Raw genomic sequence first — 232,614 nt, 5'->3', positions numbered from 1 at the left:
GCTGAAGCAGGCAGATCTGGCTTTTGTTCCAGAAGGAACAATGGCTCTTACAGCAGAAGTGAATCAAACATCTTGCGGACTCGCTCTGAAGGGTATCCAATTAGCATATGGTCTAAAACTGAAAATAGGGTCCCCTGTGTCCAAACCAAATCTGTATGCCTCCAGTGTCTCTCCTAATTATTTAGAAATGAACGTTCTCCATCAGTGTGCTATCCAGGTGAAAGTAGGCAACCAAAAATGGAGTGGGTGGGCAAAGCTGTTAGGCAAGCTCTGCTTTTTCCTTCCGTGCTCACAAGCACTTGACAATGAGAGAGAACAAAAACAGCCATGGGGAAGTAAAACAAAACCCAACTTCTTTCTTGATTGTCCCAGTCTTGTGGCACCTGCAGTGTTCAGGGTGAAGGAGCTGGAGAGCCAAGTGTGACACCAGCCCCTGCTGGTTAACAGGAAAGTCTTATTTTTGCCCTTCATAAAATAGGAAAGAATCAGTTTATGTTAGGGGAACCAGAGATCCTGTGATTTACAAGCTCTTGCTGAGGACGCCTGGCTGACAGTTAATGGAGAAGTATGCTAATACGGTTCAAAGCAGCTCTGCCTGCTGAAGAGGAGGGAAGGAAGCCTGATGTTGAAACCTGGAACAAAGGGATGGACATGTCTGTTTTCCTAAGTGCCCTTTGGTTTCTGTTAACTTCCAGAAAGCCTCGTTGCTCTGATGTGTGCAGGCTGGGGCTCCCCGGGATGCGTTGCGAAGTTGGTAGAATTCCAAAGACCACTTTTTTGGCACAGGCTGAATCGGAGTGTCTTGTGGATTCATTGCCTCTGTATAGTGCAGGTCCCAGATGATGCTTGGCAGCTTGGTTCGAGGTGGAGTGCAATATACTGGGACCACAACTTCTAACAGACTACAAAAGACCATCCTTTGAAAATAAGATAAGCACCCAGAGAACCTGCATACTTTTCTCCCCCTTCTTTCAACCCTCGGGTAGCTAAAAATGCCGTTTCCTTATACAGTGGTTAGGCTGGGAAGCTGTCCGAGAGAAAGAATATCTGCTGCCAGATGCTCTTTTTTTTTTTTTTTTTTAATTCTAACACAGTTGTTTTTCTCTTCACTTGATAAAGTTAAAATAAACAGTCTCTGGGGTGAATTACAGGCGTCAAAATTGGATTGGCATACAAACTGTAGAGCAGTTGGTGGTTGAGAGTCTAGGGAAAAAGAAACAGCAGGTTTTAGCTAGAGGGGACAACAGCTTTATTTCCCTCTTGGTCCTTGACAACTAAGCAGATGTCCTACAATTATTGTTTTACCTTCTAGTAATATAGTATCTTTTCCTATCCTCCCAGGTATGTGACTGGCTCTTTTGCAGATGTGCAGGTAAGCCTCCTCGCTAGTTCAAAGCCGTATTTGTGCACCACTAGCTCCATCTACTGCCAACTAATGGTGGGCTGAGATTCAGCTCAACGCTTCTGTTTCTCCCTGTCAACCCTATCAGAGGATACCTATTTATTTCCAGTCTGACTTACGTAGGTAACAACTGATGGTCTTAGGAATAGGATATTTTCTGAAGGCCTTATATAGGGGTTTTTCACACCCTTTGTATTGCAAACTCTGCTTCTGGATTGAGACCCTCCACCACCACATACACGGATGTTTGCTGGGGTTTTCCGTAAGTGCAAACCTTACCACAACTGCTAAACCAAGCACAACGACTGTGACTGGGTACCCACTGTACTAGACTGGGAGAGACATAATGCAATGGTCCTGTTCTGAACAGCATGTTAAGTCTAAAATTATTTAGTTGAAGGAAGACTGGGGAAAAGAGTGCCAAGTTAAATTAATTTTTAAGGTTCTGGGCCAATATATATAGAAGTGCTTGCATGGTCTGTTGACAGACAGCAAACGATCTGTTCAGCAGTTTCTGTTTAGCATGAGGAAGGTGATGTTTGCACTATCTGAAATATCCCCTTTGAAAATAGAGAGCTGCATATTTTTCAGAGTTTATCTTAACCTAGATGAAGTGTGCTGAAGCCTGAAGAGTGTGGACTTTTCTCTTTATTTTTCCAAAGCAGTCCTGAAGTCTATTTCCAACCTTAACAAAGTTGTAATCCAAGTTTATCATCCTACAAGACATCTGACAGAGAAGTTAAATAGCACTCCAGATACTGTTTTTAAAACTCACTTAGGGGGATACAGGCAAGTTGGTGTTCAACAGGTGTGCAGTTGAGCTGGATTCTATGTCTTTACAGCTTATAGGTGTATACAATTTATAAAATCCCAAGTATTTTGATGTCTGCCTTTACACCCTGCCTGGTTCCCCCTTTTGTATTCAGTGCTTTCTTTGTGCCTGAGTGCCAAATGACATCTTAAATTCTTGAGCCTTATTTTAAAGAGAAATTGCATAACTTGGAATGGTTAACAATATCTTCAGTACAATTATACTCTACGAAGCTTGCAGCTGCTGTTGCAGCATTAAGTACGAACATGCTGTTTATTCAGGGTAACAACAAGGGGAAATCATCAGTGGAAATCATTTTTGCTGTCTAGGATAAGGGAGTTCCAAAAAGTAGAGTCTCAGCAGATGAGGCTTTTGAGCCTATCTAGACAGGACTGTCTTTTCTTTAACAGCAGATAGAATGATGGATGGAGGGCTGCCATTGCTCAGCTCTCTCTGATGGAATAACTTGGCACATAATCCTGTTTGTTTAAGGTTTTCAAAGGACAGCCAGACAATCCTGATAGCCGCAGTCAGCCCAAAAGCTACGCACACTGAGAAAATCTCAAGTGCTCTGCACTGTGCCAGTCAAGCCTGCAGCATTGTCAGTGAGGACAAAGTCAACAAGGATTCCGGTATAGCGCTGATGGGAGTGTGGTGCCCAGCAGCTTGGGGCCACAGGACCGGTGCTGACAACCGTTCACAACGAAAGGTGACAAATCAGCCCTGGCACCTCCATGTGAAATGACAGTCAATTAAAGAAACCTAGGAAATGTTTTCCTCTGTTATGAGCGGCCACCCTTGTACCTGAGGTGTGTGAAGTCCAGACTGACAGCATGGCTGACACGTTTGATGTCTGCCTGCAGAACTCATGGGGGAGTATCTTGAGGCCCTGTGTCAGCCAACCCCGTGTGTCACTGTGTTTTATCTGAGGTGGCCAGAGCGATGCAAATTGTCCAGAAGCTGAAAGCACGTATTGCAATTGTGCTTGAACCCTAGTCATGGCTGTCCCCTGTGCATATGCCAACAAATGCGTTCGCTAGTTCCCAAACTAGCCAACAACTACCGCAATGTCCCAAGGTGAACTTGTGTTAGGACTGGAGCCAGGCAGAGAGATAATCACTGAACTGGAGAATAAATGCACCATGTGTCTCTCCTGTTCAAAGCCACTCTAATTTCAAACATCTTGCCTCAACAACGATCTGCTAACAAACTACAGGCCAAGAATCTGTCAGAAGAATTTAAATACAATTCTGACAAGATCAGAACTAGACAGACTAAAACTTTGTTACTCTGTGGCTAAAACAAAGCTAATCAAATGCTTGCCCAGGTGGGGACAGAATGTGATCTCTCGGGGATTTTCTCCCTTTTGCAACAGTAGCTGTGGAAAGCAGGAGATTTGCCTCAGGTGTTTAATCTCATTACAGGAAATAGAGGTTGACCTAAATCCAAGAGAATGTATCCATTACTTTGGAGACTGAGAGAAGAGAATGAAGCTGAGAGCAGAGAGGCAACGTAGTCAAGGAAATGATATGCTGAAATGTGAAGCAAGTTTCCAACGATTTAGGAAGAACAAATTTCTGAATGGGCAAAAGGAGCTGGCAGAAAGAGATGGCAGTAAGAAATAAATCATCTTCCCCTGGGGGGGAGGACAAATGAAGTGTATGGGGGAGCCTTTGCTTGCTTTCAACTAAGTGCTTTAGAATGCTAGAAACTTGAGAACATCAAATGCTGATCTTATGCTATTTTCTAGCATTATGATACTCAAGTCATTATGCTACTGTCTATCACTTGTCACTACTGTTTAGGAGAAGTGCCTGGATTTCTGGTGTTCTGTTGATAATTGCACAAGTCCTTCTGTTGGGAGTGTTGGAATAAGTTTTCAGTCTTATTTAGGCTCTGGCAGAAGAGGCTGGCAAAACTACACAAACTGAAGGAGAAGGAAGAGATTTTCAGGTAAGAAGAGGTCTCTGAGCTGCTCTCTGAGATGCTGCAACACCTCATTAAAGAGGGTGTGAACGGGGGCGTTTCCATCTGGCCTGTGAATATGCATTTGAGTTGACTGAACATAACTGCAGATATACAGTTGTAATAAGACATGCTAAACTTCCAGCAGTAAGTGTTGATAACCTTTAAGTGTTTGAATTTGCAGAACATATTTGGAGCAGCAGGTAGAGGCTGTAGTGTTTAACCTGCCTTACAGTAGGAAAAACGTCTCCCATTTTCACTGAGGAAAACCACTAAACGTGAGTGAGACGAGCAAAAAAATACAGTGGGAATTCTGAGCAATGCAGGACTGAATCTTAAACTAGGGTGATGGAGGACTGGGCAGTCAGGTGCGCTGAAATCCCACATTAACAAAACTGCATTGCAGTAGTCAGTGATGCCTGGCTATTGGAAAGCAACCTATCAGACGTGCTGCTGTTCTTGCCTGTTTGTAGGGAATCCCAGCCTACAACTTTACACGCTCTGTTTGTTTCTATCTGAGAATATTAGTGCCCTCTAGTGGGTTAGGTGGCTGCAAAATTTTGCACTTGGGCTAAAATAAGTCAGGAACGAACAGAGAAGAGTGAAGGGAGCCTCTTAGTTAAGAATGAGGAAGATGCTCGACTGAAGTCTGTCTTATTTTATGAGTGCCTTATGTGCAGATTCTCACTTCACAGTATAAATGTGGATCTGTAACTAGATTGCTGTGTTATTTCTTTGGTCTTGCGGGAAGCAGATAAGTACTGCAAAGGTGATGCTGGGCTAGAAAATCTAAATGATCACCCAGATTGCACCCAAAAGAGATGGAAGGAGCATGTGGCAGGCCTAATCTGAAAAGTGAAAAGGGAGCAGTTATGCTCCCTTAAGATCTTCAGCCCTCTCTGAAGACTTCATTTCAAAGTACTACTGCTTCATTCCTTATCGGCCTGGGAGAACCAGAGCAGCTTTGGAAGAGATGGCTGTCTCCTACCTGAGCTTCAAAGTGATGTGATGTGTGGAGTTTCTATCATAACACCTGAGCCTACTTTATAATCCTGTGGCCTGTAATATGTAGCCGAAAATACTGATTCAGCCTTAATTCCTGCTCTCCCTTCCTATGGCAGGAATCTAGTTTAATACTATGATTCTGATAAAGATAGGAAAGGCTCTTGAGTAGGGAAATATCCCATTGTCTCGGAAAGGGAAGGAATAATAAACCCACAACACCACTTTGGAATTAGGTCTGTGTTTCATCTTTGTAGGACCCAAAATACTTTTGTCTTCTCTGGAATCCCAATAGGAACTACTGACCCTTTTAGAAGAAAAACTGGTAGTAACTCATGTAACTGAAGGAAGCTGATCATATCCTGAAGTGACCACAGCAGCCTTACAGGATTAATTATCTCGCTCTGGGAAGAAGCCGCACTCTATACCTAGTGGAAGCTAGGCCTTGCATCCTTTTTAAACTGTTGAAGCCATAATTACTCTTAGTGCTTACTTTAGCTTTGTATAAATAGCCGCAAGACATTTAAAGGGCTTTTGTGTGTGAGTGGGCCTGCTTTGCTGGGCAAGGGCACTTGCTGCAGGGAGGTCTCCAAGGAGCCGCTGCAGCCCCAGGGGCTGCTGCTTCCCTAGGTGCTGTCCCAGCCTTGGCTTCGGGAGCACTACCTGCGCACAGGCATGGGTCTCCCAGCACTGTTTGTTGGATGTCCATGTCAATGTTGCACATTGGATTAATATGGAGAGTATGGGAGCGGGGAGAAGTAAGGGAAGACTTCCTTGGAGCTGCCCGTGCTGGTCTGATCAGGACACTGCTCCGGCATTGCAGAGACAACCCAAGCCTCAGCCATACACAAAACACTTCTTTCTCAACATCTGTATTCCTGTAAATCGATGCAGAATTGCTTATGCCCAGTCATTTGGTGAAAGTCCCTTTTCTCTTGTGACTGATGTGAATAAATCCAGTAGAGAGATGGTTTCTCTATTACCAGCTTCCCACAGCAAAAGCTTGGGCCATCTGCTTAATGGTTTGTTGTGTTTCTGGCTGTGTGTTGTTGTAATACTAGCTAGAGTTCTGGTGATGCGCAACAGCTGCGTATGGAAAGCTTTACCCTCTAATGTGAAAAATGGGAAAGACAGATGTAATCTGAGTCTAATATTGTTTTTGTTCTTATTCTTCCCATCTCTCAGGAGCTCTTTTGCTGCTGCCTTTTCTCATTCTGTGTGAGCGCCAGAGCACCCTTTTTACCTGATAAAGCGGGTGCACGGAGTCACTGTCCCATGGGAGACAGCTCTGCTACTTCAGGTCTGTTACTTAGGATGTGCTGATCCCTGGAGGATATAAACTATATCACTGTGATGTAGGTGAATCTGAGCCTGCGTATGTTGACTAGTCCCACCCACTGCTTCAGAACGGACCATACAGGAGCAATGCTTTAAAGTATTTTGCTAACTGTGATTACAGGTTCAAGTAGATCTGTAGTGAGTGACTGGCTAAACCAGCAAAATTCCTTTATTAGAAAACGATGGAAAAAGGTTATCGGACAAATTTGGTGTTTTAAAGAGGAACGGAACCAAATGCCCTATCTTGCTGGTTGGGGGATGGGAGATTTGGGAGTAGTTAGCTTGAGGAAAAACTGAACAAAAATGAGTAACAAAGACGGGTCTTATTTTCGTCAGTTTAAAGTTTCTAGGTTCCTTGGTTTTGTTATAAATGATGGCACTAAACAGCAAGCCTTGCCCAAGCTCCTCTGAAAGGCTCTCTGATATCAGCAGCTGATACCCTACTGCGCAGGGAGACAATTGAGTCTGTTCCTCCAGACAATACACCTGTCACTGGAAAACATAAAGCTGACAATTAGCAGGGGAGGATCTGTGTTGTGCTTTCATCCCAGACAATAAGAAAGGCCTGGAAGAGTGAGATTAAGCATGGCGTGTCCACAAGAGATTGTTGAAAAAACCTCGCTGAGACTGTTGAGCGTTTGGAAAAAACAAAAAAATAAAACTCTAGTTAAAGCCAACTCTGCAAACAAGTCTAGAAAGCAAAATAGTGCTGGCATAGGATCATTGGCCTCAGAAATATGAGCCTGAGAGTGTGGAGCAAAGACTTTCTTCTAAACTGAGATATCTTGTAATTGTCAGCAGGTTATCATAGGAAATAAACACCGAGAGGGGTTCTGCACAAAGAAGCTGCAGTGAGAGTTCTGTATTGTTTAACTAGGACTAAACAGCAGCATCTGTGGAAGGCCTGAGGAACAGATGTCTTACCCAGCTAATGCAAGTTCTAAACCCTGGGTAACACTCCAGACTTGGCCCTCTGAATGGTTAAAAGTCTCCCAACCTTCAAAGTCCCCAAAAGCCATGGAGCAACAGAAGTACTCTCAGCTGCCGCTTGTGACCAGCGCTGAAACTAGAAGGGAAGCAGCTGACCAGCTCAGTCTCTGTATAGAGCTTTATTAGAATACACTGAATCGGTCAGCAGCTCTCAAACTCTTTTCTGCTGGTGCAGGGATTCTTCCAGCTCTCGGGCATCAGGAAAGCCACAGAAGTAAATTAGGAAAGCTTATTCTCTTCACTTGCGGTTCCATCTTCCCAGGCATATTATGTACAAGTGCCATATGCCACAAACTAATTTCTGCTGTAGGTTTTAGTGATAGATCCCTAACTGTTCTCAGCAGTGCAAGGGGCACAAAACAGGAAGAGGAGGCAAATATTTATTCCATAGCTCTTGAACAGCTTTCCATTTGCATGCAGTTCAGGTGTGACTTGTGTGCTGAAGGTAGGCCAGGTTGCTGGTAATGGAAGTTTGCTGGAGTAAAGGACTGCAGGGGGAACTGCATGTTTTGCCATCTGAGGAAGTGAGCCAGCACAGAAAGGCTCTTGAGACCTATGTACGTATTTGGATCACTCTGTCCCCTTGAGGAGGTATTGCTCTCCTGCCTGAGAACTTGTGACCCCTCCCCTCAGCATCCCGAGGTACGTATCTCTGACATACAAGACTCTTGATGTGAAGCTTGTAACATCAGGAAGTTTGGTCAACCCTGATGTGACAGAGTTGAAATGGGGGAGAGGAAATGGAGAGACCTTGACAAATAATAGGATTGCCAAACATGCAGGTGTCTGGCCATAAAAGCAAATCAGTGTAGGCCTTTCGAATGCAGAAGAAGGAAGCTTTTAGAAATCTGAAGAATTAGCTTGAACATGTGTCCTCGTGTCCCTCTCCTGCAGGGCTGTGAGTGTGAAGTTGCAGCTGTGATCCAAAGAACAAATTGTTCACTTGATGACTGCTGCTGGCTAGCTTTGCCAGTTAATGGTTGCCGTGTAGCCTCAGACCAGTCTTCTCAGTAATGTGTGCGTGGAAGTTAGGAGGTGATACTGCACCTTTGTCCAGAAGAGGTGAAAGAATTGGCTGGCTGTCTCCATACAGCACTGCTTCCAATAGTTTGATCCATCTGAGGATGACAACATGTGTTAACAACTTGCTCTGAGTGGCAGGCATAGGATGTTCTGGACTGATGTCTGCCTGTAAGCTGGAACAGTGGGAAGCTGTACCATGAATGGATTGCTGTAACACAGGTGTCCAAGTATTTGCTAACTGCTTTGTGAATGCTGATGCATCTTCTTTTGGGAGAACGGACCTGGAGGTCCTGCAGGAGTAGAAGCCAATCCAAGTGGGCCAGCTGGAGTTAATGCAACAGCAAGCTCCTGTGTTTCTGTTTGTACATTGCAATCTCTGGGGAGTGTAGGAAGAGGAGAGGAGCTTTAGCACAGAAGTAACTGTTTCAGGGTTGTGTTAGTTGTAGAGGCTAAGAACACATTGAGAAACCCATTAGTCTTGTGCCTATCACAATGGTATGTTGTCCGTTCTCAGTCTTAAATCTGCCACAGACCTTAACTCATGGAAGTTACAGGCTGCCTGTTTGCTGGAGCGGATGACATTTGAGGGGAAGGCTTTCTTAGTGGGACTAGAAAGCAGAAGTGTTTTGTCCATGTAGAAGCAGCTTGGAGTTTTAATTTTGGCATGTGAGAGGCATCTGGGCTGTGTCTGTCCTCATCTGCAAAGTGCCTGAATTAGAGGAAGCAGAAGGCTCTGATTTTTACCTCTTGACTCACAAGCAGCACAACTGCCCCTTCTCAAGTACTCAGCACTAACCGAGAGAGGAAGAACAACTACTGCACTGAAATAATTACTCTGAAGTAATAGTTAGGCAGTTCAGGATGGTTTATTAGGATGGAGACTTTTATGGTTTCATTTCCCTCCAGACACTGACACATGCATCGCTTGTAGAAGCGAGAAACAAGAAGAGAAACATCCATGTGCACGTAAATAAGAATACCAAGGAATCTTTGAACTGTAGAATAGGTATCAGTATGTGGCATCAGCACTAAACAGCAGATTATGAAGTTTTCAGACGTGTGAAACAGTAAAATAATTGAGATATGGCAGGCATGCAATATACCTTATCTCCCTCCCACCGACTGATGGGGTTGTGAAGTCTGCATCTTTTCTACCAGCCATTGAAAAGCCTCCTAAGCCAATGCTTGGCAAGCACTATCTCTGCTCAGAAATTAATCTGATTCAAAGTTTGGGAGACGTTAAATTCAGTAAGGAGGAACCGCGTCAGAGAGAGGGTCAGTTTTATGCAGTAAAAAGTGGGTTAAAAAAACCCAAAATGCTGGAGTAGGATAACATCTACAGCTGGGCTAGGGAAATGTTCTTTTGAGGGATAACTCTGCAAGGGACAGGCTTGCAACATGACCTAGTGATCTTTGACCCGCACATCGCTTTGTTCCGTTTCTCAATAAATCTTATTTAGACACATGGCTTTCTACTCCACTTGGCAAATATTTGATTTATAAAGATTAATGTGTTGCTAGCCCATGTGCTGGGAAGCTCTTCCAAGGGTTGTGTGAAAGATGTGCCTTGAGGGTGGCAGATGAGTGTTTACTAGCTGGTAAGGAGCGTGCTTCCTGAAATGCACCTGATTTTTTAAATTGACTGCATGCAAACAGAACTGCAACCTGTTTAAAAATAAGCTAACCCAGAGTGACAGCATCACCCAAACTGCACAACACAATTTGCCCTTTCCTCAACTGCTTATTAGAGAGATTTACAGGCATTATAAGTACTTTGGGATCTCACCATCTCACTCTCCCAATGTCATATTTCTTCTTGCCAAGGTCTCCTTGCACTGGATGGACATCTCTCAACTCTGAGAACTCTGTTATTTCTAATTTATTTTGAGATAGGTGGAACGAAGGCTGACTTAAGGAACAGCAACTGCCTTAGGAAGACAGCTTACTGGCTTGAATATTTGCTTTGTGTGGGTCAGTGCAGGTACAATGGGAAGTTCTTTGAACTGGTGGCAATGACTCTGCCCCCATAGCAAGGGGCAAACAGGTCACAGTGCCTATGTGTTCACGCGGCTGCAGGAAATCCTTTGGGGAGCTGAGAAATCCCAAGGAAGCTTCCAGCAGGTCAGATGTTGGACCCTGCTTTCTGGGCTTGCCTGGCAGCCCAGGAACCTGCACTCTGGGGCCTTTTCAGGCCAAGTGTGATTTTAGGCAAAAGGACAATGAGATGCCAATTATTTGCCACCCCTTCTTGGCTATCCCCTTTCCTCTGAGAGGAAAGAGATGCCTTGGAAGCTTTCTTGCCAAAGCCTTCCTTGATTCCAGCCAAAGCATACATGAAGTCTGATTTTAAGTCTGGTATGCGATTATGGAAATCGGTTCAAATTTAAACCCAAAGTACTTGTGTCAGTAAGGTTAAAAACTTGGGCAGCATTTGTTTAGCACAGGAAGCTTTTCTTCACCCACCCCCCCCGCCACATGTGCACAAAGGATAGTTTGTAGGTCTATAGCAGAGAGGGGTGATGCTGGAGTCTGTGGCCTGGATGCCGTATCTATTGCTACCAGAAAACTGCATTTAGTGCTGTTAGAATTAACCACCTTTTGCTATCTGAGGTGTGGGCAAAAGCAATATAGTTTCCTGTCTGCTGGGGAGCTGTAGCTCTTTCCGTTGCAGAGTGGTGTTAGTTCAAGCCCCATATGAAACCTAAGTCTAGTTGTAAGTTTGAAAAACACTTTTCATCTGAAGATCCTTGGTCTAAACTTTGGCTCTTCCTCTTTGCTCTTTCTGTCTTGTCTGGAAATAGATCCAGATTTGGCAAAACTGCAGCAAGTCCTGGAGCCCTCTCGCAGCAGTGCCACACGCTATGCCAGCCTCCGATGCTATGTGCCCTGTGCACCAGGCCCTCTCCCAACTGGCAGTGGTGACTAAGCAGACCGGAGCAGCTGCCTCAAAGGTCCATTCTTCTGTGAGAGATTTATTGCGACGAGCAGAGGCGCTGGGATGTGATAATTGCCTTCGTTCCCGGACGAAGACCCTAACAAACAAAAGGCAGTTGCCCGTGAATCCATGGTGTGACTCAAGCATTCGCTTGGAGGGGAGGAGTGAGAACTGTGTGCCTGTTGCTGTAGCAAAAGTGAATGGACGTTAATCAAAAGGGTGGTTCTGCCCTTCGCAGTAGAGAGCACAGCAGCTCCGTGGAGGCAGCCTGGGACCTGTAGCTTTCAAATCTGCCCTCCCAGACTGCCCTGGCCCCAGGGCCAGCGTGGGCCTCTGCTTGGGGAAATGCCAGAGCACTAAAGCTGCCAGCTCTGCTCCGCAAGAAGAGTGCGCTAGGGATGCGCTGAAAGTGTCCTGGGGAGCGTCTGCCTGTTTGACTCGCTGTTTTTTCAGTCCTGCCCCTGCTCATATCAGGCTGGCTCTTTTGTTTGTCCTCACAGACAGCTCTTATAGACCTTGTTGTCTTCACTTGGACTCCGGGTACGTTGATGTTAGACTCTTGCTACCAGCAGGATCGCTGGTAGCTTCCCCCACTGCCTTATTTTTCTGCCAAGATAATGTTCCAGATTTCCTGCGGGAGCATCATCGGGGACCTCCATGGAGAAGTGATTGCCTGGAAGGAAGATCCACCACGCTGCTCGCACAGGTTGAGGAGTGGGGCGGGTCGCGGGTGCCTTTCTGCTGGTTGGGCGGGCTGGAGCTGCAGCCCTGGGCCGGGGCGGTGGGAGTCAGGTGCACTGGAGGAGTGTCTCCAGGTAGCAGCTGGCCACCTGTGGCTTTTTGGGGGGAAAGAGATGAAGGAATTTGCACGTGTATTTAAAAAAAAAAAAAAACACTCTAAGGGATTGTGTCGGTTCCTTTGCAGCTGAAGCTTGCAGTGCACAGGACCCAGGCAGCAGGATGGGGTGTGTAGGGTGGGGGATGTGGAAATAGGGGATAAGGGATGAGCAAAGTGTATTTGGGGGATGCGGAGTGGGGGTTGTGAGGGGTAGGGGGTGGGAGATGCAGGGACAGAGAGTGGGGGATGCAGGGAGGGGATGGAAAATGCAGGATGAGGAGTGCAGAGTGGTGGGGATGCCCGAGCCCAGCGCTGCTCCAGGAGTTTGTATCACTGCCGCGTTCAAGCACCACCCGCTCTGCCCTGCCTGCAGCGACAGCGAGGCGGGTCTGGCGTGGGGTCTGGCAGTGTCTTTGTGCCTGCCAGGCCTGGTGCTGACGCTGGCGGGGGCTGGCCAGGGCGGGGGGCCGACGCTGCCCAGCTAGTGCTGCGGGGCTGAGCAGGGCTGCGAGGGTATCTGGCACAGAGGAGACGTGGCGGCTATGCGTGCTCGCTGGGCAGCTGCGGGGTGTGAGCCGAGCGCTCGGAGTGGCAGCACTGCTGCAGCCCTGTTGGCCGGTGGGGCCTATTGGTACCTAACCCAAGACCTTTGTTTTTCAGCTCTGCTCCTGCTCGTATCAGCACAGCTCTTTTTTATCCTGCTGGACAGATCTGTTAGAGCTGGACTCCCGAGGACGCTGATGATATACTCTGGCTGCCAGCAGGATCACTAGTAACTCCCACACTGCCTTACTTTTCTGCCAAGACAATGTTCCAGGTTTTCTGCGGTAGCATCATCGGAGACCTCCGTGGGAAAGCGCAGAGCTGGTGCTGCTAGCACGGGTCAAGGAGCAGGGCGCGTCGTGGGCGCCTCTCCGTTAGTGGAGCGCTGAGCTACACGGTGGTTGCAGGCTGGCTGGGTAACTTCCTTGTTCTCACTTTCCCTTGCTCCCAGATCAGATGAACACTGAATCAAACACACGTCTTCCTGGAGGGCTCGGAGATAGTTGTCTGTCTGACAGCTGTCTGCTGAACTCTGAAAGACGTTTGTGAAAATGTTTTGAGTCAGGGCTTCACTTTGATTTCCTTTGTCCCTTAGCAGCACAGTGCTTAAATAACATGCTTTTACTGCGTGCACAGGAGAGTCCCATTGGAACCAAAGGGATTACTTAAGGCTAGCAGTGTCAGTGCTGAAAGACAGTTTTAGGACTTGTTTGTATGGGAGACTGTAATGGCAATTTCCATGTTTGTGTCTTTACGTATCCATGAATTTATAATATCAGTGCAGTTACCTGACTAGATTTTTATACTGCCCTACGCTCAGTATTTCCCTCAACTGGGTCCTTTTACTGCTGCAGAGGTGGTGCCAAGGGGGCTGCCAAGCAGAGCCGTGAAGTTCAGCAGCTCTCCTGCATCACTCTGTGGTATTGACTTGAATTCTAAGGCACCGATTGTGGAAGAAAGCTAGATTTAATAGTCTGCAGGATCTATACTGGTGCTATAATCGTGTGGACTTTAAAAGAAATTAGAAGACTTTCTATGACTTGATGTCGCTTAATAATGTAACTTACGATGGCTTTTATTAAAAAGGCTTTAATTAGTTGATACAGATAAAGGGACTCTACTAGCTTGCCTGTCTCTGAATTAATGTTACACTTGTGTATATGATTTAGGATTAATTATCCTGTATCCTGGAAACAAATGTTCAACTAGAACTCCTAGTTCCTTTAAAAAAAAACCAGAGCATTATTTTGGTAGCCTGCTGTCCAGAATAGGTATTTCAGAGAGCTGTTTTCTCATCTTTGATACAAGACTTTGAGCAAAGTAGCGTTCCTCTGAGAACTAGCTTTCTGCAGAGTGCTTCCGTCTTTGCAGTGTATCTCTAGTAATGCTTCCTTTATTCTAGCAAAGAGTGAAAGCTTCCCGGTTGGTCAGCATGTTTAGGAGAGACTTGAGGCCTGAATCTTGGCTCCTCAGCTTTCTGGTGAGTTTTACAGAGATTTTAATAATTAGAATAGTTAAGATAATATGAATGCTTTATACCAATATTAATGCAACATCCTTTCTTACAGGTTGGTAGTCTGTCCAGAAGTCTCTTAGCCTTTGCAGCTATTGCCGAGAATCAGACTTTTGCTGGTTAGTATTCTTATCAGCACTTCTGTATGTTTTTATAAACAATACTCACCATAGAGATACAATGCATAAAAAGGCATGCAGCTGCAGGAACAAAGGTAAAGAAAAATTTTCTGATCCCCTGTTTTTGTGGCTGAAATTATATTTGTATAGCTAAGTATTTGCTTGGCTAACTGTGAGATTTACTGCCTGAAAATCAGGTAAGTACTGTCCGTTTGCTAGCCTTCATGCCGCTGTAACTGCAAAAAAAACCCAGATAACTGTGTGCTTGCAAATTGCATTTGCAAATGCACAAACTGATAGGAGCTGGGAAACGGTTAGGGGGAGAGAAATAACGTGTCTGTGCAGGATGGGTGTTGTTTCTGGAAGTGCATGCTCTAGCTTGTGTGTGTCTGTCTTCAGATTTGACTCGTGTCACGATTGAGACCTCGAGACACATGTACAAGTATGTGGCTACTCCTTTGGACTGGTGGCATGCAGACAGATACTGCGAGCAACATTTTGCTCAGTTGCTTTTTGAACCCAGAGACAGTGAGCGAGCTTCCTTTAGCAAACTGCTGCAGTCTCACCATATCAAGGACTCTATCTGGTTAAATGAAATGAATGGCGTCCCACCCAAACCGAAATGGAGACGTGAGTATAACTGGGCTTGGACTATTTGGAGACATCTACGTTGCTGGATCTTTTTCATACTGGAAAATGAATCTGGTTGGAAATGTTGCCACTCTTCTTATTACCACTACAGTAGCACCTAGGACCTCCAGTCCCAACCTGGGATTGGCAGGGTGACTGATGGTGATCCCAACACAACAGCTGCCTGGTCACTGTCAAGATTTGTTTAATGCCTTGCAATGAAAGGGGTCTCCTCTGCTCTGTCCTCCTGCTCCATCTCCCTGTAAAGCATGTCTGGCTTTGCTTACCCCCTGCCATTTGTGACCCACAGGTCCTGCAGAACGGTGATGTTAGAGACGGGACCAGGAGAACGGGCTTTCTCCAGCAGCAGGGCACTGCATGGCAAATGCCTCAGAGGTCTTATTTGACTCTGCTCTTGGTGGCCATAGGACAGGATGCTTGGGAATGTGCTGTTCCTTCCAGATTCCTTGTTTGTCATCCTGTCTGCTAGAAACAAGTTTCTGGAACTTACACTTGCTGGAAAGATGTGCCAGCTTGCCCACCATCCCCACCCCCTCCAGGCACAGGGGAACCTGAAGCCCTGCTGCATGCATACATAGAGGGTGTCCATGCATGCTGGGGCCATGGGTTCTTAGCTTGGGTAGGGGGCAAACGAAAACAACGATTACATCCCGGTGGAAGGTGAGCAGGCTTCGGCCTGTGCATCTTCCTCCAGGGTAGTTGAAATTTTCGTGTTCTCCTTCCAGAGGACCACATCGTACCAGTCCTGGTGTTTGGAGACAAAACAGATACAAAATATGTGAAGGTGCTTTCTGACTTCCCAGCTCTGCCTGCTGTCACAGCCTGTGCCCACCTCCAGTGGGACACCAGGACCCAGGAGATTGCTACTATCTTCTCATATGCTGTGCCTGCTTTTATTAATGAGTTCCAGCTCCGTGGCTTTGTGGACGAGGAAGGCTTTGTTCGATTTGCTCTCATTATCCATGGGCACCATTCCCCATATCTGCCTGTGTTCCGCGCTGATGGGCAGTGGCATCACTTTTGTGTGACCTGGCAGCAGGAAAATGGGACCTGGGCCATTTTTGCTGATGGTAAAAGGAGGGCATCTGCCAGCGGTTTGTGTGCTGCGGGGCTCTCTGCCCCCCAAGCCATCTATGGCCAGGGGACTTTCATAATAGGACAGGATCAAGATTCCCTGGGAGGCACCTTCAGGGAAAAAGAATCCTTCAGTGGGAACATCACTGACTTGCACATCTGGCAGAAAGTCCTCAGCGTGGAACAGATTGAGAGAGTTCGGTCATGCCATGTGGTAGAGCAAGAGCTTGTATTTGGGTGGAGCTCAAATGCTCTGGAGGTTGAAAGCACCATTCAGCAAGTGACCACACAGTTTCTTTGCCCAGGTAAGTCCTGTCCCCCTTGTTTCTCCCATTCCCTTCTGCACTGGGAGGTCAGCAGAAGGCAGAGCATCCCTCCATGTAGGGATGGTCTGGGAAGCAATCCTTAGGGAGGGAGTTTTGTTCAGTTTGGGGAGCAACACATCGCTCCTGGGAAGGAAGGCATAAGCAGATTCAGAGCTGGGCTGGGCCATTTCCAAATCATACTTAAATTCGTAGTCAGAACTAAACCATTGGTCATTGAATACCCCTGCGGTGACCCACATCCAGTGCTTCCTGATGCAAAACAACCCTAGCAAAGATAGTCATGGGCTACCTGTACTCTTTCTCTTCTACCTGGAGAAATGGTTTACTTATCAGTGATGCTGATCCTGGATATTGCAAGCCTAGTGCTTTGACGCTCTACTAAGAGAAAGGATTTTGTCTCAGCCAGATCGACTTGATAATTTTGGATCAAAACATGAACTCAAGACCTAGCCTTGTCACCTCTAGTGAGCTCTTTCTGGAGGGTGTTCACTAGACCTGTCGGAAGCAGTTTCTGACTTGGTCCCTGCTCTGCTCTGACTGGGCTGTAGGGCTGCTTAGGGAGCAGTTTGCAGCTTTTGTTTTCAACAGAGTTTGTGAATTGCCTGCAGGAAACAGGATACCTGCTTGGGGATGGCATGTCTCTGGGGAATCCTGGACCTTCTGTTTGTGTGTGTTTCCACAGGGCCTGTTGAGGAATGCCGAGTTTTTGAAGTTGGCAGCAGTGGGTTCGGTTACACGTCTTGTTTGCAGTCCTTGCCTTTTATCTGTTGCTACAGAAAGGGTACAGCATCTGTTATTTATTTGTTCGTTACTTCCATGGCATTTACTCCTGGAGGTCCTAGCTATGATCAGGGCCAGCACCAGGGAGGTCTAGTGTCTGCTTTGAGGGGTTTGCACGTAAAACATGCTGTAGCCAGTGACTTGACTTAACCTGCCAGAGGGGCATACAAGTGATTTTGTTACTCTTCAGCTACAAGTAGTAGCTTGTATACGTTTGTATGCTTGTATACATTACAGGGCTTGTAGGTGCAATGCTGCAGAGTGCCACCAAATCCAAGCACTTCCAAACGTGTTGGGTGGGAGGATGTGGGGAGGAGGCAGATATGAAGGGTTAGGCTGTCTCTCCAGGCGGGGTCTTGTACTGGAAATAATCTGTGAAGTCTCCTTGTCCCAACTGCCCTCCTAACTTACCCAGCATCCGAGGACCATTCCCCAGTCTTTAAACCTGGCTTATGTTAACCATGCTGCTAGACGCCACAGCAACGCTTACCCTTTTGTTTTATTCTCAGATGCATATTTGCAACTGAAAAAAGTTCAGCTGGAATCCAGGCATTCGCTTGTCAGCCATGTGAACATGCTTGCAGATAGGACTGTGGTGAGTCCTGCAGGCCCAGCCGTGGTGACTGTGCTCCAGGGCGCTGGGAGCAGGTAGGAGTGGTTGGGGTGGACTTGCTGGCATCTGTCTGGTGCTTGAGAAGGTCACTTTGCCAGAAGTTACACCTCGGGCCTCTTCTGAGCTGCTGTCAAAGAGAGTGAGCAATGCAGCTGTTACCTGTGGGTCTAGTTTCTGACATCTGTGTATGACTGGTTTTGACATAGCCTGTTATACAGGCTTGGGGATTGGTCAAGCAAATTCCCAGTGGTTTGATTGAACAAGCACAGCATGGCTTCAGGCTGGCTCTTGTTTCCAGGGTTGAGGGGCTGGGCAAGAGAGTTCAAGATGCCAGGGCAGACGTCCTTTCTCTAAGATATGCCTGGCTGACCAGGCAGGGGAGAGCGTGCTGTGCGTTACCTAGGGTCCCTAGCGTACTGCATAACTGACAATCAGGCGGAATCAGGGCTCTGCACTGAACTAAAATACCTTTCCCGTGGCAGATTCCTGAGAACATAATCACAGGTGATGTCCGAGACATGAACCTCTCTGTTGCTCTTGGTGCTCTTGATGTCCTGGCATCTGTCCTGAGGGAAGGACAGACGCCTGTGGAGTCGTCTGACCTCCTTGGAGTGCTTCAGTTACTAAAGCAAGTTTCTGATGTGAAAGTCCAGGATGGAGAAGAGCCAGAGGTGTTGGAGCAGTTGAGCCGATTTTACATGGAAGTGACTGGGTTAATCCTGGAAGAACGCAATATTGAAACGTGGTTATCAGTCAGCCAGGTAATGCACAACACCGATGGTCTGGGAAGCTATATGCCACATCTGTTCATCCTGTTGTGCGTGCAGCTCCTTGGCCTGCAGTATGACCACACGTTGAGGACCTGTCCTTGCTGTGCTAGTCTCACAACAGTCATATGCAGCCTTTCTGGCTGTATGCTGGTGCTCGTGAAAATGCAGCAAGCATGGGCGTTGAGCCTCTTTGCCAGTTCAGACAAGGGCCAGCTGCTTTAGCATTGCCTTGTCTGCTGGAAGTGTAAACAGTTTCTTCTATGAACAAGTGCAGTCAATTCTTTGCAATCCCCTGCTGTGGTTGCCTCAGCTCCCTTCAAGCTTCCCCACTTTGTCAACCTGGATTGACAGGATTACACACGCTTTGCAGGTTCCTGTTGCTTTGTAGATTCCTCGCTCTCGCATCCTACTGTCCTTGGCAGGGCAGTGCCCTCTATTCATAAAGTCTGTTGCGTTTTCCATGGGTGAGCTGCCAAGGAGTTGTCTGTCATCAGCCCCCAAACTGTTCAAAACAGTGTCGGGCTTTGTGTGAGGTATTTCCATCATCTCACCCCCTGTTAGGATTTTCTCCACTGGCTTAGTCTTCCCTTCTCACACAGGTCTGTTGTACGACCTGCACCCTCCGCCTGTCTCTGGGGAAAGTGTGACAGTGCTTGGCCTGGCCAGCGCTCCAGGAACAGAGCCAGGGGCTTCCAGAGATGAAAGGATGCTGAATCGTTTAGAGCTTACCTCATCACTTAGAGTGGGTCTCTGTTGCCACAATTACTCATAGCTTCTTGATAGTGCCATAATAACAATTGTAGCTTAGTTTGCTGATGGAGAAGGAGGATTTGAGTTTTACTGCCAGGAGGTTCTCATGGCTGTGTTGCGTGTTGGAGCAATACTTGTGCTGCATGACGTATTCAGGACCTTGAGTAATTGGGCCAGTCACTATTACACTTCCAGTAGTAGAGTTTCTGGGTGAAACCTTTTCCAGGAAGAGAGGGATGGTTGTTCTGCAGGTTTGCAAAGATCAGGAGTAAGCTTTACAAAATAAATCTTTTTATTTATTTGCGTGCTGGTTTCAATGGCTTTTTATAAAGACCAGCAAATTTCCCTCATTTTCATTGTCTTCTCTAGTGCTGAAGGACCTGGGAACGTTCCTTTTTCCTTTTTGAAGGAAAGCAAAGCAAAAGCCTCTGTCCCACCTCTTCTCTTTCTGCCAAGGACCAAGTCTTTAGGAAATCTATTGTGTGTTGTGAGTAGTGTGATCTGGCAGTACAGGCATTGACTTCCATTGTTCTGCACGCGTTTCCAGGTTATCAGAGGGCCTATGGCTGTTGTTGAGATCTCTGACAGAGTGGTGTCAAACTTAGCCCCGCTGTTGACTGCAGGGAGGACAAAGATCACAATCCAGCATGGGAACGTGGGTGAGTGTGAACAAACAAGGCAGGAGAGCACGGCACCCTTGTCCTGTGGATGCTCACGGCATTGGGCTGTGCGGCTGGCATCTTCGGCACCTTGTTCCCTGAGACAAGGCCTGTTAAGGAGGCAAGGGCTGCGGGAACCCATCAGGCCTCCAGCCGTCAGGAGGTCATGAGGGGCTGGCAAGGAATTGTGGCTGTTTCTCCCCTCCAGCAGAGCTGCTGTGTGCTGGCCTGGGCTGCACTTCGCTCCTGGTGGTTTTCCAGGCTGATTCTGAAAAGAGGCTGAGCATTGGTGAGCAGCAGAGCTGGATCAAGGCATATCACAGGGACCCAGTTTAGTCGCTTGATCTGGTTTCTACTCTGCTCCGAACACCTCTCCTTCTCTGGCTCATCTCTTGCTAAACCTTACAGCTTTCTCCCTATTTCCTTCATGCAGAAGTGTTGTAGTATGGGAGGCACCTCTCCAACCCACCTTTCAGTTCAGGATTTGTCCTGAACTGAGTGTGCCTGGGCCCACTGTATGGTAGGGCTGCAGCCAACTCTGACTGGCTCAAGACTGGACAGATCCCAGCTCCTCTGTGTTCAGCACACGGCATCTCGTACATGCCTACCAGGCATTCCTCTCTTCTGTATTAGAAAGATGGAGAGGAGGAAACCTGCTGCGTTCCTCTACTCAGTCCCCTTCTGCAGCCTTTCATTTGTAAGAACAGGAGTCAGGTCACTCTGTTATAAAACAAATGGATAAAAAGGGATTGTAAGAAACCTATGGGCCCAAGAGACAAACAGCCCAGATGCACGTGAGCTCAAAGGGCTCTCCTGCAGCAGTGAGTCTTGACTGGGGATATAAGGTCCTGGTAGTTTTTTGCTGTAACAGTAGCTCTGGAGGAAGGCTGAACCCTAGTTCAGACCCTCCTTGTTTTTGCCCTCGCCACAGGGATGGAGGTCAGAAAGCTGGAGCTGAGCAGGCAGGAGCTGAGCAGTGAGGTGTACCTGATCCAGGGCCCCGAGAGAGACAGGCACGACTTCATTGAAGTTCCCACGGAAGAAATGCAAAGACTGAAAGCTAAAGGTAGGGTGGTGGTGTCCATGCATCTCTGGGATGTTTCCCCCACGGCACTTTGGTCAGGGGAGCTTTTCTGCAGCATCTTCGTAACAGCAGAAAGACCCTTTACTATGCCTGCAAGTAGCCTGGAGGAGTGTGGGGGGAGATGCCCTTGGTTAAAGGGAGATAGTCTTCCTCACACAGCCTATCTACAGCCTTTCTACAGGCACAGCTCAGAGGCTGCTGTGTGGTAGGGTCAGTGCATACCTGCCCCTGCCCTCCCCAGGATCCCTGGGGAAGGGAGCCGGGGATTGTTCATAGCACTGTAACAGCTTGTGCTGAGAGCTACCCACCACATGTGAGGATGCAGTGAAGCTGCCTGGCTCCTGTGAAGAGGGACACCCACCCTGTTTCACGCTGCCATCTCACCTGCTCCCTTTGGTCCTGGTCTCTGCCATGACTTTTGTGCCTGGCTGGAAACAGGCTGGACTGAGGCTGGTGAAGGGCACTGAATGTGTGCGTGGCAGCTGCATGCTGTCCCTGCTGTATCGCACATCCCAGATGAGGGCAGCGTTGCAGAGAAGTGGGCTGCCCAGGAGTGCATGTCCTGCCCTGCGTGCTGGCACCCTATCCCACAACGCTCTCTCTATCCAGGTCTCAACAGAGTCATTGTGAAAAACATGTGGTTTGGCTTTGGCTCCCTCCAGCGCTGCCTGGCCAGCACTGGCAGCAATGCTGTCTTCCAGGATGTGGCTGCCTCTGATGGAGGACGGAAGTGAGTGAATTTGCCGGAACATTAAAGAAACCCTTTCCCTGCCCCAGGGCTGGCTCCTTTCTCAGCAGCGTAATGAAGTCCCTGCTGAGTCCATAAGAGGTGCCATGGAGCACCTCTGCCCTGCCTCATCCTGTCCTGTTTGTCCTTGTCCCCCCACTTTCTCCAAGGTGCATATGGTAGCAGGACAATGGAAAGAGGCTCAGGAGCTATCTTGGCCTGAGCTGTGCTGTGAAGCTGCCTGTGTTCAGTGACGCACTGTAGCGTCTCTTTTGCATGCTTTTGTTAACCTTGAGGATAATCTGCTCTGCTGGGGGTGCATTAGGTACTGAAGCTGAGGGGGGGTGCTGCATGCCCCCTCTAGCTGGGGCAGAACTGGAGGCAGAAGCTGTTGGAGCTGGGGAGCCACAACCACTGTGGAAAAGCAGCTGCTGGAAAGCAGCAGAAGGCAGTGTCCTGTTTTTCTCTAGGGAGCCCTCTGAACACTAGGTGGGAGTGGCAGTCCACGCATCCTAGATGCACACACTGGTCCTTCACACTCAGACCTTTGGCTCAGCCATTGTGCTGCTCAGTTGCCAACCACTTAGGATACTCTAGTGCCTCATTTGCACAGTCACCTGGTGTAGTTGTGGAGAGAAGTGCTTGTGCTTTCTATTTGCTAGGTAATCTGAGATATCTTCTGCCCTGTGCCCAGGCCCTTTGCTGGTGGCACTGAAGCACTCAAGAGGCAGCTCTGGACTTCACCACTCTGTATAAAGTGAGATCCTGTTCTCTGAGCACATATCCCCTGTTATCTGTCTGTCAGTGACCTGTAGGGTTTCTCTAATAGAACAGAGAGGAAATGAGCAAATCCTGTAATCAGATGAGTGTATCGTGAAATGAGTTATACTGTGGTAATCCAGCCTCACAGCTGGAGTGAGGCAGGGTAAGCCCTAAGGTGGAGTGTCCACTTGGCTCTAGGCTCAGAGAGCTTGGCATCAGCTGCTATGAGCAAAGTCTTGCTTTGTTTAACTTTGAGGCCTTCCCCCTTTTATTGACAATACTTTCCTTTTCAGTCTCATCTTGTAGTCCCTGTATCTGTGAGCAGCATGCTTTTCCTTACAGGTACTTGAGCACCACAGTGGGCACTGCTGTCATTTCATCCGCTCTGCTCAGCGATTACCAGGAGATTAGCACATCTGTGCACTATCACCTGCAACACCACACCAAGGTACTCTGGCAAGGAGGCTGTGCTTCACTGCTGCCTTCCCTGGCCCGGAGCAAAGCTGGCATATTGCACTGTCTGTCCCAGCAGGCTATGCTGAACCTCTGCTCGAGGCCCCCAGACCTCTTGGAGTTGTGGGTGCCCCAGGCCTGGGAAGGCATTTGTCTGGTGCTGGTGGGCCATGCTCTGTTATGTTGTAGCCCTGCAAGTCAGCTGTATAAAGTCTGTCTGCATAAAGTATGTGTGCAGCTGTATAATCTTCTCTTCTCCATCTCTGCCTGCAGGGCCTGCCTGATAAGCTGGTGGGGCCCATCTGTGCCTTCTGGAACTTCAGCCTCAGGTGCCTTGTCTCAGTTTAAGTCCCCAGATTTGTGAGCTTTTATTTCCACTTCAGAACCAAAAATAACAACATAAATAAAACAGTAAGAGTAGTGATCTGTGATTCTTTGCATGCTTTGCATTCTGACATCCTCTATCTGCTGAAGTAGAGCTCTCCTGGGAAGATTTCTTTTGGAAAAGTCATTCACAAGCAAATTACCTTTAATGAAGCATGTGCAACTGAAATGGAAAGCCCTAGTTAATTATAATTGTTGTCTGCAACAAAGAAGGGTTGGGCCAAGAGTTATAACACAAAAGACATGCAATACTCCAGCACCTCATAAAGGCTATTTGGCACCGAGACGTGATTTTGTTGAATCTCACCAGGGTGAGACCACTGGGAATGTGCTATTTTATGGATTTGTAATTACGTCATTTGAGTGGACTAAACTCCTTAGAGTTGTAATCTTTTAACAGACGTGGATCAGTTTGGGGAAGGTGGGAAGAAGGTGCTTTTGGAGGCAGCTGGTTGCTGCACAAACAAGTTCCGCTAACCCTGACAACGTTTGATCTTCCCTAGGTCCTGGGGCAGGCTCAGAGAGGCAGTGCTGCCTAGTGAGGACAGAGCTGGCCCAGTGTTGTGGCGAAGGTCCCTGTGTAGGGAATGCACACTTGGAGCTTTGCTAGCCTGCCTGGGCAGCGGAGAGCAGCTGCCTGCCTGGAGACTGTGCTTGAGAATCAGGAGTCTGGTGTGAAAGCGCAGGGTACAAGGCAGGCCAACTGATGAGAGGACTGGCCATGTCTGGCACAGTCCCACCTCAGTGATGCTCTCAGTGAATGTACTGTAAAAGAAGCTCTCCCCAGAGCCATGCAATTGCTGAGTTCCATTTAAAGCAGTGATGGATAAACTGTGGGTGGTTTTTTGTTGGTGGTTTGGTTTTGTTTTTTTTTTTTTTAAGTTAACACTAACATTGTGATATTGACACTAGACTTATTTCCTTGTGTGTGCGTGATAGATGAGGCAGATTTGCTGAGACACAGGACCAACCAAAGGGAAGTTCATATAAAGGCCTGTCTCTGATATCCTCTTCTTTCTCATTTCAGCTATGCTTCTTCTGGGAGAATGAAATTTCCTGAACACCTTGGCTTTCTGTTTAAGTGGGGTGGTAATTTCTGTGTGCTCTTTGTTTCTTGCTGCGTGTTAGCCCAGATGCTGGTGGGATGTGGTCCACAGCTGGCTGCTCGGTGGTGACATCTCTCCCGGATTCCACAGCCTGTTTTTGCAACCACACCACAAACTTTGCAGTGCTGCTGCAGGTGTATGAGGTACAGGTAAGTGAGCAGCCTTTCTCTGCTGATCTGTGGGGCAGATGCAAGAACTGTGAGCAGCATGTGGTTAATTTGTGTGACTTTTGTATCTTTTGTCTCATGTTTGGAGCAGAGGACCATCAAGGAGGAGCTCACGCTGCAGACCTTGACTTTTATTGGATGTGGAATTTCTTTCTGTGCCTTGATTGTTACCTTCATTTTATTCTTGGTGGTTGGGTAAGAAAAGTCCAGGCACTTGTAGCCTTCTCTGTATTTTTTTTGTTTGTTGTTTTGCTTCAACCTGAGTACGTAAACAAGGTATCATTTGTAAGTGTCAGCCATTTCACACCTAAGGTTATGTAGGTGCACAGGAGGAGGCTGGAGAGCTATACTTGATCTATGGGGGCAGGGGGCAGGGAAGGGAGTGATTGTCTTTAACGGGGGAGGACATGAGGGGATGCAGCGCTCGTTTCTGTGGAGATGCCTGTGAGCTGTGCACACACCTGACTGCCTGTAGAATGATTTTTATCAGTGAGGAATAATATTTCCCATAAAGGTTTCTCTGTTAGAAATAATTTTTTATAAAATAATTGGAGCAAAGACCATTTTTGCAATTGCAAACCCTTCTGTACAGCTCAGCAAGCATAGAGGTCTGCCTTGGGAGCATGGCAGTGACTCTCTCCACCACCTCCTCACTGTCTGTTTCTTGGGGCCCTGACTAGGGCCTGAGCAGCTGTACCTCGGCCCTTCACTAGCACCAAGTGCTTGCACACCAGGGCAGTTGCTTGCCTCTTTGGATTGTCGTCTTGCAATGAGTAGTGGAAAGATTGCAGGTCACCAAAGCAGATCGGAGCAGCCCAGCAAGGACTAGTAAAAATGCGTGCACCCTTTCGTTTAACTGCAGCTGAGGCCTTCCTGTCTCCTTTCTCAGTGTTCCCAAGAGTGAACGAACAACTGTGCATAAGAACCTGATCTTTGCATTAGCTGCAGCAGAAGCTCTGCTCATGTTCAGTGAATTGGCCAAGAACAACCAGGTAAGCTCTTTCTAAAGTGTCCTGTTTTATCCAGCAGGAGCAGTTCTGCTGAAACATTATTGTTGTGGATATTTAAATACATTTATGCGCGTTCTGCAGCATAGTTTGTAGGTTGCTCTCCCCTTCCTGATCACACGCACCCAGAAGTTCCCAGATGACTCCTCTTTCTGAAATGGCATGTGATTTCTGTTCTTTCCAGGTGGTGTGTTTCACTGTTACTGCCTTCCTCCATCTCTTCTTCATGGCAACCTTTTCATGGATGCTGGTAGAGGGGCTTCTCCTCTGGAGCAAAGTGGTGGCAGTCAATATGAGTGAAGACAAGAGAATGAAGTTCTACTATGTGACAGGCTGGGGTACCGACAGACTCTTCTGCATTGGGTGCTCAAAAGAAAAAAAAACACACAATTGTTTTCTCTAGCAAAAGTTTCGATGGGAGAGATTTCCTAAGTAGTGATGCTGAGTCACACAAATGCTTGGTTTGATTCAGTTTAAGAGCTGGGTGACTCTGTTCTTTAGAGGTTTTCTTACCCTTGCGTGTCAAATTGCCAGTCTTAGAATACAAGTTGAAAAAACACTTCTGTTACTTTTCCAAAACCAATTTTTTTTTCAATACAGAGAAATGGAGGAGGAAGGTTATGGTAAGCTCTTATTCTTGGAGAGCATTACTACAGTCTGATAGTGGCTAAAATACAAATATGTTCCTGTGTAAGCACCCTTTATTCTGAATGAGTCCTTCAGGGACATAGAATTCATTTGAATGAGTTAGCTTTTATGTCGAAGAGGAGCATCCTTAAGTCAGTGCTGCATGCAAAACACATACCTAGCTGGACACTGGACAACCAGTTCAAATATTTTGCATTGTTCTATGTCTTTGCCCATTTTCCTTTTTTTTTTTTTTTTAAAAAAAAAGGCAGTCTGAGGAGTAAATTGCTTTGGTCAGGCCTTGGAATGCTTTATACATACGAGAATGATGCTGACAGCATGTAAATTTGGTCTTATTGTAGAGATGGGACAGATTTCAGCTGCAGTAAATTGATATTGCTCATGAGGTTTAAGAGGCTTAGCTGGCTCATGCTGGTGCATGTCTCGTCATGGAGGTTTGAAACATTTGCCTAGATCACAGCTGACCTGCATTGGTCATTCTTGTTTTCCTTGGATTTTAGTGTGGTGGTGGATTTTTTTTTGTTGTTTTTTGTTTTCTGCAGGCCTCCCAGTCGTTATTGTGGGTGTGACTCTTGCAACTTCCTTTAACAAGTATGTGGCAGACAACCATTGCTGGCTAAATGTTCAGACTGATGTCATCTGGGCCTTTGTTGGGCCTGTCCTCTTCATCCTGGCAGTAAGCGTGCAACTTCTTCATATCTGATTTCAGGAAAGCATCACAGAATCAGCAGTATCAGTATTTCTGTAGCTGAGGTGCTTGCTTGCAGGGTTTGTTGTGCTTGCTGTTTTTACAGAATTTTTGTTATGCTTTGTATGTGCTTTTGCAACGCAATATATCTGGCTAACCAAAGCAGCTTTTTTGGTGGGAAAAAAAGTGCTTTAAGAAAATTCTGCTGACCAGTTCTTGAATTGACTGTTAAATTAGGAATGGAAATGAATGTGTATGTTGACTGTGACACTGACTCGGTTAAAGGTCTGATTTTTAGTATGGAAACATCTACGTCCTTTAAGTAGGATCAGCATCGCAACAGAATAGCAGAAAAAGGAGAAGTGTTTAAGGGGAATAGAGCAGTCTTTTGTCTACCTAACAAAGATGACATCCTGCAGGAGAGGTTTCGGGATAAGTTTTATAGACTTGATGCTTGTGTGGATAACTCTGCAAAGTACTTATTTACTGCTTTCTCAGGGTTGATATGCGTCTCCCCAAATCTTGCAAATTTGCTATGTTACAAGTTGTGAGTCTTTTCTGCAATAAGCTACCTACACTAGAGTTAAGAATTCAGAAGCTTATGGGATCCAATGGCTCTTTTCTGACAGGTAAATACCTTTGTGCTTTTTCGTGTGGTGATGGTGACTGTGTCCAGTGCTCGCAGGAGGTCAAAGATGCTGACGCCCAATAGCAGCCTGGAGAAGCAGATTGGGATACAAATATGGTGAGCAGGGAAGTGGCTGGCTTCCACTGCCACGGCTGATCTGGTTATAAAGTTGTGGAGCTACTATTAAGCTGAGATAAGAGTCTTTGCCTTGGAGTATGTAGTGAAAGACCTTGAGCTGGGAGAATCGGGGCAGAAAAGATTTTCTCCTCCAGCGTAATTGTGCATCATCCAAAAGTGGCATCATGAATATACCATTGGGAAGTCCAGCCTTTTCACTATAGGAGCCTAGAGTTGGTCTCCTATATCTGAACTTGTGCTATACTGGGGCTGGGAACTGTTGGCAGTGCCCGCCAATATCAAAGCTAAACTGGGCCTATTGGTGTCACCAGGAGCAGCAATATGGTTTGGGGCATAGCCAGTTTGAGAGCAGGTTTGTTGACCTCTAGTGGAGTTAGTAGACTTGAGAATGCAGATGACGGTGCTGAGTCCACTGCCAAGCGGTGTGCTCCTTTGGTAATGTTGGACCTCAGGGCTGCTAAGCAGCTTATCGGCAGGAACACAGACATCCTGTAAAATGTAAACCTAGGCAAGTGAGGTGGCGGTTCAGGATGTTTCAAGAGATCTAGGATCATCAGGTACCCAGTTTCCATGGATTCTTATTCAAACTGGGACCACGGAAGTGGGTCATCTCCCCTTCTCCATGTAACATTCCGGCTTGCAGTTCAAAAGGACTGAGTACATTTCACACACATCCCTTCCTTAGCACTTGTGTACACCCATCAGAAGGATGCCAGTTGTACAGAGTGCAAGGTTTTTTAGCTATTTGCCATGATAAAAAGCATTTTCTGTATGTGTTTGGGACTTGATGGATTGAAAGTAGCCCTGGTGGGAATTATATACATGGGGAAGGAGAGGCAGTGTGGACTGTTGTAATCAGTCAGTATAGAGAGACCTCTAAAAAAAAAAAAAAAAAACTGCTGTTTCAATCATTATTTTATCATCCTCTGTGAATCTTTATTGTTGTTAGCTGGCGCCAGGCACCCTTGCTAGACACTCATTGTTCCCCTGTTTCATAAATAAATATTCCCAAATTTACAGAAGCACAAAGATAGGGCAGTGCTGGAGGGCAGGGTGACATCCACGTGCTAATAAAACAAATACAGAAGCCCTCCTTGTAGCAGCAATTGGGGGAAGACTAGCTGTTTTCTCATGGCTAATGACGTCAAAGAGCTCCCTTCTTGCTAACTCTCAATGATAAATAAAGAGCTGGGCTCATATGCTGGGGGCTGGGAGATGAACTGTTTGTTTTTTTTCCCCTAACTTAGCTAGGAGGGTACTTCACAAAGAAATCCATTCCATAGCTACCATCGCTGGGTACCTGTTGCCTGCCAAATGATCTGATAGGCACCTGCTGGAGGAGTAGAGCTGTCTCCAGCATGGAGACAAGGAAGGCTTTCTTCTAGCCTGCAAAGTACAGACTAGAGGGCTCCAAAACCTTTGGTGCCTTTTCCGTGGCAGATCCACTCACCTGCTCTGTAACCAAGAGCAAGTCCCCCACCAGCTCACAGCAAGACCCACACCAGTGTTTACAGAGCCAGGAAGGAAGTTTGGCAGGCTGGAGCGCTCTGGCACACTGCCAGGGCACACTGGGCTCAAGGACGGGGGGGACAACAGCGACCCCTCTGGAGAGCTGGTGGCTGGGAGGCAGATGCCAGTGGGGTGCTGAGCCCTACTCTGGTGTACAATGTTTTGGTTTTGAAATGTGCCCAAGTAACTCAAAGCTTCTTTTCCCGACAGGGCCACGGCCAAGCCCATCTTGGTGCTGCTGCCTGTGCTGGGGCTGACATGGGTGTGTGGAGTCCTTGTCCACCTCAGCATCATCTGGGCCTATGTCTTCATTGTGCTGAACTCCTTCCAGGTAAGTCCTGTACTACACGGATCATCGCATCATGGCCAAGCAGTTGTCTGCAGTTGCTTGTGACCTGCTTCAGTGTTACCTACCTATCCTAATATTCGGGAGTATTAGTCAACTCTGGAGCCCAGCTTGGCTTTCCCAAGCTGTTATACTGTTTTATCTGAGGAACCCAAGTTCAATGCTCTCAAGGTATGAAATACAGTCCTGGGCACCTTGTTTATCTGATGCTCTTTCAGCACCAATCTCTGGAGGGTTTCACTGGTGTCAGTTTTCCCGTTCAAATCTTGTTATTCATAGTTTTTCTGACATTAACATGTCTTTGAAATGACACTTCTAAATTGACGTGCTTCTAAGGAACTTCTCTGGGGCTTTGATTTGGTCATTTACTAGATAATTAACTATTGGTAGCTGTCCGTTCTAATGAAGCTCTGAGGCAGACGTTCCAGTTGCTGTTTGTATCGGTGAAATAAATCTGATCCCTACAGGGTAGGAACGGGCCATGTGTGCCAGCATCAATAGCAGAATAGGCTCTTCAGGGAAAGTTTCCCAAAGGTTGCTGCCAGCCATACTGTGTTTGATTGCTGCTTGAACACTTGTTCTAGGATGAGTGTTTTTAATGTGTTTTTACATTCAGGTGTACTTAGAGGTTGTGACCGGAGAAAGTGTAGGCCCAACCACCTTCACTTTGCCCGGAGGTCACCTTTATTGCAGGGAGACAAGAGAAGAATTACTAAGAATCAAGGCGTGAAAACCTTTACCTCTAAAATCCATGTTGTCTGGGGACATGCAGCTGATCCAGGGATGCTCATGCGTGCCCAGTGAGAGCTGCACTAGTATCTGATGGGAATACAGGAGTGTTAAGTGGAGCAGGTTGCAATGTGGACTGGTGATCGGAGCCATCCGCTCAGAGTCTGGAAATGCGTGTGCTGTCTCTAGCTCTACCTCTGACTTGCAGGACCTTGGGTGAGTCATACCATCTGCTTCTGTCTCCTTATTCTGCCTGTTTACATTTTAAGGCTATTTGCTTGTCTTGCTGGTTTCTGGGGCCATGGCTGTTAACTCCTGAACGCTCTCGTAGTTCAGAGTCATGGTTATTAATATGGTAGTATTAATAGGGATCACTGTAGGACAGAAGTTAACCCTGGTGTGTAAAGCTATAGTGTTTGCTTCCAAGTTTACTGGCTTCTTCAGAAGAGTTTAAAACTATGACCAGCTTCTTTTTATGGTTAAGAGAGCAAAGCAAATTATATTAGCTACAGCAGCTAGGCTCACTCAGTTTTGCACTGACATAGGGCTGGTCCCAGGACCCCAGGAGATCTGGAACTCAGGGAAACACAGTGGCAAAAAGTCATGGGGACTTGGTGAAGTTGCAAAACTTGTGCTTGCCACCTGTGATTCAAAGCATCAGCCACCTGGTTGGCAAAAACTTTCCAAGCCTCGAGAGAAAGCAGCTGTAGATGGAGCTAGAGAAGCACTAAACACGCTAGGCTCTTGACGTTTGCAGGGGAGGGAGTTGTCCCAAGGCAAACAGGGGAATTCTCTGCAGAGAGATGCTGGCAGCAGGGAGCCAGCCAGAGGAGAACACGCCATGGACTCTGGCCAACCCCAGTGTTAAGACTATGCCAGTATAAATAACGTCTGGGTTTACCCATACAGTCAGTCCTGTCCCTTTGCACTGGATATTCGTGGATGTATTTTACAGAGTACCTTGCACAGTGCTTGAGGACAAATCCTACTCTGGGGATCCAAGGCAAGAGAGCAGTGGGGGTACTACCCTCCAAACCACCCCTATCCCCCTTTTCTCTTTGGATACAATAGGAAATGCTCCCTGCTGTAGCTTTCAGTTACAGAGCAGGAGAGCCCACAGCACTTCACTCTGGCATGCTTGGCAGGTTTCAGCGCAACATTGGCCCAGCTTTTCAAGGGCTGGAATGCAGGCATTGTTGCCCCATGCACAAGATGGGTGGTTGCTCAAAGGCATGTTCTGCCTGTGGCTGGCACTGGTCCAGCTGCAGGGTGCTGCTCACGCACATCCGTTGGCTCTCGGATGGGGAAGTTCCAAGGCCAGGAGAGGACTGCCTCTCTGTGCCTCTGTTACGGCTATCGGAAGGGTGGCAGGAGGCCTGTCCTAACTGTAATTAAACGTAGCATCGGTTCTTGCCTCCTCATGGCATGCTTAAGCTATTGTGCAGGCGAGGAATCCAGACTCTCTGCTATGAAGGGATGAGGTGCTAAGATGAACAAGGCTGAGAACAGCACCAGCATCATTACTTCGACAGCAAAACCGTTTCTCAGCTCGGGTGAACTCTGTCCACATCAGTAGAGAGAAGTGGATCAGAACACAACTTCCCAGCACTGTCCTGGCTGTCTTTCTGCTGCTGCCAGGTCTCTGCCTTGCATCAGTGTTTGTGCTTTAAAAAACACAAGCACGTATGTCGTTGTGCTCCAGAGAGGTCCTGCTGAGGATCTCAGGCATGGTTAGATCTCTGGAGAGCTGCTTTTCAGTAGCACTCAGTGCTGCTCTTCTCTTTGCAACCTGTCACTAGCAAAAGAAGTCCCGTGACTAGCTCCCTGTTGTAGTGACTGCTAGTATTTGTGAAAATGTTTTGCTAAAGCTCAGCGGAGGAGCCCTGGCTATTGTGTGGACAAGCAGTAGAAGCGTTGCCTGTGAATATTCTGGGCTTGTTTGCCTTCTGCTCCTTGATTACTGAGTTCAGGTCAATTTGAAGATTACTCTAGGAGAGAAACTGGGCTAATGGGAAGCTGTGGAGTTGAGAGAAAGAAATGGGATGTTTTAATCCCTGCAACTCCTTTGCTGGCTGGCCTATCAAGGGCGAACTTCAATAGATCACCTTGGAATTTCCTTAAAGGCCAGTGTACTACTTTGTGGTAGTGTTGTGTAAGAAAGTTTTGCTGTTGTAGTTGTTTGTTTGTTTGACTACTTTCTGTTTATCTGCGGAAACTGAAGTCTGTCTTCAAGGTTACTCTCTGCGTCGACACCAAGCATGACAACTCCTTCTCCTAGCCAGGCAGCACAGGAATTCAGCAGAGTGACTGAAAAGCAACATCATGTGGTGCTGAGCTGGAGGTGGCTCCAGTTGCTGACCTTTAGGTTAATTAGCAGTCAGCAACACCTTCTCTAGTTCATGATTTTGGAGGTAAGAGCACCAACACCTTGCCAAGTATTGAATGCTGGGCAAAGGTGCCTGTTTTTAAGAAAAAGTGTGTGTAAAACCTGCTGGCTTTATTTCAACTTGGAGAGGTGGAAGGGTGATCCCAAGGTTGGCTCAGGGCAGGTATTTACAAAGCCCCTCACTCATCTCTGGACCTGTCCACGTGCCCCTGGCATACCAAGTTGTCTTTGCTTATTATTGTTACCTTCATTAGCAGTGCTACAGCCAAGGCATAGCCAAGATTAAGCCCACTGTGCTGAGTAAGCAGTCCTTGCCCTGACAGGCTAAAAAGACAAGAAACATGTAAATTTATTGTAGGTCGTACCCAGCAATGCTGCTGTTTACCCAGCATGTGATATGCGACTGGAAGGGACTGGGGCTCATCTGAGAGCTCCTGGTCTGCCTAACTCTGCTGCTTCAGCACCTCAGCCCCTAAAGTAGAAAACCACCCGTTGGTCTTGTCTGGAGAGGCCTTGCAGGGATTGGGCTTTGTTTGAAATCTCAGTGCAGCAGCTGCTGTCACATGCGCAAAAAAGTTATTTTTATTTACTTATAATGACTAATTGCCTTTGATTCAGCTACTACCCACATGGTGCAGCTGGGCACCAATGGAGCACAGGTGGTGCCCGCAGTATCCACAAAGCTATGTCAGAGGCAGGAGGAGCCTACAGCTCCCCAGGCTCCCAGTGTGCAAGTGTGATCTGCTGTGGCTGCAGGGCTAAAGCCTGCCCTAACCATATCTTAAAAAGAAATTGTGCTTGGATCATGCATGCTCCCTGCCAGTAGTAAACCAACTGGGCCTTGGTGAAGAGGTGGGAGAGGAAGTGGCTTTTTGGTGTCACTGCTGCGTGTAGCAGCCTGTGGGCTGTGGCCCCCCACCTCTGGCCTGTTCTTTGCCGCTTTGGCCACCTAGCCAAGCTGCTGAGCCCGGTGAGGCTTCCCTGCTTGGGGAGAGAATCGTCCTTGCCACACCAGACCTGTCTTGCAATTATGTGTGTCTGCTAAATTTTGCACTTTAGAGATTTTGTTTCATTTTCCTCTCTGTGGTAGGGCCTCCAGCTGGATGTTTTTATACTTGTTTTTCAAAGACCCTGAGGTATTTAAAATACCTCCCACTTGTACAACAGCCCCTGGGTCAGGCCTGGAGGATTGCATAGTATGGAACGGAGCACAGGACGGTGCTTGGCAGTTGTACTCTAATGATGGCTGCTCACTGATGAACGTGAGCTTGTGCCCTCGCTTCCCAGGCTGTGCAATGCCACTGAGCCACGAAAGAGCCCTGCAATGGCCTGTCAGTGGGTGTGGGGCTGGATCAGGGCTCAACATCTCAAAAAATCCCCTTCTTGGTTGGAGTGAGACCTGCCTGTGCCAGCGATCCCCGAGGAGGCAGGATTTCCCCTCTGGTGAGCAGGCAGCAGCAGATGTGCCCCTCTGGGGTGGGGTGTGCAGAGCACTGCAGGCAACCGCTGGCTGCGGGGTGGGAGCATCTCGCTCCCTGGGCCTCGCTGCAGGCCACAGTCTGGCCTGGTGCCCGTCTGCCCCCGAGCGCCTGTGCCACCGTGAGTGGGAGCCGCAGGGGTAGAGCATTGCTGGGGAAGAGGGCTCCGCTCTGCGCGGGCAGGAGCCAGCTCCTCCAGCGCCGCTCTGCACCATGGCTCTGCTTCCGCCTGCCTCTGCAGCTGGGCCTCCTCTTCCCTGCTCTCCTCCCTGCTGACCTCACCGCTCCCTCCCCCATCCCCACTTTTATACAGAATGATTATTTCAAGGAAGACCTGCCTTGGCAGCCCGACCAGAAATCTGGTCTGTAGGAGTGACCAGCATTGCTGTCTGAAGGACAGGTCATGGCACGGCGCCAGGCTATTGCTACCATTATGCCTGCCAAGAGTTCGCAGATGAAGAGCAAGGCTCATTGAAGACAAGATGGATTACTTTTCTTGCTGCAGCTGATTTATCTAGCAGCGATAACAAACACCCCACAGATATAACATAAATCTGGTGGGCCAGATAGGGCTGCCTTAAGGCCAAAATCGTTGGTCTGGAGCTGTAATTAGCCCCTGGCTCTGGCCTCCAGGTGGTGCTCGCTCTGGTTGTGCCCAGAACGCTTGCCATGAGCGCATGTTGTGCACGCTGCCCTGCGTTTAGCTGTGACCCAGCACTGGGTTGTGACAGAGCATTTAGCTGCTTGCTAGTGCTCAGTGTGTGTATGCAACAGCACCGGACTGGCAGCAGGAGGGTGGCAGAGCTCGTGCTGCCCGAGCCATGGTGTGTCAGTGCGAAGGAGAAAGCTTTGTCTAGGTTTAGGCTGGGCAAAGCTTCTGGATCCATACTGTGGTAAATTTGGAGTGGAGGATCCTGTTCAAACGCTGTGGCCTGCCAGTACAGGGGACAGGGGAGCCAGCCTGTGCTGCATTTTGTCCGTGGGAGACTGGCCAAAGCCCCCTCCCCACCTGCTGCCAGAGTTGGCCCGCTCAGCAGGAGGGGAGGTCTGTTTCCCAGATTTCAGCTCCGCTCTGTGGTTAATTCCATTAGGTTTCTGAGGTCTGAAGGAGGCGTTTTCTTGGGGGATTTTGCCTTTGTGAAAGAAGGAAGTGTGGGAGAGTGCCAAGGCTCAGGGCGGGGGGAGCAGAAGGGCTGGATGTGGAGATGCTTTCTCTGCATCGGCTGCATTGAAGAGGGACAGAGCAGCTTCTGCGTGAGCATCTCCCTGCCCAGCCTGCGCTGCTGCGGCAGTGAAACGGAGGGAGAGGAAAAGGAGTAGGGGCAGGGACTTCTGTCCGTTGGACTGTACCTGAAGAGCCTGGTCCCAAGTCTGATTTTAAGGAACACCCTTCCAGCCCAGCTGTCCCCTGTCTGTGCTTGGCCCAACATCTCTTCCCGTTAGCCCGGTCCTCACCCATTCTAATGTCATCCGACTCATTTCCTGCACAAAGTAGCAGCAAGCGAGCTGTACATCTGTAATTCTTCCTGTGCTCTCTCCTTTTCAGGGCCTGTATATATTCCTGGTCTATGCAATCTATAACAGTGAGGTAAGAGATACCCCTGGCTGAGGTTTGCTCACTCTTCAGAGCAATAGTTTGTTAGTAATTAAGGGGGTAACTGGGATTTTGGCAGATGGAACAGATGGCATAGCCCAGACTGTGCTACTGGGACGGTTATTACTTTTGCCCCATGACTTGCTGAAGGACTTCCTGCTCTATTAGAGCTGCTGTGGCCCCCTCTTAATGTCCTTGCTCTGCTCCAGGTGAGGAATGCCATCCAGAGAATGAAGGACAAGAAGAAAGCACTCTCGTTCACAGTAAGTGCAAGGAAGCCGTGCTGCTCACCTTTGTTCATCGTGTGCCCACTAGCGAGAGGCCCTAGATATGCACTTGGGCTCCTTTGAGGGGATGGAATTGGGAAAAGGCTTTTTTTTTTTTTTTTTTTTTTTTTTCCTCCCCAGTCATCCTATGCAAGGAGAGTGGCAGAGGCAGTCTCCCTTCTTTGCAGTCCTGTTTAAAAAAAAATGCAGACCCATAGTTAATCTAGCCTGATTAAGCAGCAGCCTTCCCTACCAGAATAGGGTGGGAGTCAAAGACTCAATGGCAGCTATGCAGATAAATTCAATCCTTTAAATTAGGACCTGGATTCATGCTGTTCTAGCAAAGGCATGTGTTGCAGTTTTCTATGTCCTATATCTCTTCCATGTCATTACAGAACTGCTCTCATCCCATCAACTACTTATCAAGTCCAAGAAACACAACCTCTTGGGAGACGGGGAAACAGAGTCCTTCTGCAGCCGAGAGTGCCTTGTCGAGCCCTGTGCAGAAAGAGCCCCCAGTGAAGAACATTACCAACAAAGGTAAAGGAGGTTGCCATTGCTGCTGGCCCAGGCAGCACAACAAATGATATTCCCAAAGACTTGAATTTTAGTGCACGTTCATTTGGCACTGTGTCGAACCCATTTGCACGCTGTGGAGGATACGAGTGGATGGCTCTGTGAATGCTTAGGGGTTGGTGCTCCAAATGCAGTAATTGCAGTGGAGGCAGGCAGCATGCTCACATGTATCACAGAGGGATTGGGCTCATCCCTGCAGGCTGGCTGAGCACGGGCAAGGGGTTCTTCTAACTGTATTATGCAGCGTTGCATTCTCTTGAGGCAACAATCTGTGTTTGTATCTTAAAACGAGTTTTCTAGAGAAGGGGAGGCAGAGGTGGCAGTAGGAAGTAAGTTACTAAGGTTCAGGGGAAAAAAATGTTACATACTCCAATCAGTATGTGGATGCAATGATTTAATTGGACTTATGCAGATAACTTGGCTGATCCCTTTGATTCAGTGATGGTGCTTAGAGGACACAAAGCACAGAGTTCTTGGAAAAGCATGAGCGTTTCTGCTCCCTAGTTTCCACGCTCATTGTGTTGCTTCTGCCCTAGGAAACTTTGGAGCCAAAATTCCCATGGGGATTTCATCAATTATGTCACCAGAGAGACCGGTATGTAGTGTTTTGTGTTATTTTTTTCCACCTTCACCCCTATATACAGTATAATGTTTATGTAGGAATGGTGTCTAATGGTTCCAGCAAAGGGCTGGGACTCTGGACACCTGGTAGTGTTACCAGCTCTGGCACAAACTCAGTGTTTTATGTTAGGCAAATCACAGAACTGACTCATCCATCCTGTTTGCAGGCTGAGGATAACAATAAATGCTTCTGTCCCAGGATGTTACAAAAGTTGCTCAGTGTTTCTAATGGACTGGGAGAGAGTCTATTAGCACGGCATGTATGTGCTCTTCCTGAGGAGCAGTCCAGACACGCAGCCTCTCAGGAGGTTTTGATACAAGTCCTGCACACACTGATTTATTAAAATATATACTTGTTATTAGCAGTGTGTTAATGTAAGTCATTTAAATCATTTGAGATTCATAGATTTCATGCCCATAATTGCCACTCCTGGTAATCAAACCAGATGCAACATGCCTGTTTTATTGTCTTCTGTAGGAACATAAGGAGAGCAAGGGTGGTGGCAAGGAGAAGCTCCTTACCAGTGACCCCTGCTTGGCTCTGGCAGTGTGGTAGGGGCTTGGGTCAGAGTCTGCTGCCTGACACCTCAGGCTGATGTGGGCCAGGGGCAGGCAGCAGAGGGTGAGAAGAGAGAGCGAGCGAGCGCCTTCTCTGGTTGACAGGGAGGGAAGAAGCCTCTAAACTGGCCAACTTTCAAGGAGAGAGCGCAGCTCTGAGCTGCTGTGGGGAAGCAGCCCCGCTGCAGCTTCATTCCCAGCCGCACCAGAGGCTTGCTGCTCCCCTCCGAGAGGGGAGAGTGTTTGGAGGGCAATTTATAGCAGGGGACATAAATGAACAGAAAGAGATAGTGAATTTCAGTAAGTAAAGCACCAAACAGAGGATGGTAGAGGTCAAGGCTAGAAACTACCCCCAGGGACAGTAAATTTAAAAAGGGCAGCAGGGGCTTGTTGTCTGTTCGTGTAGCTGAGTTGCATCCGTGCAGGGAGGGCAGGCCCTATATTGTTCTGCTGGTCGTTTCATTCCCCCTGCAGAAGGGAATCAGATGTAAAGCTCAGCAAAGCATGGCCTAAAGTGGGGACCAATTTAAATTTGACTACTCTGATACCACTTCCATCTCCCACTATTGAAATGATCATCAGTCCTTGTGCACTTGACATACAAGTGCTGTAATTTTCTCAGAATAAAATCTAACACTACTTTCATATGAGGCTCTCACTGAAGGATCTCTCTCTCCCTCTCTAATATTTATCCTTTGAAAACCTGTGTCACATAGACAGCTCTTATTTATCTAATAGATAATACTTCTGTAGCTGGCATATCGTTCTGAAGCCACTCACTAAAATCCATATTTTCATTTCTCGTTATTTACGTTGCGGTTAATGCTGTTCCTCCTCTTGTGCTGAACACCTACCAGGATTCATAGGTGATGCTTTTTGCAGCCAGCCAGGTGCTTGCTGCGTAAACTGGGACCAGGGCTAAGCTACTTGGCACAAAATACGAGACGTGGGCTAAAGAGATTAGCGCAGAGGCCTGTGTTTTCCAGTGCAGGGAGCATTAACATAGGAGGCAGCAGATTTCCTAAATGCCAAGGCCGTGGCATTTTCTAGCAGGCAAAGATAGAAACTGCTTTCCTCCATGTGAGGGTCACCTAGGACTTCTCGGTATCATTGCTACTTAAACATTTCGTTTAGAATGGACTTGTTTCCTTCCTAACTAATGTGTATTCAACAGCCTTCAAAAGGCAAGGCTGATCCCAGTGGCTCTCGGTGGGGGAGAGGAAGGGCACGTTGTCTTTTTCCCCATGGAGATGTGGGGCTTCAGCAGTGCAGCCCTAGCAGGTTCTCCCCTCACAGGCGTGTGAGCCCTGCCCTAGTGAGCAGCCCTGGGCAGCTGGGGCTTTCAATCTGAACCCAAGCTCTGTGCTCTAGAGGCAGACAGCGTGTTTGTGCACTGGATGCTACTACCCTTGGCTGGAGAGAGACTGCTTTCTCTGCTCTTCAGTTATATAAGTCAGTGCTGTTTTTCCTGCTCCCTGACTAAATGAGTCATGTAACTCACTGGAGGAGCTGTGAATTAAGAATGTCACTGGCAGCTGCACAATAGTTTGGATGAAGAGAAGATGCTACTTTAAAACGTTTGAAAACACTTAAAATGACAAAACACTGACAGAGCGAAGATAGAAGCATAGGCATGATGTTCTTTGTGTTTCAGCTTTTTAAAATGTTGTTTGGTGATATTTATTGCTCTTGGGCTGGGAGCAGGAATTTCACACCTCACAGTGTTAACCATCACTTAAGCACGTGGTGCAGGCTTGTATGCAGTCTTTCCACCACAGCACAGGGGAGGAAGTTCACTCTACTGTTTTCCTGAATTTTTCCTGTGGTCTCTAGCATGGTTTTCAGCCTGCTGGGTCGTCCCAGGGCTGGAGGGGGGAGTCCCAGGAGAGCGTATGCCGAGTGCAGCTGCAGCTCACTGCTGGGGCGCTGTCTCGGGATACTCCTCCCGAGGCACAGCTTTTCCCAGGGAAACTCTCCAAAGTACCACCTCTCTCTGGGACATGGATGCAGACTTTGGTTCCCTGCCTTTGCCGTAGCTCCCTTGGAGGGAAAGTGTAGTGAGGCAGCTCATTGCTAGAGAAGATCCCTGCTTGGCCCTGGGGAGCGTGACTGGGGGTTTCTGGCAGTGAAGCAGACAGAGCTGGGTCTTCTATTAACAAATGTTCTCCTCTCTTTCAGGCTGTAGAGCTGACAGCATTCAAGTCCTCAGGTAATATTTGCCTACATTATTTCTGTAATTTTTGGTACTGCTGATACTGACTTCTCTGGGTTGCATCGTGGAGTGCTGATTGAAGGGTGGAGGGCAGGTGTGTGTTGTTTTTTTTTTCCTCAGACTTTAGAAAAAAAAATTTTTATTATTTCCAAAATGGCCTGGTGGCTGCAGTGCTAGCAAGGCTGTTGAAATCTGTGGGTCCCCCTGAGTGATGCTGCAGCAGATGAAGAGGAGGGGGTGTATGAAGCACCGGCGGCATAGTCCATGCCTCCTCTCAGGTGCAGCACCTGTGGCTCAGTCCATGGCAGTAACTGAGTACCCTGCAGAGCTCTTCTGAGGGTGTCCGCCTTGCAACACCCACCTGGTTTCTCCCAGTGTCTCTGCACCTTTCTTACTGCCTCCCCCTGTCCACATTTTGTTGCGCACCAGCTCCTGGGGCTGCTCTCTGCAAGTGAAGTTGCAGGTTGCAAACATTCAAAAGCAGCAGTAGATGCAGTAGGTGCCTGCAGGTACCTAACGCCTGAGCTCTCTGGCCTGCTAAACCTCAGCGCAGCTTGCTGCTTGGCTAGATCCAGGCAGTTTGCTGTGATGGCAGCAGCTCTTTGCACAGACTTGCTCCCACGGGGTAGTTTAGAACAGCAGCAGCTGAAGAAGCACTGAAGGGTGTTAGAGGTGACTTACTCCCAAAGAAGGGAAGCCAGGGAAGGTGAGGTGTTAGACAGGGTTGTATTTAGGAGCTTAAAAGCAGCTGTTAGTTGCTTTTGTTTTAGGTTCCTGGAAAGGCCAGTGTTGCAGTAGAGGTGGGTAGAATTCAAGAGAAATCCCTCCTACACCCTAGACCTCTGCTCTGCTGCAGTGTTGGGGTAAGGCTGGCCAGCGTCAGCTCCCTGCTGTCTCCCCGACCGTCCTGCCTGGCTTTGGGCAAGTCGTCAGCTCTTCCGTGTATGGATATAGCATATTTAGCGGGGTGGGTTTTTTTAAAACCCTTCCACATTAGGTGTCTAAACAAGGCATATTTAGACTATTCCCAAGACAATGCCTTGCAGAAGTATTGCAGATTTCCTCCCCACACTAGGCACATGAGCAAGACAGAAACAGTGACATCCAGGGGTGAATGTGATGCAGCATTTCAGGCATACGAGTGGGCTCACACATTCAGCAAAATGTACACTGAGCACATGCATTTGTGTACTGCACATGCACTCACCCCTACCTGCTCCTGCATATTTTAAACTAGCCACATCTCTCATCCAGCTACAGCTCTGTAAAGATGTGAGTTGTTTAGTTGTTTTCTCATGCAAGTCCTCAGTATACTTTTAAAACCACGGCACTGTGCATGCTGAGAAGGAGGAGAGCCTTGAAGCAAAGCATCTCTGAATTTTCCAGCCAGTTTAGGAGAACTGTCTAGGATTACAGAGAAGATGATGGGAAGGCCAGAGTTAGGCTGCAGGTTTATGTTTAGTGCCTCCCCCTCTCTAGGTTAAACGCATGCAGGCTGGCACACAAAAGCCGTGGAAGACCCTGTGCAGTGCAGCGCTACCCTGTGTGCGGCCACCCTCTCCGCTCGCAACAAGAGCAGCTCCTCTCGTACCCTGGGGTGACTGAGCTGTGTGGTTTGGCAGTCCTTCAGCCTGAGGGTGAATGAGAAGATCTCCTTGAACCAGAAGAGCACTCCTCTACACACTTGTGTGTATCCAAGCTAGCATACAGCGCAGGGCTGGTGGACTGCTGCGCTGCGCTGCTCCAAGGCCCTGGGCTCAAAGTCAAGTGCTTCCAGCCATTAAAAGAAAAAAGGGAGGGAGGGAGGAAGGAGAGGGGGGCAGCAATTCCCAGCTGAAGTAATGGCCTGGAAGAGTCCAGGGCAGCCTAGCATTGCACAGGCTCCTGTCTTCAGAGGTTGTTCAATAAACCAAAATGTTCTGTAGCTCCTAGGGATAACAGCTGTCACGAGAAGTAGCAAATCCTAAACCTGCGTCTGTACATGAGGAGTGCATGTGGAGTCGGGCACGCTTTGCATCCCAGGCAGAGAGCAGCAGCCCCAGTGACGGCAGCTGTTGCTTTCCCGAGGAAGCTGGATCTTGGGGCGATGCCTTGGGAGAGCAGACAGTCTGCCCTGCAAAGCTGGGGCGATGCCCTGGGCACCCAGCAGCCTCTCCTGGCAGCGGTATGTTTTGTAGCAAAATGAAAAGGTTTGGGTAGAGCATAGAACATGATGACTCTGAACTCTGACTCTTTTTGGCACTAGTTCCAAAAAACTGGAATACTTTGGGTGTTTGTTTATGCATGTATCTATATATTTTACTTACTCTCTTCCCTTTTCCAATTGAGGAATACTTCTATTCAATTATTCTTTTTTTCTTTCTTGGCTCATTTTTGGAAACTTCTTTGAAATTGATGAATGAGAGAGCATTTCAGCACAGAAACCACTTCCCCTCTTCTATTCCTTTTTCCCAGAATAGTTTAATGAGAAGAGGCATATTTTTCTCCCAAATAGTCTTGTTTGAAACATCCCAGTCATGGAAGTTAATGTAATGGAAGTTATCATGATGCCAGCATTTGTCTCGGAGGAGGCTGTACAATGAGACATGAGGAAAACCTCCTACTCCACAACCCAAACAGGGGGAGACCCAGTGGGAGGGAGAAGTGCTGGACCCTGGGTTTGTAGGTGGGGAACTGAGGCATAAGGCGTAAATGATTTGCTCACAGTATCTCAGGAAAACCGTACTGGAGCTGGGGTGAAATCCACCTCTTCTCTACCCCGCTCCAGTGCCTTAGCCAGGGGCTGCGGCACTCGTCGGTGGTGTGCTGCGTTGCCCTCGCTCCAAAGGCGAGAAAGAATCGGTGTGTCCGTAGCGCGCGGTAGGAGCAGGCTCCTAGCGATGCTTTAATGCAAGAAAGAGTGGAGGTAGGTAAAATCCAGGTGAATACGGGCCAGTTTTAGAAACAGAAAAATGAAGGGTTTAGCATTGTGCAAAGGTCTGAGTGGTTCACTATGTGCAGGGAGCAGGCGTGGGCCCCCTCTGCCCCGCGCCTCCCTCCCGCACCTCCCCACCCCTGGTGTTAGGCCTCTCCCCCCACCAAGGACTCAATTCACGTGAAGAGGCCACACGTTTTTCCCAGTAATGAGCTCCAGCCCAGCTGTACAAAGATGCGTGCTGCGCAGAATGCTCTGCCCGGATTCATTACACCCATTATGAAAGAAGGGGATGGCCGGGGGGTTCACATATTTGCACAAACAATAAGTACCGTCTTCCTTGTCTTGGCAAACAAGAGCTCCAAGAGGCCTCCACATCCTCCATCTCTTCAAGTGATGGCTTCATTGTTTCGCCACGATAATTTCATTATTCAGTTTGAATACGTTTGTATGTTGCTAAGCCACACATAGCAACATGTATCTTCTTGTATCCACGGCCCGATCTTGCTGTGATCAATATTAAGTAATTATGAAACTCTCACAATGCCACATTAAGTAAGATTTATTTTAAAATAGTAAGAAAATTATAAATCTTTGGGATCCAAAGCCAGTAAGACACCTGATGCAGTTGGAGAAATGCATGCCCCACACAGGTACGGAGCACCGGCCGTGGGATCCACCACTGCCTGTACGCAGCGCGGACCTTCCCCCTTACGGGCAGAGGGAACCTCATGCTCTGACAGAAGGAAATGTCGCCTGTGCAAACTCAATACTCTCTGCTGCAGTAGCATTGCTGTTTTCATTTAATCCTCCTCCTTCGTTACCCTCGGACCTCGTGGCGCGTTCTGGTGGTGCACGCTCTGTGCTGGTTGTTGAGGATACAGAAATGGGTTCTCCCTGCTGCCCGGTGCCTCGCGTGGAAGCCCCTTTGGCTCCCTGCTGTAAACGCCGCTGCTTCGGCGGCCCCGTGACGGTGCAGCAGAGCTGCGAGATGGCAGAGCCGCCCCAGCGAAAGGCAGGGCTGGCCGCGTCGGGGCAGCTGCCTCCTCCCCTGCTCCGTCAGGCGGCGCGTTCGGGCTATGCTTTCCCTCTGGGGAGCGCACCGCCGGGACCCCGCTGTCCCCCCAGGGACACCTGCCCTCTGCCCCCTGCCTGTGCACAACTAAGGCCTTCTTCCTTTTGGTTTAGGTTTCTGAGAGGAAGTTTCTGGGTGACTTATCCACAACGCCAGGGCTCTTCAAACAGCCGGGAGGATGGCAGGTCGGAGCAATTGACTTCCACGTGGAGGGTCATCCCATCCAAGGCAGAACTGTTAACCTTGTGCTTCTTCCTACCAGCATGCGCGGACAAAACTAAGGCAAGACAGGGTAGCGCGTGGTCCCACAGGGCCGCTGGACTTTGTTTTCTAGCAAAGACTACCTTGCTGCTCCCCAGGGGCATGCAAACACTCATCACGACTCCCGCACGTCTGGCGTGGCTGGCTGTCGGGGACGGCATGGGTGCCCTCGGTGCCCGTGGCTCCGGCGGCAGCAGCGCCGGTGCTGCACCCCAGCCTCTGCTAGGACGGCCACCCTGGTGCGGTGGAGCTCCGCTGCCAGAGCCCCGAGGTACCGCTGGCAGCGCTGTGTTGTATTTCTCTGTTGTTGCCGGCTGAGCTTGTTTCACTCAGAGGACTTGGTGATATGGGCAAAAGTGCAGTTTTGCCTGTAGCAACAGTGTCCAGGCGGTGCCTTTGTGGTGCACCTGTGCAGGCTGAGTAGCCTGGCTTTCCTAGGCTCCACCGCCGGGCAGGGGCAGGGTAGGACACGGCGCACATAGGAAGCACATGCACCGAGGAAGACAGTGGCTGGTTTGGGTTCTTTTCTAAACCAGCTGGTTTTAATAGCATATTTTACTGTATTTATGATGAAACTCTCACTGCTCCTGCCTGGGCTTCCCAGCTGGTTGGTGTAGCTCTCCTCTACAGCTGGGGTTTTCTCTTGCTCTCTGTCCTTTGCATCAGACTGTTCCTACTGTTATTTTCCTAGTGTTTAGAGCACATAAAATGTGTTGGGTTCTTTGCTGATTGTGATGACAGTAAATGTTGATTTTTAAAGGCAACCCCCTCTTCTTGTACTTTATCCACGCGAACGGTCACGTGCTCTAGCATTGCACTGTTTAGCAGCTTTACACAGTGGAGGACAATTTAGCTACGCTGCATGGGATCAGGGCGCTTTATTACGCTGCATGCAGTCTCTCGTGCTGCGTTGCGTTCCCTGTTCCGGAGCGCTGCGTGTGCTGGTTAGCGTGTACTTACACTGCTGTTAGAAACTGCAGCCGCAGAGCAGCTCTGTGTCGGTGGGAAGAGCCAGGTCTGAGCACACAACTATTATTTCTATTATAGGAGGCGACCAACCAGTGCAGCATCTCCAGCTGCTGGGAGTCCAGGACAGCCAGAACGCAGGGTGCTTCCAAGCAGTTAAATTTTACAGACAGGCCATTACACCTATTGTAAAGCTTTGTGCTTTGCTATGATTTTGCTCCCCACCCCTTGGTATATGGCATACTAGGGGCTCTTGCCCAAAGCGACAGCCAAGAGCTACGTGGAAAATCCTGCGATAATTGTCCCCTAAATGCCGTCATTCTTGAGCTCACTTGGAAAACACACTCAGAGTCGCTATGGCAATTCACAGCAGCGCTTTGAGCCAGATCCTGAGTCACCGATGCCTTGAATCAAATTCCAGCACTGATCCCCCTCGTACTGGTACCTGCGTCCTGGTCCCGACAGCGCCAGGCGTGCCCCTGGCGCGTGCTGGGGAGCAGCCAAATGCGGGCAGGCGGTTGCTGCCGCTGGGCGAGAGGCCGCGGCTGCTCCCCAGGCGCCGGGGCCGGCGAGTTCCAGTGGGGAAGCCGGGCAGGGCCAGTGAGCCCGTGCCGAGGCAAGCGGAGAGGTGTGGTACCATAAGGGAGGGTTAGAAACACAGTCAAAAAAGACAATGTCTGCGTTTTTAAATGAACTGCAAAATTTATTACAGTGGTTTGCTCCTGACAAGGAAGTTAATAACCTCCTGCCTGGGAAGGAAGGGTGGGGAGTGGAGGAGAGGGAGGAGAGGGATGAGAGAGGGAGAGAGACACTTAAGGACACTTTTCATTTTCTGAAAATAAAATGTCTTTTACCTCCTGAACCATTTTCCCCAGTTCTTTAAGTTCACAAAAAGAAGGTGAAACTGAACCACAGAATTCAGGAGAAAAATGCACAAACGTTGAAAAGCAGAAACAAACATGCTCTTCTGCATCTAACAAGCTTCCATTAAATGAGCGGCTCTGAGTACAAGGGTCTGCAGCAACGGCACGCGCCTGCAGCGCGAGAGCTTCTCAAGGCACCAGCTCTGCGCAGAGCCGCGGCGTACAGCAGTCCACTCTAAACAAGGAACAAACGCCTGCAATGGAAAATATACCTGAACCAAACTGAGGAGCGTTTTAGCCAGTAGCACTGAAGGAGCTACAGAAGAGCTGGTGGAGGCCTCGCCATTGCGGGCCGTGTGCTGCCCCGGCGGGGAGGCGGCGCATGGGGTGGTAGGAAAGGCGAGTATGGCTGAGAATGAGAGAAAATAGCAGCAAGAGTCTGGCACTTCCCGGCTCTGGGGGCTGGAGCCCCCCAGCACTGCCAGGGAGCGTCTGTGAGCTCCCGTCCCTCGACGGGAGAGGAACCAACATCTGCGTGTGGCTTCAACATCCAACATTTGCTGTCACCGAGGGACCAAGGTGATGCAGGAGAGGCTGGGCAGGAAGGCAGCAGGAAAGGGGTATGGATGCATGGCTTGGGCCTTGCATAAATCACAGGATACCTCTTATTCCTCCTTACCAAGTGCTTACCCAGGTGGATGCAGAAGGAACATTACAGCTGCATCCCAAACCCTCTGGCGCGTGGCTGACCTGGCAGCTGCTTCGGGCTACTTGCACCCCGGACCCTGCTGCTGCTACCGCTCTTGGCGCCTGCAGCGTGGAAGGCCTGACCGTGCCACGTCCCGGCTGCCGAGCTGCTGTACCAGCACCTCCGGTGCTGCCCGCGGGGCAGAGGGGGACAGAAGTCCATCCACGGCCATGTCCTGCCTCTCAGCCTCTTTCCATGGACACCACGGAGCGAGGCAAGACCCGTGCTGCTTGGGGACGCTGTCCTGGATGCCGGCCCGACCTCGCACTTCCGAGCCAGCCCAGGCTCGGTGCCGATGCGGCCTTATGGCACGTGCCATAAGCGTCCCAGGACCGGTCCTCGGCCCTGGCGCCGAGCGTCTCGGAGCCGCTGCAGCAAGGCTTTGGCATCCCAGCCATGAGCCGCCTGCGGGCACCGTGGGCTCCGGGCGCTGCGGCTGGGCCTCGGCTGGCGCCTCCAGAGCAGAGCCGAGGGACCGCCGCTGGGCTCGGCGATACCCGCGGGGAGCCGGCCCGGCCCCCTCTGCGCATCTGCGAGGAGCTGCAGGATGCGGCCCGCCGCGCTGCCGGCGCGCGTGAGCCAGGAGCGGGGAGGGACCCAGCCCGCGGGCCTCGGCGGTCCCGGCCGCGGCAGCCCCAGCGCGCGGGGACGGCGGCGGCGCGCGGCCAGCCCCTGCCCTCTGCCTGGCGCTCGGCCTTCCCCGCCGGGCGGCAGCTCAGGCTCTGCCTCCGCGCCGGCCCCCGGGGAGCCCCAGGGGACGACAAACCGGCCGGGTTTCGCCTCGCGTCGCCCCCCTGCCCTGTGCGCCAGGGTGCGGGAGGGCAGCCGAGGAGCCACAGCCCGTAACGAGCAGCAGGAGAGCAGGAGCATAAATAAGAGGCAAAAACAGGTATCGGCTTTACCCTTCCTTCAGGCGGCAGCGGCCGGGGGGTCGGCCCTGGGTGCGCGGGGCAGCCCGGCAGCACCGCGCGCGCTCCCCTCCGGGCCCGTAGCCAGCACTGCTGCACGCTTAAAATAAAGCCCCTGGGCCGGGCCCGTAGCGCGGGTTCAGGAGCATCACCCAGCGCCGCCGGGGCGCAGAGGCGGCGGCCGGCCGGCCGGCCCGGGCGCGCGTCCTGCCCGCGCCGCGCGGGCGCCGGGGGCTCTGCGGGGTCCGTGCGCGCGGCGCCGCGCTCAAGTCCGCTTGGCGTGCAGCATCTCGATGAGCAGGTTGTTGCAGGGCACCTCCCCGCTCAGGTGCTTGTGGTAGAGGTACTCCTCCGCCTGCATGCTCAGCGCCCGGATCTCCGCCAGCCGCAGCAGCAGCTGGCGAAACTTGTCCGTGGAGTGGGGGTAGTGGCACACGGTGTACTCCAGCAGCGCCGCGTTGCCCTTCTCCTGAGCGTCCTTAGCCAGCGTGTGGTTCTCCAAGTACTTCACGTCTGCAGCGGGAACGCGAAAGAGGGGCGGGCCGGTGACAGGGTGCCGAACGCGCGCCTCCAGCCCGTCCGAGCTGCAGCCCGCGCCGCGCGCCTGGAGGCTGCCCCGGGACGGCCCCGGCCCTGCGCCAGCTCCCCGGGACCCCCGGGGCCGCCCGGCCGCCCGACGCTGCCGGCCCAGGAAGCCCCCGAGGCAAACCGCGCCGAGCCTTTAGCGGCTGCGCCGACACGCAGCGACTCCTCAGGCCTTTGCCCTTACCCCCCCCCCCCGCCCCCATTAACTGCTGAAGGTCTGGGAAAAGGCCGAATTAATTCCCTGATAAACCTGGTCTTTCCAATGCGGCAACGGGCTCAGCAGACATGGTAACCCTAATCCTCGCCAGCATGCAAACAACGCTCCGGTAATCCCGCCGCCGGCTTTGCTGAGCCGTAAGGCGGGGAGCGGCGCGGGGCGCGACTGCCCCCGGGACCGGCCGGGGCGGCGGAGCAGCAATAGCGCCCGGCCGCCCCGAGCCCCGGTGGCAGGCGCGGAGGAGCTGCAGGGCTGGCGCGGGCGTTGCGGCTGGCGGCTGCTCGCGGGCGCCGGGGGCGGATGCTGCTTCGGCGCTTGGCGCTCACTTTGCCATCGCTGCTCAATGAATGAACCTCCAATTTTCAAACCGCGTTAACCCGTTGCTAAATTAGCCCATCGCTCAGAACGAAGCGGCTTTAGAAAAACGGTACCGTGCAACTCCTTGCCAATAGGATAGATTTAAATACACGAAGATTGTATCTCGGAGTCTGCTTGCAGGAGACCTTGCTATAAACACTGCCACTGAGCCCCTTTGGGGCTGGTGGATTTAATAGATTTACTGTGCTCCAGCGAGGTGCAACGCCGCTGGCCGAGCTGGCTGACGCCGGCGGCGCCTGCGCTGCGCCCCTCGGACAGGGGCAGGCTCAGCCCGGCGGGCGACCACAGCCAAGGGCGCACCTCAGCCTGCAGATCCAGCCCAAATGCCAGGAAAAGCGAAATCTGGGAACAGATTCCTACCGTGGCGGTTGGGAATTTAATTCTGTCCGTTATAAGGAAATGTTTTGTTCCCTGCTTAAAAAAGGCTCTAGTTTCCCAAGGGAGAAAACGCAGAGCGCTGAGGCGGCCTTGTGGGTCGGTCGAACAGCAGGAACACGCCGGGCTGCCCGCTGGGAAAAGCCACGGGAGCAGCTTCCGGGCGGCCCCAGGGCCACCGCGACCGCTTTCACGCCACGGCCGAATTTGGGGTTTGAGCTGGACCCGGCGCCTCCGTGGCAGAGCCGCAGCGCCCCTTCGATTTCGCCAAAGATGCGCTTTATCAGATCGCTGTTCCCCTTCCACTCCCGCGGCACATTTGCTCCCATTGTGGCCGGCTCCCTCTACTCAAGCTTGTTGTTATGAAATCTCTTTATCTGCATAAGGTTATTGTGCATGTCATTAAAAAAAAGAAGTTATATTGATAAACGTCAAATCTATCCCCTGAGTTGGCTCAACAATAGCTAGTTCTACTCGATGAACTCACCTGGTTCTCTGAAAGACCCTATTCACTGTTTAATTGAATATTTGAATAATCTTTTCATTCCTGCAAGGAATAAAGAATGTTGTCCAAATAACATTGACTCACTTCATTTAGAGACACTGCAGCAGTTGCAAAGACTGTCCTGTGACAAAGCCTCCCATCACACATACAGATATGCCTGGGATTATTTCTATGCCCTCAAGTGTTCTTCCTATTCACAGCTCCTTTTGTTTGGGAGAAGCTGCTGATAAATTGCAAACGCTTAAGGGAATGTGGGCTATAAAAGCCTCTCTTCCTCCCCTCCCCGAGAGGAGCTGCTTCATGAATGTAAGTCATGAAATCGAATGATAGGTCAATCCATTAAGGCTCTATTAAGCCCTTCTGTAGAACAAAGCTAACCTGTGCCGTCCTCATAAATATTGCTATTTTGAGAAGCCCTAATTTTAATTAAATCTCTTTACCTGCTCAGGAGAGAAATCTATTTAGAACTCAAATGGCAGCTCTTGTGAGCGGGACTTGGCTTTGATTGTGCTGTGGCAGAGTGGTAAATGTGGAAATTCTCTTGTTAAAGGCAATTACATCCTGCACATAATACACAATCCCATCCGCTACAGCTGAGCCTGCGAAGGGCAAATTACTCCAAGTGAGCTCTGCAATATGGAGAGAAAAAGTTGGATTTGGGGCAAAATGATCTATGGGAAAACACAGCTTTTTTTTTTTTTTCTTTTTTTTGGTGGTGGTGAACTCCACGCCCTCCCTGAACGCTGCTGCTACAGGAAAAGAGCAATAACAGGCGACACCTGGCACAGGTCTGCGGCCCGGCGTGCCCGGCTCCCTTCTGGGGCTCTTCCCGCCGACGTGACCGTGCCGGGGGGGCAGGACACGGGAACGGGGCCGGCGCCAGGCGTGCACCGAGGCCGCGAGGTCTCAGCTCGCGGGCGAGCAGCCGCGCGGGCACCACGCGCACTCCCTTCTGCAGGGACCTTTTGGTCTCCCGCTGGCAGCTCTGCCAGCGCCCCAGCCACTGGCTCTTTTATTTTCCAGTCCGGGCACTGTTTGTGTCGCTCCTTATCACTGTTTAAACAGCAAATCATCATATTTAATTTCTTCGGATTTCAAAACAGCTTTGGAGGAAAAGAAACCAGCGGGAGAAGATGACACAGCTGCTGCCCTGCCGGGGCGCTGGCCCGGGCCCGTTCCCCCTCCCGGACGATGGAGAGGGCGGCTTGGCCATCAGCACCCGAGTCCAGCGCCGCCGCGCGCAGGCGACGCGGCCCCTCTCTCCGCTCCCCAAGCAACGAAGCTCAAAAGCCTCAACGCCACCACGCCGGACCCTGCGCTCGGAGGAGACCCGGGAGCAGGGGCAGGAGGGGGCTCGGACGTGGCGCCGGGCGGGCGGCAGGCGCGCGGGGCCGGGCTCGCCCCGGCGGGACCGGTGCGGGCGGCAGGGCAGGTCCTCCTCCACCTCCCGGCCGCGCAACGAGCAGCGCGGGAAGCGAAGGCGGCCGCGGCCGGCGGCGGTGCGAGCCGCCCGCCCGGCAGCCGGCTGAGCCCGCGGGCCGGCGAGAAGGAAGGTGCCGGCGCAGGATAACGAACATGGCCGGGTGCCGCGGCGGTTGCGCGCGGCCCTCGGCACGCCGAGCCCGGGGAAGGGCGGACGTTGCACCGATGCAACACCGAAGAGCTGCCCCTGCCCGGTGCAAATCCCCTCGGGAAGGGCGAGGGGGCCGCGGCAGGAGAGGCTCCCGGGAGCGGCACAGCTTCCCCGCGCGGTGCTCTCCGAAGCCGGCAGAGCCCCCCCGGGGCCGGCGGGAGCCGCGGGCCGGCGCAGGGTGCCCGCGCCGCCGGTGCCCGCTGCCCTATTTTGTCTAGGTGAGGAGTGAACGTGTGAATCGGCCCGCGGTAGTCTAACCACAGGCTCGGCGGCAGAGGCTAATCATGAGAAATCTGCAGCTCCCTGCCGGGCCGCGGGCTGCCCCGGGTGCCTCTGACGCAAATCCCCGGAGATAGGGCCGGCCCCTGCAGCAGGCTCTGTCAACACGCCTGTTTTGCAGCGCCCGTATCAGCCAGCTTGTTTCCCTGCCTGATGCAGCGGGCCAGGGACGGCCACGGGCTCGGCGCCAGGCTGGGCGGGCTGCAGCGTCCCCCTCGGCCCGCAGCCCCGCAGCTGGGAGCCCTGCTTTCGGACACCTCGCGTACAAACAGGGTGGGGGGGACGGGGACGGAGCGATTTCAGCCTCCTTTCTGCCAGCTCGCTAGCAAGCGTCTCCGTCAGGGCGCCCGCGGCGGGCTCGGGGCGGCCCCCGGCCCCGGCAGCACTCACCGAGGCTGAAGAGGATGAGGAACTTGAGACAGACGAACTCCTGCCGGTCGACCTGGAGGGAGTGCAGGTGCAGGACCAGCTCCTGCGCCCGCAGCACCAGGCTGTTGAGGACGGAGCCAGCCTGGGCGGCCACGGTCGACACGTCCACCTGCAAGGAAGCGGGGTCAGCACCGCGGGAGCCAGCGCAGCCGTTCCCGGGGCCGGGGCCGCCCGGGCGCTGCCCATAGCCCCCGCCGCAGAGACCCCCGGCCCCTTAAATAGGAAGCCCCTTTCTCCAGCATTGCCTAAACCAAGCGGGCTCTTCGCAGAGAGGACGCGGTGGTGGGACAGCCCGCGGCCGGGCTGGCGGCGCGGACACGCCGCGTTCCCATGGTCCCTGCAAAACCTCTGCGAAGCGAGAGGCCCGTTCTCACACCCGGCGGCTGTAAATACCGGCACGGCTGTTGATTTTTCTTATGAGAAACATTGTGCTCCAAAACCGGGAGCTCTGCTTCGCTGCCTGCTGGAAGGCAGGACAAAACCGTCCGCCCGGGGTTTTGTGGATACTTGGGATCTATCTGCACATCGCTGTTTCTCCTCCTTTGCATAAACAGTTCTGGAGCCCAGCGAAAACAAAGCCGCCGTCCCCGGCCTGGGTCAGCCCGGCTCACGCGGGCGGCCGGGAGCAGCCCTCGGCCCAGCTAACTAAGACAAAAGTCACCCCGCGCGGCTCCTCCCGGTCCTACCGCCAGCCCCGCGCGCCGGCCCGGCGGAGGGCGAAGACCCAGCGTGGGGCCAAGGCCGGGGCCCCGGGGCGGCCGGCGGGGACGGGGTTTTGCAGCCCGAGCCCCGGCTGCGGGGGGGCCGTTACCTCCTGGCCGGTGACGAGCAGCACGCTGTGCTCCTTGCCGTGCTGCACCTGCCGGTAGACGTGGTCGAACACCAGCAGCTCGCTCCAGCAGTTCTGCAGCAGCTTCATCTGGTCGCCCACCTGAAACACAGCCCCACCAGCGCCGCTGAGACCCGCGGCCGGCCGCCAGCGCCGGGCGGCAGAGGGAACGCACCAGATGTGCCGCTACGCCCGGCAGCATTGCGCCTCTGCTCGCCCAAAATCGCGGGCGTGACGGGATAGCAAAGATTCGGGACTTGCTTGACGTTTTCAGAGCAACAGCTCAGTGCAAAGCGCGGCTACACACGCACCCCCCACCCGCATCCTTACGCACACCGCTGCGGGACGCATGAGCGCCCCTCGGGCAGATAACTTCCCTTTTTACAAATACTTTCAGACAACTACAACTGAACTGGTGCAAAACCGCTCAGAACAACTCTTTGGTTGACTCTGACGTGGACAGCAACCATACCGTGACCTACGCAGCAATGTTCGTCTCTGCTGCAAGGCCGTCTCCCTGGTCCCGTTTTACGTACATCAGGATATCTTTTTGTTGCTCAGATTAATTATGAACTTGTTCATAATCTCGTGTGTCCTACAGAAATCTGCTATATAAGCTGGTGATTTTACAGGCGCTGTTTGGTGTGTGGCTTTGCCTGTGCTGGTGGGGACCCCCCCCCATCCCAGGGCCACCGCAAGTTTGGGAGCACCAGAACCGAGAGAGGCGGAAAGCAAAGTCCTGATGGGGAAACACGTCCCACTGACCACGGCAGGACGGCAAAGGGCTCCCCAGGATCACACCGTCGCCTGGAGGGCTGGGACCGCACTGGGGCTGCTATGGCTTGGCCAGCAAGAGTGGCTTCTCTGCCAGCACGGCGGCTTCTCCACCAACGTGGCAACTTCTCCACCAACGTGGCGACTTCTCCACCAATGTGGTGACTTCTCCACCAATGTGGTGACTTTGCCACCAACGTGGTGACTTCTCCAGCAACAGGGCAGCTTCTCCACCAACATGGCAGCTTCTCCACCAACGTGGTGGCTTCTCCACCAACGTGGTGCTCAGATGCATCACAACAATTAACTGATTGGCTTTGGTGTCAAAAATGATATGTTTTCACTGTTCTAGCTCCCAGGTTGGTCATTAGTGCCATTGCACGAAGCAGAGCTCGGATGAGGCCTCCTGCCGCCGGCACGAGGACATCGGCAGCATGGACACAGCGTTATCAACCCAGCCCTTCGCTCCGCTCCACAGCGCGCTGGATTTACGGAGGCGTTTCCCGCTCGGGGCTGCTCTGTGCCGCCCTTCGCCTGCTCCGCCGGCGCTTGCGGCTCCTTATCGGGGCCGGTTTCCCTCGGCGAGGCGAGGACCTGGCCGAGGCCGCGCTCGCCTCGCCAGCAAAGCGCCCGCTGGCCGCGGCCCGGCGGCGCGAGGCTGCGGCGGCTGCTGCGCACAAAGGGCCTGTGTCTGCCCAGCCGGCCCTTTGGATACTTTTAAAAGGAAAGAATACAGTGTCCATCCTTCCCTGCCCAGGAATGCGGCCGGGGAAGGCGGATTTTGGGGGGAGGCACCAAGCCGCACGCTTTAACCCCTCGCGTCCCGACGCTGGTCCCAGCCTGCCCGCGGGGAGCACCCGCGGGAGAGGAGCCCCTTCGGTGCCGGCTGCACTTTCAGCTCGACGCCGTGCAAAGCCAGACATGACCTGGTCTTGACGCACGTAATCCTGTGCGTATTTACGCACGCGCGTGCAGTCGCCGGTACCAGCGTGCACAACTGGATACGCCTGCTCTCCTGTTTGCAACGCAATGCCTGAAAACACCACGGCTAAAAACTCACACCAGGAAGCGTCCCCGGCAGTGCAGGGCAGCCCAGCGCGCCCGGACCACGGTGCACTGCCATTGCCCATGCTGCTTTTAATAGAGGGAAGACAGATGCTGTCTCATAGACTGGGCTAATGCTGTCATTTTGCTTGAAGAGGCTGCAATAAACCCGTGCTGGGGGATTGCAAAAGGAATCAACGTCAGATGAGAAAGAGCTTTATGGTCTCCGAGCCCAGCGCTCCCGCGCCCTGCCCGGGTTCGTTCCTGCAGCGCGGCGGGCAGAGTGGCACGCACGGGCGAGCGGTGCCGGAGCCAGGCGCTCGTCCGCTGCAGTGCTGCATGCGGCGCCCAGGGCCATCCCAGCGGGTGAAACCTGCCGCCCGGGAAATGTGGCCGAGGAGGTGGCGGTGGGGCTGCCAGCATGCTCCTCGGCTTGGCTGCACACTCCCCAGACCAGCTGCACGCTCCCTGGCCCGGCTGCACGCTCCCTGGCCCGGCTGCACGCTCCCCGGCCCGGCTGCACGCTCCCAGCCTGGCTGCAGGCTCCCCTTCCAGCTGCACGCTCCCCGGCCCGGCTGCACGCTCCCCGGCCCGGCTGCACGGTCCCGCCTGGCTGGGGCTGAGCCCCTCTCCTCAGCTGGAGCCCGTCAGGCGCCGGTGCAGTCCCCGCTGCTGTTTCGTAACCCCCTTCCTCTTCCTTGTTCCCGCCCGCGACCGGCTCTGGAAGGGCCAGGCCGAAGGTTTTGCTTTGAAAACGGTTTAAGCACATTTCAGCTTTCCCAAAACAAAACGTGCCTGCAGTCTGCGGGCCCGAGCCCCGCGGCTGCGCCCGGCTGCGGGGCCGACGGGAGCGGGCGGCCGGCGATCGCCACCCCGACGCCCAGGGCCGGCGCCCGGCCCGCGCAGACAGCACGCGGGCACCGGCGCCCTTAAGACCTTAGCAGAGGACCGTCCTCTTTAACGTCAGGGCTTCCCACGCGACTGCTTTATCAAGCTGTCTTTGGAGACTCTTTTTTTTTTTTTTTTTTTTAAAAAAAAGAAGGCGTTTAACCCATTCACAAAACGCAGCGGTGAAACACTCCCGGCCGGCGCTCGCTGCAGAAATCAGATTTGGTGGAAAAACCCAGCTGCCTGCAGCAAAGGGCCCCGGACCGCGAAGCGCTGGAGGACGGGGCCGCCCCGGCGCCCCGGCAGCGGCCCGCGAAACCTGCTCGGCTCCGGGGCGCCGCTCGTTTTCAGCTCGACGCCCCCAGCGGCTCGCTCGCCCGCGGGTCCCGCGGGTTGGCCGGCGCCGAGCGGCTCCCGCCCGGGCTGCGGGGATTTGCGCGTCGCCTCCTGCCGTCCGCCCTCCGCTCCGGTTCCCGCGGGGCGGAGGGGCCCCGGCAGCCGGCTCCAGCCGCCCGCCGCGGGGCCGGGGGCTCGGATACGGGGCGCCCCCGTATCGCACGGGAAGGGGAGGGTCGGCTCCCCCCCCCCCCCGGCGCACGGCAGCATCCACAACCAGGCGGAGAGTTTAAATCTGCCAGAAAGGCGCTGGCTGCCGGCCAGCGGACGGGGTCAGGCTGACCCACGCCTGCTGGAGCCGGAGAAGCAGCCCGCTGCGGCTGGGCACCGCGAGGGCCGCCGGCCCCGCCGCCCGCCGCCGCCCGCAGAGCTCTTCGGGCCAAAACCCGGGCGATTTGTTTAACGTTCTTGGCTGCTCATCCCAAGCGAAAGGTCAGTCGTCCCCGCGTGCGCAGCAGCCCCGGCGGGGGCACGGCTGCGACACCCACGGACAGCAGACCGGGCGCGAAACGCCGGCGTCCACCCTACCGAAACCGGACTGAAAACGGCCATAACGTGAGCGTGCCTGCGCATGCGCCTGCGCATATCTACCTCTTGCTCTCTCTCTCTCCATATATATATAAAAAAATTACATCTGAAAGGACAAAGTTGCCTGAGACTCGCGACCCAGCAAAATATATTTCACCCCCTGCCCATATTTTTCTTCCCGAAGAGATGCTGCAAATCTTCCCTCGGGCCTGACACATCTCATCTAGACTCAGTTAAAGTTTGTATTTATGGGCGGCAGCGCTGACCTCTCGCCCGCAGCCCGCGCGGCCTCGCGCCGCGGCTCCCCGCCGGCCCTCGATAAACCAGCCGGCCCCCAAATCCCCCTCTGCCGCGCCGCATTATTAGTCTTGCCTCCGAAGGCCAGCGCAGTCCGTAATTCTCCGCCGGGTGACACGAGATGAACAGGGCGACATCCGTCTCCCGGCGGATTGGCAGCAGGACCCTCGTTTGTCAGCGGCCGACTGACAGAATTACTGGCCCTTAAATGAAACAATATATCTGGGACGGTGCATCTGCTGCGGGCCTGGCCGCCCCGCGCCGGCGGGCGGACGTGGCGTGCGCACTGATGCCCGGGGCCGCCGGCCCCGCTCCCCCCGGCCGCGTCCTTCGCGGCGACGCCGGGGCGGGGAGGCAGCGGGGACCGCCGGCGTCACGGCCACCGACTGCCCCGCTGGCGGTGTGGCCCCGCGCTAGCGGGCCTCGGGTACAGCCGCGAACCCCGGGCGCAAGCGGGCGTTCGTTTCCCGCGCCGGCAGCTGCTTGCTTTTATGTGCTGGGCGGGATGGCAAACGCCGTCCCCCCTCTCCCCAGGCAGCTTTCGTCCCCGGGGAAACCCACCACCCCGTGTCGGGAGGAACGCGGTGCGCCCGCTGGGCTGGCGCTCCCGGCAGCACGTGCCGTGGGGCCCACGGCATGATGCACGTGCCGTGGTACCCGCACCCTGGTGCATGCACCTCAGGGCGCATGCCATGGTGCACGTGGGATGGTGCACACAGCATGGTGCACATGCCATGGCACACACACCTTGGCGCCTGCGCCATAGTACGCACACCTTGGGGCACAAGCTTTGTTGCACATGCTGCAGTGCACGCGCTGTGGTGCACACGCCATGCTGCACACGCCTTGGTGCACACGCCTTGGCGCACACGCCGCAGTGCACGTGCCGCAGGGCACGCATGGCATGGTGCATGCATTTTGGTGCACGCACCTTGGTGCACATGCCGCAGTGCACGTGCCGTGGCGCGCACGGCATGGTGCACACACCATGGTGCACATGCTGCAGTGCATGCACCGTGGCGCGCATGGCATGGTGCACACACCATGGTGCACGTGCCTTGGTGCACACACCATGGGGCACGTGCCGCAGTGCACGCGCCGTGGTGCACGCTGCTCGGCAGCAGGAACATTTCACAGGAGGCAGGTTTTCCCTGGTTGAAACCCCGGAAGCCCCCAGGCTGCTGCGAAGGCCAGAAGAGCCCCTGAAACCGGGGGCTCAGACCAGCCCTTCGGGCCGTGCCGCGTCCTCGCGCGCTGCCAAAGCGGCGAGGTCCCCGGGACCCCACCGGCCTCCCCGCGCCCGGCAGGACGCCGGGGCCCCGCCGAGGCGCTGCCCTCGCCCGCTCCCGTCGCCCGCAGCCCGCTCCCGGTGGGGCGGGGAGGGGCGCGCGCCCGGGCACGCGTGTTTACACGGAAACGGCCCATTTTCGTGGGGGCGACGCTGCAGACAATGGCGTTACAAGGCTGCCCAGCCCCGCCGGTGGGAGCCGCACCGGCGCTGTTTACAACATCGCCCGGAAAACAACAGCCGCCCTGTTCCCAAAACCCAGGCCCGGCGCCGATACGATTGAAACGAGCCCGCGCCGCCCCCGCCGGTGCCGCTTCCGGCCACTGTTCTGGGCCGCCGGCGGCTATTTTGAGGGCCGGGGCCCGCCGGGCGGCCGGGCGAGGTCTGCGGGACGGCCAACCGCCCCCCTCCCCGCCGCCCCGTCCCTCGGCCCCGCCGTGCCGGCCCGGTCCCGTCCCGACATCCCCCCTCCCCAAAACCCACCTCCAGCTCCTTGAAGAAGACGCAGCTCCGCGCCCACTCCACGATGGAGAAGAGGGTCTGGTCGGCCATGCGGCACATGAGGCCGAAGGTGCTGAGCTTCTCGTGCCGGCCCCGGCCCTGCTCCTGCTGCAGGCAGCCCAGGATCCGCGCCCGGAGCTGCCCCTCGTCCGGCTCCAGCTGCAGCAGCTTGAGGATGAGCTCGGGCAGGTCGGGCGGCGCGCCGCCCCCGCCGCCGCCGTAGCCCTCGGCGTAGCCGTAGCCCGGCGCCGCCTCGGGCCCCGCCGCGTACTGCTCCGGGTACTCGGACTTGATGGCGCGGCCGGGGAAGGCCGGGTAGGGGTAGGCGGCCAGCGGCGGGTGGCTGGGCAGGCCGACGGCCAGCCCGGGCGCCCCGTAGGGGCCGCGCTCGTAGTCGAGGGGGGCCAGGGCGGCGGGGCTGGGCGGCAGCGCCTTGGGCACGGCGTGCAGCCCGTGCAGGGCGGCCGGCAGCCCGTAGTCGCCCGGCGCCGGCGACACCATCGGCGGCACCGTCTCCAGCTTGAAGCCGTTGGCGCGGATGAGCGCTTTCTTCTGCTGCTTCAGGGCGCGATCCCGCTTGTACATGGGGCCGAACTTGTTTCTGCCTCCTCGCATGCGGTCGGCGCGGACGGCTGCGGGGGCAGAGAGAGGCCACAGGCCGCGGTTAAGCTGGGGGGGCCGGGCAAGCCGGGGCGGCCACCCCGGGACGCGCGGGGTGGTGCCCGCCGGGCACCGCGGGGATGCCGGGGACGCCGGGTTTTGGGTGGGAAACGGCCTGGGAGGAGAGGGGCGCTCACCCGCCCCGGGTCCCAGCAGAGCCCAGTGGGGGGGGACGGGACGGGATGGGACGGGGGGCTCGGTGCCCCCCTCGCACCGCCCGGCCCCGGCGCGGGAGCGGCACAGGGGTTTGGTCTCCGCAGAGCGCGCGGGGCGGCACGGCCAGCCTGAGCGTGCATCCGGGCCCCGCGTGCTGCTTTTCTGCAAATCCCTCCCCGTTTTGGGGCTGAGCAGGTTCCCCCCTGCCCGCAGCCCGCCGGGCTCGCCGCAGCCTCAGTCGGCGCGTGGGTGTCGTCGTCCCCCCCCCCCCCCGGGGCATTTCACTGCTCCGCCGCAGCCCCCCGCCGCGCTGCCCTCGCAGCTCCTGAGCTGGGCCGGAGCTGCCCTCGCTCCCCAAACCCGCCGGGTTTACCGCGCCAGCCGGCGTGCGAGCCGCCCGCGCCATCCTGCCCGTCCCCGTCTGCAGCCGCCCGCCGCGCCGGGGGCCTGTGGCGACGTCGCACCTAGCCCCAGCTCAGCCGTCTCGCGCTTGCTTTTGTCCTTTTTTAGCAGCAGGCTCCCTTTGGCAGTGTCAGCTCAGATTTCCTCCCCAGTAAATACTAGTAGCTAAGGAAATGTAGGCTCCAATTTTTACCGTAAAAGAGAGCCAGTCGGGCAGGAATGCCGCTTTCCTCCTGGATAAGCCGTGTCAAGGTTTCATTAAGTAGCCAACAGCAAAATAATAAACCACTAAAAGCTATGATGCGAACCAAGCAGGCTTTCGCTATCCCGGCCACTGTCCTCCTGGGCCACCCAAACCACGGGACCAAACTTAGCTGCGCTTGGAGCAAGACAAGAGCAGCCGGAACCAGGCAAACCGCGGACGGACGTCTCCCCTGCACCTTCCAGCAGAGACACCACCTTTGCCTCTGCCTGCGCCCGTCCGCGCCCCAGCACCTGCCCAAATCGTCCTGCGAGACAGGACGTAGCAGCGGTGGCAGCCGCCGGCGCGTGCAGGGATTCAGCGAACCCTCGGGCTGAGCTCGGGGCGCCGGCAGCTCCAGCTCGGGGAGGAGCGCGGACTGGGATCTGCGCTGGAGGCGGGCTGGAAGCTGGCCCAAGCAGGGAGTTTGCAGGGGCTGATTTTGCAGCTCGATGTTATGTCTCACTCCTGCGCCTCGGCCGCGGAAGCCCTCTAATCCTCGCTACTTGGGAGGAGAGCGCCTGTTCCCCTACCAGGACGTGCAGTACTTTCTGATTAACCCACACTTCGCTCTCAACTCTGGTGCGAATTAAGCCCTGAGAAGCGAGCCGGGCCGGGCGAGGGACCTCAGCCCTGCCGGCAGCTCCGGCCTCGGCGAAACGCGGACGTGTCCAGGCTGGAAGGGCTGGGGGGGCTGCTTGGTTGTGGCAGTGGGTTTTTTTCCTTTTTGCTTTTGGTTCTGCTTTGCAATCGTTTGCCGGCGATTTGTGCCCTGACTGTATTTTGTTGCTCTGTGCTAAGCGTTGCAAAAACCACAACGTAAAACCTGAGAATATCAGGGTCCAACTCTGATATTTCAATTAGGATCGACTTCTCTGCCATGAGTGAAGTGACAAGAAGGTAAAGCCCGTGGGGATGTAATTGCACCCCCCGAGAGTCAGACAGCCGAGAAATCTGTTATCCTACATGTCACCGAGAGGAAAAACGTAATTTGTGGAGCGTCTCTAGCAGTTTAGTTGCCGGTCTCGTAACATTTATTTTGTTTTAAAATCTCAGCTTCTGGAATTATGCGATTGAGAAAAACAATAATTTCCACAGTATTTCCCAGCCGTTCTGCCAGTCCAAGCCGGAGAAGCCACAAAGAAAAAAAAAACACCCGAAGAAACAAAACAAAAACAAGCAAAGGGAAAGCGGCAGGCGAAGCGAAAAAACGAATTTCTTTGCCACTCGGGGGGGGGAAACGGAATTGGAGCCGCGAGGGGAATTGTCGGCGCGGGGGGCTGGGGGGGCGGCGGGCGAGGCTGCTCCGCACCCGCGGGCGGCGGCCGGGCACCGCGCACCCCGCGCACCCGCGCACCCCGCGCACCCGCGCACCCGCGCAGCCCGGCCCCGTCCTACCTTCCAGGCGCATCCCCACGGTGAGGCACTTCTGGAAGCGGCAGTAGGGGCAGCGCTTCCGCTGGGTCTTGTCGATCTTGCAGTTCTGGCTCTCGGTGCAGGTGTAGTGCTTGTTGTTCTGCACCGTGCGCTTGAAGAAGCCCTGCGGCGGCCAGAGGCGGCGATGCGGGCGGCCCCGGCCCCCGCCAGGCTCCCGCCGGCCCCGCGCCGCTGTCGGGGCTCCCGGGCCGCGCTCCCGGCCGCCGGCCAGCCGCCAATTGCCGCTAACGAAAGCGGGCGAGGGGCGGCCCGCACCCGGCCCCGGGCTCGGCACCGCCCCGGCCCCGGCCACCGCTCGGCCCCGGCGCCCGCAGGACCCCCCTGCCTAAGCCCCCGCCCCGGCACCGGCCCCGGCACCGGCCCCGGCGCACCTATCCCCGCACAGCGCCGGCCCCGGTGCACTGGTCTCCGCACAGCCCCGGTGCGCCGGTCCCGGCACAGCCCCGGCCGTAGTGCACCGGTCCCGGCACGGCCCCGGTACACTGGTCCCCGCACGGCCCCGGCTGTGGTGCACCGGTCCCCGCACAGCCCCGGCTGTGGTGCACCGGTCCCGGCACAGCCCCGGTGCACCGGTCCCCGCACAGCCCCGGTACACTGGTCCCCGCACGGCCCCGGCTGTGGTGCACCGGTCCCCGAACAGCCCCGGTGCACTGGTCCCCGCACAGCCCCGGTGCACCGGTCCCCGAACAGCCCCGGCTGTGGTGCACCGGTCCCCGCATAGCCCCGGTGCACCGGTCCCCGCACAGCCCCGGTGCACTGGTCCCCGCACGGCCCCGGCCGCGGTGCACCGGTCCCCGCACAAACCCGGTGCGCCGGTCTCCGCACAGCCCCGGCCGCGGTGCACCGGTCCCTGCACAGCCCCGGTGCGCCGGTCTCCGCACAGCCCCGGCCACGGGGCATCGGTGCTCGCATAGTCCTGGTGCACCGGCCCCTGCAAAAGCCCCGACGCCGGTGCCCCGGTGCCTGCACAGCCCCGGCGGCGGTGCTCCCGTCCGTGCACGTCCCCGGTCCCCGCGCAGCCCCCGCCCGGCCCCGGCGCCCCGGGCCGGCTCCTACCTTGCAGCTCTCGCAGGTGAGCAGCCCGTAGTGGTACCCGGAGACCTTGTCCCCGCAGACCGGACAGAGCTCGTCCAGGTCCTCATCATAGGAATAGTCCATCCCCTCCAGCGGCCCGGCTGCGGGACAAACCAGAGGGTCAGCGGGGAGGGGACGGGGACGGGGATGGGGACGGGGATGGGGACGGGGCGGCCCCGAGCCCCTGCGCCGGGTGCGGAGCAGGAGCGCGGCGCGCGGAGATGGAGCGGCAGGTGCCGGAGCCGGAGCCCTTTATAGCGCCTGGAAGAGCATCTCCATGTTCGTGCGGGAGAGCGGCCAGCCCCCCGGGGGACGGGGATCCTCCTCTGGGGAGCGCAGGCGGCTCCCGCGCGCCGTGGCCAGGGCGGGGGGGCGGAGGGAGCCGCCACCGCCACGGCCACCGGCACGGGGGCCGCGCTGCGCCCCGAGCCGCCCCGGCGAGGCAGGCCCACGGGGGCAGGCGGGCGCCGCGGGCCCCGGCTGCCGGCACGAGCCCCGGGCGAAGGGCAGAGGGCAGGAAGGCAGGAGAGCAGCGGCGCCCGGCCGGGCTGGGGGAGCCGGGCCAGCCTGGAGCAGCCCCCCAGGGCAGCGCGTCGGGTGGCAGCTGGCGAACCGGACCGAGTCCGGCCCGGCGCGCCCGGCCCTTCGGCAAGGCCTCGGCGGCTCCCGAGAGCCCGGGGCTCGACGGACGGGGTGCACCTGGCTGCTGGCCGGAGACCCCCCCACCCCGGTGCCCGGGGCTGCAGCAGAATTAAACGGCAGAGCCCAAGAGCAGCGCCCCGCGCTCGGCGCCGAGCCCCACCAGGACGCCTGGGCCCTCCGCAGCCCCGCTCTCCGAGCCGGTCCTTGGCCCTGGGACGGGACGGGACGGGAGGTAGCGCTGACGTGCCCGAGGGGCCGCTCGCAGCCGGGACGGCTGCTTGGGCAGCGCCCGCGGAGCCCGCGGGAAAGCTGTTTCCGGAGCGCTCAAGAGCGCGACGTCTCCTGAAGCCTCCGCCAGGGCCGGTAATAATAACGAGCGTTAACGAGTAACACTAAACGCCAGGGCAACGACGGCAAACCCGGTCCTGAGCCGCCCGTCGGACGGACGGCAGCTGCTCAGCCCCGGGGTTTAATTCATTGCTTCCCTTGCAGAGGCTCTTGAGGAGCTGCTCCACGGCCGCAGCGGCCGCGCGGGTCCTGGCGGGTTCGTGGCGGCTCCCGCCAGCCGGGCGCCCGAGCTCCCCCCCGCCGCCCGGCCGGGGACACAGGCGGCCGAGGCTGCGCCGAGGGGCCCGGCCCGGCCCGGGGGCGCCGCCTGCTCGCGTTTCGACGCCGGCCGGGGCCGCGGGGAGGAAGCGGGGCCCGCGGAGGCCGCGGCGGCCGGCAGGAAACGGGCTCGGCGGAGGAGGCTGCCGGGAGGCCGGGAGCAGAGCCCCGGCTCTAATAATAGCGGGCGAGCGGGGCGGGAAGGAGGGGGCCGGCCGCGCTCCCGCGGGAGCTGCCGGGGGCCGAGGCCTCGCCGGCTGCGCCACGAGCGGGAGCGGAGCCCGGCCGAGGCCGCCGGGGCCAGGGCAGCGCGTCGGAGAGACGCTGCCGCGTCCCGCCCTCCCCGGCCGCAGGCGACGCTGGCTCCGGCGCCCGCGCGCGCGAGGGGCCCGGAGCCGCCCCGGCCCCCGGAGCCCCCACCCCTGGCCCAGGCGGGGGCCCGGCCGACGGTCCGTCCCGCCGGCGGCCGCGGGAGCGGGGCCGGACGCGGCCCTCGGCCCCGACACTCACCGGGAGGCGGCTCCGCGCCCGCTGTCCGTGGGGCCGGCGCCGCGGCCGGCCTCGCTCGCCCGGAGCCGGCCGGCGGGCTGCCTGCGCCACGCGGCGATTTATCGCAGCGCTGCCTGCGGCGCGGGTCCGCGGCTCTGGCCGCCCGCACGCCGGCCCGCGCAGGACACCGGCCAGTCTCCTCCCCGCGGGGGGCTAGGCTCCGGCAAGATGCACCAACTTCGTTGCCTTATTGGCTTCCGCAGCCACGTGACGGCACGGAAAAACATAATAATTAAGCTACAAAAACGCGGCCCATAAACTAGCGTTAGAAAGTGACAGGGGAGATAAGTGGGACCTCTGCAGCAGATAAAGCGCCGGGAGCGAGCGGCTGGCCGAGGGAGGGCCGGGGCCCAGCGCCCGCCCGGATTTGCGGCCCGCGGGAGCCAGGCGGCCGCCGGGCCGGCCCGGGCCACCGAGGCTTTCCGCGCACGCGACGGGCCGGACGGGAGGTTTCCGCCACGAGCTAGCCCACGTTTTTCTGGGGCACAGGCGAACGCTTAGCGCGCCCGGCGGCGAGCAGCACCCGCGCACGGGGCCGGCGCGGGAGAAGCACCCGCGGGTCGGGGGGACACGGTCGCCCAGGCTCACCCGGGGGAAAAAAACGTGCTCAGGGGCAGCGGCGTCGCTGCCGCGCCGGCCCGCGCGGGCGGCGTTTGCCCCGGTGTCCGTCCGACGAGAGCCGGGTGCAGCAGGACGAGGGTGCCGCTGGAAGGGGTTTGCGGGCGCCCGGGCCGGCGCAGGGGAGAGCCGAGGCAGGACCCTGCCGCGCCGCCGCCCGCCCTGAACCCGCCGAGGCAGCCGGGCCGTCCCCGTGGCCCCGGGGCGGGTTGGGAGGGGGGGGACGACCGCGGGGCTCAGGTTTCCGACCGTGCTGCAAAAACACGGGGGCGGCGAGCCAAGGTCCCGGGGGCCAGAGGCCACCGCGCGACACCTCCCTGCCTGCCCGAGAGGGGATTTATTCCCCGGGCCGGCCCGGCGCTCCCGCTATCCATCACCGCCGCGCCGCCCTGCCTGGCTGCGCCCGCCCGCCCTCGGGCCGGCCCGGGGCCGCGGGGCTCGGCCGGACGGTGCCGGGGGGGCGCCGCGAGGAGGGGAGCGGAGCCGGGGGGACGGCGAGGCCACGGCGCGGGCTGCGCGGCCCCGCTTGTTTTTTCCTTGCTCTGCAGCTGAAGAGGAGAGAAAACTAACGAAAACAGCTTTGGAAGAAGAGCCAGGCCTGGAAAGGCAGCTTCCGCCCCGATGGCGAGCAATTATCAGCCGAATGCCAGATGTTCCGATGCAATGCCAATGTCACGGAAAATAAATCTCTGGCAGGTTCAAGGTCCCCGGCGGGCCGGGTACGCAGCGGCCCGCGGCGCGGGGCGGGCGGGAGGAGCGGGGCCGAGCGGCCGCTTCCTCCCGCCGGGCATTGTTCCCCCGGGAAGCCCCGGCCGCGTGCCGCTCGCCGGCTATTTTTGAAGCTAGGTGTTTTCAGGGCTGAGCGCGTCCGCGCTGACCTTGGGCGCTTTCCTTTGCCCCGGCCCGCGCCAAGGCCGCGGCACCGGCCCCCCCCAGCGAACGCGCAGCCCCAGGGGCGCTGCTGCCCACGGGGCGCCAGGTGGGGCGGGAGCCGGCGGCGCGGGAACGCGCCCTCGGGTGGCCGCCGGAGCCGGGTTTCCAGCCGTTGCCTCCGGGAAGCCGCTGCTGGACCCCACCAAAACGCTTTTTCGCTGCGAGGGCGGCTGAGCAAGGGAACCAGCTGCCCTGAGAGGTTGTGGCGGCTCCACGCTTGGGGATAAGTCCACCCAGCTGGACACGGTCCTGGGCCACCCGCTCGAGGTGACCCAGCTTGAGCAGGCGGTTGGGCCAGGTGGTCTCCGGAGGTGCCTCCATCCCACCTATTCGGTGGTGGTGGAACGGCTGCTCGGGGCCGGGATGAGCGGGGTGGCCTGGACCCGGCGGTGCTGCCCTGCCAGAGCAGCGCCACGCGCTGCTGGCACGGGGGGAGATGCTGCCGCTTCTTCCCACCCCACCGCTGGGCAGGGCCGAGCTCTGCCGGCTCGTGACACGCTCGGAGGCCAGAGGCAGCCGGAGGCAGCAGCAGCATCCCCATCACCGCACCGGCCGCAGCCCCGGCTCCGTGCTCCCACCGGGCCCAAGCACCAGCACTTCCATCTCCAGCCGCGTCGCTGGGTCCAGCCACGGCTCTGCCCCGTCTCCCCCGGCCCCGGGGGGAGCACGGCCCCGGCCGGCGGCCCAGCCCTGCCGGGAGCCGGCCCGGCCTGCGCCCTGCGGAGCCGCACCGTGACGCCGCGAGGCTTCGGCGCGAGCCGGGGCTCCCGGCCGGGCGCAGCCTTGATGCTCGGCAGAGCGTATCTCCTCCTGGGGTTTTATCTCCATCCCCTCAGCTTATCGGCGGCGGGGGCAGCCCCGCCGCCCGCGCCACGTTCCCGGAGCGTGCCGGCGGCAGGTGGGGCCGGCTCCACCGTTGGCCAGATCCCGCTGCCTGCCCCGAGTCCCTGACTCCGGGGCCGCGCCGATAGCGCGCGCGCGCGAGCAGCCGGGACCCGGGCGATAGCGTTGCCGGTGACATCGCCTTGTCCCCCGCATTCCCGCGATGCCAGGGCAGCCGGGGCGCGGGGCGCGGGCGGCCGAGCGCAGCTGGAGCGCAGGCAGCGCCGCGCCGCGCCGGTGGTCCGCTCCCGGGGGGCTCCTTGACACGGCGGTCGCCGAGCTCTGCATAATTGGGGCTTGGATGCAGCCTCTCGTTACGTTTCCTCTTGGCAGTTGCCAACAACACGAAGCACTCCTGGGTCAAAATGACAGCCTTTTGTTTACTATTCCTGCTTATGTGCCTCATTTTCTTCAAGGATAAGAGCTCTTTATAGGAATCCGCATTGTGGGGAGGTTAGCAGGGAGAACGATTTCTCTCCAGCGCTCGCTCACTCTTTCACAGCTGATTAGCGGGGTCGGCCCGCGGGGGAGCGAGGACCCGGCCGGCAGCGGGGTCCCGCCGGCCCCGCTGCATCCCCCACGGATGCGTCCCGGCCCCCGGGGCACCGCATCCCCCCAGCACGCGCTCTCGCCCGCCCCGCAACCGCCGCCGAGCTTTCGTTCGACCCCACTTCGGCGATAAACCCCACCGCGGGGGCCGAGAGCGGTTCTCGCACCTGCGCTCGGCCCGTCGAGACGTGAGACGCTCCCAACGGCCCCACGAACGCAGAGCCACCGGCAAAGGGTGGCGGCGGCGCACAGCGGGCTGGTGCCGGGGTTCAGCTGCCGGGGGCTCAGGGACCAGCCAAGAGCTCGGGACAGCCGGCGGGGTCGGTGGCAAGACGGGGAGAAGTCTGCCTAGGAGAGGCAGCCGGTGGTGGACACGGAGGACGTCCTGCCACCGCCTGGGCACACCTCTGGCTGGGCCGCGACGGCGCCGCCACGCGCGTGCCATCCCACCCAGCCTCACCTCGCGGCCCGGCCCGGCCCGGCCCGGCCGGCAGCCCCATCTCTTTTTTAAGAGGAAGGCGGCCTATCCTTGAAAGTGCCTCTGCGAAGGTCGGGAGCGGGGCTGCGACAGAGCAGCCTGACAGCCGCGTCGCCCGAGTCCTTGGGCCGATAATGTATGCTCCGTGCAATGTTGACACTAGTGATCCACCAAAGATCAGGTTAACAAGTTTGACGTGGGTGACAGCGTGATTTGTTCAGCGCCGGCTCTGAATTCATACAGCCGCTGGCCTTCGGCGATAAACTATTGCACCGCGCGCGCGAGGCTGCGGCACTTGTCACCCGCCGGCGCGCGGAGATGAAAAGGGAGCAGAGCTCTAATCAAAACACCGCGGTCAGCGGGGGTTGAGCGGAAAATTAAAACGTGCTGGTACTTTTCCCGCTTCGGGCGCGCTTCCCGGGCGGCTCGCGGGGCGTTAGCGCCGGAGAGGCCGCCCGCGCCTGCAAAGCCCCTCGGCGCGCTCTGCTCGAACCCGCCGCCCGCCCCAAGCGCCGCCGCCGGCCTTCAGCGCCCCGTTACGGGGAATAAATCCACCGCGGCGCGCTGCCAGGGACGTTTGACCTGCACCCGGGAGGAGGAGGAGGAGAAGCGCCGTAAGTGAGAAAAATTAGCGCCAGGGAGAGGGCAGCGAAGGGGAGAACGGGCGGCCGCGGCGCGGGGGCGACGCGCTGCCGGGCCGGAGCGGAGGGCGGCCCCGGGGAGACCCCGGCGGGAGCCGTCGGGGACCGGAGCCGGCCGGGGCGGTTGCTATGGCAGAGCCTTTCCCAGGCTCCGGTTGCCAAGGGAACCGCTGTCCGCGGCCGCGGCGAGCGCATCGGGCTCCCGACGCCTCTTCCCGGGGTGCCGGCAACGGGGCCCCGCGCCGGAGAGGGCCGAGCGCGCTGGTGGGAGCAGCGCTGGCGGCCAGCAGCCACCCGCGGCGTCGCCTCCTCGGGGCGGCCGAGCCGCGGGGACCCCGCTCCCAGGTGGCCCCAAAGCCCGCCGGGAGCCCTCGGACACCACCGGAAAGCCTGCTCCTCCCGAAGCGGGTCTTCTCCTCTCCTGCCCCCAGCTCCTTGGCTGCACCCTCAACGCCCCCGCGAAGGGAAAGACCAGGCTCCGCAGGATCGCGCGAGCTTGTGACACAGTTGGAACAAAACCCTTCCCCAAAGTCAGTTGTCCTGGTGCACGCGCAAGACGCCCTCAGGTGAGGCTGAACTTGCTCAGTACTGATTTATGGGCCGACACGCTTGCAGCTTTATACAGGATTATTGCAAGCACAAAGCACCAGCTCCATGGGAATTACCGCTCCATCTCGCTGCAGATTACCGTCAAGGGCCCAGGGCAGAGCGAAGCGCGGTTTAGCTTGGTCTCTGGCTTGGCCTGAGGTTTGAGGGAATGCTTCTGCTCATCCTCTTCTCCAAAGCCACTCCTTAGGTCCTAACGTAAGGATTTCCAACGTCTCTGCAGCACAACTACTGGAGAATTTCGAGGTATGAAAGCCTGTTGCAAGGACAGCCCTGTCCTCACGGGACCCAGAACTGCCCGATCTCTCCAGCAAACACAGCCAAGGCCGGGAGGACCCGGCTTTTCATTGTTCCTACCCCAAACTAGCCTGGTTTTCCTCGAGAGGCCAAGCCTCAGAGGAGGTGGTTGGACCATCTCCAGCGACCCACCAGTGCCAACTTTTCCCCCCATTCAAAGAACGACAGAGCCAAGTATCAGCTCATGGTTAAGAGATTAATTTTAACCCCCCAGACAGCTGGTCAACACCACAAGCTCGGCTCCTCACAACGAAGCCACCAGCAAACAGGCAGGGGGGTTACGTAGTCAAATTCCCGCGGTTCACGTCACACCGGGGCTTGCACGGCATTGCAGCGGGGTGCACGGCCGAGCCCTCCTCTCCAAGCTCTTCCAAGCGCCCAAGCCCTTCACTCCGTTCCTGGCAGCAGGGAAGTCACAATGACGGTGAAAATTTTTTCGGAAAAAACCCATAGCACAGCTGAGGGCAGACCGTGGGGAAGGAAACAAGCTTTCTCACCCCACGCTCCCCTGCTCGCTCAGCTGGGTAAAGGCTCTGCTCCACACAAGAACTCTTCACTGTAATTCACCAAGCCTGTGTTCAAACACAGACGCTCCTGCTACGACCACATCCCGCAGCCTAGCAAAATTACAGGGAATATTGTGCCTTTTTTCGCAGTAAGCAGACACTTCACTGTTGGTTCCTTAGGATCTCTCATTATTAAAATATGAGGAGGAAAAAAAAAAATCCTAAACCCTCCCAAGCATAAGAACTCCTGGCCATTAAAAAGGAAGATTTTCCATGTCTGTAAGTTGAGCAATGCCGAAGGCCTGCGAAGCGCGCAGGAAGGCGCGGGCAGCCCGCGGGACCCGCTGCTCCCTTGGCCAGCGCCGCCTTCGTGCTAGCGCAGCGCTAGCACCGAGCGGGCCTCAACGTACACACACAAATACATACAGAAACGTAGATATAAAAAGCCCTCCTTAGTCTTTTAACACGCACCTGCCTCAGTGCCACGAGGAGTCTTTCACTGATTTCCGCTGTTTCTCCCCGCAGCGCTCTGGTCAAGGATTTCTGGTGCGTTTGCGCGCTGGGATTATTTCTGGCGCTTGCAGCAGCTCTCAACGCAAGGCGCTCTCCTTGCTGGCGTTGCGGACCCTCCTTTCACCGCGGCCGACAACGGCAACCGCTGCCTGCCCCAACTTCAGCGCGTTCTGGCCATCTCACGAACAGAAGTGACATCTCCGCGGCAGCGGCGTGCGTACCAGGAAACGCGCCAAGAGCGGCAGAAGAACTCCTCTCCTGCCTGCTCGCGCCTCTCGGCTTGGCAGGGAAGCAGGCGGCCCGTGCAGCCGCGACGGGGCGACATCCAGGCCACGCGAGGCTGTGCTCCCCGTGGTCCTCCCAGCGACCAGCCCACCCCAAGGCCCAGAAGCACCGTTGCCTCTTGCTGGACAACAGGACCCCCAGCCCCTGCTGACGTGCCTGGGGCTGCTGTCCGCGAATTCACACTGCGCGCTCGCGCGGGGCCAGCGCTCCCAGGCCGCTTCCCAGACCTACCACCGCTTCCACCACCGGCGTCTCCACGCGAGGATGGACGAAGGCAGGAGAGCCAAGCGTCCGCGTCTGGGCAGCACGCGGCTCGGTCACCACCGCGCCGCCACCGCCGGGGAACGCGACTTCTTAGAGAGGAAACTCAAGGAAACACCAGACTCGCAACCAGTGCGGAACAACTCACATTTATTAGTTCATATAGCTAACACTCGCTAAACATGCGTTCAACACTTATTGGTCACATTTCCACAGGTAGTCAAGTCGCAGAGCAGAGCAGCGGAGCAGGCAGAGGCCAGGTACGAGGCGGGCGGCCCGGGCCCCGCCGCGCACGCGGGAACAGTCGTGCGGTCACGGCGTCGCGACAGCTCCCGAGCGTGACGAGCCGCCTCCGCCGCGAGCTGCAGCCGGGGCTGGCGGCAGAGGAGCAGCCACCGGCCACGCTCACCCCTCCAGGCTCCCGCTCCGGCACGGTAAACGTCACAGCTAAACGTTCACTGTCTGTTATGCTGAGGCAACATCCTGCTTCCCTGATTTATGCAAGGGATCATGGGAAAAATGAAATGGTTTACAGAGAGAAAACATCAGCTGAAACATCTGCTGAAGGACCCCAGACTGTGCCCAGCTCTCATTTGGGAGACATGGGGCAAACCAGCCATGGGCCTATACAGACCCAAGGGAGTACGCCGGAGCAGCGTCCCGTCCCCTGGAGCTGTGAAGGATGGCTGCGCCTAGGGCACGCGCGCGAGGACCGCGGAAACCCCAGGCCACAAACGCAGCGTCCGCACCACGTCTGCCAAAGCGCAGAGCTGGGGCCCGGTCCGTGTTTGAGGCACCAGTGAAAAACTAACCCGAAAGCCGTACACCACGTGTGCACCACGCGGTCCGCGCCTGCAGCTGCACGCCGTCCGACGGGAGCGCAACGCTTGAGCTCGGCCCCCACCGGGCCTTTCCGAGCACACCGCGGCGGAGAGGCCCGGGCGCTCCTGCAGGATCCCCGATCCCGGCTCCCCGATGCGCAGGGACACGCGGTCCTGGCCCCGATGCCAGCAGCGGCTCATGGCCGCGGTAGCTGCCAGGGCGCCGCAGGTTGGCGGGACACGGTCGGTCACGGGAGCTCCGGCACAGCACGCGCAGCCCAGGAGCCTCTCCCACGGCGGCTGGTGGTCCAGGCTGCATACGGCGTCCAAAACCTCACCCGCACGTTGAAACGCTTCTGCGGCGACCCAGGCGCAGCTCATGGGAACAGAAACAAAACGCGAGACCTTCACACGCACGTGTTTTTCACTGGCACCAAGTACTAGCAGTATTTTGTTTTTCACACAATCCCTTTGAGATGATAAACAGGATGTCACACGAGGTAGTTTTGTTATGGAAATAGAGTCAATAATGTTATCAACTATTACATTTTATAAATTGAAAGAAAACAATGAATCACAAAAGGCTTTGTTAAAGTTGATCGTCATCTGGTTTCAATTTTTGTTTCTTTTTGCCCTTGGGGGCCTTTCTTCCACTGAACCATGTTGCTTCTTTCACAGACTTGTTAGAGGTCAACCGCACAGTCTCTCTCTCTTTTTTTTTTTTTTTTTTTTTTGGGGGGTGGGGTGGGGGAATAGTGCCTGTACTGAGCTCACTAGCGTTTGGTAGGGGCTAGTTTAAACTCACATTTGCGCATCCTGGCCCGTGACACTGCTGAGAAAGCGTTTTTAGCCCTGCCAGTGTTGGCTGACCCTGGCTCAGTGCCGTGCTCACCCAGTGCCGGACTCGGCGCTCGGCCGGCTCACCGTCCGGACGGAGCTCTTCTGGATACTCTTAGTAGTTGTAAGCAAACTACTTTTGCCTGCCAGTGTATTTCTCAAACAGTTTGAATGAATTTACAATCCTACCAAACTTCGATGAGAAGGTTGTACCGACTGGAAATTCAAATCTGTGATTCGTACGTAACAGATTGACTACAGCAATATTGTGACTGTGCTGTCAGGGAGTCTGCCACGGTAAGAAATACCGATTCTCCTCCTTTCCATAAGCATTAAATATAATACGTTTAACATCCAAGGCAAAAGGATGAGGTATTTGCAAACTGCTTTGAATACGGAAATAGAGATGAATCTGTCCCAGTCGTAGGAGCTGTCGTGCCTTCAGCAGAAATGCAAAGTTTTCCAAAATGATGGTATTGGACACTTCAGCAATACCCACGGGAACTACGACAGGACACTGCAGGGCGAGGCAGAGAGGGACTGCAGCCAAAGAGAAGCAGCAGCACAGCTAGCAGGACATTTTTACAGTCCTGGTTGGACTTCCCTCTCTAGCTCTGTCCTGCTCCGGCGTCTGCAGCAATCCGCGGCCACCTTGGGCACGCTCAGGCAAGTCGCACTGGCGGACTCAGCACCCAGCTTACCACTCAGAAAAACCAGCACAACGCGAGTCCGCAACGCCCCTTCCTACTATGGTCTGGCAACCTAAAACGGGCAACGTGCATTTTAAGGACGTTACCCGTTTATAGAGCCATCTGATCCTCCAATAGAAGAGCTCCCCACAAGCAACACTAGAAGTTTTTCCCCAAAATCCCTATACGAGGGTTTTATTCAGATTTTAAACAGTCCTCCAAACAAGTCATGAAAGAAGCAACTGCTGCAACGTCAAAACTAGGGTTTCTCTGGGTCACATTTTAAATACTTATCCCTGAGCTTCTGTGTATTGCAAACAACACACTGAGAACCCAGAGAAACACCGCAGCTTGACACTGATGTCTTATGGATTATCCTTGATTTACACATCATCTAAAACTTAAAAATTAGCTTCATACTTAAACTAGTTCCCCAAGTTTCCCCCTTTCTCCTGCCTTTTATGTGGCAGGGATGATTGCCGCTTATTATCCTGAGAAATACAGAAATAACAACATTTTCACAGACACCAAGCTTCATAGCTTCAAATCAAAACCAAGAAAGAAGAAAGAATGAACGGTAAATAGCACATTCACAGGAGAATTTTTTTTTTGTTTTAAAAAAGTAATAAAAGAAATTCAAGTTTTTTTAAAAAAGGTTGGTTTGAAGGACAAAACTTAAAATCATTAATCTGAGTTGGCTGCGTAGCTGTTCTGTGCAAAAGCCTGAAGAGCCCCTTGTCCATGCCGAGGCAGAGGCTCTGCTGAAACAGAGCGAGGGCAGGCACCGAAAAGACCCCAAGCCATCTCCATCCTTCAAGTGGGTAATTAAAGCCTGCTTTTTGCGAAACTCAGTTTTGGATTTTTCTCTGAGCCAGACCCAAAGGGCACTGAGGCACACATTCGGGAGGAAATCAGCTGGGAACACAGCAGGAGTCATCATCACCCAGGCTTTCCCGCACTTCTAGAGAGGAGCCCTCCCGAAACATCAGCATTCCTGAAAATTCCTGCTCGCTTTCGTAGCACTCTTTGCGCTTCTAGGCTCTTTCAAGCAATACGAGACGCCTAGGAAAAAAACTGTTCCTGGGGAACTGGTCTTATCAGAGCACTAGCTAGCAGACTCGGAGAAAACCTGCTCTCTCTAGGGAGCCAGAAAAATCCTCTACGCTCCAGAAAACCCTGTAACGCTGCAACTGGCAACTTGTTTTCACCTAACAGAACAGGGTTTTCCATGTTTCTTTCTTCCCCACTCGGCAATCTGACCAACGTGTTTGGAAAACCAATGATTTCCCTTTCCGCTTTAGTCTTTATCGTGACGTGACTGTAGGCTGGAAGAGCTCAGAACTTAAGATACATAGAAAAATCCAAAGCTCCACTCTGCTTACCCAGAGCACGCAACAGCTCTGAGCAGCACCCTGAGCTAACAGGCGTGAGAGGAGAAGGATGACAGCAACCAGCTTTGTTACCATTCGGAGAGCGGCAAACGTGCACGTGAAACTTGCAATAAAGATTATACGTCCCTTTCCATATATATAATCAAATACGATACCCCTACCAGCCAACTAGGTCCAGCCAGGGATCTGAGAGCACCATGTTATTCAAAATGAGAAGAAAGAAAGATAAAATTGCAGTCAGAGGAGACAAAGCACCCTGTCACCAAGGTGTGTTGCATCTGTCTGTAAAGTTAGCTCCTGCTGCATCGATTTTGCCAAATCCAGCACCCATCAGTTCAGAGAGAGAACTGGCATCTCTGAGCATCCTGGTAGCATCCAGCCATCCCACAGCCCTCTCCAGGGGCTGGGACACGTGAAAGAGAAGAACTTACTACTGAGTCAATGGAGTCAAGCCTCAGTTCAGGCGAGAGAAGCCCGACCCAAAGGCAAGCAGCTGACTTCAAAGAGTTTTCCTTCAGACGCCTGGGGTCTCACCACTCGAGCTAAGCCCCATCGCCGTCAGCTGGCAGCAGGAAGCTCTGCTATGTTCCCTACGCTGGATGATGTGCTTCAAGCTGTAAAACCGCAAGCAAGATTCCTAGGCAGAGTTCCGCTGGATATGTGAGCCAGAGCACTTCAAATTTATGTCCCAAATCTCTGTTCAGATTAAAAGTAACTCTTCAGCTTTCTATGTGCACAAATACCATGAAGGAGAGGAGGGGGTCAGCCAGCCAATTCATCTTTCAAATCGGGGATAAAAATTGACTTGTCATGGCAGAAAATTCTACCAAAGACTATTATTGTTGATTGATTCCTCTATGACAGAAGGTCAGATAAGCAACAGCAGATAGATACCAAAGATAATGAACTTCCCCCTACTAGCATTAAGCACAAATAAAATATGAGTCCCTGTAAACTGAATGTTATGTGAAGAATGGAACAAAAATTCCAACCTTTCCAGGGTGTCCTTCAAACCAAATTCACAAATACATCTAGCGACTGACCTAATGTCTCTACGTTTCTAGCTACGCTCCTACCTTCTCATAATACCTGAGTTTGCAATGCAACACATTCACTTTACCCTGTTTAAAAAATACAAGTCATCAGAGGACTTGGTGCAGAAGATATTAATAACGACTGTCCAGTGAGTTAGATTCTGGTTTGGTATATTAGCTTCTTCTTTACCTGTAAGCTTAGCAAAGCTTTTCTACTCCCTACAATACATCGGTTATTTGTAAATGGACACTGCTGCCAATCACCCTTTATCAAACTTGGTTTATACAATAGAAAGTAGAACATTCCTGTCCATTCATCATCACAAAGTTTAGGTATTTTTTTTGTTGTTGTTGGTACAGCATTACTCTTGGGAGTCTTATTTTGGCTAAATACAGAGTACCTTATAGATGATTTTTGTTGGGTATTTGGCAATAAGATGACCACTTTTATGTACACTAATTAACACAAACTCTTACTCATCAACAGATTATAATAATTCAGTAATTGTAGAATAATATTACTCCTATGTAAGTTAACATTTCCTTGAGTGTATAAAACAGCAAGCCAGAAGATAACCCGTAATAAAAAGATCATATGAAGCTATTTGAAAATTAAAGTTAAAAGCTGAGAAATACTTTCTAACTTACAAACAGATATACTAAAGTCTTCCCATTTACACCTTGAGGTATACACTGTATGCAGAAGGCTTTCCTGAGAAATATGTGCTCGTCTCAATTTACAGTCAGAAAGTAAATGAGGTTTACGGAACTAACCTTGCATTTGTGAAGCTATATCAAACTGAACTGCTGCTGGTCCCAGCAGCTGTTACCCGTAACATCCTATTTAAACAACGAAAAAATGAGCAGCTAGTGGACTTTTAGAAAAGGGAAACCATCAAGCTGGAAGATTCCCAAGCAGAATTACAAAGAACGCAATGCTGCCTTGGGTCTATATAGTTAGTCAACAGCGTGTCATTAAGGGTAAGTTTGAAAGGAGCCATCAAGATCTCCCGCAGAGAGGAGCGGGCAGCACTTGGTACACAGAATAACTGTTGACTAACCTAGAGATGTGCCAAGCTAGTGGGACGCAACGTCTCTTGGGTTGCTACCGAATGAGTACGCTCCGGTGTGCAGGTAACACGGGGGAAGGAAAAAAGAGTGAGGTGAATGACATTTTTCTCCTGTTCACCACCACGTTCATTTTGATCTAACAGCAGCTTCAGAACTTCTGGGGAATACCTACTCTGTGCCATACACAGCCGTTAAGTGGGACAAGACAAAAGGTAATGACTGATTCCTCCTGCCCTGGAGGAACAGAACTTGCTTCCCGAGGTAGTTTAAAAAACAGCATTCAAAAATTTCTTGATTAGCCCTACCTCGCTACATAAAGATCAGAGTCACTACTGAGGATGCAGGGAAGAAAATTCAGCGAGGGCAACATAGCTGTCTAGGAGAATGACTGAGTCTTTGGAAGTTAATTCTTAATGGAGGAGATAAGAGTATTTCATTTATCACCACCACAACTAGCAGGAGAGTATGAGAACACCCACGTTTAGATAAACACCAGCGCTGAGCAATTACTCAGACAGCTAACCAGTAGTCATTAAACCATTTCTCCGTGCAGTGTGATGGTGTGGAGTTGCTAGGTGGAAAATCCAAGTCTTGTAACACCTAGGATAAACAGTTTACTAAGCATTGTGCTAATACCAGTTTTTCCTGGTGAAAAGGGATTCCACGAGGCAGTAATACATCCTGGTGGGATACGACTATGAATCATGCATTCCCCGAGTCCAGCAGAGAAAGCCATGACGGAGGATACTGGAGTCCCTTATCACAGTTACACATGTTACATTTAACCACAGGGTAAATTAACTGTTCCCAGCAATGGGCTGCTTGGGATTGCTGCAATGCAGAATTCTCCTCAGCAGTCAGGTATCATCTTGGGGGAAATATACTGAAAGGGACAATTCTGCCTCTTCTCTACGTAGGTTTTTTTCTGCTTTTGTGAACCCAAAACGGATGTTAAGGAACCGATTAGAAATTAATTGCAGTCCACTTTGTTTCTACCAACAAGGGAACCCTGCTGCTGGGCTGTCAGGCCTGCTCTGAACTGCCACGTCGCACGTTCAGCTGGCGGAAAGGCTCTGCAGCAACAACGGCGATCAGCCGGTGAGGCTGGGCCTGGGGGGGCAGGAGACACTCCTGCGGCCCCCGGGACGGGAATGGGGCTTGGGAGCCCTTCTCAGCTTTGCAAGGCTACAATTCTTCTATGTCAGAATTCAAGGGAATCACACGTGTTACCCTCTGCATCTGAAAACTGACAAAGGAAAAGAAACATACTGGCTAGATAGACTTTTCCTCCTTCTCCATTCCCTGTTTTTTGTTTTGTTTTTTAATCGAAAAAGCTTGGCACTTCTCTAACACCCACTTCTCCAAAATTGTCCATTAGGGATGCTAACAGCTCTGCCAGTGAAGTGAGGCGGTTTGCTCTCTATGACAAATGCTTTTGGATACAAATCATGGAGAGAGCAGTGCGCAAACAGCATCTTCTCCTTGAGGTAGTCTTAGTCATCTCAGTCCCCAGCCCCAAAAATACAAAAGAACTAACCCTAACAAACACTGTAACATTAAACATCTTCACATTCTGTAAACTGCTAGAGAATGCATCTGCTGCATTCCTACAGAACCATGTGCATTGTGTTGAAGATCATACATTCAACTCTGTCGTGAAATAAATATATAGGAAAAAGAGTAAAAAAACAAAAACAAACAAAAAAGATTCTTGCTACAACAGCAGGGGCACCCACTGCCCTGTCTCAGCAATTTCCCACTGCCTTGATCATGTTTTCCCCCTTTCTCTCCGCGTGAGCCAGTTCCCTGCCTGAGGCACCAGAGTAAGGCACGGGCCGGGGGCACCTGGGGCTCACTCTTTGCTCACGCTAGTCTTGCAGGAATGTAGAACGGCCTTAAAAAGAAGAGGCAGCTGCTCCAAGGGGACATTCACCATTTTTCCTGTTAAGAAAGAATCAGAATTAGCAGCCATCCCTGAGCCGGATTTCAGAGAGACACCTAAGCCAGCAACGCAGGAAGAGATGGTTTTACCTTGAACCTCTCAGAGAAACAGTTAATCATCCTATTGCTACATTAGACATTTGATATTCATTCGGACACAACAGGATTTATTATTTACTGAAGTGAAAGCTAAACAAATGGGCAAAGTCCGATCAAAATGACTTCTCCACAATGGAGCTGTATTTATACAAACTGGCAAAGACTAAACCCCATCTCTCCTCAAACTCCCTTGTAGCTCTCATTGCGTAAATTATGAGAGTTATTCTGTGATTATTATCCAGTTTGTTACAACACAGTAGGATGAAGCATACAGAGCTCTGACATGCAGAGGAAAATATCCTCCCCTTACCATAACATCCAGGAACAACGTTTTAACAATCCCAGATCCTTTAGATACAATTAGTGATACAGCTCGATTTGAAAATTCGCCTGTAGATTTCAGGTGTCCTAAATTCCAGGAGAGCTGAAACCTAGGCCTGCATTTCAGACCTGCCTAATGATCTGTTTACGGTGTGCTCCTCAAAACAGCATTTTAGGGATACCTCTATTTGCTGTAAGACAACTACTCAACCCAGGATTACATCCATTTGAGACAAAATGCCTCTGCGTTGAGACTGAAAGGAAGAAACTAATCTGACAACCTGACCAAAGCACTTAGAAGTATGCCACTTCGGAGAATAACACTTTATTTTTGGGGAGAAGGGAATTAAGAAACAGAACATCATACCGTGTCTTTTGACTGAGACAGTGTGTCACGAGGACAGCTCGCAAGAGAGTCAGTTTAGCCGGGTGAATTAGAGGGGACAGGAGATTATCTTAAAGGTAAGGGAGAAGCTTAAGTAGAAAAAGGTCCCACCTAAGCAGAAAAGTTACCCACCTAAGCAGCCCTATTTATAGAGTGAAATTCTCGTCTAAGTTTCTTTTAAAAGTAAATTTCATAATTTGAACATGATCCCACAGCTCAAAAAGTTACCTGCAATGTATCGTATCTCTGGCAAACACATCATTAAATCCGGAAAACGGTTTGGCTGATGTGGGTATTTGTACTCTGTGAAATCCTGGCACACATACCAATACCGCTTATTCAACTGCTCCAGTTGGGACGCGTTAGTCAGACCCCTAATGTCTGAAAATAAACATGATTAGAATAATGAAAACATGATGAAAACATCAGAACAGCAGCAGACGCGCACTTATTCTCATCAGCATTTCTTCAGGAAGGAAGAACGCGTTTCTAAAACTCTAAGCTGGGTCCCTGCTTTGGGAATAGAGTTCAAGTGTGCAGTTACACAGAGATTAAAATTTCCATCTCCTCTCCTAATGCACCTGTATCACAGACATGTCTTTATATGAGTATGTTGGTACAAGATTTCCTTCCATAAAAGACATGTATGAGAATAGGCAACGTCCTAAGCTGCTCATCTTCAGAGATCAATGAACTCTCGGGGAGATAACAGCTAGCAACCTTAAATCCCTACCTGCCTTTTGTAAAGTAGCTGTATGTCAAGGCTTTAGTCCTCACACTGGCTTCAATGTAATATTTCCTCAGACAGAAACATGTTGATTTTAGCTATATCATCTTGGCTGAGGAAAGCGTTCAACTCTATAATTCAAGGTATCATCATATTTCTCCCCATCTGCTTATGAATTATACCATATGAGCTTTATAAAACTTGTCAAGTTCTTATTTTAAAATTTAGCTTTGCCAATGTCAAGCAATGCACACAAAGGAAAAATGGACATTTCTAAGCTATCAAAATGGCAGGAAGTCACATTGCCACATTTCAGCATGATCAATGACATTTGCACGCTGCTTGGTGTCCTGGGAAGGATCTGGTACGGTCGGAAGAAGCAAACGACGCGACCCTTACTGCAGGCTCACTATTGTAAGACAATATGACGGAAGAGACATTTATCTACTGCCCAAAAGCTGACTTTCAAAAATAATTTTCAGGTATTTCACATAAAAAATTGCAAACTTCAACTAAAAATAAAAGAAGACAGGAAGTTAATGAAAATACATTTTGGAAAACAATGGAAACAGCTAAAGAAGTGTATTATCCAGTGTCAGGAAATCGTCCAGAGAAGCAAACCGGAATCTCAGCCCGGGGCACACATTGAAGCGTCAGCACTATCTCTTGGTGAAAACGAGTGGGGGAGGAGAGACTTTTCAGCACATTTTTACAAAGTGCAACTATCTCTCACAGTACACAAGACTTCGGAGACATTTATTTCCAAAATGGTTGTTGAACACCACCGATTAAGCATTTCCCTTTCAATAGTTTTCTTCATTTATGCACGCACAACGTGAAGAAACACCCTAAGAGCCCCCCAGACCCGTCATCACCACAAACAGCTACCGGAGAGGGGGTCACAGCACAGCAGCAGACTGGCACGATGCACAGGAGCCGAGACAGTGACATGTGCTGCTGAGGAGAAACCTGTCTATTCCACACTATTTCGATCCAATACATTTGTTAAGAAATGACCAGGATCTTCAGACTTGTTGAAGAATCAATCCACATTTCGATTTGCACCGACTTTACGGATTTTGAAACATCTAGGGTCTTGCAACAGACTGGACTGCCAGCTTTACTCAGCTGGCTAATCAGCAGCGGGGTCATAGTCCCTTATTAGGCAGCATTCACTGCCTGCAAATAAATACTTGATTAGTCACTATTTTTCACTTTTAGAAATCGGCATTAGGCACAGAGAAACGTACTGGTGAATAATCTAAATAGTAGGAAGTCAGCAAGGCATAAATCATGAAGGTAGATGTTTTAAAGACTCAGTAAAGCTCTAAAAAATGAAGAATCAGTGATACAAAGCCACATTTTATAGCAGAAAAAAATGAATAAATGTATTTTTCAATAAGGAAGCTTTGAAAGCTCTCAGTATGCAAATAATCCACGCTTACTTTGGAAAAAAAAAAGTCATGCAAATTAATCATTTTACAAGTACCTTTTAGTTAATTGCCTAAACAGTTACCCAAAGCAACAATATTTTTAGATGATGTCTTTGACTGGCGAAAAGTCAGAGCAGCTGGTAAGTGGTTGGTTACCCTTCTCCCCCTTTTTCATCAGGGTAGCAAAGACTGTTCAGGCTGTTTCAGATAATTTCTCCAGTGGGACTGATTCCTCCCTTTCATTTACTCACCTTGATTTAGGAAGTTAATGGCTTTCATACAGGCGTACTCCTCATTGCTGACCTTCAACTGGTTAAACTTGCGAAAGAGGTAGATCAACCGTTCCATCACCTCCATCCCCTCTTCACTGAATCTAAAGAAAAGAAATCACACATCAATTTATACAAAAGAGAGTCCTCACAATGAAGGCAAAAGACTTATTTAAGATATCTGAAATTATTTTAAATCTTGCAATAGAACTCAAAAAGTCTTTGCCAAACTGCTTCAAGTCTGCTGACATTCTCAAATAAAAGCAGAAGTAGATAGTAAAATCACTCAGTACAAATTTGACTGCTACAGACGTTTTTAGCAAAATGAGGGTTTTAAGCATAAAACCATCTCTCAGTTCTGCGGTTCATCGCCAGCCTCCTCTGACAGAGGAAAAAAAATGTTTGATGGAGCCAGGGACGTCCAATAGCTTCTCACATGCTTGCAGGCATGCTGCTTTGCCTCTCGACACTTCTGTTCCCCCAGACCTCAACGCAGACGGTGCCTTCTCCCCTGGCCAGGCTAATGGGAGGCTCAGCTGAGCACTTTGGGGAAACGAGATGAAATGAGATTTTATGGAAACATAGTAAGTATTCCCTGTCTGCCTATGCTTGTACCGCCCCAGACTTGTACTGCATCTACTGATGAGAGAAAAAATTCATAGACCAGGTTATACAGTACTCTTCCTTACTCATGACGAATATTTTCACGTGATAGAAGTACACGTAAGAATCCTAGGAGTACTTCCCCCTTTCGGAAGAAAAGCTGCCTCCAGCAGGGCTCCACTTGTTCTCGTCCCTCACCTGCTCGCACTTTTCTTCACCCCATGTCTTCCATCATCTCCAGTAGCCTAATTTAACCCTGAAACTGGCCAGCAGCAGAAATACAGAAGCATCCTTCAGGGCCTGTAAGTGCCCCATATCAGCAGCTCTACAATACCCTGCATCCTCTCCTGGGATATTTGGGATTGGTATTGTTTTACAGCACGTTACAGACGAACTCTGGTTCTCTGCAACATCAAACACGCACATCCAACCTAATATCTAAGTTTTTGTTCTTTTTTAAACAAACTCCTCCATTCTACTACTTTTAAAATTCATTTTATCCTTTGCCTATAGGAGTAATGCCATCGGCACGCTTTGGCTCTGCACAGCGCATTTCAGCTTTTATCAGCTGAATGGAGCAGCGCGGAAACTCAGCTGCTCCTACGATACCGGACTGCAGCAAAACGGCCTCCTGCAACCTGCTGCATAACACTGAAGGCAGAGGGGAACCATCTCCCCAAACACTAAGGTAAAGTCCATTTCCAGCAACTTCTCACGTCTGTACAGTGTTGCTTGAATTAACATTGTTTTAAACAGTGAAGAATTACACTGCTCCATATACAGCAGTGGTACAGTATTTTCCACATGTCATTTATCTAATGGACGTGTAAGGAAAACCACGTCCCTAAAAATCCCACAAGTGACTGATAGAGAATCTGTACCTCTACGCCATGATTATTTATGGCCTGTTTGTTATGGTTCGTTAGTCTTCCTGGGGTGAGATGTACCACAGTGTACCACAGACCAGTATGACTACAAATACAAATAAGTAGAAAAACATAAATAATCAAAGCTAAAGCGAGTGAAATCCCAAGTTATGGATTTAACGTCTAAGCAGACTACATGATTCAGCCTTAAGTAAGGCAGGCTGTTCCCTTCTAAAACCTCTTCCCTCAAACAGGACATGCAGGATTCATCCCACTTCATAAATGCACATCAAGATCCAACCAAAAAAAATCACTGCTCATAGCAGGGATTCACTGCTGGGATCTGGAACCACCACTTATGGCAGACCTTGAGAAATTTTCACCGCATCCAAGACATATGCACTTCTGAGTTTGTCCCTTTTCCGTACAGAGAGTTTTCTGCATCTCAGGAGGGCTGCACTGGTTTTTGTCAGTACGATACGGCTCAGAGCGGGTAGATGGGCGCATCTGTCAAACACAGCAGCAAGGGGTAGCTTAAAGCTAGCAGGTGATTAAAGGCCAGTGTGGGAGTCTGATGCTCAACACACGATAATAAACCTCTTAGAAGTTTTAGAGACAGGAGGGGGGTGAGGTCTTTCCAAGAAAGCATGAGGTATGGGAAGTTTGCCGGAAGCAAGCAGCACATTTCTCTCTGAGCTACCACACTTGCCAAATGAAGCCAGTAATAGGAAGACAGAGGGGTGGGAGAGGGCGTGCAGATGTACAGTCAATGCAGCCTCCCAAAATCGCACGGGAAACTGCCTGATGGGAAACTGCTTGGCGTAGAACAGAGTGGTCAATGTGAAGGGAGTGACCGGCTTCTTCAAAAGGAGCCGAGTCCTGCTCACGTACTAGCCAAAAAGAAGAGGTGCAAGCAACTGTCGGGAGCAGAAGCTGAAATCCGAAGGTGCACGGAGCCACTCTCCCGCGCCCAGCGTTGGGTTTCAGAGGGGTCCCGCTTGTGCCAATGGCCAGTGACGGTCTCTCCAGAACACATCATACAGCAATACAACTAGTTTGAAAGAAACTGTACATTGCATAAGTCTTCCGGAGTGGGACAGAAGTGTTTTGGCAAACTTCAGCGGCGTTCTGGCATTGTGCAGTACAAAGAACAAGAGCACAGGCAGAAAACCATCTTTGAATAGAACAACAATAGAACCCTTTTCACTGAATACCACCTTATTTTGGCATGTATGTTTGTTTACTTCAAAGTTATTTGTAAAATGCATGGTGGAGTTTGGCCTCAGAGAAGTAAAAACAAGCTATTTGAACCGCAGGTCAATTCTTCAGGAAAGTAATATTGTAAGTGATGAAAGCCTTGTCGGCTAATCTAAAGTTGTACAAGTTTTCTTGCTCTCGAGTTGACATTAAAAATCTCGCAGGTGCAAGATTGCAAAGCTCAAGAAGTTAATGAGCACAAAGACCACTCAGTCGTCTGTTGGGTTTAATTGTTTTTAGAGCACGCACATTTTTACCAGCCACTCATCACTTCATAAATCCAGGAGAGCTCTTCTCTCATTCCTGCAGTTGAACTGTCTTAGTTTTCTGTGCATACTTTCCTCCCCCTTTCAAACAAAGCTGTTCTGTTTTTCACAGCCCTATTTCTTCTTGAGGACTGACTCCTCCACACACTCTTCCTCGCGGTTTACACCAGGCAAGTCTCTAGCTATGAGTTATCGGGATTAGCTTGGGAGGTGGGGGAAGGGACTTGGTATCCAAAGGGTGTTGGGGGAGGTCAGGAATCTATTCATTTCATATTCATCTACAAAAAAAAAAAAAGGCACAGAAAAAAAAAACCAAAAACATTTGATCTAGAAGGCCAACAGAACATTCAGCCTGTTGTTAGACTCGATTAGAATAGAGGAGCTCACGAGCTCATCCTATTTATTTGTTACCTACCTAAATATTAAGATTGCTTCTGTCATTTTGCTAAATAAGAACAGAAATGAACTTCAAAGCACCAGACTATCTCAGCTCAGAGCAATTTCTAAATTGGCCAGAAGATCAAATGAACATCAGTTTGCAATAATTATTAATCGATGCTAGCGTTCTCCAAGGAAACGGAGGCTCTTCAAGGCAACATAGGAGTCAGGCACCTCTCTGCAGAATTCCCTCATGATTTTCAAGGAACAGGGTCTCAAAGAAGAAAGAGGATAATACAGCTTTTAATGAGTGTACAGTATAGACAAGATTAATATCCATCAGTATAGAAAGGATTAATGCCCAAGTACTGTAGCACCAGCAAATATAGATGTTTAAGCTATGGATAAACTACCATAAAGACAACAGAAAGACTAAAAGGGAGTCATATAGCTTAAGATCTCTCATCTGTGCAACTTCCCACTAAATGGCCTTTTTGGTCTACATTTTCCCATTTTACTAATGACAATTAATGATACTTGAAAAGCTAAACCACAAAAATAGATTACACGAAACATTCTACTACTAAGAACATCTATTTTCATTCAGGTGCACAGATCTTCTGTGAAGGACTTTCGAAGCTACCAGCTTTGAATTGCAGCTTCTGAAGGGCTAGGATTCTGCCTTTGTCTTGTTGTTTTACCTCTCGCTCATATTTATCACAAGCCCAAAAATGAAACAAACACTTCTCTTCGGCGGCTTTGACCAGGACAGCATGGACAAAAGGAAGAATGAATAAGGAACAAGTGTTAACATGTTTTTCTATGACCCTTAATATTCCTCATAGGAGTAGCACCAGATGCATGGTGAATGGGTAGGCACAACAGGGCAGTATTTAGGAACCTACCCTAGGAAATGAGACACCTGGGTCCAGTTCTTGGCTCTTCCACTGTCTTCCTCTGTAGTCATTAGCAAGTCAACCTCTCTGTCTCTCTGTTTCCAGTGAGAAAACGGAGACAATAATCCCCCAGTCTCACATGGATGTTGGGAAAACAGATGCACAAAGAAACCTTCAGATACTGTTAGATGCTACAATGACTGAGGACCATAGAAGTATTTTAATCGCTGCTCATCAAACACTTAGATTCCCTAATGACTTGCAAAATTGCCAAGTCTAGCAAGGGAAGAGCCAGAACAGGGCAAACAACTAAAAGAGAGAGCGGGTAGCAGTTTAGGTAAGTCCTACCTATTTCATCATAATATTGTGAGTTTATTACCAAAACAAGGCTCTGCCTGGCACCACGACTACAAAAGGGGGAAAAAAAAAAAAAAAAGCAAGCAAAATGATAAATGAAAGGCAGGTTCTTTAGATCATCAGATAGTGCATACTATGGAAAAAACAAGAGCTAAGTTGCAACACCCTTAAACTTATGTAATCAAAACAATGAAACAGCAATTAATAATACAACATTGCGATAATAAAGACAACCAGCTTTGTGAACAACCTTTCCACTGGCCCAACTGATTTTTAGATAAGACCTTCCATTCTGTAGCTCAGGGTTCCCTAAAGCGTTAAGATTGGTTAGTTTCGTTCTCCACTTATGCTGGAGAAAGACAGCACGGCTACAGCCGCCCTTGACAGTGGCTAAGCAGGACCTGCTTGCCCTCCGACAGCTGGAGCCTCTCTGGTCCAGAGATCTGAGTGGTACGGGAGGGGAACGCTCTGGCTCCTTGTGCTGCTGCTGGTAGTGCAAAACTACCTAGAGATGGATTTCAGTCACATTGGCCTTCTCCCCCTCGTATTACTGCAGTTTGTTTTTAATCAGTTTCATCAACTTTGATGAAAGAAATAAGACAAAAACCATATCTTAAAACTGCACACAAGATTCTTAAAGATGGACCTAGAGAAAGTTCAGGAAACCGCCATACTCCCCGAGAGACAGGAAACACAAGTGTTTCTGAATCGCATGTAGCCACAGCGACTAGGAAGAAGGAATAGAATCATCAGTGTCAAAAGAAAATATAAACCAAAGTCAGGGGATCAGTCTGAAAAATATTGTCTTGTCATTTTTCTATGTATAATTCCAAATGAATACTTCAAAACATGACTTATATACAGCTGTCTCTTCACAGTTTGAGGATCAAGGTAAGTAAATCAGCTTAGAAATCCTATACAGAAGAATTCTAGGACAAGTCACCATAAAGGGAAGGTGAAGTTTAAACCCTAAATTTCTGTCTTAAAGTAATGAGGCATTGAGAAGGACAAAGATTTCAAGTTATATAAAATTCTACCCTTTTTAAAAAGAGAATGTTTAAATGAAAATTTCCCTATAAATCCAAATACGACAGACTCGAGGCAAAGGCACATCATGTTTTCTAAAAAAGTGTACACAGACAAGCATGATGCATCTTCTACATGTTAGAATTACAATCACAGATGTTTCAAGTCTAGCATATAATTTCCTGAAGTGCTGAGTCGGTGTGAGCTTTGGGTACCCAGCAACTCCAGAAGACGGGTCCATGATTTTAAGCAGTTTACACTTGATACTTTTGTAAATGCAAACTCAAAAGCTCATTTGAATGAAGTCTGCAGTGAAAAATTCGACTGGTGCCTCCTGTTTTTCAGATGCAATAGCTTCTTTATCACACCTAATGAATCTCCCATCTCCCTCAACGCAGATTTTTAAAAGGTTTCATGAGGCATCTAACAGCTTTTCCAAATATGCTTGGACCTAAAGAGAGAGAACCTGAGAGGAGAACAGAGGGCATCCACCGTGCCCAAAGAATAGGGCAGTGCTTCCTACGTAGCTCTCCTCCAGCTGGAAGAGCAACAGGAGAGCTGTGTATGGTCATCACGGAGCCCCGCAGAGCAGGGGGTCAGCTGACAACAAGTGTCAAAGCACCTTCTTTTCCCCTGCAAAAGAACGTTTTTATTCAGTATTGACTAGACTTAGCCAGTCACCCATGAAGTCTCAAGCGTACTTTATAAGCATGGAATAATCCTTCCTTGGAAACAAAAAAGGAAAACAGAAGCAGGTTAAGTGACTTGTCCCAGGAGATGTGGTTAGTCCGTCCCAGGGCCAGAAAGGTAAGCTAGACCTCCTTCCTGCCAGCCACGCTCCTCTACACGTAGGCTCAGCCCGGCGCTCACCTGTGCAGCTCGTCGTCGGAGGGGGAGTACTTGGAGGTGACATCAGCAAGGTCACCGAAGATCTGCTTGCTGTAAACCGTCAGCGAGGAGAGCAGAATCAGCTCCTGCCACGTGGAGCTCAGCAGGCAAGTATAGTCCTTGATCGAGAGTTCACAGAAGAACGGCAGCTTCTTGATCCAAGCAATCTGCCTGAAAAGCAATTCATCCGCCAGCCGACACAACAATGCAAACAGCTCTGCCTGAGTCACTTTATACCTGCAGGCACAGTTAACATGAAGGCATAAAAATAATTAACAGCATTGAATGACATAATCCGACACGGCACTTGAAAAGCAAGGAAAAATGTCATAGGAATTTATCTTCCAGCGCCCCAATCCCGGTGCCCACAGTGTCACCTGGTGGTGAGCGCAGTGACTGCTGGCTCTCCTGGCGGAGCCCGCAGCGAGCACTGGCTGCGGGAAGCAGCCCCGCTCCGTCCTGCCCGAGCCGGCGGGCTCCCACGGCCCAGCAGCGAGCCTCCCCTTCGGGCCGCCGCTCTGCCCGGCGCTTCCAGCCACCGCACGGGTTGCCCAGCTTTTTCCCGCTGTACAGTCCTAGCGTGCTTATTACTAGCTGTCGTGCACAGTTAGCGCGATCGCAGCGGCTGCAACTCCTCTCCCAGCACTCCCACGCAAGCTCAGGCAGCCTGGCACCCCTCGCTTGACACCCCACGCCACGGGTCCGGGCACTGCAGGCGCACACGCAGGCCCGGCCACGGGCCCAGTCTGGCGCAGGGACACGCCGTTGTTTGTTGCTTGTGCTACAGCTGCGCCTTCCCTCCCAGGACGAGCTCCCCAAGCTCGCCGTGGCATTAGGACTTGCCTGAATACAGCCAGTAGTGCCCCGAGCCACCAGCTTACGCTGCCCAAGCTGCAGGAGCACGTACGTATGGAGGCGGCGGACCCAAAACGACGCCCAGGAATTCAGAGCTCTGGGCAGCCTCTCAGGTTGCGCTGGACACACTTACCCGTCTTCAATAAGCATTGGAGTGCCAAGCGGCTCCAAGTCCTCAGCTGACACCAGCTGATTGATCAGACTATGCGACTGGGGGTCCAGACTGCGCGTTTGTGGGGGCATCAGAGCCGAGTGAGCAGAATAGCTAAAAAGGTGCGGGAGGTACTGATAGTGCGTGGACACCGGCGTCCCAATATACTGATCCCTGAGTGCAGCGAATCCATTCAGTTCCACGGACCTACTGGAAAAGGAAGATCTTTTTAATATACCCAAAAAATCCTACCGTTAAAACGTTATATGCAACTCCATCAGAAATGTTAATAAGAATGGAACAAAACCAAAACAGAATGAAAAACCCCTTTCTATCTGAATCCTACAGTGGAAATAACTGAGCGTGTGCAGATCACATGCCTTCCACCTGCATCGCGTTCAGCTTGACCTCCTCGCTAGGTTCCAGCTAACGTGGAGATCTGGAAACTGCTGCTTAGCAGCCGTTCTTAGCCTAAAAAAGAAATCCAAGCCTATTCTAAACATTTTCACTCCTGCTTTCTTAAAGGGCCAAAATTTAGGATTGTAAATTAACTGGTTTTACACAAGCAATGAACACAAATATCTCCTTGCTTAAAATGCAACTGAAAGCAGATGGAATGCAAGTTTGAGATTCTTGCTGCGTTTACAGGGCAAATGCTGAGTCAGAAGGTTAGCATTAAGGATAATTGACCTTAATATAACACTATCAATTAGTAACCTAAATGGAGTAGTTCACTTCAAAATCTAAGCACGGTGGGAAAAAAAAAGAGTTTGTATAGAACGAATACTGAAAGCTAAAGAAGTTTACATGATCTGCTGAAAAATCAACACAGGTTAGGAGGTTTATTTTAAATATTACAGTTTTAACTCCACATTGCCTTCTTTTGTCATTTACTCAGGGACATTTGACCTCTCCGTTCCTGCAGATCTTTCCAATCTGGTGGGCGTCTGTTTAAAAAAGCACTTCAGATGTAAGAACCTGCACTATTCTTCTCTTTATGCAACACGCACCTTAGAGTATATTTTTCTACGTTACACCAATGCATCGCTCGGGGAAAATTGGTCAAAATTAGTAGAACTTGAAATTGAGGCATCTGAGAGAATTCCCACCTTGAAGATGGAGTAGACACAGGCGAAGGCTGGTTGCTCTCAGAAACTCCATTTCCAGGGGAACTATGGTCACTGTCTCCGTTGTTGCTCCATGACATATTTGCTTCTCCCTCAAATTCTTGTCCAGACATGATTCTTTCAATCTCTTCCTCTGATATCTTTCAGATGTAAGATCATTACAGTTAGTGCTAGGCTGATGCGTCAACTGAGAACAGAATTAGGGCAGAGCCTCCCTAGGCAAATGCCTCGATTGCACTGCTGCATCGAACAGAGCTCAAATCAAACCGGGAGAAATGCTTCACCATTCCTAAAATCTCACTTTTTTTCACCTTACATTTAACAACACACATGAAAAATCCTATTTACAGCAAACCACGGTGACCTTCAGTTCCAGTAGTACAACTCAAGTGACAATAACATAGCAGACAGTAATGGACACATGAAAAGATAACATCAAATACACACACAGCAATGAGCCATAAATCAGCCATTGCCACACACGGAAGAAATCCGGGCGTAATTGAGACGAGTTCATTGAAAACATCACTCAATACTCAGCAGAGGTAACATGCAAACACAAGGCTGAGTGGCCTTTGCTTTGAGAAAGAACTGAAAGGGGCACTGTGACGCATATAAAAATTAGCAAGGAAAATGTTAATATAGAATTATTGTTGACTATTTTTCCCCAGGTGAGAACCAGGCAGAACCTAAGGAAGTAACCAAGCTTCAGATTTAAAAGTATCAGGGAGTTTTTTTTTAAATGAAGCCTATAGTTAAAAAAATGGAATTCAATGCCACAGGATACTGCAGAGGCCAGCAGCAGAAACACTTTCAAGAAAGAATTGAATATGATCTCGGAGAACAGATGCATCAGTAGCAAGGAAAATGCAACATAAAGCTTTTTTTTATTTATTTTTTTTAAATTCTATGCATGTTCCTTAGTAAGAGTGTCCCAACATGTAAAGACCCTCAGTTAATACGCTGCAAGAAAGCAGAGTGAACTCTGAACATCATTTTCAAGAGTCATAAAGAACCTAATATTGCTTTGACGGTTCATTCCGGTCTTGCAAAGCTGTCAGGAGAATGTACTAGACTTACCCAGGTACACCGTCTGAAGAGCACAATAATTAAATAGTCTCACCCCAGAAAATGGAGTTAATGGCATAATCTATGGTCCAACATTGACCTATCACACAAATCTCAAATGAGCTAGGCTCCGCTCTGCCCAGCAAAGCGTGCTGTTTTATTGCGGCTATGCTATTCAGAGAGGCAGTCAAAATTGAGTTACCTGGCCAGAAATTGTTTGTTCTTCCTTGATATACACACATAGGCTTTAAGAATAGTAATGAATGCTGTTAAAAATACAGTGTTTCCAAACAACAGAAAATGCTATATAATTACTAAGAGGTTGGGTGGTTTTGTTTTTGCTTTTGTTTTTTGAGCTAGGTTCCCCTGTTATGCTCGGACAGAAGGGACTGCCCTGTCTAACTGCACTAGACTTCTCGCCTTTTTCTTATTCAGTTCTGGGGGACCTTACTGAGCTGGGCAGAGATTTCTTACTGCTTGGCTTTTCGTGTTTCCAGTTTTGCACTGGAGCAAGTAGTATTTTCATAGGCACACAGAGTTACAAAAATGGTTTCAGTGTTATTTCTGTTTTATTAAAATGAATAGTAAACTTTTTAAAGAGAGCTTTTCTAGAAGGAAGCTGGAAAAAGGCCATCATTTCTCAAGCGTGCAGTACAAGCTATTGTGCTGAATTACCTCGCGTTTTACAAGACATCTCCAGACAAGCTGCGCCATCAATCAGCTGGACATTTACTGGGTGCCCCACTTGCAACAACTTAAGAAATTGCAGTACACAGACTGCGAGATTTACTGGGAGCTTTGGAGGGATTGAAGCGCTTGTGCTGCTTACAAAGGACAGAACGTTTCCCACAGCCTGAGCGCGTGGGTCAGACATTGTCAGTTTATCCATGTAGCCACCCGACAGCAATCTGCCACGGGACTGCGATGTGTCCTCTTGCCAGAGACAAGCAAGCTCAGAGCTGTATTTACAAATCTACTGTTTATGACATGTATCATTAATACACAGGGAGAGTCAAGCCCCTGCCACGCCAGCAGAAAGCACGGGTCGGTCGGAGAAAGACTCAGGCGGATTAGCTGAGACCCCATCCCCAGCCTAGCTGCTCCCACGGCATTGACCCTGCAAATTTAAATGAGCTCTTTAGTTCTGTTGCTGAAGAAATCAATACAATTCCTAGAGAGTCCATCCGAATCAGCTCCAAACACACTCTACCGGCTCTTCCATGTCCTAGGAAAGTTGGTCCGGACTCTGGCTCCCAACGACTAGAGCAATAGAGATGTCGATAAGAGTTTGGAAAACACATCTGCTGTGGATGGGACTCCCCCTTCTCCCATCAGAAAACTACCAATTGCTTAACTTTCCCCCCTTACAGAAGGAGGTTAACGCAGTTACTGTAGAGCGGTGTGCAAGTTCAAAAGAGCAAAGACTAAAGAGAACCGTGGAGAAATCATTATACGTGCTCACCTGGACAGGTCCAATACTTTTGTTTCTGCCTCCTGGCATGCCATCCTCTCTGATTGCTGAAAGAAACAGCCAAGTATCAGTTAGGAACCTACTATTCAGTAGTCCAAAAACAGATAAGAAGATAAGAAGATAGATAAGAAGAGCTAGAGTAGCACTGCACTACGATGCTCACCCCCAGTGGGAATGACAACGCTTATGTGACTACAAGCGTTACCCAGGGAGCTCAGTATTTGTTCATATGATCTTTTGAGTGACAGGTGACAAAGAAATATTAAGTCCTTTATCATAATTAATTCTATAAAAGTCTGAGAGATGGCACAGGGAAGGCAATCTTACTATGCCTCCAGAGATAATTCAACGAGCAGCCACACGATTGCTCGAAGAGGAAATGCCAGCACTGGCATTTCTCACTGCATTATACACAGCGCTGTGAAATCATCGTAAGCCAGACTCCATCTAAAGGTTAACAGGTTGCCCCTACCTCTGACGCTGTAGACAATGCAAGTTAGGGCATTTTCCTTATTAGCGACCATCTCGGTTATTTCAGAAGGCCAGATCCCCTAAAGCTATCACAGAAAATGGAGGTATTTTACCAAGTCGGGTGCATGCAAACCAGCTCTTTAAATTCTAGTTACTAGACTAAGCTGAGCAGTGTCATTGCAAAAATGCAGCCTAGTTTTTAAATAGAGAGGCCACACTTTTTAAGGCTCTTCAAATAATTTCCAGAAAGCTTCACTGAAGTTCAATTAAGGAGGTTATCCAAGAGTTGTTTCTCTACCTTCCTCTTCCCTCTGCTTTTCTCTTTATTAGCAGACAAATTCTGCAGAAGAATATTGTTTTTAAGGTTTTCAGCTGTTCCTTTTGCTTTTCATTTTCCAGTCCAAGTCCCTCCTATGTTTATGAGGTCACAATTTCTTTCCCACCATGAATTCAGTTAGATTTGGCAGGAGACTCATCCCAGCTGCAGAATGACCTTGCTGCTGCTGCGGGCTATCCTCACCCTGCCTCTGCACAGAGGGCTGGCAAAAGGCTCTCAAGAAGGAGAAAAATGCAACAAAATTTAAGTAAAGATTTCTGTACCAGAAAAGCCTTGTGACTTCCAGCCGTCACTTTCTTTAATCCTTCTAAGGCAAACCCTATCGCCTCAATATAACAGCAAGTATTTTTATTCAAGTATCAGACAGCGTTTGTGACTTACACTTTGAAATCAAAAGAGCAATCCTAGCAGACGTTAGCTTCCATCTTCCTTTCGCACATCCCCGCCGCCTCGCTGAATGCTTTGGAAAAATCTGCCCCTATAAAGTTCACTGGTTTTTCCAAATCACGCACTCTGCAACCTTAGTTCTGATCACCCGGGCTGGTCTTTACTCTCCTCTTGCCTTTTACCTCGCCCAGAAGCAAATGCATAGTAGTAGCTGTCCCCTACAGCTTCTGGTGTCACTCCAGCCTCGCCCACCCTCCTTGCTCAACTGGTTTGATGAGCTGCCTTCAAAGCAGCAGGGAGAGCCAGCTACTCACCAGGCCACCGCACTCTAAACTCAAAGGTGCCTACCGACAGCACTCACTAAAGCCTTTACATACAAACCCAGCTGTTAAGATGAATTGGCAGTTTGACTACACAGTTTCTCAGAGCAAAGGGTGCCACTTAAATCACAGCCGCCTTCAAGGCCCAGGCTCATGGTTATTTCTTTAAGATTGGTGATATTTTTCAACTACTGGAGGATAAACAAATTCCATTGCTCATATTCAACTTTACCCTAGCCAATTCTGTCCTTAAAAAAAGATGCATAGCCCTAGGAATGTGGTATATTTAGTCCGAAAATTATGTATTTCCGGTTTTCAGGAGTGGGGAGGAAAGTGCTTCCCAGTCCTCCGCCTTTTCAAGCTTTTAGGACAGAGCGCTGTCCACCTCCCGACGGGCCCAGAGCCCGACAGCACGAGTTACACGACGCAAACAGACTCGGTTCGTTTCTGCAAGCTTACAATTGTTCCCAGCTTAAATGGGGAGGGGGACAAGTCTTATCTGACTTGAAAAATAACTATTTAGACAGTGCTATGAAGTAACTTTGCAATCCAGTTATGCAATAATTTGGGCACCATGACAGGAAAATACTGAAGAAAACATTCCTTTACCTAGTACCTAGCAGGCAAAAGAGCCAAGTAAACAAGAACGAACACTGCGGCTTTTCACCCGAGAGCACAGCGGCACGGCTGGGCCACCGCTCGGTTTCAGCGGTGGCTTTATGAAGCGGACAGGGCTGGGGTTACACGAAGGCTCTCCAGTTACCTTCTCTTCCTAGAGGCACTCACCACAAGAACCTGCTGAACATGGTACGCGAGGGGCAAGGTCTTCCTCAACACCTCTTCCCTTCCTAAACAACTTCTATTTTGTGTTTTGTAGGTTTGCTTGACATAAACTCTTGAAATGTTTGTGTTTAGCTGAAAATTCCCTGTAAACGTACCAATTATTCCTTAAAACCCAGCCTGAAGCACTTGCAAACAGCTATAAGTAACCTAAGTATCAGTCACTCTTTCTACTTTCCTTAGGACATCTGGTCCTCATCCTCTGTTAAGGCACTGGTAGTAAGTTGAAATTAATGCAGAAAAAAAGAGAGGGAAAAGGCAACTGCCAGTATGGGCAGCCCTGGTTTCAGCCTGGCACTCCCCAGCACAGCCAGGAGATGGCACGCTTTCCCCGTACATGAGCCCACAGCAAAAAGCTCTAAAACAGCTGAGATCTGCTGTTAGGACAGGACTAAGACAGATCTCCCGCAACACCTTTTCCACATCGGAAATGAGTACAAACGGCCTCTCACAGCACCAGGAAAATCTTGTCGACATAAGCAACGTACCTGTGTCCAGGATTTGCCTTATGGAAGGACAGAACTAGACAGATTGGCCTATCTGCTGCTTACTGAGAGAACTGTAAGTCAGGAAAAAGGTAAGGTTGAAAGAGACTACCCAATAAATAAAAGTGCTGAATAGGTATAGGCAATAGACAAAAACATACCTCTGAACTATCTGAACGCTCTGGGGAAAAAAATAGCTTCTGAAATACCATCTGAAGGCTCCAGCTTCTAAGAGCCTTTCAAGCGAATCACTGTCATGCTGTGCTTGAAGGATTATTATAGAAGCTGACGAGAAGGCTTTACAAAGATGTAAAATAAAATATTCTGATTATAAAATTCTGATGACAAGACGTGATTAGTTCACATTACAGACACTTTTAAAAAATGAATGAACCCACAGAAGATTGCCCTCTAGCTCACAACGAGAAAGAGCCTGTTCACCTTCTGGGCACCTCCCACGTTCAGAGCCAGCCAGAGGACTGAGCTTCGGGCCAGTGGTAACGGAAAGGCTGGACTCAGTCTCTGCAGGCTGGAAAGGCCATGGGATAAGGCAGCTGGGGAGGGGGGAAGGCTGCATCACTTAACGAGACCCCACGGCCACAGAGCCAGCGAAGACTGAAACGCTGGAAGGTCAGTGTTCAACACCCGAACGCGCGCAGCTCTGACGAAGCCGTGACAACCGCTGCGGGTAGGCACTGCCTCTCTGACGACTGCAAAAACATCTCACCGGCAAATCCAGTGTTACAACACACACATTCAGAAGAAATACAAGAGGAAAAGAAAGGGGATGGCAAAGCATAGTACCTAGGAGACTAACTGGGTAATTTCAGCTCTAGTGGTTGCTGGTCACCCAGAATTACATTCTTCAGGTTTAAAAAAAAGAAAAAAAAAAAGAAAAAAAAAAGATTGAGGACTACATGCATCCTCCATCAAATGAAATTCCCAAAGACAGTTTGTAATCAAAGTAGTCAGGATATGAACTTTCTATCTCATCCTCAAAATACTTTTTGCAAGAAAGATCCTAATGGATTTGCAGCACGTTTACGGAAGTTTCAATGCTTTTTACAAATGGCTTTCATATCAATTATGATATTAAAGGCATCAATAGCTATTTTTAAAAAGCAAGACAAGAAGCTTGTGTTTGTGAGGCCAGCAGGCAGTCCTGCCCACAGCTGCCCCATCTGCAGAGCGAAGGGTGAGCCTGAACCTCACCGTCTTACAGAGCACCTCCTTCTACTCGCGCTTGTTGTCCTTAACCTAGGAAATCTCTATTTTAAAAGGTAAAGACCACATTTCCCCTGATTAAGTAGGCAAAAGATTGGAGTGAGGACTAGAGACACGAACACTGAAGTTTTTTTATTCTCAGTTTCTGAACTTCTGAAGATTTTTCAGTGGGCATCCTGAAGATGCGCCTGGAGAGTTTCATCAGCTCTGCCCATCAGCTGCTAAGGGGACAAAGCGACAGCTGTCCCTGCCCTAGGACAGCTTGTGCTCCAGACTGCGCTGCTCTCCTTGGCGACGCGGTACCCGACAAAACAGCCTCTGCAGTCAGGAGCCCACCACGCGAGCGGCCTGCTCACAGTTGCGTGTCATCAACCAGAAGCGTACAGTAAAGGGAAGAGACTTCTAGCCTATCGCTGGGCAGCAATTGAAACACTAAGCTCTCACAACAATTAACATGTAAAGTCCGACTCAGGTCACTTGGGATTTTAAAAGCTTATTTAAGGGTAGTCGTTTTTCTCACGTCAGTAATTGGGGCATAAACAGACACTGCCCAGCACGGGATAAATGCAGTGGTAGATACATCAGGAAGCACAGTAATAAACTTAGACACTAAAAAACAAGTCATAATGATTAGTTTTCCAAATACATAAAAACATTTTCATTTCGCACAGATTTTTCCTCCAATAGAGTAACTAAACGGTTCGGGAAGAATTTCTGAAGTATCCACACAAAGTTTTGCTGAAGTTTGATGTTTTCTTTTAAAGACAAAACTTTAAAGGCAGCACTGAAATGCAAAATGGCAGCTGAGAAAGAGGAGTATTCATCGTCGAAACTGGTGAGTCTCGCAGGCACACGGCAGCACAAACACCTGCCTGGGATCTACTAGATGCTGCCAGTTTATCACTACGTGAGTATTCAAAAGACCTAACGTTTTCTTCTAAACATAAAAGGAGACTTGGAAAAATCCCTCCACAACGATAGTGGTGAAAGACCACAGCCTTGCTGAAAGCTGAGCGCAAAGACGTGTCACCAGAGCCAGCTGGGGACATGCCAGCGTCAGAGCCCGGCCAGGGGCCGCCAGGAGCTGAACGCACGCGGTGCCAGCGAGCACCGGCCGCCGGGACGCAGCCCACGGCACCGCCGAGCCCAACGCTGCTCGCACCGGAGCAAACCCCCAGCCAACCTGTGCCCCCCGCCCCCCCCCCCCGTTAAAAGCTCGGGTTTCCGTACCTTTGCGGTTCATGCCCATCTGGAGGCATTTGAGCAGCCGGCAGTACTGGCATCTGTTCCGCTGTTTGCGCGACATGACGCAGTTCTTGTCCCGGCTGCATCTGTAAACCCGCTTGTTGCAAATGCTCCTTTTGAAAAACCCCTTGCAGCCCTCGCAGGAGATGATCCCGTAGTGCAGACCTGTAGCTCTGTCTCCGCAGATAAGGCAGGTTCGCTGATCAACCCGGTCATCTGGAAGGCAGGAGAAAAAAAAAAAAAAAAAAGCTTTGTAGTCAACAAAAGAGCTTCATCAAGGGATCTGAAACTTTCCCTCCTGGATTAGAGTTGCCTCCGCTTGGCAGCGTGTGGCCTGCCCAAAGTCCCCCCAAGCAGATCAAAACCGTTTTGGAGCAGATGTTTCCCTGGCGCTGCGCAAGAGCCCGGCACCCCGAGGCAGACGCCGCTGCCAGTGCGCGCTCAGGCGGGCTGCGCAAAGCGGTGGGGTCATCAACCCCAGGAGAAATACTCCATCCTGACCTTAAAAAATACCCGAATTTTAAACAGAACTTTCAAGAAGGTGTAGCAAACTGGTAATTAATGCTGAAGGTTTCTAGGAAAGAAATCAAAACTGAAGACCACATTCACTTATTGGAGCAGTAAAATATCTCTGAGGGAATCAAAGCATTGCTCTTTAACACAAAGTTTTGTTCTCAAGAGAGCATCGCTGCATGCGAAACAGGGATTCTCCTGCCAGGTAACAAACCTCTCTCTGCAGATGAGATTGCCGAAAGGAAAGCAGCGCTGGAAAGAGGGAAGAGGCGCGCTTTGCCCGGACGGTCCCTTTCTCTCCCTCCATATGTGGCTGTATGGATGCACCTGACTATCCTGCTACGCGGCTGCCACGTGCTCCGGTATCAAACACCAGGCTCCAGCGAGAACGGGGAAACGAGCCGCGCTGCCATCTCCAGAATCTGACCAAGGCAACGACACGGCAGGAGAACGCTCGCCTGCTCCTCAGACACAGCCTTACGGCACAACGTAAACCACCATTATCCAGGGGTAAACCGAGGCCCTCGGTGGCTTCCCTGACCTCAGCTTACGCCTTCCTTTTTACGGTACTTAATAAAGCGAAGAGATCAAACCAAATAAATGCACGATGCATCTCATTGATGTGGTTGGTACAAGAATGCTCTACTACCTCACAAGTTCATTCCCATTTTCTTTTTTTTCCTCCCCCTCCCTCCTTTATTTTTTTTTTTTTGTCAGAACACTCTCTCAATACCTGGCATTAACAGAAGTCACTATGTGCACATATCAGGAAAAAAATCTTGAGTTTCTATGAGGTCAGTCTGGACAAGGAGACAGTGCCCGTCAGGCTCACGCACAATCCTGGGGAACAATAACAGACCAGCACCATAGGAGGCTGCATCTCTTACTTTTCCCACAGCTGGGACAGTACTTTCCAGCAGGTGTGAGCACATTGTTTTCACCTGCAGTCTTCATTTAACTTAACAGTGTTTATTAATACAGAACAGGCCCCAGGAGAGGAAGAAAAGTGTAGAGCAGAGATAGGGGGGAAAAAACCCCTATAGCAGGCAGCTCAGCAAGCAGTGACAGCCTTGGTTGAATTTCCACCTGCAAGAGGAGCGTGAATTAGCTGGAGGTGGCTGTCAGCAGCGAGCAGTGATGCTACACGGGAAGTTTCCCATGTCTCCCCTAAGTCAGCCAGCACGGATCAGGGAGTGAAAACCCAGAGAACATGCCTGCCCGATATGCCTTGAACTCTCCATTTCATAAACAGAAATACTGGCGCTTCTGTGTGTTGTTGGGACAAACGGAGATACGCAGAGGGACGTAGTCATCTCTTCATTTTCCCTTTTAGCTCTAGCAGTGCCTGCAAAAGCCTCACTATACAATTCCCACAGCCAGAATCTAAGTGAATGTTATTACAGAAATGAAAATAAGGTTAAGTCACAATGACTTGATTTTACTATTCCTTCTCCAAATGTTTTAAAGGCCTTTCGATGGAAAAAAATGTAAATTGTACGACTCCCAGCAATAGGAGCTGTCATATTAAATTTAGTATCATAAGACTTCAACATTCGCTCTGAGACAGAATAGGGATGATGTATAGCTCAGCAAGAATCTCTGTGAGCACGCAGTAATCTTCATAGACATAGATGTCAAATTGAAAGGAAAGAGTAAATGATGGCTAAAGCAACTGACTTAGTTAACCTAGATGTATGCTTATTATCTTGCATCCACATAGGGAGACCCAAATCTCGCTTCACATTAGAAGTCAGCTATACTTAAAACAATTCCAGCAAATTGCACCAGAAGCCTTTTCCCGCAGAAGATCCTTAATACAGCCAAACAGACTGACCCCTCTCATTCCAGGTGCATTTCTCCATCTTCCCCCTTCCTCAACATTGTCACCCATTAAAAATCCTGCTGCTTACAAACACAGCTGCGCTTCAAAAATGGACACTATTCAAGCACATTCACGGATAAATACAAGTTTGTGGTATACTTCATATGGTTTCTCCTTCACATATCAAATAATCTTTACCTGGATGACGTTTCAATCTAGCGAAAGAGAGGCACTAAGGGGCAGAAAGGACATCACTTTGCTTTTGAGAAATGGGACTCAAGAACCATACTTCTGTTAGGCATGTCTCACAGAATGGGAGTTAAGGCAGTTTATTTCCAGTATTTCTTGGCCTGAACGCACATCCAGGAAACCTTAGAAAACGGCAGAAATGTCCACAGCCAATGCAGGCACCCACAAGGTGGCAATGTCAAAGGCTAGTAGAAAACTCACTGGGGAGAAATGGCTCAAGTGGTTCTTTGTGACAGCCTGAGGTCCCCAGAGTTTAATTCATGAACAAGCTTCAGTGCTCTCTCACTGCAGTTTGTGATATGCATATTTATTTACTTAAAGCAAGCTGCTTAGAAGACACCAAGAAGTATGCACATTTTTCAGGAATCCTACTTTGGATCAAGGCCATGTTTTCTGTAGGAAGTTATTCCTTTACTCTCGGCTCTTCCAAACACACAACAGGAACATCTCCACTCCAAAGAGTCATATTATAGCTACAGTTCAAATTAATTGGAAATTAGGAGGATAAGGCACTGCTTGGGGAACTGCCACAAGGCAGTCAAGGTTCTGCTTTCAGAAGGGAAAGATGAAACAGCCCCGACTACATGGCGTTTCCAGTTTTCCTCCTTGGTGGAGCCAGGGATTCAGGCAGCTGGAGCTGCTTTTCTCTTTCTCTGAGAAGACAGCTAGATGGAAAGCAAAAGCAGTCCAGGCCCAGCGCTCCTTGGAGGTGTGTCAAGGTGACAGAGAGCAGAAGAGAGTGACCTACTTGGCACCATCATATTTCCACAGACACAAAGGCCCTTCCGAGACGGCATCAGAGGGGCTGGAACTGTGACTTTTCCAGGTCGAAAGGGAATTAGAGTGATCCAATCGGTGCACAAACGCTTCTTTCGTGAGTAGTAGAGGGTCACGTAGATGTCTGAGATGATGGATCTCAATGGGTGAGGGAAAGTGATTGAGATGGTACATAAAGAGAGGTGGGGAAAGGGCAGCAAGAAAAGAGAGACGCACTGACAGGACGCGCAGACAAGTCAGAAAAACAAGGAGAGAGTATACAGGACAAAAAAGAGAAAACCCTGAAGGTTGAAAAGGAGGAAAGAACAAATAGCATGAACCCAAAATGAGAGAAATCATCCAACACAATTACTCTAAAAAGATAGCATAGCAAAAGCAGGAAGGGAAGAGCAACTTAGCCACAGCACTGGGAAGAGATGTGACTTTGAACAGCCTAGTTAGGCAGAAGATGGACTGTGGCCATGGTACGCTTCCCTCAGCCCGCTGCCTTGCGCAAGGAGCTAACAAGTTCCCAAGCCATACCGGCGGGAGACGTAGGAGGCAGAGCAGGCACCTCAGCTCCATAAAGCCCATACTATGTTTTCTATACTATCTTCCTAAAACTACTGTAATGATCTTGCTGCTTCTCCATACAGGGCTTGTCCCGCTGCAATATAAGATCATTTCATTTATACTGTGTGGCACACTGCCACAAGTCACTGAAAATTCAGACTAGGCAGGACCACAGACGGGCAGTTATTCCCGCTCACCTTCTGTATCGTTCAGTGGAAACGATATAGACCTTGAAAAACCCTAACCCTAAGGCAGCCTTGGTTTGTGAAGACAAGCCTGCTCAAGCAGGCTTCAGCGAGCCAACAGTAAGCGTAGTTTTCCTCAATTAGATTTTTCTAGGGAGTTTTCCAGAGACAATGATATTTTTATCTACTGGACTTCTGGAGTGGCAGAAGGACGAAGCCACAGCAAAGTCCTCTCTAATCCCGATAAAACCTAAACAGTCTGACAAACCAGCGCTTAGCTTCTTGCTACTGCAGAACATATGAACCCAATTGAAATAAATGAGTCAAACATGCTAGGATCAGAAATGAAGCCAGCTTTCAGTTACACAAGCAAAGTAAAAATCTAAACCAGCTGATTTGGGTTTTGGGCAGCTCTCTCTACAGCTTAAACCCTAAAATAACCGTTTTGTATTGCTTTCTAAAAGATGCACTGATGCACAGTATGCAAATTTGCATTTTTCTGTGAATTTCCCTGCAAACGCTAAAGAACCCTAAAATAAAAGAACGAGTAAAGGAAATACAAACTGTAACTGAAGAAACATTCACGGTGTCATCATCAACGCTAAAACATTCCCAGTTTCACAAGAAAGACAACCCTAGGTATGTTCTTAAAGACCACAGGCAGAGGAATGCTGGTAGAGATCACACAGACAACGCTTAACCTATCTGAACATCTCCCCGAAGAGAGGCCACTAAACATGACTTTGTAGTCCCCAGTTGCATAATCTCTACCTTTAGCTATCTGATAAAGCGGGGGGGAGGGCGGGGGATTAGCCGAGGACAGAGAAGTCCTCGACCTGGGGAGTTTAGCTCAAGCTCAGCTCAGCTCCTCCGGCGGGGCCCCTGCCCCCACCGAGCGCGCCGTAAACCCTGCCGGCGAGGGTCCCGCGGCTGCGGCGACGAGCGCGCTCCCGGGCCCGCCGCGGCCAGCCTGAGCCCGCGGTCCCCGGCCGACAAAGCCGGTGGCTTGCGCGCCCTGCAAAAAGCCAGGTCGGCAGCGGTCCGGCGAGCGGCAGCGGCGCCGCGCGGGGCCGGAGCAGGGCCGCCGGCGGCCTCCCCGGGCTCCCTCCGCGCGCCGGCTGCGGGTCTGCACGAGGGCTCGCTTCCAGGCGCTGCTTTTCTGTTGCTGGAAGAATAGGGCTGTCGCCTAGCGAACGAAGGAAGCGCGGACGACTAAAGCAACGGGGAATCCGAACCCTTCCCTCCCAGTACCCGTTTCCACGCTAGCAGGGGCACCGGCACGGCGAGGTGGTGTGAATGACCCCGTGGCCACAATAACCTCGCCCTGCACAGGCCTCCAGGCATGAACTCTTAATTGGGTGTGCGTCCAGATTAAAATCCACCGCAGAGCGCCGTGGCATGCGTTACGAACAAAGGAGCAAACCTCCAGGAACTTAGGAGAAAGAGGTGTCCCCATGGGCCAGGTGAACTGCTGCTCAAACAAAACTGACAGTTAAAAATAATCACCTACCAAAAATCTTAGGATTTCGGCGGTCTAAAAAATCCTGTAGGAGTTCTGATCAGCCCCCAGATGATCCTACCGCGGCCCACGGGTTTGCCAGCTCCTGACCTGTGCTATTTTTCACCCTACTTAATGCAAGCTCCTTGCATAAGCGAGCATTGCGAGAGCCGCGGCCGAATTCGCAACGAACTTTAAGTTTACCCATGCTTTCCAACGTCCGTGAAGAAGCCCTGCATTGAGAACGCTCTGAACCCCCTCAGCCTCGAAATTTCGCTAGAATATCGAAACACATAAAAGGTATAATCATTTCAAAACACACAAGCCCTCCCCCTCCCTGGACGCCGCTACTGCTCGTCTCACCGAATCCTCTGGTTAAAAAGCCAAGCACGGCAAGGTTGGCCAAGACACAAAACAATTCACGCTAAGTTTTCTCAAACAGCTTGTACGTGTTTTATTTCGGGGGGAGGACTGAGGAAGTATTTGTCTTTTCAGTTTTCCTGATGTCTTACATCTAACGAACTCATATACGGGATATTCTGGCTTTGTTCTCGCAACCTATTGTAACAGGGGCCACTAAATCAAACAGTTGCTGCTACAACAAAAGCACTCACAAAAATCTCAACCTCATCTTGAACCCTGAAGATTTTTATGGCTACTCCCTCGCTAACCCCTCCCCACAGCCACATTAAAGGAGGCATTGTTTTCAAAGGTCACGGTAGGTTTCATACCGCATTTTAATACAATGTAAATTATACGAGAATATTATGATGTTACACAAGAGTCACAGAAGACAGTGTGAGAAAAGAGAGAAAAGCTCCACTTGTCCACGTTTTGTAATGCAAACGGCTGAAACAATATGCACCTCTTTTAAAAGATTTTTCCCCCCCCCGCAATGAAATGAGTAGCGTTTCTAACTCCTAAATGAAAATTCACATGAATTTCCAAAAGAAAATACCGCAGAATCGTGTTGAAGCACACGAGCATTCAGCTGTCTGTGCACGGCTCACACGCAACATAATGAAAACATAGGAACGCAGGGACGAGCGCACAAAGCGCAGATGAATTATAGGAGGCAGGCGGAGGGTTCAGCCAGCGCCCCCAGCCCGGCGCCTGCCCGCGCGGCCCCCGGCATCCCAGGCAGGACCCAGACCCTAGTTTAACCCCAGCGGTTTCCCACAGCTGCTAAAAAGCATCACATCGGTGCACGTCTAGGCTAACGCTGAACAACGGCTGCAACTCGCTGCAGAAGCTTTGCCCCAGACGCGAGAACTGGCGCCCACCGCGGAGGCCCGGGGGGCGGCTCGCCCTGCCCGCCCCGCCAGCGCTTCGCCCTACGACACGACCCCAAGCTCCATTTCTCTGACCGAGCGAAGGCATAAAACCCTCACCCGAAAAACCTAACGAACCGAGCGGGCCGGAATTTAATTTGCTGGAAAGAGAGAGGGAAGAGGCAGAAAGCCGCGGCGTCCACAACTCGTCCCGCTTGCGCGACGGGGCGCGATTTTCTCAGCTGGACAGACCACAGAGGGGATCCTCGACGCCGGAATTTATTAATACACTTCAGGCCTCTTCAGCTGCGTCTCGCTTCTCTGCTTCTCGACTCACTCCTCGAACAGCTCTGCAGAGGGGCACAGCCGCTGCCCGGCAGGCCCGGCGCGCACCCACGCGCGCCCCGCGCCGCCGAGCGCTCCGATTTCCTCGTCCCCTCGTCTTTCCGAGTAAGTTTTTCTCACAGCCTGTCGCTGCAAGGAAAAGGACTTAACCTCAGCGTGGGCGGTAACCGCCGGCGGCCGCCGTGCCGCGCCGAGCCAGCGAGCCGCAGCAGCACGCCGGCTTTGCGGCTCGTCCTTAAGTCAGCGTCAGTGAACTCCCGGATTAAGTTTTTCGCTGTGTTTTGTTTCTCCCCGCGATAGCTGCGATGCTCCGGCGGAGCCGGGGCGAGGGGTGCCGGCCCCCCGCGCGCTCACAGCGCCGCTTGTGCCGCTCCCCCGACCAGGCCGGCTACCCTGAGAGCCTGAATAGCATTAACCCTCTGTGAACTAAAACAAAACCATTTGTATGCCCAGCTGTGATAAAGGTTAATTTAAATGGACAAGCCTCCTGAAGCCTTAAAAAAAAAAAAAAAAAAAAAGAAAAAGAAAAAAAGAAAAGAAAAAGGGGGAGGCTGCCCACAATCTTATCCTCTCGACTGCAAGAGGACGTTACGCTTACAGGGACGCAGGAGGCTTCGGCTCGTTTGGAAAAGCGCCGACCAGAATATTGAAAAGAAAAGTAAAAACGCCGTGATGGAGAAACGGCTGGGGCGCGTTAGTTTTGCTATTTCCTTCCAGTAATTAAATCCCAGACACGCAATCTTGTTGCATATTGGTTTTGTTTCCGTGGAAGAAGAGTTCAATCAACAGAAAACCCTCACAAAAAGACGCAGAAGCCATTGGTTACTTTTCCTCAGATAGGTGAAAGCCAGGGATGCAAGGCGCGGTTGAGGGGAGCAGGCCGGGCTCAGCCGGGCTCCCTCCCAAGCCCAGCGATTGATCGCTATTAGCATATCAAAACCTGATCTGCAGAATGGAACTTCTTAGTGGATGGCTCTTAACTGCCTCCCTCTCCCAGGGCTGCTGAGCACAGGCTAGAAAACATCTACCCCACAGAGCTTACTTCACGTGATCGCACCCCATTAAAAATACCGAGTCCTGCTTCCCCCGGAATTTTGGCAAACCACTTCGATTTGTGCAGACAGAATTCTGTAGAAGCTATCCCATCCGTAAACCGCGTACTGAGACGCGCCGAGCATCTCCACAAGACCTTCCCTGCCTTCCATTGTGTTATATACATAAAGGGAACGCTAAAAAGACCGATCGTTCATTTGAGCCGGTTGTTTCACAAAGAGTTCTGAACAAAAGCCCATTTCACCAAAATTACAAACGTGCTACACTAGTTAACCGAAATAGCGTTTTGCAGATGTTAGGCACAAGATTTTCAATCACTTTATCCACGTCTCCATGCTTTGCAGACCAATTCAGAGTTCAACAGTAGATTTCCTAATCGATCACATTTCTCTAATTCAATTTAAAAAAAAAAATCAAACTTTTTGTGTGGTCACCTACTCTTGTTTCAGCATAACCACATGCTCCGAATTAAAAGCAGGTTTCCACTCTATTTCTTAAAATTTAAAAGTTGCAAGGCAGTAAGATTAAAAATGAGCATGCCTGCCTAAAAGGACTTGGGCTGGACTTACTTAAACTACCTAGATGTGTGATGACCAGCAACGACACCGGATTAAGAAAATGTAAGATTACAAAAAGAAGCGTCCCTGCTTACAAGCAGGCAGGGCCTAGGCACAAGTTACAAACAATTGTGTTGTGTGTTATTTTACATGGAATAATACGTTTTCCTTAACTGTTTCCGTCCTCCTTGTGAACGCGCAGTCGGCGGACGCTTTGCCCACGTCTTCAGGCACAGAAAAAAGCCGTAAAGTAGCTGTGAACCGGTACTGGCCCCAGGAGAGAGGGAGCTATGTTATCAAGGGCCTGCATGACCCCGATACCATCAATAATTAACAATACTAAAAAAAGCTTTTCCAGATGGTCAAAGGGATTAGGAAGTCTAAAATATAAACAAATTAAGTAACTAAACAAACTAATACTGTTTAAAGAAATTACACAATCTGATTTGCCACTACGGGTTGAGGATTCAGGGACAGCACACGCACACTTAAAGCTGTGCTTGGGAAAAAAAAAAGTTTTCGTTGCTTTGTAAGTTAAAACAAACAGATTTACGTGCCGTTTCCGAGCCGCCCACAAAACGGCGCTGCCTGCTGCCGCGGCCCCGCGCGGCGTGGGGCGGCCCGGACCCCCCCCGGGCTCCCCGCGCGGCGTGGGGCGGCCCGGACCCCCCCCGGGCTCCCCGCGCGGCGTGGGGCGGCCCGGACCCCCCCCCGGGCTCCCCGCGCGGCGTGGGGCGGCCCGGACCCCCCCCCCGGGCTCCCCGCGCGGCGTGGGGCGGCCCGGACCCCCCCCCCGGGCTCCCCGCGCGGCGTGGGGCGGCCCCGGCCGGGATCTGCGCGGGGCCCTCCGCGCGCCGGCCCGGCGTGGGAAAGTCGCAGCCGCCAGCTCCGCGCCTGCGGAGGGGGGGGGGACCGCCTCGCCGCCCGCCAGCGCCCCCACGCGCGGCCCGGCCACGCGCCGGCTAACGCGCGGCTCCAAGCCGCCCGCCCTGACACCGGGGCGGCGTGAACCGCCCGACAGCGCCGAGCGCGGCGCCTCCCACCCGCCCCGGCGGCGGCCGCGCAGCCCCGCGCAGCCCCGCGCAGCCCCGCCGACAAAAGCGGCGCCGCGGCGGCCAGGCCCCGCGCCCCGGTACCGTCCATAAAGTTGGCGTCGCGCTTCATCCCCCCGCCGCCGCCGCCGCCGTCAGGGGCGCATCCCGCCGCGGGCGCGGGGCTGGGCGCGGCCGCGCAGCGAGCGCGGGGCCGGCGCGCCCGGGGCCCCGCCGCGGCCCGCGCCTATGCTAACGAGCCGTGACGTCACCCGCCGCTTTTTAACGCCCTTCGCCAGGATTTGGAGGAAAACGCCGGGAGCGGCCGCTGGAAAAGCCGCGCAACGGGCCCCAAGGCGGCGCCGCCTCCTCCGGCCCCGCGGGACCCCCGCCGCCCCCGGCGCAGGGTCTTCGCCCCTCTGCTGTCCCTCGGGAAACGCAGGTGACTAGCTGAGCGGCCGGACGAACCCCAGGACGGCGGGGATGAGGCCTGAGGGCCGCAAACCTCGACAACGTTTTAAAAGGCTTTTTTTCCACCAAATTTTTTAGCACTTTAAGGAAAACGGCCTTATAATGTATTAAATTAACAAACGTGCCAGGAAAAAACAGATATTTACCTTATGAAAATTATTAAGTTGGTAATAACTATTAACCAAAGTGTCTTCCTTAGTTTTAATTCTGAGTCACCGACTGAGGACGTAAGGGTCGGATTTTGTTGCTGAGCAAACGCAGGTTGCAGCATGGGGCTGGGGTGTAGCCGCCCATGCAGAGCACCGCATGCTAGCGGGAAGGGGAAAATTTCGAGGCCCAAGCCGAGAAGAAACATGTTTTCAGTGCCTGCACGTAGGAGGCTGTTCCGGCAGTTTACAAGGAAGATTAAACGCAGCCTGGTGTACATGCGGACCCGCACAGCTTTGCAGTACGAGCGCGAACCCATGTGCTGCGGCGGCGGTTGCTCCGGGGCGGGAGGCGAAACCCCCCGGGGCAGCACGTCCCCAGCCTGGTCGGGAAGAACAGCACCCGCGGGACCCCGTCGACTCAACGCTCCTTCCACCCATTTCCTCACCAGAGGAACACAGTCATTTTCTTTGCGATAATAAGATTTTGAAAAGCTGAGCAGTCAATAAATGCTGAGTTTAACACTCCATTTCGTAGCTGCTTACAGAAACATGGTAGTTACCAGACGAACAGATGCAGAATCCGCTTAGTCCGGTATCCCCTTGCCCATGCCCAGCGCCAGGCACTTTGAAGAAGTTCAGGAAACGGCTGCAGGTTCCTTTGCAGCGGCCCGACCCTCAGGGAAGTCCGACTCCGAGACAAAACCCAGACTCAGCACAGATGCCTTAGATCCACTCCAAGGCTATGATAAAGGTCCAATAGAAAGCATCAGCTGTTTAACTACTCTGAATCTCGCTAAGCTCCCAGGCTGGACAAAAGCCGCCAATAGTTCTGACATCTAATTACGCGTTATATTGGTATGGGTGTCTGCTCCTCTGTTTCACGTTTTCCACATTTCCGTTTCACTGAGGTCCACTTTTTGGACTCTGAGACATAGAACTTCCAGACCCTTTTTAGTACTTGTGCTTGATCATGTCACTCTTCTATGTCTTCTTTTTTTTCTTCTCCTGATGTCCAGAGCCTCCGTCCCTTTGCTCCGTCCAAGCCATTGCTGGTTTCAGAGGAGCCCTGTGCGCTCAGTGCTGGAAATCCAACTGCAGGGCAACCACTCTCAATCCCTCATCGTTATTTCAGCACTCACATTCAAAATAATTTCTCCTTGATGCAACTATGTTGAATGCATAACCATAACGAACATATTAATATTTTAATTAAAAGTTGTAACTGATTTACCTAACAATTAAAATAATACTCTAAAACGAGATGCATTAGGAAAGAGGGGGAAGGGCAAATAAATCTGTCCTTATCCTTCCCAGATTTGCCATTCCCTCCTTCTCATAAATACTAAATTTGTCCTCTTCCATTCTACACTAACAATTCCTCATAGCTTTTAAAGTCACTTCAACTGTCGTAATTACATATTTCATATTACTAAAAATTAAACATAACCCATTTTCCATCCTCTGAGACTGTTTAACATGGACTTGGTTTAGCAAAGGGATTTCAGCACCAGTTTGTGTTTTTACCATCAGCCTTGCAATAGCTGACCTGAAGAGTAGAACCCAGATAAACATAAAAAACAAACACGGCTCTAGAAAAAATACACCTGTCTGGCCAGAAAGAACAGCAGCAGGTGTGCACAGGGAGCCGGAAACCATGCTGGGAAATAGGGCTTCCTGCCTTTAGAGGTACGCTCCAAAAATGAGCTTGGGAAGCACCACAGCAGCACTGTAGAACGGGGCGGAGAGGAGCAGGGGAAAAACAAACCACTGCAGGGAAAACAGCAACAGATCAGGACATAAACGTAGGTGTGCCGGCAGCGACGGAAGAGACCCCGAGTCCCTGTGAGAGCACGTCCCTTGAGAGGAGTGACATGGTCAATGCCGACGGGGACAACGTGGGAGCGATGCAACCCGGCGCTGGTCCCCTGAATCCCGCAGCGGCCTGAATACAGGCTGCCTGTACCGAGACACTAAACAGCGTAGGAAGAGGTACGCATACAGCTGGTAACAGATAAATGCAAAGGCCAAGATGATCAGAATTTAAAAATAATACCTACACTGGCTCATCAGTAAGCTGGCATTCACTTATCGGATGGAAAATAAGTCTGTGGAAACAATTACAGCAGTGCTATTGCTAGAATGGAGCTCAAATTGCACTAGCCATTGCTCCAGAAAGAAAAACTGCACTAGAATGAAAGAAGGATTAGATGAGACACTGGTTGATTTCTCTCTCCCCTAAGAAAAAACCCATGCCACTCATCTCATCCTTCTCAAGCTGATTACCTCTGCCTCCAAACCTGGCCGCAGGGCAAACTTTCCTAACAATAAATCTGTCGACTGATTTAGCCGCCTGCATCAAAACCAGTACTGCTGAAGCAGCAGCCGGTAACGGTGAGATCTCAGTCAACTGTAGCCACACGTTCCTCTGCGCCAATGAGTGTTTTCCTGTAGGTACCCCACCCCGCAACTCTGCGATGAAAGCAGCCTTGGACACTGCGCAATTCACGTGTCGTTAGTGGTGCCAACATGGGAGGCCCAATGACCCCTCCCATTTGTCAGCTGTAAGCGACCAAGCCCGAAAGCGACGGCATCGAAGGGAACGGCCCAAAAAGCTCCTGCTGGTGCAGCGTTAACTCGCCCGCACGCTGCCTGCTCGGCTCCCAGGGCACGGTCTGCTCCTGCGTCCCAGCCCGAGGACCAGCGCCGCAGGCTCGGCCGCCCTCTGAGGATGGCTGGCTCCACGTAAACAAGTCGGGGGGGGGGGGGCGACAAAGGGGGTCATATTTCATCTGATCCCGAGCCTGGAGTTTTATTGCCTTCTGGTGACACCCAGCGTTGTGAATAAGCCCACGCGCATACAGCGCAGAGCTCAGCCGCCCGCTCCTGGAGAGCCAGGACAAGCCGGGGCACTTCTGCCCAGCAGGTGCGCGATGCAGCGGCGCCGGGGGCCAAAGCAGCCCTGCGCGTGCCAGCTCCTCCGACCCGCCTCTGCTCGCGACCTGCAAAGTTGCTGCGTCAGCCCTTGCCGCGCTCGCTGCACTGACTTCTCATCTTTCGACTGCGGCGGCTCCCGAAGCAGGGCCTGCGCGAGGAGCCTGTCCCCCCGCGCTCCCGGAGCGCGGCCCAGGTAAGTCCGCCCCGGCCGGGCTGTTTACACAGCTGCTTGTAATTGTGCCTGCTCCAACCCCGGCATTCGGCATTCTTTGTCCTATCCGCGCACTTCGCTCCGCTCCCGGCATCCCCTCCGCCGAGTGTGACCTGAATGCAGAGCACTTCTTTTGCAACGCTGCAGGGCTATGTGAACACAGTGATCTGAAATAAAGCAGCTTAATCCGGGAGAGCAGGCCAGCCTGAAATGCTGCTCGCACAACTGCTGCTGAGATTCAAAGCAGAGCTACCAAAAAAAAAAAAAAACCCCAAACATGCAAAACCAGATACAACTGCAAGTATAGACAAAACCTGGTGCTGGGAAACGGATAATTGGCCAAACAACCCAGATCTTCCAAATTACTCGAAACCCACTTACATTACATACACATGTCACAGTTTGTCCATAATAAATCCTTAAGGGCAGAAAATAATTGCAGAGATCTGGAACTGTTCTGTAGAATGAGAGGCCAAACTATGAATGGGCAGAGGGCAGGGAAAGAAGACAAGGAAGATGAATTCCATTGTCTGAACCAAACAACCTTAAAGCAAGTCTGGCAAAAGGAAAAACACTGTAACTGGCTTTTATTTTAGCCCAAATCACCCAGTTCCCACCCCAAACCAAAAAAAACCTGACACTATTGTAGCTGACAGCTAAAATTTTACAGTAACCCCAGTTCAGAACAGTAAAAACCAAAAGTGTTGCCAAAAACTTGACAAGTGACACTGCTGCCTGCGACAGATGTACGGTCTTGCCAGGACGCCCTGGCCATCAGGGAAGGGCACGGGCAGCAACAGCCGAACATACCCAGCGTGACTTGATGTCGCAGGTACACTGGAAAGGACTCGGAGGGAAACAGAAAGCCACCCGCAACACCTTCAGCCCTTCCAGTTTTTAACCCTGCCCCTCATGTGGCAGTCCGGATATGCTGCACAAAGCGTTTCCAAATGATTTTTACTTTAACGTAACGCTACGCTAGTATGGAAGTAGTAGGGAGCAACTCCTAAGGCCATTAAAGAAGTAAACTGCAACCAAAACGCACGAGTAAAAGCCTGTCAAAATGTACCTGTGGAGTGATGCCCTCTGCACGGGCTCATGACACAAACACGGTCACTTGTCTGCACGTGAAGACAGGACAAATGCTGTGTTTTGCTGCCGTTTTTCTACAGCGAACCGCGGTATCACGCGAGGCAGTCAGAGGACAGCGTTGAGCAGATCACAGGTTATAAACGTGGCAGGAGAAAAGGCAAATATGCGTAGCAGTTGTGCAGTTGTGCAAGGCTTTCCAATTTGGTTTTGAGACGTAGGTCTTTCTCTCCCACCCTATCTCCTGGAATGAAATTCTGCAGGCCAGTGCGTCCGCGCTGCCCGTCCCGGAGCGGGACCTCCACGGCCCTGGCCCCGGCCCCGGCCCCGGCCCCGGCCCCGGCTCCTGGGCCCGCACCGCAGGTGGCGGGTGCTGCAGCCGCCTGCAGCTCCCCTGCCCCGGCACCGCCGCTGGCTGGCCAAGAAAAGGCCAGAGAAGCCCTCTGCAGCCGGTGTAGCAAGCAAGACTCCTCCTACATTTGTCATCGGATTAGAAAACAGAACTCATAAGCGTCAGCAATGCCAGTCACTGTAGCACCAGCTCAGGTGATCTGCCCATATGCCCTAAAAATGGCTAAGAGCAAATGAGGTAAAGCTCTTAAAAACACAGATTTTCTTCCTCTTATAGTCAAGGTGCCAGATGAGAAGCGCCTGCTCATATTTCTGGTCATACCTCATCCCTCTGGTCTCACCCAACCACTCTTGAAACAACAGCAGGACCTCAGGGCATTCCTTAAACCAACAGTTACCCTGAGGCAATTTAAAACTGATTAACAAAAAGGCCAGTGCTAGCCTTTCACAGTCAGCTCCAGTCCACGTCCGCCTGGCCAACAAGGCCAAGAAACCGCTTTGCTTGATTCAAGATTGATTTTCCTGCTGACATGAGCAACTTGTTTGGCATCAGATTAGTGCAGGCATTTCTAAAATGAAGCAAACACACTGTAAATAACAAATTACTCAAGGGAACTGAATTTGTTTGTAAACTCAGTTCACACTGCAAGCTAGATAAGGCTAACACATGGGGGGAAAAGCATCTTATTATTTCTGGACTTGGAGACACTTTCCTTTTGGGCCAGAAGAGCATTTGCTTGGGAGCTGCTGACATGGTAATGCAGCTTAATTCTCCTCAGCTTTTAAATGCCATCTTTGAATCAAGAAAAAATGTTGAAAAGAGATTCGTTATGACTAACCATTCGATGCAACAGCATATTTGTATCATTCAAAAAACGAGAAAGCAGATAACACAATAGCAAATTCTATGTACACAAGTCATGAGACCACAGTTCCAGAGATAAGAAATTCCCCAAACATTTGTGTAACTTTTTTGGAAATGCAGAAGCACCATTAGAATAGTTGGCGAGCGCCAAAATGCTTCCAACAGAGCGAGATCCTGATAGTCTCGGTTCTTTTAGGAATCTGTCTTGAGATACGTGCAGCATCACATTCCATGATTCCATGTCACATGCAACAACATATTCCTACAAACTTTCTGAATTTGATTTTTGTAATCAAAGACTAAAAGCCTTCATAATCATGTGGCAGGTCACTTAAACCCACAACAGCGCTCTGCTTTAGGGCCACGGCAGCCCAGCCCCTGCTCAAGCTCCCACCCTCCCACCCACCCTGGTCATTTCATAATTCTTTTGCGTTTCAGTGAAGCTTTGCTTATTTTCATAACAATCAGTGCTCTGTTATGTTGACACAGTTTGAGACATCAACCCTTTTGTGGCAGGAACAAAGTTGGGGATTGCAGAGGACAATCTCAAGCACGTTTCAGGGTTTAAGGCAATTTAAAAAAAGAACTGGCTGGACACAACTGAACATGCAACAATACTTTTTAAAAGAGCGGGGGGAGGTTGAGCCAGGGATGCAATTAAAATACTAAAGTGTTTTTGTTTTCAACTAACAAACAGTATATAAGGAAATCGCTATGAAAGTGAAAAGCTATTACCATTTGCTCGTGGAAGGAGGCACACTCAGCTCGCTCCTCAAGGCAAAAGCCAACATTTTATCCCTGCCTGCAGACCCACCTTCAGTAATTATTGCCTAGATAAACTTCACTGACGTGCTGGCTCACACCATGGTAAGAGTTTTTATTTGACTCAGATTCTTCACTGTACAATTTACGTTCAGTTGATGAGAGCGTGGTATCACATGCCATTAAAATTACCTCCCGCATTTCAAGTCGGTTCAGAGCAGTTAACTGAAGTTCAGTATCACCTTTACACTGCCTTCTTATACCAAGCTGTTTTGCAAATGTAGCTGAATACATTTTATAAACTCAGATTAGCATATTTCAGCTATGAGGAACAGGGTTACAGCTTCATTACCAAAGAAGTTATCACTTTCATCTACTGTTGTGAGGAAGAATTGGTTCCACGTAAATACAGCTCATACTTTCCATGAAACACTCTCTATTCCCCTCACTCTTTCTGTACTCGGATATTTCAGCGACAATAAACATTTTTAAGGAAAACTGTTTACAGGAGCTATGGAGGGAACTGCAAGAAGTAATAATGATCGGTAGTTTGACTTTTGAGAAGTCTTGTGGTAACAGCATAATAACAGACGCAAGTAATTACACTTCTCCCTAGTATTTAACGCACCAAGGGCGTGGTGTTAATTATTCTGGTGAAGACATCCATTTGGTGCACATAAAGTTAAGAATTTTCCTCCTTTTTACTAGTTTGATAGGTCATTGGGCAAAATGGATCTTTCTAACAAATTTCTAGTTTTGTTTATTTATATTTTTATTCGCTTGAGCACTCAATTTGCTATCCTGGGCTACGGAAGAGATTGCAAGAAGTGTTTCATTGCATCTTGCTTCCCCAGTGACAAATAGTGGAGACTCTCTCTATATAACAGAGGAAAAAGCGGGGGGAGGTTAAGGGCTCCTTAGAGAGGTCACCTTCAGAGGAAAAAAGGAAAACAAATGGGATTGTAGGAATGAGAAGTATATGGTTTTACTGCCTTAGTGGGCAAGTACAAGAAAAGAGAATTGCAAAGGGAAAAGCTTTACATTTCTATGAGCAGGCAATCGAGTTGCTTTCTAAACCCTTAGCAGAAAGAGCTTCTCTTGGTACGTGATGACTTCATCCTCCCCGCGAACGCAGTGTTCTGCAACTTGTAAGTAACCAAATCAGGTCACGCGGCATCCGGTCGTTCTAGCCAACATTTTGGCGTTTTTGAGCTAGGTCCTAATTATTAGTAATATCACCCCCCGTGCTTCCCTGAGCACCTGCCTCTCGCTGCAGAGCTTGGGCACGCGGGGAGACGGCACCATTTTCACAGGCTGGCTGAGATCATACCCCGCGCCGGGACTGCACCGGGCCCTCGCGCTGCGCTCCTCGGGTCACTCCGCAATCACCGGCACTGAATCACCTGAACGCACATCCAACCCAGTAATAACGCTCGGTTACAGCATATTCCAGCCTAAAGAAACAATGCACTTCCTAAACACAAGTGTACACACAGATCAGCAGAAATCTTTTCATCTAAAACTGAAATGGAGCCACATCTGGACTGAAAATGGAAATGTTCAGCAGGACATAGGCCTAGAGAAAGGCAGGTAGGTCAGAAGACAAAGAACATCTTCCGTATTTGAAGAAGCAGGAAAAGTTTGGTCTATTTAAGTGGTTAACCAAAAAGCCAGAAGTCTATTTTAGGCCTATTAGATATGGTACTTCCATAAATTGCAGTCACACTGACTACACTGGTCTGCTGCAGTTGCTGATGTTTTTAATAATAACAGACCAAAAGTTATTCTTCTTGCTATTACAGCTCTGAGCATTACTTCCAAATAGCCAAATACAGGACTTTTCCTTGAATTTCAGTCAGATGCCAAAATGAAGAAAAACAAACTTCAGAACTAAAGCTGCAGATTCTGTGACTGCATCTAACACATTTTGGTGACTACAGCTGCAAACTTAGCTATTCTGGATCATTAAAAGCGTGGGACAAATCTTTGCGAACTAACTGAATGCTCTGTGCCTCCTGCACATCAGTGGGGCTTGGGAGAGGGTCAGGGTAGCGGTACATTTTTACAGCTTCAGACCAGCACCGAAAGCCAGAGCAGAGAGGATAATCTGAAGGAATGTGTGACATGAAAGAAATGCTGAGCAGAAAGGCACAAGCTGCATTTGTCATAAGCAAGGATATCTCCAAGCAAAGATAAATGTAGGTATTCTACTGAAAGAGAAAAAACGTCTACAGCTTCTAATCCTTGGGATTTACAGTAAGTTAAAAAAAATGTGGTAACCTAAAGAGTTTCAATACGCTCAGGTGGGATGGAGCCCTGAGCGCGTCTCCCCCCGAAAGCACAAGGAGGGGAGATGTCTCCCGAACCCCGCGACTGCTCCCCAGGGCAGGCGCTTTCCAGGATGCCTTGCCGTGCTAAACTCACTCTGCGTTTAGTGCACGTCTTAAACCTGCTGTTTTACCACCCAAAGTCATTTAAGGGCTAAGTTTTGCTCTCATTAACTCATACCAGATTCTGGAATTTAGCAGGCGTTGCAGTTTTCGGGGAGAGGACTGAACAGGAGAGGGCAGCATCCTACAGACTGACTGGAGACGCCGCCAGCAAAAGGTGCGGAGGGGCGCCGGGTTGCGTGTGAAAAGTTATTACCCCAAGGACCATGGCGATACCTAGTTTAATAATACAAAAGATTATACAGCAGATGAATAATCTGCAGTGTAGTATCTTCGTCATACATTAAGGCTGAGCAATGTAAAGATAGAATCAATATTTAAAAATCAACTTTGAATGTCTTCAGAAGCAGAAATATATTAGCTAGTGACCTTCCTGGTCGCTTGGGATGTGATAATACAAAGAATGCAGTTAACATTTCTATAGTCATCTCACTTTCCTTGAATGATCCACAAATGACCAAGACATAAATGAGTCTCACCAGTTGGTTAGCTGGCTCTTTGTTTTTATTTGTATTGCTCTTAGCTTTTATATCATTACAAAGAAGCTACTTAAAATTTCTTTTTTACCTGCCTTCTTCAGACTTTATATTTAACTTGCCAAGGTTTGTAGTAACATCTATTTCCTTGTTTGCATAGGCTTAATTTTTGAAGGACTGTTTTCTGCTTTTAATAACCTCCTTTATTTTGCTGTTTATGATGCTAAGTTTTTGCTCTTAAACATGTTTGTTTTTAATTGGCACAAGTTTTACTCTGAGCCTGAGATGCTGTCTTTAAATGGTCTCCAATGCTGCCTACCAGCATTATCTTTTCAACCACTTCATTTAATTCCTCGGGAATTAGTTCCTTCATTTTTATTTAGTTCTCATCTTTCAAATTAAATGTTGTTGTGGTGGATTTTTTCAGACTTATTCTCCAGTGAGGTTTTAAAGTTTGGGTATATTAAAACTGCTGTAAGAATAACTCTCCAATAGCCTCGTCTTGAATCAGCTTGCATGTGCTACTCAGTACTGAGCAGGCTTATTCTCCTGCTACGGTTTCCTTGCTGAATTGCTCCAAGAAGCAGTAATATGCAGTCTTTAACACTTCAGCTGCTTCATCATAATCTGAAATTAAACTACTGCAGCTAAACACAGCTTTTGTTACTTATTTTTCTGTTACTTATTTATTACTACAGATTTCCCCTTTGTTCTCAGGTAACTCATCAAGAATACCTCAACTGGGAAAATACCATATTCCACTGATTAAATAACATCACCAGAACTCCTAGATTCTGTTCTTAACTCTGCCTCCTCAGTCTGAGCACTCAGTGATTTGTCACATTCAACGTATCTCACTTTAACCATCTATAAACCACAATTACTTCGTGAGATGATATCAAGTTTAAATGAAATTGTAACATGTCAAAATCCATGGAAAATATGGAGAAATGTTTATCAGAAATGCAAAGACAATTAAGTAAAGCAAAAAAGAGACTGGACAGCAGGGCAGGAGACATTTCCATAGCGAAAAAAGGCCTAGTGTTGTAACTGAGACTTCATTTCTAGAGGGACTCAAACCGGTAAGGAAAGACACTACTGGCGGACCTGGCATGGTAACATACCTGGTACTATTGTGCAAGGGCTGTGGGTCATTGCCAAGCCGAACTGTCTGTGAACATGATTTTCCATGGCCTCTGAATTCCCTTTCACTGCCTAGCCATAGTGCTAAGCATCTAATTCAAAGCTTTATTCGTGGATCCTTAAGAAAAATGCTTTCATCATTTCAAGTTTCTGCTATTGCAGATGCTGGAGAAATACCCCCATAAACTCTACGGGCTGTTCTTCCTACAAAGTCGAACCTTTAATGCATTCAGCAGGTAGCGTGACATCAGTTTGATGCCAGGAGGGTAACACTCCCAGGGAAACTGCATCTCTTCTGGATGCTCCAGAGGACTGGGCGTACTATAATCTAGGGCACTTCTGCATCGCCACCCATCTCCTCCTGCTGATATTGCTCACGCTTTTGAACAGCGCAAGAGCTAGGTCCTGAAAAAATAACTGTTACCTTTTTGTCCTCCCTCTGCTAAATTAGACCCTAGTCCTTTCCCTTCTAATGAAATAGTTTCTGAATTTTCACACAGTTTGTATCAGCAGCATCTAGGCCCCAGATACCACCCACCTCAGACTGCATGAGGTCCCAAATTAAGATGTTCGTGACTGCAAGAAAGAGCCAATTTTGCTAGATTAACGCTATCTTCTGCGCTCTGCATTTGTGAAGCTGCACAGGGCGAACTATTCACATGCTTATTACTGATTCACAGCAACTGCCACAGAATGGGGAACATTTCTTTTGCATGTAAAGACTGAATCAAACACGCAGTCTTTAAGACAATTAGATTTTCAAAGAAACTACACTAAACATTTCTTTCATGTGTAATCAAATTATGTTAAAGCAAACCTCATAATTTAAATCATTCCATTGGTCAGCTCCTATTTGTTTTCCCTGCACCCTCGTTTTTGCTCCAGATCTGTCACATTACATTAACACCTTTCCTACTCACTGCCTACAGAAATAACAGCCTTCGACATGCCTGCACAATCCATTTGTCCTGCTCTAATTACTTTTTGACATAGCCTCTTTTGCTGTTATCTTGCCTTTTCTGACCTCTGTCTGAATTAAAGCCATTTAAAACAATCTTTAAACTCCGTATCTATTGTGATGTGTCATCTATGATACTACTGGAGCAGCAGGCATTAGCATTTTGTAAATCAAATATTTAAATCTATGCTAATAAGATTCTGTACTTGAGGAAAGCTACTACATATTGGTTAAGCTACAACGCGCTGTTAATAAAATGAGTGCTCAAGACTGCAGCAGCACGTTTTCAGGATGACATTCCTGTATCATAACACTGTTCTACATAGCTAGACAGTGTTTTCTGTATACTAAGGAATTTCCCTTAATTTCACAAATGGGAAGAAAAACAGGAGAAACTGGAAAAAGTGGTCATCTTGCACAACCTCCCCCCCAAAACGACAAAACAAACTGAGTAGAGAGGAAATAAGGACTGAGGCAGGATATACCAACAGTGGCAAGCTCAGGAGAAAGAATAACAAATCACACTCTTCTCCAAACCCAGAAAAGAAACTAAGACTCTTTAATCCCAATATTCCTCTGTTTTCAGCAAACCCATTCAAAAAATGTGCCTTCATTTGCTTTTGTGGCTGATCTGCACAGAAGACGAGTCTACAATTAGCAGCTCCTTCGCTGGCTCCAATAGCAGTGGATCTCCTCCATGCCAAGTATCTACTTTGGACTCAGGAACTTATTCCACACGGTGGAACTAATTCTTTGGATATCACATTGATCTCCATATATGTTTCATGATGCAGTCTTTAACTAGAGTTTCACATACTATTTTCCACATGATCCAGCCTAACTTAATGGGCAACTAGTCATTATTTTACTCACATTAGAAGATACTTCACAAACCCACATTTGCTCTGGCTCATTTACAGGGTAATTATCCAATTCACACAAAGTCTGGTCTTCTAGATGTAAGCGGTGCAGATACAAGCACAGCTCTCTTGGAAAAAGCATACCTCTGTATTTTGTCTTTCAGAAGACAGCGCTATAAAACCAAAGGGGGACAAATCCAAAGCCAATTCAAATGCACAAAATGTAAATAAAAAAGCTATGATTTGTCATAGCCATCCAAGAGATCTTATTTCTTTGAATTCTTCTTTGTCCTAAAGATAGTAAGAGTCCGTGAACACTGTGGAAATCATTGCTCTTCTCAAGGCATCTCATTACAAACATTTCTTATTTTTCCCTCTTTCTTTGCTGTCACCAGTCCTGACCACAACAGCCAGTCTCATTATGGCATCTCAACCTAGAAGGCACCTGTGTATCCAGGACCAGACGCAGTCTGGTGTTGGTCTGCTTCCAACACTCACCTTCCCTAAAGCTGAACGGTAGCTTTTCCCGGTAGCTGAACGGTTTCGAACGCAGTGGAAGTGACAGCAAGGTGCTGAGGAGCACAGAATCAGCAGCTCTGCTTCCATGTGCTGCATGGTGACAGGAAGAGCAGTGCACCTCAAGGAGACGAGCTACTCCATGCACTATTTTGCAAGATTCAGAAATGCATTCTTTGCTAAAGTCTTTTTATTTTTGGTTTGTAAAGTAATTATTTTCTCCCTCTCTCATTTGTTCATGTTTATTTCACTGAACTTTCTTTTTAATACAGTTGTTTCAGCAGACCTGAGGCACTGATTATTCAAACAGGAATTAATAACCCAATTCCTACAAAAAATAGTCATTAGTAACTATAAATTATCATGACATCACTCACATTTGCATTAATAGCATATCTAAAATCAAGGTACTGTTTCATAAACATGACTCTGCTGGGACAGACTAAACCAACCCTGTGTGAGCCATGACCCGGTCTCAGACCACGGCCAAAGCGAATGCCTAGGAAAGAACAAATTACTGCCATTAAAATTAACCTTTTGGGGGTTTTAATTTTTTTCCCCTCAGGTAAAGATTACATTTATTTGAGAGAAATACTTTTAAACATAAAATAACCCTCCATGTCCAAATCCTTGAGAAACACCACCAGGGCTTTCATTAGTCCTCTTCTGAAATTCAGTGCTGGCAGTAAATAAGCCAAATGGCCTCATCTTTACACAGTTTGTCACCACAAGGAGGGTACTCTTGGCCTTTACATTTCTTCCCAAAACAGCCACAGATGTTTTAGGGACAGCTGTGAATTCAGGGTAAGCCTGCAGAATTAGTTCACTAGAAAGTAGTTTAATTTTTTTATTTGTCCTTTTTAACTGGAAATCCTATATAACACCCACATTCCCCAACACAATTTTCACTTCCTACAGCATTCTTCAGTTATTGTTCATTTTTTTATTTTGTTTTTTATACTTCTGTGATTCGCTCCCTAAGTTAGTTGTAACATCATTACTTAACATTTATACTCAGTATTGCCTGGAAGCTCTAATCAGAGGTCTGCTAGGCTAGAAGCGGCACAAACAGAGAAAAAATTCGTGGTGGCTATGAGATTGCAAGTACCATAAAATGTGCTTGAAAAATTGGCATTCTTGCAATTTGTACATGCAAGTAAGTTATCCAGCAAATTCTGTCTAGCCTATCCATGGTTAATCAGTTAATTTCTTGCAGCCTGAGCAGGCATCTTTATCTTTAGGAGAGAGCTCAGTGCTTTTTCAGCCTATCCCGATACTAATTTAGACCACCTCCTGAACCTTGCTGGGAACTGATCGACAGATTGCCAGGGGGAATAAATTCCAGAGGCAAGAGCCTTGCAGCCCCGCGCCAGGGCGCTGACCTCCGCAAAGCGAAGCGAAACCCTCCTGAAGGAAGTACCCTCGGAGAGGCACCCACATATAACTCCCCGGGGACTTGTAACACCTTTGCTATTAATTTCAAGCAGAAAGCAAGCCCGTGTGAGCTAGGCTTTCACCATGAGATTCCAGAGCATCCACGACTTGTCAACAGGCTGATTTGTACAGAGGAGCGCAGGATGCCGGTGCCAGGCGGAACGACACGCACGGAGCGACCGGGATAGACAGCGTGCTGTGCCGTGCCTTGTTTACGCAGGGCGGGATGATCGGCCACGGCGAGCCAGGGTAACGCGGGTGCTGAAGGCAGGGCTTCCGCCGTGGGGTCCGCAGGGCGCTCTCACAGCGCCCTTGCTGGTTCCCGGCACCAGGCAGCTGAGCCACGGCAGGGACGACAGGCCCAAAAAAGCCGCAGCGGCGCCGGCCTGAAGCTTGCGCTCTGATCGTACTGGTAGAGCAGGTGTGATTTTACTCATGAGGGACAATTAAGGCTTGTAGAATAGGGTACTTTGAAGGTGAAAGTGCTTCAGCAACTACCAAGCATCTTGCAGGCGGGCAGGCAGCGGGATGTCTCATGTCCACCCCTTGTGGCCCTGCGCGAGTCCAGGTCCTGTCACACTCACTTGGCAGGCCTGTCCCAACTCCATGCGCTGCCTTGAGGAGGAAGGGTATTTATGACAAGCTTCTGCAAAGGCTCAGCCAGCTTTTCAAAGGGAATCTGAAAGTCCTACATAACTCTCCATCAGATCCCAAAATGACGTGGAAACCATCTTCTTGAACTGGAAGAACAGGACAGTTGGAGGTGATGCTGTGTTGGAGCACAGCTGATGGAACGGCTTGTTAGTAACACGGAGCTTGTAAGACACCTAATAGCATGTACAGGTTAATGCTTATATCAATTCCTGAAACAGCATGCATATATGGCACCAAAAACACCCGCGCGCGAGCCGGGCGCCCAGCCCTTGCTGCCTTCCAGCTTTCACGCTTCGCCATCGAGTGGCGGCTCCTCTCCGCAGCAAACCTGGAAAACCTCGTCTCTCCCAGGCTGCCCGGCAGGAGTTAGGAACCTTAATTAAGGTGTGCTCAGTGGCACTCTAAGGATACTTAAGATAGGACAGTGATTACTTCCTAACAGATGCTTCTAAATTACCTGCTGAAGGAATCTGCCTTTCCCGGGCCGACCCAGGAGCCGAGGCCCCAGGTTCGGGGGAGTGACTCTCCCCTCGTTCCACGTGCCCCTCGTTGCACTCTTGAATCACTGCAGGCGTTACTGCTCACCCGCAAAGTCAACAGAAACATTAACGCTTCACGAAACCCACAGCTACACAGTTCTTGTTCTACCAGCTCTGGTTGGGTTGGGAACGTGAAAATGGCAGATTATATAAACTCAACAAGCTCTTCCCATCTTTCTCGGGAGGCCGAGCGGATGGGGCGGTAGCGGAGGCACAGCTGCACGGCGGTGCCGAGCCTGCACATGGCCGGCCGCGCCGCGCGCGTGCTCCAGCAGCGCAGACAGACAAAAGTCCCCTTCTACAGGCAGCTTTAAGCTTTGCCAGCCGAAATTCAGTCAGCTTCACTGGATCCCTGATGATTTCCATAAATACTCCCACAATGCAGCGCATCAGAGTTTAGCCTGAGGGACTGTGAGGTGCTATAAGAAATGTAGGATGATTTTAAAAGAAGTAAGTAAGATTCAGATTTGAAATTAAAATGATCTGTCTCAATAATTCTTGGATTCCGAGGTTAAATTTTTGAAATGCCAATTGTATTATATTTCCAGATTTATTTTCAGGTTGCTTATTTAAGGGAACTTATTCACTTCTAAAAGCTAAAAGTGAAAATCTTGCAGACATGCATTAGTGTTTTTATTATATACCTTGAAAACAAGGCAAATAAAAAAACTCCCAGTGCTTAGCACAAGATATCTTATCAGCAAAAAATACAGGGCTATCTGTACTGTGTTTTGATGACTTTGCAGCATACATACTATAGAAAAGCAGCAATCTGTGCTATTCATAAAAGACATTCTCTGACATTTTAGATCCACATACCCAAGCACAGCAAGGGTGGAATATCATGTGTTGGAACAAATTAAACACATATAGCAAGTTTCTACTCCATATTTAGCAAACTATGCTTGCACTACTATTATATGAGCAAACCCAGAGATGTTAGATAAAGGCAGCACCATAATTACAACAAGGTCAATATTTGGTTAAGAGAAGAGTTAGGCTTATATAGTTCTATAGATACAAATGCCACTCAACAAAACAGAATATAAATTCCCATTGGGCAGTGACCCTATTACTTAAAGCAAAAAAGATGTCCATCTTTTTCTGTGTGAAATATCATCTCAGATTGCAAAATCTAATTACAATGTTATTCCACATTATTGTTAATAAAATACAAATATTTTTCTTATGCTCACAGACAGCACTCACAAAAGAATCTCTATTCCTACATTTCGATATACACTATTACGTAGAATGCAAAGTATTCTGATCTAATATCGTTCACCAACTAAATTGCTGCAAACTTTTTCTTACATGTATTATCTGAAAGTCCAGCGAGAAGCTGCTTTATGCAATGGCAATACTACCAAGTTTACGGTGACAATGTAACATGATGTCCTGCTGAGATCCAAGAATAGCAATGCCTTAAAAGGCAGGGATGTTGAGATCACAAGGAAAAGAGAATTAGGGCACAGCTGTGGAGTTCTGTAGGCTAAAACATAGACTCAATATGTCAGAGAAAATTAAATCACAGAGCTACATGTAATTTCTGGTCTCATAACTTATCTGTAGAAGTACAGAATTTGTACTTAGGTCATACAGTGAGTTGCTAAGGTTCTGCATGAAGAAATAAAACTGGCATTAGTTTAAAAAGAAAAAAACCCAAAGAATTTACATGCCAACAACAATACAATCACCTCTGTTTCGAACAACATGCACATGCGATTGCATTTCAAACTTAGTTTTATAGCCAGTCTTGTATGCAACTCTTGAGGACAAACAGAAAAGCAATAGCGCTTGTGAAACAATGCAAAAGCTCATGGCTCTATGTGCAGTAGAAAACAAAGAAAAGCTACACCAACATCACAGCAAACTAAACGTATCTTCAAAATTCTTATCTGTTTTCCTTGGGAGATAAGCAAAAAGAGATCCTTCCTCAAAAAAGAAGTTACCAAAACTGAAAACAAACTTTTGTAAAGGCTTTTCCCCCCTTTAAAGAAGTAAATCATGTTCTTACTTTTATCAGAAATTAGTTAGCATTTCTTTGTGCTTGGAGTCCAGTATTAGCTTCTTCTCTGAAAGCACTAAAGAGCTATAGGATACAGTCCATTATCCTCTGCTAGTATCTGTTGCCATAATCTACGTTCACCTAATCAACCTCGCTCCATTGCTACAGCTCTGTACGTCCAAGCGCAAGCCTGGTTTTGAACCTGGGCACTGGATGCCCTCTGCAGTGCCTTCTGCCCCTTTGCAGACAAATCTCCAGAAGGCGACAAAGATACTCGTACCATCACAGAGAACTACACCAAGCTGCTTGACCGTCAGGACTGTGGATTCAACCGGAGCACCTGTTGGCAAGGAAGGTGGCTGTTGTGCGGAGCGAGGCAGCTTCTCCAGGCTGCGCTCCGGCAGAGTCACCAAGCAACGGCCCGCCCAGCACAAGTGACCAGGAATCACCGGGGGACGACTAACAGCAAGGAAACAGAGGTCGGAAGCCACACCTAATTATTAATTTGTTTAGTCAAAGCGTGATTGCATACCAAGTATGAAAATCTATCGATAAAGAGGCAAATTACACATCTGATTTGTATAGAAAGTTGGAACTCTGTAAAAGTTTATGCTTAAGCTAGACTTAAGTTGTGGATCAATAAGTTACAACAGCCTTTTTCTGGGAAAGGGCAATATATAAAAAGATTTTACCGAGAACAGGCAGTTCAGTAACCAACTTGGAGAAGCTGAAACAACTCCATCGTGGGGCCCAAGCACAGCAGCCTGGTGCCTGCCCAGCCAGGGGACGTTTTTCAGGGCAGTGTGACGTGAACTATTGATCTATCTCACACTGCTGGAGTTTCAGAGCAGTCTATGTGTGCCATCACTTGGGAAAAGAAGGAATGTGCCATTAGAGTCATCTTTTGGAGAATGAGATAATCAAGAACACAGGGAATGAGCAGAAACGCTGTGAGAATTCAATCCGCAGCGCTAAAGGAGAGGAGGCTGTTCCAGAAGCTGTTAATATCTGGAAGAGTAAATAAAGCAGTCCTTGAGCACGCATACTGCACACAAGGGCGCGTATGCACATTACAACTTAGTTAACAGAGAAAAAGCCAAATCCAAGATCTGAGGAATACTTGAGACAAATGTTTTTCCTAAACAGAACTATATATTACCTATTTTAATACACAGCCTAGTTCGTATGTATGCCGTGTTTTTCACAAATACCTCACATGACGTAGAAAACGATCCCTTAAATAAGGATGCAAAATGAGGTCACTAATTATATCTCAGAATAATTTTTGGAAAATAAAAAGGCTTATCACAGCCATACACTTCATCCTCCACATGTAGGTCCTTATGATCGCCCAGTCTCCTCATGTGTTCGGTGCTGTTATCCCTTTAAGTTACATTTGCGCTGGCTTGGCTGCTCGGAGAGCTCTGCTTAGTGCTGTGACCCACTTTCCTGCAGTATTTCTGCATAGCGACAGAGGTCCTAGCAGGACAAGTATAACTTTGCAGCACACGGGAGTCTCCATTTCCTATCGCTTCAGCTGGAAGAACGTGTTTAACATTTACATACACACACCCACAAACATGGCATATTATATATACATCTATCTAAAATGCATAAATCCCATAAACACAAGGAATTTGAAGAACAAAAGCAATTCCTGTGCTGATTTGCAGAATATTCCTACAAAGCACTTATACGGGGTCCTGAGAGCCATTACATGCTGTATCCTATGGATCCTCAGGAGCGGCTTGGAAGAAGTCTGGCAGTTGGTTTCTGGCTAAAGTTCTTTTAAAGGGACTTTGCTCATTTCTCCCTATCAAGTTTGAGCATTTCTGCTACCCTGAATCAACCCTGCCTATTGACTTAGACCAAATGGAAGACTAACAGACTGAACTGACCGTTATTGAAATTATTATTCCCTCATGAAACCTAGCCAAAGCTTTGACATTTTATGAGGAAATGTATTCTCCCATCTTAAGTCTAGCTCACCTCACTTACTGTCCTATTTCCTATTCATTTAGCCCCGACAGAATTGCAGGGTAACGACTGCAGATGCACATGTAGTTTAAAATGTAATCTCAAGTCATCTTTTTAGGTGGAGCCTCTATTCTGAAATTTTGTGCTGAAATTATAACAAACCAAAAATCTCTTCAATGGGAAATTTCACAAACAGAGGATTATGACTTCAGCGAAAGAATAAGCAGCAGGAGCAGATGGAACTCTTCAGAAACAATGATTCTATTTTCATGCAAATTTCCTTAGTAGTTTAAAAAAAAAAAGAAGAAAAAAACCCCACCAAGATATCAGAATGGTTTCTAAATGGAAGGATTTTGAATGATGCTAAAAGCAAAGGGCTGATAGCTCTCCACAATCCCAAGCGTTTTACCAGCAACTAGGAAAGAAAAGCATGACAAACTAGAAACAGAATCTGTGCCTTCCTCAGAGTAATAAGAGAAATGGAAAACAGAGTGAAAGTATATTTTAGTTCTTATGATTTTCAACATCATCATATGCTTTGAGATAATGCATACTTCAGAGCTAATTCTTATGCTCTTAAGGAGCACAGACTTCATTCATGAAGCAGCATGACAAAAATTCTTTATCCACTTGATGACTACAGAAGGTGACAGCCACCGAGAAAAAGACAGCCACAGGGACACTGTCAGAGTGCTAACCTGCAGCGTTCCTCTCTTTGAGTGTAAGCGCTCCCCTGATTACAAGAACACAGACATGCATTTTTCATAGCTGAAACGTGGAAACTGAGCCAATTCTTTTGTTATCAATACTGGCAGCATACCCTAAAAAACAAATACACGCACAGAGTTAGCAGACCCCGTTTCTGGCTCTTCCACTGCCTTGCTATTGCTGTTCGGGCTTATTCCTGTATTTCTTCCTCTTCTGTTTACGTCTCAAGTGAGAAAATTCGAGCTGCTCCCTAACTCTCAAATGCGGTGAGGATAACTGTCCTTGCACAATACTACAGTACAAAACACTACGGCGCTTTGTGTAAGGAATACATTTTAATGGTAAGAAATGGGAATACTTTGGAAGGCCGATGTAATCCCACTGTTAAAGGCTACTTGCTTTTACCAAGTTGCAAAGGAGAGAGGAAACTAAACACACAGGAAAGCAAGAAGGCACATCCACTGCTGTAGGTCACCGCTGGCCCGCTGCACCATCAACCAGGAGACGCTCGGGAGTCAGGCGTGTCGCAGCACGGCGTCCCCTTCCAAGGGGAGCCACTGCCATTAGACAACAGGGTGGCTCTGCGCCCCAGGTGCCGGAAGAGCCTGCCAGCTAAGGACAACGCTAACAGCGACGATGCCTCCAAATTATCCGCTCTAAATCGGAATATCTTTCCCCATACGAACTTCTCCTGTGCAGCTCTTAAAAGTTTTGTAGTGAGTCTTCATAAATTTCTATCAAGTCCATCAATCAACTTCTATCTCCTCAGTTTCAGGTCGATTATTTTATTTAAAATTAATTTTCTCCTTTCTTATTTCTGTGAAAGAGAGATAAAACTAGCTGTAAATCAGGCTGTGAGAATGGTAGAGGCCTCTGGGCCATGCGGTCGATACCAAGAATTCTTCTGTTTTACCTACATTTATAACTTTTGTCCTGTCACCGGCCAAAACATTTAACTTTGAATTTGAGAGGTCTAGCTCTCAAACTGAATCTACTTCTTCCTTATTGAGTTAAGTAAATTTAAGTTATGCCTGCACAATTTTTCACAGCTACCAAAAGGACAGAGCACAAAATAGGGAATCTTGTCTAAAAAAAAAAAAGGGGGGGGCTCACGAGGTTAAATTGCAAGCTTTCTCTTGCTTACTTTTCAGCAGAGGATGTACAAGTAGAAAACATTTCCTGTTAATCCCCTTTTGATCCAAATGAACTTTTGTTCAAATTGTTTTTTGGAAAAATTTGTTTTAGTCTTGCCTGAATGAGGTAGACAATTGACATGTTTTAATAACTAAAAACTTTTTGGGACGGGAACAGAGATGTGGAGGGAGAAGAAGATAACATGGCAGGTCAGTGGAACGCATAAGATTACACAATGTAGATCTCGACTCCCCTTGCAGAGCCAGGATCTGCTCACTAGGTCACAGTGTTTTTTTGGTTTTGCACAACCTAGTTTACACTCTTCAGAAATGAGTATCAAACGGGAGGAACTTCCACTCCACACTGAGCAGCAGCAATTCAAGCATATCACAGCCCTCAACTGCAGGGACTATCTTATAGTAAAAAGAAGTGTTGGCCTTGATACTGACGACTGCTGTTAACATTTTAATAACATCCAGTCAGTCAGTGAATGGACAACACAACATCATGCCATAATGAATTTGTCCAAAGGCATCTCTATCAGTGAAACCCCTTGGCTTCCTCTTCACTCCACTGCCAAACTGCATCTCTGCTAGGAAGCTGCCTTCTGGTTTCTTTAATATTCATAGTGCGGTGCTTCTCACGTACGCTTCCCCCAGTAGCAATGGTAACATCAATCTGGATGGCAACCGCAGCAGGAGTCAGCCTTGCCCTCCTCCTGAGGCCACTCCAGTGACCGGGCAGCCACTGTCTACCAGAAGCACAGCCAATAAGGCAATTACTCACAAAACCGAAGAGTTTCCCGTACAGGCATGTAAGCCTACATTCGGATTAACATTCTTCATGTGTTCCATTCCTCTGCAGCTACAATAAAGATGACATGAGGGAAGAAAAGATAAATATCTATCATTTTAAGCCCTCACTTCCTCACTTGCTGGACTTCAAGGTATTAAGAGAAATGAGGTCAACCTGACCCAGACGCTTGCCTCTCTGGGTCAAGCACCTTTGACCTGACCAAACTCACTGAAAGATTTTTCCTTCCTTCTCCCATTTTGTCATAGCCTTTCTCCAGGGTTGGAAGTGCTGAAAATACTCGAGGATAACTGGGAAAAGCAAAAGGCAGTATGTGCACTGCATTTCCTTTAGCTCAACAGATTTCCACTGTTTTTTTTTCCTTTTGATATGGGTAAGTTTTCTGCAGCAGATATAATTCAAAGTTGATTACAGTATTTTAAAATAGCTTAACGGTCAAAAACTGGGTCAACCCCCCATCTTCTCCTCCCAGCCCCATCATAGCTGACAAGGTCAGGGCCCAGCTTCTGTTTCCAGGAACAGCCATGTCAGAATCGTCTCAGCTGAGGTGCCCTTGCCTGGGGAACTTCTGCTTTACCACCTCTCCATCAGTTTATTTCCCACTGGGAAATGATGTTTTCTACAGATTTAGTGAAATACAGCTCTAATTTACTAATCATGATGTACATCAAACTGAACAGGATCCACTGTTTTGATACAAAGAGCAATACAATTAGGACAAGCCTCAAAACGTTCAAGCAACTCGACCATCTAAAGATAACCTCTCAAATGGCAGGCAGGAAGGGACAACTGAAGGCTGGGAGATTTGTTTACACACTACAGCAAAATTTTTCTAGACTCTACCATTTCATATTTGGGCACTTTGGTATTATTTCTACAAATCCTGAAATTGGCTTACCAGAGGACCTCTGACTCTTAGTTATTAAAGTTTCAAAATTATTACTACAATCTTGCATTTGGCACACAGCACTAAACAACTGCTAATTCAGGATTTCTGATATACAGAGAGCAGTAAACTGGATTCTACTCTAGCTTACAGAACTAAAAGCTTTTCAAAGTTTGCCCTTTTTTTCCTTTTTTTTTAAAGCAAGTCTTAAGAACAAAGCATTAACAGAAAGCATAGGGATAGTACATTAAAAGATTTCATTACTTGGACACCATATGGGGTCTGTGAAATGCAGTAACTTTATGCAGCCATGCACAGGATTCCGTAAAAGATGCCAGAGTTCAGTAGCCATTTAGATGGTTCATAAAGACCATACTACCCTGAAAGAAACTCTCATAGTTTTATGTTTATTTTTCAAAAATAGACTCTCTCAAAGATATTGTATCTTTTTCAGCCAGTGTGGCCCATAACTGCACGACAGCTCAGAAGCATGTTCAGAGACTAGTATGCACAAGAGCATATATTTTAGCAATGGTATCAACTTCATTTTAGAGGAATGGTCAAGCAACTCAACCACTGAAAGATAAATCTTTGAAAGGGGAGACAGAAAGGAAGCTGTCTGGAAACTGGAGAAGATACTAGTATGTTTATTGTGGGCAGAACAGACAGCAGATACGTGAGCTATCTCATTCACACTCATGAAAAGGAGGTGGGAACCTCTTCATCCACATCCATAGCAGCTGCATAACACTGATATCAGCCTGGGTCACCATTTAAGCAGCATTTTAACCTCTTTTTCAAACTGCTTTCTTTCAGATGAGTTCCATGTAACTCTCATTTGTTCATTTTTCACTTATGAAAATAACTATTCAGCACTTGAGGGCTGAATTCTGCGGAAATCCGTGCCAGGAATGCCAACAAGGAACCTCTCACCCAGCAAAGCAAACTCCTCTACGTCACAGGAGACTCCTAATGCAAACACAGGGACATTTCCAAAAACGTCCAAACTCAGCCAAAGTTCCAGTACGGGCCAACAAACGGGCATGAACGGCTTAACTTACACAGCATCCTCCTTTTCATCACTCAACTGAATTATGTGGCAAGAAAGGAAAGGATCCCGGGCACCTGTGGCTTCAACAGTCCCCGCGCGCTGCCTCAGAGAGTTGGGCACTGTAGGACTACCAAAGTAAAAGAATCCAGAACATCCGGCAGGGTTACCATTAAAAGTCAGCAGCCATCATTAAAAGTGTTTTAGCAGCAAAACCCAAGTATCGGGAGAACGGCCATGCAGTGGTGGAGAAAGAAAGGGGAGAATGAATTCCTAGCGTTTGCAGTTCTTTCCTCCTTGTTTGTGGGTAAATGCTTTCTGGGGAAATGGTATCCTCTATTCATCTCTGTGTGATATTTATTTGTAACAGTGCCTAACCTGACAGTAAGGAGGAAAAAAAAAGTTAATTGAGATAAGATAATTCAGGCTGGAAGGGACCCCAGAAAGTCATCTAGACCTTTGAAGCTCCTGCTCCAAAGCAGATTGTCCCATACTTTGATCTCAAGCCAGAATTTTTTTTACTGAGGAAAGAAAGGTGAACAACTGAAAGCAAGCAGAAAAAGAAAACTAAAGAGACAGGAAAAGAATGAGAAAAGAAAACAGAAATTAACTGCTGCCCATTTCTCCCCAAGATCTTGCATTCTCACTGAAAAAAAATCGAAAGAAAATCAAGTTTGCACGTTCTCGTTACGCAGTGTCATCCTGTAGAGACAGCAGAATGTCTCGTTATACTATTCCAGCATATGGAGCGATTACAGACAAGCCAGTGGAAGCAGCTTTGAGTTTTGTTAATCTAAAAACACTGAGACTAGCAAATTAGTGGAATTCATTTATCATCAGGTGGTCTCATTTGAGAACACGCTTAAAAGCCTTTTATTTTTGTCTGACAATAAAAATGGCAGTATTTGCTCTTGCCACGCTCTGACAGAAGTGTCTTTACTAACAGGGACACTTGCGAAAAAGATGAAGAGTTACCTTGATGTTAAATATCGTTCAGAGACAGCTTTAACAACAAAGTAGGGTGGGAGTGCTCTTACTGCTCTCTAAGAGACAATCCCTCAAATGTTTTCCCACCGTCTACAGTATACTTTAAGCGTGCCGGAACCTTATTATGACATAGTAGCACCTTTAAGAATAAATATGCAGTTGACTTGCATTAAATAAATGAAAGCTGCTTTTATGTGCTAAACAAACTAAACAAAAATGTCACAACTGACAGTGCTGTATAATGACCTAGTTTCCCAGTGGCCCAGAAAGACTAGAAATAAATCCCGAGGTCCACTAGTTCAGAGAGGCTGATGAGAGCAGACCCTGACTGTCTTGCATGATTAAAGGCTATGTCACAGCTCATTGGGGACTAAGCTTTTCAACGCACCCTCGTGGCAGCGCTCTACGTGACTGGATACCAGAATAGGGGTGACAACCCCACAAAAGAAAAATAAAACAGAGGTTTGGCAATTTAAAGACTGAACATAAATTTGGTTCATTTGGGGTAATTAGTTTGCGCTAAATACAGTATGATTCATTTCAGAACATTTTGATCATGCTGTATAACATACAGTATAAAATAAATTCCTAAAACAACTACTGTTCTGCGTCACTTGGTCTTACACTTGAACTGGGGTCGAACGGGACCACCGCCTGCGCCCCGCGCGCTCGCTCCCGCAGCCGCGCTCTGCCTGCCCGCTGCAAGACAGGTGTTTAGCCTCAAACAGGAAAAGTACTACCAAATTAAACAGACAACTTTAAAAGCATTTCACTGCCCGTGAAGGCAGCTAGACACCCAAACAAGCCGTCCTGAATTACAGCCAAGAGACTGGTATAGGGCTTCACATTTCAATGATGGGGGTCTGGCCCAATCAGGAGCCAAACCCTTCCACTGCCAAGGATCAGCAAATAGGCTGTGTCCCAGCCCTGCACATGACTGAATTTGCTTCTGTCCATCATCTGGGTCATATATAGTTCAATTCAAGTGAAGCAGACAGGGCTGCAAGGAAATCTGGAGCCGTTCAATACCTCGTCTAGCCTGCTTTCAAGCTTCTGATCTTGAGTGACAAACTGGTGGCGGCGTTTCTCTCGCAGAGCAGAGCGCCGGGCTAGCCGGGAGTGCTGTTTCGACGCTAAAACAATTCATGGTGAGCTGCAGGGAAGTTGCTCTCCTGCCTGCACCAGCTACAACTTTTTGGACAAAGATCCAACTACAAAAATCTTTCCCATAACAGTTCAGGACTACTCCATTTGTTTCGCTAGGTAAGAATTTTAATTCCTGTTTCGATATTCTTTACTACTAAACCTGTTAGAAATATTGCTAAGAACTTACGAATACCTTGCATACTGAAATGCTGTCAGTGAATTTTTTCCAGTCTCATTTCTGCACGTGTTCCTTTGTTCTCCGAACAGAAGCTTTTTATATACATCTCATAATATAACACAGCTGGAGATAGTTACAAACCCAGTTAGTGCATGATGAATACACAAAGGTTTTCCTGCCACTTCATCTGCTTAAAAAAAACTGCTAAAAAGGAAATCGCCCCCCAAGTGAAAAAGACAGAAAGAAGAAGAAACTTAAAATAATTCTGCAAAGTCTGAAGTTTGGATTGTGCTTAAATCGGTAGTTGCATGTAACCAAACCCTGGCGTAGCCCGGAGGGCTGGCGGAGGCAAATATAGACAGAGAGGAACTGAGCCAGACAGGGACAAAGGCAGGAGGCGAAGCCAGACAGCCCAGGTCGCGCAGTAGGCCAGCGGCGGCCGAGACAGGTCAGCCAGCTGCTGCGCGGCGAAAATGGATGGGCGAGGTGGTGCTGCGCGCGCCGGCCTCGCGCCGGCCCTGCCAGCCATTTTCCCCAGCTGCGCTTTGTGCAGTCTGAAGGAATGCGGCCCCGAAAAGCCGCCGCTGCCGGGGAAGACGAATCTGAAATAACTGCAACTCGAAAAGCAGGGGGGAAAGGGTGTGGGGAATTTCAGGGAGCTGGAATGTGTTGAGTGACAGGAAATGCCCCGAGCCTCCCCCGCCAGTCGCGCCTGCTTTTGTCTAACTCTGGTAATCCACACGCTGCTGCTCGCAAAGCTGTCTGAGTTTGAGACAAAATACATAAACCAGCTCTCTTCCATATTACCTGCAACATGGCAGGAAAGAAACCCCGCAGAACAATTTTTCTAACGGTTCTTAATGCTCCAGACTTTCTTCTGCTTGCAGAAAATACGGTGATCAACAATTGCTTAGCAACAGTTGTTGTTATTTTTATAGCTGGAATATTTTTCAGGAGGAACCAGTAGAAATCTAGGACAGCCTGCGTTTCACGGATTTTTTTTTTATTGCTTCGTTGTGTTCATATAGACATTTGCAAAGAGGTTTTGCTTTGATGAAGCGGTACATCAGCATTATTTTAGTTCAAATTACCAAAACCATTAGTTAAAAAAAGAATTACAGTAAAATGAAACCCGATTTGCGGTATTCCCTACATCTGATATGCATGCTGAAACTATCATATGAGAAATGCTTATCTATCATAATTTATCATTTAAAATTTCATGCGTTTGCTGTCCAGAGTATCCACAATTGTTAACTATGACGCTTTCAGTGGATTTTGTGTATCGTAAAAGACTCAGCCAACATACACTTACAAATTTACTATGTCCTGAGAAAATAAATGTGTTGAGTTCATAAACTTTTCCTATCAGTTTCTTAGATTTGAAAATGTGGGGTTTTTTTTTACTGTAACCTGAATTCTTCAACAAGTTTAGAAAGTTCATAAGGTGATGATTTACCCTTGCTTTCTCCAGAGAAGTGAGATAGCACATTTTAAAAGTTATTAAGTATTAAAAACCAAGAGGAGCATTAGAAGTGTATTTTAAGCACTTGTGCGTTCTGCACCTAACGAGTTTAGCCGCAAACCTGCGCCTTAGTTACGCGTTTGTAGCCTCCATGCAGAGCAGAGGTTATTCACATGGCTGTTCGAGAAACTCCATTCATATATCTGACTACCTGGATTTGAATAGAAACCAGACAGCAATTCTTTAGTTCCAGCCACTATTCGACCCACTGGACAATAGAGATTTGTTAGCACACAGGCACAAGCTATGGGACACAAAGCTTAAGGCAGCGCAGAGATAGGGGGCTTCAGTGAACAGGAAATTACAGCTTTTGATGCACTATTGGCAGGTCTGCTGTTACAGAAAAGCAACATAACTATGCCATGTTTAAGAGCTCCTTACTGCCATTTTTAAGCACCTAGAATGTCATAAAAGCTTTATTGTCACAGTACATAAAATCATGAAGTCCGTACGGTTACATTTCAGCAATGGTCACTACCCCCTGGTCTGGAAGGCAGGTTGACTTTAAGCAGCATGATGTGGCTGGAGATTGTAATTCACAGAACAAAAAAAAAAAAAAAAAGGGAATTTTGAAGACAGAAAAACTCAAAAAGCACGTATAAAAAGCACAGATTCTTTACCGATTCTTAGCTGATGTCTAGCGTGAGGCGTTCCTGTTGTAACAGACTTCATTTTAACGGTGCCTGAAAGGAGATCTAGTTAGACAGCTGATTTCGTCATAAAAGGTGGAGTAAATTTACTTCCTTTATCTGCTGTATTTAGGAGGGCTTTCTTTATTTATTTCAACTTGGCAAATATCAAAATAAATGAGAAAAAAGATACCTGTAGGGTCTAGTATATCCTATTCCCCCTACTTTCCCCCCAGTCCTTTGGAATTAAAATAAGAACTGCTCAGCGACAGGGCTTTAATCCTCTGACTGGAGCCAATGAGCAGAAATTATAAAGATTAGAAAACCAACCAGCAGGATTTATTAAATTAAAAGCCTGCCCCTAGCTGTGCATGTTACATCAGCTGAGTGCCAGAAGCAGGTTCCATTTTTACCAGTATGGCAGAAAGATTTGGGCTATCCCTTGTCTTTTTTTTTAATTTTTTTAATTAAATAAACCTAACTTATCCTACCACCATAACATCAGATGGAATTCCCAGTCCAACTGGGTATTAAAACATTTTTCACAGGCATACAGATACAGTCTTTAGGCACAGCATTCAGCAGTATCTCTACTTGTGAATATCACTAGAAGTGCAGCACGAGAGACTTAACTATTCTGTTTACCCAAGGAGAAAAATTGGGAACTACAGTGCATTGCAGTTGTGAAATGTATGTTTTTATTATGAGCTGCAGAGATATGAAGCATCATTAAAATATACAACACTTTTCCATGTATGCTCTTAAGCATACACATTTTGTCACTGCAATCTTTGCAACCTCACAAAAAAAAAAAAAAAAAAAAAGAAAGGAAGCAGGACAGAAAAATTTGAAACTGAGGAAAACAGCCTGTCTTTCAAGTAAATATTATTCCTGGAGATACCTAGGAAGAATCCTGGAGAGTCTTGGCTGTGCTGATACTCTGCACCAACCTATTAGGTAGGCGGCGGAGTTGCTTCCATTGCTCCTTGGGCCACCATGGGGCAAAAAAGAACGGATGAGTAAAATACACACACAATTTTGGAAGAAAGTGAAATCTTCTCTTAAAGTGATGCTGGTAAAATTAATATAAAAAATCCCTATATACGAGGGGCCAGTTCATACACTTTCAGCTGCTGTTTCAAGACATTAGAAATACAAACGTGAATGTAAATACTTTCCACAGGAGTCAGTTTTGTCTGCATAATTACATAATTTCCTTGAATTCTCTTCCTCGTGTAGTACAACGGCTCGGGAGTATTACATCTCAGGAAAACTTAGATGATAAGAATCAGGCTAGATTACAGTCAATCTGTTTTGATTTCTCTTTTTTCTTGCTGATGCTTACAAACTCAAAAGGATCGTCCAAAAACAAGCCTTTGAATCAAAATACTACAGATGATTTTTAATCAAAGTTAAGGATGTTGATAGCTCTACCCATAAAACAGTTTTAGATTTAATACCATGGTATTGGTATTAAATTACAGCAGCCTTGTCCGTTACCTCTAGGACTGCTAATACTTGGTATCCATCAGGAGATGGATTTAAAAACCAATCTATTGAAAAGGAAAATACTCTGCAAAGTTATTGTCTACCCTTGCAATCAATTGAAATGTCTGTAAGTATGAATACCTGCTAAGCGTATCACTTAGAATAGAAAACAGACTGTTAGAGGTTGGCACAAAGGAGTTTCTGCCTCATCAAAAAAGCCATGAAAGGAATGTCCAGGCATACTCTCCCATCTGCAAACATCTGTATACTCACCTTGGACGTGAAAATAATCCCACCATGCACATAATAAAAGGATGCTGATGGCTGTTAAAGTTCCTGGTTTGGGGTGGTTTTTTTTTTTTTAGCTATACATAGAAGTAACAAATCATTCAAAAGTCAGTTTGCCCGAATCCAGTAATGGCTATTCCAAGTATGTAAAGACACCCAAAGCCCCCCACAAAAGAGAAGACACCTATTAACCACTAACAGATGTTGAAATTGCAGCAGATGCACAATACCACAGTGTCTATAATAAGACTATTCATTAATATATAATATTGCTTTACAGGGTTAGTCTGCTAATGAAAACGTATCACGTATGTCAGAATTTAGCCATACAGTTGGCAATTTAACAAAAAACATGGAATCTTTTTAAGAATTTCATTTTATCTTAATAGTAGTGAGCAGATGCTATAATCATTTCAAAAACACAGTATTGGTTAATATCACTCAAAAGTTATAAACATTAAGAATTCAACAAACAACAAAAACTAGGTATTATTTATATTAAAGATAATATGAAGATATGTTTTTTCATATGAAGAAATACTGACATATAGATTGATAAAATAACTTTTAAATAGCCTTCAGTCATTCTTACTTTCCCTGTACTGCCTTACAATAGTTTGAACAATGAGCAGCTGTCCTGAACTTTTAATACAACCAAAGAAATTACTACAATCACCATGAATGACTACTGCAAAAGAAAGAGGCAAATTTTGAGTGCATTAGAAGTACTGCATCTTAATACTGAAAAAACTTCTGTATTAAACAATTAATTGTACCACCTAAATACATGCACGTGAATCAGTCTTACTATAACCTCGAGAAGAGGAATACTGCTTTCTTAGCAGCAGGTCACTTTCAGTCGTAACAGTCTTACACCAGTATACAATTTGGTTTTGCAACACCACATTACTCAGATCTGTGGTTAACCAATGTTTTGTAAAAAAAAAAAAAAAAAAAAAAAAACCCAGACTGTCTGAGATGAAATGCCAAAATGTGATTAAGGGTAGCAGAATGCTCAGTAGGAGGTGCGAGGGACTGAATGGGCACGGAGCTGCACGCACGGCACTAACACGTCCGTGTACGTGATACTGCAATCAGCTTACAGCAGGCTCCTCCGCAACGCAACTCACAACTGCTTTTAATACCCGATAGACATCATCTATGTTTTTTTTCATGATGGCTACTGTGTAAAGCATGATGAACCTCAGAAGTGATAAAGTCATTTCTTGCCAAATACATGCCACATTAAAACAGAGTCAGTGAGGTCCACCCAGGTTATCAATCTGAGACGTTCCTGTGGGGTGTTCACTGATTCTTAATTTGGAAACCTACATCAATTTATAATTTTCTTGAAAAGTACCTCGTCATATGATCATTTAAGGCTATATTACTTAGCTTCTTTTGGCTTTCCTGAGATCATTCATTTACTTCAGCACAAAGTGCACATCCGTCGTTTTTAACATGCAGAAAGTCTGCAGTGCTTTCTGTAAACAACACTACATCTAAACTCAGATGTCACGAACAAAAAAGATTAGTCTGGTCTATAAACTGAGGGGGCCGGGGTTTAACCACACATACCGTAATCTCAGATCCCCCATGTTATACTTACATTTACAGCTACATGCATTCCAGTGCCTTGACATGTCATCTGTTCCCATTTACGTAATTATAGTACCTTAAGGCTAGGTACCAATAGGTTTTGTGCTCTGCAGAATCAGTCTTTCACTGAACTGACTAGTCCAGCGGAGCTACAGGAGCTCTCTCACCTTAACAGAAAACGTCGGACCTTTATGAGGAAGTCCGGTGGAAGTCTAGTGGGGCGACTGCATTACAAAATGGGGTTATACAAGGGACATGACAACTCTCCTCAGTTCTAGATGTTATGGATTGCTACTCATATGCAGATTCATTCCCTTGGGTGGAGTCTGAAATTCAGCCTAAGATGATCAATGCATTTGCAGATGACGTTCACACGACAAATTCAGACTGCAGTTATAAAAGAGAATGCATTCAAGTTTGCCATATATTTTTTCCTGCTTAAAGATTTAAATATCATGTGGCTTTAGCTTTCTCTCTGTTCACTGAATATCAAGGTCAATTAGGAATGATGTCTGGCGAGTACTCTCAGAGCAGATTAGACAGTTGCATCAAAAACTAGGACCATGTATAGGTCATCTGTTACTGTGACCTAGATTTCTGAGAATCTGTTCAATTTGTTTTATTGAAAATGTGGTACTGCCTCAGTTCTCTTTCTCATAGTAAACCTTTCTATAATAGCAGAAAATAGCTTTATTAGATACTTACAGACATCGCTTACCACTTCTACTAATATACAACAAAAATCAAATCCAAACAGCAAACCTGTGCCTGTTATCCATTTAATTTTAAAATAACTTAAGGTTCCAAAAGGCTTATGCCTTATAATCTGAAACATTTGGTCCACATGCCAAATACTGAGCAATCTGAAATACATAATAGCTTAGCTTCAGCTTTGTTTGCCCTTTTAAATTCATTTTTCCTTCAGTAAGCAATAGATAGATGTGGTATTTCTGGATTCTACTTTGAAAGTGAAGAAGGCACTGAAATAGTTGAGTAAAGCTAGGCTATTTCATCTGTATCATTCTGCGAGAGCTCTGAGGTGTCCTCAAAGGTTGGTTGATTTGTGCTGCTCAGTCAGAGGACAGAACCAGACTTCCCTCCAAAACTGTGTTTACTTACCTGAGTATAAAGATTTTGCTCTCTGGATTTTGACACCAATGCGGTATATTCACCTGTGCTCCCTGGGCTGCCATTTTGAAGCCACGTAAAAGCGGATTTCAGTTTGAGACATTTTGTGATAAATTTCCTCTCTCCTCACTGGCTGTTAATTGTTCCAATTAGAAAGCAATTGCTAAAAGATAGTTATGCAAACACACTTCAGTGTGCAGGTGAAAGGACTTGGGAGAGGGAGGGGGAGAAGGTCTGTCTCAGAATATTAGAAAATATTTTCTGAAGACCAACAAGTTCAATGTAAAAGAAAATGATACAAATCAGGACATGATGGTTGACTCGACAATTCAAAGAACAGTATGTCAGTTTGAAAATTATTACGATTTTCAGTCTCTGTGGCTTGTATTATTGTGCTATGACAACTATGGTACGAAATTGTCTAGCACGGTTGTGCTCTTACCACACCCTCGGAGAAAAGGGGTTTTGATAGAATCAAACTACTGCAGCAAAGGGCACAAAAAAATAAAACAGTGCCAACAGATTATGATTCCTAAGTTAAAATCTCCAGTATGTTACTCCTTAATAAATTGTGCTTAGTAAATCAGTTCCAATTCTTTCAAAGTTCTAAAGCTAAATCTACCAGGGCACCTGAATTTTATGCTACTTTCCTATTCAACTTCTCTGTGCATCTCACACCACTCTGGGACCAATTTATTTTATAGCCAAGATAAAAACACAGCAATATTTGGGTGACAAGATCATTCTTCTAAATGAACATGAGTACATTTGCTTCTTTTGCATTTCACATGGCTACATTTAAATAGGATAAATGTATAATTCAGCAAAGAATGGCAGTCCTGCTCACCTGGCTGTCACATCCCCATCCATCCACTATCTAAAGGCACACAAAAGGATAGAAATAAAATATACAAGGGAATATTTAAATTAAATAACAGGGGAACATGTCTCCCTTCCAATAGAATATTTGTCTGACCACCAGATATGAGAGAGAACCTTTTTCTTTCTTATCTCAAATCATACTTAGTTGCTATCAAAGAGTCTTTGAAGATGCTCCTGATGCTGCTGTTCTCCAGCTGAGCAGCATACACAAGCAGTGGGAGGAAAAGTATCACAGAAACAGTAGGCGTTTCTGCTTGAGTTTATTACTTCATCAGGTATTGTCTCAAATTTAAATGTCAGCAGAACAAGATATTAGAACAAGTATATTAAACAAATAGGAACTAACTGTATGAAGCAGACAGATGATGGTCACTGCTGAATTCTAAAGAGATTTGATTATGTGGTTGCTGAACTGCTAACAGCTGTTAGGTAGAACTTACTGATTAAAATGGCCATGGTATCAGAAGAAGACATTGACGTTTAAAGAAGGTTCATGAGGTATGCAGCAAACAACAGGCCCTAGATTTGGCATCCATGGCTGGGCAAACCAGCAGCAACTGTAATGAAGAACCAAATTAGAAAAACGATGAATAAATGCAGCATCACGTGGAAAAGTCAACAGTGGCTTTTGTAGGAAAGATACCTTTTTCTGTAGAAAAGCCACCTCGAACCTGACAGTTTTTTAAAGGCGTCTACATATGTAAGGATGATCCATTCAAACATCTGGATTTCCAAAAAGGCTTTTGGTGGTGTCTCTCATCAAGGATACAGACAAGCTAAGCTGCCAGGGATAACAAAGGAGGTCCTCTCATGGATTAATATTTAACAACTGGTTAAAGAATGAGAAACCAGATATGAACAAGCCACCAGCTTTCAAGAGGGAGGGAAGTTAAGAAAGCCCATAGAAGTATTATTGAGATGTATGTTGCACAGTGTGCTGATTTGTGATCTGGAATAAGGAACAGAGAGTAAAGTGACTCTCTCTTTGAAGCTGATACAAAATTATTCAGAATAAAAAAACAAAAATGAGCACTCAGTTACAGTCACTGAGTGACTGGATAAGTATCAGTAAACACATAGTAAATCTCGAGCAATGCACAAGAGAAAAAAATGCCTTAAGCATACATAAAGAAATCTAGATCAGCTATTAACATCACAAAAAGAGAGCTTAGATTTTGTGGACAGATGTGCAGCTCAAACACCAGCTCAGTGTCAGAAGCAGTCTGGATAGCAAGTAGAATATTAGGAGAATAAAGAGAACTAAAAAAACAAAGAACTGCAATCTTAAAACGTGACAGCCTTCAAATTTTGAAGCACAGTATTTTCCCAATATGGTCTTTTACTACATTTTTATATTTTTTACAAAAAGGAAGTCCTTTACAAAACAAAAAAAAGTTTTTTTTGAACCCCTTATGCTCTTCATTTTTTCCTTTTAATACAAGAATTACATTATCTTGTACTGCACGTATAAACCTTGCAATGCAAAATGGTTTCATAAAACACAATACTGCAAAAATTCAGGATAGTAAATGAGTGCAGGTCTTACAAAATACACCAAAGCCTCATTAGATAAATGAAGGCAGTCCTTGCGTTGTCTGAGACATCTAATTCCTCAAATTTAAAAAAAAAAAATCATGTCTAGGTGATGCATGGAAGGCATCCTTCCCCTCTCCTGGGGCATACAACACATTTTACAGAAGCTAACACCTATTTTGAACAGCAGCAGAGGAGACGTATATAAAGCAAGTTGTCTCGACAACAGTAGGAGCTGCCTGAAGCTAACGCCCTATGTGCAAATACCACCTCAGGGTCCCGGCCCCCAGCACCATGGGAACAACTCAAACTCTTAACCAAGATTCTGTTTCTTGATGAAAATCCATTAACCAAGTGCAGCACATACCTTGGGGGCATGACTATATCATTAATTGACCATTAAGGGTTTTTTTCCAATCTCATTGCAAAGTGAAATGGTGGAATAAATCAAATGTACAAGAGGATTGGAGAGTGTATCTAGAAGTATTCTGCCCACAGGTCTCAATATTACACATCACTCCAAATGCCAAAAATTCAGCTAGACAGGTTCTCCCACATTCAAATCTCATATCTTCACAAAAATTGTTCAGATAGTTCAATATTATATCCATGCGTCAAGAACAAATCATCCTCATACAAACTGGGACAAAGGCAGCAAAAATTTGTTTTAGCCACAGATTAGAAAACCTACGTTAATTAAAAACCTGATCTATCCTAAAATGACCTAAGTCACTATTATAGACTGGTACAGACAGACAAGATTTTAACCACCAATCTGAAGCAAGAAAAAGAGACTTAATTAAAAAATAAGCAAAACATTAGGAAAACTTAGAATTAAATGCTAATAGTATCCTTAGAATACATTGGTTTAGTTCATTTGCAGCAGGCCTACATGAATTCCTTGTGAAAACCTGAACAAGCAACAATGAAACACAGAGGAAATATATCTATTAGGCAGGTTAGACCATGCACAAGATGCAATAAAGTTTTTTCCAACAATAAGGAGGATGAAACTTTGAAGCCTCATGGTGGGGCCTGTTGTGACTAAATTGGAATAACCAAAACCAGAAAATGGGAAGCCAGTGTCTTGTACGAGTTCAGTGAGATCAGTGCACTTTTTTTTGTGTATAGCACCACTCAACCCATGAGAAAGACAGACTTCTCATTAAAAGAATATTACATTTTCACCTAGTAAGACAGCTTAACCAGACATTGCCAAGCTGTAGGAAACCCAACAACTGCTGCGAGGAGGTGAAAGGGGGGATGATGGGCGGGATCATCCCCTACCTTCTTCCTGCTCATCACACTGCATTTTCTTTGCTTCAGTTATTTAGGGTTATTAGAAGTCAAATCTGTATTGTTCTGAATGTTTCCTGAAATGGAATTCTACAGCATAAAATTGCCCCTGAGGTGCCAGGCTGCCTGAACTAAGCCAAAAAGATTCCAACTTTAGACTAGTTTCTTGTGAGAAGAACTGCACATCTAGAAATCTATCAGATGAGAATTACTAGATGGTATAACTGGAAATAGAGAAACTAATTATCTTCAAAGGACAAGTTATCAATGAATCAGGAAGAGACATTATGATTATGAACAGCAAATCCTTAATTTGATCCCTCTCCACACATACTGCACCCAAAGCAGATAATCTAAGCTTTATCCAGCTAGGATTGTTAATATTCCAAGACAGTGAGAGTAAGTTGAATAAGAAATTCCCAATTAACATATGAAAAACCTACATTTTTATATTGTTGAGCATGACCAATGCATGAACACAGCTACATTGTAATAGCTAAGCATGGGGGTACTGTCACGAGTGTGGAATCGCAAGGGAGACACCTGCTAAACTAGGGAACCAGCCTGCGTCCTCCCCTTCTGCAGCAGCCACTTCTCCTTTAGTGTGTAGCCTTTCAACATCAAACCACGTCAACAAACCAAATACTTTTCGTGTCTCTTCTGATTCCTTTGCAAGATATTTCTTATAATTGTCAAGTGGACGTGCAGTTTCTGGGCATTTCTTTCAAATCCACTAATGAAAAATTAAAATGACTTATAGAATATACACCCCAAAGCACACATCATTTTGAGGAAGACCCACAGCGAGCAGGCTTTGTGGCACGCACTGCTTCATCCAAAACAAGAGAGAAATTAATTCTCTTAACCATTATCATCTCCAACGACACTATACATTTCAGAAACAGTAACACAGGGATCCCAATTTGACTTTGGGGCTAGTTTGAGCACAGAAGTCATTTTCTGCCCTTCCTACCGTGAAAAGGCCTGGCCAAGTCCAAACGTTTCCTAACTCAAAGCAGAAAGTCAATTCTGTACAACAAAAGAACTAGTTTTTACTGAAGAGGACTATCATATTGATTGCTGTGCCAATAATTTTAAAAAAAATACTAAAAAGAGAAAAATAATCGCAAGGTTAATTTTTTAAATACTAACAGAATCAAGCAGGTGTGATCAGCCCCGTCTCTCCTTTCTGAAACTTCGGCACAGAAACTGTGCCTGAATTCACAAGTAATGCGAAACCTTTTTGGTCTTCACCACAGATATATACGGTTGCCAGTCAAGATGAACATTCAGCACAGAAGTATCTTCCAAAGAAGTACTTATTCTGAATTCACCCCCCTAATACTTATCATATGCCCCGCATCAAGAGTGATGCTGGATATATATTTCACTGATGAAGAATTAGCACACTTGATACACCAGAAGAGACCATGCTATTTACAAATTCAAAACTGAGACATTTTGGAGCATCAAACACACAGAGCTGCAGTACTTTTTTTCTGAAAAATGAAACCAGAGACCGTTTTACTTAAGAGCGAAGAGATTTCTTGGTACCTGTAAATGATTTTAGTGGTTCCAAATTCACAGAGATGACAACTAAGGAGAGACAAAGAGAAAAACACTGGCTAGTTCCTGTGAATTGTCCTAATCCAGTGGTGAAGACAATTTAAAAATAAATGGTGCAGTCCACGTATTAACTGCACTAATTCTTCTGCAGTGTAGATCAGAACTGGAACAATGGTGGCACGTTTGCCAGGCCAGAGAACAAGTGGCTGAAAAACAAGACAGAAGATTTTGAGAAAATGAGATTTTCTTTCCTGAAAGCTATGCATTTTACCAATATTGGTAAAACGTGTCAGGGCATAGTATAACTGCAAGATTTTGTCAGGAGGACACCTGAGGTTCCTCTCTATTAAAAACAATGAATATAACATTGACAGTAATTATCGTGGCAAGATGTGTGATAAGACAGGAGTTCACAGGGAGGACAAGTTCAAGAAAGAGAAATCCATTGATGGCTACTGAATACACAGAAGCCATGGCTATCTTCAGAAGTCTGTGTGTCGAAAGTGGCTGGAAGATAGGGCATTGTAAGAAGGAAATATGCAAGATCTTCCTGCTTTAATGGGTGCTTTCTAGGCACCCATTAGCCAGTGCTTTGATTGTTTTTTTAATGTCAGAACTGTTTTATTGATTGCAACTAACAGCTACAATTCAGTAGTGCTCCCAAACATCAAACTAGCTGGTTTTAACAAGGACAAAAAATTCCTGAAGTTAGTGACATGAGATGAAGATTTAACAATAAGACATCCTGAACTGAGATCATTTCATTCCTTGTACAGTGTAGGTACAAATAGCTTGTAAAGGCAGCTCACTCCAAAAGCTGTAAGAGCCATGCTAGGTCTACTCAGAAAAACAGCCAGGCTGCCCAGGAACGCTCTTCATCTCCCCAAAGGAGCTTCCTCTGCCCTCCTCCCCACTTTGCCTGGGCGAAACTGCACTTAACACTCCTTGGGAAAATTTGGTGAAGAGACAGGCAGGGCTTGCAACACTGTGCATCCAGTCACCGCACGTTACACAACAAGCCTTTGGAGACGGGGCTAGGTGAATCTTGACTCTCATCCAGTATGAGTGTTCCTATGTAAGGAGATGAACAAGAAGGCTTCTGACTATTATACTATCTCCCAGCCCCAGGACTACAAACAAAACTGACAAATACTTAATTCAGCAGATCACAGTAGATTGAGGTTTTGATTCTGAAAATTTATTTTTTCTAGAAACATAAAACAGATTTTTGTTTAAAAAGATACAGCTATTTCAGCTGTAGAAATTTCAGTAGCTTGGAAAGATTTCAGTAAAGTGCTCAAAAAAATCAAAGGGCATCTGATTACTCAGTCTGGGTTGTCAAATTGAAAGAATATCCAGATTAGCTCATTCATAAATGCCTTTTTCATGCTGAAAAACAAAACAAAACAAAAAACCCCGAACTACCACTATCCAGAGATCTGATTGAGATATGGAAAGGAAGAGTCCAGCATTTTGAATCAAAGCAATCTTATGTCCTACCTATATATTCTGGAAGTAGCATCTTAAATAGAATAAGAATCTTATGTGCTGGGTGCTGCGGTTGTAGTTTTATATCAAGGCACATATTTTGCTTTGGTAAAAAAAACCTTTTTGCTAACAGAAGCTTAAATTATACCTTTTCATCCTTTCTTAAACAACTACAAAGGATTACTCAACTGGTTAACACTGCTGGCTAAAGAAAATAAACCACACTGTGCTCAGATCAACTCATTCGTTTCATTTATAAGAATTGTTCTTGCAGTCTTTTTACGTAAAATGTCCAGCATCAAACCATGTTACAGTACAGCAGACAATGGAAGGACAATGCTGGACTGTACGCTGCGGTGGAGAGAGTGGTGCTGACATTAAGCACTGTAGCACCTTTGTAGGTAGGTTTATTCTGCACTCACACAAATCGTTACTTTGGTAGGAACCCTGTACAGAGTTCCATGATATCTCTGAGACTTGTTGAGGGATTTCCCGGTTTTTAAGTAGATATGAAAAGCCTTCCATTTAAAGAAAAGGCAATACTGTAGCTTATCTCATTTTACAGATATATCAAATTACCATTTTATTAAAAATACTAAAGGAAAAGGAGTAGCCTACCTGCTCTCAGGGTTTTCTTGAGCTTACAATGTTATTTCTAAAAATGAACAAATTAAAAATACTTTGTTTTGCAAAAAGAAATGAAAAAAAATTATTTTATGCTAATGACACTTGCAGAGACTTAGTCTAATATTTACCAAAAGCAAGCAGTGTAGAACATAAAATCATGTATTTGTTTTGTTGCAATGTCATCTCCTTGTAGTCCATAGAAGTTTTCCACTTTTCCGTATGCTCTTGAAACTGAAGTTTACACATCAAGTTTTTGAAGAGTACGTCAAAACATTTTTTCTGTGCTAAAACCCAACTTCAAGGTTCTGCTTCTCCTGCAACAAGGCCGTGTTGCTTTGTACAAACTGGCTCATTTGTGCAGATGAAGATTTTAACTAAACAGGACAAAAGTCCTTATTCTTTGCTGCTTTTTATTTTAGGGAATTTTATTTTACTTGTAATATTCATGTACATTCCACTCAAGACCTCAGTATTTTTCCCCTTTAGATTTAGTAGGTTGTTTTATATCAAAAGACAGCCACGCTTAAAGGTAACTAAATATCGTTACTCTCTGAAAATAGTATTGCTCCATGAATAATCAAAGCATCTATTTCATATCTGAGGCTTTTGCCATTGATTTTTCTGAATCTGTCATTTTTTAATCTTTCTAACATTTCCCACAGCAAATATGTACCGTGTCAGTTTAAGATGTCATACAGTATTAAGTCAAACACCTCACAAAAGTCTAGGGTATGCTGCATCCATAAGTCAGCCTGTCAACTCAAAATTAATCAAAATGACCTGATAAGTCCTCCATAAATCCCTGGAAACTGATATTAATTACATTTCTCTCAGGTAGTACATACAAGAGCTTTGCATTTATTTTGTCTAGGATGAGCATCATAGCATTATGTAATATTGCAAAAGGGCAAATGGAGTAGATGCGTAACTAGTTTCTTCCCTTTCTCCCCTAAGCTTTTCACATTGCCCGAGGACTTGTCAAATAGTAGTCCAAAGAACTTTTGGACACTTTAAAAAAAGTCTCCAACGTTAATTTCAGCACACTGCTGATTCTGAAGTATTTGGCATTAGCATTGCTCCTTGAGCAGCCACCCAAATTTCAGCAGGAAACAGTAGGAAGAACTGAAAAATACTATCAGGGATCCTCTTGTCTTTCCACTGTTTCATCAAGAGCTTTTTTAGTAAAGTGTATTTGTATTCTTACACTACTGAGGTAACTTACATTTACCAGGAAAACATACTTTTATAGTACAATTAAGCTCTTTACAGGACAAAGCAAAAACATGCTTTCACATGGCCTTTCCATGGATGCTTCAAGACAGGCACTGGCAAACTTTACCTGGTACACTGCACGCGATCCCAGCCCCGATTGCCATACGCTTGGGTTACTCGCCTTCCACTGCAGGAGTCACAGCTGTTGGCTCCACAAGGGGATGTGGAAGGAAAAGCACAGTTTTCTATCGGATGCATATTTTAAATGTATTTTAGTGACACTTTAGGACAATGCCATTGGGATTCCTGGTTGGTTATAAATAAAAGTCTTATTGCGAGGAACTGATACAATGATGGAGTTAGTGTATAAGAATCGTGCAGGCACTGTAAATACACAGAATATCGGAAACATCCACAAAATTAACTAAATTCTGTCACCACACTTCAGGCAATTAACTTGTGTTTTAGGGTTTGCGTGTACATTTTGAGAAAACAAATGTCTTTTTATAAAAAAAACATTCTCTCCAGTATATGTTGAAAGAACATCCAACATGCTTTGAGTCTGCAAAATACTTGCAGTGTAAAGTTCTGCTTCAGCAATCCACCACCTCTCTCATTCATGCTATTACACTGATCAACCTTACAAAGATCCCAGTTTACAAGGAGTTCGACAAGCAGAGCTAATGAAGTCTGTTTTTCAAATGCTCATGCCTCACAATTGACTGACTAACATCTAAGAAGGTGTGAGGTCCACTTAATGCTTTTCCCATTATTGAAGCGTTTAGAAAGGTGTGGATGCTCCAGCATCTGTGATGATGCAAGTGCACCATGGTGCAGGGTCTCAGCAGGTTGATTAACAGATTCATTTCTCCACCCAGATATTTATTTCCACAAGTTTTGTGGGAACTGAATTTTTGGAAGGTCCTCTCACAATACCAGGATAATCTTCTATAATTTTGTTTATATGTGTGTAGCTTTTATAAATAAATATTTTACATATATATATATATATATAAAAAAAGAGAAAGCTCTTTGAGACTGAGAGGAGAATACGGTCTTACCCCCATGTTCTGGGGGCAAGACTCCCAACAAAAGGATGGTGGTAAAGACTTCTTCTTTGTTGATCCCAAGCCTTGCACATATTGCCCACTTACATTGTTTCCAGAAAATATTTTTCTTTTATCTCAGAATCTGTCCAAAATCTAGCTGATGGAGAGCTTTGAACAGGTGAAATGACTGAAATAGATATAACATGTACAGTTTGTTTTTAATATTCTGAAGAAATTCAAGCTCTCAAATTGCAAAATGAGTAGATGACAGTTACCAAGGAGAACGTCAGAAGTACAAAAGGAGAAAGAAGAGATGAACTCAGGAAAAAGACTCCTAACATAGTTTAAATATAACCAAACCGCATGTTAAGATTAAAATTTCATGCTTGACTTGAACTTAGTTTCCCTGATTTACACTGTACCTAGTACATGCAGTCACCCTTCCAATTGCAACACTCATGAGGCTTAAGACTTGTGGTTGACCATTGCTTGTTATTAACTGAAATTTTCTTTGCTCTTTCCACCAGCTTCTACTCCAAAAAGACGGCAAGAAAAAGGTGAGAGTTGGTAACTTTCAGAGAAATCTTTTGATTTTCAGGATAAGTTGATGTTTGCCACTAAAAATCAGTCCACTTAAGCACACACTACAAACTGTTCTGCAAACAAGCTTGACACTCTCAAGTGAAGATACAGCTTACTCTATTTAAGTAGATGAACATTTCAAATATTTTATTAGGCAATGCACTTATTGTTCAGTTTTAAGTTGCATATATCTGCTCAGGATATTGAGATAGACACTTAACAGGCCCTAGGACAAGAGAAAATACTCTGAATTAAAAGCAAGTCACAGAATTGTAAAGTGGTAAGTTACTCCCTTTCACTTTGTGCAGTCCACTTCACTTACAGCAAAGTTATTTCATATAAAGCAGGAGATTTGACTTTAACAAACAAGCTGCAAGTAATTTATCTCTCAAACCACACAAACCAGCTGAGAAAACGGAAGATAAACAGGCAGATTTAATATAGAGATTTAAAGAGAATAAATCCTCTTTTCCACTTTTCAGTCAAAAGTTTATGCAGTTCGTTTATTTTCACCAGTACATTCGTAGGCAGACATCTACATATTCAGCTGAAAACTTTCAGCCGAAGGGGAAAGCTGCCTACGCTCTGGTAATGTTTTAGATCATGTTAAAAATTATTTGGAAATCAGAAAGTTTTTCCAGGTGCTTGTTCATTCGGGCAGGATTTCCCAACCTGCTGAATGCCAGGCTGCTTGACTCTGAAGGGAATAGAAGAATCTGACTCTGAACCCAAGTGCAACAATATTTCTGTACGTTTGCCCAAGGTGTACGCTCATTTTGTGGTTCAACGATGCCCACTCGTGCTGTCAGCTGCCATAGACAACATCAGAAGATTCACCTGCAAGTTTCTTGCAGGAAGTAGGGACGCAACTTCTCAACAGCTCAGAGGACATCAGACAAGTAAGCAAGCAGAGGCGGCAGAGGGATGAAGTAATAGGATCAAGCATATGTTGTGCTGGTTGCCTACCCAAAAAATAGGCGGGAAACGTCACCTCAAACACAGCCAGTATGAGAAACGTTTTAGGGTAAAGTTAATCCACTTGGAATGGAGCAGTTCAAGAGGCAACATGACTAATCCCCATCCCCTTCTTTAGCCATTTCACCCAGTAAGATGTTCCTGCCATTGAAGGGTCACCTCAGCTTAACCAGGGACTCACTGAGACAGGAATGCCTTAAAGCAATGGCACAAACAACAGACCCAACATCAAGGAGAAAGGGGATATGAGCTGTAGAGATACAAATAGACATTGCACGCTCGACTGACAAAGAGAAGTGGTGCTGCCTGCCCTCCTCCCACTTTTGTTGGTTTACAGTTGTGGGATATGTTGCCATCCCCTCCTTGTTTTAAGTGAACTTCATAAAGAAATCGGAAACATTTTAAAACTCTTCCTGTAGCTATTCAGAATATTTATATCCACAAGAGGAAAGGCCTTTTCACAGCTATAATTCAGGTATGTGCAAAGCTGGTTTAAGAAACATTAAGTCAATTTAGCATCAGTAACTGTAGTCTTACACTTCTGCAATTCATTAGGCATCATGGTTCCACTTCATAATTAAAATACTTGCAGTTTAAGATTTTACAGTAAAGAACGTGCAGCCCTCAGCGTTGTTTCCACTGCTAGTCCATAGAAAACATATGCATGGAAAGTATGTACAGCGCATGTATACTGCCATCGTTGGATAGCTTCAGTGAACATTCAACGCTGTCGGTGAGTTTGAGAACTAGAAAAAACCATCGACCGTTGACTGTACCTTGAGGTTTATCACAAACCCTCTGTGAAATGGAAAGCTTGAACCTTCATAATGTTTCACATGTAGTTGCTATTAACAGGTCACAATTTACAGATTATATTAAGAGCAACAGAAGCCAGTTGAGTTTTCTTAGTTAGAAATGGTTGTTTACTATTTAAGAAAAAACTTTATATAAACTGAGCATAATTTCTGCAAAACAAAGCATCTGGGAGCAATGAAAGGTTTTGTATAGACAGCACAAAAGCAGTAATGTATCCACAAGCATACCATAAATTTAGAAACAAATCTGAATATGGTGTATGTTCAAAATAGCGGGATTCAGGCCAGCGCAGGATAGAAACCTCCTTTGCATTTGGGCTGGCAACTTGAGCTTCGCTAGCAGCAGCTCTGGCATGCCAGCGCATTTGCTGCTGAGGACCCTCACGCAGTTTCCAACAGCTGCTCGCCAGCAGCACCGGCCGTGGCCCCAGCCCGCAGCACCGGCCCGTGCAGCACAGCCAGCTGTCCCCATGCCTCCGGCTGGCACCTGCAGTTGGGCAGCAAGGAAACACCCGTGTCTGCCGCCGAGCGCAATGCTAACAGCATGGGTGCCTGCGCTGTACCGACATGGCTCTCCAGCACCCTGCGAGCACTCGAGGTGGGTTGCAACGCAGCAGGCTTTAAGACCAGATACAAGCGCGCTTTCCAGAGTCACCAAGGCTTAAGCAGTTCTGAAGCAGTCATACGTCTCGAGATAGAGATGACCACAGCATCACTTATTCCATGTGAAAGCACACAAATAACTGAGCTGTCTGAAGAAACGGCACAGCACATCTTAAGCACCTAATGGCTGCAATCAACATTCATTGCTGTCGGTGGGTTTTCGTTTCTATCAACTCACTGATCAATGAATGCAAACTGCGGACCAGCTAGCTAAGAGCCTGCGCGTTCAGATGAGCTGAGGGTTGCGGGGAAGGGGGTTTGGCAAGAAAAGTGGCTTATGCTTCTTGTTGAAGCAGTGCTGTGTTTAAGTCCTGTCTAGCAATAAGTGTACAGGGCAGGTCTGGCTCTGCCTTTATCTCACTGAGAAATTTTAGCACAAGTCATTTAAGTTTCTTCATGAGCCCATGCCTGTACTGATGCTCTTTACTGCCTGACAGCCACTGTAAGGGTTAACGTTTTGCAAAGCAGTAAATTCTGGCTAAAATAAGGTCTGCTTTTCTATAAGGGTTACTCTTATTAATAGGGCACAAGTACAGTTTTTTGGGAAGCACATTAACTGTGTGAAGCATTTCAGGCACATCCTTTTGTGCAGCACTGCAAGAACAGGCTCCAATTCAATACTGTAACTTCTAAAGCTGTGCAAAAAAAATTCTTCTCCCACAAGGCCTGAACAAACCCATTTATAGGCAATCCTTGAACGATTCTGAAGTTGTGCAATACCCTGGAGCTCATGGGTCTAGTAAGTATGTGTCTACTGAGGTGTTTTTCTTCTAAATACAGAAAGACAATCATGATCCAGCTTCAGTACAGACTGAAGCAGATTTCTCTGTCATTTATCAGCTTCAAGAGAAGCTGCTTCCATGTTAAACACTTTATAAAGAATATCTAAATCCTACTGTTTAAATATGAAAACCTGACCAACTGTCACATGCATTTCTGTACAAGTCTGTACAGCTTACTGAAACACAAAAATAATATCTTGTAATCTGTATTTTTGCTATGTTTTTAAATAAAATTTTACTTGTGCAAAGCAAACTTAGGGAAGAATAGCAATAGCCTACTGACTAGCTTTTATCATTAACTTCAAATATTTTCATGTATATTATGAATTTGAACTTTAGGCATACCATCATATAAAAAAAAGTATTTCTTAAACCAGAAAAGACCCAAACGTATACAAGAGAGCTAGCAGACTACAAATGAGGAATGATTTAATGATCATTAAGTGGGTTTTCCAGAGATGCGGTTATATCAATAGTCCGACTACATAATTCAAGTTAGAACAAGGTGTTTTGTGGCACCTTTCCTCTTCCCAACACTGAAGAATGGCCTCTAACCACACAATAAAGTGATCTGCAAAGGCAACAGGCCAAAAAAGTTTCTCCTCTCCTACAAAACAAACTGATGCTGGAGGTTATATTCCACTAGCACCAACAGCTGGATGATCTCCACCCCATTATTTTCAATCTTCACCTTTAGAAACTAAAATATGACAGTCAGCTGCTATTATAGCAGCTCTTCCTGAAATTAGAGCCAAGACAGGTCAGTCTGTATCAGAAAAATGCCAGAAGAAATGCAAAGATGGAATGTACTTGATTAACAGATGTTCATCAGGTGTTAGCCCTAGCCACGTTTCATGGTTCATGTTTCAGCCACCCACCAAGTTCATTCTTTGTTTTATGGCATGCAAGTGACAGCAATACACTCAACCTCTATGGACGAACGGTATCGTTATAATCCTTCCCAGTACTCTCCATGTAATACCAGCAAAGTCGTCATGTTACTACTAAACAAGAACTTTCCCGGTCTGGGATGGGGTCATGTTTCAGAGGACAGCGGGTGAAAACAATAGCCTCTTTCTTCTGCCCTTCTCCCCCACAGTTTCCCAAAGTCTTGGCTCCCAGGCCACCTCGTTCTCATGACAGAGATGTTCCTGAAGGACTTTAGGCCATGCTGGACTCTGCAGCACAAAGTGGTCCTTGTACCCTCCTCTGCTATTGGGACCCTCCCACCACAAACCCTTCCTTGCCCCACTCTGCTTCCCTCCTTCCTCAGAGCGCGGGACTGTTATCAACATTTCTGTATGTTCCGGGAAACAGGCAGATATCAGAACAGCCTAATCCGTTAAAGAGAAAGTGCAGGGGCAGAACACACCAAAAGCAGCAGGAAGCTCCAAAACATGGCTGAACCACAACCATTTGCAGTAGAGTCAAATCCAGGGAAGCTGGGTTAGTCATAGCCAGCCAGCACAGACTGAAAGCCATTGAGCTCTCCATATTACTACTATTCTAAATTTTGACTAAAATATTTTAAGTAACTGTTTCCTAGGCACCTTTGAAGTTATTTAGATAACTCCTAGTGATCTACCTATGCTGTAAGAGTAATGCTTTTAGCATTGTCTCACATCAAAAAAAGGGCACTAGAATTTTTAGAGGGTCAAAAGGGAACTATGACAGTTGACCAACTGTTTTATTAGAAGTGGCACTTAACGCCTTATAGTTCTCTGTCAATCTCAGCTTTCCCGATCAGTAAAGCATAAACTTATGCATGAGATTCACCTGGTTATAGGAAATGAAATTTCTTCCCGATGGAGATAACCTATGGAACAGTGATAAGAGTAACTGAAGTCCTAAAAAGCAACCAGTGAGAGATGACAGAGTATTGAGGTTGTGTGGCTCAGAAATGATATGGTTAGGAATGAAGGAGGGTTGGGGGAGTAACAAGTCGTCAAAGATTTAAGATGCTGCAGGGAGAACAATCCTCATTGCTGTAGTGGACAGGTAAACTTAAGTTACAGTGATGAAGATTCAGGTTAGAAAAGCTTTGTCTAACAAAGGCTAGTGAAAGTGCTGAAGCAATTTTTATGATTTACATGAAACATAGCTGTGCTCCAGAATCCCACCATCTCAAGACAATTTTATGTAACAGTTGCAAAGAAACCAGTAAGCAGTGAGGGAAGAGGGCTTAGACCCATGCTATGCATCCCCACCACCCTCTACAACCCAGGTGGTCAGGAAGGAGGTGGCAGGGGAAGACCAAATGGGGAAAAGTGGATTCTGGTTTGCCCAGAAGGGTCACAGTCAATTCACTGTGTAATAAAGGGTCCAAGCATTTTCTTATGCCCTGTTTATTCCTCCAGGTGCTTACAGGACTTCTTTTTAATAAAGAAGCCTGTTTAGACATGCTGTGCTGCATATCAGACAATAACTGTCTCTGTAAGCTTGCTGCATAGTCCAAGTCTGAAGAACTTACTAATGACATTTAGACTCCAGTTAGATGAACATTAAAAATAAAAACCCATTTGCTTGTTCTGTTTAACCTCATTCAATTTTATAGACAAGAATTTTCATCAAATTCAACAGAACTACAAAGCAGACTGGACTCTTAAAAAACTGGGGCTTAAAAAAATAAAACAAAATACCCTCCCCTCTCCCCCAAGTCTGACACTGAAGGGCACTGCTCAGTCACTTCAGTCACCTGCAGTGAGCATTTCCACTAAAACTCTTTGTAAAGATAGTAGTTTGATATAGAAAGTTCATTGCAGTAATGACAAGAAACAACAATCTGAAAGGATTATTAAAAAGCACGCCTGTTGAATTGTTTAAGCATCGTTAAAACTAGACAAATGACAAAACACTTAGTTTTGAATCCAGTCTGATATTTTGCATTTTAAATTTTGAATCTTTCAGAACGTTTGGAAGATTCACTCAAAGCGCAAGTGCACAATCTGGCTTTCCAGTGGCATCCTAAATGATGTACAAGAAAGCACTTGCATGTTGTCATTTTAAGCACAGAAGTTTCACTCAGCCTACCAGTTTTCCCTGCATACACCTGTATGAAAACACAAAAGAAGAAAGTCCTGACAGAGATGTTTGTCTTTACTGCAAATAAATGCGAAAGTAATTCACTGCAATTACACTGGATAAGACATTTCAGACAAACTGAAAAAACTACAGTAAAAGGGCCACTGCCTGGTTTGCTAATGCATGACCTAAACTAAGGTTCAAGCACGTACTCCACAGTTCTTAAGTGCTCTGAATGCACAAATAAGCAAAAGAATTCAGTTTTCTACTCCATTGTGAAAATCCTTAGAGCTTTTGCTTTAATCGAGTTTGGTAATCAGACAACAAGATGTTTGATCGAAGGAAAAAACTCACTAGGGGAAAAACAGCTCAGCAAAAGTATATAGAATTTTTAAAAATTCATGCTTGGGAGGTTTTAGGCATTTTTGGCACTGACTGTACACTTCCCTTCCAGAGATCCTGACTCTGTACGACAGGCAGCAGAACCTACTGCCACTCACGTTAGTCTAACACAACACACCAGGATGCAGCTGAGCACTGGCACACGCTCAGTGCAGCCAGAACTACAAAAATCAGACAACTGGGGCTAGAAAAGCCTTAAGAATTGCCACATGGTGAGTTGCTAGGGCTCCTCTGCTCCAGCTCCAAGAGGCTAGCTCTGCCTAAGCGTGCTGCAGCAGGCAAAGGATGGCACTGGCCCCACCGCCTACCCTGTGCCTCTGCCTGGTGGCACTGCCCCAGCAGACCCACCGCGCACCCGCGCTTGGCTGCTGCAGCTCGGCCTGCCCACCAGCAATGCGGATAGGATCAAAAGACATGAAGACATCAAAAGAACTCCAGGAGCTCAGTTTATTTAGTTTATCAAAAGTTTATATAAATATCTTCATAAAGAACAAAAATTTGACAAGCATTTTTCAGTTCAGCAACACAGTCATGAATGCTCTAGCTAGACAAATGAGCAATAATATACAAAGATTTAAGGGAGAAGGAAGGGTCATTCAATCCTTGTTAGACAGCCTTACTTTTAGTATTTAGCAGATGCATCCTGATAGGAGGTTATTGGGGAAAACTGAGTTTTATTTTAATACCTGTTAACGGACAAGAGACCTGAATGGAGTAAAATTAAGCTATGACAGGCTATGAATAGACATATTTTCATAAGCTGTAAGTCTAAATGGCACTTAAATTGCTGTATATATGCATGTGAAATTTCATCTGTTTCCATATGCAAGTGATCAACTATATGAAAGCCTGGCTAGATGCCTACAAAAAGTGTGCTTTACCAATGAATACACAAACAACTGCATACACATTTGCAACCCTGAGTCTATTATACATTTAATGCACACAACTGTTCTCAATATAGAGGGAGGAACCACATTTCTCACTATAGAGGAGCCCTAGTTCTCCAAAGCTTCAATGCTCTCTCCTAAACATACGCGTAAATCCATCAGTATAACAACATGGATGGTAAAGCCACAGTATCTTGACTGTTAGGCTTTTAGCTGTTCCTGAACATCTGAGAGCTCATTTTAAGAATAATGGTCAGTTAATAATCTGCCATATTTGAAAAAAGCTGAGAGTCCCCCCCCCCCCCCCCCCCCAAAAAAAAAAAGTTGCTTCAAATGAAAAATCTGCACAAAACTCATCCCTCTATTATGAATACAGTTTTCAGTTTAAGCCTGTAACTTCCACAAGTCTGGCAAGGACTTGTTGCCACCTAGCGGATTATCATTGACAAAATACATTTGGTCTTGGATACAAATACCACTAGATGGAGTATTAAAAAAGAATTCTGGATTTGCATTATTGTAAATGTCCAGCAGCTAGGATTTTCAAAGTCTCAAAAAGTTACAGGTCCAGGATTAGAAGAGGATTTTATGAACTGCTTACAATTGTATCAGAAATCCCAGGCTATGAGAATTTCCAAGTATAATTCTGATACACTTAAGATACTTTCACATTAATATAGTTTACCAGCACCTCAAGTTTTTCAGTCATTGTATCACTATACCACACAAGCATCTACTTTACAGCTTCCATTGACACATCTCTAGTGGGAAAACACTTTACACAGCAGGGTTATACTGGTGTAAACACTGATACGCAGACCTGCTCCATGCTACTTTCGGGAGAAAGAGCTTATCAGGTATCCTGATACCAGCATCCCCACCTCTGTGCATAAGCATTAGCTGTAAAACTTCTCAAAGTTTGTACAGTGAAGTATGAGTTCACCGCTTTGGTGAATCTCAGAGTAAGAAATTCCACTTCATCATATGGGGCAATAAAAAGTGGTACTTACTACCCATGGAGTTCATAGGAAGGACAGGAGAAGAGGAACTCATCTGCTCCACATCTGTAGCTAATGGGAAAGTGAAAACAAGATTGTTATGTGCATTTTACCAAGTGCTTTAAAAAAACTTTTATTTTGAAGTTATTTTTACATTTAAATGAAGATATGCATATCTTCATTTATCTGTAGACGGAAGTTGCTTTGAGAAGCAGTTAACTTCTAATAACGCTGTCCTTTCCTCTTTTAAGAGATTTTTCTCTCACATACACATTATCTCCAGATCTACTTTTCAGAGCAGCCATTTCTAACCTGGTAACTTGAGATGGCTTGAGAACAATCACATGAAAACAATTTTCACCATGAAGAAATCCTAAATACGGTCAGCTTTAAATTGCATACAATATCAACTTCTAAAATGGAGCTTTACTTTGGAGTGAAAGCAGAGGATGGTATCCCAGCTGTACCTGGACTGCCTTCAGAATATTCCTTATCACAAGAGAGCTCCCCTTCCACAGGTTTGCAAAATGCTGGCATCACTTCACGTTTGACCTGAAGGAGCATCAGAAACAAGCGTCTCTGAAGACAAAGATATTCCAAAAGCTTTGTTTTCTGTAACAGTTGAAAGAGGAAACAAAACTACCTTCCTATGTTTTGCTAATTAAACAAAACCAAATCAAAGTCAGAACCTGATCTGAATCAAGTGCCACATACTGTCTGCATTTTGGAAAGGATCCACCTTTCCAAGACCCAAACCAGGAAAACAACTATTTTCCAAGAACAGAGTAGGTTTTAATCTAAGCAGATCAGGTAAAACAGTGATACAGTCTCTTTGGGGTTTGATCTCTCACACCTTTTTTTTTTTTTTTTTTTTAAATGGACATTCAGTCTCATCACATTCCTACAAACTCCCAAGTTATCCAGCAAAAGTCTCCATCATTTTGATGCTAGCAGATACCAGGTCATTGTATGTAATTCTCACATTTAGCTTTAAGACCCAAGAAATGCATACTACAACTTTACATTCCTCAGCTATAGAATACAATCTTAGAAGCATAACTTCAGCCCACAGCCAGGGCTTGTAATTGGTCCAAATATTGTGTTTTACACTTTTTATAGTTCTGATTTATTCAGCAGCACGCCATTCACTGAAGACTACTGTTTACCACTAAAAAGTACAAAGTTTGGGTCTAATTAGGCAAACTACAAACAAACGTAAAAACTTTAGCAGACCATTTTTATAGCACGTGACAAGCAGACATAGCACCATGCTTATGTTAACCTAATCCTTGTACCACACTTTTGTGCCACACCTATCAAGAGCACTTCACTTAGGAACCTGCTCTGTGGTTTCACATATCAACATGCTAAGTACCAGCCACAGTCAAAGAGCCACAATAAAAACAATGACAGGTTTATTCAAAATGCCAAGGGTTATGCTTATGCTATTCTCTGTTAAAATTATGGAGATATTTCTGAACAAATTCATTTATATCTGACTTGTCTCTTACTTGCATTTCTTACACCAGCCTTTGGAAAGCTGCACGCAACACTGCTGGACTGCAGCATTTCTGACAGTCACTCACACTGTGGAGTATATTTTTCAACTGCTTACAGGACCAAAAACTGGTTCTGTATCTTCCTGTTTTCTACTTTATTTCTATAACCTCCCTAACGCAGGGATTGCTAACCCCCAAAAGAGTTAGCAGGTCATAAACCATATCCTTTTTTTTTTTTTTTTAAAGTAAAAAGATTCTTCACATGCAATACAGCAATTTCAGATACCTGTAAAGAGTTTAGCATTTTCTCCTCTATAACAGATATATATATCCTTTCCTATATAGCCAAAATAACCTGAGAAGTTGTAAGTGTGGCATTAAATTTGTTCTTCTGAGAATGGTAAAGATTTAGAGTCCATGTAAGTATCAGTATTGTGCACAACTCAGCTTTCAGAAAGGTTGAAGTAGCAGATTAGCAGATGGTCATTTAGAGGTTACCTGCTGCTCTTTGGCAAAAAGAGGTCAACTGCCCCACAAGTCAGCCAGATGGCAGAGAGCAGTCGCAGAGCGGTCAGCAGCAGCCTGTACTACTTGAGAAGCGATTGTGTGAACAACAATCACTTAGGGCAGTAAGCTACACCTGCAAACATCTGGAATAATTTATCAAGTATCAGTCAAAAAGCAACCAAATAAAGCATGCGCCTTCTGAAGAGAAATTTCTGAGTGGTAAGCATTTAGGGAGAGATCCGGTTTAAGATTCAAGTCCACTAGTTTTCTAGATTGTTCACCATAACATCACATTAAGGGTTATGAACAACAGAAGTGTAATAATATTTCCTAGCTATTCTTAGAAAGGGTAATTTCAATCAATGCTTGAAGTTATGTAGATTTTTTTTTAAATTACTATTTGCAGTATGTTCACCAAGGCTAATACACTATGGTCACAACTGTCTCATTGTTCAAGTTTGATGGTACTAGAATTCACTTGATGTTCTCTCAAGTATTGCTAGCAACAAAATAATGCCCTGCTCAGTAGCTGGCTGAGCTTCCACAAACTGTATGAACAGGAAACAAGTCTAGTATGGGGAAAAAGCAGTAACACTTAAAAATATTGCTATTCTTGTACTACTGGGAAGGCTATTTAGAACCTATTAATCTCAAATCATGCTTCAAAAAGCTTTAAAACAACTTTATAAGAGTGCAAATAATTATACTCCAAGGTGCCTTGAATAAGTGGACTTTAAAATCTCTCATCCATGTAAATTAATATTTAAAAAAATTCAAACAGCTTTTTATAAAACATGCGAATACCATTTTTCTCTTCTTATCCATTTCCCTCACCCTCCTCTCCAGTCCTTTCATTTCCCTAATTATATGCAACACATTAAACTCCTAAAAACAATTCAGCTAAGAGAGGAGATATGAATTAACAACCCACTAAAATTTTGGGAACAGGTTTGCCCTAAAAGATGAAAAGGACAAAAGTCTGCTCAGCTATGAAGAACAGCTGCTACCAGCGCAACTATTTACCCTCTGACCTTTCTGCTGCCCAATACGAGAACAGTGCCAATTGTTTTCTAGTATTATATACTGTTTACAAGCCCTGAGTGGCATGAAAGGAATTAATAATTTAGCTCATGGAGCTGATGACCTTTATTGGGGTACCTCCTATTTGCCGAGCAGAAATCAGAGCAAAAAGCTGCCTTGAAGCCACAGGGTTGCTTTAAGAGTTTCTCACTTTACAACCTAATTGGCCACCATAACATAAATCAATTATTTCTCCTGTTTTAAGCAACAATGCTACCTTTTCTCAGCCACTCGATTTCCAACTTCCCTTGTATCAAGCCAGGCCTTGTTCTTTGAATTTTACAGCTGTATAGTAAACATGATGGCAAGAACAGCTTGGAGAGCTTTGCAGGATTAGGAACATTTGGAAATGCTAGCAAAAGAGGTTATGCTATTTTGAACTTCTCTTGACCTTTGACTGCCCTTGTCCCTGTTTATGCTAATTGAAGGGGTACATGGAGGCTACTCCTAGAAATGAACTTAGCCTGAACCTGTGACATAGCATTGGACTCTGAACATTTCAGTGCATGAGTTTTAGTCCCCCCACAAAGGGTTGTCATCTTCCTACATACAGGAAGAGTACAGTAGCTAGAACATGGCACCCTGAACAAATGCAGGAATACCTAAGACCAAAAGAAGCAGAAGAGCATGCAGATTTGTGAGCTGTATCTTTTCCCACTGTTTCTGACCAACTGTTAGCCTACTGAAGATGAATTTCACATGTGTTAGTTGGGTAAAATGCAGTGGAGCTTATGGGGAGGCAGAAAGAAGAATCTGCATAGTAAAATATCAGTCAGTTGAATATTTTGCTAAAGACTTCTGAAAATGTATGCTAAAAGCAGGGATTCTGACTGGATTAACTTCGGTTAGAAGGGATGTCTGGAGCTCATCTAATCCAACCTTCCTCATGAAATAGAGCTAGTTGCAAGGCTGGGTCAGGCTGGTCAGGGGCCTGTACAGTCAAGAGACTCTCCAAGGATGGAGATTCGCGGCCTCTGGACATCAGTTCCAGTGTTGCACCACTCCCACCATGGATTTTTTTATTTTTTCTCCCAGAGAAGCCCAGTAGGAATCTCTCTTTATTGCAACTTGTGACCATTAGCTTGACCTTTCACCATTCACCTCTGAGATTTTGGCTCCGTTTTTTCTTTAGTCCCACTTTTGAGTGGAAGACTGCAATTTGATCCCCACTTAGACTTCTCTTCTCCAAGGCAAACAAATACAATTCCCTCAGCCCCTCCTCATTTGTCATGTATTCCAGCCCCCAACCATCTCAGCAGCCCTGCGTTGGACTTGCTTCAGTTTGTCAACCTGTCTTGCACAGGGCAGCCCAGAACTGGGCACAGTATTCTAGATGCAACTTACCAATGTCATTACAGGGGGGAATAATTACTTCCCTCAACCTTGCTAGCGCAAGCCAGCATGTGGTTAGCTCTCATTATCACAAGCACACCCTAATGATTCGCATTCACAAGCTTCACCAGGACCCCAGGTCTTTTTCTGCAGAGCTGCCCCCAGCTGGCCACTCCCCAGCCTGTACTGTTGCATAGGGTTATTCAGTTCCCGGTGCAGGGGGTGGCATTTGTCTCTGCTGGACTTGGAAGTTTCAATCAGTCCTTTCATCCAGCTTATTGAGATCCTTCTGAATAGCAGCTCTGCCCTCCAGACCATCAATCTGGTGTCATCTGCAAAAGTGATGAGTGCACTCCATCCCATCACCCAGGTGTTTGGTGAAATAGCTAAATAATATTGGTCCCAGTATTGGCTCCCAAGGACCACCAATACCTGGCCAAGTAGTCTTTGAACTCGTGATTGCTACCCTTTCAGCCAGATAGCCCAGTTTGTTTTTCCACCTACTTTTCCCACATTTCCCCAGTTTAGCTGGAAGGATAACACAGGAGACTGTAAAAAGCCTTGCTTAAGGTTAAGGAAAATGACATCCACTGCTCTCTCCTTGTTCAGAGAGCCAGTCACTTCATCACAGAAGGGAATTGGGTTAGTCGGGCATGATTTGCTCTTAATAAACCCACGCTGAATGTTCCCAATTACCTTCCTGTCCCTGGAAATATCTTTTAGGGGGATTCGCTCCCTACTCTTCCCAGGGACTGAAGTGAGGCTGACCAGCCTGCAGTTCCCCAGATCAAGCTACTCCTGAGCAGAGCCGAGTAAAAGGTGATTCATTATCCCTTATCAGCTAATTTTACTATACAGAAACATTCCTCCCCTTTCCCCTACATTGGGGAAGAGCTTCTATAGCCTCACCTCAACACTGAAAATACATGCTGTTTGGAAAGGGGACTGGGAAGTAGGGTCATCCCATGGTAAATATTTTGAATTGTTTCCATTAACATGGAAAACAATCATAGTTCCTATTTATCAACATAATGAAAGAAAGATAACAGTTTAATGTTCTACATAAAGAGTTGTACCTACACTGTATTCTACAAAATATACTATCCAGACATTGCTATATTAAATGTCTGTTTACATTCCAAGTAAAATTCTGTTGGTATGGTATCTGATTTATTGATGCCATCAAAAGTCACAGGATTCCTGGAATGCCTCTTGAGACACAAAAATTGGAGCAGAAAGGAGATATGGGTTGCAGTGATATCGGCTTTACCATATAAGTTATGGACAAGATTTTCACGCGTCTTCTGCATTTTCTTAAACAGGGTGCAGTGCACCTTTTGAAATCTGACTGCTCCACTACTTAACTGGGTGATTTTGCTGGGGGGGTTCTTTCAAAAAACTCAGTGGTACAAATGGAAGTGCTCTCAGAGACAGCACTCGAAACAGCAGAGTAACAGTAGGGCTGCTGCAGACAGTTACATTGCTACATTTAAGAGTACAAAAACATGGATAAGGGAAGGTAAAACAGACCAGCTTCTCTGCAGTAGCTGCTCATACACACACTCTCACCCAACTATTTCTCTAAAGAAAAGGGTTTGTATTAATTTTGCATCTTATTTTAGACTTCTAGGCTGCAGAAAGGGGAAATTTGCTACATATTTGTATTCCAGAAGCAAAGCTTTTTCTAAAAAAGTTCTGATTATGAAAAAAGCCTCCAAGCATGTCTCAAATGCAAAGTGACATTCAGTCACTTAGAGTACAGGCAATCGGAAATAAGAGCCCCGAGAGGTGCACTGGGTATTCAACTCAATAGGGAAGAAAACTGTAATAATCAGATCTACACACATCTTACTAAAACACCTAATTTCTTTGCCTATGAATTGAGATTCTTGTCAATCTTTCTCCACAGATTAACACTGAAGTGTTTTAGTCTTCTGGTGATGTTCATTTTTACTTTCAAAAATGTTTTATTCATAACCAAGATTACATGTTCTGAAATCCTAAACAAGTTCCTAAAGCAGCCAGGCTTTTAAACATTACGACAGATAATCAATACAGCAGTGTATTTTTGCATTCAATTATCATAGACAAATGGGGACCTCAGGATGCACTATTTCCCTTGTTCACAAGGGAAAGATTCATCTGTTTTCAAAAGACAGCCTGTCCTGATTTGAGAGCAAGAAAAAAAGCCTACAACAAAGTAGTAAAAACTTATACTAAAATCATATTTAGTTGAATTTGCATTTCCAATTTGAATTAATAATCTCAGTTTGCAGTCTGTTTATTTTGGGCCTCTCTTCTCTTTAGGAAGATCTCGATATCCAAGATTTTCTTTCTACAAGCCTACTTCAATAGCATATTTACTCTCAACCTTTTTGATAAGCTGGATAGGCCAAGACTATCAAGCTGCCTCAACCTCTTTGGGCAATCCCCAGTATTTTAAGAAATCAACATTAGGTTTTTATGCAGCACTATACAACATTAGCATTCCAATGCAAAGCTGTCAGTATTAGATAAGCAGGAAATATAAAAGACCTTCTACTTACAACTTCCAGAGGATCACATCAGTGCTTTTTGCTACAGCATGGCAATGATAGGCACTTATTCTCTATAAATACCTTCTAACTGTTTCGCAGCCAGTGCTTCCCAGCATGCAATTCCCCATTCCACAGGCATGCTGTCTTTGTCCCAAGGCACGGATTTTTGCATGTGCTATACCTGGAGTATGTTTTGGTTGAACAGGATATTGCTTACTATGCAGCCCACACTACTTCAATATTGAAACATCAGTTGCATAATCACTCTGTAAATCTTTGTACTGTCCATAAATTAGTGGTAATCCTATATTTACTTTTTGATCACTGATAAAACGTTGGCTAACATCAGTCCTTGGCATACTACTATAGCAATATCCATCTATTCAGTCTAACGTATTTACCTACATTAAAAAAGAAAATTAACTGATGTTACACAAGAGTAGAGATGTTACTGATGTTTTGAGTTAACACCAACCCAGATTAATACTTGCCTGCTGATATTGACATTATGTCGTACAGAATATGCAATGAATTAGGTTCCAAATTAGCCAGTATGCCTAGAGATGAGTGCTTCCAGATGCCACACACCACTGCTTCAGACTAGAAACACTGCACTATAAAGAGATTTTTCCATCACAAAACAGGTAACGTGTCATTTTAATTCAATAGCCAGTGCATGAATGGTGCTGACAAACTGATCTAGAGAAGAGCAGACATGAAGAGCTCTGAAAACAACTTTTCCCTAACCTCAAGGCAATGAATTTAACAGCATTTATCTCCAAATTTTAATTAGTGTAGATAATAGTACAGCTTTAATTTTAATGGACTTCAGCTGAGCACTGCCAATGCCCACTAAAACTTTGCTCGCTACACTAACCCTTCCAACTCTGGAAATGAAAGAAGGAGACTAACTAGTACTTACTAGCAGACGAATCATGGTCTGTTGAAGGATCTTGACAGAATCCTACAATGTGAAAAATAGGTATAAGCGCTAGACATTTTAAAACAATTTTCCTCGTTGTCACCACACACACACACACACACACACACACGACTGAACCATTAAAACCAATCATTGAATGTATAATGAACTTTAAAACATGGTATCAGGAACAGGGTGAAAGCTTTACAACTGCTTAGGTAGAGGATATTCCTACAATGCTTATAAAATAGGAAGGTTTAGTTACAGCAAATATGTTTACTGTATCAGATAAGAGCTACTGTTGGCATTCTGTATTTAAATCTACAACTCTTATTTTCAGTCTAGGGAAGTAACAGGTTTTAGAAATATGATATATTCTTAATTGTATAAATTGCATAAATCAGAGCTGTTGAAACAGCACGTTACATGAAAGAACCAAATCAATGAATGTGCTTAACATTTAATTTGTCAATGAGGGTACAGCTCTGGCTTCTGCTCTTTCATTTTTTGAGGTCCTCATTTCCTAAAGGCCACGACAACAGCCTCGTCACTGGACGCTCATGCTGTCCCACGCACATAACAACTATGCACCAGGCAGCTCACACCTTAACTCGGGTCAGTCAGATCAGCACGCCATGGGCATGAGCACGCTGATGCTGAACTCCTTCCTGAAGGCAGAGACACAAACAAGACGGCTGCTACGCTGTAGTTTTAGAGGTACCTGGACACCGAGAGCAGTCACAGCTTGCTGTGACTGTACGGTTTATTATGGAATGTAAGAGTTCTACGTCATGGTATAAACATTTTCCTTTCTATATTATTCCTTAGTTCAAACATCTCATTGAAGATAAATTACACTTAGCATCCAACCTGCCACAGTCAATGAAAATTAAGCCAGAAATGTAAGAGAGTCCCCATGACCAGTTTGGACTGAAAGTTTTGGGCATATCATAGCTTAAATGCTTTTAATATTAGAGTCTTCAAACTGCAGTAACCTACTTCAAAAGGCAATACAAGTTGCCCAATCAGGCACGTTGCAGTAAAACGCTCAGCTGAAAAGCACCACTTAAACTCAAACACATACTCAGTGGTGCTTTCATAGCTTTAGCATCACCTTAACATATGTGACCAGCTCATTACAAATTTATTAATAAAGTCTTTATTTTATGAAATTTATATAGTGAACTACAGCCTTCTAACCTCATTGACAGCTTCCCATTTAATCCTACAAATACCAGTATTTGGGGCTTTGTTAGAGTGAGAAGCTTACACTAAGAATTTGGCCTCCCAGGGATGGGGATTACGTACACACAAGAATCGAGAGAAATTTGATTCTTTCTCACCACCTACCTCTCTGCCTACTGTCTACAATGTTTGCAAACCGTATTAGCTCCCCTGCTGATTGCAATTCCAGAAACACTTTCCTTTCTCTTTCAGAGTCATTCCAGCCACATCTGTCTACTCCTAAAATCTCATTTTGTAGGATGCCATCAGCTTTTCAGTGCAGTAACACACAGCTAAGTGTCTTAAAAAGCACATCAGAAAATGTTTGAGAACTATCAAAGATTCCTCAGGGTAGAAGCATCATTCCTCATGTTTTAAAGATACTTGTCTACAGTTGCACTAGTAGATTACCTTAAATACAGGAAAAATGCCTACGTTATAAAGAAGGAAGCTCCCATTCTTCTTAATGGGAAAGTTATTTTGGAGTGAATTTAGTATACACTGTTGCTCTGAAGAAAAATCTGAAGCTTTAATTCTATTTTGAACCACCTTCATAAAAATAGCACAGGACTTCATGTTTTACTAGGTTCCATAACAGGCAGTTTACAACTTTGCTTTTTTTTGTCTCATGTTTTAAGAGTTATGATTACAAGTTTTAGACTTCTAAAGCAATTGTTACATTTGTTGCTATGAGAAATCTATGCATGTTACTCCTTTTGAAGCAGAGTAATCTACTAGGTAAGCAAATATCAGTGTTTAAAGATCAGCACTTTATAATTTTTTTCAAAATCAGACTAAGCAGTCGGTAGTTGCGATTTATCTCCCAAGCTTTTTCGTAGCAGCAAAAAGGCTGCTTAAAGGAATTATGCTCCTCAGTTTACTTCTCTGCCTCTCAGTATAGTGGGAGATTATTAAGCATATCAGAATCTCCTCTTCTGTATGACTTCACTATCAACTTTAGGAAAGTAAAGGTATTTGAAAACTTACATTCTACACAGCTAAAACATGAATGGAAAAATCACACTAAGTCATCAGTGAAAATAAGCTGGTTTCCTCGTTAACAGCTTGATGAAAAAGCCATGCTTACCCAATTTACCACTTTTTTTTAAATGGAAAATACAAAGACCACAGTGATCTTGAGACCCTGTTTGTTCTACAGAGCTTATTACAGTTCTCCTTCATCCCTAAAGCAGACGCACGTCACCTGGGTATGCTGGCAGACTGAGTCTGACCATCCTTCGCTGAACACTTAGCACTGACGCTCTTCAGCCACCCTCCCGTGCCCGGGGAGCCAGCACGTGCCACCAGCGGCCACCCCTCAGGGCTGTCCACCAGCAAACGGGAAAAGCTGCTCACACCATGCCCTGGTGCAAGCACCACCACAGCCAGGCCCACAACTGGAGTTGCTGCACTTCACCAGTGAACCACTTCGAAACGAATCACCGCTAACACCTATGAGCTACCGCTTGTGATAAGGGGCTCGCGCTCTCTCCCGAGAGCCTGCACGTGCTGAAGTCTGAAAGAGGCGTTACAGAAAGCCAATGATTTCAAGGGGCAATGAACTGAATTAAAAGTAGCCAGGCAACATTTTATTTGAGGGGTAATTTAGACTGATACTAGACTTGTGTGTGAGGAAAAAGATTTAGTACTTCATTTTATGTGCTGGGGATACAGGTCAAATAGCTGGAAAGCTCAAGTGTAAACGCTCATCTGCAAAGCTTTCATACATAGGGACAGTACACTTCTGCTGCTAAAAAATATAAATATATATTCATTACAACTCTTAAGTTGCAGTTTAACTTTTAATCCCTGCAATTTTAATCCCATGCAAAAGCATGAAGGGCTTGTATTCCTGCTACTCTGCAGGTCTACCTGGCATTGTCATACTTGCTGCATCTGTACAGCACAGTAATCCTTCAAAAGTCATCACTCGGTGCTATCATGAGGACTATTCCCTCTTTATGAGGCGAGGGCATTAACATGCAAGTGACCTGTGGGTCAGTCCACCTGGCTTCGGACCTGCCAGCCCACGCAGGACAAGACATGGGCATGGTAATCAACTCCTACACATACACATATATATATACATTCAAGAATATATGTTCATACTTTTCATTTCTCAATGGTATTCTCAGTTTTGCTAAATAAGGATCTGAACAAGTCATTGCAAACAACTGGCAGAGAATCAGTTCTGACAGCTATATTGAACTAAAAAAAGCCAAAAAATACCATGAAACAAAGAGGCTGATAAGTGCCAAGAAGCTCCGTCAGCTTCCAGCAGTATTTTAATCTTCCATCACTTAGTTTCTTGCTGTAGCACTTGACAAGCTGGTCCTGAATGGCAGACACTCGCCCCGTATTCAAGCAGGACAGAAGTGCCACCACACAGTCCATGCTTGTTCTGGTCTCATTTCTCAGGCGACTGTCTCAGCAGCGCTCAGCGTCTTCGTACTTACAAATCAGAGTGGAATCGCTCTTGTCAGTTTTCTCTCCTCGTATGTTATTTACAGATTAATCATTCTATAAAAGCAAAATAAGAACACTCCCACCTAAGCATTTGCTGCCGCTGTTCATCACTGTCACGTTTCACAGATGGCCCATGTTCTGCTTGGCCAGCGGTGTGGTGTAAGGCCTGTCATTTGAGCACGAGCCTACTTCACCCCCCATCCCACGACCACAAACAGTGTCCAAGCTTGCAAACATCTTACTCTGCTAAAGAGGTACGGAATAAGTGTTATCTTCCTTATCAACCAAAAGGACAGTTCATATAACGAGTTTCAAAACACCTAATCAACAAGGCTCAACTCAGGAGGCATGGGCTCAAAAAGAACACCAGAAAAAGGTTTTCCACATGATTTTATACCAGAGTAGTGCTAATTGGGGGGGGGGGGGGGGGGGGGAGTCTTGAAGATACTTCCAGCTACGTAAAAAGTCTGCAGAATTGGAATAGCCTAGTTTCAGAGCAATATAGCCCACATTAGTGATACTCTTGCTAATAGGGCTGAAACTTTAAATTCACACACTGACAGAATGACAAGTAGCTCGGTACTTTCACTGACTAAGAAAAGAGGAGCTAGTGTTTAAGAACAGGGAGATATTAAGTACCCCCATTGGATTTCTCAGTAAGCAAAGTAAGCTAGCACTGGCAAGTCTCTACAAAATAAAATAAAGTTTCCATTTCCAGACAGTTAAGTGTGAGCATGCAGTTTTACCCTCTTTACTTATGATTTCTACATATAACCCATTCTACTTTTCCAGAGATGTGCTTGCAACCATTCTGCACTGCTTTTCTGTGTCTCAACTGCATTCTTCCTACTTATGATCTTCAGCGCTCATCCAAGGCTACCATTAAACGTTTTACCAAACAGCACAGTACGCCATTGTATCTAACCTCTTTCGCAATGAGGAAAAGCCATAAATTTATTTCAAGACAGCTTTAGATTCAAGGTCATTTCAAAGCTTTTAATTACTAACTGGGATTTTAGGATTTTGTCCTTGGTATTTAAGAGCAGCTGGCAATCTCATTCATTATTAACTGTTACGCATTTGCATTGCGGACAAGTAATTTTTTAATACTTGACACAACAGTTACTGGCAAACAATGCTAGCTGAGTTGTGTACATGTGACAAGCACTGTCAATTACATACATATGCTCTAAGATTTGCTAATAAAGTATCCCAGCCTGTAATCTCAAAATATGTCAGAAACTCATGTTTAACGCACACTTAAGAAAAATAAGCAGAAAACTAGTATTCTGATGCAACATTCCCTAAGTTGTAAGAGTTAGAAATACTCCTTCTCAGCAGACAGAGGATGTACCGGAACACTACTCGTTATCCATATGGTATTTAATGGAAGGCAGCTATATGTCAAGAAAAGGCATTTAGCATTTCACACAAACATTACATGAATAAAATGTTTTGCCAAAAAACTCGGCTCATCTTTTCCATGAAGACAGCGCAGAAAAGGGTTTTTGCTCCCCCTCTCCGAGCTCCAAAGCTGCCCGTTGAGGTAGGCCACCTCTGTTTGAGGTCAACCTGGCCCCTGCTTTGCTGTCCCAGCGCTGGTGGGTACCAGAGAAACCCCTTGCACTCTCCACCCACTCCGGGACAATACCCGAACAGAGGAGCAGCAGCCACAGGGAGGCCACAAGCACAGCTCTCCCAGCTGGAGAGACAGCTCTGCAATTGAGGCCAACAGTGTGGGAGGGGGGACGACAGAAGAAACAGGACAAAAGGCTCTTGCAATGTGGGCTTTTGGCCTCCTACCGCCAGGAGGAAAAAAAAATCTAGTACTTTCCTGAATATGTTTTTAATGTATTAAAATGTTAGATGTGGTTTTTTTTTTTTTAAGTTACATTTGTTTCACATCTCTCTAGCTATTAAAACAGAAAAAGGAAAACAGGCAAAGCATTCTAAAGAAGTACCAAAATCTGTACCAAAAAAACTCCAACTAAACACCCATTAAAGCAGAAAGCAGCAGCAGCAGAGCTTCAGAGAACTAGCCAACAAGAAGCACCTCCGTGAGCAGGCTGCCAGCTGAAGGTTACCCAAGCCAAGTTTAAATCAAGCATCAGAAGAACAACTCTGAGCAAGTGCATATTAGGGCCAAGAGCTGCCTGCTTTTTATTCCATAGGAGAAATGGAAGAAACATTTTTCCAGTGAAGGAATTCTAGCAATCTACTTGCCAATTATCTCACTTTAAGTATTATGGCATTTCTTATATAATAGTTACTGCAGAGTTTTTCATAGAAAGAACAAAATTATAAACAACTCTTTCCAATTTGTAGCATCTTATTAGAAAAATCAGTTCATATAACTCCTATCCACTTGCTACAATTTAATATTCTACAGAGGTTGACAATTACTACTTATTATTGGGAAACATATATATATTTTTTCTAACATAGGTGAAAGCTATAAAAAAGGGACAAGCATCAGCAGATGGCATTTCATCCCCACTGCCACAGCTTGAAAAACAAACTATTTTAAACTGCTTCATGAAGGAGCTGTAAAATCTTAAAGAGTTCTGATCCTGTAGAGGAAAAAGAGCATTTTGTTGAACTTGCAGTTTACAGAACAAGGCGGCTAATGAGCTGGGGACAAAACCTTCACTTATCGGCTATACACAGGTGAAGAATAAGATCTAGAAGCAAAATGCAGCCCAACTTAATCCCTGGGGGAAAAAAATCTTTAGCTTAAGCTTAGGTTATATACAATAAACAGTTTTCTTCTCAGAGTCCTTTATAAAGGACAGAGCCCTTCAATACCAAATGTGTAAGTTACTACTTGGGAATAAGCACGAACACAACAATCTTTTTTACTCTGTCAACATGAAGGGACATTTTTGGTAGGGCCAGTGATTCCAATTTCCCACATTGTGTGATTGATTATGCTCTACCCCTTAGAAGGTTGATTGGTTTCCTGGTGCCAGGAAAATGATTGATGAATATTTCAAGACATGGGCCTCTCTTCCTGCTGGGTGTCCTTTTTAAATGTCTCCAACAGGCCTGGGGATTTTCCTTTATGCAGTTTTGTTTAATGCATAAGTTTTCAAGACTAGAAAGTGTCATTTTTAAGGATATCATCCTGCGATAGCAATAGTTCAGTGAGCAGAGTTGCTATGCAAATCAAAATGAAATACTAAAGGTCAACTTCCTTCAGTGTTATGGTGAAAAACTAATACAGTACGCATCAGGTAAGGACAAAAATGGAAGCAAAGAAAAACTTCATAAAGCCAACAAGCAAAAAGTAAAAGGCACAACTAACTACACTGTTAATTTACTACCATGAATTGGTAAGCTATTGCACAGCACTTGCACTGAATTAATCTGTTTTGTCCGTTGTCTTCAATTTTGTAAAACTTGGTAACGTTTCCAGCAATAGGCCTTTTAAAGGTCCATTCTGATGGGAGTTTGGGTTTCTTCTATGCCCCCCCCCCACACACACACACTTTCGAAAAAACAAACTTTAAAGCTCAGAACAACATTCTATCTAGCAAGCACCAATTAAGATTTTCTAATGAAGCAATTATGAGACTAAGCTATGATTACCCAGTTTGCATGCTGGATCAATGTCATCAACATAAAGACACCAAAGAGCTTTATGAATATTTCAAATCTATCTACAAACATCTTTCAGTTAGCACAGGCTTTTAATTTAGTATCAGACTCTAATATACCAATTTTTTTTTTTTATTTGGGGGAGGGTGGTTCAAGAAAGTTTCAATTATTTTGGCACCATAAAAAAAAGGAGTCAAACTGGAGCTTCATCCTAAGACTACAGGAGAGGATCACAATCTCAACCAACTGACCACAGCTCTCTGCCATCTGACAGCTATAATTTCAACTAGTTCATACGATGCAACCAGGAAAAGAAAATTCTCTCTAGCTGTTTCTAGCTTTGCTGCTGTAAAAGACCAAAGTGCTCACGATCGTTATACCTATGCTCTAAGCACATAGGCCCGTGTGCTGACAAACTCACGTGGAACAGCAACAGCAAAGTAATGCTCAACTCTACTGTTTCTAGAGGAAGCGCCTTCCCCAACTGCTGCTAAAAAATACCAGGTTGACAGCCTCTAAAAGAATCTGGACACTAAAGTTTGTGTTTATAACTAAACCACCCTAAAAATATCTTTGGTTTATATAAACATACAGGAAAGTTAATTTTCTGTCATTTAGAAACCTGACCAGGATCCTATGGGAAAGTAAAACAAAGGGATACAAAACAATGCAGATGCTAGGAGCTCTAAAGCAATCCACAACTGTATCACTAACATCCTTTTACCACAGAGGTTTACATGGATGCTGTAACTGGTTGTCATTAGACTCTGACATCAGTTAAATTGCTACTTTACTTAGCATTTGCTGATACAAGTCATGCTATGTCCAGCAATCTGTAAATCATCTGGTACCAACATTACTTTTTCCAGAAACACCAGTCTGTAGCAGAAACCATTTCAGCTTATGTTTGGGTCGCTTTACGTTTTAGTGAAAATTTGCTTAAAATAAAGGTCATTTAATAGTACTTTTGACAAACAGGTAAGTTACAAAAAAATGAGAGTTACACAGTATTTCTGTCATTATAGATTCACACTAGTGTACTGCTTCTGCAGAGTTACAGTTTGTTTAATTATTTTTAATAAGGCATGCTTGTCTGCCTTCTGGAAGGGCAAACTGGACTCCAACTAGACTTGGGAATTAACCACAAAAGGTATCACTGTTTAAAAATCTGTAAATGATGAACTTGGTTTTATGTAGAAAAAGGAGAAACAAAACTTCACAGAAGGCATCAAGTGAAATAAAAATGGCCAGGCTGGAACATCCCAGTTTTGACTCGTGGCAACAAACAAATTCTCTAGACTATTAAGAAGGCAATTCCAAAAAATCTGAAGTACTCCCAATGAGTAAGGTATAGTCCTGCACAAGGAACAGCAAAACCAAGCTCTTTCAGCACACAAACAGTTCAGTAAACATAGGCTGAACAAAGCAACTTCCCACTGAACTGACATCTGAAGTTCTCACTCTGGAAAAAAAAAATCCTACTTTAAAAATAAAACACAAGCTCACATTCTATTGCAGATAACCCAAGATCGCAGCTAGATGGTCACCTATCTTAAAACAAAGCTCCAATAATAAAGCAAGCTGTATTATATTAAATTATTTATAGGCAAGAACAATCACGACTTGTGACTAACAGGGCATTTCATTGAACTCACTTACAGAATACGCGCAGGATATTTACTCTTAGCAAAAACGTACTTAAGAGACTTAAAGTAGCAACATGCTGCTTAATACCTATTGCCAAACGACATCCAAAAAAGTCAAGTTACAGTTGTGTAACTGAATTAGGAGATTTTTTGGAGGATGGAGTTAGTATTTGGAAGAAATTCCAGAGACCAGAAGTTACTTTCAAGTTTTCCACTACAACCGTGAAAGCCATCATTTTATCACTTGGCTTCATGATTTAACATTAAAAAAAAATACAGCAGATAAACACGAACTTGCCAGATAGCAGTGCCAGAATAAGTATAAACTCAGAAGAATACTGTAATTTTTTAATAGCAAGTGTGCACTTTTACAGTTTCAGAAATATTACACCTGTAACCGATCAATTAGTAATACGGAGCGAATCCACCATGCCAACCTGAGCACAGCTTAAACCTTTAGAAATATGACCACTGCCATTCATGGTTTCTGCTTCAATAGCTTATATGGTTGTGTGTGACAAGAAACTTTGAGATTCAGTCCCAAGGGCTTCACAATTCTGGGATCTATTTACATGAAACATTTAAAGTTTCCATCAAGTTTCAGCAGAGAGATATGTTTCAAGACAAGGACGTTACAGTAGTTTGTAGTCAGCCTGACATTAGAAGTTGGGTCAATTCTTAGCATTTTTTTCTGATGCATCCTCAAAGAGGAAAGGATCAAAAAACAATGAATTATTCACATTGACTAGATTTTAAGTCTAAATTTCACATTTACAAATCTAGTAATTGGGATGATTAGGCAATGGGAATTAGACATATAACTCCTATGCTTTCTGAAGGACATGGGGTCCGCCCTTTATAAATTAAGCCTCCTCATCATAGAGTTGGTGTAGAATTAAGATTCTCCAGAAATATACTGCTTTCAAGATAAGTTATTGATAATCATTTACCAATTTAAAAAAAAACTTCACTGTAGCTAGTCAGTCAGCTGTGCATTTTTTTTGTAAAAAAGCCTGTATAGAACCATTTTATTAACATGAAAAATCTGTAAGTCTTCTAATTAGGTAATTAGAAATGTAATAATTAAGACTAAAGCTAAAGCTTGAAGGGTCCTCCCGTCCCCCAACTTCTCTTCCTCAATTAACTTTGCAAGTGATAACCACTATGGCTTAAAGGAGGGAAAAGGAAAAAAAAAAAAAAAAAAGGCAAGAGGATCAAAAGGTTGGTTTAATACAGCTGGAGGGAAAGAATGCATTTCAGCTCACCAGCAACCATCTGATGAAATCCTGGGCCAATTCTTTATGTAAATGACTTAATTCCAATTACCAGATTACACTGCTAAAGGCTTTATTTAAACAGGCAGTTTATCAACAGGATAAACTGTGTCCTCATTCTTGGAGAACGCTAGTGTAAATGCATTTGTTCAAATCTACCACTACGTAAAAGTTGAACGGAAATTTAATAAAACTACTTATACATTATAATTTCCCCCTCCCGTCCTCAAAAAAAATATCAAAAATAACTTGCCAGAGATATGGCAAAAATGAATATTGCTTTACCACAATCGGGAAACAGTCTTCTAGATGAAAGAATTTCCTCTTATTTTTCCGTAATACAGTATCTTTGAAACACATCATAGGGTAGCAAAAAAACTACTGTTGTCATGTCACATCACACATTGTGTATCTGCTGAACATACATTGCTAGTCTTGTTTTTTAGTACAAAAAAAAGCATGCATAACACCACTTCCGTGATTAGTGATCTACAGAAACCATCCACAGTGAATTCCAACTTTACACTGAGAGATTTTTCCCATCTTATCCTCAAATCAAGTCAAAACAAATATAGGTGCTAAGTTCTTGCTAAATTACAAGTCTCTTTTCTCACCACAGACCCAAGCTCAGAATTCTATTATCATTCACTTTACGAAAATGAGAACCATTTACATCCAACAAGCCAAACTAACTTGTTTTGAAATACTGTAACTTCTTGTTTATTCAGAGACATTTGAATTTAGCAGCGTTGCCATTCTACAATTCAACCTGTTGCTCTTCCTAAATCTTTCAAGAAAAGTTTATAGCAAGTAAATTAAGACCTAACTGCATCAACGAAATTGTATTTGATAAAGGCTTATCTCACCAGATGCAAAGCAATCAAGCATAGAGAACCACTAAAAATGTCAGTGTGTAGCCAGTAAAGTTTCCAAGAGAGCTGTAGAGAAGGGAAGGGATGCAAGCAACAGGATTTTTCTTTACAAACCTTACATTCTCTGTGCTCTCACAAGTTTGCCCTGCTCTCTGTTACAAACTTCACTCAGATTAGGAATCTACCCATCTGAAACTCCTGTACCTAAATGTTTCAATACAACAAATGTTGTATTCCCTTAAATGTAGTTTCCTAATAAACAAATCTGCCTTCAGAGAACATATCTACCCAACAAAGCGTGTCCAGAAGTATCTTAATTCCAGATAACCCGCTTGCTTTTAGGTACGACACAAAATAACCAAAATGGTGTAAAAGCCACTGTTTTTTTCACAGAGGGGGAAAAAATGCTGAAAAAAGGTTGAAACTACAGGGAACTTGGTCTTAAATGGGACCTGTTGAGATTGCCAGCACTGCAGGGAAAATGAATGCACTAATGTAATGATTTCAAACAGATTTAGATTAATTATCTAAATAATTATTTGAGAAGCACTGTATGACAGCAATACCATCTCGTTGTTGGGTTTCAGTGGAGCGCGTACCACGTCATTTGCCAAAGACGACAAAAAGAATTAATTTTACTCATTTTCCATTGATTCGCTCGAAGATAAAATAGGTTCTTTATGTAGTAGAAAATAGGTACTCTAGGTGGTAAGGGAAAACCATTACCTGATCCTCTAAGGCCATGTTAAATGTCCCCTCAAAAAAATGAAGCTGTAGATGCCAGTAACTGCTGAAATGAAATTATGCAACTGCATACCAAAATTATTCTGAGGTTCCTTTCACTGAAGATGCCAGTAAACTTGTCTCACAGTTTACTAGGAGTTAACACAGAAGCCACATGCAGAGCTTGACTTCATTAATGATTTTAACATAGCAACCAATAATGTAATACTACTTATCATATATACATAGCATGCAGTTTTATTTCAATCGTTTTTGTAAGGAGGGAAGATATCGTACCTCAAGGCATCAGAAGCGTTATGAACCTTCGTTAAAAAGAGGAAACGTTAAGTCTCTTCATTTTCCACTACTGTTTGCAGGTATTTTATAAGCTAACAAAGTGAGAAGCCAATCCAGCCAGTTTTCTACTCCTCCCCCGGCTGCTGTAGGCTTTAGAAAGACTGAAGGTCAAGCAATGTCTCAATACCATGTCAGCATTTCACATTTTTGAAGGCAAAGTAGTAAAAGGTTGTTACATCGTCCATTCAAAAGACTAACTACAGCCATAGGTACAATGTCTATCACATGAAATAGCCATGCAAGACAGGCAACCAATTTTTAAAACTAATCTGACAAATCAAAAGAGATTAAAAAGTCAAAGTATCCGCACTTCCAGGGAAAATAAATTAATGCAGGCCTTAATTATTGTTCAATAATTAAGGACATCAAAGCAACAGACACTTTCCAAATTAAATTAAGGCAGAATGTTAGAGAGAATAATATTAAGGATGAAAAGCATCTTTCATCCACTTGCGTATCTGATTAAGAGAGGAAAAGAGGTTTCTAGAAACTTCACAAAGGGACAAAGGGACACAATTTAAAATTTGCATTTGCAGGTATTACAGAAATATCTATTTCTGTAATTGACAGCACTGTGCATATTTCAGTAGTCCTTGTATCTAGTCAATGCCTATCTTTTCTTACCAAAAATAACCCTTTTGTTTGAATATATCCTTTGTAGGAAAAAAAAAAAGTACCTTCACACGGTAAAATGTAATTGTAAACCATAAAAATTGGCAGGGACATTCAAGTGCAGATGCAGTATCTGCATACTGGAAGTGTAAAAGCGTTCCAAATGGTGCCTATAAACACCAAAAGCAGCACAGTCAGAAAACAGCAGCACACAAACTGATCAAATAAACATTTTGTGCATCCTAACTATGCAGATGTCAGTGGCAAATAAGTCGCATCACACAAAACACAGCACGGGGATCTCAAAGAACACGTGATATTCAGCAAAGCCGTAACTTACTACATAGAACTCTGGAAAGCCTAATAAAGTATTGAAATACAGCAAACCTGTAGTATATTTTATATTTCTGAAGTTATACCCTTTCATGTTTCACCCTTACATAAAATGGACTTTTATGCTCTCAGCAGTTTTAGAAGCTGCAATATATACAAGAAAATTTAGAAAGAAAAAAGTACACTACTTTTCACTACTTTAGAAACGTATTCTTTACAAGTAGATAAGAAATAAACAAGCATCCCATGAACTTTACTGATTTTGGCTAGGTAATGAAGTTATTATCTTTGTAAAGGTCACAGTGATTGATGGGTATTTCTTGTTAAACTCCAGTCTGAGCGGTATTACAACCTGACAGTGATAATAGGGCCCTGTAAAAAGAAAGTCACTGCAAAATAAAGCACAAAGATTCACAAAGCAAGAACTCGGCCCTTGTGCAGAAAGAGCACAAGTTTTTTGCATCTGTAACTGCAGCTCTCTTTGTTATGCTTCCCATAACAATATGAAGTTGCATCTGTATAGAGTTTATTGATTTGCTGTATAAGAACAAGAGGGAATGCCACCGAATTCCACTGTTATAAAATATTCAAGCACTATTTACGTGTGAGATTGATCACTGACATCTCAAGCTGGTTCTGGCCAGGAAGGGAAATCGCAGAGGGAAGCAGTGAAAGGCCCGGCAGCGCGCTCAGGAGTCGGACCCACCACCAGCGCCTTTCATAAAGCGCCGCTGAATAATTGATACGAGGGCGCAGCACGGCAGCGCGCGGGGCGGCCGGGCAGCAGCGCCCGGCGCTCCCGGCCCCCAAACCGCCCTGCAGCGGCACCACGCAGCACGGGCCCCGCAGAGGAGCGCGCACGCACACATGCGTGCGGCCCCCCCAGACCCTTCCCCAGGGCAGGGGGCACCACCCCCCCCAGACACAACCCCTCCCCCGAACACACACACCCAGGCACGCTCCCCCAACCACATGCCCACGGGCACCCCCCCAACACCCACTCTTCCCAAACACACACACACAGGCAGGCATACCCCCCAAGATGCACACACACACACACCCGGGCACACACCCAACAGCCCCCCAGCACTCACACCCATGCACTCACACCCCCAGCACACACATTCACACAGAGCACACCCATACACCCAGCAGCCCCTCAGCACACACACCAGTGTGCACACTCACTCACACACACCCAGCGCACCTCCCAGCACCCAGCAGCCCTTCAGCACACACACCCATGTGCACACATACATATACACCCCAACACACACTCACTCCCAACACCCCCTGAGCGCACACACACACCCATGCATGCACTCACACACACAGTATCCCCCAGCACACACACACCCCAGCACACTCTCACTCCCAACACCCCCTCAGCACACACACTCACATCCCCCTCCACACACACCCTCAGCACACTCACACCCGTGTGCACACAAACTCACCCCCCAACACCCCACAGCGCACACTCGCACACCCCTGCACTCACACCCACTCACCCCTCCAACACCTCCAGCACACACTCACACACCCCTGCACACACACACCCAGCACACTCACCCCTCCAACACTCCCCAGCACACTCACACACCCCTGCACACACTCACACACACCCCCAGTACACTCACCCCTCCAACAACCCCCAGCGCACTCGCATGCCCCTGCGCACACACTCACACACACCCCCAGTACACACTCACCCCTCCAACACCCCCCAGCGCACACTCGCACACCCCTGCGCACACACACCCTCACACACACCCCCAGCACACACTCACCCCTCCAACACCCCCAGCACATACTCGCACACACACACCCCCAGCACACTCACCCCTCCAACACCCCCCAGCACACTCACACACACACTCACACACCCCCAGCACACACACCCTCACACTCACCCCAGCGCACACTCGCACACCCCTGCGCACACACACCCTCACACACACCCCCAGCACACACTCACCCCTCCAACACCCCCAGCACACACTCACACACACACACCCCCAGCACACTCACCCCTCCAACACCCCCCAGCACACTCACACACACACACTCACACACCCCCAGCACACACACCCTCACACTCACCCCAGCGCACACTCGCACACCCCTGCGCACACACACCCTCACACACACCCCCAGCACACACTCACCCCTCCAACACCCCCAGCACATACTCGCACACACACACCCCCAGCACACTCACCCCTCCAACACCCCCCAGCACACTCACACACACACACTCACACTCACCCCAGCACACACTCGCACACCCCTGCGCACACACACCCTCACACACACCCCCAGCACACACTCGCCCCTCCAACACCCCCCAGCGCACACTCGCACACGGCCATCCGGGGACAGGCACGCCCCCGCGGCACACTCACACTCACCCGCCCGCGCAGCCCCCCCGCCCGCCGAGCGCGGGGGCGCCGGGCCGCGGGGGGGGGGGGGGGGGGGGGCGGGCAGGGCCGGGCGGGCCCCGCCGGGGCTCCGCGCTCCACTCACCGTTGCGCGGCGGCCCCTTGGCGGCGGCGCGCGGCTCCGGGAGCTCGGCGGGCGGCTCCAGCTCCATGGCGGCGCCGGGCCGGGCCGGGCCGGGCGCGGCGGGCTCTCAGCGGCCCCGGCGGCCGCGCTGCCCCATGGCCGCTCCGGCCGCTGCTGACAGCCAGCGCCGCCGCTGCGGGCGCCGCGCGGGGCCGCGCGCGGCACGCCGGGAAGCGTAGTCCTCCGGGCGCCCGCCCGGGCCGTACCACTGGCCGCGCCGCCGGAGGGGGAGCCCGCGGGGCACGCCGGGAAATGTAGTCCTCCCGGCCCGTACCACCGGCCGCGCCGCGGGGGGCGCCCCGCCCACGCCCCGCCCACGCCCCGCCCCGCCCCGCCCCGCGCACCACCGCCCCCCCCCCCTCGCCTGCCCGCGCGCGGACGGACGGCGGCACCGGCGCGACGGGGCGCTAGGGGGCAGCGGACACCCGGGACGGGGACACGGGACACCCGGGACGGGGGCACCGGACACCCGGGACACCCGGGGGGCAGCGGACACCCGGGACGGGGACACGGGACACCCGGGACGGGGGCACCGGACACCCGGGACACCCGGGGGGCAGCGGACACCCGGGACGGGGACACCGGACACCAGGGACACCCGGGGGGCAGCGGACACCCGGGACGGGGACACGGGACACCCGGGACACCCGGGGGGCAGCGGACACCCGGGACGGGGACACGGGACACCCGGGGGGCAGCGGACACCCGGGACGGGGACACCGGACACCAGGGACACCCGGGGGGCAGCGGACACCCGGGACGGGAACACGGGACACGCGGGACACCCGGGGGGCAGCGGACACCCGGGACGGGGACACCGGACACCCGGGACACCCGGGGGGCAGCGGACACCCGGGACGGGGGCACCGGACACCCGGGACACCCGGGGGGCGCCGGACACCCGGGACGGGGGCACCGGACACCCGGGACACCCGGGGGCGCCGGACACCCGGGACGGGGACACCGGACACCCGGGACACCCGGGGGCACCGGACACCCGGGACGGGGGCAGCGGACACCCCCGGGCAGGCGCACCAGACATGCTGGGATAGGGGCACCGGACACCCCGGGGCACCGGACACCCCGGGCGGGGGCACCGGGCAGCTCCGCTACGCGCTCCGGCGCGGCCGCCCCCGCCCGCCGCTGCTGGGGCCGGGGCCGTCGGCGGGGCGCGGGGCGGGGCGGGCGGCTCCTCCCCCGGCGGCGGCGGCGGCGGCGGCGGCCGGGCGGAGCGGAGCGGAGCGGAGCGGGCGCGCTCGGTGCCGGGCGCTCGGCGCCGCTCTCGCCATGCGGGCGCCGCTGCTGCCGGCGCTGCTGCTGCCGGCGCTGGCCGCCGCCACGGTAGGAACCGGCACCGGGGCCGGGCCCGTCCGTGCCGCCGCGGGGGGCGGCACCGGGGGCCGTCGGGGCGCGGGGACGGGCGGCCCCCGCCGGGGGGTCCCCGCGGCGGGACGAGGCGCTGCGGCCGCGGGCGGCTCCCGGTCCCGCGGGGGCGGGCGGCCGTGGGAAGCGGCCGGGCCGAGCAGCCTGGACGGGGCGGCGGGGGCGAGCTGCCGGGTCGGACACGGACCGGGGGGGCGGCGGCGGCGCCCCAAACGCCCCGCGAGGAGTCCGGCGGGGGAGCGGGGCGCCGGGGGGGCCGCATCCGGCCGCTGTCGCCCGGCGCTGGACGGGGGCGGCGCAGCCCGGGCGCTCCTGCCCGCCGAGACGAGGCGGGCTGCGGGAGGGGGCTCGGCTGCCGCCTGCTCCCGCGCCGCCCCCGCGGGATGCTGCCGCGGAAGAGACGCCGGGGTTGCGGTGCTGCCCCCCCCCCCCCGCCCGCGCCGCCGGGATTTCAGCCGCGGGGGCTGCGCGGACGCGGGGCCCGAGCGCGCCGGCGCCGCAGCAGCGCTCGGGGGAGGGAGGGCCGCGGCGGGAGCTGCTGCGCGGAGGCGGAGGGCAGCGCTCGGTCCCGGAGCTCCCCGCGGGCCAAGGCGATGCCGGGGGGGGGGACACGCGGGAAGCAGAGTCCCAGGGTGTGAAGAGCGCAGATACCAAGATCCTCAAAAAAAAAAAATATATATATATATAAAAAAAAAACCCACACGGTTTGCCAGGTCATGTGGTGGCACAGGCGGAGGCGGCAGCTGCTGCTGGCAGCGCCTGGGCCCGAGGTGCCGCCCGGGGCAGCGCGGCTCCCGCGGCTCCCGCCGCCCTTTCAGCGGCGGCTTCGGGACCGGCCGCCCGCGGACCTGCCGCCGAGCTAGTCGCCTCCTTCCGTCGCCGCTCGCCACCTGCTGTGCTTGAATACCTTCTCGTGATTCTTGCGGTGCGGCTGAGGTCTCACCTCGGCGTAGCCGGGCACCCCCCCCCGCCGCCCCCGCCGCCGGCAGCAGCCGTCGGGGCGAGCCCGGCTCGGCGGGCTCCTGCGTAGCCTCGTCCCCGCGCCCGGCCCGGGCGCCGCCAGCGCGCAAGGACATGTTTAACGAGCCGTGCCAAGCCGGGAAGGAGGAGGAAGAGGAGGGAGGCACGGTTTCCCTCCCGGGAGGGGGACGTGCCTCGCCGCGGCCAGCAGCTGTGCGCGGCGCCCCGGCAGCAGTCGGAGGGCTCCAGGCTGGCCCAGGTGCCCTGCCCGAGGCCCCTCGCCCCCAAACGCCGCCAGCGCTGGAAACATCACCGCGGCCGCGGAGCTGCGGGCGGGGAGACGCTCCGCGGGGCGCAGGGAGGCTCCCGGGCGCCGGCGCCGCCGGGTGGGGGCTTCCGCGGGCCTGTTCCGCCGCGGCGCTGAGCACCGCGCCCCGCGCAGCGGGGCTCCGACGGCGCGGCCCGGCCCGGGCAGCCCCTCCGCAAGCGCTTCCCGCTGGAGCCATCGGGTTTCTTCCCTGGGCAGGAGCCGGCTCGGCCCGGAGCTCCCCGATTTACCGGCGGCTCCCGCCGAGCCGTCCGGGCTCGGGGGGGGGGGGGGGGGCGCCGGGGCCGAGCGACCTTCGCAGAGCGAGCTGCCCCAGCCCCCCCCCCCCTTTTTTTTTTTTGGAGACTTCCTTGTTTATCGCGAGCCTTTGCTGTACTAGCAGGACATGTGGTTCCTGCTTCAGGAAGCCGTTCAAAGGCGACGCCGCGGTTCGAGGGCGCCGTGCCCCGCGGAGGCGCCGCGGCGGAGCCCCGACGCCGGTGCTGCGACGGGAGCGGCCGGCCCGGGGGCTGCGCGCTGAAAGGCAGCAGGGGAGACCGGCCGCACGGGCTGTCTGGGGAGAGGCTGTGTCCGGCGGAGCCCCGACGGCGGAGCCCGCGGGGGCCGAAGCTCCCGGCGCGGCCGGAGCGCTGGGAGCAGCCGTGCTGCGGGGGTCTCCGTGCTGCGGGGGGGGTCTGTGCTATGGGGGGGGTCCGTGCTGGGGGGGTCCGGCGCTCCCTGGCCGCCCGGGGTTTTCACCCCAGCTAGTTTCCCCGCGAAAAGGCAGAGAGGCCTTTCAGCCGTGCGAACTGCGGGAAGCCGTTTCAGCGGCAGGGACGGAAGGGGGCTGCCTGTTTCGGGGGGCTGCGGGAGGCCGGGGCTGCGCGGAGCCGCACCGGGAGCGGACGCGGTGGCCCTCGGGCCCGGCGGCCGGGAGCCAGACACCCGGGCGCTGCCCGGGAGAGCAACAGTTAAACTCGCTTCTCTGCTCTGCCACCGTTTCCCGGGTGAGTCATTCGTCCCCGAGGGGTCACAAAGCTCCTCTTCTCCCAGCCTCCGGCATCCGCCCGGCGCAGGGAGCGCTCCCGCAGCTCCCGGCCGCCGCCGCCGGGGCGGCACCTGCCGGGCCCGGGGCCTGGCCGTCGCCGCAGCGGCCGCGGAAGCTGCTCCGGCAGCGGGACCGCGTCCCGGAGAGGCGGCGGCCGGCAGGCCCCGGCCTGCTGCTGGCTGCGCTGCCGCCGCGGCCCGCCCGGGCACGAGTTACAAGCTTCTTCGTCTGCTCCCTTCATCACCCGCAGCATCTCGCAGCCGCTCGTCTTGCACGGGAGGGCGCGAGCGCCGCTGCGAGCCCAGTGCCCCCCCGCCTGGTCCCTCCTGGCGGCCAGCCCGGCCGTCCAGGAAGCCTGGCAATGTTTGAAGGCCGCTTTTCGGGTTGCAGCAGACGCGGGGCACAGGGGTCGGGGCTCCCGCACGCTTTCCCAGGCTCTCGCTCGCTGGGGCTCGTTCACTTGCTGCAGTCTGCTCCGGCTGCTGCGTGCCGCCGCGGCGCCTTTCGTCATTAGCCGAGGGGCTCGTCGCGGACTTCATACGGGAAAAATGTCAGGGCTGATGTAGCGCAAGGTGGAGCTGGTGGCTGGGGAACCTCGCAGGGAGCCGGGGAAACTCCCTCCCGGCGCTGGCGGGCTGCCTGCGCCCATCAGGGGCCCGGCCCGGCTGCGTCCCCGTGGCCGCGACGGGAAGGGACCTGCCTGGACGTCCCCAGCGGGCCACCGGCCCGACTCCTGGCCCGGGAGCTGGGGGAAATGAGCCCAGGGCACGGATAAGCCGGTTTTTCCAGGTCAGGAGCCAGGCTGAAGCCTGGCTTCCGACGTGGATTTTTCCCGTGGCGGGGTGTGAAAGGGAGCAGGCGGCCCTCGGCGGGGCCGCTCCCCCGCCGCCGGGCGCACACCACCCTGCTCCTGGCCCGGGAGCGGCAGATGCGCCGCGCCAAACCCCCGGCGCCTGCACGAGTCGCTGCAGGTGCGGGGGCAGCGCGGGGGGGGCGGTGGATGGGGGCAGCCGGATCTGCCGGGACCCGGCGGGCGGGGGCGCCGCGCGGCGCTGCAGCCCCCGCGCGCGGGGGGCCGGCGGCAGCGGGGTGAGGAATGTGCAGGAGCCCCAGCCCGGGGCTGACAGCTGCCTGCGAGCAAACACGGGCCGGCCGCGGGGCGCTGCGGGCGCGGGGGGCCGGCAGCCGCCCAGGCGGCGGCGGTGCCCGCGGCCTGGGAGAGAGCAGTGCCCCATCCGGAAAAAAATAAAAAAAGAAAAAAACTACCCGAAAGCAGCCTGCGCTGTTTCGCGGGAGGCGGGACCATGTGTGGAAACAGCAGAGCCCTCGCGCGTCGGCTCGGAGCCGGCGGCGGGTCGTCGCCGTCCGGGAGGGCTGCGTTTCGTCGCCAGCACCCGGTTCGGGACGGGGGAGCCTCCCCGGGCCGGGTGGAGGGGCGCGAGGGCGCAGGCAGGAGCGCGGGCGCCGCTCGCCGTTAACCCTCCTCGTTCCTCGGAGTCGAGCGAAACGGTCGCGGGAACTGGCCCAAAATACGCGGGGCGCAAAAGCCGGCGGCCGCGGGGGCGAGCCGCTGCGCGGGGCGGTGGGACGGGGTGGCCTGGGTCGGGCGCCCTTCAGCCGGTTTTGGGGAGCCCTGGAGGAGAGGGGGGACGCGGACGGAGGGGGCGGGATGCCGCGGGCGCCCTCCCACCGCCGCGTGGCCCGCGCAGGCGCTCGGCGAGGCGGACCAGGTGCGGATGACCTCCGAGGGCTCCGACTGCCGCTGCAAGTGCATCCTGCGGCCGCTCAGCAAGGACGCCTGCGGCCGCGTCCGCGACGGCAGCCTGCGCGTGGAGGACTTCTACACCGTGGAGACGGTGAGCTCGGGGGCCGACTGCAAGTGCTCCTGCACCGCCCCCCCCTCCTCGCTCAACCCCTGCGAGAACGAGTGGAAGATGGAGAAGATGAAGAAGCAGGCGCCCGAGCTCTTCAAGGTACCCGCGGCGGCACGGGGGCCGCGGCTCCCGGGTCCCGGCCCGCGCAGGAGCCCACGCTCCTCTTGCCCCGCAGGTGGGCCGGGCGCGGGGACACGCGCAGCCCCGCGCTCAGCCCCGGCGTTGCCTCCGCAGCTGCAGTCCATGGTTGACCTGCTGGAGGGAACGCTCTACAGCATGGACCTCATGAAGGTCCACTCCTACATCAGCAGGGTGGTCGCCCAGATGAACACCCTGGAGGAGGTAAGCCCACGCCGGGGCAGGCGCCCCGAGCTGCCCTCCGGAGGGGACGGCTGCAGCGTCCCGGGCCACCAGACCCCCGTCTGGGACCTTGCCCTGCTCCCAGGGCACCCTCACCAAACTGTCCTCCCCGACCCGCCGGCGGTGCCCGAGGGAGAGCGGCCGCCTGCCCCGGAGTGGGGAGCATCCTCGGGGGCCCGTCCGGGAAGGAGAAGCCCTCCCTGGCAGGTCCGCGGGGCCTCCCCGAGCGGGGCCCGACCCCTCTGCTCTCCCGCAGACCATCAAGACCAACCTGAGCAGGGAGAACGACTTCGTGAAGCAGAGCGTCCTGCACCTCAGCGACCAGATGCGGCGCTACGAGAACTACTCCGACATCATGATGGGCATCAAGAAGGAGATCTCCAACCTGGGCTACCAGCTGCTGCAGAAGGACGCCGCTGCCGCCCCCGGCAGCAAGGCGCAGGTACGGGCCCCGGCGCCCCCCGCGCGGCTCGGCGGGCGCCCCCGGCCGCTCTGAGCGCGGCTCTGTCCCCAGGACACGGCCGGCGGCAGGGCGAAGGAGGCGGGCAGGTACCCCAGCGCCCGCAAGAGCCTGGCGGCGCCGCGAGCGCCCAAGGAGAAGCAGCCCAAGGCCGAGAAGCCCAGGAAGGAGGTGGCGAAGGGCAGGGGGGCGGCGCAGCCCACGCCGAAGCCCAGGCCCCCCGGGGCCCCGCAGACCGTGGTCCGCGGCATCACCTACTACAAGGCCGGGCAGGAGGCGGATGCAGAGGGGCCGGCCGGCAGCCGCGGTGAGTCCGGGCTCCTCCGGCCGCCTGGCGCGGCCCCCGAGCTGCTGGGCCGGGGGGCTGCCACCACGGAGCCCCCGAAAACCCACCCGTGCATCTGCCTCGTGTCCCCGCAGAGAGCCCGGCGAAGGGGGCCGCGCCGGAGAGGAGCCCCGAGCGCCCGGGGAACACCGAGCCCAGCACCACGGTGGTGCCCAGCACCGCCCCGGCCCCCCGCACCGCCGCGCGCGTGCCCCCCGTCGCCGTCCTCGGGGCCGACAGCACCCGGGGCCCCGAAACGGCCAACAGAGGTGGGTGAGCGCGGCGGGGGGGCCGGCAGGGCTGGTGGCAGCCTGCGGCGGCGGGTGGCGCTAAGCCTTCGTCCTCCTCTTCCTCGTCGCCCTGCAGTGCGGGAGGGGGAGTGCGAAGGCACCCTCGCCTCGGTGGAGCCCCCCGCCGAGCAGCACAGCTACGGGCGCAACGAGGGCGCCTGGATGAAGGACCCGGCCGCCAAGGACGACCGCGTCTACGTCACCAACTACTACTACGGCAACAGCCTGGTGGAGTTCAGGAGCCTGGAGAGCTTCAAGCAGGGTGAGGGCGCGCGGGGCGGGCGAACGGCGGCCGCCGCGCGGGGCGCACGGGGCGGGGGGCCGGCCGGGGGGCCGTGACCGGCTTTCGCCCTCGCTCCCAGGCCGCTGGAGCAACGTCTACAAGCTGCCGTACAACTGGATCGGCACCGGGCACGTGGTGTACCGCGGCGCCTTTTACTACAACCGCGCCTTCACCAAGAACATCATCAAGTACGACCTGAAGGAGCGGTACGTGGCCGGCTGGGCGCTGCTCCACGACGTGGTCTACGAGGACGCGACGCCCTGGAAGTGGAGGGGCCACTCGGACATCGACTTCGCCGTGGACGAGAGCGGGCTCTGGGTCATCTACCCCGCCGTGGACTACGACTACTCCCAGCAGGAGGTGATCGTCCTCAGCCGCCTCGACCCCGCGGACCTCTCCATGCGGAGGGAGACCACGTGGAAGACGGGGCTGAAGCGCAACGCCTACGGCAACTGCTTCATCGTCTGCGGCATCCTCTACGCCGTGGACACCTACAGCCAGAAGGAGGGGCAGATCTCCTACGCCTTCGACACCCACACGGACACCGAGGCAGACCTCAGGCTGCCCTTCCTCAACCAGTACGCCTTCACCACGCAGGTTGACTACAACCCCAAGGAGAAGGTGCTCTACGCCTGGGACAACGGCCATCAGATGACCTACAGGCTCCACTTCGTGGTGTGAGCGCCCGGCCGGGTCCTGCCCTCGCCGCCGTGCACCGAGCCCGGCCGGGACGCTCCGCCGACGGCGGCCTGGCCCCGGCCCCCGCGCTCGGGCCAGGGCCGTGGGAAGAGCCCGGCTGCCGCCCCAAAGCCCCCTGCACCCGCCGCCGCCAGGGTTCGCCCGCCGCAGCCGGAGCCCGGGGAGACGCCACCGGCCGGGGACGCCCCCGGGGCGGCGCGGCCCCTCCGGCTCGGCCGTCCCCCGCCGCCCCCTCCGCCGGCGGAGCCCTCCCGGGGGGCGCGGGAGCTGGGCCGAGCCCGGCGGCCTCCTGCCCAGCCCGCAGCAGCCGCTCCAGCCGCCGGGCCCTCGCCTCGGCCGGCGCCGGCGCGCAGCCCCCCAGCAGCCGCCCGGCCCCGTTTCAGCCCGGCTGACCGAGACCGGCTTCGCTTCCGCAGCTCGTTATTTAAACACGTTCAGGGCAGCAGCGCGGCGCCCGCGCTCCCGGCCGCCGCGCCGTGCCCAGACCAAAGCACCGGGCCGGGCGCAGCGGCCTTCGTCCCCGGAGCGCCTGCGGCCGTCGCGGGGGCCCAGGAGTGCTTGGCTTGGTTTCTCGTCATTTTAGAAGTGAACAGTATTAAAAAGTAACATTTAAAAACAGGCTCCGTGCTTGCGTCATTGCTGCCGACGCGGTGCCAGGAGCGGCCTCCGTGCGCCGCTGCCTGCAGCCAGGCTCCGGCGGGGTCTGCTCACGCGCGCAGGCGCGTGTCTGCTAGTGCACGGGGAGGCGGTGCGTGCTGCCCCTTGCAGCCCGAGCCCGGGGGCGCCCCTCGCCCCCCGCCCCGGCTCCCGCGCCCGGCCCTGCAGCGCCGGCCGCTCGCCCGCCTGTTTCCTTTTGGCAGCGGCCGCCTGCCTGGGTCCTCGCCCAGGCCCGGCTTCGCGCGTCTCCTCCCCGGTTTAGGAAGCGGCGTTTGCGTTTGCCCGAGCTTTAAAAGCTCCTTCCCAAGCGCTGCTTGCAGGAAGCGGGGGGGGGGGGCCGGAGCCCCCGGCTGCCGGGTCGCCGGGCAGCTGCCTCCTTCCCGCGCCTCCCGCCGGGGCCCAGGCGGCAGCCGGGCGCGCGCAGGCGGCGTCTCGGGCTGGCGGAGCCGGGCCCGACCCAAGCGCGGGGCCGGCAGCATCTCCTGGCTCAGTCCTGGGGGAAAAAGGGGAATTTTGCCAGTTGCAGGTCTGAGCTGCAGCCTGCGCGGTAACAGCTGGGAGCTGACGGTCCCTGCCAGGGACATCTGGTCTCACTTCCACCTGGCAGAAGCGGCGGGAGCAGAGCCCGGCGCCCAGCCCGCGGGGCACGGCGGCGCGGGAGCGAGGGCCGGCGGCGATCCCCTCCGCGTCCCCTCCGATCCCCTCCGCGTCGCCGCGGACCGGCCCAGGCAGCCGGGCGCTCAGCACTGCACCGCCGCCGCCGCCGCGCGCTCCCCCGAAACGCCGTTTCCTGCTGCAAACGCGTCCGGGCTGGCGCCGGGATGCCCAGCACCGCCGGGGCATCGCCCTTCCCGTCCTGCCCGCGCCTCCCACGCCGCACCGCCGCGCGTCTTCCGCCCCGACGGAGCCCGGCCGCGGCCCGGCAGTCCCGGCACCGGCACTGGCACCGGCAGCGCGTGCTGGCGGGAGCGGGCTGCCGGGGCCGCACCGGCGCCCGGCCCGAGCGCGTTGGCTCCTGCCGCGAGCCCTCCGCGACAAGAAAGGGAGCTGGCTGGGTTTTTTTTTTTTTCCCCCCCAGGCTGGGTCTCTGCCAGGCTTTTATCTAACGATCGCCAGCAAATCCCTGTCTAAACAATAGAGATTTCTGAAATTTTTTTGCAGTAAAATAAACTCTCGGCACATCTCTAATTCCAGGGCTTTGTTGTTCTTCCGCAGGGGCGGCCGTTTCGCTGCGCGCTGCCTTGCTGTGCGGGTTAGGACCGCTCTTGGAGCCCCTCGCGGAAAGAAAACATCGGGACCGAAGCGAGGCCCCGCGCGTTGCTCGTGCCGGCCGGGGCCTCCCAGCGGCAGGGGGTCGGGCCGGCGCGGGGCCCAGCCCTGCTCCCCTCCGGGGCCGCGGCTGCGCGGGGCAGGCTGCCAGCGGCACGGAGGCAAAGCAGCGGCAGCCTGCGACGCAGGGTGCACCGGGCAGGGAGGGAAACGCCCGGGGCTGCGCGGCGGAGCGGGGCGTTCGCGGGCGGCGGGAGCCCCCGCGGCCCCTGCGAGCCCCCGGCCGGCCGTGCCGCCCCCCGCGTCCCTTCCTGCGCCCGCGCTTTCCGCTCAGAGCCCCGCTCCGCCGGCCCCGGGAGCAGCGGGGAAACGCGGCGGGTGGAGGCTGCGAGGACAAGCCCGGGGGAGAACGATGGCCACTGCAGGGCGACGGGGGGGACACCACGGGGCCAGGAGACATTTCCCGGCGGCAGCTTTGTGCCGGTGAACAAATCCCCACGGCCAGGCAGCGCCATGCTGGACCGCGTGCTGGACCGCGTGCCGAGCCGGATTGTGTGCCATGCTGGATTGCGTGCCGTGCCGGACCGTGTGCCGTGCCGGACCGTGCGCCGAGCTGGATTGCATGCTGTGCTGGACCGTGTGCCGAGCCGGATTGCGTGCCATGCCGGATTGTGTGCCATGCCGGATTGTGTGCCATGCTGGATTGTGTGCCATGCCGGATTGTGTGCCGTGCTGGACCACGTGCTGTGCCGGATTGCATGCTGTGCCAGACCGCGTGCTGAGCCGGATTGTGTGCCATGCTGGATTGTGTGCCATGCCGGATTGTGTGCCATGCCGGATTGTGTGCCATGCCAGATTGTGTGCCATGCTGGATTGCATGCTGTGCTGGACCGTGTGCCGAGCCGGATTGTGTGCCATGCCGGATTGTGTGCCATGCTGGACCACGTGCTGTGCCGGATTGCATGCTGTGCCAGACCGCGTGCCGAGCCGGATTGTGTGCCATGCCGGATTGTGTGCCGTGCTGGACCACGTGCTGTGCCGGATTGCATGCTGTGCCAGACCGCGTGCCGAGCCGGATTGTGTGCCATGCTGGATTGTGTGCCATGCTGGACTGCATGCTGTGCCAGATTACATGCTGTGCTGGACCACATGCCGTGCCGTACCGTGTGCCATGCTGGATCACATGCCATGCCAGACCATGTGCCATGCTGGACCGTGTGCCATGCTGGACCGTGTGCCATGCTGGACTGCGTGCCATGCCGGACTGATGCTGTGCCGGACCGTGTGCTGTGCCGGGATGCAGGCGGTGTGTGAGCCGCCAGCCGGCCAGGCCCCGGCTGCGCTGCAGAAGCCGGGCAGCAGGCAGCTCCCGAACGCGGGGCAGCGGCGGCGGGAGGCGTCGCTCCGCCGATGCACCCCGTGCCCGAGGAGCGCCGGCGCTGGCTGCCGCCTCCCGGCCCGGCCGGGCGCGCGCAGCAAGGAGGGAGCGGCAGCGCGCGCCGGGCGAGGGGACAGAGCCAGCCATGAGAATAAGCAGCAAAGGAGCGCAACTGAAACCACACCGTTCCCAGCCGCGGCGGACCGCTGTCGGGGCTGAGACGGGGGCTCGCGCGTGCTGCCGCGTCCCGCGCAGAAAGCCGCCCCGATGCGGCCGTGCGCGCAGCCCTGGTCTTTTGGAAAACCTGAGCCCAGCTGAGAACGAGGAGACGGTTTGGGGGCCCAGCAGCGAAACGAGCTCGCAGGCTTAGGATGAAGCTAATGAAGGAAAACGGGCTGGCCGAGGCAGCGTCTGCTGACCGCGGCCGGGGGCAACCTACGACGGCGCTCCGCCGAGAGCGCGCCCCTCGTTACCGGTGACGCCGCGTAACGGGAGACTTTAATTAGCTCCAAATGACAGCTATCTCCCCAAATGAGCCATTCACCCTGGGAGCTGTCTGGCTTCTCCCCTCCCCAAACCTGCATCCGTGTGCCACGGTTCAGTCGGCATCACATCCACATCCTGCGGCGGCACCAGATGCCAACGCCGGCACCGCTGGCCACCCCGCCGGGCTGCGGCCGCCCGGCCGGCCCCGCTCGCCTCCGCCCCGGCTCCCCGGTGCCTGAGCACCAGCAGCCAGCAAAAACAAAGGGGCTTTTGTTCCCCGCAGGCTCCCGAGACCCCCCACCGCGGCACTGCTTTCTCTCAAGCTAAAGTCACCCCGATCCCCTTTCTCTGCCATTGTATGTCAGGGAACTACACCCCCAATTGGATCCAGGGAAAAGCCCCAGCACCTGCTCGGATGCTCCCGGCCGTGGCTCCGACCGGCCTGGCCCCGGCTGCGGCTCGGGGGGCGCGCAGGAAGGCTCCAGCCCAGCTGCCTCCGGGGCAGCTCTGACCCTGCACGGCCCTTTCCAGGCCACCCCGGGGTCCCGTTGGCACGTGCCCCAGGCCAGGAGCGGCTGCTCCAGGTCCCTGCTCCTGCTGCTCCTGCTGCTCCTGCTCCAGGTCCTTGCACCCTGCACCCTGCTCCTACTCCTCCTGCTCTTGCTCCTCCTGGTCCTGCTGCTCCCGCTCCTGCTCCTCCTGCTCCAGGTGCCTGCTCCCGCTCCCGCTCCCTGCCAGGCCGGGCGAGCCGGCGTCAGGACGCGGCGCGGGGCCCAGCACATGCTCCCCGCTGCGCCGGGCGCTGCCGACATCCAGACATTCCTCCTCCCCGTGGTCAGCACCTCCTCTGATCATAACGTGATTAAAAGATTAAAACGGCTCAGCTGAGCGGCAAGCAGCCAGCGAAGCTCGAGACGGGGAAGCCGAGGGGCTGCGGGCGCCCGCCGCAGGTGCCTGGGCTGGCTCCCGGTGAAGAGCGCCGGCTGCCCCAGCACTAATTCGAGCTGGAAAAGAGCGCGATCCGAGCTGGGCGCTGCCGCGTGCCGCGGCGGCCGGCGTGCCGAGCGGGAGGCGCGGAGCCCCGGCCCGGCCCGGCCCCTCTGCCAAGCCGGGCAGCGAAGCGAGAAATCCCCGCTGCCCTCTGTCTGCTCCCCTCTCAATCACCAGCCGGTTTCGGTTGTTTGCGCTGGTTTTGCCTCGTTCCCGGCCCGGCTAACCAGGCGGCTGGCGGAGGGGAGGCAGCCGGGCACCCGCGTCCCCCCCGGCCCCGTTTTCCCATGGATTCCCAACAGCTGCTCCCCCGCGAAAGGCCACCGGAGCCCAGCTGGAGCGCGTGGGCGCTGCGGGGGCACTCGCGGCGCCCGCTGCAAAGCAGGATCCAGCCCCAGCTGAAATCCAAGCCGGAGCCGCTCTCCGGCTGCGGTGGCGATTGCTCGGGACGCCCCGGCCTGCCCGGACCTGCGGAGCGGGGAGCGCGGCGGCAGCTTCGCTCCCGGCTCCCGCTCCGCCGTCCCGGACGGGGCAGCAGGGCGCGGGGCAGCGGGATGCTGCTGGCACCGCTCTGTGCCCCCCGGCCGCTGCTGGCACGTCCCTGCCGAGAAGGGGCCTGAGGCCTGCCAACTCATTGCACCCCCAGCAGGGTGGCAGCCGGCCAGAGGGAAGGCAGAGCCGCGTGTGGCTGAGTCATTCGGAGGTGGAAACAGAGACCCGTTCCCAGGCTCGTCCCCGCCGGGCGCCAACTGGCCCCCCGCCGCCCGGCCGCGCTCCTCGGGGTGCCCCCGAGGGCTGCACGGCCCCCGGGGCCCGAGCGGGGCGGGAAGGGGCTCGAGCCCTGGGGTGCGCGGGGGCAGCCGCCTCTCCCCGCCGGCCCCAAACACAGAGGCTTTTCTCTCCGCGCTGCGGTTTTGCAGCTCTTGCCCCGGTCCGGCACGGCGGCGGCGGCGGCGGCACGCAACGGCCTTTGTGTCCCGCCAGCCCCAGGGCCGCCGACGTCCGGCAGCCCCCGGCAGCGGGAGCGGGGCCCCGCGGGGCGGCCGGCGCACGCCAGACACTGGCCGCATTCATGGGGCCGCGGACGAGCCCCCCCGGCCGCTGCCCGCCGAGCCCCGCTGACAAGACGGACATTCAGGCGGCGCGGGCAGCCCTCCTCCGCCGGCCGGGCGCCAGCACCGCTGGGCTCGCTGGCAGCGAGATGGGCCGATAAGGGGCTGGCACGCAGGCCCGCGGGGCGCAGCGGGCGGCGACGCGCGGCCGAGGCCAGCGGGACGTGGCCAGCGCCGGCGCGTGGCGCAGGGCTGATAGGCGCTGCCTCGCTCCTGAGCACCCGCCCGTCCTGCCGGCACCCAGCAACCGGGGCATCCCACCCCTGCACAACATCTGGTGCAACCAGCACCTGCACGACATCTGGTGCATCTCACCTGTGCACAGCACCCTGCGCATCCCGCCTGTGCACAACATCCAGTGCATCCTGCCTGTGCACAGCACTCTGCGCATCGCGCCTGTGCACAATATCTGGTGCAACCGACATGTGCACAACATCCAGTGCATCCTGCTTGTGCACAGCACCCTGCGCATCCCGCCTGCGCACAGCCCCTTGCCCCCCGCCAGACCTCCATCCCTTCCCCCAGCCCCTGCCCTGCGCTGGCCGCCCGGGAGCGGGTCCGGCCGCCCCCGCAGCCGCCCCCGGCGCTCGGCCAGCGCCTGCTGTGCTGGGGCGCTGGAGAGGAAAACATCTGGGCCTGCCGGAGACGTTCCCAGGGCACGGGGCCAGAGTGCTCGGCGCGGTGGCATCGCCCTCGGCCGCGCTCGGCACAGGCAGCCAGCAGCTGCTCCTCGTCCCGAGCCTCCGCCCTGGAAATTATTTATTTATTGAAGGAGCGTTTTCCGCAGGAAGTCTGCTCTAACGCTGCAGAACATCTTCGGTTGCAAGGGAAAAATAAACAGCACGAGCCGCGGAGGGCCTGACGCTGCGTGCGCGCGGCGCTAAACCCGGGGCGGGCGCCCAGCACCCCGCCGTGGGGCTGAGCTGGTGCGCGCTGCCCCCAGCAGCGCCGCCCCGGAAAGCCACCGGGCCGGGGACCTTGAGGGCAGGCGGCGCCGCGGAAGGAACGCGCCATCCCTGGGTCACCGGGGAGACCGTACACAGGGCGCTGGAGGCGAGCGGTGGGACGAGGCCGCGGGCGCTGGCGATGGCCCCCGGAGCCGCCCCGCGGGGCCGCTTCGCCGTGAAGGACGTGACGTACTTGGCGAGGCACAAGGGCGAGGTGAGCCGCCGGGCGGGCGGGCGGCCGCAGCCATCCCGGCCCGGGGACGCCCCCCTCCCGCCGCCCCTCTCGCCCCCAGGTCAACGCCTGCGCTTTCTCGGCCGACCGCCGGCTCCTGCTGACGTGCTCCGACGACAGCAGGCTCTTCCTCTGGCGGGCCGGGACGGGACAGCTGCTCTGCAAGATGCGGGGCCACGGAGGTGCGGCGCGGGGTGGCGCGGCGCAGCCCTGTCGCCCTCCCGGCGTGGGGGCCCGGAGCAGCCGGGAGCCGCCGGGCCCCTCACGCTCCGCCTGCGCCGCCCAGGTCCCGTGAACGACTGCCGGTTCTCCCCCGACGGCCGGCTCCTGGCCAGCGCCTCGCAGGACTGCACCGTCCGCGTGTGGGAGCTGGCGACCGCCGCGTGCTGCCGCGTCCTGGAAGGTGCGGGAGCGGGAGGTGACGGCGGGCAAGGGGCCGGGGCGCTCGCGGGGCTGCAGCAGAGAGGGGTCAGCGAGCGCGCAGGCAGCCCGGGGCCGGGCCGTTCACCTGCCGCCGCCGCCTTCTCCTCCAGGCCACCGCAGGAGCGTGGAGAGCGTGCGCTTCAGCCCGGACGGCAGGCAGCTGCTCTCGGGGAGCTGGGACAGCACAGCCATCCTCTGGGACCCTCAGGTAAAGCGGGGGCAGCACGAGCGCCCGGCGCCACCCGGGACAAGGGCCCCGGGGAGGATCCTGCCCGGCCTCAGCGCGTAGCGAGCGCTTTCTCTGCCTGGGCCTCGCACTGGCCCCTCGCTTCGCCCCTGGCTCCCTTGCGAGAGCGCCAGCGCTGCTGCTCCTGCCAGGTTACAGGCTGCTTGCCCACGGGACACAGCTTCTCTGCCAGTACCGGGGGCGGACTCGCTGGTCGTGCCGCCCGCCCTGGTACAGCTGGATGGTCACTCAGTCCTAGGATCTAGCGCAACGCCAGGAACTCCTGTATCTCCTGGAATTCCTGGTGCGCACTGTGTACAAACCCAAGCTCAAGCTTTCTTCCGGCATTATTAACTCCTGCTACAGTGCTGTGATCACTGAGCCGCACAGTCCTGGCTTCGCAGCCCAAGTTTCCAACAGGCCACGTACTCCCCCTCTCGACGATGAAGCGCTGCGCAGGAGTGCCCTACCCCTACCACAGCTGCACGCTGTGCAGCCCCAGCTCGTACAGGAACGCAGGTGCCAAGCGCGCTCGTTGCTGCAAATCCCGTACCCCAGCCCAGCAGGGCTCGGCAGGGCCGCTCGATCAGAAGAGAGAAGCCGAGCGTCCTCTAGTCTCGGCATAATTTCACAAGGGCATATAGAAATGCTTCAAAAATACAGCAGATGGTAGGACTTCTCGACCATCTAGTGGGGGTTACAGAAAGGACAGAGCCAGATTACTCAAAGAAGAGGCAACAGGCACAAGCAGCATCAAGGGAAATTCTTCACTGTGGGAATGGTGCAACACCAGGACAGGGACTCACAGAGGTTATAAACCTCCATCCTTGGAGGTATTTAAAACTTGACTGCAGAAGGCCCTGAGCAAACTGACTTAACTTCAAAGCTGGCCTGGCTTTGAGGAGGCAGTTGCACTAGAGACCTCCAGAGGTGCTTTCTGACCTAAATTACTCTATGATTGTAACTGCACAAACATACATATACCAGCGAATCCCTCTCAGCTGTGACTTTAGGACATTTTGAGTTATCAGCTGTAAGCTGCTGTTCATTTCATTTCTGCAGTTAGGTCACATGTTAAGAGTCTTCTCCGGGCATCGTGATGCTATCCAGACCTGTGATTTCTCCTCCGATGCTCATTGCCTGGTAATTAAGCTTCACTTTCTTTCCTCCTCACCCCCACCCCTCACCATCTACTTACTAAGGGAAGGCATGTTAGTGAGTGATTTGTAACACAATCAGACCTTTCAGAGAAGATTCTCTCCAGGCAGCTTTGCTGCAGTGCACCCTGCTGTGGCTCCTATCGGAGGCTTTGCGCTGCATTCAGCTTCTTCCCATCTTCATTTTCAAATCACACCATAGCTCATGCTCCCTCTTTTCTTGACAGGCAACTGGTTCCTGGGATCATACAGTCAGAGTCTGGAATTTACAATCTGACATTCAGGACAGAATTTTGGAAGGCCATCGGGGCAATATTACCTGCGTTTGCTTTTCCACATTAGGAATGCTGGTAAGAACCATCGGGCTCCTCCCCAGATGCGATGTGCCAGATGAGCGTTAGGGTACAGCATGCCTGCCTGAAAAGCAGCCCTAGCTCATGTTGTCACCATCTGACGGAAGAACCCTGCCCCTGCCTGCCTGATTTCCTGCACGCAGGACCAGCTCTCCCTCCTCTCTTTCAGGCATCAGGCTCCTCGGACAGAAGCGTGAGGATCTGGGATCCTCGCAGTGGCGTGCTCGTTTTCCTTCTTGAGGGGCACACGTGCTGGGTGAAAAGCATGTCCTTCTCTAGAAATGGGCTACTGCTGGCCACTGCAGGATACTCAGAAATGGTAACGTAAAGCATTTTAAACACGGCCTGCCCTTAGGGCGATATGAACGTTAGCCTAAAGGAACAACAGTTTCCACATGCAATCCTGCATCTTATATAATGCTTCAGCAGCCTGGACACATGGTGCTCGGGTCCAGAACTGTGCCAGGCTGGGTCTCCATACTGCAGAACGTATCGTGTTAAGGTTCACACTAAGCTCCTAGCAAAGCTCTCGCGCAGTCAGTATTAGCATCACCCTGAGCTGTCAAAATAATTCTGTAACGCTGCCCCTCATAATAGCTGAGGATAGGGGAAATTCACTTGACCACACACATAACTAGACTGCTCTCTGGTTAACACTTTCTCAGGCTTGAAATCCTTCACCCCTATACTGAGTTCAACAAGCAGAATTAGGATCTTTTCCCCTAAAAAAACATCTCTCAGATCTTCCTTAAGGGCTCCCTGATAGGCAGAGAGTTTTTCCATGTTGGAGCGCATTAGCTACACTAACAGAAACCATCACTGCTGCATCACTAATGCTTGAACAGCACCGCATAACCCTTCACCACATCAGAACCAAAAAAAAGGCCTTTGCAATTGTGACTCAATCTTTGGCACAGAAAAAACACATCATTTAACTAGTTCTGTGCTTCACAGGTGAAAGTGTGGAACTGTGAGACGGGCGAGTGCCTAGAAACTTTAGAGGTAACAATCTTTTAGTTCAACCAGCTTTTCTCTAGTCCAGTTTTCAAGTTTCATTTGACCTCAGTCAGCCTTCACAGGCATACAGAGCTTCAGTCTGATACTACTGTATCTCTACATTTCCCTAACTTCAAATGAAACAGACTCCTCTCTTCCCAGCAGCATGTCATGCTGTATGCTAAAAACAGCCTGACTGGACTATTCTCATCCAAAAGAAATACCTATATGCCATTAGAAACAAGTCATCTCTATATCCATAACCTCCAAGATGAGCGCAGCATTAGGCAAGAGCTTCACAGCAGGCAACATTACAGTTTGCGAGGGCTGGTACCTATAAGCACCCTCTGCATCCTGCTGCAGGCCTCTGGCACAATAGGGCGCCAACAGCGCAAACACAGCCCGCATCTGAAATGTATCTCTGTTGACAGGTGATGTTGGACCAAGCCTCCAGCTGCACGTTCACCCCGGAGGGCGACCTCTTACTTTCAGGAGCTGTTTGCCAAGATTAAATGAGCTGCAGGTGGGAACAAACCTGGAGGATGCTGCCAGAACCCAGCTTTCTGATCAAAACGGGAAAAGGGATGGTGAGCGATTGCAGGGATGGCAGCAGCATGCTGAAGACAACTGCAAAGTACGAAGCGGATGACTTGCAGATGCTAGTCTGCCTAGTGAGACAGCAGCAGCTCATTCCTAGTCACAGGTGTTCCAAGCTCCAGGTGACCCTTAAACAGCTTTACCAGCTACCGTAACTACTTCTGGATTGTAGGGTTGAACCACTAACATAATTCCATTTCCATCTCTATAAGGAATGGAATACGCAGCATTGAAAGAACCTTATTAACATATATTTCTTTGGAGTTAACCATGGAAACAGCAGCTTTTGAGATCTAACAATCCATTGATTACGTGGTGCTGTCAACTTAACACAACATCACAAAAATTGTGATTACCCGAGCTGGGAAAGCAGACCAAAACATTTTTTTTTTATGTGGAACTAAAAGGTCTGTTGAAGATGCCCATGTAAGTGGTAGCAGCGCTTTTCCTCAAAGAAGAGGAGGCACTTACTAGGTCATATTGCAAAGATGACAAACAAGCCTGCAAGTTACAGAAATTAATAGATTTCAAAGAAAATGCTGCAGTTCTTAGGTCATAGTTTATGAGACCAGAAATCAACGTGTACGTGCTCTACTCTCCAAATATAGATTTGCTATAGCAACCACCACCAATACTCCGCTTTATGCGCCAAGACTTGTAACACGACTCACGCCTTAACTTCCAAGCTGCTGTATCTCCACCAAAGTGGAGCACAAGGCATTAATAATTTCATCCCACAGCTGCACTGGTAGGAGAGTCCTTTGCTTACAGCTTCAAATACATTGCTCGTCTCTGCAGGCAATATTCCAGATTCATCCCAGAGACGGACCAAACCCCTACATTTGCAAAGAAGGCTGCAAGCCCTCCAGCCACCACTTGGAGCTGCTCCAGGAAGCATCGATCAGATTAGCAACCAGTCATCTGTGAAATGCCTGCCTCATGCCAGGTGGTTCAACTAGGCAAATCATTACACCTATGGCATCTATCCTAGCAGTTGATACATTGGGATTCTTTAGCGCTCTAACTAGTCAGGCAAAAATCCAAAATAAGCGCTGACAGAAGTCTTCAGTTTCAATGAAATCCACTAAGACTCCTCAGCAAATTAATTCACCTACACAGCACTTAAATTGTGGCACAAGAGAAAACCATTAAACATTACTTCCACTTGAGCTACGGGCATGACAAATACCAATCTACTGTAAATATCTCCCTGTAAAGTTTTGATTTTAAATAAATTTAAATACTTCTGCCTCACATGTTAGGTTGAACCTTCTTCAGAGCGAAAAAAATCTTAAAGTACTAGCTACATATTTTCACCAGTAATAAAAAAATTAAACCTTTTGTGAATCCTGATTTTTCTCCATGAAACCAATGACCTCCTCTGTACCTCACAACTATTAAAGAGGAAACCAGTGACAGCTTCCAAACAAAATTCTATTTAATGAGACATACTCAGCCAATATAATTACGACTTTTAGTACGCTGCAGTTTTACGCCTTGATAGCATATTTCCGGACAGGGTACAGACGTTCTTTTCGCTGCTGTTTTTTGGTCTTCAAGTTTTCTTCATGCTTATTTAATCTGCGTCGCATGGCACGAGTCTTCTTGGGCCGCAGGTCAAGAGGCTTGTACTTTTTGCCCTATTTGCAAAAACATACAAGAGTTGAGTTTGAGAGACTGCAATGTAGGGATCAGGTGCATTTGCTCATAGAGAGCTGAGCTGCCTGCAAGTGTATCAGCAGCAGCATGGTGAGCTTTTTTTTTTTTTCTTGGCTAGAACTGTCATTACAGTCCGAAGGCTTTTAGAGTTTCTCTCCCCTAAAAAACATGAGCTGATACTACCTGATACTGAGTTTAGCACCAGGGAGGACCTTACAAATCCCTCTTGAAATACTCTCCTTTTCTCCTATTCTGAATAATCCAAGCCCATAATAAAAAATATTCTGTAAACTACAGAAACATCTCAACAGAGAGAGTTTCTCTGTCATCTGTAAGATAACAAAAACACTCTTCCAATATAGCAAACAGCATCTGCAGTCCGATTCTGGGAACCATACCTTCTAGAAAGCATACTAGCCCACATAATAGCAATGCTCTACAGAGGATCCTTTTGGCAAGAGCAAATTCACACTCCGTCTACAAAATTTAGGGCAGAGCTGGGCTAAGTATGGCAATAAGCAATATTTAAAGAGAAATCATAACCAGACAGTTTAAATACCTGACATAAATAAACATTCTCTCTTGAGCTTTAAACTTCACAAGTAAGAATCTACAGAATTCACGTCTCCCTACAATTGTACCAGATGTTTGGAAGCTGCAAGAAAGAAAACAGACTGCTACATAAGATGCACTTACTTTGTAAAACTTCCTCAAGTTCTCCTTCTGGGTCTGATTGATAACAGTTAAGACTCTGGCAATGGATTTACGGACCACACGTCTGCAGGTGAAAAGGAGCATGTCTCAGAACATACTGAGGGGCAAGCAGAAGACATTTTAAACCAGCGAGCACCTTACGACGCACAGAAGATGCGAGTGCGCCTCAACAGCTCTTGGCAGCCGTCAGCTTACCGCCTCCAAGCCAACAGTCACGCAAACCCATCTCCGAGCTTACATCTGTTCGCTTCGTAGCCGCTATTTTTTTTTTTTTGGTCATTACTATGGTTTTTTAAGACCCCAAGGTGCGCTTCCCAGCCATCAAAGCACCTCGCCCACCCGCGAGGTGGACGCGAGCGCTCCCACGGCGGCACCAGGCCGCCGCCCACGGCTCGGGGGAGCCCGCCGCGGCCCCCCGCGCCCACTTACATCTTGGAGAGCTTCGAGGCGGCCCCGCCGGTCACCTTGGCCACGCGCAGTTGCGACAGTTCCACCTTCAGGTCGTCCAGCTGCTTCAGCAGCTCCTCCTTCTTCTTGCCCCGCAGGTCTCGGGCCTTGATCTTGGCCTGCGGGCGGCGCACAGGCCGTCAAGCCCCAGCCCCAGCCCCGGCCGGCCGCCTGCCCGCCCGGCCGGGGCCCCCCCGCATCGCCGCCCCCACCTCCCCGCCCGGCTCGGTGCCGGCGGCGGGGCAGCCCGGGCGGATGGCGCCGGATGGCGGCGGGACAGGGGCAAGGGGACGGAAAGGCTCACCATGATGGCAGCACCAGCGCGGCTCCGGGCGGAAAGGACGGAAGCCGCGCGGGGACACGACGCGGAGGGCGTTGCCGGCCGGGACCTACCAATCCGCGCCTAGGGCGGGGGGAGGAGCCTGTTGCACTGCCCGCCCGCGCCCCCCCCCCCGCAAGCGGCGCGGTGGTACCGCCCGGCGGGCTGACAGGGGGCGTGAGGCGGCGGGGCCCGTTCCTTCCCCTCGCCCGCGGCTCCGGCATCGCGGGCCCTTCAGGCAGGGGCTGCGCGGCGGTTCCGCCGTTACGGAGGTGCGGTGGCTCCATGGCGGAGCGGAGCGAGGCGGGGCGGGGGGGCTGCGGCCGCGGGGGGCTCCCGCGCTGCGCCGCGCCGCGCCTGCCCGCGCGGTGGCGCCGCCGCTCGCCTCTGCCCGCCGTCTCCTGGCAGCGCCGCCGTCGCGACCTGCCCGCGCGCGCGGGTGGGAGGGGCTCCGGATGGACGGCGGTTGCCGCCAATGGGCGGGCCGCTCCGCCGCCGGCTCGGGGCGCTCGACCAATGGGAGGCGGCGGAGGCGGGGCGAGGCCGGCCGAGACTAGTGCGAGGCGGCAGCGGCGCTCGCGCAGCCGGAGCCCTGGCCTCGGCGGCGGCGGTCGCGGCTTCGCCCGGAGGCGGCGCGGATGGTGAGAGGAGCCGCCCGGCAGCGCCTGCCCCGCGCCGGCCCGGCCTCCAGGTGCGGGCGGTGGGGGGCGGCGCGGCGGGGCGGGGCGGGGGCGGGGGCAGGCCCGGCGCGCCCCTCACCGCTGTCTCGTCCCCGCAGAGCTCCAGGCCCGGCCGAGAAGCCCTGCCGCAAGCGGAGGCCCAGGTAAGGCGGCGGCGTCGCGCGGGCGGTGCGCCGCCCCCCCCGGCTCCCCCCAGCCCCCGCGGGTCCGCGGCGGCGGCCGAGGACCGGCTCGGCGCTCCAGCCGGCGGGGGGTGGCGGCGGCGCGGCGCGACACGACACGACACGACGCGCTTTTTTTTTTTTTTTGTTTAGGCTCCGATTCAAAAAATCATTGCACGGGTGGCAAAAGCCGCCGCCTCTTTATTAACTACCCCCCCGCCCCCCGCCCCGTCCTGCAGAGGTTTGCAGGGTTTTGGCAGACGCCTGGCAGGTGACTGCCCTTCTCCATCAGAGAACGAACCCTTTGACGTGAAATAAGGCCGGGTTTTGCAAGAGCTGTCAGCGCCGCGCTGGGTGTGCAAACGGCAATTCGGCCGGATCGTCGCGGATGTGTTCCGATTTTCGGCTTTTATTTCGGCAGCTAGCTGTGCGCCGCATTCTCGATTTGTACCGAGAGGTGCTGTGTACAGCAGATGCTATGAAATGAAGTGCCTTTGGGGATGAAAGCTGTACAGGTGTTACGGGGTTTTCCCCCCGCAATTTCTGACCTGTTATTATTTACGAAAAACCTTGACGACCAAAGGCTGCCCTGAATAAAATATTCAAGATCAAAATGGCCAGTTTCTAGGCTTGGGCTCTAATTTCCCACTGCATAGAATAGGAGTTATTTCCATCCAAGTTTGAATTGCACTCGTGTAATTTAAGAGCCAGGCCCCAAGCTTCTGTAGGCTGTGTCTCAGCTAAGCAGTTCTAGTCCTTCAGTCCCCCCAAATGGATCCCTTAATGTAAAAAAATTGCTAGCTTTTGCAAAAGCTTTCCAAATGCAATGCATGATTCCGAGTGCCTTGTCTAAGCTAATGCAAAGCAGCTCATTTGGACCATATGATGATTAAAACGCTAGTGTAAGTGAGTATCCCAGCATGCCCATGCTCTCCCACCATTGCTGCTAGCAATAAAACTGCAGTATTGGTGACAGCCTTCAGAAATCATAGAAGATCATCCTGGTATAGGTCTTGCTATAGGAGTTTACAGATGCAGTTCCTGTCCAGTGCGTTTTATGACCTTGTGTGAACCCTGTTGCATAACAGTTGTAACTTTCATTGCTCAGGGTGTTGAAGGAGTGATTAAGAAGCCTGTCAACTGACTGTAGAAAAAAAGATACTTCCTCTTGATATCAGATAAGTCAGTCTCTCTTCTAAGATGTTTTGATAAACTGAATCATGCTTTGTATTAGCTAAAAGAAACAGTGAGTCACTTGAGAAGCAAAGAGCGCAATTCTCCGATCATTCTGGTCTGCCAAAATAATACAGATAGTACACACAAATGTGATAGCCAGGTACTTTGCTACAGAAAATATAAAACACCATTCACAGAAACTGCGTGGAGGGAAGAAATATTTTGCTATGCTATAGAGAAGATGGTGAACATTGATTATCAATAGAATTTTGTAGCTTACTGTTTCATGTACATATATTTATATATATATATATATATATATATATATGTAAAACACGTCCCTTGTAAGCATTAGAAATTTCTGCGCAAAGACGGATAGTTGGGCTGTGCTCTAAATGTAAGAATGATAAAGGTAACAGTACCATGCTATGCGTTCACTGTGCTCACATGAGAAATCAGATCCACGAGTGATGAAATGCTAAGTGTGTAGCAATAGGAGAAAGATGTGGCTTGACTGTATTGTTATTAGTTTCTGTATTGATATTTTTATTTGGTGGAAGGAAGTAATGAAAAATGGAGAATAACGATTCAAAAGGCCGAGAAGCTTATAACCTGAATCGGTTCTGTAGACATTGCTTTGAAAAGAGCATTGAAAAAAAAAAATTGTGTTTTCCATAATGTTTCATTGCAGGTATAGATTTACTAAGGTGGGAGGAAGGGGGACTGTAACTCTCCTTCCTCTGCTGCTAGCACCACTCCTTGTCACATGATGCACCTGCACAGTCCTCTGTTCACATTGCAGCTGTGCTCAGCCTGGTGCATGCCATTTAGATTTCTGCTCTTTTTTGCATCACTTTTATTCTGGTTTAGCTCTACTGGCTTTAAATAGAGCTGTTGATAAACTGCAGTAGTATAAATGGATAATGGGAATTAATTCGATCATCTGGACTCATTACTTTGTTGGCTTATGTTTTGCTGTGTGTGGCATGCATGAGGCAAGGGAAGAAGAGTTCTGGTGTGAAAGTCTAAACTATTCTGAGGTGATGTTTCTGCCCAAATAGCTAAGACTTAGCTGTGTTTTCTTCTTTCTTTCTTTCTTTCTTTTTTTTTTTTTAAGGGCATCATACAGCTGTCAGTTTTATGACATAAATCTGTGTGTTGATGTGACTTTTCAAATAAATGTCCAGTCGGAGTAAGCTTTGTAAAAGGAAAACCAGGACCTGTACAGGGAAATTTTATTTTAATTTTCTTTGGTAATCTTGTCTAAGGACGTTCTGCAGGCTTGCCTGTTACAGCTGAGTTGCTCTCTTTAAGCACATACATTCTATCCTGGATATGTAGTTTTTATATAGGCTAGAAACAGAGGCATGGAATGGGGTATGTGTTGCAGCAAAAGGAAGCGGTTTAAAGGAGTGGACTGAGTTGTGTGTGGGAGCTGCATGGAGGGTCAAGCAGAGGTCTGTTTCTATAAAGTATGCAAGTTAGTTGCCAACACAAATATTACCTAGCAGTTTACATGTGCTGAGAGAGCCCAGCAGACCCTGTAATGGGAATACAATAGAATAATCATCAGTCTGGTTCTCTGAGGATGTCAGTCAAGAAGGGAAGTGTGTTATGCCAAAAAGCCTGAGTGGAACAGCAGGTCCAGAGGATTCCTTGTTTGAAATATTTTAAATTACTGCTATTATTATATCTGAAGAAAGACTAGAAACCGAGTTTCTTTGTATAATTAAAGCAGAAGTTGGCAGAGAGATTTCTCTGCTACGTGGCAGAATAATGGTCCAGGAGCAATTTCTGCTCCGGAGGGTGAATTCCCTGGGTGATGAGACTGCGTGCAATTCTCGTGCTTGCTGGCAGTTTACCTCCAAGCACTGACTAGGGGGAGGAAGTGAATTCCACTGATCACATAGGTTTCCTTAGCTTGTACTGCATTCTGTTTTGTCAGAGTTAAGATTCCAGTTGGAAAGCAGCCATTAACACCTTGGCTGAGAATGCTAACGAGATATAGAGTGTGGTGATAACTGCCCTCCAGTTTGGATGATGCTGGCCTGAACTGCCATTTGGGCTAGCAAGTAAATAATTTGACATGCTAGAAGGACGTCTCCTAATTCCACACAGGCAATTCCTAAATCCACATTAACATCAAGTTTCCTCATATAGCAACCTTCTTCTGTTTGAACTAATGAGCGTATATCAAAGAGTTAAAAAATCAGTGGTTTTCTGAGAAGAGAGGGAATAAAAATCTATCCTGTAACTCAGATGCTTTTCAGGAACTTGGCCGCTCTAGATGGGAGAGGCATGTGCTTTTCCACACTGCTCTAGGTGATGGCTTAGTTCAAGGGGGCCCGGATTTGGCTCAGTCAACAGTTGTGTTGGCGTCTTGCCATCAAACGTGCATAAAATGGAGCTAGCCGCAACTCCCTCCTCACTCTAATATGGAGGGGCAGCCCAGAGAGACCTGAGGCCCCAGTATGCTTTGCTGTAGGTTGACTTGGCTATGAGAATTATACTGTGATGTGCAATTCCTGCAGCATGAGCTGTATGGTGACTTGATAGTTGTTTTCTAGTCCCTGAGTTGTATATTGGTGTCTTATCATGTCAGCTAATGCATTTCAACTCTTGTTGTGCCTGTGCTTCCAAAATCTGTCTCCCTCCTCACAGTGGCTTATGTACTTTTCCAGATGTATGAGGTTCATGTCTCATTTGCAGACTCTTCCTATTTTTTTTTTTTTAAACTTATGTGCATTGCCACAAAATCAAGAAAAAACACAACTGGCATTTTAGCTGCTCAAAGCACATTGTATATAAATAAACTGAATAGTTTAAGTTTAGCTTGTGAAATGTAAATACACACAACTCAGCCTGCAATGGCTGATGGTTTTTTACCTATCTTCCTTCTTCCTCTCCCATCCTTTCTGAAGGTAGACTAGTCTGATGTTCTTCTTTCTCTCTCTCTCTCTCTTTTTTTTTTTTTTTTTTTTGCTATTGCTCTTTCATACCGTGCAAATTACTAATACTGTGTAGGTGGCATGCAGGAACCACTATAGGTTCATGATTTGAATTGAGAGTGGATGAGAAGAAATACTTGCATCCTCTTCCACGTAGCTTCTGAACCATCTTCTGGGGATTCCTGGACTCTGATGACACAGAAACTCTGTCTCAGTGTCTGACCTGAGCTACTGAAAATAAGCTCAAGCTCAAACTAGTTAAGTCGGTAAAAGAACAGAGGCCAACCGTGATGACATTTTTAGCCTTTGCCCTTTTTTCATCCTATATACAAGAGGTCATGAACTGCAGGGAACGAGGGATCACAGAGGGCACAGGATTGACAAATGCAGAACAAATTGCCAGTGGCAGAAACATAAAGACGAGAAGCAAAAGTTTTGCGTTGTGGAGATAATTGAAAATGGCCTTATGCATTACATGATGATATCCATGTCTCTTGTTTTTAAAGTGAGGCTGTTTGTAGTGATTTTAAAAGAACGCTGGTAAGGCGTGGCTTAGATGATATCGTGATGCAGAAGACAGGGTTGGAAGGGATAGCTTTCTGTCTCCATGATATGATGCTAATGAGTAGCTCCATGTTGCTCTGAGGGTTTAAAAAAAACGGCCAAGTTATCTTTCTGGATGCAGACAGGTCTGCTTTAAGCAATAAAAAGTTTCTTTTTTTAAGCATAAAACAAATAAAAAGCCTAATTCTATAGTCTAAGCATTTGTTTCAAACTAAAATAATAAGGTTGACTCTACATTCTGGATATTATTTGAATTGGATTTCATTTGAATTGGAGTGGGGTAGAATCTGTAGTGTTGGCTGTTTCCCTATGAGGAGTCTTCAGACTGTTCCTGCAAAGAGGTCAGAAGTAATGAGGAGGAGGCAGCTCATGTGAACTTTGAGGTCTTAATATCAGACTGTATTTGCAAAACTTCATGGTCCTCTGATATGCTGAGGAATGAACTAAGCCCTCATGCAAAAGTATTAAACTTTCAGTTAGTAGTAACTGCTGATTATGTAACTGTGTGTGCTTGCTATCTCTTAGCTACATGTGCTGGGATAGTGTAGGTCTGGAGAATTCTAAATTCATGGTTTCATCTTGTTTTCCTATATAGCCCCTTCCCTCTTCTTTCCCTTTTTAGGAAACAAGCTTTATGCAATTGCATATTCAGGCTTCCTCCTTCTTCTCCAAGTAACGTTTCGATCATTTGTCCAATGTAACTAGCATTGATGTAGGGAGTCAGGTCCTGAAGATTATCTAGCCAGTAATTTTAATGGAACTTGGAAGAGGGACGTGTTTAGCGCATGTATTGAGGGGAAAGACAGACCGGAGAGAGTTGTTACATGCTATAAGGAGGCCTCTGGCCAGCCAGTCAGCATGTATGTAGCCCTGAGGTGGTTGAAGCACTTCCTTTTGCTCTGTGGGAAATCGGGTTATTGTGGTAGGTAGGGAAAGGTCAACAGGGCAAAATACAGGTTGATATATGGTACCAGGCTTCCTCTCTCCATAAGAGAGAGGATGACTGACTGTGCATATGTGTGTGTGGGTAGTGTCTAAGGCTTGGTAGGTTTTGAATGTTCTTAATCTTTTTAAAAAATGTCTCGCCTCTTGCTCAGTCTGCAGAGCTGCTTAAGTGCTTCTTCCACAAGTTAGCTGCAAAATTGGTATATTTTAGTAGGAAAGCTACTTTCTTGGAGAATTCCCTGTTGCAGGAGATTTTGGGTCAGCCACGTTGCGATTTGTTTACAGAACAGAAGTCTCTTGTTTTTTTACCCTCCTCCTTTATGCTACGTTTCTCCCTGAAATAAACATCCAGGCAGAGAGAGAACGTGATTTGAACAGCATTATAAACTGAGTAAAATAGCTACTTGTTTCTCTTTCCTAAGTTGTATTTGAATTTACTTTTTGTTGTGTTCAAACAAAAAATGCCTCCAAAGCCTGGGCTCTGCTCAGGTGCATTTCATTGTGTATTTTGTGTGCGTGTCTGAACAACAGTGAATTTAGCTTGTGTAGACACAGTCTGATTGCTCTTTAAACTAGAGTTGGGTATTACTGTCATCATGGACTACAAACCCTGCCCAGGAATCCAGGTGTGCTCCATTAGCCTGCTCTCAGATGCGTCCTGCAGTGTCCAAGCCAGCTACTTGAAAATGAGCTTGGTATGTCTAGAAGAGCTGCAGTCACTGCAGTGCAGACGTGCCCTGAGGTGAACAGTGGTTAGAGATGAGAAATGCCTGTGTTTGCTTCCAACCTTTACTAAAAACCTTGGAATAATAAAGAAATCTATATTTTTCCTCATATTTCTTTATAAAATCACTATACCCGACTCATCTGATTCTTCTGTTTGTCAAGCTTTAATGGGTCTGATATATAACTGCTCTTTGCCGTTCTCGCTGAAGCATTGACTCCAGCAATCTGTGAAGCTCTTAGTGTCTTTTGTTTTAATTCAGTATTTTTCTTGAACAGAATTGAGTGATGGCTCAGAAATTTTGGGGCAGTGGCTCTCAGTGGAGAATTAGGTATTCTGGGCAAAGGGATGAATTTGGTTTCTAATTAATTTCTGTGTTGTCTGAGGCTCCGTCAGGACTAGCACTCTGAGCTAGATAACATGGAAGTCACAGATGGTTTTCCCAAAACGTGCAGTTTAGCTTTCAAGCAAAATGCAAGAGGCGAATATGCAAGCCTGTAGAAGGAAAGGAGAGGCAAATAGTGAGCAAAGCTAGACGTGTTGCTTGAAGGAGGCAAGTGCTGTGAAATGAACAACCTTAGACATCCCGGCCAATGGTAGCAGAGTGATGCTGGTCCATCTACCACAGTTCAACAGGGTTTTTTTTTCGGTGGTTGTTTTGTTGTTTGTTTTCTTTATTTTTATTTATTTTTTAAAGGATGAAATGGGGAAGAATCATGGTATAATGCAGATGCAGGGATTTTCTTTTTTATTTTGATGGGTACTGCTGTCAACTATAGTTTGTTGTCAATAGTTTTTTTTTTCTTTTTTCTTTTTTTTTAAATAAAGGTGGCACAACCAGCTGCTCAGAATAAAGGATAAGGAAGATTTTTGGCAGTTGTCTTTTCTTTTTAGCAAGGCATCAGTGGGTTGTTAGGAGGCCAGCACAGTATCTCAGCATCAATTAGAGGGAGCTTAGAAGCTTTCTGGAAGCAGATCTGATCTGGAAGTAAGGAAAAGAGAGTTGGAGATGTTTCTTGATAGAGATTTGAGAGACAATGGTACCAGGTTTTGGGCATGGCTGAACAAGAGCTTAGTTTTATCTATGTTATTAAATTGCTGATGAGAAATAGATATCAACTGGACATCTGGTTTTATATCACATTCCCTTCTGCCAATGATGGCTTTGGGAAATGCGTCTGGGTGAAAAGTGAAAAGAAAGCTGTTCAAGGTTTAAGACCTTTATAATCCTGATAGACTGGAATGTGTTCTCCACCTGTTCATTTCCGTGGGGAGCAATTCAGTCTCCTTTTTCTTCTTGGTTTGGGGAAAATCCTGTATCAACAGGATAGATGTGGAAAGTTTGCTTTTGCCTTTTGGTTACCCCTTGGGTCTCTGGGTAAGAAGTAGGAGGCATCTGAAAAGCAGTGTTTAAGTATCTGTGCCATGATTTCTGGATTAAAATGGTAAAACTATCCATGAAACTGGGAGTCAGGATGCAGCCATCACTTATCATCAGCTCACATGTCTAAGCACATGATTATATTTTCTGCTCAGCTTCAGTATTTTAATATTAATCTGAACCTCAACTGTAAATCCTAAGCAATTTGTGTTTGATGCAAGCAATGAAACTGCAGATCAGCAAGAGTTTAGGACATGTAGTTTATGTGTTAGTTTACTATTGTGTATTACATGTGTCAGAGAAACACAAGTTCTGATTCTGAAGCTAAAGGTTAATCAATATAGTCAATCTAACCTAGTTCACTGCTTAGTTTTCAGTTTGCTGTCTTTGAGGGAAAGAATAATTAGGAAATGCATTCCTTCCAAAAAGAAAAAGCTCCTCCTCTCCCTCCCAGCCCCATCCCAAACATGAACCAGTCTGGATCCTCTTGTTAGATTTGCATCTGCTGTCTTGTTCTGAAGGTTGTGTGCAGATTATTTAAGGGACAGAGCCGAAAGCGCAGTAATCAAAACGGCTGGAGCCTGAAATAAAATACAAATTCTCTTTCTAATTTTAGCCAGGAAGCTTCACTGGGTCACATTGATCAGTTCTCTGAGTCATAATAAATTTGTTGTTGTGCAGTTTGGCTGATACTCAAGGAGTTGTGTGCCCCCTACCCCCCACCCAAAACAGCCTTTTAAGTGTGGTGCTTGGTGAGTGATGCTCAAAGTACTACCCGCGGTCAGGCAATTTCAAGAGATGAACTATTGTAAAAAGTAAACCCTAGGCTAAAGAAAAATCACCGAGGCTCTGCTGCCCATAAAATACTGAGCAGTGCAGAAATAGGGTAGCCTAAATGATAGTCACTTTGCAAGCCCAGAAAATTTGAAGAGGACGTCTTCTCATTTTACTTGCCTGAACTCTCTGCATACATATATTTCATTTTCTAGACTGAAGAAGTCTTAAGAGAATTAAAATATTGAAGCAGATTGCTTATGGTTTCCTCCTATAAATCTCTTTCCTCCATGTATATCTTCTCTTTGACATTTGAGTCTTTACCAGTCCAGGACTGTAGGTGCATCTCAATTCCTGAGTTCTGGCTAGGTGAAACTCCCTGATAGCCTTTATCTTTCCTTGATGGTGTGGTCTTGTGCATCACTTTGCTGAGGGTCACTCCAGTGAGTCTCCAAATATTCTCTAACGTTTCTCTAATTTACCTGGGAAGCCAGTTTTGAGGCAGTGGATAATGAGGAATTTTTCTGTCTTTCTCTGAGGCTTGGTTTTTATTCTTGGAGCTGTTTCGGCGTAAGTTGTTGATGATGCTGCTAACCGGCTGAAGAGTGAGCACGCAATTTAAAATAGTAAGAGAAATTTAGATTGAACCTTAAACTAAAAGCTCCTTTTTAACCTCTGTAGTCTGTGGCCAGTGTCCTCCTTGGCTCTGCTGTGATTCATGGCCTTCATCCTGAAGGAATCTTATATTTCCTTGCTTCTTTGTGCTTAACTTGGTAACCTTCAAGCTGAAATGGTTTTAAAAATAACACGTGGCTATCTTCATTGGTCGACTGTTGTACGATGAAATTAGCTTGGGTCAATGGCAAGGCTGAAAGGCCAGAGTCTTTAAAAAAAAAAAAAAATCCCATTTTTAATCTTCATTTGCAAAAGTGAAATTAGACTACAGTAAAGGAATCCTGTGTGGCATGTGCTGTTTGTTGGTTTCACTGAAATCACTTGTGAAATATCACAGTCAAGAAGCTTAAGAAGCAATTGGATTCCTGTTTCACTTGGATAAAACTTCCGCCTTTAAAGGTACAGGATCTGATCTGAGTGGGGGAAATTTAAATTGGTATAGGTGATGAGGTGATGTGTTCCCACATCATCCCCTTCCTGCTTGGTGGTTGTCCACTACTTGGAGCGTCATTGGTCTTCAGCCTAACCTGCCAGAAGTGAATGCTTCATACTTGGTACTTAAGGTACACATGCAATTTGATTGCACAGACGCATCTGAGGAGCATAAATGCCTCATGCACGAGCAGGAGATGAATGACAGCAGGACCCTCTTTTGTGCCTGTGCCTCATCAGCTGCTGAGAAACAGAGTTGTTGTTGCTGCAACAGTTCAGGACTGTTCTCATTTCTAGAAAAGCTTGAGAGTGCCGTGGTCCCTAGAACACCTTCGTTTGTTAATGTACCTTTGGTTGTCTTGCCATATGCCATAGAGTAGAAAGTTTCTGCAGTTGGAGGTTGGCTGTATATCAGCTGGTTTGATAGTACAGTGGAAGTGGGTTTGGTTTTCCTAGAGAATGCACTTAAGCTTCTGTTCACTTGGCTTTAACTACTCTGCTTTATATACTGCTAACCTGACATTTTATTGAGGTATTGAACAAATTAACAGTACTTATGACTCCTGTTTGCCTGTAAACTTGTTTTGGTTTTGTTACACAAATTCTGCTAGTTTTTTTGTTGGTGTAATAATGATGTTGTGGCTTTTGCGACTTACATGTTGAGTAGATGATATCTTTATGAGCATGCTAAATGTCAGTGCTTACCAAGGCTGCATCACAATGAGATTTAAAATTTATTGGAGTTACGTGACTGTTGAACACCCGTAACTTTATCTTTGAAAGGCTGAAACGTAAAGTATATGTATCTAAAAAGTTTGGACTAAGTTCTTCTGGTTTTGAAATGAGAAAGACAGGATGTATATAATGTATGTGAATTGTCTGTACTCCGTACTGCTTCTGTTCAGTAGTAGGGACTAAATTACTATTGCCTTTGTCTTTCTTAAAATATAAGACAGAACAAATGTGCAGCTAAAGCCTTGGTAATGAGATTGCTTGTCTCTGGCAGTACAAGATGAGAGTTTTAAGTCTAATGCCGATGGTCTTAGAGAGGACATAACTGTTTTTTCAGTTAACCATTTAGGTGGAGTAGGCAAAGTGCTGCTAATGGTATGTGTAGCTCCTATCCTCTAAATATCCATGTGATGAAGCTATCCATGTTGACTGGAAGGCAGGAGACGCTCTCTCGAGATTCCACAGCTGAGAGGAGGCAATGGCTCAATGAAAGACAGATGTGCTATACAAACGTTCAGTGCCACGAAGTCGAGGTGCCACATCCACTCAACTCTACTTACGCAGCTCTAGGAAACTTCCTTGCTTCTCCCTGTCCTTACTCAACAGAGTTTTTCCACTCCAAACTTCCATCTGTACAGTATGCCATATAGTATAGTATTGCCAGCTTTTCTGTAGAGTGAGGTTTTTATTTCCTTCCAAGTGTTAGGTGTGAAGTTACGCGTACTCTCTTTCACCAGACAGCTGAATTGCAGGTTATAGTAATCTTGACTGAATAACAGATCTGGCTAAAGGGGTGTGTGTCTGTAATTCTGTTCCTTAACATACCTGTGCTTGACTGTCATTGTCAGTTTGATTTCTCTGAAGCAGAGTATTCTTTCACTGTTCACACAGTGTGCCTTACTTCACAAGCTTGAGTCTGAGTATCGGGCCAGTAGAGAGTGCATGCATACCATTGACTGCGGCAGTCTTTTCCCCTTCCAACTGAGCCTGGAAAAGCTTAGCCAAAAGACAACAAACCGCAGGGAAGTGGAAATGAGTGTGATGTAAGTGACACACAACTTTAAAAATACTAGCTAGTTTTGTGAAACTGCTCCTGGCTGCCTTTCACCTCCAACTGCTTTGCATAGTCTTGTCACTCTCTGGGCTGCCTGTAAACTCTTCTACCCTGGGTGTTGCAATGAGATGAATTTGTACAATATATTAATGTACTCTACTAAGCCAACCTGGAATATGGGGTTCTGAGAGCATTTTCGAACGAAACTGGCATGTATAGTGCAGTGCTTGACTAGCCCAATTATTCTTCCTTGTATAGGGTGAGGAGTTGGCAAAATCTTTGAGAGAATAATAAGCTCTGCTGAAAGTCACCATTTTCTGATTTAAGTTTTTTAAACTAATGTTTCAGTGTCTCCTTTTGCAGACCCTGGAGATTGTTTTTTCTGGCAGCATCATTCTAACATGTGCTACTTTAAAAAAAAAAAAAAAAAGTTGTCATACAGAACAACCCAACAGTATCTTTTGCATGAAAAGAAAGCAAAAAGCATCAAGCACAAGGACAAAAAATTAAGTAGGCAAATATTTCTAATATAGCTGATCTCTTAAAACTGGGAGAACTAACTGTTTGCAGAAGAGCAACACAGATCTGTTTTCTGATGGTGTCAAAGGAAAGGAGAGGTCCACTTTGCGGTGTACTACTGTGTGCGTTTTATATATATATTTTTTTCATTTGGAGCTCAGAAGTCCCTGAGGGAAGGACAATGTCAGTAGCTGTCTTCCTCCCTTTGCTGTGCCCACTTGCTGTTTCTAATAATAATTTTCTCCTGTCTGTAGTGCATTACAACAGTCTTTAGTGCAGGGAAGACCTCCTCCTTTGCGAAGCAGCTCGTGATAGTAGTTCTTTCTTTGTACAGCACCAAATACCATCCTCCCCAGTGAATGATAAGCCAAAACCAGTGCATGAGATAATTAATTGTATTTTCCTTTTCTGACAGAGTGAAAAAGCCAGCTTCATCTATCATTTAACTGATCTTGTTTTCCTCTTTCTTTCTGTCTCCCCTTCCCATCTTTCCTTTGTATTCAGGCATGTGTTGTGGCCGAGTGAAACCAGGGTTTAAATTGCAGCAGTGTCCATCTCATGTCTGTAATAAAAATGCTTCTATGAATTTGGAATCTATGGAAGAGTTACCTTCTGGCATTTTTTCTAAAAATATCTCGCAGATGGAACTTGTCATGCTTATTACAACTCTGCTTTGCCTTAATTATTCTGTCCTTTCATTTCTTTCTTGGTTTAAACCCTTATTTGTTTTCCTGATTATTTTTTTCCTAGAAGAAGGGAGACTCTGCTTGCCTGTTATGTGCTTCAGTCTGAATATTTTTGTAATGTAACTTCCGTATGGTGTTTTTTTGTTTATTTATAATGAAGATAAATTTGACTTGCAGTGAGTAAGAAGCCAGTCCATTCTGAGCAGGACTCATGCTTACTTTTAAAGCATAATCTTAAGGATTTTCAATTGGACTTTCCATTACACCATGTACATCTGTAATTGCACTACACAGTTTAGAAGTGCTCCTGTTTTCTAAACACAGTATGTGGCAGAGCCAAAACATGCCTATAATTATCATGAAGAGAGTGAAACTTGATCTCATCCATTGTCACTGTCCAAAGTTGATTATTTGAAGCATTCGCTTTCTCTCACCCCAGAGGAGGTGATATCTGGATATATCTGTTATATCTGTTCCACCCTACAGGCAATTGTGCTTGCATCTTCAGGTCATTAAGAATAGAGGTTGTTTCATAATTGTAGGAATAACTACAGTTTCATTTCAATTCTACTCTAACAGTGATTTAGCTTTTTCATTGTAAAACCACCTAGGAATTAAGGAGGCATGTTGAGGCTTCTGTGTTTAATTTACTATGTGCTAATAAAATAACTTGTCATAAGCACCCAGAGTCTTCTCCATTAATTCTAACATCTCAGATCAAGTGCCTTCTGGTCATCTCCCTCCCTCTAAAAGTAGCAGTAGAAAATGAGTTTGCTTTTGTACCTGTCTTGTCTTTAGGTGATTAAAGTTGGGTGAGAGGAATACCATCAAAATGTTTGACAAACACTAATGAACTTAGCCTAAGCACGTCTGAAAAGCCGACAGATGCATTTTTACAGATCATGACACAGGTCACAGTTTTGCAGGTTTCTGGCAGAGAGTTCTGTCAAAAGCCTTTTGTAGAATAAGCATAAAACCTGTAATTCAAGGCATGCTGATGAAACTGTGCATTGAGTGTTTTATTCAGGGTCTAACATGCAAATCTTTCCTTTCTATAATATGAAATACATATGGCAAAACAGATTAGAAGGAGGTAGAAGATCTCATCAACGTGTACAAGTATCTGAAGGGGGAGTGTCAAGAGGATGAGGCCAGCCTCTTCTCCGTGGTGCCCAGCAACAGGACAAGAGGCAATGGGCAGAAACTGAACCACAGGAAGTTCCATCTGAACCTGAGAAAAAACTTCTTCACTGTGAGGGTGACAGAGCATTGGAACAGGTTGCCCAGAGGGGTGGTGGAGTCTCCTTCGCTGGAGATATTCAAAACCCGTCTGGATGTGATCCTGGGCAATATGCTCTAGGTGACCCTGCTTGAGCAGGGAGGTTGGACTAGATGATCTCCAGAGGTCCCTTCCAACCTAAACGATTCTGTGATTCTGTGATTCTGTGATTCTGTGAAGATGTATTTGGAATGTGGGATAGTAGGGACGTTTTCATGGCAGCAAGTTTAGTAATGAGTTTTTTTTGTTTAAGACCTTTATTTTAGTTTTTTCTATAAACATCCCATTGCTGAGTATTGCATGTGATTTTAATTTCCATCTGCACTCAAGTCTCTCTGCCTTTCTTATTTTTTGTTTCTAACTAATGTATTTTAGTCATGTTCAGTAGTAGTACTTTACAATTTCAGATGCTAATACTAACTCTTTTTGCTTTAGCCTGCCTCATTTCTTGCCCTCTTCTCGCTGCTGGTTGTTCCAGGATGATAACCACTTCTGGAACCATGACAGCATCCCATGTTTGTGATGATTGTCTTCTGCTTGAATAATATAAAATGTAGGGGTAGTAATATGCAACGGAACTGTTACATATTTCAGGGCAATCTCATTTTTGTCTTTGCTCATTTTATATAACGTACAGTTGACTGAAGCCTTCTATTGTTGCAGTCCATTGGTACCTGGTAGGCATGCTTTCTGGGCTTAAAAAGCAAAGTGTTGCTAGCTAAAAAGGAACACAAACGTTTTGTAAGATACTGCTTTTAGGGGATGCAAGGTTTTGTTGTCTTTCCCTGAACTGCTTAACTTTCTCTGTATTCTAGTGAATGTTTAGTTCTCCAGTTGCTTCTGATTTATTTCATGTGTTTCTAGTGCTTCACATTCTTTCTTTGCCTCTGTTTTTCACACGGGGGACAGTTTTGCTTTAGAATGGAATTTGATCAGGCATTTGTTGATATTTTGATCTTTAAAGCAATACAAGCTAAAATGTCGATGTAGGCATACATTTTTTAAGATTTGAGCGTACTCAGTTGTAGAGTAAAGATGCAATTTTGCAGGTACTGTGGTTTCACGGGCAGATCTTCTGCATGGAACAGTCATTGTTTTACCAATAGGTGATCCTTTTCTGGAGGTACCTTTGAGTGGCTGAGACTCAACTTTATTCCCCCTCTTTCAAAAAGTAGAACTTGTCTATTCTAGTAAATCTGATGCTTAGAAAAGGTTCGTCAACGATACATTAAGGAAAGTGATAGTAGTTTTGATTTGTTTACATCAGCAGTTGAATAACATATCTTTCCAACATCAAATCAGAGAGACTTTCTTTTTACAGTTGTTTCCATTCTTGATGCTTCTTTTTTCCTGACTTGTAAATGTTTTTAATGCCTAAAATCCTGGAGGGGCTCATATTTAAACTTTTTGGTATGGTATTGGGATGCAAGACAGAAATGTTGGTAGAATACTGCAGAACATAAAAGGTTTCCTTCAAAGCATCATAATTCATCTAGTATGCAGTGTATACGTGTCCTAGGTGAGAGCAATAGCCCTACAGGAAAGCTAAATTTCTGCAGCAGTCTGCAGCATTTTTGCACGTTTATAGTAACTTATGTTTGGGAAATGCACTTTTTACGTGCTCTGAACAAGTATAAGAGAGTGGTAGTTCAGGAGAATGTAAAGCATTAGGCAGCCATAAAGTGTCAGTAAGATTGGGCCTGGGAACTTCTCATGCATAGCTTTTGCAGACTGAGAAGATGGTTCTGCTTGCATTCCTGAAGAACTTGCAGTCCTGGGGCTACCCTGCTGCTGCGAAACCTGGTCTTTGATGACCACAGTGACACTTTTGGATGTCAGCTGAATGCACATAATGCTTGGGTTTTGTGAAACAGCACAAAATATATTTTCTGCAACATGGTTTGTTAATGTATTGGCTGAATGACTCTTAAGGTAAAGACAGATCTTTTTCTGAAATGTTAAGTGGTATTGGGGGTAAGGAGGGAATTTCATGCCACACCGTGTAAGTCTTTGCCTCTTACTCCCCACCCCAGATTTATAATACCGTCTTTCAGTTTAAACAGGATGCTGGTTGTCCTTATAGTATCTGCATGGCTTGGTTGCAACATATATTTTTTTCATTCTTGAAGCTGTGAGCAGAGAGAGAAAAACTGAATGTCGTAGTGGAGTGATGTCAGGGTGTACTGATTTTTCAGGTCTCTCTGCAATGTAAAAATGTGCTTAAATGTGATTTGTTTCCTAGGTTCCTTTACCAGCAGTCTCTGACAAGAAGGCAGGTTGCTTCCTCTGCTTTCAGTAGTCTCTTTCCACGAGCAGAAGAGACAAGATTTTGCCCTCTGCCTCAGTAGTAGGCCCAAGCCCTCATGCCGTCAGCCAAATCAGGAAGCTGAACCTGTAGAATGCTTTCCAAACTGTTTTGTTTTTAGCTAGTTGATCTCTCTTTTTCTCTGTTCTTCTCTGGACTTTCCACAAATGAGTATTGTGCTAAAGATGCAGGAACTGGCTGGTCTTTAAGTAGGTTCTCAAAATACATCTTAACTGTATACAGCCTGAAAGGTCTTTTTTAATTTGTATGTTCTCATTTTTTGTTCTCCTCCAGGTTTTATGGTGTGGAGATTGCTTTCTCTAAAAGTATTTTTCCTGCCTTCTGATGCCTTTCAGAAAGGCAGGCAATGAATTTTCTAGCTTATCTGTTGATTGAATAAACAGCTCTCTTCACAGTGGATCTAGCAGACTCCTTTAATAAGAGAACAACAGTAGGTTTAGTTGTCTGCTCCAGGACTAACGCAGATTGAGTCAGTTAGCACTGGTTAGGATAGTTGGTTAGTATAACTTAAAGGCAGCATAAAATAAAATTGATTTTTACCATTAAATTCAAGGAATGATATACTAACTGTATTAAATATACTTTGCATTTTAAGAAAACCCCTCAATTTAAAAAATAAATGTATGTGAAGTTGTTCTAGAGTGTCCGGTCTGCCCCAGTGGAACACTGCAGAACCCGAGGGCCTTGCCACGGGATTTAGGTCGAGCTTGCTGTGGAGTGCGCAGGACCTGGGGTATTGTCCCTCTTCCTGAAATTCTTGAATCACCTCCTGGCTGTTTCCGACATCTGTTTCTTAGCTCTCACTGTTTGCTTCAATTTCACGTGTTGGTGCTTGAAGTACTTACTGTGTTGTGTTTCATGCTATGTGAATGCAAATGTTTAGAGATTTCAGACACAGGCTGGTGCTTCAAAGTATTCATGTCCTGCTTTGCTAGGCTCATGCCAACAGGCTTTGACATCTGGTTGGTATGTTTTGAGCTCTTGTATGTTGTCTGGTGCCCATATTGTAGTTACCTGACTATGATTAGGGTAGATGCTTTCTGGCTTGTTCTGGAGCTCTTCACCAAGTGGCTTGTGCAGCATACCTCATGTTCCTGCACTAATGCTCTAGTGCACTGTCTCGTGGGCATGTGAAAGACAAGTGCATATGTGCTGCACCTTGTCTAAACCTGGCAATCATACAGCTGCTTGGTTGGTGGGATGTGTTCGCTAACTTATCCCCAATAGTTGGGGGGGGGAACTGCCAATTTCTTCTACATTTGGTAGGCATTAAATACTGGTTAAGGAAAGTATTTCTGAAGTTTGTTTTGTAATTGTGGTGGTTTACCATGACAATTGATGGAAGATACCTCTGGGTACTTTCCAACGATTGTAAGAAGCTTGCCTTGATGTTCCCTGGCTTGAATTGGGACCTGTAGGTAATTATTTATTCAAATAGCAGCTATAACAAGCTTCTGCACAAATGGAAACTTGTTACTTAATAAAAATGCTTACCAGATCTAGTAGAGAAGTTGCTGTAAGTCATTGTTCTCTCTGCATTTGCCCAGTTAATGGCATGTTTATCTTGCACTAAAATTCTTAGAGAGCACAGAAGAGCCCAAGACGTGGCAGCTGTTTTCAGAGGAGCACGTTTTGTTGCTGCTTCTGAGAAATTTGTAGTTCACTTTTGAATGATCGAAAGGATAATGCTATGCATATGTACATTTCAAATAAGCTTTTAAAAGCTGCTCTGCCTTTTTTGGCCTTTCATATTTCCTTATTCAATGCTAGACTTAGCTGCATTATGTCTTACAGGTTTTTTTGTTCAGGTGATTGCTGCACGATATGGCATTTTGCTCATATGAGCAGTAAAAATAGATCTGCAGGTATCACTATGGGGAGTGAAAACCATGCAACTAAACAATCATGGAAAAGTAGAGAAAGCATGATATAATTTTTTTACCATTCTGTCTAAAATTGCTATGTTATAACAGTAGCAACCAGTGAGCTACAGTTTTCAACAGTTGCAGAAGAAAATGAAATGTAAACAGAACTGGGGCTTGTCTCTCTCTCTCTAAATACTGTTGCAGGATAAACACTCACTCTGCAGAAAGGCAAATTTAGAGAGGATTTCTTTGTCCAAGTATGAAATCCAAGTGTTTATGTTTAAATCCTTTTATTGATGGTTTTGTGTTTGTGAATACAGTCCTCAGTTACTTTATTTTATTATTACTGTGCCATTTCTATTTTTAATTTTGCTCCGTTAGCTAGTGCATTTTGCAATAATTATTCCCATGCTTTGATTCTCAGCTGTTATTTTTAATGAGCCTTGAGAAGGGTAACCTGTGGGAGCGTTGCATGCTCTTTGTTACCATCCCTGTGGAACTGTACATGCATCTAAACTGGATGAGTTCATAGTGGCCCTCAATTACTGAGTAATATGGCTCTTTTCTTCTTCTTAGGACTGAATTTGCCCTAAAAGAAATCATGTCATCAGGAGGAGCTGAAGATGATATTCCTCAAGCAGAGAGGAAAACAGTTACAGACTTTTGTTACTTATTGGATAAATCTAAACAGCTCTTCAATGGCTTAAGGTTAGTGATTTTTTGACAGTGTTTCTCAAGAAAAGCATTGGAACATATATTTCAATATGTGAGTGGTGCTGAAGGCAGATGTGTGATGAACAGGTTAAGCACAAAAACAGTACGTTTGTTTAGCAGAGAACAAAGTGCACTCATAAATGAGTAGTTTTGAATCATGTATGCAATAATGTCTGCAGGAGTAGAAGTTTCTGTTTTGGGCACTTCTGAGAGCGTAGGGAAGGAGATGTGAGAAATGTGAATTGTATATCTCAGTCATGTCAGTTAACAGTACACTAGATGTTGGAAATTCCTTGAAATTGATAGAATTTGTACTGAAGAGCTAGGTATGGAGAATTATGCAATTGAGGGCCAGATGTTCCTGTATACAGTAGACTGCATGTAAATTCAAAAGATAGCATCCCAGAAACCCCACAGTCTGTGTACAAAAACAAATAAAAAAGCCCTAATAGATGAGACGAGGAGGATAGCCCTAGCTGGGCGGGAAAGGAGGGGGGGAAAAAAAAGGAAAGTTTTTTTTTTTTTCTTTTTAGAAGAAAGATGGGAAGTGATAAACAGAAACTTCCAAACCACACCTGTATGTGTCTGGTGAAACAAATTATGTTTAACTTGAACCGTTGAGAATGGTCAAATCTGGATTTATCTACAAAACATCTGCAACAAAATCTTGAAAGTCCAGCTGTTCTGTCAGCACCAATAAGAAGGAGAATAAGAATAATGGAGAATTCAAGGAAAATAGTTCATATTTGGACAGTGACATGTGGGCATCCTGCTTATTTTAATATACTCTGAGTTAAAGATTATTCAGGAGCTGTTTTATTTCTAAGCCTTCCTGTAGAATCTCACGAGCAACACAGTTGTAGCTCATATCTAGTTGGCAGTTCAGCCTCTTACTGGTCTCTGAGTAATACTGTATGTTTGGGCCTGTATAGCTTGCTGTTACTCAAACACAGATGGTTAGCAAAGATGTTTTTTCTTTTTCTTTTTTTTCCCCCCCATAAACGATTGATAATCTCTTTCATGTGCTTTAGGAGTTGATTACCAAGACCAAAACAAACAGTTTGTGCTCCAAAATCTGAATGGTAATGGGCAGTAAAGGCAAGGAGCTCTTGGTGATTGTATTCAGCACCTCCAGAAACAGACTCCAGAGCAAGACGACTGTGATCTTGAGGCCAAGATTTCTAGTATCATGCATGCTGTCATACTGGCTTACTGTTGCAGTTTGTTTGAAATTTTGACCTGAGGCACTGAAGAGAGCAAAATAATACTATTCATGTCTGGGTGCATGATGCTGAAGCTTGGACCACAGAGATGGCGGAGCACCTACAGCCATTTGGTCTTTTTTCTTTGGTAGAGAGAGAGTTAGTACCTGTATCAGAAGCTAGATCTCTCATCTGGAAACCTGTGTGTATCATAGCATTTTGCAAAAAAGAAATCTTCTCAGCCAGCTAGATGAAAGGAGGATGGAAAATATCTTTGGGTGGAATTTGGGCGATAAGAATAGAGAGAGAGGCTTCAGGAGCCAATGAATTCAAGAACATACCAGAATGGGAACCTGCATCTGTCCTTACTGTAACTTGACATGATTAACATAGTTGCTTGTCACACTGAATTTGACCACCATTTCACCCACAGGCTTTCTCAGAGCCTGTGATTCCTATGGAATCCATCATTATTCCATGGAATAATGACCGGGTAAAGCAGCATTATAATTTTCAGGTATCTGCTCTGTTAGTGCTTTGTTCTCTTCTGGGCAGTTCACCTGGAGAGGACTTGGCAAGTACCTTGATTCTTAGTCCAAGTGCTTGCTTTTCCTTTTAGCGTAATAAATGCATTGATGCATGCCTGCCACGTTCTGTTTTGAAGGTGATGGTGGCCTTTGCTGCTGTGTTTTATGCCATTCTGTTGCCCCTACAATGCTTCATGAAAAGAAGTAGTGGGGGAGGGAGAAGAGAGCAATGATTGCCTTCCTGAAACCTCCTCTGGGCACTTGAGCTGCAGGGAACTGAGCCTATAGCTGTGTTGGCAGCTGCTTAGTTATTGCTGCTGCCAAAAATGCAAGGGCTCAGCCTGCCACGTCTTTGTTTCAGTAGCATTTCCTTCCTCTTTTCCCAATGCAGATGCCAAATACAGCATTTGAGGAAAATATATGATGATCTGCCAAGGTTGCTGCTCCAAAGTATATTTCATGCTTGCACCACCAGTGATAGCGTCCTTCTGTGGCCATACCTGCTAAAATAACTTGTAGACAGAAGGTCATCTTTATAGTATCTCTACTCCCTTATTGAACAGCCCAAACTATATGTTATAAGCAACTGTTAGTGAAGTATGTTCCAGTATCTTTTATCCTTCCTTTTCGCATTCCTACTAGCTTTTTTCTTGGGGAAGAATGCTTGGAGGAGAAGAGGGAGCGTGTTAGGAGCTTCTCATGGTGTTCTAGTACCAATTATTATTTTATTTTTAACATTAAAAAGTTTTAAATGTGTTCAGTATCATAGAGATGCTTGAAACTTTAAGAAATGGAAGGACTTTCCACATATATCTTTCTTTCCAAGGATGTAAAGTCTTGTTGCTCATTGTGCAGGATGCAAGAATTATGACAGCACCTTTCACGGAAGGAAATGGTGGCATTTTACTGTTCATCCGTTTCTCAGACTTCTAGTAAGATGCATGATGTAAACTGAACCTCTTAGTTTTACATGATGCTGGTTGTTGTCTGTTGATCTTGATGGCACTCATTTAAAAATAGGACGTCACAGTACTTTCCTGAAAGCCATTAGACTTGACTGTGAATATGACAGAAAACACCAATGGATGAGTGGCTCCAGGAAAATGAGTGTGGATGGATGAATGGGTATGAGTTACAGAACTGTCCATGGCAACTGTCATACACAAAAGTTTTATAATCTAGGTGCAGCATATTGCAGGGCAAACCATCCTCTAACAGCATCTTTAGCTTTGTTATCTGGATATTTGTGCCTTCTGTCGTTTGCATCCCCTGCTGCAATGCAACCACCATTTGACTTTGTGCATCCCCTTGATATCAAGTCCCTGTCAGCATAAGTTTCCTCTGCTACCTTTTGTCCCTGAAAAGTCCTGGCATTGGAGATTTGCAGGCTTTATTCCAGTTCTCGCATTACTATCCCATGTACCTCAGTTACCCTTCCAGAAGATCAGCTGTCAGAACATAGAAGCTGGACTGCTGAAAGGAAAGTTTCTTGCTTTCATTGATGATGATTTAGAAAAAAAAAAAAAAACAGGATCTTGTTAGATTTAGGTAATGCAGCAGGCTATAGCCCTGGATGTCCTGGGAGGGACTGACTTTTCACACTGCATCAGTGAGGCAAGTTACTGTGAGTGCTACTGGTGTGCTTTGTAATAAAGTGCAGATAACTAGTCATCTGTATAGAACTGTCCTAAGTCAAAGCAACTCCATTCCATCCTCTCCATCTGAAATGCTTCCTGGTGCTGCTTCTTCCCTCCTATAAAGCTGATCAGTAACAGCGTGAGTGAGTACCTCTGCCCCCTGCCTGTTCTGTACCCAGCATCCTGAGTCAAGTACAGGGGAGAGAAAGAAAGAAAGAAAGAAAGGGCTGTCATCTTTTTTTCTCCATATAGCACTATTACCCTTCTGTAGCTCTTGAAATAGGGAAACATTTTGCTATAATGTAGCTGTTTTGCTTTCAAGTTGGGTATGTAATATCTTCTGGATCATATATTTCATATCTGCTTGAGTGGGAAGGGCTGCGTTAATAACGCAACATGGGAACACAAAACAGCAAAATGGGTAGGAAAATAGATGGTGGCAAAGGCAGCTCTTGTCTGCAAAAATCTGTGACGGAAACATGGTAATGTATTGTCATAAATGAAGTTTTATTATAGCCATGTCAGAATACTATCAAAAGAACAAGTGCTAGTGTCTGTTTCCATGGAGATCCTTCCTGTTCCCTGGGGAGCCGAGGAATCGCATGGTATTGTGCAGCTATGCCAGCTGCAATTAGGCTAGCATGCTGCTTGAGAAAAACACGTGTGGACACCCAGCAGTGACTGGGGACAACAATGGCCAAACACGTGTATGCTGTGCTGACAGGGACATTGTAAAATGCCACTAATTGTTTCACATAATTAGAACAAATGCAGGGCACTGAGTTGAACTAGGTTTTATAGGAATGTTTAGGCATATACAGAGAAGCAGGGACAGAATCGAGGAGTTATCAGAGAGGTGTGCAAGGGAATATGACTGGTGACGTACAAAGAATATATTGGCTTACTGAGGATGGATATGTGCATGATCATCATCAGAAAATAGGTACCTGTTTATTTCCTGATTTGTTTGTGCAAATACCTACTTTTTTGTCAGTGTTCAAAGGAGGAAGGTTATGTTTTGTCATCTCTTTGTGCCAGCCCTTTGCTCAAATGTCCTAGGCAACTTGAGTGTTGTTTTGTATTTGCATTCTGTTATTATTTTCGAAAAAAAGATTGATTTTTAGCATGAAAGCTTATGCACTAGCTAATTAAATTTGGCATTACTTCTCGCTATATCAAAGCATACAGTCTATTTTAAACATTTATTTGAACCATTTCTTGACTTTATTTGTTTAGCTAAAGTGCTTACATCTATTACCACAATAGAAAGTGGTGAATGATTCATTGCAGTAAATGCTTTAAATGTGCATGTGTTTCTATCAAGCTATATTTAGAATGAAGATATATATTGTGTTGGTGCTCTGAAGCACTTGTTTATACTCTTGCTTATCCCTCACTGCATCCAAGTGTGTTCCAAGAATCTGAGCAGCCAATTGAAAGTTTGTGAGGGCCTTATTTTTTGGTAAAATCCTACCCAGACTCCTTGGCATCTTCATAGAATAGCAGCAGCAGGTACTGGAATGACTTTCCAGTCTGGTAGGGGACATGGCTGATAACGGATTCATTTTGCATATAGTAACTCAGCTAGGTCCCCTCAAGCTGTGTGGGAAGTACAGTTGGCTGATGAGCAAAGGAATATTAATTTCCTTTCTACCTAGGGTGCTGTTAAAGCAATTACAGTTAGCAGAAATGAGCCAGTACATTGCCCTGGAAATCCTAGTGTACTGCTTTGCTTGTCTTATTCCTCCAGAGAACATGGCATGGTTACCGAAAGGTGGTGTTTCCCTGCAGTCTGGCCCTCCCAGGCTTGGAAGTGGAATATGCTGCTTTTCTATGCCAATCTGCTGAAGACTGAGGCATTAAATGGGTCTGGTATGTTAACCAGCACAGTGATTTGATAGAGCATTCCCTGAAGAAATCATTCTTGAATCAAATGAAAAATTATGGCAAAAAATATCAAAAAATTATCTTGAAAAAGCTACTCCACTTCCATGTAGGGGTGTATACCTGCTTTGAATCACCTGCATAGATTTGAAAGCAACATGTATTCAGCGAGACTGAGGGATTGTGGTTTCTTCTGTTACATTTGTTCCAAGATTCTTGTAACTCATCGATGAAGGCTTTTTGTTATGATTGAAAGCAAATATCTTTAAAGCTAAAATCTTTAGCGCTACATCACAAGTGGGGGTGGGGGTGGAAAGGAATATATCACAACATGGAAATCGAGTGAGGGTATAGAAATAGAATCCAAGTAGCTTGACTAACAAGTCTTAAAGCACTGGCAACCCATGTGAAAAAGGCAGAAGAATGCAGCTTCTGACTAAGATATCACGGAACAAGAGTTAGAGAGTGACAAATGTTCCTATGATGACATAACCTGACCTAGTGAATGTTGGCTGTGGGCATCTATATGCTTGCTTGACCTGGTGACTTCTGGACAGCTGGTTTATGTATGATGCTATAGGGTCCAGTTCTCAAATGCATTGAGCAGCCTCATTCATTTTTAAAAGATGGTTTCCTTAAGGAGTAGCAAGAAATATCATCAATCTAAATGAGTCTAAATTAACTAATTTCCATTAGATTATTCTGTTTGTTCTTGGGTTGGGGTGTTTGTTGTTTTTGGCCATGGTAGTTTTTTGACTATGATCTTTTAAGGATCTAGTTTATATGCATATAATCATCAAATTATTTCTTTCTTAGCAAGACAGTAAGATGTTCTCAATCGCCTGTTGCAAAATGCATGTAGGAATATGGTTGTTTCCTATTTGGGGTGATTATCTGTAGGCATGCTTTTGATATTGAGTGTTAGAGAAGAACATTGTAACTAATTTAGCTTCAGGACTGTTGGAGAAGGAAACTGTAGCCGATTTAGCTTCAGCTTAGCATAAGTCTGACTCTTGCTTAGCCTAAGTGTCTAAAGTAGATGAAGCCTGCAGGCCTCAAGGCTGAACTGTCAATGGACTCCAGAAACATTGCTAACGATGCGACGTTGCCAATAATGTAACTGCAAAACCAATTAAAACTAGCTAACAAAGATAAAAAGCTAGCTAATGAGGATATAAAGTAGAACGCAGGAGACAAGATGGGATACACCTGGGCTGATCTTCAAGAAGATAAGAGACTGTGAGAAATACTGACAGGGCAACCAGCCTGGGATGTAGACTTGGACCTGTCCGGGGGGAGACAGACACCAATCAGAAGAAGAGAGACCATCGACTCAGTAAAAAAAATTGGAGGAGACCTTCACTGGCAGACAGGAAAATAAAACTGTGAAGGGTGTAATTACCTCAGAATTTCTTTGTTCGGGGCCTCTTTACAGAGGCACCCAGCTCGAGCTGTTACTATGCTGTACTGTC

General features: G+C 48.8%; 7 protein-coding genes and 1 long non-coding RNA gene across 27 annotated transcripts in view; 5 read left to right on the top strand and 3 right to left on the bottom strand.

Annotated features, from left to right (window-relative positions):
• The first annotated feature begins 1,212 nt into the window (after nt 1-1,212).
• Nucleotides 1,213-45,183, top strand: ADGRD2 (adhesion G protein-coupled receptor D2). 4 transcript variants are annotated; one of them, XM_068914924.1, is made up of 32 exons: nt 1,213-1,372; nt 2,706-2,922; nt 3,638-3,827; nt 4,097-4,166; nt 6,366-6,480; nt 11,333-12,172; nt 12,965-13,263; nt 14,250-14,327; nt 14,416-14,479; nt 14,879-15,109; nt 15,856-16,509; nt 17,213-17,311; nt 17,820-17,905; nt 18,406-18,684; nt 19,991-20,102; nt 21,034-21,168; nt 21,796-21,916; nt 23,018-23,123; nt 23,402-23,457; nt 24,641-24,767; nt 24,877-24,980; nt 25,675-25,777; nt 25,977-26,130; nt 26,983-27,116; nt 27,758-27,873; nt 29,614-29,734; nt 35,889-35,930; nt 36,146-36,199; nt 36,598-36,742; nt 37,315-37,373; nt 40,136-40,166; nt 44,272-45,183. In XM_068914924.1, the coding sequence occupies exons 8-32, from the start codon at nt 14,280-14,282 to the stop codon at nt 44,277-44,279; spliced, it is 3,189 nt and encodes a 1,062-aa protein (XP_068771025.1). In that variant the 5' UTR covers nt 1,213-1,372; nt 2,706-2,922; nt 3,638-3,827; nt 4,097-4,166; nt 6,366-6,480; nt 11,333-12,172; nt 12,965-13,263; nt 14,250-14,279; the 3' UTR covers nt 44,280-45,183. The 4 variants fall into 4 exon arrangements, with proteins under 4 accessions (XP_068771025.1, XP_068771024.1, XP_009687879.2 ...); XM_068914923.1 differs by having other exon boundaries at nt 4,019-4,166; XM_009689584.2 differs by lacking the exon at nt 4,097-4,166.
• Nucleotides 45,184-48,149: 2,966 nt separating this feature from the next.
• On the bottom strand, nt 48,150-62,907 carry NR5A1 (nuclear receptor subfamily 5 group A member 1). The gene is made up of 6 exons (XM_068914926.1): nt 62,803-62,907; nt 61,708-61,849; nt 58,833-59,482; nt 53,117-53,236; nt 52,267-52,414; nt 48,150-48,417 (listed from the first exon to the last, which is right to left on the bottom strand). The coding sequence occupies exons 1-6, from the start codon at nt 62,902-62,904 to the stop codon at nt 48,170-48,172; spliced, it is 1,410 nt and encodes a 469-aa protein (XP_068771027.1). The 5' UTR covers nt 62,905-62,907; the 3' UTR covers nt 48,150-48,169.
• Nucleotides 62,908-76,651: 13,744 nt separating this feature from the next.
• Nucleotides 76,652-184,383, bottom strand: NR6A1 (nuclear receptor subfamily 6 group A member 1). 7 transcript variants are annotated; one of them, XM_068914593.1, is made up of 12 exons: nt 184,268-184,348; nt 168,638-168,679; nt 161,228-161,312; nt 160,773-160,832; nt 98,708-98,938; nt 93,405-93,460; nt 90,857-91,014; nt 89,730-89,957; nt 88,724-88,978; nt 82,187-82,308; nt 80,004-80,156; nt 76,652-78,970 (listed from the first exon to the last, which is right to left on the bottom strand). In XM_068914593.1, exons 2-12 carry the CDS (start codon nt 168,650-168,652, stop codon nt 78,882-78,884), a joined length of 1,452 nt encoding a protein of 483 aa, XP_068770694.1. In that variant the 5' UTR covers nt 168,653-168,679; nt 184,268-184,348; the 3' UTR covers nt 76,652-78,881. The 7 variants fall into 7 exon arrangements, with proteins under 7 accessions (XP_068770694.1, XP_068770692.1, XP_068770693.1 ...); XM_068914591.1 differs by lacking the exon at nt 161,228-161,312 and having other exon boundaries at nt 184,268-184,383; XM_068914592.1 differs by lacking the exon at nt 161,228-161,312 and having other exon boundaries at nt 89,730-89,954; nt 184,268-184,383.
• On the top strand, nt 112,051-121,552 carry LOC138061722 (uncharacterized). The gene is made up of 4 exons (XR_011135637.1): nt 112,051-112,322; nt 115,343-115,512; nt 117,933-118,014; nt 119,051-121,552. It is a non-coding gene; the product is annotated as an uncharacterized lncRNA (long non-coding RNA).
• A 1,146-nt stretch (nt 184,384-185,529) lies between the features above and the next one.
• OLFML2A (olfactomedin like 2A) lies at nt 185,530-192,914 on the top strand. The gene is made up of 8 exons (XM_068915202.1): nt 185,530-185,647; nt 189,714-189,977; nt 190,113-190,220; nt 190,495-190,680; nt 190,753-191,005; nt 191,119-191,292; nt 191,390-191,575; nt 191,676-192,914. The coding sequence occupies exons 1-8, from the start codon at nt 185,594-185,596 to the stop codon at nt 192,275-192,277; spliced, it is 1,827 nt and encodes a 608-aa protein (XP_068771303.1). The 5' UTR covers nt 185,530-185,593; the 3' UTR covers nt 192,278-192,914.
• A 5,952-nt stretch (nt 192,915-198,866) lies between these two features.
• On the top strand, nt 198,867-204,370 carry WDR38 (WD repeat domain 38). The gene is made up of 9 exons (XM_068915200.1): nt 198,867-199,348; nt 199,428-199,548; nt 199,653-199,769; nt 199,900-199,997; nt 201,078-201,158; nt 201,400-201,522; nt 201,695-201,844; nt 202,480-202,527; nt 202,953-204,370. The coding sequence occupies exons 1-9, from the start codon at nt 199,274-199,276 to the stop codon at nt 203,031-203,033; spliced, it is 894 nt and encodes a 297-aa protein (XP_068771301.1). The 5' UTR covers nt 198,867-199,273; the 3' UTR covers nt 203,034-204,370.
• A 168-nt stretch (nt 204,371-204,538) lies between these two features.
• The window catches only part of RPL35 (ribosomal protein L35), a 55,285-nt gene continuing 27,209 nt past the window's right edge, over nt 204,539-232,614 (bottom strand). Inside the window, exons 2-5 of the mRNA XM_068915201.1 lie at nt 206,243-206,341; nt 205,921-206,057; nt 205,474-205,555; nt 204,539-204,758 (exon numbers count right to left, since the gene is read on the bottom strand). Coding sequence (XP_068771302.1) covers nt 204,609-204,758; nt 205,474-205,555; nt 205,921-206,057; nt 206,243-206,245 — 372 coding nt within the window. The 5' untranslated portion in view covers nt 206,246-206,341 and the 3' untranslated portion in view covers nt 204,539-204,608. The remainder of the gene's footprint in view (nt 204,759-205,473; nt 205,556-205,920; nt 206,058-206,242; nt 206,342-232,614) is intronic.
• The window catches only part of SCAI (suppressor of cancer cell invasion), a 50,121-nt gene continuing 24,298 nt past the window's right edge, over nt 206,792-232,614 (top strand). For 4 of the 11 annotated variants that reach the window (XM_068915191.1, XM_068915190.1, XM_068915193.1 and 1 more), the window contains exons 1-3: nt 206,797-206,948; nt 207,036-207,080; nt 225,755-225,886. In XM_068915191.1, the coding sequence (XP_068771292.1) occupies nt 206,896-206,948; nt 207,036-207,080; nt 225,755-225,886 (230 nt within the window). In that variant the 5' untranslated portion in view covers nt 206,797-206,895. Of the gene's footprint in view, nt 206,949-207,035; nt 207,081-208,206; nt 208,281-223,944; nt 224,047-225,754; nt 225,887-232,614 lie in introns of all 11 variants that reach the window. The other 7 variants (XM_068915189.1, XM_068915188.1, XM_068915198.1 and 4 more) reach the window with 5 other exon arrangements.

This window comes from Struthio camelus, chromosome 20, assembly GCF_040807025.1.
Source record: "Struthio camelus isolate bStrCam1 chromosome 20, bStrCam1.hap1, whole genome shotgun sequence".
NCBI lineage: Eukaryota > Metazoa > Chordata > Aves > Struthioniformes > Struthionidae > Struthio > Struthio camelus.
Note: the sequence above shows the minus strand (reverse complement) of the source record. Positions and strands in the feature narration are given on the sequence as shown.

Excerpts from the sequence above, each read along its gene's own strand:
- ADGRD2 (XM_009689584.2), top strand. The coding sequence starts at position 14,280 with ATGTTTAGGAGAGACTTGAGGCCTGAATCTTGGCTCCTCAGCTTTCTG. Across the intron at positions 23,124-23,401 it reads ACCTGCAACACCACACCAAG|GGCCTGCCTGATAAGCTGGT; the intron begins GTACTCTGGCAA and ends CTCTGCCTGCAG. Across the intron at positions 36,200-36,597 it reads AGAAAGCACTCTCGTTCACA|AACTGCTCTCATCCCATCAA; the intron begins GTAAGTGCAAGG and ends ATGTCATTACAG.
- NR6A1 (XM_068914591.1), bottom strand. The coding sequence starts at position 184,334 with ATGGAGCTGGAGCCGCCCGCCGAGCTCCCGGAGCCGCGCGCCGCCGCC. Across the intron at positions 93,461-98,707 it reads GATGGGCATGAACCGCAAAG|CAATCAGAGAGGATGGCATG; the intron begins GTACGGAAACCC and ends TGTTTCTTTCAG. Across the intron at positions 82,309-88,723 it reads TCCGACGACGAGCTGCACAG|ATTCAGTGAAGAGGGGATGG; the intron begins GTGAGCGCCGGG and ends TCTTTTCTTTAG.
- NR5A1 (XM_068914926.1), bottom strand. The coding sequence starts at position 62,904 with ATGGACTATTCCTATGATGAGGACCTGGACGAGCTCTGTCCGGTCTGC. Across the intron at positions 52,415-53,116 it reads TGCTCGTCACCGGCCAGGAG|GTGGACGTGTCGACCGTGGC; the intron begins GTAACGGCCCCC and ends GCTTCCTTGCAG. Across the intron at positions 48,418-52,266 it reads CCTCATCCTCTTCAGCCTCG|ACGTGAAGTACTTGGAGAAC; the intron begins GTGAGTGCTGCC and ends TTCCCGCTGCAG.
- WDR38 (XM_068915200.1), top strand. The coding sequence starts at position 199,274 with ATGGCCCCCGGAGCCGCCCCGCGGGGCCGCTTCGCCGTGAAGGACGTG. Across the intron at positions 201,159-201,399 it reads CCTCCGATGCTCATTGCCTG|GCAACTGGTTCCTGGGATCA; the intron begins GTAATTAAGCTT and ends TTTTCTTGACAG. Across the intron at positions 201,845-202,479 it reads CTGCAGGATACTCAGAAATG|GTGAAAGTGTGGAACTGTGA; the intron begins GTAACGTAAAGC and ends TGTGCTTCACAG.
- OLFML2A (XM_068915202.1), top strand. The coding sequence starts at position 185,594 with ATGCGGGCGCCGCTGCTGCCGGCGCTGCTGCTGCCGGCGCTGGCCGCC. Across the intron at positions 191,006-191,118 it reads GGGGCCGGCCGGCAGCCGCG|AGAGCCCGGCGAAGGGGGCC; the intron begins GTGAGTCCGGGC and ends GTGTCCCCGCAG. Across the intron at positions 191,293-191,389 it reads CCCCGAAACGGCCAACAGAG|TGCGGGAGGGGGAGTGCGAA; the intron begins GTGGGTGAGCGC and ends GTCGCCCTGCAG.